The sequence below is a fragment of the Populus alba genome, chromosome 7, assembly GCF_005239225.2.
Source record: "Populus alba chromosome 7, ASM523922v2, whole genome shotgun sequence".
In the NCBI taxonomy this organism is placed as follows: domain Eukaryota; kingdom Viridiplantae; phylum Streptophyta; class Magnoliopsida; order Malpighiales; family Salicaceae; genus Populus; species Populus alba.
In genome coordinates this window covers 13,909,112-14,189,423 of record NC_133290.1, presented here as the reverse complement: position 1 = coordinate 14,189,423, position 280,312 = coordinate 13,909,112, and the positions used below count along the sequence as shown (strand labels likewise).

General features: G+C 33.1%; 33 protein-coding genes, 1 long non-coding RNA gene and 1 pseudogene across 63 annotated transcripts in view; 21 read left to right on the top strand and 14 right to left on the bottom strand.

Moving 5' to 3' along the window:
• LOC118040078 (histone-lysine N-methyltransferase ATXR3-like) overlaps positions 1–5,206 on the bottom strand; it is a 12,842-nt gene extending 7,636 nt beyond the window's left edge. Inside the window, 7 exon segments of the mRNA XM_073410295.1 lie at positions 502–1,683; positions 1,862–1,918; positions 2,054–2,081; positions 2,083–2,267; positions 2,270–2,651; positions 2,653–4,830; positions 4,989–5,206. Of these exon segments, the coding sequence (XP_073266396.1) occupies positions 502–1,683; positions 1,862–1,918; positions 2,054–2,081; positions 2,083–2,267; positions 2,270–2,651; positions 2,653–4,713 (3,895 nt within the window). The 5' untranslated portion in view covers positions 4,714–4,830; positions 4,989–5,206.
• Positions 5,207–7,526: 2,320 nt separating this feature from the next.
• LOC118040089 (uncharacterized) lies at positions 7,527–12,586 on the top strand. The gene is made up of 6 exons (XM_035046952.2): positions 7,527–7,870; positions 8,030–8,960; positions 9,059–9,258; positions 11,133–11,169; positions 11,465–11,532; positions 11,844–12,586. The coding sequence occupies exons 1-6, from the start codon at positions 7,776–7,778 to the stop codon at positions 12,328–12,330; spliced, it is 1,818 nt and encodes a 605-aa protein (XP_034902843.1). The 5' UTR covers positions 7,527–7,775; the 3' UTR covers positions 12,331–12,586.
• Positions 12,587–24,381: 11,795 nt separating this feature from the next.
• Positions 24,382–25,731, top strand: LOC118040298 (scarecrow-like protein 32). Its single transcript, XM_035047190.2, has one exon. It carries the CDS (start codon positions 24,382–24,384, stop codon positions 25,729–25,731), a length of 1,350 nt encoding a protein of 449 aa, XP_034903081.1.
• A 7,101-nt stretch (positions 25,732–32,832) lies between these two features.
• On the top strand, positions 32,833–36,465 carry LOC118040299 (BTB/POZ domain-containing protein At3g22104). Its single transcript, XM_035047191.2, has 3 exons — positions 32,833–33,519; positions 34,545–35,654; positions 35,829–36,465. The coding sequence occupies exons 1-3, from the start codon at positions 33,457–33,459 to the stop codon at positions 36,282–36,284; spliced, it is 1,629 nt and encodes a 542-aa protein (XP_034903082.1). The 5' UTR covers positions 32,833–33,456; the 3' UTR covers positions 36,285–36,465.
• A 7,389-nt stretch (positions 36,466–43,854) lies between these two features.
• LOC118040300 (probable terpene synthase 12) lies at positions 43,855–46,571 on the top strand. The gene is given in 8 exon segments (XM_035047193.2): positions 43,855–44,245; positions 44,328–44,595; positions 44,686–45,002; positions 45,004–45,065; positions 45,160–45,378; positions 45,479–45,617; positions 45,720–45,968; positions 46,068–46,571. Coding segments are annotated over 8 exon segments (1,935 nt in total). The 5' UTR covers positions 43,855–44,017; the 3' UTR covers positions 46,521–46,571.
• Positions 46,572–57,522: 10,951 nt separating this feature from the next.
• On the top strand, positions 57,523–60,142 carry LOC118040301 (probable terpene synthase 12). The gene is made up of 7 exons (XM_035047194.2): positions 57,523–57,867; positions 57,950–58,217; positions 58,308–58,686; positions 58,780–58,998; positions 59,099–59,237; positions 59,340–59,588; positions 59,688–60,142. The coding sequence occupies exons 1-7, from the start codon at positions 57,640–57,642 to the stop codon at positions 59,985–59,987; spliced, it is 1,782 nt and encodes a 593-aa protein (XP_034903085.1). The 5' UTR covers positions 57,523–57,639; the 3' UTR covers positions 59,988–60,142.
• Positions 60,143–64,025: 3,883 nt separating this feature from the next.
• Positions 64,026–67,036, bottom strand: LOC118040372 (isoprene synthase, chloroplastic-like; annotated as a pseudogene).
• A 3,701-nt stretch (positions 67,037–70,737) lies between these two features.
• Positions 70,738–80,490, top strand: LOC118040302 (dynamin-related protein 3A). 2 transcript variants are annotated; one of them, XM_035047196.2, is made up of 20 exons: positions 70,739–71,275; positions 72,345–72,627; positions 72,707–72,735; positions 72,831–72,932; positions 73,509–73,577; positions 73,673–73,732; positions 73,881–73,994; positions 74,324–74,372; positions 74,490–74,599; positions 75,719–75,811; positions 75,963–76,055; positions 76,132–76,269; positions 76,712–76,825; positions 77,446–77,541; positions 77,652–77,694; positions 77,764–77,924; positions 78,093–78,239; positions 78,890–78,942; positions 79,065–79,164; positions 79,663–80,490. In XM_035047196.2, exons 1-20 carry the CDS (start codon positions 70,913–70,915, stop codon positions 79,927–79,929), a joined length of 2,484 nt encoding a protein of 827 aa, XP_034903087.1. In that variant the 5' UTR covers positions 70,739–70,912; the 3' UTR covers positions 79,930–80,490. The 2 variants fall into 2 exon arrangements, with proteins under 2 accessions (XP_034903088.1, XP_034903087.1); XM_035047197.2 differs by lacking the exon at positions 77,446–77,541 and having other exon boundaries at positions 70,738–71,275.
• A 792-nt stretch (positions 80,491–81,282) lies between these two features.
• LOC118040303 (uncharacterized) lies at positions 81,283–82,494 on the bottom strand. The gene is made up of 3 exons (XR_004686050.2): positions 82,124–82,494; positions 81,840–81,983; positions 81,283–81,733 (listed from the first exon to the last, which is right to left on the bottom strand). It is a non-coding gene; the product is annotated as an uncharacterized lncRNA (long non-coding RNA).
• Positions 82,495–82,516: 22 nt separating this feature from the next.
• On the top strand, positions 82,517–84,796 carry LOC118040374 (probable glycosyltransferase At5g03795). Its single transcript, XM_035047302.2, has 3 exons — positions 82,517–82,594; positions 83,950–84,237; positions 84,386–84,796. Exons 1-3 carry the CDS (start codon positions 82,517–82,519, stop codon positions 84,794–84,796), a joined length of 777 nt encoding a protein of 258 aa, XP_034903193.2.
• A 2,555-nt stretch (positions 84,797–87,351) lies between these two features.
• Positions 87,352–88,032, bottom strand: LOC118040304 (uncharacterized). Its single transcript, XM_035047198.2, has one exon. It carries the CDS (start codon positions 88,030–88,032, stop codon positions 87,352–87,354), a length of 681 nt encoding a protein of 226 aa, XP_034903089.1.
• Positions 88,033–90,082: 2,050 nt separating this feature from the next.
• Positions 90,083–93,394, top strand: LOC118040375 (probable glycosyltransferase At3g07620). The gene is made up of 10 exons (XM_035047303.1): positions 90,083–90,155; positions 90,253–90,397; positions 90,622–90,711; positions 90,786–90,889; positions 91,027–91,109; positions 91,706–92,005; positions 92,332–92,618; positions 92,703–92,938; positions 93,031–93,188; positions 93,287–93,394. The coding sequence occupies exons 1-10, from the start codon at positions 90,083–90,085 to the stop codon at positions 93,392–93,394; spliced, it is 1,584 nt and encodes a 527-aa protein (XP_034903194.1).
• A 592-nt stretch (positions 93,395–93,986) lies between these two features.
• On the top strand, positions 93,987–96,470 carry LOC118040305 (uncharacterized). Its single transcript, XM_035047200.2, has 2 exons — positions 93,987–94,264; positions 95,062–96,470. The coding sequence occupies exons 1-2, from the start codon at positions 94,048–94,050 to the stop codon at positions 95,982–95,984; spliced, it is 1,140 nt and encodes a 379-aa protein (XP_034903091.1). The 5' UTR covers positions 93,987–94,047; the 3' UTR covers positions 95,985–96,470.
• A 2,172-nt stretch (positions 96,471–98,642) lies between these two features.
• On the top strand, positions 98,643–100,847 carry LOC118040306 (probable glycosyltransferase At3g07620). Its single transcript, XM_035047201.2, has 6 exons — positions 98,643–98,845; positions 99,065–99,346; positions 99,484–99,767; positions 99,905–100,137; positions 100,241–100,398; positions 100,550–100,847. Exons 1-6 carry the CDS (start codon positions 98,753–98,755, stop codon positions 100,652–100,654), a joined length of 1,155 nt encoding a protein of 384 aa, XP_034903092.1. The 5' UTR covers positions 98,643–98,752; the 3' UTR covers positions 100,655–100,847.
• A 6,636-nt stretch (positions 100,848–107,483) lies between these two features.
• On the top strand, positions 107,484–110,147 carry LOC118040307 (alcohol dehydrogenase-like). The gene is made up of 9 exons (XM_035047202.2): positions 107,484–107,716; positions 107,843–107,979; positions 108,083–108,129; positions 108,244–108,569; positions 108,658–108,740; positions 108,842–108,917; positions 109,095–109,156; positions 109,242–109,499; positions 109,823–110,147. The coding sequence occupies exons 1-9, from the start codon at positions 107,680–107,682 to the stop codon at positions 109,937–109,939; spliced, it is 1,143 nt and encodes a 380-aa protein (XP_034903093.1). The 5' UTR covers positions 107,484–107,679; the 3' UTR covers positions 109,940–110,147.
• A 2,276-nt stretch (positions 110,148–112,423) lies between these two features.
• LOC118040309 (probable glycosyltransferase At5g20260) lies at positions 112,424–115,147 on the top strand. The gene is made up of 5 exons (XM_035047203.2): positions 112,424–112,721; positions 112,889–113,148; positions 113,239–113,798; positions 114,051–114,208; positions 114,311–115,147. Exons 1-3 carry the CDS (start codon positions 112,449–112,451, stop codon positions 113,297–113,299), a joined length of 594 nt encoding a protein of 197 aa, XP_034903094.1. The 5' UTR covers positions 112,424–112,448; the 3' UTR covers positions 113,300–113,798; positions 114,051–114,208; positions 114,311–115,147.
• Positions 113,666–114,412, top strand: LOC118040311 (probable glycosyltransferase At3g42180). The gene is made up of 3 exons (XM_035047208.2): positions 113,666–113,798; positions 114,051–114,208; positions 114,311–114,412. The coding sequence occupies exons 1-3, from the start codon at positions 113,666–113,668 to the stop codon at positions 114,410–114,412; spliced, it is 393 nt and encodes a 130-aa protein (XP_034903099.1).
• A 438-nt stretch (positions 115,148–115,585) lies between the features above and the next one.
• Positions 115,586–121,371, bottom strand: LOC118040310 (GATA transcription factor 28). Of its 5 annotated transcripts, none has more exons than XM_073410551.1 (11): positions 120,951–121,371; positions 119,406–119,492; positions 119,181–119,314; positions 118,868–118,969; positions 118,626–118,740; positions 118,069–118,128; positions 117,800–117,865; positions 117,523–117,588; positions 116,953–117,033; positions 116,062–116,201; positions 115,586–115,957 (listed from the first exon to the last, which is right to left on the bottom strand). In XM_073410551.1, exons 1-11 carry the CDS (start codon positions 121,263–121,265, stop codon positions 115,897–115,899), a joined length of 1,227 nt encoding a protein of 408 aa, XP_073266652.1. In that variant the 5' UTR covers positions 121,266–121,371; the 3' UTR covers positions 115,586–115,896. The 5 variants fall into 5 exon arrangements, with proteins under 5 accessions (XP_073266652.1, XP_073266651.1, XP_034903096.1 ...); XM_073410550.1 differs by having other exon boundaries at positions 115,586–115,944; positions 120,951–121,370; XM_035047205.2 differs by having other exon boundaries at positions 116,062–116,139; positions 120,951–121,369.
• A 3,041-nt stretch (positions 121,372–124,412) lies between these two features.
• LOC118040312 (GATA transcription factor 24) lies at positions 124,413–127,502 on the bottom strand. Of its 3 annotated transcripts, none has more exons than XM_035047210.2 (7): positions 126,919–127,502; positions 126,303–126,398; positions 126,089–126,228; positions 125,765–125,887; positions 125,565–125,670; positions 124,815–124,977; positions 124,413–124,730 (listed from the first exon to the last, which is right to left on the bottom strand). In XM_035047210.2, exons 1-6 carry the CDS (start codon positions 127,240–127,242, stop codon positions 124,825–124,827), a joined length of 942 nt encoding a protein of 313 aa, XP_034903101.1. In that variant the 5' UTR covers positions 127,243–127,502; the 3' UTR covers positions 124,413–124,730; positions 124,815–124,824. The 3 variants fall into 3 exon arrangements, with proteins under 3 accessions (XP_034903101.1, XP_034903100.1, XP_034903102.1); XM_035047209.2 differs by having other exon boundaries at positions 124,906–124,977; positions 126,919–127,499; XM_035047211.2 differs by lacking the exons at positions 124,413–124,730; positions 124,815–124,977 and adding an exon at positions 124,984–125,389.
• A 3,736-nt stretch (positions 127,503–131,238) lies between these two features.
• On the top strand, positions 131,239–133,167 carry LOC118040314 (costars family protein). The gene is made up of 2 exons (XM_035047215.2): positions 131,239–131,420; positions 132,843–133,167. Exons 1-2 carry the CDS (start codon positions 131,340–131,342, stop codon positions 133,050–133,052), a joined length of 291 nt encoding a protein of 96 aa, XP_034903106.1. The 5' UTR covers positions 131,239–131,339; the 3' UTR covers positions 133,053–133,167.
• Positions 132,197–141,479, bottom strand: LOC118040313 (KH domain-containing protein HEN4). 3 transcript variants are annotated; one of them, XM_035047212.2, is made up of 7 exons: positions 140,693–141,478; positions 140,038–140,511; positions 139,659–139,937; positions 138,795–139,385; positions 138,618–138,700; positions 138,017–138,128; positions 132,197–136,722 (listed from the first exon to the last, which is right to left on the bottom strand). In XM_035047212.2, the coding sequence occupies exons 1-7, from the start codon at positions 141,314–141,316 to the stop codon at positions 136,585–136,587; spliced, it is 2,301 nt and encodes a 766-aa protein (XP_034903103.1). In that variant the 5' UTR covers positions 141,317–141,478; the 3' UTR covers positions 132,197–136,584. The 3 variants fall into 3 exon arrangements, with proteins under 3 accessions (XP_034903103.1, XP_034903104.1, XP_034903105.1); XM_035047213.2 differs by having other exon boundaries at positions 132,197–133,029; positions 140,693–141,477; XM_035047214.2 differs by lacking the exons at positions 132,197–136,722; positions 138,017–138,128 and adding an exon at positions 138,135–138,526 and having other exon boundaries at positions 140,693–141,479.
• Positions 141,480–144,425: 2,946 nt separating this feature from the next.
• On the top strand, positions 144,426–149,055 carry LOC118040317 (kinetochore protein NUF2 homolog). Its single transcript, XM_035047216.2, has 10 exons — positions 144,426–144,819; positions 144,901–145,210; positions 145,306–145,485; positions 146,032–146,121; positions 147,009–147,116; positions 147,604–147,657; positions 147,969–148,083; positions 148,175–148,332; positions 148,417–148,512; positions 148,664–149,055. The coding sequence occupies exons 1-10, from the start codon at positions 144,656–144,658 to the stop codon at positions 148,715–148,717; spliced, it is 1,329 nt and encodes a 442-aa protein (XP_034903107.1). The 5' UTR covers positions 144,426–144,655; the 3' UTR covers positions 148,718–149,055.
• Positions 149,056–151,508: 2,453 nt separating this feature from the next.
• LOC118040318 (nicotinamidase 1) lies at positions 151,509–153,627 on the top strand. Of its 2 annotated transcripts, none has more exons than XM_035047217.2 (5): positions 151,509–151,715; positions 152,409–152,592; positions 152,745–152,878; positions 153,025–153,210; positions 153,338–153,627. In XM_035047217.2, exons 1-5 carry the CDS (start codon positions 151,575–151,577, stop codon positions 153,428–153,430), a joined length of 738 nt encoding a protein of 245 aa, XP_034903108.1. In that variant the 5' UTR covers positions 151,509–151,574; the 3' UTR covers positions 153,431–153,627. The 2 variants fall into 2 exon arrangements, with proteins under 2 accessions (XP_034903108.1, XP_034903109.1); XM_035047218.2 differs by lacking the exon at positions 151,509–151,715 and adding an exon at positions 151,796–152,301.
• Positions 153,628–156,185: 2,558 nt separating this feature from the next.
• Positions 156,186–158,842, bottom strand: LOC118040319 (beta-ureidopropionase). The gene is made up of 6 exons (XM_035047219.2): positions 158,491–158,842; positions 157,944–158,051; positions 157,416–157,604; positions 157,093–157,320; positions 156,788–157,012; positions 156,186–156,648 (listed from the first exon to the last, which is right to left on the bottom strand). The coding sequence occupies exons 1-6, from the start codon at positions 158,626–158,628 to the stop codon at positions 156,283–156,285; spliced, it is 1,254 nt and encodes a 417-aa protein (XP_034903110.1). The 5' UTR covers positions 158,629–158,842; the 3' UTR covers positions 156,186–156,282.
• Positions 158,843–159,484: 642 nt separating this feature from the next.
• LOC118040320 (uncharacterized) lies at positions 159,485–161,607 on the top strand. The gene is made up of 6 exons (XM_035047221.2): positions 159,485–159,771; positions 159,847–159,942; positions 160,161–160,201; positions 160,296–160,413; positions 160,516–160,596; positions 161,260–161,607. Exons 1-6 carry the CDS (start codon positions 159,577–159,579, stop codon positions 161,314–161,316), a joined length of 588 nt encoding a protein of 195 aa, XP_034903112.1. The 5' UTR covers positions 159,485–159,576; the 3' UTR covers positions 161,317–161,607.
• A 2,104-nt stretch (positions 161,608–163,711) lies between these two features.
• Positions 163,712–168,614, top strand: LOC118040322 (cytochrome P450 81E8-like). Its single transcript, XM_073410294.1, has 3 exons — positions 163,712–164,193; positions 166,781–167,756; positions 167,852–168,614. Exons 2-3 carry the CDS (start codon positions 166,827–166,829, stop codon positions 167,981–167,983), a joined length of 1,062 nt encoding a protein of 353 aa, XP_073266395.1. The 5' UTR covers positions 163,712–164,193; positions 166,781–166,826; the 3' UTR covers positions 167,984–168,614.
• On the top strand, positions 168,065–168,460 carry LOC140954303 ((+)-piperitol/(+)-sesamin synthase CYP81Q2-like). Its single transcript, XM_073410349.1, has one exon. It carries the CDS (start codon positions 168,065–168,067, stop codon positions 168,458–168,460), a length of 396 nt encoding a protein of 131 aa, XP_073266450.1.
• A 3,560-nt stretch (positions 168,615–172,174) lies between the features above and the next one.
• LOC118040323 (probable ubiquitin-like-specific protease 2B) lies at positions 172,175–182,828 on the bottom strand. Of its 6 annotated transcripts, none has more exons than XM_035047223.2 (17): positions 182,418–182,828; positions 181,517–181,603; positions 181,262–181,443; positions 180,891–180,975; positions 180,734–180,774; positions 179,836–180,033; positions 179,680–179,755; positions 178,867–178,975; positions 178,437–178,511; positions 177,640–177,771; positions 175,992–176,192; positions 175,850–175,905; positions 175,673–175,763; positions 175,252–175,342; positions 174,285–174,404; positions 173,222–173,587; positions 172,175–173,141 (listed from the first exon to the last, which is right to left on the bottom strand). In XM_035047223.2, the coding sequence occupies exons 1-17, from the start codon at positions 182,590–182,592 to the stop codon at positions 172,593–172,595; spliced, it is 2,634 nt and encodes an 877-aa protein (XP_034903114.1). In that variant the 5' UTR covers positions 182,593–182,828; the 3' UTR covers positions 172,175–172,592. The 6 variants fall into 6 exon arrangements, with proteins under 6 accessions (XP_034903114.1, XP_034903113.1, XP_034903116.1 ...); XM_035047222.2 differs by having other exon boundaries at positions 175,673–175,766; positions 182,418–182,827; XM_035047225.2 differs by having other exon boundaries at positions 175,673–175,766; positions 179,680–179,716; positions 182,418–182,827.
• Positions 182,829–183,421: 593 nt separating this feature from the next.
• On the bottom strand, positions 183,422–187,358 carry LOC118040324 (guanosine nucleotide diphosphate dissociation inhibitor At5g09550). The gene is made up of 13 exons (XM_035047226.2): positions 186,677–187,358; positions 186,395–186,457; positions 186,198–186,281; positions 185,983–186,090; positions 185,722–185,894; positions 185,383–185,494; positions 185,220–185,300; positions 185,081–185,143; positions 184,865–184,966; positions 184,638–184,762; positions 184,086–184,296; positions 183,849–183,923; positions 183,422–183,628 (listed from the first exon to the last, which is right to left on the bottom strand). Exons 1-13 carry the CDS (start codon positions 186,761–186,763, stop codon positions 183,578–183,580), a joined length of 1,335 nt encoding a protein of 444 aa, XP_034903117.1. The 5' UTR covers positions 186,764–187,358; the 3' UTR covers positions 183,422–183,577.
• Positions 187,359–187,509: 151 nt separating this feature from the next.
• LOC118040326 (MADS-box protein AGL24) lies at positions 187,510–198,089 on the bottom strand. Of its 3 annotated transcripts, none has more exons than XM_073410438.1 (10): positions 197,920–198,089; positions 196,820–197,031; positions 191,139–191,217; positions 188,936–188,997; positions 188,749–188,848; positions 188,614–188,655; positions 188,396–188,437; positions 188,174–188,313; positions 188,008–188,058; positions 187,510–187,896 (listed from the first exon to the last, which is right to left on the bottom strand). In XM_073410438.1, the coding sequence occupies exons 2-10, from the start codon at positions 196,999–197,001 to the stop codon at positions 187,878–187,880; spliced, it is 717 nt and encodes a 238-aa protein (XP_073266539.1). In that variant the 5' UTR covers positions 197,002–197,031; positions 197,920–198,089; the 3' UTR covers positions 187,510–187,877. The 3 variants fall into 3 exon arrangements, with proteins under 3 accessions (XP_073266539.1, XP_034903118.1, XP_034903119.1); XM_035047227.2 differs by lacking the exon at positions 197,920–198,089 and adding an exon at positions 197,382–197,838; XM_035047228.2 differs by lacking the exons at positions 188,008–188,058; positions 197,920–198,089 and adding an exon at positions 197,382–197,840.
• A 6,380-nt stretch (positions 198,090–204,469) lies between these two features.
• Positions 204,470–215,883, bottom strand: LOC118040327 (MADS-box protein JOINTLESS). 2 transcript variants are annotated; one of them, XM_035047229.2, is made up of 9 exons: positions 215,588–215,881; positions 214,457–214,668; positions 209,457–209,535; positions 205,587–205,648; positions 205,399–205,498; positions 205,245–205,286; positions 204,995–205,036; positions 204,773–204,912; positions 204,470–204,673 (listed from the first exon to the last, which is right to left on the bottom strand). In XM_035047229.2, the coding sequence occupies exons 2-9, from the start codon at positions 214,636–214,638 to the stop codon at positions 204,655–204,657; spliced, it is 666 nt and encodes a 221-aa protein (XP_034903120.1). In that variant the 5' UTR covers positions 214,639–214,668; positions 215,588–215,881; the 3' UTR covers positions 204,470–204,654. The 2 variants fall into 2 exon arrangements, with proteins under 2 accessions (XP_034903120.1, XP_034903122.1); XM_035047231.2 differs by lacking the exon at positions 204,995–205,036 and having other exon boundaries at positions 215,588–215,883.
• A 28,698-nt stretch (positions 215,884–244,581) lies between these two features.
• Positions 244,582–252,336, bottom strand: LOC118040328 (MADS-box protein JOINTLESS). Of its 4 annotated transcripts, XM_035047235.2 has the most exons (9): positions 252,091–252,319; positions 251,652–251,869; positions 246,854–246,923; positions 245,903–245,964; positions 245,714–245,813; positions 245,577–245,618; positions 245,317–245,358; positions 245,095–245,237; positions 244,582–244,799 (listed from the first exon to the last, which is right to left on the bottom strand). In XM_035047235.2, the coding sequence occupies exons 2-9, from the start codon at positions 251,831–251,833 to the stop codon at positions 244,781–244,783; spliced, it is 660 nt and encodes a 219-aa protein (XP_034903126.1). In that variant the 5' UTR covers positions 251,834–251,869; positions 252,091–252,319; the 3' UTR covers positions 244,582–244,780. The 4 variants fall into 4 exon arrangements, with proteins under 4 accessions (XP_034903126.1, XP_034903124.1, XP_034903123.1 ...); XM_035047233.2 differs by lacking the exon at positions 244,582–244,799 and having other exon boundaries at positions 244,913–245,237; positions 251,652–251,863; positions 252,091–252,336; XM_035047232.2 differs by lacking the exon at positions 244,582–244,799 and having other exon boundaries at positions 244,913–245,237; positions 252,091–252,332.
• Positions 252,337–255,363: 3,027 nt separating this feature from the next.
• Positions 255,364–260,397, bottom strand: LOC118040329 (uncharacterized). 9 transcript variants are annotated; one of them, XM_073410628.1, is made up of 7 exons: positions 258,449–260,397; positions 258,127–258,198; positions 257,877–257,942; positions 257,713–257,787; positions 256,623–256,758; positions 255,875–255,948; positions 255,364–255,660 (listed from the first exon to the last, which is right to left on the bottom strand). In XM_073410628.1, exon 1 carries the CDS (start codon positions 260,278–260,280, stop codon positions 258,472–258,474), a length of 1,809 nt encoding a protein of 602 aa, XP_073266729.1. In that variant the 5' UTR covers positions 260,281–260,397; the 3' UTR covers positions 255,364–255,660; positions 255,875–255,948; positions 256,623–256,758; positions 257,713–257,787; positions 257,877–257,942; positions 258,127–258,198; positions 258,449–258,471. The 9 variants fall into 9 exon arrangements, with proteins under 9 accessions (XP_073266729.1, XP_034903132.1, XP_034903130.1 ...); XM_035047241.2 differs by having other exon boundaries at positions 256,623–256,751; XM_035047239.2 differs by having other exon boundaries at positions 256,623–257,787.
• A 9,086-nt stretch (positions 260,398–269,483) lies between these two features.
• Positions 269,484–273,193, top strand: LOC118040330 (beta carbonic anhydrase 5, chloroplastic). Its single transcript, XM_035047244.2, has 9 exons — positions 269,484–269,811; positions 269,909–269,979; positions 270,702–270,860; positions 270,946–270,994; positions 271,137–271,250; positions 271,409–271,462; positions 271,787–271,869; positions 271,996–272,101; positions 272,728–273,193. The coding sequence occupies exons 1-9, from the start codon at positions 269,692–269,694 to the stop codon at positions 272,926–272,928; spliced, it is 957 nt and encodes a 318-aa protein (XP_034903135.1). The 5' UTR covers positions 269,484–269,691; the 3' UTR covers positions 272,929–273,193.
• A 3,613-nt stretch (positions 273,194–276,806) lies between these two features.
• Positions 276,807–277,671, top strand: LOC118040331 (uncharacterized). The gene has a single exon (XM_035047245.2). It carries the CDS (start codon positions 276,822–276,824, stop codon positions 277,443–277,445), a length of 624 nt encoding a protein of 207 aa, XP_034903136.1. The 5' UTR covers positions 276,807–276,821; the 3' UTR covers positions 277,446–277,671.
• Positions 277,672–280,312: the final 2,641 nt, after the last annotated feature.

Below are 280,312 nucleotides of genomic sequence, written 5' to 3'. Positions count from 1 at the left end.
AAACCTAAAGCATATGTAAAGAAAAAACAAGGTAATGGAGGAAAAGTGAGTGCTAGTTTCACACCTATAACGACAAACAATCAAATACAAGTATTTCAGTGGGAAAATAGGGATGTTGATCAACCACAAGAAAACACGGCAAAGAAAATTATGGCCCAAACCAAAAGTTTCAGACAGTACCATCTGCGGAGAACCTTAAGGAGAACACATAAATAAATACCATCTAAACATTTCCAGCAACGCAGCAAAGATCAATCATTTGTGACAAAACAAAGGCATGGGACATGGAAACTTGAGCCAATGTTATGGAAGTTATGATGCAGACAAAAGATGAGAAATGTGAAGGAAGCAGGAGGAGAACTGTTAATGCTTCATCTCTCAGCAGGGCACGTGTGCATGCAAAGTGAGAGCAGCAAGAAGATCATCTAATACTTGATCATGCAATTAATATTACTCAGTTGTAGATACAAAAGGAAACCTGGATGATCAACTCATCCATACCTGATTTGAGGTACATATGTTTATCGAGCTCTTTCTGAGGCTGTTTTGCAACAATCCATGGATCCAAGGCCTCATTTATGGCTACAGCAAACTCCCGGTTCTTGTACGATTTCATTACCAATTCATGTAGCTTCCCCCGGGTAAAACCGATGAACTGTGGATGAAGGCTGTGAAATGAACTAGAATCTTTGTTACTCTCAATATTAGCAACAGTCTGGGACTTCAAAAGCGTTCCTGAAGAACCAACAGACAGCTCAACATTTGACTGTTGAGTTCTGACAGCGGCTTCAGAAGTCTCTGTGGCTGATGCAACCGGAACCCACACTCTATCAAATTTCCTGAAAATGCTGCTATACTTTTGGATGGTACCTTTATCCGCCAAGTTCTGAAGCTCTGAAAATGATAATGGACCTCGTTCATGGCCAGAACCGTCTAAGTAATACCAGTCACCCAAATTCAATTGTAAGTCATCTGCTGTACAAAGACGGTCTTTGGGAGTGTTAAGTGATGCAGTTGACTTCCAACATCCATGTGAGTCTTGATCATTGACAACTCTGGATTGTGAATCGCACTCCACTGATGAACTCTTCACATCATTAGTTGCAGAATGAGTTCGAGCAGATCTTGAATGATATCTGTCCTTCCCTCGAACTTTAGTGCGGGTCTCAGAAACATGGTCCTGAACCACACATGCATTTATCCTGACCACTGGTAGCACGGTTCCTTTCACTCCCCTCGTTATTGGAGGTTTATTGAGGGTTGATCTACTGACACCACCAGTATCATTTCTATCATCTGAGCTAGAGAAAGCCCAAGGAGGGAGGTCAAGCTTCCTGCTTTGAGAAGGATTATACAAATCATCTTTTATGTGCCACCGTGGGTCCTCACACCCAGACTTTGGCATGTGGCACACTGGGAATCCATCATTGAGAACAAGTTTCCTTCGAGTACATCTGTCCTGGACAGACTCCTCATTCCTCTTCCAGTCCCCACCCTTGCAAGACCATCGGCCAGAAAACCAGTCAGTGGAATCAACAGATGAGGCAAAGCCATCATCCTTGTCAGCAAGAGTAGCTGGCCATGCTTCCACAGCTACGTTTGTTTTCACATCAGAATGTCTTTGTAATTCATCACTGTTTTCATCCTGTTGTTCAGAAGCGGTAGCTCGCTGCCAGGTAAAACCTGTTCATTCAAGAAGACACTGGTCAGTATTTCTGGATGATCTGTCATGGCAACTGACTTGTTTTGTGAATATTGGGGAGAGACTGTCTGAAGATGTGCGACACTTGAGGTGGAGATGACCCAAGAAAACGAGAAAATAAATTAATTACAGGATTGATATTGGCATTCATTTATATACCTTCTGCTTTTATACATCCCTCCCATTGCACATGTTCAAATGTCATTTGCAGAGCTTCTGCAGGATGATAAAGAAGAAGAAAGAATGTAAGAAATATCCAAACAGACAAAAAATAAACATTAGCATTAAATAACCAGAAAATTATTTAATGCTATAAAATGAAAAGTAAAAGAAAGAAAATTTTAAAAATACCTCCAACAGTCTCTAGCTCACTGCCAGGAAACAACAGAAAAACCCTCCAGTAGAGCTCCAACTCTTTCGTCAATCTGTAGATCTTCTAAAGACTCAGAAGCAATTTCACTGTGATCAGGGCAGGGTGGTGGTTTCAGAAAATTCCCCGACACTCCCTCGCCAATCTGAGCACCAGATTGCCCGATATCTCCAGTATCTGCCAAAAGATTACCAGAGCCTCTGGAGGGCTTACTAGTTGAGTTATAGCATCTGGCACAACAGATGGGAAATTCACTGGCACAAATGGTGAAAGTGCATTTTCGATTGTCAACCACCTATCACTATGCAAGTGCTTGATAAGTGATCAGACATTAAGACTTCCTTCATCAACAAGCGCCTTAAGCTCGCATAACTTTGAAGGGCCACATTCCACACCAAAATGATCTAGGTAAAACCATTTACCAGTTGATGTATCAGCCACAGCAGGGACATGTGGTGGCGTATCACATATATCCATATCTTCCTCCATAGATTGCAGTTCTTCAGGAGGAGGTCCATCAACTTGAGGAGGTTCTTTAATATTTATCCTTGGGCTCTCGGACTTCTCTTCTATGCGAGTTTTCACTGCTGGCATTCTTTTCATCCAAACCATCAAGATTAAGCACGCTACTTTTATCTTGAGATTCCTTAGCTGGGGGTTCTGTGTCCCTTGCATCAGGATCCTTTTGGCTGATCTTATCCTCCTGCTGTTTATTACCATACTGAGAGTTCCGCTTCTCAGTGGCTCCCCCCTTTCGACTTGCTTCTCTATAATTATTGGGCTTAGCCCGATCATGTGGGGATCGCTCCAAGCAATTTGGTGTTCGATCGCTGCGGTCATGGTGCCGGGCTCGATCCTGTGGGGACCTTTCCACATAAGAAGGACTCCTTTTTCTATGCTCGTAATGGCGGCTTCGGTCATAAGGTGATTTCTCAAGTCCATATGGGGATCTCTCTCGTCCGTATGGGGATTTCTCACGTCCATAGGGGGATCTATCATGTCCATATGGGGATCTGTCTCGCCAACATGGTGACCTCTCACGTCCATATGGTGACCTCTCACGTCCATATGGTGATCTTTCTCGCCCATATGGAGATCTCTCCAGTCCATATGGTGTCCTTTCTCGGCCATAGGGAGATTTCTCATGACGGATTGGACTTCGGTCCCTGTGATCATTGTATCGGGGCCTCTCATGTGGGGACCAGTCGGAATGAACATGCCTGTCATAAACAACCTTAGAGGGCAAAGTGGACTCGTGATGCCTGGATGAGTACTTGTCTGATAAAGATACTCTGGAGGAAGAAGAGTTTTTATAGAACCTCTCCACAGAGTGACGTGAATAGTGCTCTGAGTAAGCATAGCGGGAACCATCCTCAGAAAGTCTCCTGCTTTTAGAACTAGAGTAATCCCCATAATGTTTGCGCTCGGTGCTATCAGAATCGGTACAATGACGTTTCAATCTGTTACCAGAAGAATACTCCCTTCCAGGGTTCTTACCATTGCTGTACTCACTCTTATACGAACCTTCTTCATCAACAATCTTTGAGCTGATCCTCGTACTCCTTTCCTGGCCACTCTCCCACCTCATAGAACTTTTACTGTGCAGACTACCCCCACTTCTAGTCAACTCTTTCCTTCGGTTAAAATCCTCACAAGAATACTTCCCGGAAGGTGGCGTCCGCTCCCTACTCATGTCATACCTGCCACGAGACCTAATGTAGCCATACTCATCTTTACCATTCCACCTGTCCGGAATGAACTCACCTTTCTCGATTTCATCTCGAACAACTTCCCCTCTCTGCCATTTATTACCCGAAACAATCTCCCCTTTCTCTATATCCCCTTTCTTCCATTTCTCACTACCAATCTCTCCTCTCTCAATCTCACTTCTCCTTGGCTTCTCTGGTATAGGAACAAATTCGCCATTCTCAATTTCCCCTTTAGGCGGCCACTTCAATGTCCCTAATTCCCCCTCTTCAACTTCCTCTTTAATATTATTACTCCCACTCTGCAACTTAGCATCCCCAGAACCCAAACCATCACCATTTTCAACTGTCTTGCCACCACTACTAATCTTCAAACCTGATTCTTTCTTCTCCTCTGCCACTTCCTTCTTCCATCCTGATTCTTTCTTCTCAGCTGTCACTTTCTTGCTCTTTTCTTCCTTCTTCAATCCTGATTCTTTCTTCTCCAACACCACTACTTCCTTACTACCACTCCCACAAGCACTCTTAACTTCTCTCACCAATCCCACTCCTTTCTTCTCCCCCACCACTACTTTCCTCACCACCTTTTTCACCTTAACTATCCTCTTCACCTTCTTCACCTTCCCGGTCACCCCATTGTTGCTTCTATTACTTTTCCCGTTATCCTTCTTGTCACCACTACTGACATTATTATTATTATTATTATTATTATTATTACTACCACCACCACCACTGCTGTTACTGTTGTTGTTTACATTTTCCACTTTCGTTGTTGTTGTTGATGGAACTGCTGCTGTTACTGTTGTTGTTGCTGATGGAACTGCTGCTGTTACTGTTGTCGTTGTATTCTTTTCTTGAACAGGAAATCTTTCTTCCATGATGATATTATTACTACTGCGCTGCAAAGGCATACATGCGACACCTCCATCACCCATGGAATTCAAAACCTGAAATCTTCAAAGCCCGAAAACCCTAATTCTCCCCTTTCCCAGGGCTATCGATGCTCATACTTCAGCCAATTTTGTTCGTCTCCTTCGCTTCAATTCCAAACCCTAATTTCCACAAATCCACGAACACAAAACCATTAGTTCATCAATGTAGGGTTAAATTAAATCAAATGAACAAAAAGTAACTAGAATCAGTACCCTCTACAAAAACCTAGTGTTTGTAAATAACGGGGAGATAACGGAGAGAATAAGGAGAGACTTACCGGGAGAAAATTCAGGAACGGAAAAGGACAGATCGAAGATTGTCGTTGATTTTGCAGATCGAAAATGGAGGAGAAAAGAGAGAAATTAATAAGAAGAAGAAGAAGAAGTCCTTGAAGAGAAATAAAATCTTTTTTCGTTCTCTCTGGCTCGCTGGCTGGTGTTTTTGGTCTGAAAAACGAAGCTTTCGTGTGTTTTTTTTTTTTTTTTTTATGATTATCAGGCTGGGTATTGAGGAGATGACTTGAATTTGAAATGACAAATATGTCCTTGCGGATCCTGTATTTATACGAACGAAACATGACCCGTCGTAGTGCCGATGTCTTTGACTCGGCTTTTTGAGTCCTTGACTTGCTCTAACTCGGTACCATCTAGGGTTTCCTGGCATTTGCAACTCACTCCTCGCCTTCTTTTTCTCCTTTTGGCTTTCCCTTTCATTGCTTGGATCGCCGGAAGGCAAGTATCATATCGGCATAATAAAAGTTGTAGCTTTTGTAAATAGGTTTTAGGTTAATTGATTAATTTTTCTCGATTTGATTTAAATAAATTAAATTCAACAAATCTTAATTAATGTGTAATTATATATAAAAAATAAGTAAAAAGAATGGTATTTATATGAAAGAAAAAAAGAAACATTGTTTCATTTGTAAGTCTATGCGAAATGTTACTAATTTGTCTTCTGTACAAGGTGTAAAAAAAATCAAACATAAAATTAGTTTGATTAACTATAAGTCAACTCGTGATCTAATCAAGATTTAATTTGATTTATAAAAAAATTAAAATAATAATAAGGTTTTGATTTAAAAAAATTAATTAATCTAGGTAATTTGAATTTTATATCTATGTTTAATAATTATATATATATATATATAAGAAAAGAGAATGTAAAATAAAATAAAAGAAATAAAATGAGGGCTTTTTTTGTCAATTTGACAGAGCAGGGAGAGTTTGGTAAAATACAGGTTTTGGCGCTCAACGTGTAAGAGAAATCTTTCAAGAGAGGTGGAAGGGAGGGATTTCCATTTTGCAAGTTGTTGTGATTAAAATACAATAACTTTACCCAAAGTTTTGGAATTTGACAGAGGGTTCAGGGCTTAAAGTGGATTCGGCTGGGCTCTCATGTACTCCTAGCCCATGACAAAACCTTATACTGATCTTGGAAGGTACAAGATCTTTTTGTCCAATGGGGTTATGTAGAAATCAAAATAATCCCGTCATAGTTATTTTTGCTTTAAAATAATAATTAAATGCTATCTAAATTATTCTATTATTTATAATATGGTTGGACGTGTTTGCAAAAATAAATTGAATTTTTTTTATTTAATTTTTTATTTTTAAAATTATTTTGATGTATTAATATTAAAAAATAAAATTTAAAAAAATAAAAAATATATATTATTTTAATATATTTTTAAATAAAAATTATTTTAAAAAATAAATTTTATTTATTTATTTATTTTCTCACACGAATAAGGCCTGTGTTTCATGTTTGGATGGAGGAGGAATATGTGCTTCCTGAGTTTCTTTAGCGTTGAAGTATATTTTATTTAAAAATATATTAAAATAATTTTTTTTATTTTTTATAAATTATTTTTGATATTTATACATTAAAATAATTTAAAAAAGTTAACCAAAAAAAAAACTTTAAAAAAATCGCTTTTCCGAACTCTAACTCTGAACTGTGGCCCAAAGGAAGAAAAGCCGAGGAGAATTGCCAAAGAATGATGATGATCCATGTGAGTTGTGGACTTCGAGATAGGAAAAGGATGGCTGACCTTTTTTCTCTGGTTGTATTTACTTGCTCGTATTCTTCGTAATTTTATGGGCTAATCCTTTTCCATGGTTGTAAAAATATGAAATGAGTTTTTTCTTTTCAGCATACTTGTTTTTAAAAAAAATATATATTAAAATAATATTTTTTTTATTTTTTTAATATCAAATTTAATATTAATATATTTAAATAATAAAAAAAACATTAAAAAAATAATTTTAAACAAAAATGACTGAATTGCATGGCACATCTAGGAACATAATAAATATTTTTTAAAAAAAATATTTTTTACTTGTAAATATATTAAAATAATATTTTTTATTTAAAAAATTATTTTTAATATTAACACATTAAAACAATCTAAAAATATATAAAAAATTAAATATAATTTTTAAAAATAACATCTAGGTGGTTTGAGAAATTTTAAAAGTAATTTTTAATTAAAAATATATTAAAATAATTTTATAAAAAAACATGTTTATTAGCGGAGGCCTGGATTTGATGGTTGATTAGAAAAATTTAGGATTTAAAGCTTGATTTGATAAAACATGGCGGACCCAGTGGATATTGTAGGGACATGATTAACCCATCGGTTAAAAAAAAATAGCTAATAGTGGACGCAACTTTACGTGCATGTGTGAGAGAGTACGGTTACAATTTTCAAATTAGTGTTTACATGTATATATATATATATATATATAAAATAATAATTTATAGTCGAGTTTTAAATAGGCTATTAACGTCTAAAGTTGAATAAATTACTTTCAAAATCTTGTTAATGATGGCGAGAGATTAATTCACTTACCAAGCGTGCAAAAAACTCAAAAGGGATAATAGTAGATCTCCCACAGCCAGCCACCGATCTCATCGCACCGCTAAAACTTTTGTCCTCTCACCTTTTACGACGCCGTTCCTTCCCCTCCCCGTTCCTCTTTCTGTAAAAAATAATCACTTGGATCGACAGAGGAATTAATTAAAGCTTTGATTGATTGATCGATCGATCGATCGAGTGTGAGAGATGTCGAAGAAGAAAACGGCGTCGACCATGTCGTTGAAGGACTTTCATGGCGGCTCTATTCCTTCTGATCTCCCTCTACCTTCAGCTCCCGGCGTGTAATCTCTCGCTCTCTTCATTTCTTTTTTTCTTTTCTTTTTTTACTTGCTTGTCTGTGATTTTGATCTAAATTATTTGTACTTCACTTAATTAATTTTCAAATTTTAGATCGTAAATTCTTAAGCTTATTAGATTTGTTTGTTTGTTTGGTTCGTCAGTATGATGAAGCCTGGTTCGGACCGAAATGCGTCGGCAAATTGGGGAAATAATTTGATGCGGCCGAAGTCGTCAGGGGCTGCTCGTGGTTTTGATGAGAAAGCTTCGTTTTTATCTCACCCGGCGCCTATAGGTAGAAACTTTGATGAGGATGAGCGTAAGCCGTTGGATGGTTCATCTGCTCCTCGTCGTACTATTAGTGATGAAAATGTTCGTGCTTCGGCTTTGGTTCCTCAAGAGTTGAAGCCGGAGTATGTTTCTAGTTCGTCTGTTAGGGTGCCGGATAGACCAGTGACAAGTCCGGTACCACAGTCTATGAGTTTGGGAGCGAGTTTGTCTCCGTTGAGACCGGGAGGGGTTTCGGTTGTAGTTAGTTCGCAGAATTCGGGTGGTTGGGGGAGTAATTCAGCGATAACAAGTGGTGGTAATGTTCAGGGTGTGAATAATAATCCTCCGAATGCCTGGGGGATGAGGAGGGATGTGATGGGTGTTAATGCCTCGAGGGGTTCATCTGTGTCGCCGGCATCGAATCCGGTGTCAAAGTTTGCTCAAGCAAGTGCGCTTGAAAAGGTATCTTCAGGATTGTGGCAGTCAAAGAGTCCTGGTGAACTTTTACCACATTTGATTTATTCACAGGAGAGTAATGCAAGTCATAGTGTGGATGGGGGTAGGGAGAGGGGTGATTATGATAATTCAAGGGGAGGTCAAGCTGAAAGTGACAGGGTCACAGGAGATAGGAATCAGGGTGGGGGGAGGACATTGCCGAATCATAGGAGGGATCAACCTCAAATGCACTTGGAAGAGTTTCATAGTGGAGGTATTGTCAGCTCGCAAACTCGACCAGCAATGCCCCCAGAAGTATCAGAACGACCTAAGCTGAATGTTATTGCAAGAACTAAAGCATTAGAGAGACCAGAAAATGACTACAGACAGGTATAGCATTGTTTTTCAGGAGATATTTTAATGCTTTCTTCAAGTTGATTGTTTGTTGATTATGATGGTCTCTCTATTTTTTGTATTTGTTAATATAGGGGTACCAGCAACCTGTAGTATCTGGGAAGATTGAAATTGCCCATGAATTGTATGGAAATGGAAATCCTTCAAAGCCAGGGTTGGCGGATACCAAGAGTGGTAGTCAGCCAGCTGAGAGACCACTTGAACGTCCCAAATTGAATTTGAAGCCTCGCTCACAACCTGTTGAACAATCTGATGGAAGCCTTGAAAGAGAAAGGTTTGTGGGATTTGTTTTTTCTTTTTAATCAGATGTAGATGCATGTTTCTTATTTCTTGATATATTTTACCTTGGAATTTTCTTATTCTTTTGTCGAGTACAAAGTCGTTACTGAAAATAGCATGATGCTTGGTTTGAAGGAAAATGTATTTTCTCAAAACAAACGAATATCCATGCAAGTTTCTGACTTTTTCTAAGTAACTGCACCTAGCTGAGGATTAGCGCCTGGGTGTTGGTCCTTTGCTTAGTTCAAGATGAGAACTTGGAATGAATTTAGACTGAAATGAGTTTTTTGAGCATATAGTACTAATTAATACATGTATTTTTCTTTATTTTTTCCTGGTCTGTTCCCGTGACAAATTATTTTCATGCTCCAGTCTCCACAGTACACATGCATCCCTTGTTGTGTCAAATAGCTAGTCTAATAAGTAAATGTCTTGGAAGTTTGTTGACAATGATTTGTTCAACTTGTTTTGCTTATCTTTTTCTTTTCATGGCTGATATATATTCTTCTCGTTGCTCAGAAGTTGATGTCCAAATTGATCACCTATACGAGTTTTAGCAGCTGGTCTACCTTTGTGAATACATTTGTTTTAAAGATGTGGCCTAATTTTGGTTGATGCCTGATTAATTCCTCCTTTTTGTATGTGAAATTAAGTTATCCTTGTAGAATTAACAGGTGAGATACCTGCTATTGATCTGTAGTCAAACGTCAAAAAGATAAATGTGGCTCTAAAACTTCATTCACTTTTAGTAGTTGCTAGACTTAACAATTTTCTATTTTTTTTATACTTTGTTAAAACATGAGTGGATTGTCTGAATTTTTATCCTCCCTAACTCTAATAGCCTATGCTATGGTCTTAGCCGCTCTTTATCCAGCTTGCCTGAATGGAGTGCCATCCTTAACTGTGGTCAACTTTGCTTGTTATTGTTGTGTCTGCTTTCAGTCTGTTGATTCTGTTCAATGATCAACTGTTATTGCTAACCTAGTTATAAGTTCCTGAGGAAGCGGTGGCAGAGCTAGGATTTTTTCCAAGAATGGGCAAGGCAAAGAAGGGGATAAAGGTTGTTTGATTAATGTAGAGAGAGGGTCTGTCGGTATTGAACCAAAGAGGTATTTGGTACTTTTTGGAGCACGGTGGCCCTGGTCCTCACTGCCATAGGGAGGAAGTGGTGCATGGCTGTGATTGGCATTGTGCTTAATATGGACTGTTTTTACCCCTATCCTGACAGAAACAGTAATTTATGTTTATGTTTTACCACTCCAAATATGTCACGCCTCCCCTAGTGTGGTGGGATAATACATGCAGCATGCTTTATTTTCTGAGAGACAAAGAGATCTATTATGTAGCTTCATTTTATTTTATTTTTACTTCGGGAAAAGTTATTTTCATACTAAAGTGAGGGGATTGGAAGATTGGTTGGAATTGGCAGGTTGGTGGATCGTTTGTTAGTTGACTACAATCTCCCAAAAGCTGCAGGCAGCTCGCAAGTGTTTTTCCTCTTGACGCCCATGGATCTATATAGCTGCCTCAGTTGTATTGAAAAGATAACTAAACCATGCTTTCTGCAAACAGAGGCCTGTTGCCTTGTATTTCTGTGACTGTGCTAGCTGTTCTGGTCTGAGATGCCAGCCTTACGTTTGATCAGTAATTTGACTTTCATCATCAAATCAGCCTTTTGTGTTAGCTGTACGTACTGTTTTAGGGTTTGTACACTGCTAAGTACACTTCAGCGTCTTGTTTCAGGCACTTTCTGCCATGTTTCTTTCGCATATTGCAATATACACCAACTCTGCCCTTTTGCTGGGTAGGTGATGGGTAGTTATCTGCCAAGTATCATTATACATCTGATGTCTTCTTTGACTGATGCAGGAGTTCATTGTTTGGCGGTGCTCGTCCACGGGAATTGGTACGTGTTCTGTTATTTATCATGTGATTATTCCATGGTTATGAATATTTGTTTTTCATGAATTTTTTTATGCATTTATACCATTCTTTTTCAATTTTTATGTTTTTCATATCCACACTGATGCTCCCCCTCTCCCATTATTTTCATTTATCTTTTTAACATGAGCTTTTAGATTTTTATTCATCTTCATTATCAGCTTGGTTCTCTAAATTGGCCCCATGTATTTTACCCTTTTAGATGGTGTTGTTCAGTAATTTGTATTAAGTTCACGAATAACCTTGCATATTTCTCTCAGGTTCTCAAGGAACGAGGTGTAGATGACATAGCAATTAATAACCTTGACATTAATCATTCGCCCAACAGGTAGTCATTCTCTCCACAATTTCAGAGACATTGCAATTTTGCTTGGTCAAACCTGCTTTTCTTTTATATTGGATGCATTTCTACTTCCAATTATTGATTATCTGGTGTCATTAATTGAGTTTCATGAACTGATTTCATGTCTAGTTCTCCCCGTTATGTCTTTCATTCCATGTAATTGCACCATTCCTTGTGCATTTTAATCGATTATCTCTTACTCGTGATGTCTATTAATATCTGCATATGTAGGCGTGACTGAAAATAGATCTAAAGATAAGTAATTGCAAAAGATAATTGAATTCTTGTGCATGAAGGGTGAATTCTCCCAAGAATGAACTCACATCAGAACATGTGGCTCCAACCGCTCATCAGAGTCAGAAAAATGACAACCGTGGGGCTACCAGCAGAAGAAACGGGAGGGATTCTGAGAGGAAAGATCAACAGATGGACCATGAGAAAACTGATTTGGAAAGGAAGAACTGGAGGAATGATAAATGGAAAAGCAGCAAGGATGCCAAGGACCAGCGACCTGAACCTGAAACCTGGCGCAAACCTAATGAAGAACCAAAAACTTCATCTGACGCCGCAGGAAACCGCCCTGGTAAAGTATCATCTGCCTTGGAGCTAGCTCAGGCTTTCTCAAAGTCAGCCTCTGATCCAAAGAGTCAGAATATACCTTCTTCTCAAAGAGGCGCGCCTGCAGGTAATGATCAGCCCTTTTCACGACTGACAGACACCCGTGAGCATCACCCAGCACCAACCACAGAGCCAACCACACGACATTGGATAAATGGTTACTGAATGACAGATTTGATTTTGGTTTTTGGGTTGGTTCTAAACAATTGAGGCGCACTGATCAGTCGCCTGGTCGTGGTTTCTTGGCATCAGGCATCGTTTTCATTTGAAGGGCATTCAAGTGAGAGTTTAACAGACTATATACCAGGAGCACAACGCCCCTGTAATATTATCAATTGTTGAGTGACAATATTAATGCTGCCTATATAGCATATGATTAAATTGCAACCAATTTTTAGTTTTCTCTTTAATTTATTTTTAATTCACTGCTTCCTTTTCCCTTTTCTCCCTTGTGTAACCAAACATCCAAGACCTTCAAACATTTTCTGGATATCAAGAGGGAAAAATGGGTGAATCTGATCCTGAGATTGCTTAACCACATACTGGGTTTGAATTGTGCACTTTTTTTTCAACGAAAACTCACTCGAAAAAAGGCTCGGGTTACAGGTGAAAAGGAAAAATACGTAGTCTGGGTCAAGCTCAAAGCCTGAGTTTTTCATGTTATTTATCGGATCAGGCCGGTTTAATGCTATGCTGCGCTAGAGTTTGGTTTTTTTTTTTAAATAAATTAAAAAAAAAAAAAAAAAAAGGAAACTTCCAGCGTGCAAGAACATCTAACCATGTTGCCTCTTCAATAATATACAACTATCCATGGATGATGCAACTTTTCCCACGATAACTACAACACGAAACTAATAAAAAACTTGATCAAAACATAAACGGTGTCGGAGAGAACCCGGAAAATGACATCTGCGTAGTAAGATTTTGAGCCTCTGGTTTTTTCATCACTTTGGTAGCCAGTGCTTTCTTCTCAGTAGTCTCAGCTGGTTTTCTCCGTCTAAATACGATCCTCCTGTCTTCCGATATAGCCGAAAGGGCCGGACGCCATGACCCACGTCCTCTTGATTTGCTTCTCCTTCCACTTCCCGGCGCTAGCAGTGTAACATCACCATTAATCACGGTGGTAGCTGCTGCTGCCTCCTCCACCACATCCACATCCTCATCCTCCACCTCAGGAGCTGCTGCTATTGCCGTGGTTGAGAAGGAACATGAACCGAAGCGTGCTAAGAACTTCATGGTTTCTATCGTATGTTGGTTTCTTGCAAGAGATGAGCTTGGAGATGTCTATAATGGTGCTCCCAACTGCTACAATTTATAGGCAGGTTGTGTGGGAGAGCAGTGCTTGTCCTATCCTTGCATTTTATAGGAGTAATAAATTTCATCATCAGTACTGTTACTTTCATCAACCAACGCTTTACGCATTCTCTTCTTTTCTTCTCTTTTTTTTATTAGAACCCATGTTAATTAACAATTAATATTTTTTTTAACGTTGATTCAGTTTATATGTACCTTAATAAATTTCTGAAACTCTAAAATTAATAATTAAATAAATATCTAATAACTCTAAAATTTATAATAGATTTTTGAAAAACAAACCTATAATTATTATATTTGTTAGCATGTGTGTATATATACCTATTATCGGATCAATTTATTCTATGTGAATTTGCATTTTAAAAAATATATTTAAAAAATTTAAATTGTTTATGTAGCAATTTTTTTGTTTTTGAGATTTTTTTTATGTTTATCACTTTTTTAATATTGTAAATATCCGGTAATTACAATTTGAGTATCATAAAAAAAAAATTGTTTATTATAAGCTTATATATATAATATTTACGTACATCTAAATCCAAAAGACATGAACCCAATTTTTCTAGCCATAAAAAGATTTTGATAGCATAAAAATAATATTGGTTTTATTATTGAGATGTAAAGGAAGCTGCTTACATGTGAAAATTATTTCTTCAATGCTCGGGGAAAATGATTTAACGAGTAATCAAACTAATCATAAAAATTAATTAATTAATGGTAAACAGTGTGACCACTAGATTACAAAATCTTATTTTATTTATTGTAAAATATATATCAGAAACCCTTAATTATCTGCTCTTTAATCATTTAATTAAATTAAATTATTGTACTATTACGCTAATGTTCATAATTGATGGTTTGGAATATTTAAGGTTTAAACTGTTTTTTTTTTAATTTGATTTTTTAAAAAAATTAATTATTTTTTAGTATTTTTTTATTATTTTAATGTGATGATGTTAAAAATATTTTTAAAAAATATAATATTATTTTAATATATTTCCAAAAAAAAAATATTTCAAAATAACTTTAAACAACTTTATTTTCCTAGCAAGAAGTGAAAATCCAATGAGAGTGTCCTCACTAAGGAAAAGGCTCACTATTAGTTGAAAGAAAAGCAAATAAAATAATAAATTTTATTTATTTTTACATTTTAAAAGTATTTTTTTAAAAATAATTTTTTTTTATTTTAAATTAATATCTATTAATGTTTTCATATTATTTTGATAAACTGATGTTAAAAATAATTTTTTAAAAATAAAAAATATATATTTTAATCTATTTAAAAAATATAAAACACTTTAAAAACCAACTTTAACGGTTAAAACCGTCAAACAAAAAGTAAGAGGTGCTTCTAAGCGGAAGGACGTTAAACATGAACTGCCAATGCTGGAACCGCACCCCATAGCGGCACCGCTTGCCATTCCTAGGGTTCCCTGCAAACTTCTTATATCCACCGGGGCAACAACCTCTTCCTTGAAGACCGTGTATTGCTTGTCTTTCTTCTCCGAGTTACTTCTTGGATTCGCCGCAGAATATAAGAGGCATGCATCGTCTAATAATAAGATGGCAAGAGGGAATCCCACCGTGAGGGAGCTAGCTAGCTGCTTCTTTCAAACCGGGTCCCCCTACTATTGAGAAGAGGCAGTCGGATCTATCTCCTTAGGCAGCTCGGAAAGTTAGATAAACATTAAGCAATCCAGAAAGAGTAGAATGCAAGTGACAAATCATACCATGTGATTCATGACTTGAATAGAATCTTTTTCTTTTTCTTTTTCTTTTTCTTTTCTTTTTTTGGAGGAAAGATCATGATGATACATGACAAAATATCACTTCCATGCTGGCTATAGTTTAAAAATGTTGATAGAGACCATATTGATGTATGGTGGTACGTATGTCCCTGATATATAAATGGCGTATTGAAGAGGGAAATACATGGCCTGCCGGAGATGAAAGGGTAAGAGGTGTACATGCCTTCTTCTTGTGGTGGTTTTGTCACTTGGCTTTTCATCATGTTGAGGAGCCTTCATATGCCCTGAATTCGGTGGAATCAATTGTGTCCTGTGATCAGCCTTAGTTTGGGTAATCAATGAATTTGATTCCCAAATTATTATTATGGATGGAGGATTTGAAGTTTATGAAAGATAGGTAAGAACATACTTATTTATTGGCACTACAATCTATTTATATATACTTTTATTTAATTTTGACATGAAAAAGCTAACATGAGAATACTCTTGCTATAATTCTTTTATCTTAATTAATATCCCTGTAAAAAAAATATAAACCTAATAGTTCTTTTTTTTACCTTAAAACCATACTTTCGTTTAAAAAAAAAAAATAAACGGAGAGGAATGTTGGTGTTTCAAAACTTTATAGGTCTAAAAAAATATTTTACAGTAAATAAATCAAAATACAAACATAAAAAATTGATCAAAACCCACTTGACTTAATGCCTCTTCCTTATATATATATAAACAAGAAAATCTTGTATTTTATGAAAGGTTTTTTAATTTATAAAATATTCAAACTAAGAGCTTTTTGAGATCCATTTTTCATTATTCCATAATTTATTTTAAACAAGTCAATGTTTTATGTTAAACTATTTTTGTTAAAAAAAATTCTAACGAAATCTTAACTTTAAAAAGACTTAAGATCTATTTTCTTGATTTGGGATTGACTGGCGATTTACTTGTTTTTTAGACTATAATCATTATTTTAATTATTATGTGGAAGAGATGGCCGAGTGGTTCACATTGGAATTGCTATGTAGGCTTTTATTTATAAAGGGTTCAAATCCTTCTCTTTCCACACCGAGAACGTAAGATCTTTTAGATTCAATTGAAATTCCTGGATGAGATCTAAAACCATTATGGTTAGGATCAATGGAAACCGAATGAAAGAAAGACAGCTGCTTGAGTCGAATCTTTGAGCTCAAATATACCTATTATATATCCATGTTCTTTAAAAATAAAATTTTGACAGATGTTTTTGCATTTTCCTGCCGTCCATAAATTAGTATTTCACGGGTCCATTTATCACTACGGGACATGAATTCAGTCCAAACATTGAGGAAGAATGTGCAAGGATTGTTGCAGAGGCAAATATCTGTGCATTTAAGTTGCCAGAACTGTAATGATGGAACATCTATTTACTTGTCAATTTTGCGCTTCAATCAAAATATGGAATTTGTGGCTTCAATATCTTGTCCACAGAATTCTTTCCGACAATCAAAGCCAGTGGGAAAACTTGCTCTCCAAGCTAGGCAAGCAAAATACCAGTGGCGTTGGCCCATGAAGAATCCAGAGAATGCGTTTTCACAAACTGGAAGATGACAGCAAGTCCATCTCGAAATGTGTGGCGAAACAATGGACGATGAAAACTCTCTGTTGTCTGGTTGCTTTCACTTCATTTATATTTGCTGGGCTTGAGAGGCATCAGACTTGCACATTCAGACAATTTAGTGAAGCCATAGATTAGTAGAATGTTCAACAGATTTGGTTATTTTCATAGTCATCACACCTGTTTCAAGATTTGATTTGACCTAAAACTTTTATGGTGACTTGATAAGGTAAACTCACGGACTAACTTGAATATATTAAAAATTTAATGTCAATTTGAATTTATTTTTAAATAAAACGATATTAGTAGCACATTCAACAGATTTGTTTATTTTCATAGTCATCACACCTGTTTCAAGATTTGATTTGACCTAAAACTTGTATGGTGAATTGGTAGGGTAAACTCAAGGGCTAACTTAAATATGTTAAAAAACTGATATCAATTTAAATTTATTTGTAAATAAAACGATATTAGTAGAACATTCAACAGATTTTGTTATTTTTATAGTCATCACACCTGTTTCAAGATTTGATTTGATCTAGAACTTGTATAGTGAATTGGTAGGGTAAACTCATGGGCTAACTTGAAAATGTTAAAAAACTGATGTCGATTTGAATTTATTTGTAAATAAAATGATGTTGTTCGTATAAAAAAATCATGTATATTAAACAAAAATTAAAATCAGATCTCATTATAGTTTAGTTAGGTCAATTAATTAGTCGTGGATAAATAAGCTATCCGATTTAATTTATAAATTGATTCATCTATTTAAAGATTTACGAGTTGATTATGTTAGGATATTGACTTATGATCTAATTGTTTCTTTGATGAAAACTGACCTAGACGAAGTGATAAACATAAAAATTGTTTTCCATTGAGTTAGCTTTCCATTGCTGTCATAAATACATTGAACCTGAAGAAGTTCATCAAATTTTCTCGATAAGAGAATTCTCTATTACCATACACAATACTCCCTCCATTTCAAATAGCATTCGCAAACTGGTGCGAAAAATGATTAATTCAAGGAGAAGAGTTTATAAAATCAAAGATGATTAACACAAAAATGGATTTAAGATCCGAATTAAATAAATCCAATCGTGTAATTTGTAATTAATTAGTGCCACCATTATAAAAATTATTGTACTGGTTCCACCAAAACAAAGGAATATGTGGATTGGATTAGGGTTACATGGGATATTTATCCCTCTATGCTATTCCTTTTACCATTTCTTTGGTACAGGTTGGTACTATACAAATAATTTCTACATCAATAAATATCGCATGATTTAAATTTTTATGCAGCATTTGACAGAACTATATATATAAATAATACCTCAAAAGCATGCATGCATAAGGTGTAGTCATGTCACTAAAGACATGTAAATTAATTTGGAAGTTGTCAGAGCATAATTAAGAGTAACAAGTCGTCAATGGCTAAAAGTTAATATCTCTAATAAAAAAAATCAATTTTAACAAATTATAATAATTAAAATTAATTTAGTATAGTTTAACGGGTTAGGTTCTAAATTTTTTTTTAGAAATCATCATTTTAAATCTTACAAATCTCAAAATCACTGCAGACTCAAATGATTATTAACTTTAAAACCCGTGAAATTAGTTAAAATACATTCAAAATTAGTCCAGACATTTACATTAATAAAAAAAAATCATGAAGATATATCATTATAAATCCCAATACGAGAAGTACGACATTTGATCGAGAAAGGTTCAAATACTGAAAATAGCGTGTGTGATATATACACACACTTTCTGTTTAGGTTTCCAATTATATGTAATGACAAAGCATATATATATATATATATATATGGAATGATAAATTTTTGGAAGTAATTAAAGTTTGGGTGGAAATCACTATGTTCTTGCCAGTTTTATATTTTCGATTCAAAGTCAGCTTATGACAATATTCCAAAAAGGTACTCTTCTATCAAGTGGAATAGGTGCTTTCATTGTCCGATTGATTTTATTTATTTATTTATTTTAGGCAAATCATTCAAATAATGCACTGGTTATTCATGCATAATTCCTTTGAACACATTCTGAAAAAAAAAAAAAAAAAAAAACCTCCTTTGACCACACCTTTGATAAAGAACAAAATAGAGTTCAAGGTTTTTGGTTTTGTTCTTTCCGAGTTCCCATATGTTTGGAAATAACGAGGACATGCTCGATCGTTTATTAATTGCAATGATCTGTTAAGCATTAATTGAAGAGCTGTCTAGTTTAAAACCTTTAGTGACAGTTAGTTTGTTTTTGGGTGTAAAAATGTTTTTCAAATAATTTTATTTTTTTTTATTTTAAATTATATATATATATATATATAGATTATTTGAATGTGTTAATATTAAAAATAAATTTTAAAAAATAAAAATAATAATTTAATGTATTTTTAAACTAAAAATATTTTGAAAAGCAATTGCTATTACAATATCAAACGGGCTCTTAGAACTCATTTATTTTTTTATTTTAAAAGTATTTTTCAAAAAAATTAAATTTTTTTTGTTTTAAATTAATTTTTTTGGTGTTTTCAGATATTTTTTGTGTATTGACATTAAAAATTAAAAATAATAATAAAAAAAAATTATATATTTTTAAATAGAAAATACTTTAAAAAATAACTTTTGTTATAACATAACTATTTAACAAGTAAATGAAATTTTAAAGAAAGAGGAATGCCATTACCTTTTGTTTGAGCCTCTAGTGTTACATATCTAACGACTTGAGTTTAGCTCCTCAATAAATCGAGGAATAACTATGATAAATTTCTTTAAATTTTTTTTCTATAAACATAAGCATAACAACGGTGAATACAAAATAATATATTAAAATAGAAATAAACAGTATTCAAATCACCGTAATTATTTAAAATAAATCGAGAATATTCAAAATTTAGATCCTCGATCTACATAAGATAATAAGATACAAGTCACAAAGTTACATGTTATTATTTTCTTTAACTAGCCATGGTGATTACATTGTTTTAATAGCCTGCAAATGTCTAAGATAGCGTTTGGGATCAAAATTCAAGTTTTTTTAATGCTAAAAATTATTTTTTTTATGTTTTGAATAGTTTTAATTTACTGATTAAAAAATATTTTTTTAAAATTAAAAAAATATTATTTTGATGCATTTCAACATAAAAAATATTTTAAAAAGTAATTATAATTATATTCTCAAACAGACACTTACATGCGGCTAAGAAACTAGGGGCTCAACCGGTCTATACTCATACGATTTTATGCTAGTGAGTTTATGTTTCAACTAGCACTTATGTGAGGCCTCATTTCTTCAAGAGAATTTAGACTTGAGTCTCTCTTATAATAAAAAAAAGTTACGTGACTATGAAATTGAGATGATTTAAAATTTTAAATAAACTCTTGAGTTTGGGAGTCTGTTTGGTATTATAGTAGCGATATTTCTTATTTAAAAATAAATTAAAATAATAATTTTTTATTTTTTAAAATTTATTTTAATAATAACGCATCAAAACAATTTAAAAATATAAAAAAATTAAATAAAAAAATAATAAATAATTTAATTTTTTAAAAAAAATATTTTTAAAATATAAAAATAAACGTGCTATGAGTGTAATGTTTTTTTCAATCCTAATATATTTTAAAAAAGTTTTTCTAAGAAAAAAAAAAACAAGAAATTACGATACTCCAGGAGTTTAGCTCCTACTCATCAAACTTTATGGCGTAGCTATTGAAATGGAGCTCCATCATTTTATATTGTTTTGATCGATTTTGATGCTTAAAAAAAAAAAAAACCTGTACATGCACTGTGAATCATGGAGACAAGACTAAATTTTATCAAAGGAAAAATCGGAGACATGACTCTAGAACAAACAAAGCAAAAGCTCCCCTTTGCCAGTGATGGAAAGCACCATCGAAATCAAAGGATTCTTATTGGATTTTCGTGTACAAGTGACAAAGACGTATCCTCATGTGTGGCAAAGCACTACAGCTTTGCTGAAACAGATAATTCATTCGAAATGCTAACGAGACAAGTGATGTAATTTCAAATCAGAATCATAGCATCTTTCTATAGTTTTTCCTTGCCTGTGCTCTTCTTCTTTTCAAGTCTAATCATGCTTTTTTAAATTTCTTTCTGTTTTATATTTTTAATGATTTAAACATGCTGGTATAAAAACTAATTCTTGTCCGTATGAGCCTGGCCAACAAAGCTGTGCTAAAGACAGCTTATGATTTGACAAAGCTGAGAAATTATGGCGGTTCTTGGATGTCTCAGAATATGATCAAATGATTTGATTATTCTGTTTGATGGATTCAACTTCTGGCCTCCTCCTCCTCCATCATCACGTCTTACGTGAGCTTTCTCTCTGCGCATCGTCGTGGGAAGCTCGAAGTTTTTTCTTGTAATCGAGTGCGTCTTTCGAATAAAGCAAGAAGTAATTTCTTGCGTAGCTTTGTGCAAATCAAACATGGCAACAAGCTGTACTTCGCTTTGCTGTATGATCATTTCTAGCTTTCATGGCAAACCTGATCGCTCATAACCTGTGCTGTATATTTACACAATAAGAGGAGAAAGAGGTTGTTTGGAATATGATAATGATTGATTTTTAAAATATTTTTTATTTATAAATATATTAAAATAATATTTTTTATTTTTTAAAATTTTATTTTTTATATCAAGAAATGAAAACAATATTAATTTATCTCTGTTTAGAGAGATGGACGGCCTTCACGTTAATATCTATGTTGAGAACCTTAGGCACGTAACCGCTCCTTATTTTTAAAATTATTCTATTCTAGAAATATATTTATTTTATATTTTTATCTATTTTAGTATTATTATTATTATGAGAAGGCGCTGCTAAAACTTACATATAATTAATGATATCTTTCATTTTAATTTAAAATTTTAGAACAATGAATTATAGATATATTTTTATATACTTATTTAATTTCTTTAATAATTGAAATTGGATAATTTCATCCAACAAACACAACAACTATTCTTGTGATTAGTTTTACTGGATCATTAGGCCTGGAAGCAATGAAAAACTGGATTCCAATTTATTTAGTTTAAGATAAGAGAGCTGATATTATGTATAAAAAATTCATTAAACTCAAAAGTTTAAATAGTTATAAAAAAGCCCATATATAGAAAAAACCTGCTCTCTTGAAAGTTTTTTTAAAGAAAGTTATGTGAGAGAGTAAAAATTAATTGAATTTTATATTCTTTTGACACCTACTTTTAAAAATAAAATACGAGAGGGCTCCAAATTGATTAACCTATCAATTTCTTAAAAAGAAAAAAAAAACATGATTCATTTTTTTTTAGTGATAATTAAATCATTGATTTGCATTATGTTACGAGTCTGATCAAATATATTTGAATATAAAAAATTATGTATATGTTAAATTTTTTCAAGTAGAAAAAAATAAATGTACAAGATTGATTTAACATAATATGATCGATTTAAATAGTCTAAAAACAACTCGAATGACTTATAAAAATATAATTTGATTAGAAAAGTTAAAGACAACATTTTTTTTTTAAAAAAAAAAATATTGAGCTATAAACATATTAAATTAACTCGATCAATCTAAGCTAACCTGCAAAATCCAAGTTAACTTATCAAACTCACAACCTATATCATAAAACCAAGATAACCTTATATAAAGTAAATTAAAATAAATTATAAAGCCTACTTTACAATCAATTCAATATTAAATGATGAAATTGAAAAAAAATTAATAAAAAAATATAAAAAACAACTCTAATCATGTTAGGTTAATCTGCTAAACCCTAAACTCAGGTAATGAGATAAGAATAATCTTATAAAAAATAAATTAAAATAAATTATAAAGTCTAATTTTCAATCAACCTAATGTTAAATTATAAAACTAAATTCTCAATCAACCAATTATTGAAGGGTAAAATTACAAAAAAAATATATATATATATATTCTAAAAAAAGACATACAATAAAACGACTCGAGTCTATCAAAATTAACCCACAAAACATGTAACTCGGGTCATGAGATTATGATAACCTCATAGAAAACAGACTAAAACAAATCATGAAATCTAATTTCAAATCAAGTCAACCGAGTTAATCAGCTTAACTTGCAATATTTATTATGAAACTGAGATAATCACGTAAAAAAAACAAACTATAATTAATAATAAATTTCAATCTTCAATAAATTAAATATTGATGGATGACTTTAAAAAAAAGTAAAAAAAAAAAAAAAGTCCATGGTAAATTTTAATGCATCCTCTTTTAGTTTTTGTTAAAATTTCTCTTTTTCTAACACCATATGTATCGTTCCACACGCATCTCCTGTACTAATCCCTAGTGATGTGGGACAATTTTTGGCACAACCTGAATCTCATATCTGAAAAGTTCTTGGGAAAGTTTTATGGCGATGGGCATGGAGTCACGTTTTATAACCCTAAATTCATTATTGTGGGAAGAGGTCTAGTTTGTCTTTAGTAGTGGCATTACACGGTACAAGAAACAAAGTTCATCTCATATGCATCATTGTATACGTGAAAGAATGGAAATGAAAGGTAGCCATCAATCACTAAACTCATTGGCAGAAAAGAAAAGAAAAAACATTAATTAAACCTATTAATTAATCATCGGATTTTGTCTTAATTGGCATTCCATTGCCTTAAATTCGACAAAAGAGTGGCCGGCTAAGACAACTTTCTTAAACTATGCTCTGCCTATGTAGTAAGAAATCACAACAATCACTAGATTGGAGAAAATGAGTGAGGAGGATAATTGGCAATAGGCCAAAATAGCTTATATAAGCTACAATATCAATTCAAATCAGACCGTAATTATATATCCTTCTTTAATGGGAGTTTAACAAACGTTAAGAAACCCACATGAGGCATAATATGATTAATTTATCTCTTCTTTGTTTGCTAGTTTAGCTTGATCTCAGCTACATGCAGATATCCTTTATGATGAATGGAACAAGGGTTTAGACCAGTACACTGCATAAATTGCTGGTAAAAATTATGCATGTGTGCTTATGCCCTCATGGATTCCTTTCATTTTCAGCCATGTCTTTGATTTCAGTAAGGAAAAGATAGTAAAAACTAAAAGAAAGTGAAAGTGAAAGTGCAGTGTGTTTGTCTGCATTCTACTTAACCCTGGCAATACATGGAGCCGAAAAATCACACATAAATGAACCTTGAGTCATTAAAATGAATATATATATATGGTTCAAGTAGCAGATAAACTAGCTCTCAACTCCCCTCTCTCTCTGTCCCTCTGCAAATCGCAACTTGTTTAGAGCACTAACGTTAGCTATAGATGGATTTGCTAAACATAGACCTCATTTTTCTTGAAGAACTTTGGATCCACAAATAGATAAAACCCTAGCTCTTCAATCCCAACTACCAATATTCACCAGACAAGTGTAAAAATGGACAAATCCAAAGGGCTTTCCTCTCTATCATCCTCTTAGTTTTCTTTTGAAGCTACCACACCTTCCATGCACGTTAATTAAAATCAACAAAAACCCTAACACTTCTTCTTTATTAGATCTCCTTTTGTTAGCCATGGAAACTGAACTGAGAGGAAACAGTAATACCTCCATTTCTCTTCAAAACCCTAGTCTCTTCAACAACCCTCAAAGCTCTCTCTCCGGTGCACTTAAAGGGTGTCTTGGTAGCCTTGATGGAGCCTGTATAGAGAAGCTTCTACTTCATTGTGCTAGTGCCTTAGAACACAATGATGGGACTTTGGCTCAACAAGTGATGTGGGTGCTCAACAATGTTGCTTCTTTGGTTGGTGACCCTAACCAAAGGCTCACTTCTTGGTTTCTTAGGGCACTTATCTCCAGGGCATCCAAGGTTTGTCCTACCGCGATGAATTTTGATGGTAGCAGCACAATTCGGAGGAGGAACATGTCTGTCACCGAGCTTGCCGTGTACGTTGATCTTATCCCTTGGCACAGGTTTGGATTTTGTGCATCGAACAGTGCTATTTTGAAGGCAATTGAAGGTTACTCTAAAGTTCATATCTTAGATTTTAGCATCACTCATTGTATGCAGTGGCCTACTCTTATAGATGCTTTAGCTATAAGGCCTGAAGGTCCTCCTTCACTTAGGATTACAGTTCCCTCTTGTAGACCACCAGTCCCTCCTTTTCTTAATGTATCGTGTGAAGAAGTTGGTCTCCGTTTGAGCAATTTCGCCAAATATAGGGATGTTCCTTTTGAATTCAACGTGTTTGATCATGACCCATCTTCTTTTGCTTCAAGTGAAACTATGTCCCAAGAATCTTCTCATGACTTTCATATTGAGTCATTGTTGAATCACTTGACTCCTACAATGCTAGACCTTAGAGACGATGAGGCCTTGGTGATAAATTGCCAAAACTGGTTAAGATACTTGTCTGATGAGGAAAAGGGAAATAGTGTTCAAGATTCTTCCTTAAGAGACGCTTTCCTTTGTACAGTAAAAGGTTTCAATCCTTGTATTGTAGTTGTTGTCGATGAAGATTCTGATTTAAGTGCACCAAGCCTCTCCTCTAGGATTACCACTTGCTTCAATTTTCTATGGATACCATTCGATGCTTTGGAAACTTTCTTACTTAAAGATAGCAGCCAAAGGATTGAATATGAGTCTGATATTGGTCATAAAATCGAAAATATTATCAGTTTTGAAGGGGCTCAAAGGATAGAGAGGTCAGAATCTGGGATTAAATTAGCACAAAGGATGAAAAATGCAGGGTTTTCAAGCGTTCCATTCTGTGAAGACACAATTGGTGAAGTTAGATCCTTGCTAGAAGAGCATGCTAGTGGGTGGGGCATGAAAAGAGAAGAAGATCATATGCTGGTGCTCACATGGAAGGGCCACAACTCAGTTTTTTCCACAGCTTGGGTTCCAAATGGTTTACAGGATTAAATGGTTCTGGACTACTTGACGATAAAATGTCAAGAAAATGGCTACATAATCTGGGGCAAGATGGCGACGGGGTTGGTTAATTTAATTTTCTTCCTCGAAGAAGGTCCAGATGAAGATCATGCAATGACAAAAGAGAATTGCTTTTCCTATTTGTCATGAGGCTACCTATGGGCCCAAGACAAGTAGGGCATCGGCAGTATTTTGAGAATGACCTCATGTTTACCTATGTATTTTCTCTCTGGGCAAGAGCACATGGAAAGGCGAAGAGAGAAATGTACATTTTGTCTTTGTATCAGACAAAATCCTCTGTCACTTTGTTTTCCCATCCTTCTGTTTAAAGAGGTTTGAAAATAACTTGCTAGCATACCTAGCCCTTTCTTAATCAACATTGCTGTTATTTGTCCTTCATATATTTTTTTCTTTTTAATTCCATATCTTAATTTTTTTTTCCTTTCAATTGAGTTCTTTTGGCTTTTCTTTAATTAATTTTATCCTTCAACTTTTCAAAATTTTGGCTTTTCAAAATTTTAATTAATTTTGAATTGGTATTCATAACTTATTTTGATTTGTTTTCTATAAAGTTATTGTAGTTTCAAACAAACATCTTAATATTTAGTTGGTTCTTAATTTGCTAGCATCTACTTTTGTTATCATATCATTAAGTGGAATATAATTTTAAAAAATAAAATTATTAAACCCAATAGAGTCTATAATTCAGGTTACAAGTTTGGTGAGTTAATTTCAAAACTTGATTCAATCTAATATGTCATTGATTTAATATATATATATATATATATATATATATATATATATATATATATTTTAAAGTCAAACAATTCTTTTTACCTATCATTCAAATTATTTTTGAACTTGTCAAGTCGATTGAGTCACATCGAAACAATTCTTACACCATTTAATTTGAAATTCATACTAGATAAAGAGTCGAGTCGAGAATTTTTAAAATTAACTTTTTAAATTGAATTTAATAACATTACTACAAAATTTTCTAGGGCTTGAAAAAAATATTTAGATTAAAAAACTTTGATCCAACCCGCAACATATCTCCTGTATGTTAATACTGTCTAATTCTGGTTAAATATCTCCTGTATGAACATTTTCAATTTTGATATGGAGAAGGTGGGAAGCCTTAATGTCTATATACTCTTAGTTTTCTAAGCTAAGTACTCTATCTACTCACAATCATGGTTGAAAGATAGTATCTATTATGGGAATATAAAACTCAAACAATAATGTTCTACTTAATTTCAATTTAATGTTGCTCGTTAATGAGCTTCAACTCAAAGCATCATAATATTCAAGTTCGCAAATCATTCCATTGCACACTAGTTAGTTTTTCTAATTCCTACTACACTTATCTCACCAAGTGGATTTTAATTTTCGAAGAATGAAAAGCATTTTTCAACTTGATATATATTTCCTTGCATGCTACAACTTAGAACCCCAATAGTTACAGTCAATTTAGGGTTACAAGTCAAGGTTCTTGAAAGAATTCTAATGAAGCCAAAGGGAATGCATGGCTCAAATATCGGGAAACAAAGAGGAACACTTCACCTACGTTTGAGTGACCAGTCTCCTCCAAGCTCCAGATGTACAGCTAATTGGATGTGGCAAGGCAAGATGAGGAATCTGATGCCTGAGTCTCACCTCTTGTCACTTCATCAAATGGCATAAAGCACAGAAGAAACGAGATAAAATCTTGGGCTCTTTAAGGAAAAACAAAGAGGGTAAACGATATTTTGGTCCCTGTAAATTCATGAATGTTCTATTTCCCTCAACATAGTTTAAACCTCTCAATGCTATCTCTAGCTAGAGTTTTTAAAATGTTTCAATTTTGCCTTTTACTATAAATAACCAACAAAAAGTTGACCTTTTTCATATTTTTGTTTTATTTACTTTTTTTCTCCTTTCTTTTCCTCTTAAACCCCCCTACGTACATATTATAATTTCCCATAAAAACCACTAAATAACTTAAAAAAAAAAACTCAAGAATCAAATTAAAATAGTTAAATATTTAATAAACATAAGTAAAATTGGAATATTTTGAAAATTAGACGGGGAACATTGAGAAATGGCATGGCATCAAGATATAATTATGAACTTAAACGCTAGATTACCAGATTAATTCAAGATTATTAATAACAATTACCAGATATAATTATTAATAACCCGAGGTAAAAAAAAATTCATACACCATATCAAATCAAGTTCCACTCAAGAGTCAAACATCAAAAACAAACAAATTCAAACCATAAGAACTATAATCTGCTACCAGGAAAACGATCGACAAGTAAAATTTATCTTCTTGAAAAGATCCAAAATCAAGTTTTTTTATCCAAACTGTAACTCCAATATTTGTATCTCCTGTTTCAGTTTAGACTCCACTTGCTGCTCTCCATAAAGAACAAGCTCTTTCAAACTTTTTGAAAAAAAAAAGTGTCATTGCACTTATGGGCTACTGTTGAATCTGGATATATAAAGGCTATCCGTACTGTTAATTTGGGTAGGCTAAAGAGATGGGCTTACGTTATTGAGTGCAGAACTTTCTCTCCCTACATGTGACAAACTATAGGAAGTTGTACTAGATAAATGGGTTGCAGCGTGCAGGCTATCTATTTATTTTTTTATATATATATAGAAAAGATATCAAGATTATGTAAATATTTTTTAAAAAAATAAATAAATATAAAATTTTGATCATTGACCGAATAAATTTAGTAAACTCGGTTCATTTAATAATATAACTAGAAAATAAGATATTCACAATAAATAAAATGAATAAATTAAAAAACAACAACGATTCAATTATGAAAAAGATGAATGTTTCTTAATGTTATGAAAATATATTTTTATAATATTCTTAAAATATCTCAATGATTTTATTTGTTAAAAAATTAAAAATTAAATGAGAATAAAATAATTGCATAAAAATAATAAAAAAATATATGAATATCAACTCTCAATAAATAAAATGACGAATGAAAAAATTAAAAAGAAAACAATTTAAAAAAAATGACCCGAGTCTGTTTAAGCCATTACATAGTTGAATCCTTAAAAAATATATCCTCTGAAAGAATCGAACATGATAATTTTTCATCATCCAACTTGAGCTAAAATCAAACCTAATCTATAATTTTATAGGACGAGAATAAATTTGTGGAAAGAAAACTGAATAAAATTCAATTCTCAAATCAACCTCATATTGAAAAGGGGGAGGAGTAAGATAAACCTTTTAAATTCATGATTGAGACATGATATTGGGATAACATTATAGAAATAAAAAGGTAAAAAAACAAAGAATACTAATTTCCAACGACCTTAATGATGATTGATGAAATAAAGAAAAATTAAAAATGATCAAAGTCAAATAAGTCCAACCTTCTGAATTTGTAACACGGATCATGAGGTTGAATCACCTCACAAAAGGCGAACCCAAAAAAGTAACAATGTAAAATCCCACTAACCAAAATAATTAAGGATAAACTTGAAAAATCAAATTAAACAAAAATGATACAAAAGAAAAAAAAATACAGATTTGAAAAGAACTAGAACCAAACTTGACACAAAAAAAAAAAACCAAATCATAAAGGATGAAATTGAAAAACATATTCAATTAAAAAAAAAAAATAACAATCAAAAGAATGATGATAAAATTTGATGTATAAATCAAATGTTAAGGGATAAAATTGAAAAAATAATAATTCAATAAATGATTCAAGATCAAATACATGTAATTAAAAGAACGATGACCAAATTAACCTCATAAATGATTCAACAACAAATAAATTACAATTAAAAAATAAGAACCTAATTTAACTCAACAAACAAATAACCAGATCTTTTTTTTTTTCAATGGCCATAATGTTTTCTAGAAGGGGAGAGAGGAAAGGGGGAGGGAAGAAAAAACATGTGGTCCAAGCTCAATCATCGGTCTTTTGACAGCACGCACCTCACCTTTGTAATATATAGGAACAGTGAGGTGCATTAGATGTTATTTTTTATAATGATATTCAAAGTTGTTTTAGCACCGCACGTACCAATCATTTTTTAATTTAAATAATATTTTATATATATTAAAAGACTCAATTATCTTTGATCTTACATGAGGATAATAAAAAAAAAAAAAAAAAAAAAAACTAAAATGCCCTTACATCCAAAACTAAGAAAGATTATTTTTATGAGCATTTAAGTGATTGTACGTACATAAAAAAAAATGAAAACCCGAAAAGCCCCATGTCCCAAAAAAAAAGTTTTTTAAAGTATAATTTAGTAGTTAATTATATATACTGTGCATTAGATATAAAAAATACCAACTAAACCTTTTCTTTCCTGTAATAATTAAGGAGTCTTGTGAAAATAACTTTCTTCCCTCTAAATTGAAATTAAAAGAGGTCGCTTTCTAGGATAAAATAGTAATTTTATAATGAGCTATTTGAGGTTTTTGTACAAGTATTCTCTCCTTTCTTTCTTTATCGTGAACACCACATGATTTACGTACCATTTTGTGACATCAAATATAGATGCATTTAGAAGTTGATGGAATGTTTTGTTAGGTCAATTTCAGTGATCACCTCCCAGCAGCTCCCACTTGTATATATCCTGTACATATCCCTTTGTCGCACTCTGACAATTATGCCCAGAAACTGCAAAGCATTAATTGAGCAGAGGAAAGAAGACTTGAAGGTCAATGGATCTACCGTTTCTATCTTATAATTGGACAAGATTGGTGGAAGAACTTTGACGATGTTCAACAGTGTCGGATCAATTTACAGCCCAGTTTGGCACTCTCTTCCCCACATTAACTAGAACAGCTACAGAAAGGAAAAAATATATATTAATGTATTTAGTATTTTGATGCATGATGTTTTTAATTAGAAAATATATTAAAATATATATTTTTTAATTTTTAATATTAGCACATCAAAATCATTAAAAAAATATATTAATTTAATATTTTTGAAGTAAAATATATTTAAAAGCAGAAATTATCGGACTCCCAACACTTAGTAAAAATAAAAAAAATTGCTTTAAATCAAAAGAAATGAAGAAAGTATTGAGATTATCAAACTTAAACTTATTTAAAAATAGAAGTTATCATATTTCTAAATGAAATAATAAAATTATAAAATTATTTAAAAATAAAAGTTATCGTTTTTACTAAAAATAAAAAAAGATTGCTTTAAAAAAAAAAAAAAAGAAGAGGGTATTAAGATTATGAAACTTATTGTAAGGTTAATCCACGGTCCATTCCAAAATACATATACTTTGAGCAGATATATATATATATATATATATATATATATATATATATATATAATGCTCAAGTTTGAAATTTGAAACAATGGGATGAATCCAAGACAAAAGAGAAAGGCTCCTTCCTTTTTGTTGCCACTTCCTCTGCTAAAATCTTGCAAATAATTGGCTTTGTCTTTCCAAAGGGTAACACAAGGATCCCACAAATATGATTTAATGTATATAATTAACCTGCAAATCTAGAGATAACCTTCCTTGGAAAGATCCCACAAAATAAATATTTTCTGAATTAAATCTATAAATTAAATAATTAAAAAATACGATGTCATTGTTTTATTTCTATAAATAATGATATCGGTATTATTGAAAGAAAAAGGATTACTGCTATCGCTGAAATAATTTTTTTATATAAAAAAAGAGAAAAAGTTAAAGGGGCAATGCGTAATTTACACTATTGCAGATGAACGACGTCGGTTTGACTCTTCTTTAGGATTCCAAAGGGAGATGATTGGCTAATGATTCCAGCAGGATCAATTTTGTTTGACGTTTCATCGTGAGTTCCAAAAGGTAATCAAGTTTTGTCTCGTCAAAATCAAAAGAAAATGCCCTAAATATTCCAACGAAATACCAGACATGCCACTGGTCTTTGAAAGTTGACTGGGCTAACGTGTCATCTTGTCACAATTATTGGGATCCCAAAAAGTTGATCAGACACGCAAATAAAAGCTTTGCATGGGGGTACAAGTGTCATCTTGTCATAATGAGTCACGTTACTCCCGTTTCTTTTATCCTCAAAGAAGGTTGAAAGTTAACGGCACGAAAGAGTTGTGCGGTGCTTGCTTCTTGGTGCCGTACGAGGATGTCTTACCTTTTTGTGCTGCCTAAAACATGCAATAAAATCCCACCGTTCCAATAAAATCCATCATCTTTGGAGATTTCTGATACATTATGTTTTTTTAAAATATTTTTTTTATTCATGTATTAAAATAATAGCTTTATTTCCAAGACTTCTTTCCATTTAAATTGATTTTGTAAGGTGTAATTAGTGGTATTTTATTAGTTATTTTTTAAATATATATATTTTTTAAAAATAAATATAGGTAAAAAAAAAGAAGAAATTTTAGATAAACAGCATCAATGGGAAAATAAACAGGTAAAATCCATCAACGACAGAGCAAACAGAGGGGCTTTTTGTAGCACTAGTTCTTGGGGACCAGTAGAAGAAGACTCGAGTCCACCCTCACACCCTTCCAAGAGAAGGGTCCAAACATGGAGGATTCAGTCGTTATCCGGCACACCTCAGGTGCCCACATAACACATGGAACCTCAATTCTCAAATGAAGTTTAAGAAAATAGGAGTTCTTATAGCATTGGTGTCCTTTGTCTTTTATCCCGTCGCAAAAAATATTCTCCAGTTATTATGTCTATCAAGAAAGTATTTGATTTTGTGAATAATCTGATCTTAAAATATGCTTTTCACACAATTTTTTTTATATAAAAATCTAGGTGTTTTTCTATAATTTTAATATATTATGTTAAAAATTAAAAAAATTATTATTTTAATATATTTTTAATTAATTTTTAAAAAAATATTTAACACCACATTACTAAATACCGCCTAGACACGTATTTCTATATCATTTTTTTTACCGCATTCAAAGAAATTTAATAATTTCATTTTAATAATCCTAACCCAAAACATAAACATTTTAGACGCCTGTGGTTAATTTTATATATATAAAGTAATCTACTTGTTGTGATCTAGCACTTTTTTCTTACTAAAACATAAAATATAGAGACTTGTGAGATACAGTAAGATAGAATAAGAAAGAAGCAAAGCTAGCAAAAAAGCTTCAATCCTAAGCTTAGGGTCATCTCCTTCTCAAGAATATCACCAATTTCATGAATATAATAAATATCTTTTTTATTGAGGTTGTTTACCGAATGCTAATTTTTTATTTAGTATACAAATATTTTTTACAGGAATGTCAGGTTGGGGTTAGTGACTAGTGGTCTCACACACACCACCAACTGTTTTGTTCTCCCCCCCCCCCCCCCCTCTCTCTCTCTCTAGCATTATAATATTGGCCAGTATATATCTCTTTGGTGTCTTTACACAGCTTGTTCGCTTCTTGCACTTGCACTTCAATGTTTTAGTTGTTGTCTCTCTGAAGATATTTGCTTGCCTATGTAAGTGCAACCTTGTGACCAGCCACACCCAGTTTTGTGAAACCAAAGTCAGGAATTTACCTCTTTTTGTTTGTCTTCTTTCCCATCTCAAGTATATGGCTTAATATTCTCTTCTTCACGATCATTTTGTCTTCTCACATCTCTTTTTCTCTTGGGTTGTGAGTCTTTTCTCTTATAATACAAGTTCCAAGAACAAAAACTAAAAAGAAATAGAAAAGAAAGAGTCTTTGTTTGAGGTGGGTTTTTAGTTTGCTTAATTGGGTCATGGCAGTTTGCTGTGATCTTGAAGTAGATGTCAATGGTGAAGAGACTTTCATGGTGGATAAGGTAAAAAAAGGGAAAAAAAATCTCTTTGTTCTTGTTTTCATTTCCTATAACTTTGCCTCTTTAGTGCTTTAAAGTTATGATTTTTAGTCTACTTTAGCTAATTTCTTCTCTCTAATTTTCCTTCTTACTTAATTTGCTCAATGCTGTTCACTTCACATAATTGCTGACCTTGGTTCAGTTTGCTTTGTTTTGCTTTAATGTATATTCAATAGTTCTGGTGTTTTTTTTTTTTTTTTAATCTAAGGGCTGTTAAATGTGGAATTTGAGTACTTTCATGGTTTTTGCATTAATTCTCTTGTGGTGATTTTTATATTCATCTGTTCTGCTATATTACCTCTATGATTTCTATGGTTGTACTGCCAACTACATTAAATTTACACCTACATTGCAGTGTTGTGGGTTATGATTTTTGATGCTAGCTTCTTCTTCTTCGTCGTCTCTTCTATCTTGGGCACTGGCTAAACACCAAATTGTAGGGCTTTATCTTCTGAGCTGGTCCTGTCATTTATTGCTGTTGTTATGCTGGTTTAATGTTTCATACCTTTATTTGTTTTTATTCACTCCTTTTGAGAAGGACTTATTAGTTGCTTTCATGGAATTTAATACACTGTTTATTACCCTTGCTTCTTGGGTTGTTTGGCAGACATCTTATCTTTTGATTTTCCCATGCACAATTTATTGTCTATAAAGACCACACACCTTTCTTTTGCAGATTTTAGCTGTCAATGCCTTTTTTTTTTTTTTGGGTGCTTTGCTAGATTCAATGAGTTCATTCTTTTGTGGAGGGTTTTCAAGGCACTGAAATGTTCTGTTAATTGAGGCTCGTCTTTATGCACATTTCCTCTGTCACTTATAGTTAGTTATCTAGCTAGATTGAATGCTTGCTTCTTCTCTTAACTTCATTAAATAAATCACTTTTATCAGTGGTATAAACAAAATTTTAGCTTTAATCTCTTCTATGTTTTAGTTCTTCATTAGATTTCACATTTGCATTCTCACAATTATTTTTTTTTGGATATTTGCAGAAGGTCATTGCTTCATATTGTGGCAGATTAAGAAAATTATTTGGTAAATCAACAGGTAGTGCAAGAAATTTGAAAGTGATATTCAATGACTTTCCTGGTGGGGCTGGAAATTTTGAGCTCCTGTCAAGATTCTGCTACAATAATGGTAGGATTGACATAACTCCTTCAAATATTTCCTTCCTACATTCTGCTGCACAGTTCATGGAGATGAACAATTCTGTATCTGGAACTCATAACTTATTGGAAGAGACTGAGAAATCACTTAAAGGGATGAATTACTGGGCATGGTCTGAGCTATTAATCACTATAAAGCAGTGCCAAGATTTACTTCCGTTTCCAAATTCTTCTGGTATTCTTGAAAAATGTGTGGATTCTCTTATTGGAAGGATGGCTACTTTTAGTGAGCCTAGTCCATGTCCATCCACTTCTTCTCCAGATAGCTCTGGAGTCCGGTTTTCATGTGACACTAGAAGCACTGAGAGTTTGAAGAATAGCTTCTCTCGAGCAACCTGGTGGTTTGAGGATCTTTTGGTTTTGAGCACTAATATGGTTGGAATGGTGATCAAATCCATGGTCTTGCGGAAGTTTGATCATGTTATCATTAGTAGGTTTCTCTTTTATTACCAGAAATCAAAGTGCTATACTGGCACGTCTGATGAGAAGTGTAATGTAGTAGAAACTGTCATACATATACTTTATATTCTTGATTGGAACTCTGTTTCATTCAAGAGTTTATTTGGAATTCTTCGAGTTGCTTTGAATTTGAACATAAGCAAATGTAGCAGGACCAAGTTGGAGAGTATGATAGGTTCTCAGATGGATCAAGCAACTCTAGATAATCTGCTTATTCCTTCTCCATATGGGACGAATTACTTGTATAACGTGAATCTTGTTCTAAGGTTCTTGAAAGCTTTTCTGCACGGAGGAATCAGTCAAACGTCTCCAGCACAATTGAGAAAAGTTGCTAGTTTGATGGACTTGTATATAGCAGAAGTAGCCCCAGATCCTTGTCTAAAGCCTTCAAAGTTCTTGGCCCTAACCATGGCTCTGCCAGATTCTGCCAGAGATTCATATGACAGAATCTACCGTGCCACAGACATGTATCTACAGGTAGTCCTTTGATCTTTTCTCATGTTTCATGTCATTTGATTTGGAATTTCTATAGCTTATTGAATCCTGTATTGGTATTTTTATTGGGAAACAAGTGGTGAATTTTACATCTTTTGCTATGCTATTATTAAATGTCAATTTCACATATGATTTTGCAATATGAATTTCATGTAGGTGCATACTGGATTATCAGAAGAAGAAAAGATGAAGATATGCTGTGCATTGAATTATGAGAAGCTCTCAGCTGAAGCTTGCATCCACCTTTCTCAGAACAAAAGGTTTCCATCAAAAAGTACAGTCCAAGCTCTCATGTCTCAGCAAGTCAAGCTCAAAAGCCTACTCAAAGCCACCGACAAAATGAAATGCTATATTGATTCACCTTCTGGTGTTAGTGAGACTGGAAGGAAGGGAAAGAAAAATGAAGCCAGTGAACAAATTGTGCTCTATGCTGGTAAACTCGATCCTCCAACTAACAATGAGAAGCTTAGAGCCCGTTTGCAAGGAATGCAATGGAGGGTGACGGAATTGGAGAAAATTTGCTTGAAAATGCAAACACAGATGACAAAAATCATGAAGTCAAGAGTATCAAGCCATAGCACTCCCAGATCCTTACCCAAGCTTTGTTCATGATAGGATTTTCTGCTCAATATTAAAATATTCAATATCTCTTTCATTTGTACAGCAAGAAGGTTCTTTTTATGTGTGTGTGGTATTTGTAGCATTTTTCTTTCTTTTATCGACATCTTGGCTGTACAGTTCTACAGAAAAAAGTCAGAAGACTTCTGTTTAATGCTTCTGACACTGCAAACCAGTGAAGATGTTTCATGCAAACTGTTTATTCATGTTAATTAAAAAAACATCTATTTAAAATAAAACTTTATCCGATTAGATATTAAGTCAACGTGTTACTCATCGACCTACTGGTAGCTCCGAGTTTCATAAATCATAGCCACTCTTTTGTAACTTGAGAAAATAAAAAGCAAGCCAAAGAGTTAGAAACAGGACCTTCCCTAACCTACCGTCTCTAGAGTTTTTATACCTCTGGCTCCACGTTGTGACACCACAGGATTTAATGTATGTTAATGCCATTAATTAACCCTGAGAATATTTTTCTATTTAGAAATTTCCTACGCACAGATGTTTTCCCTACAAGTTAAGAAAGCACCGATTTTTGCAACAAATGGTGGTGTCGACTGTTTTGTCTTCTGGCAGGACCCTTCAACTAAACATGCTAAATGCTACCACAAGGAAAGCCACTAAACATTAACAGCATAAGAACTGTGGGCCTGTGAAAGATATATTCCCACCAGCTACAAATATTTTCTGTTCATAGAAGGTGAATATATGATGACTTGTAAGAATTCTGGTGATCTTCTTTGTCGTATAACGCCATAAAGCACAGTTGCCTCATGCAGTAAAATATATCTCCGGTGAATATGATGCACAATGATGAACCTGTGAAGAGGTTTAAACCCTAAAAAGCTTCGAAATGAATGCAGAGTTTGTCAAGGACTGATCTTCTTAGTGCCAGTGTCAAGATCATTGATTGTGCCAGAGGTTGTTTCCATAATTTGTTGCATTAGGGCATGGTTGTTAAAAATGCGTTTTAACTCGTAAAATCGTACGATTTTACGAGTTAAAACCAGCAAAACGTGTAGAAACGGAAGCAAAACTCGAAAACCATTAAAATCGCATAAAACCGAGTCAAACTCGCATAAAAACGGTCTGACTCGGAAAAAACGTAAAAAACGGACCGTTTGAACGATTTAGCAAAAATTTTCACTTTCTCGGTTTGACAAAAACACAGAGTAAAAAAATCACACTCTCCCAGGCTCTCCCAGACTCCCTTTCTCCCCTTTTCCCTTTCCCCAGCAAATTAAAAAATCACTCCCCCGATCCGGAGCGTCTCGCCAAGGATGAAGGTAAGAATTGATTCCCAATCCCAAGCTTTGTTTTTTCTGTGTAATGGTGCTGATTAGAGACAAATTATCTAGGAATTATGTGTTGCATTATCTAGGATTATCTAGGCTTCTGGGTATTTTTTCGGAAGGGAAGTTGTGCTGCATTATCTAGGATTCTGAAGCAAGCTTTGTTTGCTGCTGGAGTGCTTGATTTTTCGTATGGTTTATGCATTCGATTCGATTAGATGAATAAATTTGACAATGGAATCTTGACAGAAGCTTGAGAGTGAGGGCCACTGGTTCAAGAATCCAATGCTTTCACTCTATTTCCTTTTCACTTTGTTCTGTTCATGAGGATGACAGTGTTCTTCTTTTCACTTTGGTTCAATAATGAGATAGCAAAGTTAAGTGGCAGAAGATCCTACAAGATGTTGTAGTGACGGACTGTGCCATTGAATTCCATTTTCTTTCTTTTGTTTTTTTGCAGAGAAATCTTTTAAAAGCTAATGTCAATCGTGACGAAGACTAGTGCATTATTTTTGCATCTCCTTCAAGCAAGTAATCAATCATGGGGTGGTTCTCTGTTTCCTGAACCATTCATCCGTTTCTTTCTTTGCTAGGTGAGTACTTTTACACATTAATTTTCTTTATTTCTTCGTAACTGTCTCTATATTACTACACATAGTATCTTAATTATGTCATCAAAATGCTTATACCTTGCCTTGTTGCTTTTGAAGCTGGATTTCCATACAGAGCTAAAGGCCATCTCCTTTTCTTCCTCCCGCTATTTCATTGAGCAATCAGTACCAGTGGTAATCAAATTCCTATTCTCATTCTCTCTGCGCCTCTTTTACTTGCAATGACTCACTCTCATGTTCTGTATCCTTGTTTCTCTGATTTTGGCACATAATTAGCTGCTTATTACTTCTTTATTGTTGTGTTTTAATCTCTGATTTTCCTCGAACTTCTCAGTTTGTTTGGTTTGATTGTAGATTTCTAAACAGTTAGATTTTTGTAATGGAAGATTAATAACGACTGTGGATTTTAATTGTTTTTCTACTAAGTCTTGTTCTAAGTACATATGATATCTTGGCATTTAATTGTGCTCCATAATTTCTATGCAAATTATGTATTTTAATTGTTTTTCTACTAAGTTTGTATTGTATTTGAATTATGTATTTTAAGATGTTTGGATGTTTATTTTACGATTTTACGATTTTAGTTAAAATATTTTACTTGCGATTTTACGATTTTTAGTTAAAAAAATTTACTTCCGATTTTACGATTTTACGATTCGAGTTTACGAGTCGAGTTTATATTGTATGTTCCGTGTCGTGTCAAAAAAGCGTTTTTGACAACCTTGTTAGGGCTAGTCTACAGGCTGGCTGGGTTATGTATCTCTCAACTGGCGGTGATATTTGTAAAGGTCCATAGCTCCATCGTTTTACTTGGAGAAGTACAGCCATTTCTGTGGTCCAATCTCGTAAGAACCTGCATGATCGATCAATACTGGTAGTTAAGCTGAGGTTCTTCTGATCCACGACAATTTGGCAGGATATGACTTACCACAGCATGCCTGGTGAGCTAAATTATGATCAATTTGGCAGGATATGCTGCTGTTGTTTTCTTAATTTAATTCCCAACATTATTCGTTTGCTGCAATTTTTATCTTTGTTATTTTTTCTAAATGTACTAAATCAATGTGAGAAATGCGTTTTTAAATTATTAAAAAAAACTTATTTTTTATTAATGTTCTGATTTAAAAATATCTTTTATTTAAATAAAATAATCATTTAATTGGTAAAATCAATACACACACCTGGGATCAAATTAAGGATCCTTATGGGAAAAAATTACAAAAATTTACCTTACGGTACAGATTTAATTATAAAAAAATATAATAGTGCTGGGAAAAATACAGTGCACATGTACAATAAATTTACATTTTTTCTTTCTCAAAACAAATCAAATAGTTAGTTATTGGCGGCCCTATGCCATTCGAGTAGGACATGTAGGGTATCAAACACCACCTTTCACATGGTGTTTGAATTGTCTTGACATCCTCTTTGTGATGAGGTGACGCGTGTGAGTAAAGACTATCTGGGTTGACGCCAATGACATTTTCTTTCATTCCTTTTATTTTTTTTTTCCTTGTTTGATTTTCATGTTTTCCTATCTAAAATCTTATTAGCCCTTCAATTTTTTATTTCTTCAAAATTGGTCTCTATTTTTTTTAATTATTGTTTGTTTTATTTGGAATGATTTATAAAATTAAAATTTCTTTTAAATTTTATCCTCCAATTTTTTCATCTTTAAATTTAGTTCTTATTCTTTTGATTGCTATTTGTTTTGTTTCAGCTAATTTTTAAAATTGATTTTTTTCTTTTACAATACCATCCTTCTTAAGTTTTTTTCCTGTCAAATTTAATTCTTATTCTTTTGATCGTTTTTTTTTTCTTGGAAAATTTTTTTAAATCTATTTATTCCATCTCATCATTTAACATTAAATTAGTTAAGACGAGCTTTTTGATGGAGATCGGATCTAGAATTTCATGAGTTGTAATTTTCAGACACTGACCCAGGTTCAGGATGTTTGTTTGAGTTTGCTTAATTTCTTTTTTCTTTTTGTTAAACTCATTTTTTTCTTAGCTTCAAACTTTAACATTTATTCAATTGGAGATTGAGTTTTATTATTTTTTTATATAATTTTCACTGATTTTGAAAATGTCTCCGGTTATCTTAATTCTTTTTATTTGTTGTTATGTGTTGAATTTACTTTGATAATTTTTTAAAAATTAATCTTTTTTTTATTTCATCATTCAATATTGGATTGGTTGGGAATTGTTTTTTTCAGTGGAGTTTTTCAATATTGTGCTTCATGATTTTTTTCAATTTCCTTTTTATTATTTATAGTTATCCCATCACTTAGATCATATGTTTGACGAGTTAACCTAAGTTGACTCAGTTATATATATATATATATATATAATTGTTTTCTTAAAAAAAGATTTAATATTTGCTGCATTTGCATTCTGTGTTTCAACTTTCCCAGTTATGTCTATAATTATGTCAATATTATTTTTTTTTATCTATTGACACAAATAATTCTAAATTTATTTAATTAGATGTGTGCACATATTTTTCATTTAGACTTAAGTTTTTTTATATAAAAAAACATATCAAAAAATATTATATATTTATTTTTTATTAAAAAAAATATTCAATCCACGACGAAATGCATCTCTTAAATATTAGTTTCACCTAGAACATGTGGAAACACAGCCTCATATATACGCGCATGTACGTGAGGTAACAAATGAGAAACAACTATACAAAAGAATATTTCTATTAATATAAAAGTTTGATTATCTCTTAGAAAAAATATGAGTAATTATAGCGTTATGTTTGACTAAACTGACATGGCAATGGTCAGATCTGACATGGTAATAGTAAAACATTTAGGTTATTTAATATTTTTTATTAAATTGATATTTTTTTAATTTTTTAATTGTATTTGACTTGATTAATCTATGTGATCAGTCAATTTAATCTATTTAGTTAAATCAATTTTAATAATTATAATTGTGAGTCAACCATGAGTTTGACTAATTTATGTAGCCGGTTTATCAACTATGATAACACGAAGACTGCTTAAAAAACGGCCCTTGTAAGTATGTAATACGGTCCACTTTTGTAATGGGCTCACGAGTAGGAAAGCTTAGTAACAAAGTCCCGTGTCTAACCAACTGCCTGCTTTGGCAGTTGGCACAAAAATGTTATTTATTTAAGAGGCAAAACACAAAAATAAATTAAAATAAATTGGTATTTTTAGTGTGTGTTTTACATTGTATTTTAAAAATATTTTTAAAAGAAATTGAAATTTTTTTGCTTTAAATTAATATATTTTTTAATATTTTCATGTTATTTTGATGTGCTGATGTCAAAAATAATTTTAATAAAATAAAAAAAATATTATTTTAATATATTTTAAAATAAAAAATATTTTAAAAAATAATTAATACCATAATTTAAAAAATATCCTTAGAAGATGCTACCGGACTGCTCATGTTTTCGAGTGGTCTTATATAGAAAGCTACAGGTCCGTGTGAAGCTTTCTGGAGAAGAAAATTTCGAATGGAATTGTGTACATTGAGGACATGAGGAGCAATCAAATGTAACGAAACTTCTATTACGACAAAAAAAAAAAAATCCAAAGCCCATCATTAAAAAAACTCTAAAACGTGTGGGGAAATCACTGTAGCAGCTGCATTTTTTTTTTATTTTTTTTGATATTTTTTTTCCTGTAGCAGTTTTTTAACTGTATTTTTTTTTTTTTTTGCTTTTTTTTCTTTTTTTTTTGGTTACATGTTTTTTTTCTTTTTTTTTTTACCCAAAATTGACTTATTTGTCTTTGTTTTTTTCTTTTTTTTAATTTTTTTTTCAAAATTATCTTTACTAATTTTTTTTTAAATATTAAGCTGGTTAAAAATTTAACTATATAGTTTTTTTTCTTTAAAAACATTGTGGATTGCTATAATATTCTCATACATTAGTTTTTTTTCTTTTTATGATTTTTTTTTTCAACATGATCCTTGTAGATTTTTTTTTATATTAAGTTGGTTGAGAATTTAGCTTTGTTGTTTTTTTTTTAAATAATATGGATTGCTACAGTATTTCCCCTATATAGATTTTGTTTTGCTGCAATGTTTCCTTATATATTTTTTTAAAAAATTATATTTATTGAATTTATTTTTTCAATATTGAGCTGAATGATAATCTAGCTTTAGCTTTCCCCACATGTTTTTTTTATTTTTTTTTATTTGTTTTTCTTTTTTTTCAAATTGTCAATTTTTGCATTTTTTTTTTCAGAATTTGTTTTGTTGATTTTATTTTTTTACTATTGAACTGGTTGAAATTGTAGTTTTTTTGTTTATTTCTTTAAAACACTATAGCTTTCCCAACATGTTTTTTTTTCGCTTTTTTTTACATGTTTTTTTTTTCATTTATTTTACCCAAAATTGATTTAAAAAAATAAGTCTCTGTCGTTTTTTTTATATTGATCTGGTTGAAAACTTAGCTTTATAGCTTTTTTTTTAAAAAAAAAAAAACACTATGGATTACTACAATATTAGCTTTGTTTTTTTCTTTTTCATTTTTTTTTATGATTTTTTTTATTTGGTTTGTTAATGTTAAAAATTTTTTATTTAGTTATCAGATTTTCATGATACGGATCTCGGGTTTGATGGGTTGACTTGATTTGACGAGTTATTTTTTTCATTTAATTTAGTTTGTTAAAGTTAATTTTTCTTTCTATTTAATTATCAAACTTTTATACTTTCATGATACATATCCTGGGCTTGACAATTCAAGGTTTTACGACATAACCTGACTTAAAAGGTTAACCCAATTAATTTATTTATTTTTCTTCATTAGTTTTTTCCTTCCAGTTAATTTTTTTCCTTTGTTTTTTTTTAATTAGTCTATTTAATTATCACACTTTTATGACACGACCTTATAGCCAGACCCACATCCAATATTCTTGAGTCCAGTGTTTGCAATCAGGCTCACTTAAACTTGGGTCATGCAAGTTTTAATTTTATTATTAATATTATAAATATTACTTCTAGGTCAGACGTTGCAGCCAAACACAAAATTCTTTGTGTATGGCTTTGCAAAAAAACCCAAGATTTTTTAAATTTTTGTTTTTTTTAATATTTTTATACAAAAAAAAATGACCCGCAGCATCGCGCGGGTACCAAGGCTAGTGAATTTTTGTAATTTATGGACTCTTTGTTCAGGACCAAGGAATCTTTCCATGAAAACCACAACCAAAACAAAAACAAAAACAAAAAAAACAAGTAACTTTCGAAAACCATTTTATTTGACTTTTTGTTTGAAAATAAGGTTTATGTGGCTCTCTTCTTCTTTCCTGTGCTTCTTCTTGCTTGTGATTTTTCTAGAATATTCCACGTTTGTGTGATTGTGTTAATTTTAAATAATATAAACTATTTAATTATTAAATTAAAAACAATATCAGTCATATAAATATTTTAATATTTTGTTTGGACACTAAAACCGAACTTTAATATTTTAATTAATCAAGCCATAGTAAATTCGATGTCATTTCTTCTCTTAAAATATAAATATAAAACATGTTTTTTTTTTTTAAAAAAAAGGAAAATAATCCAAAGCCCATCATGAACTTTTATAATTTGTGGACTCTTTGTTCAGGACCAAGGAATCTTTCCATGAAAACCAAAACCAAAACAAAAACAAAAAAACATCGTGACTTTCGAAAACCATTTTATTTGACTTCGAATAAAAATCGACATTTAATTTTTGGGTTTTTCATATATATAGACCTTAATTCACTTGAACAAGTATTCATCGGAGCAAGGTTGCCTGAGGCATCTTCGGGACCAAGTTAGTAAGCACAGCAGTCTGATTTCTAGCCTCTCTGCAATGGCACTTTGTCTCTCTACCAACTTACCTAGCGTGAACTCCATGAATTGGAAAGATATACCGAGGCATCCTCTGCCAAGAGCAGCTCATAGAACTTGCATTAACTTGCAGTTCACTTGTTCAGTAAGCTTGAAAGAACCCCACGAAGTAAGTAAAAGACGATTGGCCAATTACCAGCCAACAAGTTGGAGCTCCGATTTCTTGCAGTCTTTAAAGAATGATAACGCAGTAAGCACATGCTATATTATTTTTAGCTTTTTGTTTCTCATATATATATAAATATGAAGCATGGTGTGAATCCATATTGTAGGACAAGATATACAAAGACAAGGCGAGGGAGCTAGAAGAGGACGTGAGGTGCATGATTAACAGTGGAGACATGGAGATGATAACCATGCTTGAAATGATTGATGACATTCAACGGTTAGGCTTGGGGCGTCGGTTTGAAAAAGACATAAAGAGAAAACTTGATAGAATTTCTTCTTCAGAACGAAGTTACTTTGAAGCAGAGAAATCTCTCCGTGCGACTGCTCTTTGCTTCAGGCTACTGAGACAACATGGTTATGAGATCTCTCAAGGCACGTACAGGGGCCATATGTTTTTTTTCACATGTTCACAAGGACCATGCGCCGTGATTTGATTAACCATGTTGTTTATGTGATCTGCAGATGTTTTTGATGGCTTTATAGATGATCAAGGCAATTTCATGGCCTCCCTCCACAACGATATCGAAGGAATGCTTAGTTTGTATGAAGCTTCACATCTTGCCTGTGAAGGAGAGGAAATTTTAGACAAGGCGAATAAACAGACAAGCATATACTTAAGAAACCATCTAGGAAACTCAGACAGCTCTATAATAACTACTGAAAGAGTCAGTCATGCTCTGGAGGCACCATTGCATCACAAGATGATCATGTTAGAAGCTCGATGGCATATTGAATCATACGGTAAGAGGGAAGATGCGAATCCCACGCTCCTCCAAACTTTCCAAGTTGGATTTCAACATGGTTCAATCAGTCTTGCAAAGAGATCTCCAAGCCATGTCAAGGTACGTATGGTTAGCTTACCAATAAGGAAATCAAGCTAGGCTTCGGTGTCGGTAATTTTTATAATTGACCTCCCTGGTGTCGATATTGATCAAGGTGGTGGCATGGCCTGGGCTTGAAGAACAAGCTGAGATTTAGCAGAGACAGACTAATGGAGTGCTTTTTTTGGACTGTTGGAATGGCCTTTGAACCTGAATTTAGCTCGTGTCGCAAAGGACTGACAAAAGTGACGTCATTCATAACCACCATTGATGATGTCTATGATGTTTATGGCGCTTTGGATGAATTGGAAGTTTTCACAGAGGCTGTTGAAAGGTTTGTATCGGCAGTATAATAAATCAATGATCATAAATTGTTTTTATTTTTTCCTGATCCCTAAAGATATTGTTGAGAAATCCCAAATGTTTTTCATCAGGTGGGATGTCAGTGCTGTGAGAAATCTTCCAGACTATATGAAGCTATGCTTCCTAGCCCTTTTCAACACAGTTAATGAAATGGCATATGACCACCTTAAAGAACAGGGAGAAGATGTCATTCCTTGTCTAACCAAAGCAGTATGTTCATCTAATTTAATGGCTTCTGTCCTGATAGTGATAACCTATATATATATACTTTATCCACCGAAGTTACAATTTCACAAGTTGTATTAAATACAGTGGGCTGATTTATGCAAAGCATTCTTGCAAGAAGCAAAATGGAGCTACAACAATATCACACCATCATTTGAGGAATATCTTGAAAATGCATGGCGATCGGTATCAGGAACTGTCATCCTCATCCATGCCTATTTTCTTTTGGGAGAAAACATCTCCAAGCAAGCTCTTGATCACCTAGTAAACTACGATGAATTACTCAGATGGCCATCCATTATTTTTCGACTCTGCAATGATTTAGCCACTTCATCAGTACGTAATATATATGAATACAAGATTCTACTGCCAAGATTTGCTCAAGACATTTATAGATTGCAGTAATTAACATTCTTGCTGTGGTTAATTTTTCAGGCAGAGATAGCCAGAGGGGAAACAGCTAATTCAATCTCTTGCTACATGTACGAAACCGGTGCTTCTGAGGCTGAGGCACGCAAACACATAGAGAAACTGATTCAGAAGGCATGGAGGAACATGAACAAATGTCAAATTGATAACGACGAAACTCCTTTTGCTAGAAGCTTTGCAGGAACAGCAATTAATCTCGCTAGGATTGCCCAGTGCACATACCAACATGGAGATGGTCATGGAGCTCCAGATAGCAGATCCAAGAATAGAATCTCGTCCCTGATAATTGAACCCATTTCATTTTCATTAATATATATATATATATATATATATATATATATATATATATATATATATATAATGCACCTTGTATACAGGGATATAAGTATATTCCTCGAATTTTATCTTGATTTTGAGTTTGAAAGGTGCTTATTAATGTATGTCAGGAGGTTAGAGTAATGCCTCATTTTTATTTTTATTTTTATTTTTAATTTCAGTCTATGTTGTCTCTCTTTTGTCTCGCTAATTACTAACTATATTAAGATTGACTATATATTTAGTTGACTTTAGATAGAATTAATAAATATTTTACTTCCTAAGATTTAAATAAGTTTTTTTAATTACTAACTATGTTAACATTGATTATTTAGTTGACGTTAAATATGTAAATTAATCTCATATTTTTTTTTCCTTTTATTTTTATTTCTTTAATGAAAATCTCGTAATTGTTTCAACGTGGTGCTTATATCATGCTATAAATCCATTTTATCTGCAAGTATCTACCCGACTTTTCTCGTTCGATTTATTAATATAGGACACTTGTTAGTCACCTAGATACCTGGTACTAGCTATTTACAGAATCTAACACATACAAACATAGGATTTTGTTATATATATTATTTTAATATATTTTTAATTAAAAAGTAATCATAACCGTACTTTATAATAATAAAATATATATATATATATATATAACAGATAGCCAAGCACGTGCGTAGAACAATGATCATGACCTGTAGAATGTGTAAATGTACAAGAACCACGAGATCTAAGATTTTTTGGCACAGGCTGGGCCCTTCCTATGTTCATAATAGCCATGGGGAACCAAACTCTTAAACAATATTTTTATTCCATTTTAAAACAATATTTTGAAAAATAATTTTTATCATATTCCTAAAAAAGACTCTTAAACATCTTTAATGATGGTTTAACCAATAACACTATTCAAAAAGAAGTGGTCTCCATTTGTTTAGAGAAAAAATTGGGAGCTATATATCTTGATTAATTATATTTTTGTATGCAATATTCATACCGAGTAAACACTATTTAGAGACTGCAGAAAGTTGAAACTCCATGGGGTTTGCTGATTATTAGCTCACTTCCTTTCATTTCATGAATGCTTGGAGAACAACACATCCACGAACCTACGCCAGTGTTGGGAAATGCATTTGGTGCACACAAACCATTTGAATTTAACAATCAGCAAAAAAAAAGTTTTAAAATATTATCCAACATGTAAAATTTATAATTTAAATTATAAAATTAAATAATTTCATAAAAAATAAATTAAAAATACAAATTTCAATCCTTAACTGATCTAATATGATAAAATTAAAAAAATAATAAAAAAACAACATAAATCAATCCGCCAAACTTATAATCCGGATCATCAGACTGAAATAATTTTAAAAAAAAAAATAAAAAAATAACCTTATCTATTTATTTAAAATTATTTATAAAATTCAATTTATTTTTTAATTTTATTATTCTTTAATTTTTTTTCATTTATTATATTTGGTCCCATTTTTTTCATGAGGGTTGCCGACATTTAGTTATCAGTCAATCCCATCAAGCATCAAATAGTGATGGCAAGAAAGAAAATGCTGCTTTTCTCTCCTTGTTTTCATTATTTTATCATTTTTTTTGTCGTTATTGTTGTTTGTTGTTGTTTTTGAAAATATAAATATAATTATTTTTTAAAATGTTTTTAATTTAAAAATATATTAAAATAATATATTTTTTTATTTTTTAAAAATTATTTTATATTAAAAAAAAATTAAATTTCTTTTAAAAAAATTAAAATATAAAAACAAATATGACGAAATCTTCAACCGGCATTCCTACGTGTGTGTTTGTTTTAGAGGTTGAGGTTGAGTTTGGGTGTAGGACCCACTAAAAAAGCTATAAAAAACAAGAAAAAATAGCTTTTGTGGTTGAGTTTTGTGCATAATTGGATTGTACCCAACCACAACCTCAACCACAAAAGCTAAAACAAACACACAAAGCATGGTATAATACGTGGCTCTTTGTTACCTTTCTTGTGGCTTTTGTCTTCTTTCATTTCATACATCTCTCGTTTTTTCCCTTTTTTTACAAACATATTAAGGTATTTGTTGGGATGAAATATGTTTGTAAAAATATATTCTTGTGGGTTTTGTCTTCTTTCTTTGCCCATTTTTTATATCATCACTTTGACTGCCAAATATTTGCCGCACCCTTGTCTTTCTAAAGATCACGGATAGGTAAAATCTTGTATACACAAGAAACTACTTCAAAAAACTAGCAAATCACTACAATTTTTTAAACATCATTTAATACCAGCTCGTAGCCGTCCTCTTCATGTATATTTCAAAACTAAAGAAGGTTAATTTCTAAAATGTCAATTGTACCTTTAATCATAGTTTTAAGACCCGGCCCGGTGGTCGACCCGGTCCAAGGCCCGGGTTCCGGGTTTTGACCGGGTCACCGGGTCTCGGCCGGGTCGCCGGGTCGGCAGGGTCAAAAAAAAATTTTAATTTTTTTTTAAAAAAATCAAAACGACGTCGTTTTAGCAAAAAAAAAAACAAAAAAAAAATAAAAGTCAACGGGTTTGGGGCTAGATGTTGACCGGGTCTTGCCGGGTCAACCGGGTCCCGGGTCGACCCACCGGGTCGACCGGGTCTGGCCGGTCCAATTCCCAAACGGGTTTTGGCCTTCACCCGGACCGGTCTCATGCCCGGGTCGGCCGGGTCCCGGGTCGACCCGCCGGGCCGGGCTGGGTTTTAAAACTATGCCTTTAATTAATGGGAAAACACATGAGATCTTTGTTTTCTAAAATGTCATTTACTTTTAAAATTAAAAATTTGTAAATTTTTTATCATGAAATATTAATATAATTAATATAAGTTATGAGTAAATATTAAATTGATCTATAAAAAATTAGTTCTTGTGATACTCATAATTTTCTATCCTCATAAAAAAAAATACAAGATTCACTTGTATTTTATTTAATTGAAAGCTTGATAGTTATAAATGAGTCTTAACAAAGTAATATTGTTTTAAGTTTTAACTATCATACTCAGGCTTTGTTCAGCTTGGCTTGGGCTCTAGCTCAAGCATGGGTCACGGGACATGGGGTTTTGGGCTTGTTTTTTATTAATTTATTTTGAACTTGTATTTAAGTTTTTTATAAAATAATTATTTGGCCCATTCAAAAATATTTTTTTTGAACCCATTTATATATATTCATGACATGAATAAAAAGTCTAAATAGTCTTATTCTTTCTTAACATTTTTTTTTCTTTAAGGGAAAAATGTCTCTTTTTAAGGATAAACATTATCAGGTTTTAATTTTTTATGGAAAATAATTAAGTAAAATGACATAAATTGATTCTTCATCAATTTTAGTTTCAAAAATCAATATAAATAAGGGTGGGAAGGAAGATGTTCTGTATTTTTTTTTGGGAAAATATCTCTAGCCTTCTCTCCACTACTTTTGCTTCCTTTTTTTAAATCCTAGAGTTTAGGCTTAAGTTCTCGTAGAGAGATTTTGAGTTTTTTATTTTGGGTTTATGTTTAGTAATACATCTAAAGAAGGAGAAGAAGTTAATTGTATAAGTATCATGAGTAATGAAATTTTAAGTACATAGAATTTATTATTAACAACAACAAATAAATATCTATTTATAGTTCTTAGATCCTCAACAAGTATATATCTTACATTTGTACTGGTTTTATTTTTATTTTTAATTTTGATATTGTACATGATAGTGTGTATGCTAGGATTTTTTTATATTTAATATATAAGCACTTTTTTTATATCCTAATTGGTATCATAATCTGAGCGACGACCAACCTTCTTTTTTAATGCTATTTTTATTTTAGATTTATTATATTTGAACGTATAAATATTTTAGTTTCATACTAATTTATTTTAAAATTATAAAATAAATTTATTTTTATTATTTTTCTAATTTTGTTCAATATATTTTTTTAAAAAATATATAATTTTAAAATAATATTGACTAATTACCGAGAGAACTAGACCTTGCGTATATTCTACATTGTTGTTAAAAGCTGATTCAATAACACTGGGGCTTGCCGAGCGAAGTTAAAAGCTGATTCAATAAATGGTTTTGTAAACAAAGAGTCGCCAAGTCTTTCTTTGTTCAGCTTCTTCCTGTTTTCATCAATCAAATTCCTTACATGCATGTTCAAGAGCAAGTTCCTCCGAAAGACCAGTTCTGTGCATGTAGCATGATACAGAATTTGCAGTTTCTCCTCTCTGAATATCCGCCTGTGTGCACAAACAAGAATGTTGATGCGAGAAACCATAATTTATGTGCATTTTTCCTGATATCTCTCACTAGAGGTGATGCACCCATCTCAGAGAATATAAAGGAGAGAACTAAGGCAAGTGAAAAACATACTGATAATCAATGAAACCAAACCCTGATGTATTTCTAAGTTTTCAAGCTATATATCTCATTGATAGTGTTATAGAGATCGGTAAGGAAGCAAAGCTCCGTATAATCCGAAAGATCATTGATTGCCTTGACATCCCATCTGAGATAGTAACCAATTAACAAGAGCAAAAACTCTATGATTCAGCAACTTAACGACAGGATCAAACATAATGGTGCCTCAATACTCCACGCAGCTGTTAGTCTGTCTGTGCTACGATGCAACGGAAGTTGCAATGCGTGCTTCGCTTGTTTTACCAGATTTCTGCTGTTGAGGTCATCTTGTTAATGCCTTGGCCTCCTCCAAAAGATTTTCTCCTTCCAAGGCAAGAAATGGAGCTTCATATAAACTTAGAATGTCCTTGATGTCCTCTTTCAGGCATTCCATGAAACTTTAGTTTTGATCCTTGAATTTTTATTTTATTTTTTTAATTTTGATCAATTACTGGTTACTGCCTGCTGAAATTATAATTTAAACTATTTTAAAGTAAAGTTGTGCATAAAAAATATTTGAAGTAAAATAAAAAATAAAGTTTAGCGTCCATGCTCAATATTAATTAGGAAAAGAAAACAAAATATAATGGAGTGGATGATATTTGTTATAATTATTTTTCATGTTTTGAAAAGGCTGTATTATAAACTTATTATAATTGTTAGATAAATGAACAACTATATTACTAATATTTAGAATTCAATAAGTAAATTTGCTGTTGTAATGGATTATATCTTATTAGATTAGAAATTAAAGTATTATTAGAATCCAACACCAACAACTAGGCTTCTACTGTGTTGTGAAACTGTATTGCTCCATCGTGTCTCTGTATCTTGATTCCAGTTGTTCGATGGAATGAATATGTGCATGCAGCTTGATCATTTTCTATTGACGGTAAGTAATCATAATTCTAGCTGATCGGCGGTAGCACTTTCTGTGCTTACTATTGCTGCACATTCGACCTGCAGAGTCATTGGGGGTGCCATGGAGGATTCTTGTTGAAGGATTTCTGTACAATTTCTGAGTCGTCAAGGAGAAGGAACCTGGCAAGCACAATATTTAAAAAACAAGAAGCTCTTAAGCCCATGCTAACAGGTTTTCTTCCATCGAAAAACCATCTCGACTTGAAAATTAAACAGCGATGATTTTATGATAATCTCGGTCTTGAAACAATCTAAGCAGTTTGGATTTTCAAAATGAAGATCCGAATGTAAGTGAACCAGTTGCCTACACTAAGCCCAGTTTTGGTGAACTTAAAGCCCGAGTACAGCTTCTAGGATCCCACAGTCAAAAACAACTCTGTAGTGTCTATAGCTTATGGAAATTGATGGAGCTCTTTCTCACATCATAGCCTGGTCACCCTTGCTTTAATCCTAATCAATCTAGCTTTTGGCTGCGCAGGGAGACCATTGTCATAAAAATTAGAGAATGGACACATAGTAATCTAGTTTTTTCTGAGGCCAAATCGCTGCAAAGACGAAAGATGTAGGAAGGCCAGCTGATGATATCATGATATATACTTTTGTAAGTTCTCAATCTCCTCCTTTTTTCTTTTTCTTTTTTATGTTCTTACTTACTGCAGAAGAGGCAAAAACAAGATTATTTTCCTATATTGTGCTAAGCTAATTCTGGAATAAGAGTTACAATAGGAATACATATCTTTGACAGCATATATTTCCTAATACAGTACGTAAACATGAGATTTTGTTGATTCTTTCTTAACAGAATGGCAATCTAATTGACCTGAGTACTGCTCTTTATTTATTGTTTCCTAGACCTTGGTAAGAACAAGAAATTTTGGTCTTGGAGTGACCCTGATGTCTCGCGAAGATCTCTTCGGTAGACTGATTAAACGATGTTGTAGTCTAGTATAGCAAGTTCTAGCAGTACTTGATTTGCATCTTCCTTGTTACTGTATGATTCGATACTCCACACAGCTTCTAGTCTTCGCGTCCTGAATGGAAGCTCCAATGCATGATTCACCTGTTTGCCGAGGTCTTATCCATTTTTTTTCTTCACTATTTGGTTCATAATGGGCAGACCTTCTGGTTTCTGTTTCTGTTGAACTGACATGCCCAGTAATGGAAACACCAACATAAATTCTTTCTTTCCTTGTTTTCTCGAAGCTTGTCCCTCAAATCGGCAATACAAGAAATGTACTCTTGTAGGATCTATAATTCCAGATCCTGCTAATCAGATACATGGATTGGATAGAGTTTCTTCTGTTCATTACATGGCATCATGCTCACCACGGATTGTGGTAATGGGTGAAGTTTTATTCTGTTGTCAGAATCGTTGGAAATCAACAATATTTGGCCTGGAATGTTCAGTTGAAGCTATACTTTTCATTAGAGGCTTGCAAAGTGCCAAATCCCAGAGGTCTACCTTTCGGATTTTCACCACTTACTGATGCTTGTGGAATCCGGAATATTTATACATTCAACACCAGAAAATCATTCCAAAGAAGATATTATCGGTCCATAAGCTTCAAAGAGTTTTTTTTTTCTTTTTTTTTTTCATTAATGTGGATGTCCAGACTGACTTGTGTGCACATCGACTAATCCTACGGATTCTAAAGTTAACGACCATGTAAGCTTCCAGTGGCTATCATATTAGCAACCACATAACTCAAACCTGAGACCAGAAGAAGAGCAAACCTTTTAATCTCAAACTCTTATCATTAGGTCACTTACTAGATGGTTTTTTAAGAATCTTTTTAATATTATACTGAGTTGCTTTTAAAAATATATTTTATTTAGAAATATATTTAAATAATATTTTTTATTTTAAAATTTATTTTTGATATTAATCTATTTAAATAATCTAAAAATATCCAAAAAATCATTTCTTTTAACAAATACTTTTACATGTAAAAACAAATTATGACTAAAATAATGTTTGTTTTTGCGATTAAATTATATGTTTTTAAAAAATTAATTTTAATTTATTTTTTTAGTATTTTACTAATTTTTATATTAAAAATAATTTTTTAAAATATATATATATATATATATATATATATATATTATTTTAATATAATTTAAAAAATATTTTAAAAATTAATGCGGAAATAACAAACAATACCTAAATAAAAAAAACTAGTGTTTGCCTTGATGGCGAGGGCTCCAAATAGGATCATCGATTTGCTGGCTTAAATGAGTGATTTGACACTCTTGAAGCTTTCTCGAAATAATAATTATTTTTCTATTTGATTGATTTATTTTTAATTTTATTTATTTGAGTAAATAATTTTTTTATTCTACATGAGTCTCTGCTGTTACGTGCTGATATGACCAAAAAATCGGTCAAAATAGAGAAATTGCATATTTGATATCCAACATTTTTTTAATTTGAATGCTACAGTTTTAATTTTATTTATTTAAGTTATTTTTTTCTTTAATTTTTTCTATTTAAGTATCTATTCTAGTAAAAGGAAAAAAATTGATTAAACGAGAAAAATGAGTAATTATTCAAAATGATTTTTTTTTTTCATCAAAATGATGAGAACACTCACCCCTACTAATGATCATGCTTGCTTGATTGGGAAGAACTCCAACAACGAGGAAAATATCCAAATTATATATATATTTGAGTTGAGCATATAAAAATAGTTAACCTATTTTTATTTATTTTATTTTTTAAATAAATGAATGAATGGCTGCTCATAAATTAACTTTTATTAGATAAGTGGTTGAGTTATGCGGCAAGTTAGACCAAGATTTTTTTTTAATATTAAAAAAATATTCAGGTGTTGTTGGTAATTTTTTAAAAAATATAACTTACATCATAAACTCAATTAAATTCAATAAAGTTGTTTTATTTAATTATTTAATAAAAAAACACAACAATTAAAAGTGATCATTTTCAGTTTAGTTTTTATTAAAAAAAACTAAACCAAGTTTTTTCTAAAACAAAACAAAACCAAAACCAGTTTAAATTGACCGGTTTCGATTTAGTTTTTAGAACAAAAACTGGTTCAATCCGGTTTGGCTTGGTTTTTTTCAGGTTTGCTCAAATTTTTTAGTTTTTTCTGTTTTATACTTATAAAATCAAAATCAAACCGACTAATGCTTTTAAAATTATAATCAGTTTTTTTAAAAAAAATTACTTTTTTTATTTTTTTTGATTTAATTGATTTTTTAATTTTTTTTTACTTACCCCTGACAACAGCGAGGTAGCCCTACAAACCTTGATATTATTTAATAATAAAAATATCGCGATCGGTTGCCAACCAAAGGCAAAACTTTCTATTCAGAATTCTTGTCCCCACAAATTCCCTATGCCCGACAAACCTTCAAAGAGCATGCTCGACGTAGCCCCGATTGCTCCATCAATCGTTGTGCGATACCGTCATGTGGGGTTGACTCGATGATTAAAGATTTATGATCATAGCAATAATTGTCGTGATCCTTTTTTAAAAAAACAATATATATATATATAATGTTTGGTCAAAAGAGCTGTTAAAGCGGAAATACTTGGAAAGTTTAAACAGAAATAATTGGGAAGTATGTGAACGCGGTGCAAAATCATATTTTATATATAAAAAAATTAAATTTATTTTTATTAATAATTAATATTTGTTAATAATAAAATTCACAAAGATAATTTTAAAAAAATTATATAAAAAAAAACCATGTAAAGAGACACTGTAGCAATCCATAATATTTTGTAAGGAAAGCTACAGTGTTTTCCCCACATAATTAAGATTTATTACAAAGTTAAATTCTAACCAACTCAATATTAAAAAAAATAAAATCGATAAAGATAATTTTGTAAAAAAATATTACAAAAAATGAAAACATAAAAGAAACTGAAAAAAACTATATGAGAAAAAACTGTATCAATCCATAGTGTTTTGTGAGGAAAAACTTGTATTTACTTGTAATTGCAATTCTTAACCAACTTAATATTTAAAAATAAAATTGATAAAGATAATTTTAGAAAAAAAAAAAACATAACAAAACAAAAAAAAAACCATGTGGGAAAAACACTATAGCAATCCATAGTAATTTGAGAGAAAAGTTACAGTGCTTTCGTCACATATTGTAACTGTAATTTTTAACCAGCTCAATATTAAAAAATAAAATAAGAAAGATAATTTCAGAGAAAATCATAAAAAAAACCACGCGGAGAAACACTGTAGCAATGAATAACGTTTTAAAAAAAAATTACAAAACTAAAATATTAAAAAAATAACAAATATAATTTTGAAAAAATAAAAAAATAAAATAAAAAACTATATCAGAAAATACTGTAGAAACCACAATATTTAAAAAAAATTTAAATTTTCAACCAACATAATATTTAAAAAAGTAAATTGTACTGTGAATTACTATAATCCACAGTGCTTTTGGAGTATTGTATAGTATAATTTAACATGACATGCAAGTTGCAACTGGATTCATGGCCCATAAATTTAGAGGACGCCACCTACCGATGCTGTGGGCCAGATTATCCAACTTTTTGTTTGAAAATGCGGTTTATGTGGCTCTCTTCTTCTTTCCTGTGCTTCTTCTTGCTTGTGATTTTTCTAGAATTCCACGTTTGTGTGATTGTGTTAATTTTAAATAATATAAATTATTTAATTATTAAATTAAAAACAATAGCAGTCATATAAATATTTTAATATTTTTGTTTGGACACTAAAACCGAAAGATGTAAAATGTTGGAAGGTCATGAAAAATAAGTATGTAAAATGAAAATTTTTTAAAATATAAAAGCAAAATAAAAAATTAATCAACCCGTGACCTAGCCTACCCGAAACTGGAACCTGGTCGAGTAACTGAGCCAGGTCTTAAAACTATAATTTTAGGAGATTAATCGCTATATTGGAGGAAATTCAGCTGGCAAAAGCTACCCCGTTCAAAAGGAAAGGTTTATCAGCTGGCAATCTCTTCCACATGGTTGGGTATAAAGACCGTTAAAAACCGTTTAGTACGTGAATATTAATTGTTTTTTAAAATATTTTTATTAAGAAATATATTTTTTTATTATTTTTAATATTAGTATATTAAAAAATATAAAAACACTAAAAAAATTAATTTTAATAAAAAAATTAATTAATTCTTAATTTTTTTCAAAGTGATCGTGAAGCATTAAAAAGAAAAAAAACGTGCTCTTGTTTCCTATTTAACACGACATGCAAGGTGCAGCTTGATTCATGGCCCATAAATTTGAGAGGACGCCACCTACCGATGCTGTGGCCCAGGTTATTCAACGTTTTGTTTGAAAATACGGTTTACGTGACTCTCTTCTTCTTTCCTTGTGCTTCTTCTTGCTTGTGAATTTCTAGAATTCCACGTTTGTGTGATTGTGTTAATTTTGTTATTTTTAAATAATATAAACTATTTAATTATTAAATTAAAAATAATATCAGTCATATAAATATTTTTAATATTTTTGTTTGGACACTAAAACCGAAAGATGTAAAATGTTGGAAGGTCATAAAAAATAAGTATGTAAAATGAATTTTTTAAAAAAATATAAAAGCAAAATAAAAAATTAATCAAGCTATAGTAAATTCGATGTCATTTCTTCTCTTAAAATATAAATATAAAACATGTTTTTTTTTTAAAAAAAGGAAAATAATCCAAAGCCCATAATGAACTTTTATAATTTGTGGACTCTTTGTTCAGGACCAGGAATCTTTCCATGAAAACCAAAACAAAACAAAAAACAAAAAAACATCGTAACTTTCGAACTCCATTTTATTTGACTTCGAATAAAAATCGACATTTAATTTTTGGGTTTTTCATATATATAGACCTTAATTCACTTGAACAAGTATTCATCGGAGCAAGGTTGCCTGAGGCATCTTCGGGACCAAGTTAGTAAGCACAGCAGTCTGATTTCTAGCCTCTCTGCAATGGCACTTTGTCTCTCTACCAACTTACCTAGCGTGAACTCCATGAATTGGAAAGATATACCGAGGCATCCTCTGCCAAGAGCAGCTCATAGAACTTGCATTAACTTGCAGTTCACTTGTTCAGTAAGCTTGAAAGAACCCCACGAAGTAAGTAAAAGACGATTGGCCAATTACCAGCCAACAAGTTGGAGCTCCGATTTCTTGCAGTCTTTAAAGAATGATAACGCAGTAAGCACATGCTATATTATTTTTAGCTTTTTGTTTCTCATATATATATAAATATGAAGCATGGTGTGAATCCATATTGTAGGACAAGATATACAAAGACAAGGCGAGGGAGCTAGAAGAGGACGTGAGGTGCATGATTAACAGTGGAGACATGGAGATGATAACCATGCTTGAAATGATTGATGACATTCAACGGTTAGGCTTGGGGCGTCGGTTTGAAAAAGACATAAAGAGAAAACTTGATAGAATTTCTTCTTCAGAACGAAGTTACTTTGAAGCAGAGAAATCTCTCCGTGCGACTGCTCTTTGCTTCAGGCTACTGAGACAACATGGTTATGAGATCTCTCAAGGCACGTACAGGGGCCATATGTTTTTTTTCACATGTTCACAAGGACCATGCGCCGTGATTTGATTAACCATGTTGTTTATGTGATCTGCAGATGTTTTTGATGGCTTTATAGATGATCAAGGCAATTTCATGGCCTCCCTCCACAACGATATCGAAGGAATGCTTAGTTTGTATGAAGCTTCACATCTTGCCTGTGAAGGAGAGGAAATTTTAGACAAGGCGAATAAACAGACAAGCATATACTTAAGAAACCATCTAGGAAACTCAGACAGCTCTATAATAACTACTGAAAGAGTCAGTCATGCTCTGGAGGCACCATTGCATCACAAGATGATCATGTTAGAAGCTCGATGGCATATTGAATCATACGGTAAGAGGGAAGATGCGAATCCCACGCTCCTCCAACTTTCCAAGTTGGATTTCAACATGGTTCAATCAGTCTTGCAAAGAGATCTCCAAGCCATGTCAAGGTACGTATGGTTAGCTTACCAATAAGGAAATCAAGCTAGGCTTCGGTGTCGGTAATTTTATAATTGACCTCCCTGGTGTCGATATTGATCAAGGTGGTGGCATGGCCTGGGCTTGAAGAACAAGCTGAGATTTAGCAGAGACAGACTAATGGAGTGCTTTTTTTGGACTGTTGGAATGGCCTTTGAACCTGAATTTAGCTCGTGTCGCAAAGGACTGACAAAAGTGACGTCATTCATAACCACCATTGATGATGTCTATGATGTTTATGGCGCTTTGGATGAATTGGAAGTTTTCACAGAGGCTGTTGAAAGGTTTGTATCGGCAGTATAATAAATCAATGATCATAAATTGTTTTTATTTTTTCCTGATCCCTAAAGATATTGTTGAGAAATCCCAAATGTTTTTCATCAGGTGGGATGTCAGTGCTGTGAGAAATCTTCCAGACTATATGAAGCTATGCTTCCTAGCCCTTTTCAACACAGTTAATGAAATGGCATATGACCACCTTAAAGAACAGGGAGAAGATGTCATTCCTTGTCTAACCAAAGCAGTATGTTCATCTAATTTAATGGCTTCTGTCCTGATAGTGATAACCTATATATATATACTTTATCCACCGAAGTTACAATTTCACAAGTTGTATTAAATACAGTGGGCTGATTTATGCAAAGCATTCTTGCAAGAAGCAAAATGGAGCTACAACAATATCACACCATCATTTGAGGAATATCTTGAAAATGCATGGCGATCGGTATCAGGAACTGTCATCCTCATCCATGCCTATTTTCTTTTGGGAGAAAACATCTCCAAGCAAGCTCTTGATCACCTAGTAAACTACGATGAATTACTCAGATGGCCATCCATTATTTTTCGACTCTGCAATGATTTAGCCACTTCATCAGTACGTAATATATATGAATACAAGATTCTACTGCCAAGATTTGCTCAAGAAATTTATAGATTGCAGTAATTAACATTCTTGCTGTGGTTAATTTTTCAGGCAGAGATAGCCAGAGGGGAAACAGCTAATTCAATCTCTTGCTACATGTACGAAACCGGTGCTTCTGAGGCTGAGGCACGCAAACACATAGAGAAACTGATTCAGAAGGCATGGAGGAACATGAACAAATGTCAAATTGATAACGAAACTCCTTTTGCTAGAAGCTTTGCAGGAACAGCAATTAATCTCGCTAGGATTGCCCAGTGCACATACCAACATGGAGATGGTCATGGAGCTCCAGATAGCAGATCCAAGAATAGAATCTCGTCCCTGATAATTGAACCCATTTCATTTCATTAATATATATATATATAATGCACCTTGTATACAGGGATATAAGTATATTCCTCGAATTTTATCTTGATTTTGAGTTTGAAAGGTGCTTATTAATGTATGTCAGGAGGTTAGAGTAATGCCTCATTTTTATTTTTATTTTTATTTTTAATTTCAGTCTATGTTGTTTCTCTTTTGTCTCGCTAATTACTAACTATATTAAGATTGACTATATATTTAGTTGACTTTAGATAGAATTAATAAATATTTTACTTCCTAAGATTTAAATAAGTTTTTTTAATTACTAACTATGTTAACATTGATTATTTAGTTGACGTTAAATATGTAAATTAATCTCATATTTTTTTTTCCTTTTATTTTTATTTCTTTAATGAAAATCTCGTAATTGTTTCAACGTGGTGCTTATATCATGCTATAAATCCATTTTATCTGAAAGTATCTACCCGACTTTTCTCCTTCGATTTATTAATATAGGACACTTGGATACCTGGTACTAGCTATTTACAGAATCTAACACATACAAACATAGGATTTTGTTATTGAGACACACACACACACACACACACACACACACACACATATATATATATATATATATATATATATATATATATATATTATTTTAATATATTTTTAATTAAAAAGTAATCATATCGTACTTTATAATAAAAAAATATATATATATATATATATATATAACAGATAGTCAAGCACGTGCGTAGAGCAATGATCATGACCTGTAGAATGTGTAAATGTACAAGAACCACGAGACTATTTCGGTACAGGCTGGGCTTGCGGGTCCTTCCTATGTTCATAAGAGCCATGGGGACCAAACTCCCTGCCCGACGAATTGTACCTTTGTGGTTTGTGGTTTGTTTTTATTTTGTCTTTGATAGCTATGCTTGTTAAGATATTTGTGGGCTTATGGGTCCTTACTCTTGTTCTCAGCATTGCAGGTTTTTGAATATTTGTTCTAATTTTTAATTATTATTAAATTATTTTCATGTATTTATATAAAATTAAATTTTTATATTTTGAAAAATAATTTTTATCATATTCCTAAAAAGAGACTCTTAAACATCTTTGATGATGGTTTAACCAATAACACTATTCAAAAAGAAGTGGTCTCCATTTGTTTAGAGAAAAAATTGGGAGCTATATATCTTGATTAATTATATTTTGTATGCAATATTCATACCGAGTAAACACTATTTAGAGACTGCAGAAAGTTGAAACTCCATGGGGTTTGCTGATTATTAGCTGACTTCCTTTCATTTCATGAATGCTTGGAGAACAACACATCCACGAACCTCCGCCAGTGTTGGGAAATGCATTTGGTGCACACAAACCATTTGAATTTAACAATCAGCGAAAAAAAAGTTTTAAAATATTATCCAACATGTAAAATTTATAATTTAAATTATAAAATTAAATAATTTCATAAAAAATAAATTAAAAATACAAATTTCAATCCTTAACTGATCTAATATGATAAAATTAAAAAAATAATAAAAAAACAATATAAATCAATCCGTCAAACTTATAATCCGGATCATCAGACTGAAATAATTTTAAAGAAAAAAATAAAAAAATAACCTTATCTATTTATTTAAAATTATTTATAAAATTCAATTTATTTTTTAATTTTATTATTCTTTAATTTTTTTCATTTATTATATTTGGTCCCATTTTTTTTCATGAGGGTTGCCGACATTTAGTTATCAGTCAATCCCATCAAGCATCAAATAGTGATGGCAAGAAAGAAAATGCTGCTTTTTCTCCTTGTTTTCATTATTTTATCATTTTTTTTGTCGTTATTGTTGTTTGTTGTTGTTTTTGAAAATATAAATATAATTATTTTTTAAAATGTTTTTAATTTAAAAATATATTAAAATAATATATATTTTTTATTTTTTTAAAAATTATTTTAGATTAAAAAAATATTAATTTTTTTTAAAAAAAATTAAAATATAAAAACAAATATGATGAAATCTTCAACCGGCATTCCGTAGTGTGTGTTTGTTTTAGAGGTTGAGGTTGAGTTTGGGTGTGGAACCTGCTAAAAAAGCTATAAAAAACAAAAAAAAATAGCTTTTGTGGTTGAGTTTTGTGCATAATTGGATTGTACCCAACCACAACCTCAACCACAAAAGCTAAAACAAACACACAAAGCATGGTATAATACGTGGCTCTTTGTTACCTTTCTTGTGGGTTTTGTCTTCTTTCATTTCATACATCTCTCGTTTTTTCCCTTTTTTCACAAACATATTAAGGTATTTGTTGGGATGAAATATGTTTGTAAAAATATATTCTTGTGGGTTTTGTCTTCTTTCTTTGCCCATTTTTTATATCATCACTTTGACTGCCAAATATTTGCCGCACCCTTGTCTTTCTAAAGATCACGGATAGGTAAAATCTTGTATACACAAGAAACCACTTCAAAAAACTAGCACATCACTACAATTTTTTAAACATCAGTTAATACCAGCTCGTAGCCGTCCTCTTCATGTATATTTCAAAATTAAAGAAGGTTAATTTCTAAAATGTCAATTGTACCTTTAATTAATGGGAAAACACATGAGATCTTTGTTTTCTAAAATGTCATTCACTTTTAAAATTAAAAATTTGTTGAAAATTATTCTTCTACCTAAATTTTTTAACATGAAATATTAATATGATTAATATAAGTTAGGAATAAATATTAAATTGATCTATAAAAAATTGATTCACATGTTTTTTTTATGATACTCATAATTCTCTATCCACATAAAAAAAAATACAAAAAAACAAGACTTCTCTTGTATTTTATTTAGTTGAAAGCTGAATAGTTATAAATGAGTCTTAACAAAGTAGTAGTGCTTTAAGTTTTAACTATCATACTCAGGCTTTATTCAGCTTGGCTTGGGCTCTAGCTCAAGCATGGGTCACGGGACATGGGGTTTTGGGCTTGTTTTTTACTAATTTATTTTGGACTTGTTTTTAAGTTTTTTTATAAAATAATTATTTGGCTCATAAAAAATATATTTTTTTTAATCCATTTATATATATATTCATGACATGACATGAATAAAAAGTCTAAATAGTCTTATTCTTTCTTAACATTTATTTTTCTTTAAGGGAAAAATGTCTCATTTTTAAGGCTAAATATTATCAGGTTTTAATTTTTTATGGCAAATAATTAAGTAAAATGACATAAATTGATTCTTCATCAATTTTAGTTTAAAAAATCAATATAAATAAGGGTGGGAAGGAAGATGTTTGGTATTATTTTTTTTTGGCAAAATATCTCTAGCCTTCTCTCCACTATTTTCCGCCTTCTTTTGCTTCTTCGTCCTTTTTTTTTTTTTTTTAAATCTTAAAGTTTAAGCTTAAGTTCTTGTAGAGAGATTTTGAGTTTTTTTTTTTTTTTATGTTTAGTAATACATCTAAACAAGGAGAAGAGTTGAATTATACAAGTATCATGAAGTAATAAAATTTTAAGGATATAGAATTTATTATTAACAACAACAAACAAATATCTATTTCTAGTTCTTAGATCCTCAACAAGTATATATCTTACATTTATACTGGTTTTATTTTTATTTTTAATTTTGATATTGTACATGATAGTGTGTATGCTAGGATTTTTTATGTTTAATATATAATTACATTTTTTTTATATTTTAATTGGTATCATAATCTCAGCGACGACCAACCTTCTCTTTAATGTTATTTCTATTTTAGATTTATTATATTTGAATGTACAAATGTTTAAATTTGTAATAAATTTTAGTTTCATACAAATTTATTTTAAAATTATAAAATAAATTTATTTTTATTATTTTCTAATTTTGTTCAATATATTTTTAAAAAAATATATAATTTTAAAATAATACTGACTAATTACCAGAGAGCACCAATAGAATTACAAATAGTAACTAGACGAAATAAAGTACTTTATATATCGTTTATATTACCCATGATAGTTTTTCCAACAAACTATATTTTATATGTGAGTCCGTGAATCCAGAAATTTATCGGTAAACTATTAAATCTGATTATACACTATGCCCATCTCTCTGAACACTGGGCTTGCCGAGCGAAGTTAAAAGCTGATTCAATAAATGGTTTTGCTAGCAAAGAGTCGTCAAGTCTTTCTTTGTTCAGCTTCTTCCTGTTTTCATCAATCAAATTCCTTACATGCATGTTCAAGAGCAAGTTCCTCCGAAAGACCAGTTCTGTGCATGTAGCATGATACAGAATTTGCAGTTTCTCCTCTCTGAATATCCGCCTGTGTGCACAAACAAGAATGTTGATGCGAGAAACCATAATTTCTGTGCATTTTTCCTGATGTCTCTCACTAGAGGTGATGCACCCATCTCAGAGAATATAAAGGAGAGAACTAAGGCAAGTGAAAAACATTCCAAACCCTGATGTATTTCTAAGTTTTCAATGGTGTTTTTTAAGCACCAGTAGAAGAGGCCTTGATGCATTTTCTAAGCCGATTTTCATTTTGCTTCTCTTAGCTGAATATTACAACAGATCTCATTGAATAGTGTTATAGAGATAATCGGTTAAGGAAGCAAAGCTCCGTATAATCCGGAAGATCATTGATTGCCTTGACATCCCATCTGAGATAGTAACCAATTAACAAGAGCAAAAACTCTATGATTCAGCAACTTAACGACAGGATCAAACATAATGGTGCCTCAATACTCCACGGCTCCACGCAGCTGTTAGTCTGTCTGTGCTACGATGCAACGGAAGCTGCAATGCGTGCTTCGCTTGTTTTACCAGATTTCTGCTGTTGAGGTCATCTTGTTAATGCCTTGGCCTCCTCCAAAAGATTTTCTCCTTCCAAGGCAAGAAATGGAGCTTCATATAAACTTAGAATGTCCTTGATGTCCTCTTTCAGGCATTACATGAAACTTTAGTTTTGATCCTTGAATTTTTATTTTATTTTTTTAATTTTTGTCAATTACTGGTTACTGCCTGCTGAAATTATAATTTAAACTATTTTAAAGTAAAGTTGTGCATAAAAAATATTTGAAGTAAAATAAAAAATAAAGTTTAGAGTCCATGCTCAATATTAATTAGGAAAAGAAACAAAATATAATGGAGTGGATGATATTTGTTATAATTATTTTTCATGTTTTGAAAAGGCTGTATTATAAACTTATTATAATTGTTATATAAATGAACAACTATATTACTAATATTTAGAATTCAATAAGTAAATTTGCTGTTGTAATGGATTATATCTTATTAGATTAGAAATTGAAGTATTATTAGAATCCAACACCAACAACTAGGCTTCTACTGTGTTGTGAAACTGTATTACTCCATCGTGTCTCTGTATCTTGATTCCAGTTGTTCGATGGAGTGAACATGTGCATGCAGCTTGATCATTTTCTATTGACGGTAAGTAATCATAATTCCAGCTGATCGGCGGTAGCACTTTCTGTGCGCTGCACTTTCGACCTGCAGAGTCATTGGGGGTGCCATGGAGGATTCTTGTTGAAGGATTTCTGTACAATTTCTGAGTCGTCAAGGAGAATGAACCTGGCAAGCACAATATTTAAAAAACAAGAAGCTCTTAAGCCCATGCTAACAGGTTTTCTTCCGGCGAAAAACCATCTCGACTTGAAAATTAAACAGCGATGATTTTATGATAATCTCAGTACTCTTGAAACAATCTAACCAGTTTGGATTTTCAAAATGAAGATCCGAATGTAAGTGAACCAGTTGCCTACACTAAGCCCAGTTTTGGTGAGCTTAAAGCCTGAGTACAGCTTCTAGGATCCCACAGTCAAAACCAACTCTGTAGCGTCTATAGCTTATGGAAATTGATGGAGCTCTTTCTCACATCACAGCCTGGTCACCCTTACTTTAATCCTAATCAATCTAGCTTTTGGCTGCGTAGGGAGACCATTGTCATAAAAATTAGAGAATGGACACATAGTAATCTAGTTTTTGCTGAGGCCAAATCGCTGCAAAGTCGAAAGATGTAGGAAGGCCAGCTGATGATACCATGATGTATACTTTTGTAAGTTCTCAATCTCCTCTTCTTCTTTTTTTTCTTTATTTATTTATTTATTTATTTTTATGTTCTTACTTACTGCAAAAGAGGAAAAAACTAGTTGAAGAGGCCCTGAAGACGATTTCCAAGCATTTCCAAAGTAGTCATCGAATGTTGGTGTGGTCTTATTGCACGACCATTTTGCTTCTTGAAGGAATGCATCTCATTGAGATTTTCATACCGCTTTTGTTAAGTAGGGCAGAATGTTTTCCTCCTTTTCCTTGAGATTTTCATAAGCTATCTCATTGATAGTGTTACATAGAGCTAGGAAGCACAGCTTCTTATAATCTGGAAGATCATTGATTGAATGAACATCCCTTCTGAGACAGCAAGAAATAAGGAGAAAAATGAAACGATTGGCATCATGACAACAAAATAAACCAAATTGGTGAAGATGGTAATTCTTTTCTTAGTACAAACCTCTCAACAGCATCTGTAGATAGCTCCAGCTCATCCAGAGTTCCATAAACATCATAGATATCATCGATGATGGTTACAAAGGAGAACATTTTTGCTACTGATTTACTGCAATCACTGCATTGAGGTTCGAACGCAACACCAACAGCCCAGTCAAAGCTTTCAATTAACCTATCTCTAGCAAAAAGCAACTTTGTTGCAAGACCAACACGTCTCCACCACCAGAGTGGCACAGCAGGCGAGGAAAATTATTTCCATGAATGGCAATCTAATTGACCTGAGTACTGCTCTTTATTTATTGTTTCCTAGACCTTGGTAAGAACAAGAAATTTTGGTCTTGGAGTGACCTTGATGTCTCGCGAAGATCTCTTTCCAGTATAGCAAGTTCTAGCAGTACTTGATTTGCATCTTCCTTGTTACTGTATGATTCGATGCTCCATACAGCTTCTAGTCTTCGCGTCCTGAATGGAAGCTCCGATGCATGATTCACCTGTTTGCCGAGGTCTTATCCAATTATTTTCTTCACTATTTGGTTCATAATGGGCAGACCTTCTGGTTTCTGTTTCTGTTGAACTGACATGCCCAGTAATGGAAACACCAACATAAATTCTTTCTTTCCTTGTTTTCTCGAAGCTTGTTCCTCAAATCGGCAATACAAGAAATGTACATTGTAGGATCTACAATTCCAGATCCTGCTAATCAGATACATGGATTGGATAGATTTTCTTCTGTTCATTACATGGCATCATGCTCACCACGGATTGTGGTAATGGGTGAAGTTTTATTCTGTTGTCAGAATCGTTGGAAATCAACAATATTTGGCCTGGAATGTTCAGTTGAAGCTATACTTTTCATTAGAGGCTTGCAAAGTGCCAAATCCCAGAGGTCTTCCTTTCGGATTTTCTACCACTTACTGATGCTTGCGGAATCCGGAATATATATACATTTAACACCAGAAAATCTTTCAAAAGAAGATATTATCGGTCCTAAGAGCATCTCCAACAAAGAAGCTAAATGGAAAGTCAAAAATAAAAAATTAATATTTTAACTTTTTTTTGTTTATTTTACACACTTCAAGGAGAAAGCCAAACAAAATGCTAAAATGTCTTTTCTCTTCCACAAATATTATTTCTACATATCTTTTCAAAGAGCCAAAACCAACAAAATGGGGCCACTAAAAAAGTAAATCAATTAAATATAGCCATGTGGAAAAAAAAATAACATCAAACTTATTAAAAAATAATAAAACACTTGTTTCTTCCACTTAATATAAATGGCTCTTTAAATGGTTTTTTTCCATTGGAATAGACATGGTAAAAAAAGCTATATTTATACTATTCAAAATGCTATTTTATCAATTTAGCTTTTCAAAATAGCATTTTGCATTGGAGATGCTAAGCTTTTAAGAGCCTTTTTAATATTATATTGGACTGCTTTTAAAAATATATTTTATTTAGAAATATATTAAAATAATTATTTTATATTTTAAAATTTATTTTTCATATTAATCTATTTAATATTCAGTTGTTAATAATTTTTTTTTAAAAAAATATAACTTAGATGATATACTCAATTGAATTCAATTGATTTGTTTTATTTTATTATTTAATAGAAAAACACAACAGCAGCGAGGACCTTGATATTATTTAATAATAAAAATATCGTGATCGGTTACCAACCAAAGGCAAACTTTCTATTCAGAATTCTTGTCCCCACAAATTCCCTTTGCCCGACAAACCTTCAAAGAGTATGCTCGACGTAGCCCCGATTGCTCCATCAATCGTTGTGTGATACCGTCATGCGGGGTTGACTCGATGATTAAAGATTTATGATTATAGCAATAACTGTAGTGATCATTTTTTTTTTTAAATAATGTTTGGTCAAAAGAGCTGTTAAAGCAGAAATACTTGGAAAGTCACGTATTGTTTGCAATCATAGTACAATAAATTTTTTTATATTTTGAATAATTTTAATAATTTTTTAAAAATAAAAATTAATTTAATATATTTCAACACAAAAAACACTTTAAAAAACAACCACAACTTAAAGAAGCTTTAAAATGAGCTGTTCTTGAACAGTTTTATTGTGATAAAAAAATATTTTTAAAAAAAATTAAAATTTTTTTTAAATTAATATATTTTTAATATTTTCATATTATTTTGATATTTTAATATAAAAAATAATTTTTTAAAAATAAAAAAATATTATTTAATATATTTTAAAATAAAAAATAATTTAAAAAAATAACCACAACTGTATTTTTTTATATTGTTATGTAAAAAATATTTTTTAATTATAAGAACAGTTTCTCTAGCTGTACACTGAGCCGTGGAAGAAAAAAAAGTTTGTTTAACCATCTAGGTGGTGGCCCAGTGGTAAGAGCTTGGGACCAAGAGATTTGTTCCCTTTGTGGTCTCAGGTTCGAGCCCTAGGTTGTTCATATGATGGCCACTAGAGACTTACACGGTCGTTAACTTCAGGGCTCGTGAGATTAGTCGAAGTGCGCGCAAGCTGGCCCGGACATCCACGTTAAACTAAAAAAAAAAGTTTGTTTATCCTGTTAAAAACTATTTTTTAAAATCTTGGTTATGGAAAAAAGTATAATCCTTTATCATTCTCCAACGTATTGATCCCTTTGATTTCCCAATTTGTAGAGAGAGCCCGCGTGAACCAAGGATGATAAATTAGTAGTTTGGGTTCGTGATATCATTTTCAAACAATTTTTTTATTTGTCAATATTTGTTTTGTCATAATTACTCAAAGTGTGTTTAGTAACATGATTTTACATTTTTAATTAAAAATATATTAAAATAATAATTATTTTTTTTATAAACAAGTTCTTTGTTTTAAAAAAAATACACCATACTACATTCATCTTAATGAATAAGTCGGAAGGTCACAAAAAAAAGTTTTCTTCCTCATTTAACTTTTAACAAAAGTTTATTCCCAATGCCACATTATATTATGTTAATGCAATATTTTCTATGCACAAATTTTTAATCTAAATTACTTATTGAAAACTTAATCATATAAATAGTTATGTTTGTTTTTACGTTCAAAAAATATTTTTTAAAAAAATTAATTTATTTTTTATTTTTTTACTTTAAATTAATATATTTTGATGGTTTTAGATTAATTTAATACGCTGATATTAAAAATAATTTTTTAAAAATAAAAAAATATTATTTTAATATATTTTTAAATGAAATATATTTTAAAAAATAACTATAAACACAATCACACTTTTAAATAAACTATTTCATGATCAACGTGATAAAAAAAGCTAGTCCATGATGCTTGACTGTTATTATGCTTCATAAAATACTTTTTTTTAATTACAAATTTGGAATAAATTTGAACACAAGTTTTTTAACTTTTGGTCACAATAAACTGGTCATTTACAAAATTACAGTTGCTTTGATCACCTATGCTTGTAAAACCAAAAACCTTTTTATTTTTTCTAGCTCATCATAGCATATATTTTTAAATAATTTCAAATATTTTTGTTAAATTTAATTAGTCAAGCTAATTCAAGAAGTTCGAGATTTCAATTAAATTTTTAGTTAATGGAATAAGAAATTAATCTAACCAAAACTTGATTGTTTTAATTATCTTTTTATTAATTTAATTGGCTTGTTAAAATTCAGTTCGAGAAATATTATAAGAAAATAAAAAATATTTTTTTTAATAAAAAAATTAATTTAAATTAACGTATTGATTAGCAAATCAATAAGCCAAACCATTTTGTTGTCCATCTCCACTAAATATAATTTTAAAATCAAACTCCACTATATGTATTTGTGATTGATATTATAGTATAAAATATATTTTATTTAAAAATATATTAATTTTTTTATTTATTTTTTTATATTAATATATCAAAATCAAAATAATTTTATGGTGTTTAAAGATTCTATTAGTTATTTCTAAGGTCACTTTAAATAAATAAAGAGATATAACTAAGAGAAATAAATTTTAAATAAATTTTTTTTTATTAATTTCGCAGAGTGATTTTTTTTTTAAAAATAAAATCTAAAAATAAATAATAAAATATAATTAATTATTCTTCCATCACTATAAAATTCTCCTCAAAACATTAAAAAAAACTTAAAAATTAATTTAAAAAACATATTATTCCGCAAATACAGAGACTATCTAGTTAAATAAATACCCAATCTATTTAAAATTTTAAACTTCCTTACAAAACATCACAGAGGAGCGCAGGTTAACTCCCATTGACACCCACCGTTCATTTTAGCCTTATTCAAACACAAAAAAAAAAAAAACTCAAACACCACACCACGCTCCACCTCCCAACCAAAATAATCACACACAACACTTCCACCACCATCACTTTCTCTCTCTAAAAAATAACTTTCTGTCTCTAGAAATCTCCAAAACCCTAGGGCTAGGGTTTCAATCACATTCCATCTCTTTTTCTCTGGATCCAGAACCTATGGCGGAGGAACCAGCATCACCGTCGCTATCATCGGCGGCGCCGCTAGGATCATCGGTGATACCGATAGTGAACAAGTTACAAGATATATTTGCTCAGTTAGGTAGTCAATCGACGATTGAGTTACCGCAAGTGGCAGTTGTAGGCAGTCAAAGCAGTGGTAAATCGAGTGTTTTAGAAGCACTTGTTGGGAGAGATTTCTTGCCACGTGGAAACGAAATTTGTACTCGGCGACCGCTGGTTTTGCAGTTATTGCAGACTAAAAGGAAAGGTGACGGTAGTGGTGAAGATGAGTGGGGAGAGTTTCTGCATTTGCCTGGGAAACGGTTTTATGATTTTTCCGAGATCCGGAGCGAAATTCAGGTGCGGAGTTGGTGGATTATGACTTTTTGTAGTAGATTTTGTGTGTTTGTGAATTCAGTTTTCGAGTTTTATTTTGTGGTGTTTCTGTAATTGTGTGATTGTTGAAGATAGTTTATAGAAAATAAGGCCCTACAACTCCCAAGCAATCAAAATTACTGTTCATTTCGCTAGCGAAATTTTATCATGGAAATTCGTTTGCTGTCAGGTTAGGTTATTATAACCGTTTAAGAGTTTAATAGTAATTCCTGAGATGTTTGTGTGTTTGGAACCATTGATGATTGGCGAGAGTTTCTAGAAATTAAAGAATGGTTTTGTTGAATGAGTGCGTGTATGTATATATCATGGAGTGCGTGTTGTTTTTATTAGTAAAAGTTGAACAAAAACATGGAGAAATTAAGGTCTGGATTGCATGAAAGAGTATTTGTGTTTTGTTCCTGTATTGTAAATGTCTTAAGAGATCAATTTTGATTTTCTTCTTATTATTATTTCTTTGTGTGTGGGCTTGCAGGTCTTCTGTTATGTAATAGTTGAACTGAGGTGTAAAAATTGGGAGAATTTCAAGGTTTAGTTAAATTCAGAGTTTCTTTTAGCAATTCAATTGCTAATAGTTGAAGGAAAAGTGTAAAGGAAAAAAATTGACGAAGTTTTTAGTTAGTGTTTAGGAATGTATGAATGGGGAGGTAATTTGAATTAATTAATAGTTATACTGTGATTTGTTTTGGTTTGTTAGTGTAATTTTGCTTGAGTGATTTTATCGAGTGTACTAAATGATGTATTTAGTTGATTTTGGTAGTTGAATGGTTAAGTGATTTTGTTATTGGGAACCATTGAAAACCTTTTTTTTTTTAATTTAACTGCTCTTTTAGCTTTGTATTGAATAGGGTAATATTCATGTTTAATCAAGTGTTTGTTACATGCGTGGCTCTAATAGATTTTCTCAACTTAGAAATATTTTACTGTACATCAGGTTTTGGTTCATTGATTGTTATTGTTGATATCCACTTAATAAATTTCACTTTCAATGATCAGTCAGTCAGCTCATTATTCAATAATATTGATTTGATTGCAGGCTGAGACTGCTAAGGAAGCAGGAGGCAACAAAGGTGTCTCTGACAAGCAAATTCGTTTGAAGATTTTTTCACCAAATGTTCTTGATATTACACTTGTTGATCTACCTGGTATAACAAAGGTTCCTGTGGGTGATCAACCCTCCGATATTGAAGCACGAATTAGAACTATGATCATGTCATATATTAAAAAACCAAGCTGTCTGATTCTAGCTGTTACAGCAGCAAATTCAGATTTAGCAAACTCAGATGCTCTTCAGATTGCAGGAAATGCAGATCCTGATGGTAAGTGTGCCTTTGATATCCTGTCTGAGTGACTTTGTCATGCTTATTTTGTTTAACTTATGCTCATCTTTTTTGACAGGTTATAGAACCATCGGAATAATCACAAAGGTGAGCTTGCAAACATCATGTTTCTTGTGTGTTTTAACATCTACAGCATCTTGGTTGCACCTTAGAAGGATTTTCATGTTTTTTCTTTGACTCAGTTGGACATTATGGACAGAGGCACTGATGCTCGTAATCTTTTGCTTGGAAAAGTGATTCCCCTTAGACTTGGTTATGTCGGTGTTGTGAATCGTAGTCAAGAGGTAATCATGTAACTACGTAGGAATAGTGCATGCTAGTGGTTTAATGGTGCATCCTTCTGCATCTTATTTTTCTGGGCCCTGCCTTGTTTCCTCCTTCTATGTTATTGCTTTGCTGATACTTGGTGAAGTGGTTGATAAATTATTTTGGCAGTTGTTTTTGTTTTTTAATATGCTTTACTTGTTTTGCTCATTGCACCTGTTTTTCCCATAAGGAATCGTGTTGGTATTGTTTTATTTTCTGACACTTTACTGGTTGAATGTAGAAACTAATATCCAGTACTGGTAATCATTAAAAATAAGAATTTTCTATATGCTTCGTTTTCCTTTTCAGTATTTTAAAATCTTTTCTTGTTCTTGATCGTTTGATTTTCAATATTCTTATGGCATGGGGATACATTTTGAAGACATATCAACCTATCTGACAAGCCTTTTCAACTTATATGAAATTTTCCTGGCTGTCCATATTAGGACCATAATATATTGCACATGATGTGACTTCCTGTTGAAATACAAACCATGACATTCTAGACCACTCATGGACTAATCTTTCGAATGGCTGTCCTGATGCTGATGCAGGATATCATACTCAATCGGAGCATCAAGGATGCACTTGCTGCGGAGGAGAAGTTCTTCCGTAGTCGTCCAGTATGACTGCCCTATCTCCTTATTGTTATACCTAATTTGTTGCAAAATCAATTACAGTAATATATTGCTTTATTTACTCACATGCTGTTCTATAGGTATATAATGGTCTAGCTGATCGCTGTGGCGTTCCTCAGCTGGCGAAGAAGCTGAATCAGGTAGAATTTTTGCAGCATTATTTACTTTCAGAATACCTTAGGGCACATCATTTCAAAGTAGATTCCTTGTGTTCTGCATTTGTTGCTAGGACATCCATAGGATTTTTTCTCCTCTGAATGAACCTTATTGTGTTACTTTTCCCTCCAGATTCTAGTGCAGCATATAAAATCAATACTTCCAGGGCTGAAATCACGCATAAGTTCTGCTTTGGTTTCTGTAGCAAAAGAACATGCAAGCTATGGAGAAATTACGGAATCAAAGGCATGTATTGTTTACTTAATTTTTTTTTTTCTGAGTGTCCCTGCAACTTGATTGAGATTATTTTCAAATAATTTTATGAATTTTATGATTTCTGGTATCTGATTATTTTACTTGTCTGAGCTGATGCTTTGCCTTGATAAGTGTCCCAATTTTTTTTTGTAGTGTTATTGGTTGTTAACGCTTGACATTCATAATTTTATTACACTTGAGTTCTTATTTTGTGACTGTTCCTTGTGTTTTCAGAAGATTCTAGTAGTCCACTCTTGCCAAAGTATGTTTTTATATTATTGTTTTAGTTAACTTGTTATACTACTTTTTGTAAATAATAGGCTGGACAAGGAACTCTTATTCTGAACATTCTTTCAAAATATTCTGAAGGTAATTCTTCTTATTCTTTTCACTCACATTTTGAATTATGTCTTCTTCATAGATATTCTATCGTTTCTTATTCATGCTTAAGATCATTAATGTGTGCCGATTTCTTGTTGGAAACAGCATTTTCTTCAATGATAGAGGGCAGAAATGAAGAAATGTCAACATCTGAGCTTGCCGGAGGAGCACGAATTCACTATATTTTTCAATCAATCTTTGTGAAGAGTTTAGAGGTGTGTATATTAATATTTTCTTGTGAACAGTGGTCATTTAATAGGATTGATGTAACAAATTTCTATCAGTTCCATGTGCATGCTTGACATTTTCTCCTTCATGAGAGTAATGTTCCATCTGGTTCATTTGAATAGAGTGAAGCCTGATTACCTATTGTAAATCTAGGAAAACAAGCCCTTTTTTTGGGGATAATATTTTTTTTTTGGGGAGGGGATTTGGATGTGGGCACTCCAAGTTGTAGAGCCTTACGTTTGAATCTTTAACCTCAGGACCAATGTTTCATTGGTTTGTTAAATTGGCTTTAACTTTCTTGGTTCTTCTCTCAGAAATTAAATGGAACTATTCATTTGTGGTGCAGACCTGAGAATCACTTTATACATGGAATGGAGTTTCTAGGTTGTCATGAAACCATGGAGAGATAGAGACGGTTGTTTACAAGTGTTTTTGTGCATCTATTTTTATAGTTAAGAATTTTTACTCTGTGGTGCCATAGAAACTATAATGTAACTAGACTATGGAAAATTGTACAAAAGCCCACATGGCTATGCTTGCATGTGCTCTGCTATCCTGCCATTATGGCATTTTACACTTATCTGCCAAGAGATCTGCTCTGTTCTTTCACCCATTAAAGTTAATGAATTCATTTAAATAATAGTAAAAAAATTGTTACTCTCATGTTTAGGGTTCCTTTGTATATTTTGACAATGTCTTTTATCTTATCTTTTTTATTCATGGAGTTCCAAAATAAGTAGTTTCTATGGTTTTAATTTACAATTTCCAAAAATTTAGCTACTCTCATACTTAAATGATTTACTTAGGTATGGTCATACCATTCTGCTATTTTTGTGCTTTTAAATAACTAATATTTTTAGATCTTTGAATGACAGTCACCAGTTACAAGTTTAAAAAGCCTTTGCTTCTTTCATTTTAAACAATGAGAGGTAAAAATGATATTTCTAGTACAATAAGCTTGTTTTGTTCAATAAAATCCAGTTGCTTGGGTGACTTAGCTACCATCCTGTGGGCAGCGTGACAAGTACTTTTGGGCAAAAAATGACTGTAATTTGCTGCTTATTACTGAATTGACTGAATCTGATGTTACATGATTTGCTATTCAGGAGGTCGATCCTTGTGAGGACTTGACTGATGGTGACATTCAAACTATCATTCAGAATGCCACTGGTCCTAGAACTCCACTGTTTGTACCAGAGGTTGGTTTATTATTTCTTTTTCTCAAATAAAAAGTGTTACTTTTCTTTTTAACAAGTGGAATCTTTTTTTTGTGTGTTTTAACTTTTGCATCTTATAAAGGCTTCTATTTCTAAACAAGCAGTGTAATGATTTTGGTTTTCATTTATATAGGTGCCATTTGAAGTTCTAATCAGGAAGCAAATAGCTCGTTTATTAGATCCAAGCCTTCAGTGTGCCAGGTTTATATACAATGAATTAATAAAGGTAGGGATGTTGTGATTGAGGCTTTTTTATAACTAGCATTTGCACTGTTGAATCTTCAAATGAAATTTCTCTCCAGATTAGCCATCACTGTCTAGTGAATGAACTTCAGCGGTTTCCTGTTCTAAGAAAGCGCATGGATGAAGTTATTGGAAACTTTTTGCGAGATGGTCTTGAACCATCAGAGACAATGATTGGACATATTATTGAAATGGAGGTATGTTCATACCAATATTTTTCAAAATCTTATTGGTAAAGTTTTCTGGTTAATAATGCTTTATATCTCCATTCTCCTTTCAATCCTTGTGCATTCATTTTGTTGACTTGTTTTCTGTTGTATTTGTTTTGACCAAACTTTCTGTTGGCATTGAGAGTTGTAGACTATTCTACGTTTGAGGATTTTCTTTTCCTACCTTTCCTGCCAACTTTGTAATTTTTAGACCTTGAACCTGCAACTCTTTGGTCACTTCCCAAATGATGGCCCTTACTGTCCTATGTGGTTGAGTTTTTACTGGATAGCGAAAAGATAGTTACGCATATGCCTGGAAGTTCCAACCTGTTTGCTTTCTCTGTTCTTTGGTTTATTTACCATGTCAGTACAAGCAATTGTGTTGTTGAGCCCATCTCCGATATTGCATAACATTTACTTCCCTTTGCAGATGGACTACATAAATACTTCCCACCCAAATTTTGTTGGTGGGAGTAAGGCTGTGGAGATTGCGCAGCAGCAGATCAAGTCGTCAAAGGGTTCTCTTGCTATGCCCAGGCAAAAGGTATGCGCCTGCTATGCAAATGATCCTCAGCACTGTTGTATCCACTATTTGATTTCTTACTTGTTAGCAGTGTTGTCAAGAGGCACTGAGACGCTCGTCTAGGCACTCTAGGCAAGGTGAGGTGAGGCCCCATCGCCTTTATTAGGCTCAGGCGTTGGGTTTCAATGAAGCGCCGCCTAGGCGAGCGCCATGTGTGTGGGTGGAAGGTGTTAAGGCTAGAGTCTGCCTGAAGTTCTTTTTTTTGTTGGATTTTTTTCAACTGATTTATGTTTTGACCTATTTGTCTTTTTTTTTTTAATTGATATTTAATTTTGCTTTTTAATCTATTTGGCTACTTACTATTTTAAATTAACTTTTTTTTTTAAAGGGTGAAAAATATAACTTTATATGACTGTTATGGTATTTTATATTTTCTTTTAATTTTCTAATGATCTAATCTTAATTGAGAAGATATATATATTACATTTTTTTTTTAATTTATAGCATATTGCCTTGGTTCATTCGGGCAAGCGCCTAGCACCTTGGGCTTTTACAAGCTTGGTGCCTTTGACAGCACTGCTTGTTAGATCCCATATTCTTTTCTTTTGGTCCCTATTCTTTTCATTTTTATTGTCAATTAGGATGGCATAGAGCCTGAAAAGGCACCTGCTTCTGAAAGGAGTATGAAGACTCGTGGTATTCTGGCCAGACAAGTAAATGGGATCATGCCTGATCAGGCATGGCAGTTTTTTCTTTCTAGTTTATTCTTAATTCTTTAATTTTTTTGTAGTGCATACTGTTATGGAGCTTGTTTAATTAGAAAAACTGGTCTTTGTATGACTTACAGGGAGTACGTCCGGGGGCAGAAGTTGAAAAGGTCCCACCTTCTGGTAATTTTCTACTCAGAAACTCCATTGGATATACAAATCTTATTTTAGATGCTTAAATTGTTTTATCAGGCAATACAAATGTTTCAAGTTGGGGCATCTCATCAATTTTTGGTGGAGGTGATCATTCTCGAATGTATGCTAAAGAAAATTCAACAAGCAAGTCATACAATGAACCTGCACAGAGCATAGAACCCTTGGAACAAAGCTTGTCTCTGATTCATTTAAGAGAGGTATGTTGTCTCTAATACCAGTCCTGATCAGCTTATGAGCATAATCTGATTTCCTTGTTTTTTTTTTAATTCTCAATTCATTTTATTCTAACAAATTTCCCTTTTTGTTTTTAATTTTTTATTCTCAATGCATTTTATCCTAACAAGAATATTTTTATGGTTTTTTAGCCCCCAACTGTCTTGAGGCCTTCAGAAAACCATTCAGAGCATGAGTCTATAGAAATTGTAGTCACAAAATTGCTGTTGAGATCATACTACGACATTGTTCGGAAAAATATTGAGGACTCCATACCAAAAGCAATTATGCACTTTCTGGTAATTCTTAATCAATGTCGGTTTACCTTTTACTTTGTTGTGGCCTTTGTATAATTACTATTACACTTACATGTGGCTGTTATGTGATCTCATCTTATTTTGGGCCTTTCTATTGGTTTTTCAGTATTTTGTTTCTTGTTTTTATTCATATCTGCTCTCGTTTTGGGTATGTTATCTACCATCTTTGTGGTCATCTTGTTCCTCTGTAATTTTTGCTGTTAATAACATGAACTTCTGTTCTCCAAAATAAAACAAAAAATTTATACTTGCAAGATTTTTTGTAACTCTTCTCTCTTAAAAAGTTCAACTAAAGAAACAAGAGTATGGCAGCATGGCCTACAGGACCCGTATCAATCTATTGGGTATGGCAGCATGGCCTATAGGACCCGTATCAATCTTATCCAAACATTGTCTGCAACTGGATAATGTTTATATTTTCAAAATGTTCCAAAACTCTCTTGTTTCCACCACCACCATCATTAGAAAAACTACCATGATGGAATGGCAGTTTGGACAAGTTTTCTAATGTTTAAAGTATTGTACTGCTAAAATTCAAAATGAAAAAACATTTTGGGTCATCTCGGCTAGGATAGTTGGATGTAATTTGTCATATTCGATAAGTTTTGATGTCACTTGGATTCATTATGTAGGTAAACCATACAAAGCGTGAACTGCACAATGTCTTCATTAGAAAACTTTACAGGTACGATAATATTTTACATTGATTTTAGTCATTGGTCCTGATTTCATCCTTCCAGTTATCACTCGTGTAATGTAAGCTAGTCATATGTGTTAAACCTGGATTTTTGTGTCTTCCTGAAACAGGGAGAATTTGTTTGAGGAGATGTTGCAGGAACCTGATGAGATAGCAATGAAGAGAAAGCAGACACGAGAACAACTTAGAGTTCTCCAACAGGCATTTAGGGTAGGCTTTTCACGACTCTAATCAGCAAAGACCATATACCTTCACACTGTCCTCATGTTCTATTATGGTTCTCTAGAAGTATTAATTTTCCTTAAGCTCTTTGGTGTTGGGACTGGAGCTAATTTTCTTTGAACTGCACATGTATATGGCGATTGGTATCTGCATATTTATGCAAGCATTTAACAGGCTTACTGTCAGAACTCGGATGAGTAGGTAAAGAACATAAGTGTTTCGTCAAATGGGGTGACCTTTAAGATTTTAATCTTTCTTGCTTAGCTCGTTGTTTATCTTGTCCATGGTGACCCTAATTACCCTCTCCTCTTGGAGAACTTATTTGCTTCCCAAAAGCTAGCATGCATCAGTAGGCTTTTGTCACCAGATGTGGATATGAAATTCCATTGCTCTGTTGCCATGAGGTTCTTTAGCTGCTTCTGCATTGCAAATGTAGATGTGCTGAGAAATTTCTGGCATCTAATTCGCTGTATTCTTTCTTTTCAGACATTGGATGAATTGCCTTTGGAAGCTGAAACTGTTGAAAGAGGATACAGTTTGAGTTCTGATTCCACAGGATTGCCAAAGATCCATGGGCTGCCAACATCAACAATGTATAGCAGTGGTTCCAGTGATTCCTACACAGCTTCTCCTAAGAACCCGAAGTCCCGGAAGTCATCCCACTCAGGGGAGCTACAGCCACATCCATATGCTGATTCTAATGGAAGTGGACATGCTTACATGCCAGGTCTCTATCCAACAGTAGACTATTAAGCCATTTGATCGAGCATATTGGTCACTTTCTAAAAGTGTCCAGGCATATTATGTTTCTTTGAATTTCTAAGTCACCTTACGCATGCAACTTCCATATTATTGAAATCCCAAGTTTCAAAGATGGCTTAGAAAGACATAAGCAAACCGGAAGCTGTGTTGCTCCCCTCCATATCTCTGTTTCTCTGATATAGTATAGGTTTATAATTGCATTTTTTTACGAGGCTCCATGAAGAATAACAGGGGGGGGGGGTGCTTCTATCAGCAGCAGCCCCTAATATATATTTTTTTGATCTATGTGCTATTATGAAAATTGATGTCCAATTTCCAGTTAGGATTGCCGGTCGGTATCATTTTGATCAAATAAAACTTTGAAGGAGCACTGAGAGTGTCCTGTGGTGCTTGCTAGTCGGCAGCATTATTGAGCTTTCAAACACTTGTAATTTAGGTTCGCATTTCTTTGATTTTCCAGGTGTTGAATGTCTTTATACAGAGTATGGTATCCATGTTTGTGCTGGGATTTGCTATGATAGAGTGGAATTCTCTAGGGATTTGATGTTGATAGCTGCTTCCTTGTTGCCTCATTTTCCTCGTGTGTTTTCACAGATTTGGAAAGATAATTGTGTTAATAGTGAAATTTTTTGAATTTGCAACATTTAGTTTGCGAGTCTGTCTGTCTTCGTTTTGAACTCTTTCAAATCCCACCGTCTTTGGTTGTTGAACCAAAAAACCCTCGATCCTTATATTTGGGATTTCAAGTCAAAAGAAGGTGAAGAATCTAATTGACAAGGATTAGATAGTTAAATAAAACCCTTTCCAACTGATTTTGAGGCATGGTCGTTAAAGTTCTCCACAATTTCATATGCAAGTCTTATGGCAGATATCTTCTTAAAGTTATGGCTGATGAATGTCAAAGATGGTGGCTGAAAAATGGGCTTCAAATATGCTGGAAATTATGTCTGAATTTCTGCGATTATTGGCAGAAATATTGCCCATTTTCAAAAATAGCAAGCAGCAAGCAGCAAGAAGTGCAGGAAAATGTAAAAGAAGAAGCTGCCATTGTGAGCGGGGGAGTTGAGTTGAGGGGTTCCTCCCCCTCCGCTGTTGTAGATTTATCTTTCTCTCTATTTAATGACACCGACTGCTCCGTGGACGTAGGCAAATTATAAAACCTAGGCAAATGTTGTGTTCCTCCCCTGGGTGAAGATGGAACCGATCCCAACAAAGTTTCCTGTCAGCATTGGCTGACTGATGGAAATGGATTCCATTAGGATGTTTGGAGCGTGGACAAAACTCTTCAAAATTAATATCATTAATGTTGATGATGGTGATGTTCTGATACTAAGTTGTCGGTGTCAGCATTCAATGTCCTGATAGGAGAGGCTTGTTGGAAATTGAGTGAGAGTCGTACAATATGTTGCTGGCTGATATATGTTTCAATTTTCATTATCTACAACTTGTTCTGTGTGCTAGAAAAATGAAAACATTTATGCAATCTTTCCCCACCATTGCATATGTAAGTCTTATGGCAGATATCTCCTTAAGAGTAAGGAAATTCTAGGAACAAATACATCAAACATTGCTATGTGCTTTTAGCTTCAGAAAGCAGTAACCGGAAGAAATCTATGGCTGTTCAGGTTGGTGCAGACTGCAGAGATGTGGAACCATGTATATGTACAGCTCAAAAACATCCCAGTAATTCAGTACTTAATGATGTGTCGACGCTTCGATAGCTCATACATAACCATGTGAAACTCGTCATATATGACCCGACCCGAGTAGAATGCCACTTGAAGTGCTCACCAGCCTGCAAATTAAGAAAATTAAATAGAATGCCACTCTAACCATGGAGAAAATGAAGTTTTTGGGAGCACAATGACAAAATCCAAAAAAGGATAAAAGCTTTTATCCACCTGAGAAACATTTTGACGCATTTTCTTGAACTTTTCTTCTGGAATGCGTTCAAGAATTTGTTCTAGATAGAGAACATCATCCTCTTTCAGAATTCCAGAGAAATTAATCATTGCAAGGCAAGTCATGGTAGTCAGACAAGATAACTGCAGAAAGACATATCAACTGCTTAGAAAGCATCCTCTTTCTTTGATTTACTATCTATGCTTCACAAGTTGAAGAATAACGAATAAGCTCAACAGAGCAAGGAAAAAAAAAAAAAAATCCTTATGAGAAGCATTCTTACCAGGTACACATCCAAAAGCCATCGACTCTGCTAAGAAAAAACCATCCACTTGGGTCTCCCCACGAGGACAGATGCAAAACTTACTATCATAGAATTCCTTTTCATAAGCATCTAGTACAGTTGCCTTTTCTGCCCTTTTTTAGATTACGTAAATGTCAAGTCTTGGAGCATCTTTCAAAAAAAATCGAAGATTCTTTCGTACTTCTGAGTTGGGGCAGCCAGCCCAGAAACCAAGTTTACTCCTGCAATATTTTCCGCAGAAACTTAGCCAAAGCAGCAGTAATTCTTCTTACGTATAATAACTTTAATCAATTCAAACTACATAATGAATGCTTAAGAATTTGAATACTAAAATAAGTAAATATCAAGAAACAAAAAGCCTGCCCAAAAGACATGGGAAACTTGGCAACTGTAATGCCAGATTTTACTGCTGTCCAGATGAGCCAAGAGGCATCCAGAAAAGTTGACTTGGTATTTTTTCTCCACCTGGGAGGTTGTATCATCTTTGGGGATCGCAAGACAGTGCGAGACTCCACATTTGGAGGAAGAGAGAGCTCCATTATCTGTGGGAGGGCAACATCCTTCTGTGGAATATAGCTGGAATCATAACTTGGTGAAAAAAAGTCGAATTGCATTCTTCATCAGTCAAGTCTTCTGAGGATCATCAGTCAAGAACCGACTGTCTATCAGATTCATGAAGTAGTGCTCACTTGCGTATTCTTTTGAGTGATGGATATCACCAATGGAACCTTCGGTCGAATAGTTCTCCAAAGACGAACCATCCTTCAAAAAATACCATAAGAAATTAAGAGTACAAAGAAAATGTAAGAAAGCAAACAAAGCATGCAAGAAAGAAGATGGAATTATACAGTGCAAATTAAGAAATTAAGAGAGCCTGAGGAGGAGACCGACTCTGCCATGCGGCTCGAATGAAGAGCAGCTCAACGAATAAGAAAAAAAGATCTATTAAAGATGGAAAACGAATTCGGCACATCTTCTTGGAATTCTTCTTTAATTTCTTGAGGGAATGTTTGGAGATGATGTGGTCGTTTCTTGAAGAGGAAAGGAGAGAATGTATTCTCTAATGTTTTGGAGGCTGCAGAGAGGGAACAATGCTTTAAGGCTTTTGAGTAGTTATTTCTGGTGAATTTTAACTAGCTACGGGCAGTTATACCTCTCTGTTCCTCTATAAAAGCAAGAAGCCACTCTCACCCTCTTACTTTCTCTCTTCATTTTTCCCGAGAAAAACAAAAGGAAAAGAAAAGAATCTATACAAGAAATCAACCATGCAGAGCTCAAACCCCCCTCAAATTCCAGCAAACGAATTTCTGACACTCAGACGAACACTTTCCTACCTTTCTGCTGTAGTTCTTTCAATCTGCCTCCCTCAATCCCCATTTCATCTTCAGGTACTCACTTTCTCTCACTTTCTTGCATTTTCCTTTCTTCCCTCACTTTATTGCATTTTCCTTCACTTTCTTTTCATGCAATTTTCATGGGATTTGAAGGTCAACTTCAGTCACTATTAGAGTGATACAACTTCCTTTCACGTTCTTGCATTCTCTTTCTCTGATCACTTACGGGTTTTGGAGGTCAACTTTAGTTCTTTTAAGGATTGCCATTAGAGTGATACAATTTTCGTTCACTTTCTTGCATTTTCTCTCTGATCATTTATGGGTTTTGAAGGTCAACTTCAGTTCTGTAAGGATTACTATTGAAGTGATACAACTTTCGTTCACTTTCTTTCTTTGATCGTTTATGGGTTTTGGAGATCAATTTTGGTTCTTTAAATATTATACCTTTTCTTGCATTGGTTTTTGATATAGGTGCTGGCGCAGCCATGGCGCGATTATCCTCGATATTCTGATGCTGCCGAGCTCCCTCACATTCCGAAGGCTTTCAGGATGGACTATATGAAAATGGAGAGGAGCTTCAAGGTCTTTGTGTACCCACATAAGACCACTGCCTGTGATAAAACAAGGAAGATTGATGGCAGGTATGGGAGTGAAGGATTCTTCTATCAGAATCTCAATCAGAGTAGGTTCTTGACCAGAGATCCTGATAAAGTTAACCTTTTCCTCATTCCCACTTCTTGTCATTCTCTTCCTGCTGAGGTATACCTTTCATGCATGTTGATATGGTTCTTGGAAGTTTGATTGCAACTGATCAAGGAATTTTGAGTGTCTTATAGTGATATCTATACGATCTCAAGGACAGATTATATCATTAATGAAGGATCTGATGTTCATATTGTTTGTACAGGGAAGATCGGTGGATGAAAGGGCTATTGCTGTCCAGCATTTTGTCAACAGCCTTATTTCTGAGTATCCTTGTTGGAACAGAACTTTAGGTGCTGATCACTTCTTCATAACCTGTGCAGACATTCAAGTGACTGCTAGTGAACGAATTTGGAATCTTATGAAGAACTCAATTAGAGTTATGTGCTCTCCAAGTTATAATGTGGAATATGTTCCTCATAAGGATGTTTCTCTCCCACAAAGTGTGCAGCCATTTAATGTTTCTGTCTCACAAATCATGCCGCCAATTTACGCTTTTATTGCACCAACAACACAGCCATTAACTCTTCCTGCAGCTAAATATAACATGAAGAGCAGGTACCGATACCTTTTATGTCCCTGGACGATACTAGAGCAGGAATATAGTAAAAATTGAGGACTACTTATCGATTTAGCATAACATTTAAAGGGCATGAATATGTTGCAGGGCTATTCTAGGTTTCTGGAGAGGTCTTAAAGAAAATTATATAAGAAAGAGTTTGGTCAATGCCTGGGAGAATGACTCCGAACTTGACATAAAAGAAATCCAAACAGAAGCTAATACTACAGAAATACGTCGGCTGTACCATGAGAGGTTCTACAGCTCAAAGTTTTGCATCTGTCCTGGAGGCCCTCAGATCGATGGTGCTATAGCAGTTGCAATTCATTATGGATGCGTTCCAGGTGATAGATCAATTCTTCTCTCATATCTCCTCTTGTATTGTATAATTAAGCCTTTTTTTATAATTTGTTTCCTAAGCAGTCTGTGAACCTTTCTGCAGTTATCATGTCTGATTACTTTGATTTACCATTCAACGACATTCTTGATTGGAAGAAATTCTCTGTAATCCTCAAGGAGAGTGATGTGGATGGACTGAAGCGAATCCTTTTAAACATACCAGATCAAGACTATAAAGTCCTGCAGACCAATACAGTCATGGTACTTCACTTGTGAAATTCACTCTGCAAAATGCCTCTCCTGAGGATTAGTTTCCTTCATATTGTTTTCCTTGAATGAATTAAACATTCTTTGATTCTGAACTGTCTCATTTCCTTAATTGCCTCTACTACTGAATCAGGTCCAGGATCACTTTCAGTGGAATCTACCTCCTGTCAGACTTGATGCATTTCATATGGTTATGTATGAACTTTGGCTCCGCCGTTATGTTACCAAGTATTAGTGAGTTGGTGAAGCTTGATCCAGCAGAATCACAGTTGAAAACCTGTCTGGAAGTACCAACCATAAAGATGAATCTTTGTTTGTTTGATCCATTCCATTTTTGATGAACATATTTCAATTTTCAAATAGATGTCAGATGAACCCTTGCTATTCATTTTCTATCTAATGAATTGATGCATTTCCCTCATAATAACACTTCAGCTTTTGTTTTCATATTTGATGTTCGTATCAACAGATGCCCATGAGGTGTGGTCTTTGCGCTTCAAAGCATGTATTTAAGCCGAGAAAAAAGCACAAAACAAGGGAAAGAAGTTAATAGGAAAATCAAAGCTCAGCCAATAAGTAATTCATAGGGCTGCAATTTTATGGAATATATAAAAGATAATGAATGGAATGTCTGAAGCCTAAAGTAACCTATTAGCAATCTGGCGATGAACTTCACTGCTTGGTGAACAGAATTATACTATGCCTTTTCAAGACACTTCAACTCGCTTTTCTCTTAAGACTCAGTCCTTCATAAATCTCCAGAAGATCCAATTAAGTTCCCATCGATTTCCACATAAAATAGACAAAAGATAATCACGTCAAGTTAAAATAGGTAAAGATCACGAACCTTCAAGTAAGATCTCTAATCATCCTTCTTACTGTCGTTTTATAAAGAAGAGGGTGACAATAATAAGAGAAATGTGCAGTTGGTAAATGGCAACTTGAAATTCTGAAAACTTTATGGCAGAGGAACCCCAATATTGTATTACATTCACCAGGTAAGGAAAATAAATTCAAAAGGTTTGAAATAATTGCTCAATGTTTCTCTATGTATGATAGGGCTGCAATGTTATGAAATATCCAAAAGCCAATGAAATGGAACGTCTGAAGCCTAAAGTGACCTGTTAGCAATCTGAGGATGAAACTTCGGCTGCCTGGCGATCTGAATTATACACTTCAACTCGCTTTTCTCTTAAGACTCATCAGTCCTCCATAGATTATTAGAAGATCCAGGTTCTAATAATCTACTTCCATGCCAGGTAAAGTAAAATCAAGAGTGGTTGGCACGGTGATTGTATACCGCATAATGTAACTGGTGATCGGCTGTGATGTGGTATGATTTTATTACATGGGCATGAAGGCGAAGCTGAAATTGAGATAAGATTATTAATTTTTTAATTCTGTCAATCTGATTTATATTTTTAATTAGTGAAATTAAAAAAATTAATTATGCTTAATATCAAACAATTCCCTTTTAAAAAAAATTCATTCTAAAACAACTCTTTAATGATTAATTTAATATCAACCAATTCCCTTTTAAAAAAAACTTCTAGAAATAAATATTTTTCTGGTAGTAAGGAAAAATCGAAGTTTACCAGGTCGGAGTGGTGTTTTTTCTCGTCCTTTGTTTTGATAATGTACATGTGGTCATTGGTTTCCTAATGGAACGGGGATTGTTTGGTTTTTTCTTCCAACAGCAAACAAAAAACAATCAATCAAAGTATATATTTTGGGATTTTTCTTTCTTTTGACAGCTGCCCTGTGCCTGGATTCATCCATTCATTTATGAGTTCCTGGCTTCTCGTTAGCTATTCTCAGGTAAAGCTGCAATGAGCATGTTTTAGCCAACTTTGCGATTTTTAATTATAGCTATACTTAACAAAAGAAAAAAAAGTGATGAAATCAAAGCTTAATAACTGGTAAAATTGTTTCAACCAGATGCGGTATACATACAATCCAATCCTTGGAGTATTTTAAAGCTGGCTAAAACCTAAACAGGACAAAGTTCACAAGTAGTCACAGGGCATATGATAGCGGCAAAGAGGACACATGTGACTAATTTGCAACCACTTAACAATGCAATCGGAGTGATAGACATGCGAGCACGGCATCCGGATTGCTTCACTCCCTGCGTCAATCTCTTCCATACAAACAGTGCAGTCTCTCGCTGACGTCGAGGCGTCCAAAACCACCCTTTCCAATGCATCAATAGAGGACTTGGTGGCCGGGATTGGCTTTGCCTCAACCTCCATTGACTCCCTCTCAGCTCTAGCAATATCATCTTCTTCATTACGAGGTCTGGTTTCTTGATAGACTGTCTTCCTTATTGCGACAAGCATGGATACGACGTTGCAAGTTTCAATGCCAGGCGCCTTGGTTGCAACTTCGAATATTATCTGTGATATCTTGATATCAGGGATGCCCATGTCGGTCAAGATCTCTTTGAAATCATTAGTGTAATGAACCGGTGAATCTCCTACCGGCATGTGAATAGTTTGGCGGCTTATGGCCTCGGGCCTTCTATACACTCCATGAAGAGAGGAGATCTCTCGCTTGTAGAGAAAGAAGTTCACAGGGAATGTTGTTGGTACCTCTTGTAGTGGTTGGTCAATATTGAAGTGTTGTGAGTTTCTAATTGTTTTGGCTTTTAATCTGACAGTAAAGTCGTAATCGATGGGAGTCTCCATGATTGAGTTGAGAGAGGAAGAAGGGCAGTGGGGTTTGTGACAAAACGAAGAAGCTAATGAGGACAGCGAATCTAGCAGCTAGGGTTTGTGGAAATATACGAGTCTTTGTTTGTTGATTTATAGGCATATGTTTTCCTGGTTAGAAAAGGATTCCTGATTCCTTAAGTAATTCTCAACGGTCTGACGAGGTTAATTAATTCCTGATGATCATTATCTATAGATAAGGCAGCATTTAATTCCAACGCAATCTTTTAACGTCCACTGCATGGGGCTATTTGAATATTAAAACATATTGGAAAAATTATGTCAAACTATGAGAATTGTCGTAACTTAATTTTTGATATTTTTATTTTAATTATTTTATTTATTAAAAAAATAATAAAAAACAAATAAAAATAAAATAAATGAAGAATGAATTAAAATTTGAGTTAAGGGCAACATGATTGGAAATTAAAGATTTAATTAAATTCTTGACTAGTTTAATTAATCAAATTAAGAGTTTTATTGGAGAATTGATAAGTTTAGAGACTTAATTGAGCTTGAAATTAATTTAATTAATCCAATCAAGGGTTTAATTAAAAAATTGATAAGTTTTGAAACTTGATTAAGCTTTAAATTGATTTAATTAATGTAAAATATAAGGACTACATTGAAAATGGTGCGCAAATTTAGGGGGCCAATTATAGTTTAAACTAGGGTCTTAATTACAAAACTTTTAAAACTTCAAGGGCCGAAACGCAAATAATCATTAAACATCAAAACGGCGCCGTCTGTGGATGTGCTGTTCATCTTCTTCAACAGATGCCCATCGCCACCATTACACCTGCAATCAATGGTTGGAAGAAATGGTTTGTCCTCTTGCTATAAAAGCTCGAGAATGAAAGGTCACATGGGAACCGAAAAAAGTAGATATGATGAAGGCTAGATCGAACTACATCAATTTTGAATGATACTGTATCTGTCAATTTTCAAGATCCCATGTTCGGTATATCTTGTTTCAACATAACTATAAATCTAAGCAAAACGCTCAATGCACACCCAATTATGAAATAATAAAGAAATGTGAAGGATGCTGTTCAGCTTGGAAACTGTTCTTTAAGTCCTTCTCAACATAGAAACTGCTCATTACCATACTCTTTGCATGCACATTGTCATTTTCTCAACATGCAGGAGATGAGTAACAGCAAGACATATCTGATTCCAGAAAGCTTTTAGTTATCTATACTTGTTTTTTGAGAATTGAGAAAAATTAATAGATTTAATGTGTTGATAGTGATTTTGTAACTTAGGTGTGATAGATTTATTTTAACGAGTACCAATTATTGTTTTGTCAATTTTATGGTTAAGTTGAAATTTTGGGTTTTTAGGATTTCTTGGGCTATATGAGGATTTTGTGTATGATAATTTAAGATAATTCAGAGAGTAAATGTATTTTTTTTTATTATTATTGTTAAATAAATTGGCGCGAAGATACAGTTAGTGATACTAGACCACTAAAATGGCATTATGGTATTTGAAGTAGTGCTATGTTCTTTTAACTTGAGAAACCAGCAATCTAGGGAAAATGTTGCTTATCTTTGCTGTTCAGGATGATGCAGAGATATCAAACTAAACGTACAAGCTGGAACATCTTCAGCAGTTCACTACTTTCGTTGTCCTAAGCCACTGATGTTGTTATGTGCAGGGGAAATCCGAGGATGAAAGGGCTACTGCTGTCGAGGATTTTGTCAAGATTTTGCTAATCTTGTGAAGAATTCAATTAGACTAGTGTGTTCTCCAACTTATAATCATGAATATGTTCCTCATAAGGATGTATCCCTCCCACAAAATGTGCAGCCATTTGATGTTTCTTCTGCTGGAAATAAGACTTCGAAAAGGTAATTTAACATGTTTGTCATATTCCTCATATCAGGAATATCAATTACCACAACACTAGCTGAATGGCATGTATATGTTGCAGAACTAAACTAAACTAGCTTTCTGGAAAGGTCTTACTGATTCTTTTGTTAGAGAGAGGCTGGTCCACGCTTGGGGGGTTTTTGGTACAGAAATGGACATCAAAGTAGCTGGAGGCCCTCAGCTCGATGGAGATACAGCAGTTGCAATTTATGGATGTGTTCCAGGTGATATACAAGTTCTTCTTTCATCTCTTCTCTGGTATGGCATCTTAGAGTGTTTTGTTTCCGTTGTTTCCTAAGAAGTTCGTATAACTTTGTGCAGTTATCTTGTCTGAACACTATGATTTACCATTCAAAGACGTTCTTGACTGGCATAAGCTCGCTGTAATACTCGAGGAGAATGTTATCTTTGATCCATGGGGTACGAACAGCAAGAATATGAAGCACTGTATACCAACACAATCAAGGTACGCCCACATGTTTTTCCCTCACAATCCCTCTACTTCATACCGTGTTAAAACTTGATAGGATGGAATTCCCTACTCCTGAATCAGGTCCAGAAGCACTTCCAGTGGAATCTACCTCCAGTCAGACTTGATGCATTTCATATGGTCATGTATGAGCTTTGGCAGCGCCACCATGTTACCAAGTAATACTGAGTTACAGAAACTTTTGTGCCATAAAGATGCAGCTTTGCCTTTGATCCATTCAAGTTTTCAATGTTAATAAACTCTGTATCTCCGAGGCGATATGCCTACCGCAATAACTTCTTTCCAAACAGGTGCCAAATGAACTTTTCCCAGGCTCTTGTTTTTCTAATCATTTTTACAAATTCTATTTTCTGAAACCTGGAAGGTTCGGTGCTGTGGATAAATCTCCCAACGTGGTCATTTTACTTGACATTTCTCTCGATAACCTTCTTCTTATGCGTTATATGAAATACCAGAATGATTTGAGAGGTGATCAAAGCAGAATGTGCTTGAACCAGCAAACTTGTTGTCCCTCATTAGGCTTAAGCCCTTGGTTTTTCTTTCTCAGAAAAGCCCCAATGGCAATACCCATGAAAATTACAGAATAATTTGAGTTCATGTTTCAGATTTTGCTTGGTGGGATTCGATTAGGATTTCAGTTTTTTCTGTTAAGTGGACCAGTTTTAATGTCATCCATTGCTTTGATAAGGTATATTCATGAAGATTTTACTCTTAAATCTTATACCTAAGATGAGATACGATGGCAAGCAGTGTAACAACAAAAACTTCAACAATCTCTTATAGAACACGGTTGTTATCCAAGATCAGCCTGTACTATGGAGAAGGGAAAGAACCATTTATACTATCCATCTTGTGATGGTCTCTAACTACGAGGACTATCTTTCAACTAACTAATCCAACTGCCACTGTTTTCCCTCCCTTCCAATTGACTAACTGTTTAACCCAATCCTCTTCTCTATCTCCCCCTCCATTTCTCTAGATAAAAGCACAATAAATAGACCATAAGCCTTGAAACTATTACAACTCGAGCCTAATAAAATATTTGGCAAGTTTCATTCTTCAAATTTTCCCAAGAAAAACTATCATGAAGAATCTTCAACGAGGACTTTCCTGTTTTTTGATTGTTCTTTCAATCTGCTTCTCAATATATCACCCTCAATTCCCAAATTCTTTTCAGGTGCTCACTTTCTCGTATTTTCTCTTCGTGTGCTTCCCCTCATTTTCTTGCATTTTCTACAGTATTCATTTGTATTTTCTTTAAAGATTAGGCCTTTTCATATACAGGTGCTGGCGCGGTCATTGAAAGAAAATGCTACGGATCCAGAAATCTTTTCTGAACTCTTCCATACTCCTGACTCTTTCAAAAAGGATTATAAGGAAATGGAGAAGAACTTCAAGATCTTTGTTTATCCCCATAACACAGACAAGCATTCTACCGCCTGTAATAAGCCAACGGTGCTTGGCTGTTTTAGGAGTGAAGGATACTTCTATCACAATCTCAATCACAGTCGGTTCTTGACCAAAGATCCTGAAAAGGCTCACCTTTTCTTCATTCCCATTTATTGTCATTCGATGTCTCCTGAGGTATAACAATATCATTAAAAAAGAGATTTTAGCAGATGTGGTTCTTGAATTCTGATTACAAGAAGTTATCTTGAATGGACAAATTTTGGTGATGATGGTTTTCCTTGTGCTGTAGTATTTTTCTTTATTACTAATTAAATTGCGTTTTAGGGAGGCTTTTGAACTTTCGATGATGAATCTAGTTGAAAAAAGAAGATTAATTACATTTTCTTTCGCAGTATCAGATTGCTTTCTTAATTCATTTTCTTAAGCATCGCTGTCCGTTCATTGGCATGCTTCTCTGATTCGTTGCACAATGCCTCTGATATTCATATTTCTATGTCCAGGAAAAATCCAAGAAAGAAAGGGCTATTGCTGTCCAGGATTTTGTCAAGTTCCTTATTTCCAAGTACCCTTATTGGAACCGAACTGTAGGTGCCGATCACTTCTATGTAAGCTGCTCAGAAGTTGATGTGGCTGCTACTGCACGGATTGCTGACCGTTTGAAGAACTCAATTGGACTCATGTGTTCTCCTAGTTATAATAGTAAATATGTTCCTCATAAGGATGTTTCCCTCCCACAAAGTGTGCAGCCATATGCTTATACTGAAGCCAGAAATATAGAAAAAAACAGGCAACTTTTATTTCTTAACCCGATGAATTCTGTCATACCAGGAACATTACTACCATAAAGCTAAACAGCATGCATATGTTTCAGGACCATGCTGGGTTTCTGGAGTGGTGTTGAAGATTCTTATATAAGAGAGCAGCTGTACCTCACCTGGGAGTATGACTCAGAACTTTACATCGAAGCCAGAGATTGGCCTACTAGTATTGAACAAGGACATTGGCAAGCCCGTGAGGATTTCTACAATTCCAAGTTTTGCATCTGTCCTGGAGGCCCTCAGCTTGATGGTTTTATAGCATTCGCAATTCACTATGGATGCATTCCAGGTGATAGATCAGTTCTTCTTTCATCTCTTCTCAGCAGTCATGTGGATTTTCTGAATTTGCAGCTTGATGGTTTTATGTGGATCTCTCTGCAGTTATCTTATCTGACTACTATGATTTACCATTCAACGACATTCTTGATTGGAGGAAATTTTCTGTAATACTAAAGGAGAATGATGTCTATTCGCTAAAGAAAATCCTTCAGGACATACCAAAGCAAACATATGAATCTCTGCAGAATCACACATTCATGGTATATCTACTTCACTTGTCTGTAAAATTCACTCTGGAAAATTCTTCTGAGAATTGTATTGAACTTTGCTTGTAAATTTCTTGAATTCACTGAATCAGGTCCAGAAGCACTTTCAGTGGAACTTATCTCCAGTAAAATATGATGCATTTCATATGGTCATGTATGACCTGTGGCTGCGCCACCATGTTACCAAGTACCGGTGCTAGCCATAAAGATGAGCAATTGCTCTTGATATGCTTGAGAAATGTGTTGTACCCTTTCAAATAGCTATTAGATGAGATTTTATTGCAAAAAATGAGGTTGTTTACTGATCCTATCTTCTGAAATGCCAACCTTGCTGGATGAGAGCAGCCTCGGTGCTGTGAATTTTCATCTGTTTTTTCACAGCAGCAAAACTTGTAAAATATTTTCCGTAAGGATTGTGCAATTAATGGAAGGATCCAATTGAGAAATTCAGGAAACCTTGAGGATCTAACTATTTCAATTATATAGGTTTGGGACTAAGTTAAGGTTTTTCCATTTTAGAGACTAAGTTTATCAAGAAATTCTATAAAACTCAAACTGTAACTATCAATATTTATAATATTAGAAAATAAATATATAGATAAAATAAAGAGAAATTCTTTTTATAGGACGTTATATCATTTTATTAATTTTCATTTTAAAATAAAATAAAATCATCTATTTGTTTTGAATTTGGACTCATCATTTATTTATTCTTATTAAGAGAGAGAAAACAAATGGTTTTTTATTTTATTTTTTTGAGAGAAAAAAAAAAAAGAAAACCTGAAAAAAGAAAGAAAAGCAAAGGAAGAGAAGAGAAGAGAAGAGCACAGCTGGGCCAACCCCTGAAAAGAAAATGAAATGGGCTGGGCCCTCATTAAACAGCGACTCCCTCTCATCACTGAAACCATCAAAACCCTACAAGAACACAGACACCAGAGAAAAACGAATTCGAAGAGAAGGAAAGAAAGAAATGCAATCTCTATCTCCCCTTCGAAGCGCGCTTGGTTCTATTTCTGCTTCATTTCCTCGTGGAACTTTCAACTCCATCTCCAGACACGCCACCCCTCCAGGCAAGTTCAAGCTCTCTCTCTCTCTCACCCTATTAGTTTGTTGGTTTACTTGATTTGAACAGATCATTTGCATAATTGTGTTTTAATGAAGTATACTTGGACCGGGTACTTAATGTTTTGTATGAAATGATTGGTAAGGTTTCTGATTTAGTTGGTCTTTCCTTGAGCTTTTCTCATTTGGGTTTCCTTTATTTGTTATATTTGATCTTAAATTTAGATTTAATTTGATCTCTTAAGCCCAAGTTTGTTGCTTTGATCTTAAATTTAGAGTTTTTGAGTGCCTCGGTTGTGGATGAGCAAACGGGCTGTCCTTAGTTTGTCAAATTGGCGATCACCTAATGACCTTGATTTGCAAAAATTATTTCATTTCATTATGCATTTTCATGTACTGAAATTGTATGTGTGTTTTTTTCCTCTCAAAACTTAGAATTAATTGATACCAAAATAGTTGTTTGGATACTGAAGATAAATGGTCTAGTGAAAGAACCCAAGAAGGTTTACAGTTGGTGTGAAGCAACTGCCAATCCAATAATCGTTGGTGGCTGAACAACATTATTAACCTTGGATCTATGCCATAGATTCTGTGTTTGAAGTAATTGTTTGTGGAACCTATGTAACTATGGGTCGATTGAAAAAACAGGGTTGGTGACTATAAAATGGTCTCTGGGAGGCAACAGCTGGACAAAAATGTTATGAACAACCCTTACATAGTTAGAAAGATGCATATTTAGAATTCCACTGCTCAACGTGTTTTTAATGATGTTATTAAGCAATTGAAAGGTTGTTCAATCATGCAGGCTGTTTAGAGAGACTTGGAGGTAGTTTTTGGTCTATTCATAATGTTGCCAGAGGAGAAAATGCGAGACACGCATCATGTTATTCTGGAAATTTTGGGATGAGTTATGGTTTGTTGACTTCCAAGGAAGATGTTACCATTCCATATGCTTTGAGTTTTCAAAGTTTCATCCACTCCACGAGTCACAAAGACTTTGAAACAGGGAGAGATTCCAACCCCAAAGACTTTCCTGCAGTTCGGGAAGACTTTGAGATGGAGAGAAGTTCCATGCTGAATTCTAACCTTGAGATGGAGAGAAATCCCAGGTCTATGAACTTCTCTGCAGGTCGAAGAGACTTTGAGATGGGGAGAAGTTCCATGCAGAATTCCAACCTTGAGATGGGGAGAAATCCCAGGTCTATGAACTTCTCTGCAGGTCAGAGAGACTTTGAAATGGAGAGAGGTCCCCGGCCAGACTTCTATGCAGGTGGGAGAAATTCCAGGCCAATGGACTTTGTGAGAGGAGTAATAGGGCAAGAGGGTTCCCGATTTCCTCAGTACCATGTTGAGCTGAATGATGATTTTGTGTTCATGAAGCTAAAACGTAACAATACCTTTGTTGCGGTGACAGATTCTAAGGGAAATAAAAAGAAAAATGCTTCGATGACAGCAGGATGGTTGCAAAAACTGCAAGGGGGAGCAAAACTCTCTCGGTATGCTGCTGAAGCAACTGCAGAACATGTTGGGCAAGCTGCAAGACAGCTGGGGTTGAAATCATTTGTGATGAGGGTGAATGGTTTTACATACTTCAAGAAGAAAAGGCTAGCCATCACGAGCTTTGCAGAAGGTTATGGTAAGGGTGGTCTAAGTCCTATCAAACATATAGAAGATAATACTCGGCGTCCGCATAATGGATGCCGACTCCCAAGGAAGCGCCGAATTTAGATAACAGCATGCTAGTTATGTTCAACTGACCCCAGGATAGAACTTTTTGTTCGGCGGTCAGTAAGAAGCTCACTGCAATCAATCATGATAGTGGATACTGGTACCTATTCTGTTTGAGATAGCTTGTTCCAGGACGCACGCCGTTGGCAACCAACAACGCTTGTTTTAGGCTGCAAATTCCATCGTTTAAGTCTCCATCTTCCTGGATCTGTGTTGTTGTTTTTTAAACTATTTTTGGTAGTTTTTATTTTATTGAATAATCGAGATTTTATCATTTTGACTTTCCAGATCGGGGAAATCCTGGGATTAATGCACATTCCCTGGGCGACGCTCTTCCCTACCAGATACCTTTTCCAAGCCCGTGACCCACACCAAGAAACTAAATTGGTAGTGGTCAATCTATAGCACAAGCAAGAAATTAGTTATGCCTAATCTATCAATGTATGGTGTGGTTTCAAGAATCAAATATCTTTTTCTATTTATCAACACGAGAGTTTATATCTTTTGGTTCAGTGCCTTTAAAATCTTGCAACACTGTAACAATGTGTATAAAATATAGAGTTAAATTCTTGACATGTTATTTCAAATATTAAATAGATTTTTTTTTTTTTTAAATCCAATCTAAATTCAAACTTAATTAAGAAAATGTTACTATATAGATGATACAGCGTATAGCAAAAAGGAAAAACTAGTATTTTATAAGCTTTTCATGATGATTTTCAATTTGGATGAAATAAAATTAAAATTATACAATAAGATTATCACAAATATAAAATTAAAATGACTAAATTATGGTTTTGATTTCTATGAAAAATAGTTGTAATCTTCTTGTTTTATTTTTTTTATTAAAAAAATGCATCTTTATTCTTAACAAATAAACACATTTTTTTTTTTATTTTCAATTTGAAAATAAAATCTAGAGAAGAAAAATACTTTTCTTTTAGTGAACATAGCCTTGTGTTGTTAGATGAAACTCTCCAAGCTTGCAAGTACCTCACCAGGATGACCACTAAAAGTGATGGTCTGGTCAGACTCAATAGAACATGTAAATAATGTACGCGGTAGCTTAGAATTGGTTATACAAGACAATAACTCCATGTGTAAAATCCCCCCAACAACCTTCCAGGGGTCTGCGCATTTATAGTACAATAATTTCAAGTCAAGCCCTATTGATGGGTTTAGTAACTTATATGCTAAGCTAATGACACATTTCATCACCACTATATCCACCAATAAAAGCTCCACAAAACTATTTGGTGTTACTCAACAAGAGAGTGAGTCTACACCCTAGGGGTAAAGGAATATATGCCTTTTGAAAAAAAATTTATGCCTTACTAGATAGAAGTTTGCTGAAGGTGAAACAAGTTATGGAAAATCACATACAGGTGGAAGAGACTAATTTGCTACGACATGCCCCATTTCCTTGTTACATGGACAACCAAAGACCTTCCAAGTGAAATCATTCTCCTAGTAGAAATGAAAGCTCAAGGAAGAACCCTAAATGATCAACCCATAGCCATTCGGTGTATCATAAGGATAACTCATTTGAAGTTATCAAGGTAGTCAAAGCAAACATCTTAGCGCCACCTCCAAGACATGTTACTCTTAAGAACCTCTCATGTACCTATTACTCAGATCTTTTTAGGATTCATAATCCTCCATAAAAATGTAAGTTTATTTTTTAAATAAAAATAATGTATCTCTGACATATATTCCCTAACGTTATATTTATAGTGTGGGCTTCCAGCCATTCTCCTTAAAGGGAATTGACTTAGTCTCTCAAAACAAATATCCTTACAATCATCAAAGGTTGATCTCAGATCCCCCTACTCTCTAGTGCAATATCAGACTAGCACATTCTCCAGGTGATGTCAAAGAGTCTCTCACCAATTCTTTAGGGGTTGATCTCAGATCCTCCACTCTCTAATGAAATATCAAACTAGCACATTCTTCATGTGATATCAAAGAGTCTCTCGCCAATTCATCAGGGGTTGATCTCAGATCCTCATTCTCCAATGTAGTCTCTGATTAACACCACTCTCTAGTGAGAGACTCTCATGTGTCATGCCATCATAAAGAGGTTACATATTTCTTACACACCATTGATCATTCTTTAGTGAGAGCTTTCAAGCCCCCACATCATCACATAGAAGGTTACATACCTTCCAAGGCTACAAAACTCTTATTTTTCGGTGAAATCTTTTTTAATTGAGGGCTTTCATGCTTTATTCCATTCTAGGGAGATCACATACCTATCACACTTAGTCCTTGAGAATATTTTCTAAGTATAGGTTTATCTTTTATAGATTTCCATCAACTACTTAAAAAAATTTCTAAGAATAAGGTTTTTCTTCATAAATTTCCCTTAACCTCTTAGAAAAATAAATTACATTGTTTATGTTTTCACATCTCTAAATTTGTTTTTTAAAATTTAGAGAATTTATTTTTATTTTATGTATATATCACTTAAATAATTCAGCCAAGTGACTTGTTAATTTTAGGTTATATTGTTATATTTAATAGTCGAGATTTACTATTTCTTTCTTCAACGTTTTGTGATTCTTTCAATCCCTTTTTTTCTTAACTAAATGAGAATTTATAAATGATTTTATGGATCAGTAAAATAAGTAAAGCTACTCCAGAGTTTCCCTACTTATTAACTAACTAGAGGCCAGAGGGAGTATTTTATTTTCAACTAACTGACACAACCGCCCCCTCTCTCTCAAAGCAAAAGCCACTTTCTCTCTTCCATTCTCCCTGAAACAGCCATGAAGAATCTCAAACGAGGAGGGCTTGCCTGTTTATTTGTTGTTGTTTCCATATGCTTCTCCATCTATCCACCTGGATTCCCACCTTTTCAGGTGCACTCACTTTCTTTCATTATAGTTTCTTTTCATGCAATTTTCCATTTATGAACCAATATTCCCACCTTCTTGAATGCGAGTACTGTTCCTTTTTCATGCGTCAACTTCAGTTCTTTAATTAAGGATTACTGGCACTGTTTCTTGTTTCTTTCACTGCTCATTTTCTTTCACTTTTGACTTTTGAGCCCTTTTTCATGCATATTGTTTTTGATGTAGGGATCATTTCAAGCTTATGCTCAAGAAGCTGGATTTTTTGGCGAAGTCTTTCACGTTCCTGAGGCTTTTGATCCTGATTATGAGGAAATGGAGAGGAAATTCAAGATCTTCGTGTATCCACATAATACTAGTTCCTGTAGCAATCCAAGGACGCTTGATGGCGAGTATGGGAATGAAGGATTGTTCTATCTGAATCTCAATCTGAGTCGCTTCTTGACCAAAGATCCTGAGAAGGCTCACCTCTTCCTCATTCCTATTTCTTGCCATTCACTGCCTGCAGGGGTATAATCTTTACTGATATTGATGTGTTAGTTGAATTCTACACGGGTCCTTGCAATTGCTGTGCATGAAAAGTTTTAAAGAATTTAGAAAGTCACTGTTCTAATGCATTGATACTACGTTGATGATGTTATTTTCAGAGATCAGAGGATGAAAGGGCTATTTCTGTTGAGGATTTTGTCAAGAACCTCATTTCCAAGTACCCTTATTGGAACAGAACTTTAGGTGCCGATCACTTCTTCGTAACTTGCGCAGACATTAATGTGACTGCTACTGCACGAATTGCTAATCTTATGAAGAACTCAATTAAAGTCATGTGTACTCCAAGTTATAATGATGAATATGTTCCTCATAAGGATGTTTCCCTCCCACAACGCGTGCCGCCACTTGCTCTTCCTCCTGCTGCAAATAACATAACGAACAGGTAATTACTTAGAATACTCTGCTGAAATTTTTTTATTTTTTGCCTAATGAATTCTATCTTATAAGGGATGTGTGTGTGTGTGTGTGTGTGTGTAACTTTAGAATTTCATATCATTTACAATGTCTTATATGTTGCAGGATTACTCTAGCTTTCTGGAGAGGTCTCAATAATTCTGATATAAGACAGAAGCTGCTTGAGGCTTGGGAGAATGATTTAGAACTTTTCATACAGAGAGGAAGGGACCCTAGTATAGAAGACGGAGATTTGGTGTACCATGAGGCTTTCAATAACTCTAAGTATTGCATTTGTCCTGGAGGCCCAGAGCTCGATCGTACTATAGCATTAGCAATTCATTATGGATGTGTTCCAGGTGAAAGACAGTTCTTCTTTCATACCTTCTCTTGACTAAATTCTCTAGTGTTGTATCTTTATAGCTTTTTTTTGTTTTCTAAGAAGACTGTAACTTTGTGCAGTTATCATGTCTGACTACTATGATTTACCATTCAAAGACATTCTTGACTGGAGGAAATTCTCCATAATACTCGAGGAAAGTCAAGTCTATTACCTAAGGGAACAACTTGAGGAGATGTTAGAGCATGAATATCGAGCCATGAAGACCAACACCGTCATGGTAAATTTTTTATTTTTTTTCTTCAATTGTCTGTGAAATTTTCTCTTGAAAATGCTTCTGATGATTAGCTTCCTTTATATTGCTCTCTTTGAATGTAGTAAACCTTCATTGTCTGCTGCCTGATTGCTTTAGTTCCCTGCACCTGAATCAGGTCCGGAAGCACTTTCAGTGGAATCTAGTTCCAGCCAAATATGACGCGTTTCATATGACCATGTATGACTTGTGGCTGCGCAACCATTTTACCAAGTATTACTGACTGAGTTGCTGCAACTTAATTCGTGCCACAAAGATGAACCTTTGCCTTTTCAATTCTCAGAAAAGTGTTGTGTATAACTCAAATTTCTTCTATAGTTCTAAGGTTCTATGTATGCCTGCCACAGTCACTACTTTTATCGCGAAACCTTGTATTCCTGCCTTGCAAGATTCTTGTTTTCTTTGCAAAGTATTAAATATGTTTACTGCCTAATAATTGCTCTTTCATTGAAGTTAAGAAACCACTGCAATAGTAATATCCTGTTTGCAAGCCTTCATCACCACTTCGTTGAAAATCATTACATGTGACTCAATTAGTGAAATAGTATTTTTCTCTAAAAAAATATGTTTTTTTTACCATCATACAAAGAATATATTTTGTTGTAAATAAATAGGATAATGAAGAAGAATTGTCCATATATAAAATTATAATTCTTGATATGGGCTTTCTTCACATAAAAAGAAAATCTTTTGTTACAATAAAAGCAAAAATAATGTAGATTAATTATTTAAGAATCGAAGTCGATTTGCTTTATAAAGAGAGATATCAATAAACTTCGTATGACATGGTTTCACGGGATTTAGTTAATTGTCTTGATCGTGAGATATTATTGAGAAAGAGGAATTCGTGTTATCAAAAGATTTCCTACAATTATTTTTAGTATAGAATGAATGAATCATCCATTTTGGTATATTATTAAACAAAAATGGTAATATTGTTCCTCCATTGATAAATTTTTTTTATTTTTGAGAAGTATCATGATCATCAAATAAAAAGGGTTTCTATTTTTTTCAAATGAATGATTTGAAGACCTATTGGTTCTAATAGCTGATTGCAAAGATAATCATCAGGACCTTTTAACTTATAGGTATGAATCTTGAACCTATAAATAGAAATATTCCTGAAACTCATAAACAAAAAAGAAGTGAGTTAGACAAAAAAAGAAGAAACTTGGATAAAAAAAGAAGCAACTTGGACAACAAAAAGGAAGTGACTTAGACAAATTTTTTTTGTCGATAACCTTGGACCAATCAATCGAATATTGATTAATACGTGATCGATTGAACACTACTTGAAAAAAAAAAAACGGCTCTTCTGCTCATAAATAAAATGTTCCTGGAAATTATTTCTCCCATTAGACCATTTGTATCTATATGAACTAGGATCCCAATGCATCGATCTCTCGGTTCAAGAAACAAAAATAAGACAATCAAACCATTTCTTCTGACTTTGTTTTAAATTCAATAAATGTTGGTTAATCTTATATTTCATTAGAGTTCTATCATTCAGAGTATCATTTCTCATTTGATCCTTTTGAATTCCATATTCAAAGTTGCAATTGGATATATTCATTTAAAAAAATCAATTCAATACATTTTTTATGTACCTATAGGTGTTATATTGAATTTGAATCAGGTTTTGGATCAATCCATATTGATTGACTACCTCCATTATGTTGTTGCTAGCAAATACCACTCTTTTTTGTTTGTCTATTATAAACAAGATTCTTGTTTTCTTGCAAAGTAATAAATATTTTTACTATCTTGGACTTGGTTGACTGTCAAGTCCAAGCCTTTTGGATCTAGCATGTTTACCAGACCCATGCTATCTTGGGTTTGACTAATTATCAAGTCTAAGTTCTTTGAGTCTAATATATTTATAACACCCATTTTATTTGGTTTAGATTTTTTAACTTACATTGTCTATGAGGAGTATTAAAGCTAATAAAAAGAAGTTGTCATCCCAAGTTGAGATTAACCCAAGAGAAAACACAAGTGATATGACTTTTAGAAATGAAAAAGAGGTGTTGACCTAACTATCAGCTTCAATTTCATATTCTAGTATAACCAAGGTGCAGAACACAACATCAAATTCAACATGGATCGAGACCACCCTGTCAGATTTAACAGCAACCATGGTGTCGACTACCATGCCAGATTCAACATCAAGTTCAATAGCAACAGAGAATAGCAATAAAGGAGTAAAACATACAAACCTCGAAACGATAGATGCATTAGCTGATAAGGTAAGTAATAAAATCATCTTTCTTATTACTAAGAATCTTGTTACACTTTCATTTCCTAGCAGATTAGCGAAAGCAAGGAAGAAAGAGACAGAGCATAATATTTTTGAAATCTTTTAGAAGGTTGAAGTTAATATTTCATTGTTGGATGCAATCAACCAGCCAAAAGAATTTGAACACTGTTGAGAAAATAAGAGTTGGAAAGAATGTGTCCACAATCATACAAAGAAAATTGCCTCAGAAATGCAAAAACCCAAGTATGTTCATTATACCATGTGTAATTGGAGATTATAAGGTAGAAAAAGTTATGCTTGATTTAAGAGTATCAATCAATGTTATTTCACTTTTAACTTACAAGGTTTTGAATTTAAGACTTTTAAAGGAAACAAGGGTTATAATTCAAGCAGATAGATCTAATTCATACCCTGAAGGTGTTGATGAGAATATTTTAATTAGTGTAAATGAACTAATTTTACCTATGAATTTTTACATTATAGACATGGATAATGAATTTGCTTTAAATTCAACTCATGTATTGTTAGGCATACCATTCATGAAAACAATAAGCACTAAGATCAATGTGTATAAGGGAGTTTTAGCTTTTGAGCTTGTTGGAGAAATATTAACATTTAATATTTTTTTTATGCTATGAATCTGTTTTTCATGTTGATGTAATTAACCCCATTGTGCAAGATGATTTTGAGCATGTTTGACAGATCCATATTATCTTGAACATGGTTAATTATAATGTTGATGTAAACAACTGTTTTGCAATATGTTGATAATTCAGCTCTACAAAAATAGATCAGTTGAAGGATTATATAGATATAATACGTGTTGATAAAAATAAAAAATTACCATTTGCAATTCATTACGATATAAGATAAAAGAAAGAGAAATAATTTGATAATTTGTGTTTCTTATATAAAATTTATTATAAAGGGACTTAAGCTGGTATTTAAAATTTTAATACACTTGAAGTGAAGGCAAATAGACTAATGCAGAAGTTTTTCCTTATTTATTCCTATTTTATTTAGTTTAAGAATTATTCTGTTTGGGGATTTATTTCACTTAGTTTTTTTTCTTATTCAATTTAGGCCTAAGACTATTATTTTAGCAAAGAATTTAATAAATAAAAATTAAATATTTTGGATATCTTTCTATAATTAATTTAAGAGTTTTAACCTATAAACAATTGATTTTATTATACCTTGTTTCGTCTCAATCACATATTTCTTTTCTTTCACTACTTTTTAAAATGATATATAAAGTTTGAATTTTTTTTTTTGGGGTTTACTTTTTAGTTATAAGATTAAAAATGATTATTTTTTTTAATATTCCATGTTAGATAAATAGATAAATCAAACTTAAAAATGAAAATTCAAGTACATGAATATATAAAAAAGTTTAACAAAAAAAATATTTTAATGTAATTTAAAGGTATCTTGAAGCTCCACATGCATGTCTAGTTTATCATATATATATATATATATATATATATATATATATATATAGAATTTAGAAACAATATTTTTATATTTAAAAAAAATTATAGTAATTAAAAAAAACTGAACAATTCAATTTTGTGCTGTGAACAAATTACTGCTTGTGACGTGGCAAAAGTTGCCGGAAGAAATAACAAACACTAACTGAAATATTAGTTAGTTATAACGTTTTCTCCCTCCCTCCCTCCCTCTCTAACCGCCAAAACAACACAACAGATATTAATTTAATTCCCTCGTATTAGTCCCTCAACTACCTACCTTTAATCAATCTGATCCTTCTGTCAAAACACTTATCATATCATATTCACTATTCATCATTCAACACCATCTCTAATTATTTTAGCACAAGGAACAGGTTGAGGAAAAGAGATAGATAGGGACCTAATTGGTAAAATCAATAATTTCAGGACTTAATCAAGAAATTATAAGTCGTTAGCTGACTATATAATCTGAGGCTTACCCTTTTGACCTCTCATCCTCTTCTCTTTCAACTAAACAACAAAGAATCTCCTCTCCTTTCCTCTAGCTAGCTCTAAAGAAAATAAAGGAAAATTCAAGAAATGAACAACGGAAACGGTTTCAACCACCACCTCCCAGGGTACGGCCCGAGCTCAGACGATTCCGAAGAAGAACGTATAAATAACTTTGTCGTTGAAGAGCTGCCCTCCGATTATCCCTCGGACGATCTCCAAGATGAAGTTCATTTCATTGTGAACCAATCCTCGGATGATTCTGAAGACAGCAGCGTTAACAACCAATCCTCAAAAGATCCCCAAGGAGGAGGCCGTGGCGTCCACCAACACGATGCACATGACCACCAAGAAGAAGCCATTGTTGTCCAAAAAACTAATGATGGTCCCCAAGGAGGAGGCAGGGACGTCCACCAACATGCTGCACATGATCACCAAGAAGAAGCCATTGTTTTCCACCAAACTGCTGATCCCCAAGAAGGAGGCAGCAATGACGTCGACATACACGCTGCATATGATCCCCGTGATGAAGCCATTCATGTCCATCAAACTGATGATCCCCAAGGAGGCATTGAAATCGACCAACACGCTGCACAAGATCCCCAAGAAGAAGCCATTGATGTCCTACAAACCGCTAATCATAACCCTGGAAACATGAATTTTCTAGGAGCGGTCCTTCTTGCTGTCTTAATCCTTTATGTTAAGATTTGCGCTTTCTGCTGTGGTAATATCGTAGGAATTGCACTTTTAGCTGTCGTATTCTTTTCACTGGTATTCTTTGTGATCATCTTTTTCTTTAACAAGTGGTAACCACTTGCTCTTTGACTTTCTTGCCATTTCTTGTTCCTGTTTTGATCATTTTCTTGCTATCTTTTCTGGTATCTTCCCCTCTTTTTTACCTCCTTTTTTAATAATCTTTTTACTGTTTCTCGAGTTTAAAAGAACCGAAACGAAGCGTCTAGATGAAAAGCTTCCATTCAAGTTGGTGACATCTATCAAAGAGAAGCATCTTTCCTGCGGAATTATGCAGCAATGGAGAGGGATTTTAAGGTGTTTGTGTACCTGGTGCAAACGCATCAACATGTTATCACTCAACTGATCACAAGCTCAAGAGCAAATATGCAAGTGAACATTACTTCTTCATGTTTGAGTACTGATGATCCTCATAAGGCTCATCTATTCTTTATTCCCATTTCTTGTCAAAAAAGGTCTGAGATTAGTACAGTTTTAGGTTCTAATGTTACCCTGCGAATCACTCAGCTTACCTGGTGCAAATACCTTGCGGTGGTAAAAGACATGACCATCATAGTAAAAGCAATAAACATTATTTTTAAATATGTTTTTTACCTGTAAATATATTAAAATAGTTTTTTTTTATTTTTAAAATATTTTTTACATATAAAAAAATAATTTAAAACAGAAGGATTATTTTCAAAATCTTTAAAAACATTGCTTTTAACGCAATTACAGCAGCCTCAAAGTGATCAATACAATATCATTTACTTTCAATCTAAACAATGTAACTTACCAAGAAAAACTCATAATTCTCTCAAGAGATTTGAAACCACAACATGGTAGATATCCTAATTTACAGCAAGGTCCGGGATGGTGACTCAGATCAATTTAATTTTTTAATTTTATAAAATAATAAAAATAATATATTTTTTAAAAAAAATATTTTGAGCATTCTATGGTTTGATTATATTTTTACTTTACAACCAAGTTTTTGAATGTTATACTTTGCATTTTTGGTCAAAACGGATTTTGTAAATCAACCAAAAAAAATTCATTATATCAAATATAATAAAGTCTTGTAAATAAATAAATATTTTTTATTAACTTTTTTTTCTGACACAAATTCCTGAGGATGTAAAGTGTTACTTGCCTTTAAAATTGTGATTTAACTTAAGATTTTTACCGGGTTACACAATTAATTCTATTTTTATTTTTACTTTACCTAATCTAAACTTTCAAATCACAATAGGATAGAGTTTTAAAACCATAATTATAAAATAACAAGACACTTTTTTACTTTTTAATTGTAGATGCCTCCAATTACTCGTAATTTACAACCATTTTTTTGAGGAAAAAAATGAGAATAAAACGTTTGCAAAATAAACAAAAAGAATTTCTCAGATCATTTTAAATGAGATATTCTTTGAATTTTCCAGAGACATTGGAAAAATGGCTATGTTTCTCTCTCTATAAAAGAAATTCTTTTGGCAGCCTAAACACTTCATTTAAAATTAATAAAGGTAAGTGTCAGTCCGGCTGTATTACAAGAATCTAAAAGGTCAACAACCACTTGGAAAGACACAAACAGCAAAACCACAACTGGAAATACAAAACTAGAAACGCTAATTGCAAAACAATCCTTCAATTATGATAGATATTTCAATTAAATGTAAGACTATATACTCTTTTACAATTCTACCATCAAACAATCAATCACTTGAAAATAGTTTCCATACCATGTAATTTTTCTTTTGGGTGTCAAGAACTACTTGGTATTGTAATATTAATTAAAAAAAAAAACACTACACTAGAGAATTTTTGTATAACATAAATAAAATAAATCTTATAGTTTGAGAATTTGTGAACTCAGACAAATGTTTGTCAAAACTACAAATCTCTCTAGTCTTATTTTTCTTAGAATGTTTTTTGTAAAGAAACCCAGTGACATTTGAACGATAAATTTGCAAAATTGTTTTTGCAGATTGCATTAAAAGGTATAGAATAGTTTGAGGACTGGTTTGTAGTTTGCCAAAACCAGACACAACCAGAAAGCCAGAGTAGAAACAGGGGGAGCCGTTGTTGCAAACAAGAGAGCGAATACAGTGGACAAACGAAACAGCAGTGATCATAAATGGTTTTCTTTTAAAAAATATTCAAATTTATGGTCAACATAATGCTTCTGCAACTATAAATACCTACACTGACAACCCTGTCTTGTCACAACTCAAGAAACAGAGCAAAGTAATCAAAGAAGCCTTAGAGAAGGGTCTAAAGTTCGTTTAAGACAGAAAAAAAATGTCAACCACTGCTGGTCAAGTCATATGTTGCAAAGGTAACCAAGAAAGTTCATGATTCCTTGTGGGGTCTGTGATTTGTTCTTTGTGCTGCTGTCATTTTGTGTCTTTGGATTTCTCATTTAAGTTTGGCAATGACTGGATGCATTTTGCTTAATCTGTAGCTGCTGTGGCATGGGAAGCTGGGAAGCCACTGGTAATAGAAGAAGTGGAGGTGGCTCCTCCTCAAGCTATGGAGGTTCGTTTGAAGATCCTCTTTACCTCCCTCTGCCACACTGATGTTTACTTCTGGGAAGCCAAGGTGACGGCATTTTCAATTGTGATTATTATGTCTGCTCATTGGTCTTTTTACAAGTTATACTAGTAGAGATTTATGCTTACAAAAATGGGCTGTCAAATTGCAGGGTCAAACCCCATTGTTTCCTCGAATATTTGGTCATGAAGCAGGAGGGTATGAATTTGAACCGTTAGTCCATTATTGGTCATGATTAGATGGAGGTTTTGGCTGTTGTAATGGTGATGAATTGAGGTGACTAATTTGATTTTTTGTCCTCCTGGCTTTTAGGATTGTTGAGAGTGTCGGGGAGGGTGTGACAGACCTCAAACCCGGTGACCATGTGCTTCCTGTCTTCACCGGAGAGTGTAAGGAATGCCGACATTGCAAATCAGAAGAGAGTAATATGTGTGATCTTCTTAGGATTAACACTGACAGGGGTGTGATGCTGAATGATGGCAAGTCAAGGTTTTCGATCAGAGGGCAGCCCATTTACCATTTTGTTGGCACCTCAACCTTTAGTGAGTACACTGTGGTTCATGTTGGCTGTGTTGCCAAGATCAATCCTGCTGCTCCTCTTGACAAAGTTTGTGTTCTCAGCTGTGGAATCTCTACAGGTTGGGAGAACTACGCGATTTGATAAAAATCATTGAATGGGCGATTTGTTGCTTTCTTGTAATGGTGATTTCTTTTTTTGACTTGTAGGTCTTGGTGCCACCTTGAATGTTGCAAAACCAAAGAAAGGCTCTTCGATAGCCATTTTCGGACTAGGAGCAGTAGGTCTTGCGGTGAGTTTTTTTATTCTGGTAGGTGCATGATAATTTTCTTCTGCTCAAGCTGCTAGTAGTGCTAATGCAGAACTTGTTTTTGTTGCTTTTTCCTAATCTAGGCTGCTGAAGGGGCTCGGATTGCTGGTGCTTCAAGAATCATTGGTGTCGATTTGAATTCCAATAGATTCGATGAAGGTGAGAGAAGCTGTAATGTTGTTCATTGTGGCTGCTGCGCATTTCTCTTAAATTATTGATTGATGCTTTGCTCTGTCTAATAGCAAATATCACAAAACTGATACATTGAAGTAGCCTTAATGTTGATTCTTGGTGATAGTAATTGCTCCCTGATGTTCATTTGTGTTTTTTCAACAGCCAAGAAGTTTGGTGTCACTGAGTTTGTGAACCCAAAAGATCATGACAAGCCTGTTCAAGAGGTAAGTGACACAGTGAGTCGTGTTTTGAGCAACCAGCATCGGCGAATCCTTTACGTCTGTCCTAATTTTGATTTACTGTGTTCAGGTGATAGCTGAAATGACCAATGGAGGAGTTGATCGAAGTGTCGAGTGTACTGGAAGCATCAATGCCATGATTTCTGCATTTGAATGCGTCCATGATGGATGGGGTGTTGCTGTACTTGTTGGTGTGCCGAACAAAGATGATTCTTTCAAAACCCATCCAATGAATGTCCTGAATGAGAAGACTCTCAAGGGTACCTTCTTCGGCAACTACAAACCGCGCTCCGACCTTCCTTCTGTTGTCGAGAAGTTCATGAACAAGGTAAATCTGAGTTCCCATTAATCTTATCCAGCATGCAGTATGAACATACATTTCCATCCTTACACCTGTAGTAGACTAGAATTGTGGCCCTGTTGGTATTTCTTAGAGTGAACTTAAAGATAAAAGCGGTCAAGACATCAACTTAAATTATCATCTTTACATTGTGAAAATGAAAATCCTTAACCTTCTTTGGTAGTGCAATGCTAATACAATTGCATTGAATTCTGAAACTTCTGTCACGGGAAAGAAATCAGTAGTTATTCCTTCTTTTTATTTTAATGCAATCTCCTGCACTGTTAACTAATCTAGTTGTAATGTGACAGGAGCTGGAGCTAGAGAAATTCATCACCCATGAAGTCCCTTTCTCAGAAATAAACAAGGCTTTCGAGTACATGCTTAGTGGAGCTGGCCTGAGGTGTATTATCCGTATGGGTGCATAAAAGAAGACTGGTCTGGTTTGCCTGGGTGTGACAGGAAGCAATAAAATTCATGTTTGAGATTGTTGATTAAAGAAAGTTTCTGTGTTTGAGTGTCAAGATTTTTTGATAAAACAGTGTGTAATTTCTTTCATTGTAGATCAAAAAAATATATATAATATCCCATTTCTGGCATGTATATATAAATCAAAATTTCACTTGTACTTTTTCAGTGCTTTTTGTGTCTCTTTCAGTTTGTCTTTCACGGTGCTATGGATACGAAAACATTGAAAAAAAAATCTTGAAGCCAGGCCAGATTGGCATTTTCACTTCTGGTTCTAGAGATTACTCTGTTCCAATGAACCTAAAGGGAAATTAGGCATGGCCAAATGTGGTCTAGTCAGAAACAGAATGCTATTCGGAATCCATTACCGAGCGGCAGAAGGTACAGTAAGGTTTGTCAGGAATGAACTCCAAATTTCATATTGGTGCACAGAGTTCAGAATTCACTCCATCAGTTAGTTACTGATACGAACATCGTTGAACTTTCTCAGAAATCAACAAGGCTTTCGAGTACATGCTTAGTGGAGCTGGCCCGAGGTGTATTATCCGTATGGGTGCATAAAAGAAGACTGGTTTGGTTTGCCTGCGTGTGACAGGAAACAATAAAATTCTTGTTTGAGATTGTTGATTGAAGAAAATTAGAGTGTTTGAGCATCAGAAGGTAATTTCTTTCATTGTAGATAGGAAAAATTATATATATATTATCCCATTTCTGGCATCTATATATAAATCAAAGAATCACATGTTCTTTTTCACTCAGTTTGTGTTTTTAATGGTGCTATGGATAGAAAACTTTGAAAAAGATCGTGAAGCCTGGCCAGAATGGCAACTTCACTTGTGGTTCTTGATATAACTATGATCCAACGAATCTAAAGGGAAACTAGGTTTGGGAAAATCTGGTATGATCAGAAACAGAATGCTGTCTGGAACCCGTTCCCGAGCGGCAGAAGATACAGCAAGGTTTGTCCGGAATGAACTCCTAATCTCGTCTTGGTGCACGGAGGTCAGAATTCACTCCGTCAGTTGCCGATTAAAACATCGTTAAGAATGTACCTGTTGCCGGCAAGATTCAAGACTGCTTGTAACGGTGAAGGACAAGAGTACTAGCCATAGCAAAATTGAAAATGAAATGTTGAAATTACAACAAAATTAAATGTAAAAAGGACCAGATTAAGCTTCAAATTGTAGTTCTCAATCTACTTTGTCGGTCTCGCATGGTAATGTATTTTGATCGATTCTAATGTATTTTCATCGATTCTATTGTTGAGACTTTAAGGCTTGAAAATAGGTGAAAACCATGTTCTTCAAGGTACTATTACTTCCGTCTCTCGTGATTTCCATTTATTTTGCAGCTCCCAAATCTTTCATTTTAAATTTTTCTAACAACAGGTCATTTACGCTAATTTTTGTTCTTCCTCCTTTTTTTTTTTTTTTTTTGTGTTAGATGGTCTAAATGTTTTGTTATCAATATTCATTTCATTTTATTTTTTTGCAGCTCACAAATTAAAATTTTTTTATTTTTTAAAAATTATTTTTTATATTAACATATCAAAATGATCTACAAACACCAAAAATATATTAATTTAAAACAAAAAACATAAAAAAAAATTAATTTTTTTTAAAACACTTTTAAAATACAAAAATAATTAATGCCCTTTTTTCACTACTCAAGATCTACGGAATCAATTTATGCAATTCTTACAACATCAACAAGTTATCTTGTTTTTCTTTATTAGTAACTTTCCACTGAGTTTCAATGCAGGAGGAGGAGGAATATATTTCACTAAGTTTTAAATATTTATAAACAAATATATTTCACTAAGTTTTAAATATTTATTAATGAAATTTTGTAGCAGGAGGAGGAGTACCGGAAATAACAGAATTAGTTACTTAAAGCATTCGTTCCCTCCCTTCAACCGCCACAATTAGTTATTTCTTTCTTTAGACCACCTCTGAGTCTCATCCTCTTCTCTCCAAGAAAATGATGAGACCATACGCCAACCCCCGCCCCATCAACACATGGACGGCTAGAAGAAATATTAAGAAAATTATTCCCGTTACTTTGGGCATAGTCTTTATCGTGAGGATCATCCTGCTCCAGCGATCTCCCCTGGTATTCTCTTTCTTTCCACTCTTCCTTGTGCTCTTTAGTTACAACTACTTTATTTTTTTCTGCTCGTTTTTGGTTTTTTGAAGGCCAAGTTCTTTAGTTTCTTGGATTCTCGTTACTGTTTCATTGCCCTTGATGTTGTTGTCCTGATATGTTAATGCTCATTTTGTAGTTTAGGGAGAAAGATTCTCTTCCTGATGAAGTCTTTCGCAGTCGTAAGGTATCATTCCCTTTCTTCCGATTTCAGGTTCTTCTAGGATCACTTGCTTTTTCTTTTTCCTCATCACTTTGTTGTACTTTTTGGGTCTTAAAGGGCGTTTCAGTGAGTTTAATTCCTCAGTTTTTTCTTCCTCTCCTCTTATGGTGTTTAAGGGCAATTCGATTGGTAGCATTTATCACAGAGAAGACTTCTTCTTGCCAAATTATGCGACAATGGAGAACGATTTCAAGGTCTTTGTGTACCCAGGGAGAGACCCTACAACGTGTTATGATCCAAGAGACAAGCTCAAGAGAAAATATGCAAGTGAACATTACTTCTTGAAGAATCTGATACCCAGTTCGTTCTTCACAGATGATCCCACTGTGGCTCATCTCTTCCTGATTCCCTTGTCTTGTAGGAAAACGGGAGGCAGGGTACGTACTTGAAATACAAGTAATTATTTAAATTTAATCTTTGTAATTGAAAGTAAGCAATATGTCTAGTAATGCAATTAGGTACAAATGATGGATGAATTGATTTCTTATAATTCGGCAATGGTGGTGCATTTAACTTCAACATATATAATTTTTCAATGCAGGAGGAGAAGGATATCGAGAATTATGTCAAGAGCTTGATTTCCTCATACCCTCACTGGAATAGGACTTTAGGTGCTGATCATTTCTATTTCAGTTGCCATGACATTGACAACGGGACTATGGAAGAAGTTCCATTGCTCATGAAGAACGTAATTCGACTTGTTTGTTCACCAAGTTATGACTCCAAGTATATTCCGCAGAAGGATATGTCCCTCCCGCAGACATTAGAGATCTCTCTTCATGATGGAGACGACGTGTGGAGCAGGTAATCTTCTATGGTTTAACACCTTGTATATCCTTGAAGTACTGTGATTTTCCATGAACGTAACTTTAGAAACCTGCTGCAACTTGCCAGGTCAACTGTGCAGTCTCGCCCTTTAATGATTTACCCAGAGATTATGCTCCCTCGAAGGTAGTGAAAAAACCAAATTTAACTCTCTATGAATGCTTTTGGCTCATCTGAACACAGTAAAATCTGGCACTAAAGCTTCCCAAGTTCCACATGGCTTTTAGGCAGGCTTTTTGACTTGGTAGTCGCATCCTTAAGCAATGATCGTGTGGACTGGAGTGGTTAACCCTTGTTATACAACTTGAATTTCGATGTATGATTTGATATTTGAATCTTCTCATAGAATCAGTTCTGCTTCAGCTAAGCTTCTGGGGCAAAATATTGCAGGACTAAACTCGGTTTCTGGGCTGGTTCTCTTAACTCAGATGTAAGAAAGAATCTTCTACTTTTTTATAAAGGTGCTCCAGAGTTTAACTTCCATTTCTTCGACAAAATGAAAAAGGATACCATACTAGACGCTTATGAAAATGAACTGTATGGAAGTCAATTTTGCATTTGTCCTCGTGGGAATAATCATGTCGGTGGTGTTTGCTTAACGGAGTCGATGACTTTTGGATGTGTACCTGGTAAGAATGCTTCTCATAAGGCTTTTCTTTTCTCCTTCTGTTGTATTCATTCATTTGGTAACCAGACTGGCATGCTTCATAATTTTTCATCCATAAAAACATTTTGACATTCATTATTTAGTGATTTTTTATGATATCTGGCAAGAACTTCAATTTCTTAGATAAAGGATACATTAAAACACCTTTTTTTTTACTCGTCAATCTGTCTGGCCTCTGGTTTCTCTTCTAAGCAGTTCATGTGTGTTTCTGCAGTTATCTTGTCCGACTACTATGACTTTCCATTCAATGACGTTCTTGACTGGAATAATTTCTCTGTAATTCTCAAAGAGGAACATGTTCCCAATCTAGAGAAAATTCTTAAGGGAATACCAGAAGAAAATTATAAGAAAATGCATCAAAATGTTCTTCAGGTGGATAAGAATTTTGTCCCTTTTCAATCAAACCAGTGTATTCCCGAAAATATCCATTCATCACCTAGATTATTATCCAAATATTTTATTTCTTGTTTGCAGGTTAGGAAGCACTTCCAATGGAATTCTCTTCCTGTCAAGTATGATTTGTTTCGCATGATTATGTATGAGCTATGGCTGCGCCGCCACATCATTAAGTATTGAGCAGCTGGAGGAAGTTTCAACTTGTACCTTACATATGGTTTGATATCACTGCGTCATCCTGAACAGCAAACACTTGAACATTTTCCCCAGATTGTTCGTTTCAGAAGTTAAAAGCACATAGCATTACTTGATTTTCATGTTCTGTAAAAATGCTTGAACTTAATGCAATATATCGGCAGTGAGGCTTTCATCTATGAAGCTATCGTCATATTTTGTTCCTCAAATGGATGCGAGGAGTTGATTTTCCCACGATATGTTGAGCAAAAGCATTCACTTCAAAATCCTACCTGGTTAAACAAAGTGAACCAAAGACATCCATTGTCAAATCCTGCAAAGAGGAACTCTGTACAAAACTGAAGCGGAGCAAAATTGGAAACATGCATAAATCTTCAATCAAAACTTAAACTCGTAATGCTCACATCTTCAGACCTGACACGACACAATTCCTTCACCGGAGGAAATTAGGATTGGTTTTCTCTGATCTGATCCGGTAATCATATCGATTGTTGTGGATAATAAGCAAACGATGAAGATGAAGCAGCTCGACTAAGACAAATAGTGATCTCGTGAATGGACGTCCTGACAACATTCTTGTTCTATCATCTCCAACCTACCACTGAGGATGTCGGTCCAAACATCGTTTTATCCACCATATTGTTAATCTGCCTAGAAATTGTTGCCTATTCCCAAATCTGATCCAGCTAACATATTCGGAAACTCTTGACTTTTATGATAACAAACGACCTCCTTGGGAACAAGTTGTATGAAGGTGCCAACACCGATCCAGTTGGTTTCGCACATCTTGGGAACAAATTTCACCAACCAATTTAGCTGCCTAGGAACTCTCAGCTTGGAGCTATAGGAAACTCAGGAACACTTTACATGACTAATGCAATGCAATCAACTTTATTTGATAGAACAACTTCAATTGATTTTTTGCACCTATCTTTTTATATTCTTGTTGTCTTTATAAACCTGACGAAAAGAGCAGAAAATCCCAACAAGATACGACTCAAAATTGAAAGGACAAACATGAGGGTTATTTTTTTTTTTTTTTTCCTTTATAGTTCCTAAATCTCCAATTGGAGAAATGAGTAGTCCATCTATCTATACTTGAAAATAATCATCATAACACCGTGAACGAACGGCATTAACCTATTTACTTGCACTTCATAACCAGATCAGCTCAATGCTTCATTAAGGTAAGCAGGCCTTACCACAACACATTTCCATTCGATTAGTTACATCCTTACAATAGAACAAAATGAGGGTGAACACGGGAAAAGGAGAACAGTAATCACATTATACAGTGCACAAGTGTCAAGAAAATGCCCAGCAACTTTCAAATACAAGTAAAGTTTGTCTATAAACAAAAACCATCTCTAGACATCTGATGTTAGTATAAACCAGAATTGCATCTTCATCCCTGGAAAGAAACCGGATGCTCTTAGAAAGGATTAACAAGGAAGGCAGATAGCATGGTCTCAGGTTCCAGGCCACTCCGTCCCTGTACTGGAATCCTCAATGTCAACCTGTAAGTTGGTACTGTGAACTTGGAGAAGTAACTAAGATTTACATGCTTATAACCCAGCTGAAGTATAGAGTTAGTCTTCAATATGCTTGATGCCAAGTCACTAAAAAACCACTACCTGATCATCAAAATGCTCCGGGATTTCAAATTCTGAACCTGAAACGTCACCAAGCTCATCCAAAGTGTTCTCAAAGCCCTGGTACATGTCACACATTGCAACAATAAAGAGTGTTCATGCCGCTGAGCTTCTTTGGAATGCTGTGAAACATGTATAAAGCAATGCAAGATTTGATCTGTCACGTCATTCACTTCTAAGCAGCTTCCCCTCTATTATGAATTGAACATGCTTACAAGCATACGTACTTACTGGGTAACTGGTGCTTGTTTAAGCATAAAATAGATCGACTTTATTTATTTACTTTCTAAAATTTTGCGAGTGTAAAACCCTCATCTTAGTAATCTATACTCTATCTTCCTGAAATCAGGGACGGGACCCAAAGGTTGCACTTTCCTCAAGTAACACAATTCAGTAGGTCTAGAAGAATTGGGAATATTAAAGTAATCAGCACAGCATATGACCAGTATATAAATATCTGAACAATTTTCAGAACAGGTATCAGAAAAAGTAGAGCTGCTAGGACACTTGACCAATTGGGGAACTCAATCAAAAACACCACTTAACAAATAAGAACTTTCACAAAATACACTGACAATCATGAATTCAACCTATCCTAATTTTATAGTCCATTTATGATCATTTATCTTTTTGAGTGAAGTCAGACCGAGACAGTAAAATATATTATTTTACCAACTTTACCCTTGCCCTTCAAGGGTGTGGGTTTGTTACGTAACATTAATTGCGTGCATGGTCACAAAGGGAAATCAATGATAAAACTTTTGATGTTTTGATAGAAAACAATTTGGGAAATCCTGTCAGGCAGAAGTACAAAGGATTTTTAGGGGGATAGTCATTGAAATTTTGAGATGCATGTTTCAGCAATCTTATTACCTCATCATGAAGGTTCATTGATGAATTTTCCACATGCATGGGCAAGGGATCAGGAGCAGTCTCATCAGTTTCTAGCAAATCCTGCACATAAGAATTGTGAATATGATAATCAAAACAAAAGGTTTGTGCAATTACTTAATTAACAAAACCAAAGACAAAAATTAAAACCAAAACTCTTGAATTGGTGACATGACTGAAATGCTATGTAATTACTACCAAAAAGCTTCAGTAAAAGGAACATAAAGTTTCCAACGAAAAGCAACCAGCTCATTACCCATTTAAGCATGTGACCTCCTAAGTCCAATTGTCTGATTCAAATAAAATGATTAGAAAAGTATTACAGCTTACTAGGACAAGTTCTTTTGGAAGGAAAAAAAAGGCATGGCAACTCCTAAAGCCAAATGAGAGATGAGCTTTTCACAGGTTCACAGGAGTAGTTTTGTGTTACAGTAACAATGATTTTGACACTAATATGGCATGTAGAATCCAGCATCAATATGCCTGCTTCTCAAATATAACATCATCCAATAGTTGATAAATATTTCTCGTGAATCTACCAAAATGACTTACCTGTTCATTTGGCCTCAGAGAGTTTTCAGAATCTAATGGCACAGGCTTACTCTCTTCTTGGCTCTCCTGATCATTTGAAAAAGGCAGAATCCATCAGAATCATGTACAAAAGATAAAAGTTGACGGTGTTCATGGATCAACAAGTATCTTCTGATTATGGAACTATTCATGTAGGTTATGGCCAAATAAAAAATGGCAGTCTAAGCAATCTAATAATTTATTGCATTTCAGATATGTTGCTTCAGACAGCTGTGTCTCACATATATAACAACCATACCGCTTCATCAGGGTTGGCAAAAGGATTTTCTCGTTCTATGGTTGAATGCTTAAAATCAGGAGTTACCTGCAAAAACAACAGAGTTATCACTCCAAATAGGAATTTCTAGTTGGAAAAGAAATAAATGACTCCACAAAACAACCAATAATGATAATCATATTACTTAATCAACAATCCACTTAGAAAGAAATAAAGCACAAAATTAGTACTGATTCATACTGATAGCAAATGTTGTTCTTAAAGCAAATTCAGTTGGAAAAGATACACACCGGTTCATTTTGATTTGAGGAAATTTGTCGCCCCCCTTTGTTAAGATCTCTCAGAGTTCCCTTCAAGACAAAACGCATGGAAAAATGAAAACTGGACCAGAAGTAGAATCAGCGGTTCAAAAATTATAATGCTTGTAAATGCCAGGATAGCAAGATATGGAATAACTAAAATTTATCTTGATGCTTAGGACATGCAAAGAAAATGGTAAGTTCTAATCCATGACCTTGTTATATCTAAACAAACATAAGTATTCATGAGAAGACATGTTGTGGATACAAAACATAGATATTGACATTTATCATGTAAGATACAAGATCACAAGTTCATAATTATGAGTAACTGAGCACCTGGATAAACAAACGATAAATTGATAGTCTAAAAGAAAACACAGACATATCCAATTTGCACATTATATATAATATAGAGAAATTATGTTTCCACAAAAAAAGAGGCTCGTAAACTGAACCAATGACAATCAAAAACATATAAAACTGCTGAATCAACATTGTTAACTGTATAACCAAATCAACAGATTTTCCAACATTGTGATGCCTACCTTATTTGCCCACATAAGGCCACAAGCATTACAGAGAGTTCTTGGACCAGCTGGTCCCCGGCGCATTGCTGGAGTATCCTTTGCACTAATGCCACAGTGTTGACATCTAAGCAAACTAAAGAAAAATGCAGAAACTAGTTACCGCAATAGACCAGGCACCATGTAATCCTTATGAAAATAAAACACATATTTCAAAGCATGCTTTATGAAATGATATAAGGGAATGATAAGCTTTGACTCACTCAAATTCAGGATTGTGCATGCCATTGCTTGGTTCCCAGTTGCCAGTATCTGTGCCATAACAATTGTTCAATGATGCAAACTGTCCTCTCTTACGATGCATCCTGGAAGAAACATCAGATGCATGGGTTCATATTTGTGTTCCTCGGAACCCATTTACTGTCCTTGTAAGATTGTTGTAATATGACCCAGAAAACAGGGCTCTAATTGTTTATTCAATTCACTTTCAACAAGAGGGTATATTTAGTGAAATCAATTCATGCATAAAAGTCTCCACATGTCCTATGATAGAGCACATCAAAATTTAGAACCTACCTCTGAGCAACCTCTTTCCGGCACGTATACTGAACTTTCTTTTCAAAGCATCTCTCCTTCCGCTTTTCACGGAACCTTACCAGGGAGGCAACTCTTCGTGAAAGTTTCGAGCCTTGTGAGGCATCACCTGCACTCTGGGACATGTAGTTAGAAAGCATTAAAATATAAAGAAAAAGGACAGCAAACAATTCAAACAGAGCAGCCTGCTGGTGACGCAAGAAATACCCTGGCATTCTGTTGAAGCAGAAATTCTGAGCTTGGCACAATAGTGGATGTCTCAGGCTCTCCTAAAAGAAACAACACTGCTTGTACCTGTCACAAGCATTCCAGAAAATCAAGGCAAGAGAAGATTCCCAAAGGGAAAATTAGATACAGCTTAGAAACATTTCTTTATGCAAGGGAACAACAAGCACAAAGTTAAAAAGACCATGAGAACAGATTCATATGGTGGACACTAATAACAAGCAGTTTATACCCCATATACTTAAAAAACAGACTCATTGTATACTTAAAAAACAGACTCAATGTCAACAATTGAGTGCATGTCGTAGAAGTCAGCCACCCTGACATTCTTTGTTTTGATGGCAACAGCATTTAGAGAAACCAACTGAAAAGTATATGAAACTCTAGCAGTTGGGATGTATACAGAAAGAGAAGAAATAAAATCAAAGTAGAACCTTGAAGGCATGTGATGAAGTAAAAGACAAACAGTTAAAGCACAAAATGCATTTCTCAATTTCCAAGCCTCAACAATGAGTGCAGTGTTCAGCATCATTGTATGATTTTCATGATCAATTGCATTATCAAAAAGAAATGAAATCAACAGAAACAGGATCCAGAATCTAGAAAGTACCAACAATCGCAAATAATTTGCAATGTAGCATTCAATCTCATATAACCAATACTACAAGAACACGGTAAGTTCATCATTATACATCCTCCCAAAGCACGTAATCATTCTAACAGCAAAACAATCACCAAACTTCAAAAATTTTCCTATATTACTGACTCAAGAGAGTAACAATCACAACACTCAAAGCTGATATCCCATTTTGAAGTGTGAGAACCACAAACACCCAGTCAATTGATGGTAAAACATAGTATGACTCTCCATGGAACATGCTCCATTAGAGCTTTCAACGGTTTAAAAAAATATGCATAAAAGGGGTCCCCAGAAAAAACTTCAAATGTAACAGCTATATTACACTTTTCTTGCAAGCTTAACACAGCCACATAAAACTGAATTCCCCACTGTTCCATAATTCAAACCAAACTATCAAGTAGCAAACACCAGAAACTCAACTTTTTATTTCCTCCAATCCAATCCACTTCCTCAGCAAATAAACAGATTCACAAATTTTAATTTTTCTGTAAGCCAAATAAAAACATCAAAACTGAGATTCCCACTGATCCATAAACCAATTTTCCAGGACAAAAACCAACACCACCGAGAGAAACTATTCTTCAGTTTTCCCTTCTTCTTTTTTTTCATTTTCTCAGCGAACAAACAAACACACCCAGAACAACCCAAAAAATCAAACCTTCCTTCCCCTGTTTTCCTCAGTTTCTTCCACCAAACAAATTGAAACGTCAGCTAATATACCCCAAAAAATAAATCAAAACCCATTTCAACGTATAAAAAAACCCACACAGAAAACAAGTCAAACATTTAAAAAATCAATCTGAATCAATCGACCAACACAAGCATCCATCCAAAAAAAACATATAGAGGGAGACAGAAAATGAGAGGTTAAGCATCACAAAACTTACTTTAGAAGGAGTAACAGCAGGGAAAACATAGACTTCTCCTTCGAAAGCAACGGTAAGCTCACTTGTTCTTGTTGATTCAAACACGCTATCATTCCCATTACTAATAACAACACCATTGATATTGTTGTTAGCACTGATTTGCCCCGCTTCTTCTTCTACTCCTACTCCATTAATCATCTCCATCCCATCATCAAAACCATATCCATAATCAAAATCACCACCCTCGATCTGCATCACTCTTCGATTATGATAATCCCTACCCTTCCTTACTCTCTTTTGCCTTTGATGATTCACCATCTCCATTTTCTTTACCATCCCCACTAAAATAAAGTCCCCCTCTCCCTCCCTCTCTTTATGAATAGAAATTTGTAGCTATGAAATAGTAAACTAGCTAGTAGCTACTACTAGGAAGCAAAGAAAACTATTTTCGTTATTACAGATCCATTTTTTATTGCTTTTTATTTTTCACTCTTGAGTTTTCTTTGGAACTGTACAAATCAGTCCCTCGATTATTATAGATATTTCATATTAGTTGTTATATTACACTTTATTGTGCGTTTTACCATCAAACCATTGGTTTTTATAATATTATTCTATTAGGGCTTTGAAAAAAAGTTTTTTTTGGCTCTAATTGCAGTTTTATAAATGTTTGGTAACGCACTGTTGATTTTCTTCAAAACAGCTCGTATAGGCATCATTTGTTTATGCAGTGCAACCGTATTTTTTGTAAAATTTAAGATTTTTTTTAATTATTTTTTTTAATGTTTTTTAATAAATTAAATATGTTGATGCCAAAATAAATTTTAAAAAATATATTATTTTAAAGTATTTTTAAGTAAAAAATATTTTTAAACAATCAGAAAAAAAAATTATTTTTATAAAAACACCCTACATCATATTAACAAACACACAACATATAAGAAATATCAAAGAATTGTTTTTAAAGTAGCCATTTTTATTATATACAGCAGGACTTAACTGAATATTATTTTATAATTTGACTTTTATTTTTATAATCCAAAATCTAACCATCATCCTTTTTGTCTTTATGAAAAAATCTCTTTTCATTTATATACCTAAATCTTGTGAATGTATGTGTATTGTTTTATACAATTCAATATAGCATAAAAATTCATCTTTCAATTTTATTTTTTAAAATCATATGTAATTCTAACAAGATTAAATATTTTAAAATTGTATTTATAAGTTGGGTTGCTAGAATTTAATTCTCCACTTCCAAAAAGGAAATGGTGAAATATAACTTTAAAGATGTTGTATAATTTTTAAAATTATTAATACATGCTGAAATATAATTTTAAACCGTTATAATTCATTTTCTTGGAGCTCAAGATTTAATCACGTGTACCAAGAAATTCAATATAATTCATTTATTTATTATTATTATTTATTGAAATTTTCCAGGGGACTTGGTTGTTATATTAGTGGTGTTTGGATAAGACAATTGCTACATTTGTATATTTGGAAACTCATTTGAGATCCGTAACATTGTTTGGGGACTGATTTGTAGTTATCCTTTTTCCGTTGTTTTTCCCTCTTTTGTCAACAGATCAGAGAGATAATATCAGGGCCGCTAACATGAGGGGCCCGGGCAGTAGAAGAATCGCGTGAAGAAGAGGACGCGTGTCACGTAATTTTTCAGGAACAATCTCCACGACGAATCACCGTTCATTTACCCAACGAAGCTTGCTTGATAAAAATAAATAGATATAAATAAAAGAAAATTTCATAAATTTTATTTTTTTATTTTTAACTTAAGTACCATAATTTTTTTTATATTTGGATAGAAATATATAACAATAATTGCATCTTTCTCTTTATTTAAAATAAGTTTCATTAAATAACTAGTAAAACATTACAAGTTACCGCTTGAACAATATGAAATTTTTTATATTTAGACAGGCCTCCATAATAATAATAATTTTAGATTTTTTTAAGTCACCATTCTTTTTATAAATAAGAGTATATTTTTCCTTAAGCTAGTTTAATGTTTAGTCATCTCTAAAAGCTAATCTCTTGGGTTCGTGGGATAAATTAATTATAGACAAAACATGAGTGAATAAATGATAAAAAAAAACCAAGTCTAATAAAGTTGAATTGCCGCGTGAGGTATATTTTTAGACAAAAAATTGACCCATAAAGTATTTTTTTATGATTTGTTGTTTTTTTAAATTTAACAAATTCATGTATAAAATATATTTTTATTTAAATAAATTATATTAAAAACTAATGGACCCATGTCTAAAAGACATTTGAATAATATATTAAAAAACAAATATATTTGACTATATTCATACACCAACATAAAACAAAACACTAGATAATTTAAGTTAAAATGCGGTTCCATGACACGATAAAATACAATGTTCTTTAGTTGGTAACTCATGTCGAGTCAACAAAATCATCAAAAATCGATGCATGCATGCACGCATGCATTAATTTTTTACCCTAAGTTTCAAAATTCTGTCATCAGCCACAGCATTCAATCACATCTCACCTAATGCTCTCCAACTTTTAGTCAGGTGCGACCATATCTCACCACTAATGGTCTATATTTGATGGAATCTCTTGTTCGGTTAAAAAAATAAATGAATTTTTATTTTTTAAAAAAATAAAATAATATAATATATTCTCTTTTATGGTGCTCAAGCTTTAATTAATACCATTATATTAGTCGGACAAAAAATCATTAATTACTGTTTGAGCAACCATAGATAATTTCCATAATCAAAAGCTATTTTAAAATCGTTTTTTTTTTTAAATTTAAGTTCAATTAATACATAAATTGAATTAAAAAGAACCTTGATATGGGACTTATTATTATTATTATTTGATAAAAATGATTAAGCTAGTCGGTTGGATGCATGCAAAGAGCTAAGAACAAGCTCTCGTTGAAGAAGAAAGAAAGAGGGAGCGTAAAACATAAACTTCTCTGTAATCTATAGAGAGACATCGCATCATAAGCAGACAAGGCTCCTTAAAGTCTGGCTTATCAAAAGTAAAACATGCTCCTTAAACTCCGGATTCTATCAATCAGAGTCCCTACGACATAACAATATTGCAGCTAACGTTTGAGTTGCAAACTTCAACTAATAAACAATGTTAGAAGGCTGCTTGCAGTCAAATGCCTGGATTAAAAATGAAAGACAAATTGGCAGCACTGGTCTAGCAGTAAGGAACTCAAAGTCAAATTGCTAGGAACGCGAGAGCCCTGATTTGGATCCTCCTCCAGAACAAAAACTGGATTTGAATTCGTCCCTTCCAATTTCCATACACAGGTTGTTTACTCTGCAAGCTACATCCATCCTGCAAAAATATGTGATGTCCTCTTCTTGTTGGAAGACGAATACAAGGAATATTTCCTGCTTGTTCTCAATGCACATGGTTTGAAATGAACCAAGAATGACATTTCTAAATTGATCTTCGAGCTTCATTTACAAGATCTCAACTCAATTAACGCCTCCATTCCAATTTATTTGGGGTTGCCTACATACTTGCAGGTTACAACTATAGCACGTTAAAAAACAATCTGTACATATGACAAGGGTGCTGAATCATTTGTACAATTGGTCTGAGCGTAGCTGAATGTTATTTCACAAGTTATTGGGCTGTTTGGCATCTGTTTTCTAACAGAAAATGCCAATCGCTTCAAGAGAAACAACTATCTCATGTTTCAGTAGCCAAAGTGGAGTTATCACCATTAGGCGAGACTATGTCTGCAGCCGCAGTTATGGCATCAGAATTGTTAGCTTCACCATTAACCTTCAAAGGAAACATAAAATCCAGCATGAGCGACACGGAATATGTACCGACCAGCAACGATAAAAAAATGGAATAGAAAAATACAAGATTTGCTTCAAAGAATATCTCGCCCCCACACGATAACAAAAAAGGACTTCAATGAATGAGAAAGTGCATATTTTCCAAAGGCATGCACCTGTGCAACTGTCTTCATAGAAGATTGCTGAATACTCAGGATTGGAACCTTTGAAAGGTTTCTTAAAACACCCTGCAAAACCCACACTTCCCAAGTGAGATGACAACAATAACTACTGCCCATTATTTTTTAAAGTCAGTTGCCATGCCTTTACATGAATGGTTTATGAATTCAAGATTGTATGGAGTCCATCAAGGAGGAGTGATTCAAGATTGTATGGCGTCCATCAAGGAGGAGTGATTCAAGATTGTATGGCATCAATTCGTTAATAAGATGTTGAGCATCAATTTACCCAGATCATCAGGCATGAAACCTGATCAGTCAGATACCCGAATCTAACACTTTAACCTAGACTTTAGGGTAAGCTGATAACAGCATGAGAAAGAGACATGGTACCCAGGACGCAGTATTCATTGTAACTTGGCCAAAAAGAGATGTCAAAAAAGGCAAAAGGCAGGCCAGAAACCTGATAAATGACAATAACCTGCACGGATAACCTGACATAAATGCCCATGAACACATTTTATGTAGTTTTATGATAAAATCTAGGCCAAATATATCACATAAATTAAACAAGGATGCAGTAACTGCAATCAACATGGCTCAACCTGCAGTAAGTTCACAAGTTAATGTCAGAGGACACCAAGAAATTTACACACCTTGTTGGCCCACTTAAGTCCACATGCATTACAAAGAGTTCTTGGACCACTTGGACCACGACGCATCATTGGAGTGGACTTTGAGCTAATTCCACAATGATTACATCTGCGCAAAGCATCGGGAAAAAAGTCTATTCTCACAGTATTTTCACCATTTTTATGGAAATGACACAATGTTAAAGAAAAGAATCAAGACTCACAAAGTTTCCAGCATGGTCTCATCTTGTCCGGAACCCTGCATTCCACTGCAGCCAGATGAAGCCGAGCCCCCTTCATCAGAATTAGCCTTGGATGAAGTAAACTGACCCTTCTTACGCTGCATCCTGACAGTGGCTAATATATTAGAAGAAAGATATAATGGCAAACACTTGAGAAACCTCACCAAGCAAGTAAACAAAATTACAGAGAGAGATAGAGCTTCAGGTGGTGTCTGATTCCACATTTAACTTCAAGTGATGATTTCCATTAAAACTAGACGAGTCTCTCCTATAAGGCATGGAATCAGAAAAGCATGCTGATAATACCTGAGAGCAACTTCCTTCCGCACAGTGTAACGAATTTTCTTGTCAAAGCACCGCTCTTTTCTCTTCTCCCTGAACCGGCTTAATGAAGCAGCTCTGTGAGGTTGAATTGACCTTCCAGTTCCAGACAAGTCATAGATGCCCTAGGTAACATGAAGGTAAGGATAAAGCAGCACCGCATCAATAAATATATAAAATGGATTGCAAGAGGACTTACATGATTGGGCGTCCTTTGGTTAATAGGGACAGTCCCCATGGCGGGAATGCCAGAAGGGATTTCATAGCCACCCAAAAGCAACAACACTGCCTGCACCTGTAAAAATCACCACATTTTAACCCTGAATTACATGTCCAGTTTGCTTTCATTGACAAATCAACTTCAAAGTCAACATTTATTAAATTTCATAAATATAAATTGGCAAACACACTACTCCTATTCTGCAGTCACAGAAGCACTAGAGTCAACTACTTGAATGTTCACACTACATTTCAACCCCGAACATTGAAACACATTGATACAGAATATGAAAGCCTTTGTAAACTTAAAACCCTATCATGGCTAAAGCCTGATGTAGAAACCAAAATTTAAAGATACCGATTTGATTTCACATCAATACAAAAAACAAAAAGATCACAAATTTCACAAAACCAAACCTTCTCAAGTAAACTAAGCATTAAACCCATAATACAAGAACCCCCAAAATTCACCTATTCCAACCAAAACCAAATCAGAGGTAACAAAAGTAACCAAAACCCAGATACTAAATCCTACCAAAAAACAAAACCGAAATCTTATCTGGAGAATTAAATTCAAAACAAACACAAGGACTAACCTTGTCAGGAGCGACAGCATCAAAAACATAAACTTCACCCTGAAAAGACAGAGTGAGTTGGTCATTGTTTGCAGTCACTAAACCATAATCAGCCCCACCACCACCATTAGTATTAACATACATATCACTTGCTGCTACAGCCTCCCCAACAACACCACTACAACCACCATCTTCAAATTGAATGCTGTTGGTGTTATCTATTGACTCCTCTCCTCCACCAGCAATATTATTGTTATCCCCATCCTCCTCATCTACTAATTGGGCTTCTATATGATTCATTTGTACTGGCACTGCTGCTGCTGCTTGCCCATTGGAATTAGGCATCCTTTTTGCATTTAATGCTGGTTTAAGAAAAAACGCCAACAAAATAGGGCTTCTAAATAAAATTTTCAAAAAGTAAAAACAACCCAATATAGGGAAACTAGAAATCTATCGAATAATGTAATAAAGTTATGATCTTTAATGGAGAGAAAACCTAGAATTTGGGGGTTAAAATTGGGTTCAGCGTGTTTGGATGAAGAGAAGAAAATGCAAGAGAGACAATATGTGAAAGAGATTAGGGATGGGAAATGGGGCATTGAAATTATGGTAATTACGGTTTTGTGCCACTATGAACTAGTGGCCACTAGGACAAGAGTGAGTGATTTTAGGGGAGAAAAAATCTTTTCACATTTTTTATTTTAAAAAATATTAAAATACTACTTTTAAAATTTTTAAATTTTATTTTTAACATTAAAATATTAAAACCTTCGATCAATATTTTAAAAAAGTATTTTTTAAAAAAAAACCTAATCTAGTTCCTAATATATAAAACTTTTCACAATTAACTCCCATAACAAAATACTTTGTCAATTGGGTCCCTGATGTTTCACACACATCTCAATTGAGTCCTTATATTAATTTTCTTTAGTCTTTCCATATACTTCGATACTTTATGAATTAAAATTACGCTGTTTTGGTAAAGAAAATTGAGTGAAAGATAACATAAATTTAGAAAATGATCTAAATGAAAATTTATGAAACTCTAGGACCTGATCGATGAAATGTTTTTCTTCTGGACTTGATTGAGAATAAGTGATATATTAGGTACACTCCTGTGGTTTCCCTTACAATATAACGAAGAGACATGGAGGTTTGGTGGACTTTAATGACACGCGTCAAGAAATGATTGGGTATTGCGTGCTTGCCAAAAAAAAAGGTATATCTTTGTATCTCTTATTTATTTCCTCTCTAATATTTTTCCTTCTTATCTATTTTCTCTCTAATTACTGAAATCCTATAACCCTAATTAAATTGTGTGATAGAGAGAGACAAATCCCTCTAGTTACATTCCACCCATTCAATGTTTAGTCAATGACAGGTCAGCTAATTTGAAAGTTAACCTCACTAAGATATGGGCCACGGAAGACTATTGATATGAGTTAATAAAGTAAATTTTAAAAAATTAATATGTAATGTTTAAAAAAATATTAAAATTTCAATGGCAAGCTTACCAGGATAACAAGTTATTATTTATTTTTGTATTTTAAAAAAAATTTAAATTTTTTTTATCTCAAATTAATTTTTTTTTTTTTGTGTTTTCATATAATTTTAATATACTGATATAAAAATAATTTTTATAAAATAAAAAAATATTATTTTGATGTATTTCCGAGTAAAATATACTTTGAAAAGTAATCACAAGATTGGTTGCGTCTCGATCAAGATTGAGTTTAATAACAATGAGTTTTTAAGATATTTAAAAATGTGATTGTGATTGTTTATTTAAAATATTTTTTATTTAAAAAAATTTTAAAATAATATTTTTTAATATTTTAAAAAATTATTGTTTAATATCAGTACATTATAATAATTTAAAAAAATTTTAAAAAAAATTAAATTAAAAAAATAATTTTTCATAAAATATTATTTGAAACGTAGTATTGCAAGCCAAAATAAATGGTTAAATTGTCGTGGAGGTTAAAGATTGGAAGAATAGAAATTGGGACTGCTCTTTCTATCATCTGAGATTGATGTCTGTGTTGATATTCTGGATAAGAAGGATTCTTCCTCTTCGTATGTGGAACGCGCCACTACTTGAGTTTTTTTTTTTTTTTTTTTTTTATTTACGTAGGTGTCCGGACCAGCTTGCGTGCACCACGACTAATCCCACGGCTCACTGAACATCCTGCAAACCCAGTGAACATGTAAGGCACCGCGGGGGTGACAGGCGTGCACAACGAGGTTTGAACCTAGGATGCAGAGGAAAGGAACAAGTCCCTTCAACCGCTGGGTCAAGACCTCAAGTACTTCTTTTTTACTTTCACGGGTTGTTTGGTATTGAGTTTTACCTTGTTTTTTTTTTGTTAAAATTTGAATTTTTTATTTTAAATTAATTTTTTATATTATTTTAATGTGTCTATATTAAAAATAAATTTTTTATAAAATATTATTTTAATATATTTTTAAATAAAAAATATTTTAAAAAATAATTTTTATCACATGTATAAACATCTGTCTAGCCATTTCAGGAAGCCAGTTTTTATGCTCAGGGATTAAAAACTAAATAAAAAGAGATATTTCTCCTAATTTATTGAATTTTGGGCTTGTTGGATATTCGTTATGGATAAAGTCCAAAAAATTCAAGTTAAATATAATATACTTTCGATACAAAAAATATATAAATGAATCTGTTTTTTGAATTATTTTGAAGTAAATTACATACTTTTAAAATATAAAATATAAAATATATCTACTTTCATCCTACTGTCTCCTTTTTTATCGCCTCGCGTAATCAAACTTCATCTAAAAAATAGTTATTATTTATTTTAATAGGAAGAAATATGATAATTATTGCCTATTTAAAACATTTTATTAAAAGTATAATTTACCTATAACTTTTTTATATATCTAAAAGAATGGTTATAAAAAAAAATAGTTGAACATCTTTTAGGATCAAGAGATGTAACTATTGTCCATATTATTTCTATTTCAATTCGGGTTTTTTTTTAAAATAACCAAATTAATTTTTTAAAAAAAATTAAAATCAGTCCAAACCGATCGGTTTCGGTTCGGTTTAATTTTTAGGACAAAACCCGGTTCAAACCAGTTTGACTTAGTTTTCTTAGTTTAGCTCGTTTTTTTTCGGTTTGGTTTCAGTTCGTTTTTTTTTGTTTCAGGCTTATAAAACCGAAACGGTTGGTTTTTTTAAAATTTTAATTGATTTTTCCAATTATTGTTTTTTATTTTTTTTCAATTTAATCAGTTTTTCAATTTTTTTTCTTCCCTAGCCTATCATCACCATGCTAGATATTTAAATTGCAATTAAAATAAAATGAGAAAAAAATAATAATAAGAAAAAATGGACTATAAAAACAAAAATAAGGAAAATCAAAGGGTTTATGGAAGGATGGATTTTTTTTTTTAACTAAGAAGTTTAATTATATAACATGCCATTAATAGTGATATCTTCAACATTAGGAAAAAATTAGAAGCACTTGTAAACAGTGAAATGCAATTAGTTTGTAATTAATTTTATTTGAAAAGTGTGTTAATGGGGGTTAAGGTTGAGGAAAACCCTATCATCCTTGTGATGCATAATATTTTATATTTATTTTTGTATATTTTGATTGCTTGATTCCCCCCCGTAAAATGATAGTTTAGGTTTATTTTGAAACAAAGTAATAAATTATATTTTCTTTAAAATAATTTAAAACTATGTGTGTCTGAAATGATTGAGGAACATGCAATGAGTATATGTAATAATCACTAGCACACTTCTTGGTTTTTTTTTTTTTTTTTTTTAAGATGAGATCATATTTTTATCTTAAAAAATGATATCATCCTTCCAGCGCTTTTATTTTGCCAATTTTCACACAATTAAAGTATAATTAGATAATTAAATCATTTTTTTTTATATAAAAACAATATAATTTTGTTCCCTTTTTAAATAAAATCTTTGATATTAATTTGTTAGATTTAATTAAATCAACAATGTCACTAATTTAATATGCAATATTAATTCAATTTTATAATTAGCTAGTGTTTTCATTTAAAAATATATTAAAATAATAATTTTTTATTTTTTGAAAATTATTTTTAATATCAGCTCATTAAAATAATTTAAAAATATAAAAAGGATGTTAATTTAATATAAATAAAAATATAATTTTTTTAAATACTTTTAAAACATAAAAACAAATAAAATTTTAATTTAGTTAATAATTTTTTTAATTCAGGATTTTTTTTTTTTTTTTTTAAGGATACCTGTAATAATACAGCTGGATTGGTCTTTTCATCGAACCCAAAAATGCTATTTTATGGGGAAGTGTAAAATAAACGCATAAAACACTTTCCTCCAAATTCCGAAACTTGGATAAGAAACTGCCAGGAGAGAAGATATCTCAAAGGAAAAAAGAAGAGAAGAGAGAAAGAGAGAAACCATGAATGTTGAAGAAGAGGTTGAAAGACTCAAAGAAGAAATCCAAAGGCTTGGCAAGGTCCAGCCTGATGGCTCCTACAAGGTAAATTTACGTGTACAGTTTCATTATATTTTTTTTTTTTCTGGAATTTAAGCATATGATTTCTTTGAAAATGCTATGATCCGGATCTCCATGCACTGGATCTGTCATCCATTTTCTTGTTGAGTTTGTTCGTAAAACTTAGATCTAGCTGCTGCTGCTTCTTGTTCTTCCTTCCACGTTGGCTCTTCTGTTCCATTATCATATATGCACAAGTTGCAGGATGTAAAGGTCAACGGTTTGGTGGTTAAGTTTATGCCCTTTGAAGATTATTTTTGAAGGAGCCCACAATACAGAGTTTTCTGGTCCTTGAACAACGGTTACAGGCAGCAAACACATCGAACAGTTTGCAGTTTCTGCAAATTTCTTTAGATCTAGTGTCTCTCACCTCTCCACCACTTCAAGACTATGATTAACTTTAGCATTTCTGATCAACAACAGCTTTCTTAAAAATCTTGGGTCTATTTTTAGCTACTCGAGTCCTTTGAGGGATCCCTTGTCATGCCAGAAGCAGGTTTTCTCCTTAAATGACATGATGTTTTTATCTCGTTGATTGTCACTGGGGTTGATATTCTAGCGACTCTTTGGCTATTCAAATTTTATTGCCTTTTTAGTTTTGAAGATCTAGGATGTTTCGAATCTGATTTTCAAACATTCTGAACTAGTCGAGCACCTGGAAAATGATCTGTTGCTGATGCATTTCAAGTTTATTGTAGCAGTAGCATGCTCAATATTCAAAAGCATAGCTAATGGAGTTAGAGGGTGACAGGAAAAGGAGAAGATTAAATAAAATTGTCATATACTCAATATTACAAGTGATACATATCGGAGTTCAACTAATCTATGATTTCTGCTTGTTTCATAATTACAACTCAGGTATTTGCAAAAGAGAAACTGCCCTAGAGGTGGTCCCCTGCATCCTTGCTCTCTTGCTTTATATGCCTGCTCGTTTTCAACATTACAAAATGCTTCACAAAAACCAAATCAGTTGTCTAAAAAAAATACAGCATACCTCAGGTGGATAACTGCTGCATTATGATTCCTTACCTGTGTCAATTCTTGAAGATGTTCTCCAGGTCACAAAAGTTTGATCATGCTCGAGGAAAAACATGATGCATTGCATACAACTTACTAGTTAGGTATTCACCATCCATTAATCCATACAAGACAAGGTTCAAATTGTTAGTATTAGATATCTTCACTCTGTAATGGACATCGCTATCTTTTTTCTTGATATACTCAAGGAACTAAATCATCTGATTGCATGCACCAGTCCGTGTGAACAGGCATGCTCATGAATCTCAAGAAACCAGACCTAGGAAGTTGGAAGTTGGAAGTTGTATCACCTATTCCTATAACAAGATCTTAACATGCTGTTTTGTTATCATTTTTCCCTACCAAAAACTTTGTTTTTCTGCTTTGTAGGTTACCTTTGGTGTGTTGTTCAATGACGATAGGTGTGCAAACATATTTGAGGCATTGGTAGGTACACTAAGAGCCGCAAAGAAGCGAAAATTTCTTACATATGATGGTGAGTTGTTGCTACAAGGAGTCCATGACAATGTGGAAATCATTCTCAAGGCAGCACCCCTCCCAGCATCAGAAGCTGCAACTGATTCAGTTGTGAAGAATTAAAAGAGTGTGGAGTTTGTATCCAGCAGATCCTTTTGTTGTGACATATATCTTGTTGTATGAATAATACTGTTGTTCTAATTAAGAAATACATTAAATGGACCTCTGTTTGCCTTCATTTACAATATATTTTTGCATGGAAAAGAGGTGGAAAAGAAAGTACAGAAAAAATAGTGTATAGTACTTCTCATTTGTTTGCCTTGGTAGAGGTATCTCTCGTCTTTCCAAGGTCATGAATCTCTTACTTCCATGCATAAAGGAAATTTGAGTTCCAAGCAAGGTGTAAAAGGCTAGATGAATAAATAGTGATGGAGGTGGGATAATGGAAGTGCTAATCTCATTTGTTTAGACATCCATCTATTTATGCGTTTTCTATATATATATATAAAGAGCAAGAAGAGTAAAGGACACGTCCATTTCTTTCATTTTTGCATTTTCAGTCCGTCTATTTATGCGTTTTATTATTTGCCTAATATTCAGACTTCCATCTACTCTTCCTCTAGCCAAACAACAGAAGGGATGAATTGCTTTCTGCTTTACACTTTTAGAGCAGAGAGATAATACTTGATATAATTCTATGTTCATCCTTCTAATTTTCATCATCTTCATTTTTTCTCCTAGTCAAAGATGGTGTCAACTTGGTCGAAATCTGACCCAAGGATAGCACCTTATTGTAACTATTTCTAGGTTTATTTTGTTATTTATCTATTTGAGTGATGAAAAGTCAACAAAACCTACAAAAATGGACACCAAGGATGCGCGACTCATCTTTCTCCAAAGAAAGAAATGGTCACTCACTCATCCATGGAGACAAGAGACAACCAAGGTCAGTCCTTACTCAATGGAAAAATATCGAACCATGTTGCCAAAAGTGTAATCAAACCAATGATCTTCGAAGAGTTGATATATTCTTTTTCCTCAAAAGGGCCTATTAATTAATAGCATACACCTGAAATATCTGCTATTTTTTTGTTTTTCTATGTACAAAAATCATGACCTCCACGAGGTGCATTGACTGTAAGCTTTTGAGTGTGGCCAGTTCAGATCATAAGAAGCTAAATGCGCGGGGTGCCCTCTTTTTTGTTGTTCATATTTAATCTACACATTTTTTTTTTTTTTGTATACTGAGTTAGGTTCACATGAATTTGAACATTTAGTTCTTTCGCTGTAATGAATTCATTCTTTATATTTCTTCTCATACCATTGGTGCGGTAGCAACAAGCCGTTGACTTATTTAATCATTCCTATGATCTTTGAGCATAAATAAGCTAAGGTACTCGAAACACAATAAAGAGGGTCAACAATTACCATCACGAACTTTCTTAACATAGGTTTTTTACCATTGTACATGTTTTCATTTCTTCTGTTTTTTGGGTAAAATATATTTACCAGCTCCATGAACATATATATATATATGAGTGGCCTAAGTATATCCTTTGGATCTCCCTACAGAAAGTTTCTAGTCTGCCACTGTGTCCATGGTTAAGGTGGTTCCATGTATTGAGATGAAGCTTCTATTACAACAAATAAATTGACAACCGAACCAGTTCAGGGCTGAATATTTGATGATTCTGGATTGCACAAGGAAATGAAATTGATATTACTGCAGGGTAATGTTCTACAATGCAGATACATATTTCAATCTGTTTGGACATAAGATTTGCAGATTCTCAAGGACACAATAATGTGCTGTTAAGATATAAAAGGGTGTGTTCTATGATGCATATACAGATTCCATCATTCATTTGTGTCCTCGTGCATGGAAGTTTCATATTTGGATTCAGGTGCAATCAATTTGAATCGAAGAGCTCGTTACCCAAAGCAATATGAATAAAAAACATGTTACATTTGACTGACTTAAGAAGCTTTCTTTTTTTTTTTTAGACTTCGGTTTGCATTCATTGACACTACATTTGGGCGGGGAAAGAAAGATGGATGAATAGGAAAAAGAAATCCATCCAGGTCAGAAGAATTGGGAGAGGAAAAGGCATCCATTTCCCTTTCTCTTACAACCTTACATTTCCTTGTCCTCTTTACTTCCAATCACTGCACAGTTTAGTTCCTATTTTCTTACCAACCAGAAAACTAAAAGAAAAGATTGCTTTCCATTATTTTTTTCCCTCTGGTTTCTAATATCTTGTCATTTCCATCCTCTCCCTTATCCATCCTCCCAACCACACATAGTATTAGATTCAACCCAAATCTCATCCAAGGAGCGCCTTGTCAAGAGTATTCTTGTACAAACTACATATTTTCAGAAACAAAAGGAAACTACCATGTTCATTTGACTATGCGTCACATGAACCCCCAAAAAATAAGATGAACAAGCTATAAATTTTATAAATCTTCCTCATCAACCAAAATCCCAAGTATCTAAAAGTGTACCGTTTCAACCCTGCAATCCTTCAAAGAATCGACAGTATCTTCTAAACCCATCTATCCTTTTCATAGGTGCAAAAACTACAAACTTATAGGCATTTAACTCTATCACTTAAAACTGTCCTAATCCGATTGGGTTTCCACAATTCCTTTAAACCAAGCAACCAATAATCCTTCAAGTGTAGTCAACCCAAAAATCCCTCAAAAAGTTGAGAGTTTTAGTTCTCAACTCATCTATCCTTTTTTATACGTGCAAAAGACATGTCTTTAGGCATTTGATTCTTATCATTTAAAGCTGTCAAAACCAGGAACCAACACTCCTAGGCTCCATGCACCATGTAAGAGTAAATAAATGATTAACAGGTTCAACAATTTCTTTAAACACAAACAAAAAAGAAAAAAAACATTGGGTCTAATAAACATTTTCTTCTTTTGAAGACTCTATATGAACTATTAAGTCCTCCCCTGATTTGAAACAAAGTTTTCAAACTGGATCGTTAATGCTACCTGTCCTAAACTGGAAATTTGCCAGTTCCTGATGGCACAACATAATGGTGTAACACTAAAACTATAAGTGCAGTATGATGTTCTAAAATGCAGATGTATTTTTGGAATTTGTTCTTTTGTGTCCTCATGTAACGGAGTTTAACCTTCCTGGTCAAGTATTAATCAGTTTGAATCAGTTTATGGGGAATGTTCTGTTACCCAATGAAACCAGCAACAAGATTATAACAGAAGGTGTGTTCTTTATCATGTTGTACAGATGTTATTGAAGGGACATGTTCCACAATGCTGAGACAAGTTAGTATTTGTTTGTTTGTGACTCATGTCAGTGTAGGTTTTGCCTTCCAATTCCCATTCAAGTATAAAAATGTTTGAATTAAATGTTCCAAGGTCCAATGATGAAATGCAAAGGACATGATAAGTTGGACAGATACCAGGATACGACATAACTAATTGGTTATGAAAACAAGATTTACAGAAAACAGTTAAGTTCACTGACAACAAATCATATTGCTGAATTGCCTATTCCAAAATGAGGGTTTGTCATAAAAGAAGGCAAGGATTAGCGTACACAGTTTGGTGAAAGAAAAGGAAACTAAAAGAAGCAACTGTGACTTCTTTGTGAAAGTAGTTCCAACCAAACATATTTTTATCAATATTGTCCAGTGAGGATGAATGCGTGAAGGAGGCTCTGAGCTGCTTGGGTTTCATCAGGGGTCCCAGATATAACAATAACCCTGTCACTTGTTCCTAGACGAGGTTCATGCACTATTACCTTGGCACCTGAGAACTGATTAACGAACACCAGAGGATAAGCTGAAGTAGATCTAAGATAAGATGTATAATGTATGTAAAAGTTTTTTAAGGTGTGAAACACTTTTTGGACATACCATTCTCAATTATTACTGAAATAATGAATAAGGTGTAAACTAAATTAAAAATAATGCAATCCTAATAATCAAGGAGACTCATTTCTAATGCCCAACTTCTATACCTGATGGGTAATTAGTTATAGAATATTTTCCTTAAAGCTTTCATATTTCTTCAACTTGAACACATTTGAAAGATAGAAAATTCAAAGGTATGGTTTTATTTATGCTTTTTATAATGAGAATCAAGTTAAAATTATTAAAGCCTTTCACTACTATTTTTCTTCTATAGGTGCAAGTCTTGTGTAGAGGAATTTAAGGTGCATAATGGTTAAGTTGGTTGTCTTCCAGGAATTTCAATCAGCTTATTTATAGGTTTGAGCATTTGAAATTAGTTTGGCATCATGGCAATTGTATGATATTTGAGGTCAGTTTCTGAGTACATTGGTTATAAAGGTGGTGGGCATCAAACTGATTGTATTGTGCCTTCTCTCTTGTTTAACATTTCAGTTTTGTGTAACAAGAAAGTTGGTCCTTTTTTACTTCAGCAGCTGGTACTATACAAGTTGTTGTCTTTTTACATCTAATAACGAGGTTGAATTTTACTTGTACATTATAGATGTAACCTTATGTGTCAAAACTTATAGGAAGTTTCAAACTGGTTGGCCTCAAGTTGTTAGGCTAATCCTATTCTTCATGTACGTCCATTTACTAATTTACAAAGATTGTGTTGATAATTCATATCACACCCACAAGAATAGAGGCACCATTAATATATCAGCACAGAAAAGAGTAACTTGCGATAAAGTAGGAAAAAAATTAACTTGCAAAATTTAAAGGGGATAAATAAAGAATTAAATTTCTTATCAAGCTAAGGAAAAATATATTCCGTATCTCATTAACCAGAATAGTCTGGACAAGGAGCAGGCACATTGATGCTTGAGAATTAACCTTAAGTGCTATTCTTTTGATGGTTTTAAACTCGGTTCACTGTGTCAAAATTATTTTCCCCTCCTTCAAAATAATGAACCAAAATAATAATACTAGTGATGCTTGAAGAAGCAACTTCTAAAAAGCCTTTAGGATTATCAGTGTAACAATGAAAACTCCATTCAATGAGTAATAAATCATATTGATTTACTTGTTTAACTATCTTGGACAACACAATGACAGCAGAAGCAAAACTAACAGAGAAATACAGGCAAAAGTGCCTACCTGTCTCAAACGAGCTAGATTGCTACCATTCTCCCCATATACAGAGCCAAAAGCATGCTCAGGAACTACGATCTCTACAGTTGTATTTGTAACAAAAACAGACTTACCTCCACTGCATGCCAGAGGAAAGAGTCAAAAGCTCATAAAGTGCAAGTGATCAGCAGTTTTAGATGACTGGTCAGGGAGAATGCTTAATCATATTTCAAATAATAGTAATGACTTATTTATTTCCTATAAAATTTGGGTAAAATGCCTTAGGTCTTGTTTTTCAGTGTTGCTTTCTTCTATTCCTGTTTACTGAAGGTGCACTAAATCTAATTACTGATTAAAATAACAATTGCCATGATGATGAAACTCAAGTCAAGTACGCTCCATCCCGAACTAGTCACAGTCAGCCACGTGAACCCTTTCTTTCCATTCACTTATCTAATTGGTTAAAGCTTCTAAGAATTGTGATATTGAACCCCTGGTGACACTATTGTGGTCGAACTCTTCCTCTTCTCACTCCTTCTGAAAATCAACAGTTTTTATTCTACATGCTATTTAATACAAGAGTAATGGTCTTATAGTTTTCACAGACCAAGTACACATGTTAACTAACCTGACAAAATCTAAGCCAGATTTAAAAGAAGGCAATTCTCCACTGAGATCTGATATGCCCCGTGGATTTACTCCAGGTATTGTCTGCAATCAGTCCCACCAAAACAAAGTGAACAAACATTATAACCCAGCAGGGGAAAAGACAAATATTAACATCCAACAGGGAGGAAGATAGTACCTGTGATCCCCATAACCTTGGTGAAGGAGAATGATCTAAATTACGTGAAAATCCAAGATGATCCATGCTCTGTGTTATAACAGTTTGGCGATTTAGATTATGAGAAATACCCACCACTGGCTGCAAAAAAGAGGCAGAATCCCTCCCTAGCTCCCTCGATGGACCCCTCCCAGGTCCCCTCAAAGGATCCCTCACTGGTTCCCTCACAGTTTCCCTCAACGAATCCCTAAATTCATCCCTCAGAGGGTCTCTCAATGGATCCCTCATAATATCCCTCTGTGGGTCTCTCAATGGATCCCTCATAATATCCCTCTGTGGGTCTCTCAATGGATCCCTCATAATATCCCTCTGTGGGTCTCTCCATGGATCCCTCATAATATCCCTCAGTGGCTCCCACGATGGATCCCTCAGTAAATCCCTCTTGGCATCCCTCACTGGGTCCATCAATCTCACATAGGGGCTGGTCTCAGCTAATACAGAAGAACTGCTCCTTGCTCCAGGAGTGCCCAGAATGCTAGAGAAAAGATTATCTCTGAGTCTTCCAGTAATGTGGTATATTGAATCTTTCACATTCAAAAAATCTCCCAAAATCTGTTAAAAAAACAACAAAACAGGCAATGAAAAATTGTGCTGTGTTAGACCAGGTCGGTAAAAGGGATTTGTGGTTGACCAGAATAAAGCATTGAACACTTTTTTTACTTTGAAAATCCAGAATTATTAAGAGTTATTAAGACCTCAAACCATAACTCTTGCATTTAATTTGAGATTCATTTTTAATTGCACCTCAAAAAAGTAAAAAGGGTGATCTTTGTTATCCATGCACTGTACCAACTAAAAAATGAATCCATTAAGACTTCATTATACCTCTACCACGTGATCAGTCTCTGGCACACACTTAGGGTTACCCTGGTCATGCCCTATTATTCGTATGCTGGTACTGGTTGCCTTCCGCATTTCTGAAATAATTGTGCCTCCTTTTCCCAACAAACAGCCAACTTGGTTTGGGGAAACCACGAGCCTCACACTAACAGGGGACCCCTCGCTTGAGCCTGGATCTAGACCCTTTTCAATGACGGACTCCACAACCCTCGAGAAAACAAGCACAACAGTCTTCTGTGCAGCTGAGTACCGAGACTCTGGGTTCTGCAGGAGAAGACATCGGTGCAATTAGTCATTAGCACTACTTCCCACATGATAACCACTGCTTGAATAGGAATATGAAAAAGGATACATAATGCCAAACCTCAGATGCAGTAACAGTGATTAGTCGCTCATCACACCCAGCCACCTTAGGTCCAATGCTTATAGTAGCACCTGTCTCATTCTGAAGAGCCGTGACTATGTTGCCACCTTTTCCAATAACACCCCCAACCCTATCATTATTACACAGAATTCTAAAAACCACTTGCTGTTGTGGTGTACTTGTGTCCAGAGTGCTGACCCTCTCGGGCTCCAACGAAAAAAGATGACTCCCTGAAGCATAATCAATGGAGCTATTCGTTACAGTGGGTGGCGCTACGGAATGTTGTGCTATGGTGGGTCGCACTGCAGAATGCTGTGGACGAACTTCTACACCCACTTCAGGAAAAGAGACTCTGGAAAGTGCCTCAACAGGTTTGCTGCTGATCACCCTTGTTTTATCAACCGGTTGACAATCTTGAAGGCGGTGAGAAACCGCAACAAGTCCTTTCTTTACAGCTGAAACGTCCCCTTCAATCTGCAAAAATTAACCATTTCCACAAGAGCAATAAATATTCATTTAACTGATAATGAATCTGTTCCCAGATCACAATAATGGAATTCAAAGCTCAATAATTAGTCTAGAAAAAAAAACTAATAAAACAAAAAAAAAGGATCAAAACTCTGAAATCAAAAACCCTATTATAAATTTCATTTACCTCAATCATCTCTTCATTAGAAGAAGCACAAGCAGGCAATTTATCAATCAAAACCTTAACTTTACACCCACAATCTTTCCTAATCTTCTCCACTGTTTTTCCTCCTTTCCCGATAACCGCCCCAACCGAACTTATCTCCGCCAACAACCTGCAAGAAACCAACCCCCCCGCCACCGAATCACTCTCCGCCGCCACCTCTAATATCCTCTCAAAAACCCTAACCAACGCCTCCTGCCCCTGGGAAACCTCAATTGCACTCTCAATTCCACTAAATACCACCGACGATTGCGTAACTGAACCAACTATCGTTATCACCCGATCCGGTGATTCGAGTGGAGCATCTTCTATCCGGATCTTAGCTCCGGTTTGTTGTTGCAAGCCTTTTATTATGTTGCCGCCCTTTCCTATAATGCCACCAATTCTTGACTCGTGACAGAGTAGACGGAACAAGACGTTCCCCGACGGGACTGGTGACGGAGCAGCTGAAGTAGAGGGATGGGGTTTGGAGCGTTTGTTTGCGGAGTATCCGTTTGTGGAATTCGGGTTCGGGTCGGGCAAGATGGTGGAGTAATATACGGGGCGTTTTGCTGGAGGAGATAGAAAAGGACTGAAACTGCTTGCCATTGTAAATTTTCTAGAGAGAGAAAGTGCTGTGTGTTTGTTTTTTCTCTGTCTAGGTCAACTTGTCTTCTCTCAGGGTAGAAGAAGGTGGGGTTTAGAGCTAGACAGGCAGAGAGAGGGACAGGGTAAAAAGCTTGCAGCTTCTAAGGCTCCGAAGTCCTTATCAATGTCATGTAAGGTAGTACTCTTAGCTTTAATTTGGTTCTATACTTTATATTTATTCAATTTATACCCTTATTTTTAATTGATTTTCCAACAATTGAAGTTTTTCTGTCCACCTGTTGTAATTCTTAACTTTTGAATCAAATGCTAGGACTTTAGGGATCGGGTACGATTCCCTGTGATCGATTTCTTCTAGGTAAAATGAAGTTCATATATATATATATATATATATATATGTATGTATATATGTATGTATGTATATATATATGTATGTATGTATATATGTATGTATGTATATATATATATGTATATATGTATGTATGTATATATATATATGTATGTATGTATGTATGTATGTATGTATGTAGACAGGACAGGGTCAATGGTGTGTTGCCCGTGAGAGATGCGGTGCCGTGCAGAAACGTGGATGATGACGCGGAGGCGTGACGACTGTAGGCTTACTTAGGAAGTATCTTGTTTCTTGTTTTTAAATAATTTTTTTTATTTATAAATATATTAAAATAATTTTTTTATTTTTTAAAATTTATTTTACATATTAGTAAGTTAAAACGATTAGAAAATATTAAAAAATAATTTGAAACAGATAAAAAAATTTAAAAGTTTTCAAAAACATTTTAAGACACGAGAGCGAAAAAACATTTTTAGTATATATATATATATATATATATATATATATATATATATATATTATTTATTTACGTGGGTGTCCGGGCCAGCTTGCGCTCACCACAACTAATCTCATGGCTCACTGAATATCATGCAAACCCAGTGAGCATGTAAGGTACCGCGGGGGTGACAGACATGCACGTTGAGGTTTGAACTCAGGATGCAGAGGAAATGAACAGTTCCCTTCAACCGCTAGGCCAATACCTCAAGTGTAACGTTTTTAGTATATTTTTGCATTTCAACCTTTATGTGTGCATGTTTCAAGTATATTTGATTAGAAAATATATTAAATTGATATTTTTATATATTTTTTAATATATATATATATATGTTGAAATGTTATATATATATTAAAAAATTATTTTAATTTATTTTTAAATAAAAAATACTTTTAAAAAATATCATAACATCATAATACAAAACATACTTATCATTTACTAAATAGTAGTAAGTAGCATGAAAGGATATCACTTTTTAGGATTTAGGAGTGTAATTTTATTATCCTTGAGAAAATGATTTTCATGATATAGAGTTTTGAAAAAAAATACAAAAGGAAGAAAATTGTAGTGAATTTGATTATTATTATTATTATTATTTTGTAGAATTAATAGTAATTTTACCTTTTACGATAAAAATGTTTCTAGCATTTTAATGTTTTTGGAAAACTCAAATTTTATCTACGAGTTATATTTGGTTATAAACTTATAAACTTTGCCTTTTATTATTTTTAAACGGTAATATAAACAATATTTTTATTTTTAATTAGAAAATAATTGTTAATAAGAGTGTTTTATATTCTAAATAATTATAAGATTAGGATAATATATACACACACACAAACATAAAAGATTCTTAGAACCAAAAATATGTTCTAAACTTTTATATATTAGTCTACTTGGTAATGAATTTACTATTTACTATGCAAAAAAATAATTTATAATTTTTTTAAAAAAAAAATACACTAATTATATCATAAATGGTCTATTTAAAATCTATTAAAAAAAGATTTAGTTTAACATTGATAAACTTAAAATTAATTAGCTCATAAAACTTTTCTAAAGACTTAAATATTAAAAAACATGGACTCAAACAACTTGATTGGTTTCGATTGCTTACGGGCTCAGGCTTAACGTCCAGTGGACTCCACCCCGGCACCCAAGTCCAAATACTAAGTGTAGACCTCACACCCTATAAGCTTAGGTAACACGTCTAGGTAAGCGCCTTTTGTGCTTGGGTAGTAATGTAGCATACCAAAGCTCACACCTAGCATCTTATAGGTTCCAACGCTATGCTTGAGCTAACGTTCAGGGTTTCACTTAGTATAAAAGTAGGCCTTGACCATGTGTTTAAGCCTAGGAACATATCTAGTTATCTTTGAGCTCAATGCATGTCCCAGCTAATGCTAGGCCGAACTATGTGGCCTATGCCCAAGTATTTCTCCATTTTATTAATATTGTGTATGAGATATTTATCCCTTGATAATATTAATATGAGAGACATTTATACTTCATTGATACATGTGTAGGAGATGTCTATACTTCATCAATACATATGTAAATGGATATTTATCTATCATGAAATGTTATCAGGGCAAAATTGCATTCCAACATCTTTTCTCCATTAAAAAAATAAGACTTACATACTTATAAATATCTTATGAATCCTCGAAGTTTAAGGTTTATAATCTCTATTCTCAGTAAAAATATATTCTTAAATTTAAAGCATTTATCATATCAAAACTATCAACAAAAAACTTTTTTTTTAATAATAAATGTTTTTTTTTTATTTATGGTGGTTATTTACTTAAAGATCACTGATTTTATCATTCAATGATCCTAAAATTCCACTTAAAGAAATTGTTTTGTAGGTTACAAGCTTTTTATAACAAACTACAATTATCATAAACGATGTGGAAAATATTATCTTACCAGAATATGTGACTAACTTATAGTCTAAGCGCTAAAAACCCAATTTCTAAACGGTTTGAATTTTAGAACATCATTGAATATGTAAAAAAATTGAAAATGCTTACCAACTTAATATAAATCCTGTGAGTCCTTTTATTCAAAGGAATAGAAAATAACACAATTTTTTATATATAAAAAAACATGAAATAAATAAAAATGTTTGTAATATAAATGAGTTTAGACAATAAATATAGAAATCAAATATGTAATCTCTGAATAAAAAAGTACGAATTAATTAGTGAGACTGATTTATAATTAACTCAACACACTACACAAAGAAAAAAACAGAAGAGCAAACCTCAAAAAGTTAAAATGGAGAAGTGAGAACAAACGAAAGCTCCGATTTAGAAATCAAAATTGTTCATGAGCAAAAGCGATACAAAAAAGATAATTGGGGGACTATTTTGTATCTATGCTAAAAAAATCCAAATTCAAAACCCCAAACACACTCCCACCAAAACCACCACCCCACTCAGCAGCAGGAGCAGCGGAGCTGCAGCAGAAGAAGGAAAAAAAACCCTAAAAAATGTCGAAATTCGAGTACCCTATGCTCTCCCGTACGGACATGATTTCAATCCTTGCAGAGTCACAAATCGCCGCCACAATCGAAACTGACCTGAAAAACCCAACGCCAGATTTCGTCGCCGATATCTACACCCGTCTCTTAGTCTACCTCGATCTTCTTCACGAGTAAGTCTCATCATCTCCTCTCCTTTTATTTTAAATAACAATGATAAATTAATTTTTGCAAGGATTGTTGAATTTTTGCAGGGAAGATGAAGGGCAAGTTGAGTTTGCAGCTTTAGAGCAGCTTGAGAACCCGCATTACCATGTCGGGTCGGCCCGGATTATGAATCTTTATATTAAGGTGAAAGAGGTTATAACAATGCTTCAATGTCCTGCTGATTTTACTCTCAGAGATCTTTTGAAGCCTCAAGGAGACCGCACTCAGTTTTTTCTAAGTGCCATTCTCAATTTCTGTCTTCATAAAGACTCGAAAATGAATGAATTGAGGCCGATTGGTGAGGAACTTACGCTTCTTGACGAGCAGCGAAGAGGCTTGGAGGATAAGATTTCCCAGGTTGGGTAGTTATGATATTTTTATAGGAGGAGGTTGTAATTATTATTAAATTTTTTTTTAAAGAGAATGTTTATGTTTTTTTTGGGGTCGTGTAGTTGAATGCGGAGATCGCGGAGTATAATGATGCGAGGGAGAGAGAATTACCGCTTGCTCACGAGGTTGATGGCAAAGTTAAAGAATTGCGACAAAAGATTGCCGACCTCAACAACCACCAGATGTCCCTGAGAGCTTCGTATAGGAAGTTGAAGGAGAGGAGTTCGGAAATGGATGGGGAGGTAAGGATGTTGAAAGTTGGTTATGTGTTGTTTGTTGATTTTGGTGAATAGATTTTTGTGAATTTAGAAGCTTCTATGCTCTGTGATTGATTGATGGATTGATTTGAGGTTATAATTTAAATATAAAAGTTAACTGTGTCTGGCGGCTAGACATAACCTTTGAAGATTTGAGTTATCTGCGCTTTGTGTGGAACGTTTTAATCTTCTTTTCGATGCACTTTCCCTTACGTTAATACTATCTTGTGCTTCGCCATGATATTATCATGTTATATCACATTGAATGATAACAAAAACATCTTTTTATGTTAATCATGTGGGTTGACACTTTGAACATGTGTACTTACCTTACATATAGTGCATCTTTTGATTTATTATTCGGATTTCGAAGGCCGAGAGGAAAATGATATCATAATACCAGTAAATCTTTTGAACATGTGTGTATATATAGGATTACCTTACAGATAGGTATTTATTCCGAGTGCTTAGTTACAGGGAGTCATCATAGGGGCTGTTGTTGATAGTTAAGCTTTTGTTTTGTTTTTTCAGATTTCAAGGGCCGAGTTTGACCTGGTACAAAGTGTTCAAGAGAATGCGAATTTACGTTCAAAAATTGTTCAATCACCGGATAAATTACAGGTGTATTTTCTTCTTCATATTAAAGTCCACTTATTCAAACACTGGCACTTGAAATGTCCAAAATTTATAATGCATGCTCTAGTGAAGTTTATTTAACTATAGGAGCCACAGTCAACTGTGGAGGGATGGCCTTACTCTACATTATAATGGTGTAAATTAGTAAGGCATGATATGATTCACTGGTTATACAAAATGGCAATCCTTGCCTCGGAGGAATTTGGAGTGGCTTTAGATCATGATTTTGGAATTGATAAAAATAGTTTCCTAAGTCACCAAATATGTGGGAGTAGGTCTATTTCCCTCCAGATAAGTGTGAGTTAAACTGATTTCCCAGGGAAAACTTCTCAAAGGATTAAACTACTGCATGGAGGGGTCTGATTGCAGAAAACCTTGTTGCCATTGTAAAGCATGGTAGACCACGTCACTTCCAGCTCAATGTATTTGCAATCTCTTTGACGAGCTAACTCCAAACCCATAAAAAACACCTGGCAGTTCTGCCCTTATAGCATCTCATTGACCCACATTGGCCACAAACCCAGCCACCCATGCACCATTATAATCATGCAGTAAGCCACCTGCTCCTGCCCTCACCTGGCTAACTTTGCTTGCTCTGTTAGTATTTAGTTTAACCCGTCCTACTTTTATGAGAGTTCCAACCAATAAGCTCCTCCTTTATTTGATTAGATACATGGCCCAGCACGGTGGTTATTTACGCCTCCTCAATCTCATGAACAAATGAGAAAATGTCTTTTCGAAGATTCTTAGTTCCTTTTTTTTTATGCAGCACCCTACACTTTGTCAATGTTGTTTTCATTATTTGCATGCTTTTATTTTCCTTTTGGATCCCTTTTTGACTTGCAAATAACAATCCTTGCATGGGCTAAAAGAGGGCTTTGGAGGAGAAGAAATCAGTTCGAGAAGAGGCAAGGAATGCTGAAAGATTAGCAATGCAGTCCTTTGAGGCTAAGACTGCTGTCCTTGAGGTTTATACAAAGGTAACTAATATGTTACCTTCAGGGGTTGCTAAACTTGGCTAGCCTATTGGAGTTTGCTTATTACATATTTATGAAAATGCAATCTAATTTCATTGCATTATTTTTTATAAATATTTGTTTTCCGAGAAGTTTCTGACTTTCTAATTGTTGATATTGTGAGATTGCTCGAGGTAGACTCTAAAATTTGATATTTCATTTGGATAAATGATTTTGAATGGAATGAGATTTGAGCTCTATAGGCTTTGTTCAACTTCCAAATTATTTATTTCTTTTTCAAATGCTACACGGGATGCGGTTCTTGAAACTATTAGGTTTCAACCATTTATTCCTTTTGGATTTAGCATTACATTTGCTGTTGTCAAATCTATTTTACTTCAATGTTGTTTCCTGTGTCTAGCCTGTTGGATAATCAGCTAAACAATTTTTTACTGGATTCTTATAATCAGCTACACAAAGTTTTACTGATATCTTTAAGTTCTACTCTCAGGCTCTTAGGAAAATGTCAAAGCACTTCGATCAGATGCAGGCAATCCATGAACAAGTGAGCACACGACTACTTTTTTGTCCTCTGCGATTCAGTATTCTGGTCTAACAGCTTCATTTAGAATACTCTATGACCACCAAGAGGAAAATGATATCTTATTATAATATCAATAAACACCTAATCACGCAGATTGCTTTTTATTTTCTTTTAGCGCCCCATATAGGCTTTTGAGTGCTATCTGTTTATAGTATTAATTTATGGTGCAACGCAACAGGCTCTGCATATTCCAAAAGCATACTATCTGTTTAGTTAGGCAATGACTGAATGTAATTCCCGAATCCTCAGGATGTAATTTCCAATTTTGATAGGTAAATTCTGCCAAATCCATCGAAAAAGACTATAAGGCTTTAAAAGCTAAGCTCAGTGACGATGGACTGATGGATAAGTCACTTGATGCCAAACTGGTTGAACTACAAATGAAAGGTAAATTCTTATGAAACTTGAGTTAATTTGGTGTCTTTATATTTGAATGAATGCTTTGGAGCTGATAGATAGCATATTCTGCCTTTCCCAGCACAACAGTTGAATGAGTTAAAAAAGCTGTTAGAGAAAGAAAGAGCTATGAAGTGTGAGGAAGCTACTAAAGAATATAATACTATTAAGTCGGAGGTGGAATCCAAGAGGCATGATCTAGAAGCAAGACAGAGGAGGGTTGAAGCTGTATTGTCAGAGGTACATTTATACATAATGCTAAACCAACACATATTGATCTGAAGTAGTTCGATATTACCTAAGTTTCTTTTGTTCCATTAATAGGTGGATGCCATAACTTCAAAGACTAACATGGTAAATGAATCTGGTGCCGCTAAAGTTCAAAAGCTAGTTAGCAAACGTGAAGAGATTGCTGAACAGGTGAACTGCCTTTGATTCCATTGATGAATTTCTGTGTGCTTGCTTGTTATCGAATTAATATGAACAATTTTCTCAAATTGACTAGGAACTGATTTCTTTTTGTGATTGCTAAACTGAATTTGTGTCTATGCTTTTGCTCGGTTGGATGCAGTTTAAAAAATACAAGAACTCCATAGAGCCTTTGCTGCAGTGTGCTAACAGTTGAAGTTGAAATGGCTGTGCTCATAAGAGCAGCTTGCTTGTACTAAATGAAGTCTGAGGTTTGCTATTCTCTATTAAGGTCAATTCGTGTAAAGAGTGTTTTAGTGTTGCTTTTGTCAGTGTTGTTGCCAGTGATTTATGCCATGCTCAGTCTAGATTTCGAGCTACTTCTCTTGTAGAATCCGCTTCTGTGAGTGAGAGCAAGATTTCTTGCTTGAGTTTCAAGTTTGTTTTTTAGCTGAATCTGGTTCTAGGGCTGGCGACGGTGTATTGGTGTTTGTAGTATCATAGTAGATGCCTGTTTTTGCCCAAAGTTTCTGCTTTGCGTTTATGGGCTGCCAAGATTTTTGGTGATGTTTTCTTTTGGGTTCATAGCAACCTACTTGCAAAGCTTTCTGTAAAAGTCCTATTTTCCTTATTCATCTAATGATCTCATTAACTAAAAATAAAATAAAATAAAATAAAATCTGACTTTCAAAGGAACACTATGGGCTGGCCTGATAGACACGAGTGCTTTGTGATTCCAAGCAAACATGAAGCAATTAGGGTTAGTTCTTTATCCATGGAATAAAATTTAAGCAGCAGTGTCGTGATGGTGAAGAAGCAGGAGGGTATTTGTCTTGAGGACCAAATGTCGATTTTCCAAGATTAAGTTTCTGGATGGACCAAATCTATTCATGGATTTGAACTTAACCAAAAATATAAACTCATTTACTATTTGAGTAAGACAACACGAGTGATCTTTTTTGGTTGTCAAGAGCAGGCAATTTCATGTTTGCATCCCTATAAAAATTCCCTTTAGCATGAATCAAGATAAGATTTAAAATATTCATGGAATTAGTTTTTAGGCGTGTGCTGCCTTCAGTTTTGGTAAATATTATTATATTAATTACTCTATTCATCAATTATATTTTTTTAAAAAATCTACAACTTCAAATATTTAAAAAATGAATTGTTCAAAATCTTTTATTTCTAATAGCTAAATAATATTATAGAAATGAAGAAAGTCTATTTTGTTTTTCAGATTTAGAGGGATTGTTGAGTAATATGTTCATGTTTTTTGTTTTCGTTTTGCATTGCATTGAATATACTATAAAATCAAAACCCATAATCTAAAAACTATGTAAATAAAGAAATTTCTTTTCTATGGTGGATTGAGGGAAAAAAGGGGATTATATGGTGTTTTGATGTACATCTAAAATCAAAGGTTATTCTATAATTGTGTTGGCATAAAAATAAAAATAAAATAGTGCTATAAAAAGAGAAATTATATATAAAAAAGCCTATCAAATATGTTATATGGAAAACACAAGATTAAATATTACAAAAAAAAAATAATACAGAAAAAATAGCATAGTTAAAAAAATGAAAAGAATATCATATAAATAATTTAAAGATATTATAATCTATTTAAAAGCATTATAATTAATCAAATGGAATTTATGTTTTTATTTATACATAGTTATACGTTACAAATAAATAGATCAAAGAAAATTATTAAGAGTGTGTTTGTTTCTATGTTTAAAAAATATTTTATTTTAAATTATTTTTATATGATTTTAGATCATCAAAATTTATTAATATTAAAAATAAAATTTTAAAAAATTAAAATTTATTTTAATATATATATGTAAACCGTTTTCAACAATCCAAAACTGGACCTAAAAGGTTAGGACCACTATTATACAGTAATGCACTCTTGCGTTTAGGTTTGTAAATTGTTGGCAGGGGTGAGGGGTTATAGGCAGAATTATTAATATCCTAAAAGTGTTTTGAAATTATTTATTTATTTATTTTAAATTAATATATTTTTTGATATTTTTAAATTGTTTAGATGTGATAATATCAAAACTAAATTTTAAAAAATAAAATAAATATTATTTTAATGCATTTTTAAATAAAAAACACTTTAAAAAAGTAATAGCTACTATAATACTAAATCAGCTTTAAATATATCCCAAATCTATTAATAAACATGGTAAATTTACTAGTGAAAATATAACTCAAGCTAAATTTTAAATTAAACTATATAAAAATTATTTTTTTTATTGATTAATCCTTAACTTTGTTAAATTCCAGTCAAAACTGCGTTTGATATTTTTTTTTAAACATTGTTAGTCTTTTTTATTTTTTTAAAATAATATTATTTTATATTAATTTAGATTAACCCACATAAATATTGAACCGTAGCTTGGTTGGATTAGGGTCCAATAATTTTGCTGTGGGAGTGCTTGATATGATATGATAAGATAAGATAAGATAAGATAGCTGATAATAATATATTGGGAAATGGGAAATTCAGTTGGAAGGACATGCATGTTTTTGTTTATCTAAATCAAATACCTTTTTGACTTGTCCCTTAATGATAACCGGCAACCTATGTACACTTGCACACTAGATTTCATGTTCCTGCAATGCCGTTAACTTGTGATATGTTTATATGAATTTATAAAAAAATTTATAAAATTAAAATTTTAATCAGTTTAATATAAAAATATAAAATCGATAAAAAATATATTTTTCAAAAAAATCATAAAAAAATCATATAAAAAAATATTATAGCAATTTATATATTTTTTTTAAAAAATTACATAATTAAATTCTGAAAAAAATAATAATAATAAAAAAAAATCAATTTTGGGAAAAAATATATGTAAAACAAAAAAAATATTAAAAAAACAAACATGCGGGATACTTTTCCCCTGTGTTATAGAGTATTGACTAATTAATTAATTAGTTAATATATGACGTCCAGATTCTGCTGTCCAAAAAGTCTACATATGTCATAACTTTGAAGTTCAAAGAAAGATTCATTCATTTCACTTTTGTTCTTGCTTTTGTGGCAGTGAAACAAGAAAAAAATGGTGTCCCAAACTGTTGATCTTTTGAAAAATGAACTGCCTCTCGAGCAGGAGTCTGTGGGTTTGCCCGAAGATGTTGTGAATGGTCTTGTTCTTGTGGATATCATCAATGGTTTTTGCTCTGTTGGTGCTGGAAATCTGGTAACTGAATCTCTCCATTCTTGACTATTACATGTTCTCATGGCTCTATAATTAGGTGCCTTGTTTCATTTTTTCTTGCTGTGTGTGCTTAAACTAGACTATGTATACATTAAAACCTTTCTTGCTGTAAACCTACCAAGGGAAGCCAATATACTATGCCCTTATCCTATTTTTTCCCACTGAATAAATACCAATTTATAGCATTAATGACAGTTGGAAGTTGAAACTATACAATCAAATCAAGAAAGATGAAATTCATGTTATGGAATTTTGTTGGTTAGAATGCATGGATCCATCCTTTTTATCAGACCTTTTGTGTAATACGAGGGTTATGCCTGTGATTGTCCATAATATGGTCTGCACTCCATATATTTGTTCTTGAACACCAAAGAAGATAAAATCCCTTGAATGTGGAATTCAGTTTCTGTGCTGGTAGTTGATAAAAACTTGCTGTCTCAAAGCATAGATGTTTTGAAAAATGAGCTTCCATTCGAGCAAGAGTCTGGTTTTGCCAGGGGATGATGTAGCTGGTCTTGCTCTTGTGGATGTCATCAATGGCTTTTGCAGTACTGATGCTGGAAATCTGGTAGTTTAAACATTTTTAATCCTAACTACTCCACATGACTGTATATAACCAATAGCTATTTACTTTTTTAGCTCTTTCATGCTCAGTGTTACATATCTGGTTTACAGGCTCCGAGAGAACCCAACAGGCAGATTACAGGAATGATCAATGAATCAGCAAGGCTGGCCAGGTTGTTCTGTGACAAGAAACTGCCTGTTCTGGCATTCCTTGATTCTCATCAACCTAACAAGCCCGAGGAACCATACCCCCCTCATTGTATTGCTGGCACGGATGAATCCAAGCTGGTTCCTGGTATTTAGTTTCTCTTAATACGTTTTCTTTCCAATAATCAAGAATTAATTTCTACGAGCATCTGCTTTCCTCTAGATCCTTGGAAAAGAGGGCAATTGACAAGGTGATATAGTTCTGAAGTTATGTATGCTGCTTTGTTCCATAAAATGCAGCACTGCAATGGATAGAGAATGAGCCAAATGTTACAATCCGACGCAAAGATTGCTTTGATGGATTCTTGGGCTCAATCGAGGATGATGGCTCCAATGTTTTCGTAGATTGGGTGAAGAACAATCATATAAAAGCTGTAAGTCCACTACAAGTCATGATATAGTTCACAAGTTCACTATAAAGGGAACCTGTGGCCATCATTCTTGCATGTTTTTAATCACAATGACGCAAACAAAAGCTTAAAAAAGATCGTATGCAACTTATGTGATCTGTTGAATGCAGATATTGGTGGTGGGCATATGCACAGACATCTGTGTGCTGGATTTTGTCTGTTCAACAATATCTGCCAGAAACCGTGGATTTCTAGCCCCTCTGGAGGATGTAATAGTGTATTCCCGTGGCTGTGCTACCTTCGATGTTCCTCTTCATGTTGCAAGAAACACCAAAGGTGCCCTATCTCATCCCCAGGTAACGAGCATCTAGTTTCACCATCAAAGAGACTTGAACACTCCATTAATATAGAAGAAACCACCCACCAGTCCTCACTCTCAAATCTTTACTTTTTTATTTTATTTTTTATGGTTTATCTTTGCAGGAGCTGATGCATCATATGGGCCTTTACATGGCAAAGGAAAGGGGAGCCATAATAGCAAATGAGGTGTCACTGGTTACACCAAAGAAACCATGAATCCCATCACCTCACCTCTAGTTAGCAACAATGGAGGTGGTGTTCGGAGCCTGTACATTCTCATGTGATTAGCTATTAGCAGACCATGCCTGTATTTCTTCTGCACAATATAATAATGCATGTACCTAAAGACTTTTTCTGCTCCGGAACAGACGCGTAAGCTCTTTAATAATAAATGGTGAAAATACTTTTTAAAAGTGTTTTTTTTTTGCTTGAAAATTTATTAAATTATTTTTTAAAACTTTTAATACCAGCCAATTAAAATAAAAAAAACATTAATTTAATGTAAAAACAGAAACATGCCTTTAATCATAAAAAAAAGTCCCAAACGCAATAATTTTCCTACCCTTCAGAATTCCATGCAAATTCAAGTTGCTACTCAACAGAGCTCTCCCTGATTTTCCAGGGGTTTCAGAATTCTTTACCATTACCCTTGTAAGCAGCTAGGGCGAGTATATATTTTTATAAACTAACCTTAATTTAAAATAATTTTTTTCAAATCATAACCACAATAGCTATCACAATATTAAAAAAAAAAAAATGGAACACAGCTTGAGAAAAAACACATATCAGATGCAGCAACAAGCACCAGTATTATCTCGTAAGAAAGCTGCCTCCAGGCGATGCTCTTGTTCTAATGCTCTCTGAATCAGGCCCCCCAAGAAAACAAGAAGACTGGTTAACAGAAGAAATTTCAGCATTTTACTCCTTACGAAAACCAGAGTTACAAGTTGAATTACTCACATTCAGCAGCGACATCACTCTGCCAACAGTATCATTTGTTGCTACAGCTGCAATTGCCACTTTAAGCCTAACAGCACCTTCATAATCCTCTCTGTTTACAGCATTGCCTAATTGCAACTGCAAGGCAGGAGAGAATTTTTCAGCATTTAAAAGAAAAATCTTAATCTATATAAAGTTGCGTTCCCTCCATCACAGTTTGCTTGCTAATCACACAAAACAGCAAGAACTACCGTCAGTTTATGTTTTTCGCTTGCCAAATCTTTTTATTTCCCATTTGGATCATAGAAATTTTGAAAAAGAATTGAAAAGGTCAAGTGTAAAGTTCTGATCTTTTCAAAAATCCAATGTTTCAACCTTTCTAATTTGAAGTATCAGTACCTTCTAATGCATTCCAGGAAAATCAGAGGGCACCTACATTTCCAGCAAGCACAGATTCCCCTAAATCCAACACACTGCACTTCCCAGTCTCAAAGATCCCTTCTTTTCACAATTCCCAACCACAATTCACACCAATAAAAACATCAGCACATGCACATATGCAATACAACAAGTCAATCAGATATCACTTTCATATAACCAAGTTGAACACAAAGTTTCTATTTTCCCAATTCAAAAAATAAACTACATAGCCTGAAAAAAGAGAGTAATGCTTTACTTCCTAATCCCAAATTTCCCATCTTCACACAGTTCTTAACCATAATTCTCAACCAAAAACACCAAAACATGCATGCACACTCACACAAGGTGATGGGATTAATTATAATTTTCACTTGAAGATAAATTAAAATGATTTTTAATTTTTTTTTTTATATAATATTTTATTAAAAAATACTAAAAAAAATTAAATTGTCTTTTTTTCAAGTGATATATACTTTTAAAACTTATTTAAAAATATGAGTTACTATACTCCCAAACACTCATTTGAAAACTAAAGAAACTATTTGTAACTTTAGATTTATTTTCTTTAATTTTCTTCTTTATGCATAAAAACAAAGCATCACTAAATATAAAGTTAAATAAAAATTTATTAAACCTGATTTGATGTATAGATTAACTTGAAAAATCAAAGACATAAAACATAATTTAGATTAAGTTTTTAATTAAATCTAATAAAATATTGACATAACTAAATCTATTAAGTCTGATCGAGTTTTTAATTTTTTAATTATTAGTTACCTTGGTTATATTCAATTGATTTGATAATATTGGATCAATCTTTTGTAAGAAAAAAATAAAATAAAATGCTGTTATTTTCATAAAATTAATTGAATTGACTCAACTATCCAAACCCTTGTCAGATCCGACAGTCTTGAGAGGTAGAACACAGGCATTAAACTAAGAAAAGGTCGATTGGTACAAAACCAAGTTCTTTGAAAGGAGAGCTCAACGAATCAGTTCTTATTTATATAATAACGTAGATCAATACAAGGCACATGATATTTGACTATTGTTTAAACTTGATCATGATTCTTCAATCACGAGAGAGAAAGCATCCTTTCAGTCATTTGAAAGCATAGTTTTAGTATCAGGCTTGGTGGCCGGTCTGTTTAAGATTTGGATTCCAGATCTTGATTAGTTACTAGATTTGTCGAGTTAATTTTTTTAAATTAAAATAATATTATTTTAGTAAATAAAAAATATAATATTATTTTAGTAAATAAAAAACAAAAAAATATTAATATATTTAAATTAGATCTTGAACTGGGTCAACCCACCAGATCAACTAGGATTTTTTTTTTTTTTTTTCTTAAACCTGGACCAATCTACATAGCCAACCTGCAGAGCCAGACCAGACCGAGTTTCAAAACTACTTTTGAAAACACCAGTCAACAATTAAACGATTTTTTTTCATAATCCCAACTCATTTGATTGTCTATTCACAGCCATTTATGAGCAATCTCAGCCATTCATGCTGGTTATTCTTCTCATCATCAGTCCCATAAGGGTCTGTTCAACTTCTTTTATTGTCATTCAATCCTCAGTTCATCAACAGATAAAAGGTGTATGAATATTTACAAACATGAATTCTTTATTTCAGATGATGATTCAAGATACAATCCAGCGACAGCTTGTATTTTTCACAGATTGCAAGTTTCAACTCCTGAGAGTTACAGAGACTTCTTATGTAACAGGGGATCGGAGATGACTTGGGGCTCGAAGTCTGGCTTCAAGTAACAGGCAAGCAAGTCAGCGTATAACTCATACCGAGCAGTCATCCGAAATCCCCACTTGTCTTTCAGCTGCCTACAGAGGTTTAGATCCATGTCTGAGATCAATAATCCATCCTTGTAACGTGAGAGGGAGGGTGTGCAGGAAGCATCTGGAGCTGAAAAATGACTAGACCCGTAGAAATGCCCAAAATCTGCATGTTGTGGCTTCCCATCGCCAGAAGTAAATGGATTAGGGAATGTCTCAGTTCCAACGCGATTGATTGACCCAACAAAGTAGCTGTTTGCTATGGCAGCATTACGAGCCTGCAAAACCATCAGTCGTATGTCAGTGACCAGTGATAAGCAACATGTTGACTTTTGGAAGTTCAATTTGTCCAACAAGAACAAAAACTCGAACTATTGCACACATTCTAAGCATGAAACACAGCAAACTGGTATTAACCTCAATAGGCCACATTGGTTCGCTGAGTTCACCAACAGTTGCAGAAGGATTGAAAACAATCTCTGCACCATTCAGGCCAAATGCTAACCAATTCAATGGATGGTGCCTCCCATAACATATATTGACAGCAATCTTTCCATAAGCCGTCTCAAACACAGGATGCCCGGTATTTCCTTCCATGTAATACGTGCTTTCATTGAAATCACCGACTCTAGGTATATGGTTCTGTAAAATGCAAAATCATAATGTTTTGAAAAGGAACAGCAGGAACAACATAACACAGAAACAAATAGCATGAGAATTACCTTCCGATGCTTGCCAATTATGTTTCCATGATTTCCAATTATAATAGCAGTGTTCCAGAGAGTCTCTCCATGATTAACATCTCTCTCAAGAATTGGATTTATAATGACCATGTTGTATTTCCGTGCATGTTCCTGAAGAAACTGTGTTGATTCCCCATCAACAGGCTCTGCAAATTCACACCACCTCTTCTCCCGGGTACAAAATGCAAATGGCATCATCCATGCTTCCTGGGTTATAATTATAAGAGCAATAACATCATATTTTTCAGAATGCAACGGACAATAATCATCAAAATCAGTTTAAACCTCATGTCTCAGCTTACCTGTAAGCATAATATGTTGACTCCTGAAGCACCTGCAGAATCAATGATTGGCTTCAATTTCTGAAAGATAGCTCTTTTTTGGTCCAATAAGGGGGCAGTTGTTGGAAGAGCTACAGAGTTCTGAATGAGACCCACCCTGACTACTCGAGGTTCTCGCACCAACTCCTTGTCAGCATCAAAGGAAAAGGCCTGAAAATTTTAATGATTTAAGTTTCAGAAAAATCAATAACCTAGTATCAAAGATTTAAAGGTTCCGTCTTAGAATGGGAAGAAAACTTAAGTGACAGTTCAAGCATTGAACTGATCATCTGTCCCATCCAAACAAGTGAGGCCTATAATTAGTGTTAGCTCCAAATTACCAGCACGACCATTTCTAGCACGTTGTTTAGGACCAAGAACTAAATTATCTGTTCTAACCATCTACGTAATGCCCAAAGACAAATTATTTATATATATTGAACAGGGAACTTAATTCTTCAAAAAGATTCAGCATTAAATGCTACAACAAAAGGTGGGACAAGCACCTACCTGGAGGTCAAAATCATGTTTCGAAGAGAGGGCTTTTGCAGATTCCGGGAGAGCAATAAGCTCTAGAGGTTTTCCGCAATTCAGTCCAATAAGCAAGCGACTGACTTCCTGAAACATATGTACCAAACATCATAAGATTTCCAGTCAACCTTAATGATTCACAAGTTTCTTACAATTAGTCAGTAAATCAACATGGAATTCAAATGTAATCAAACCCTATAAAATCACAACATTAAAAATCACACAAGTGACAGAACTCATCCCATCTCCAGCAAAAGAGGTAAATCCCCTACTATAGCCATAAAGTTTTCTTTGCAGCTACAGACTCAGTTAAACAGAAAAATAAACAGTCCTACAAAACAACTAAATAAAATCAGTGAAAGATGAGAGATTTATTTGTCTCACCCATCAAAATTTTCTAATCCACCAAAGATATAACCACCCCAGATAGGCTAATCAGTAAACTAACCCATCAAAATTTGCTCAAACTTCAATAAGAAAACACACACACACACACAAAAAAAAAAACAGAGAAAGGAAAAGTTACCTTGTATAGATGAGGCTTGAGATTGACACTTAGAAGGTGGTGAAGGGACTCATACCCACAAATTGAACCATCTTTTGTACTTGAGCTCTCTTCCAAATTGCCATTTTTTGCTGCAATATCTTCTTCAATTTTGTCCATCTTGATGATGTTTTTCTTTGTGATTATGTGGCTGTGGAAATAGAGTTCTTACGGAACATGCAATTAGGCATGTATTTATGACTCAGACAGAGGAAATTGTGGATTGCTTTTAAATATTAAAGCCTTTGTTAGCTAAGGTTTGATTGGATTTTTGGAAGACTTGCATGTGGAAGGATTTGTCTGTTTCAAGAAATGATTTGGGCTGGTGAAGAAAAGATGATTTGGTATTGGGAGTAGTGGTGAGCAAACCTCAAATAATCCCACAACTATAAATTAACTCCCAATATAGTATCTAGACTATCAATTTATTCAATTAGGTCCCCATACTATAAAAAAATAAAATAAAAAAGATCTTCTCCTCCTTTTGATAATAAATTACATTTTTTTTTCAAAAATATGTCATTTATACATGTAATTTAAATAAATAAAAAAATGTTTGGACAAGAGAATTTTGTAAAGTGTTGGTTATGTGTAAAATATTTTTCTCTTATTTTTTTTTTTATATTTTCGTTTAAAATTAGAGAAATAAATTAAAGTAAAAAGTTTTACATTCAACTTAAGATTTAAGAATAAGAAGGCATAAAGTATTCTAAGATGGTGGTTGTATAAAAAATACTTTTTTTGATATTTGTTTAAAATCTTCGTTTTCTTGGTTTTTTCCCCTCTAAATCCGGCCCAACATGCCATATGCTCTTCTGTGGATTTTAGCTTCGGCCCAATGTTAATCGGGCCACACAAAGCCCATACAATCCACCGTGAAAATTCCGCGGACACGTGTCAGTTACATCCTTATTGAACCGACACGTGTCGGTCTGCCGCCACATTCCCTTCCTTCCTTGGACAACGGCCGAAAGATAAGAAGAGAATCCCGCTCGAGAACTCGAAGAAACAAAAAAAAAAAAAGCTTATTTTTCTCCATCCACCTAGACACGTTTAGATTCAGCTTCAATGGAGAGAAACGAAGAGACAGTTCCTTTGCCTCCGTCTCCTCGAGAATCGTTAAGCTCATTACGAGCTCGATCTGGACCGGACCTCTTTTTAGTCATTTGTAGGTGTTTCAGCGTTGTGACTGCACTCACCGCCATTCTTTGTATTGCCGTCAACCTTCTCTCCGCCATTCAATCCTTCAAAAACGGGTCTGATGTAAGACTATCTTTATATGTATAGGGGAGCGAGTGTGTGAGGTGTTGATTGCTGACTGGTTGTTGTTTTGTGAAGGTTTTTGATGGAATATTCAGGTGTTATGCGGTGATTATTGCGGTTATCGTGGTGGTTGCCGAGACTGAGTGGGGATTTATCATCAAGTACTGGAAGGTCCCGTAATTTTTTTTTTAGTTTTAATTTTATATTTCGCTCGTGTGTTTAATCTGTGAAAATTGGAGTTTGGTGATGAATATTTTGACCTTTTCACTTGTTTTAATTTATTGAATCGAATCGAATTAATTTATGATTAATTAATTAATTTACTCCATAAATTACCATGCTGGAATTTGTGAAAATGTTAATTGTTTTATTTAATTAATATTCTGCAGGTACTGGAGTATTGGGTTGGCAGGGGCATGCTGCAAATCTTGTAAGTCATTTGTTTCAACGAGGGCGGAAAAATGTGCGCTACACAGGTTTGCGTAGAGTCGTACGGTTTAAGATGGTGGTTTTTCTTTTTGCAGTGTTGCGGTAATGACGAGAGCTTTCCCTGACTATTCTTCAAAGCAGAAGCAGCTTGTTATTCTAGAAAATGTAGCAAGTTATTTGCTCCTTGCTTGTGGTGTAGTTTATGTTGTTTTGGTAAGACGATAGACGGATTGGGGGGGGCTTTGGTTTAAATTGAGTTTGGTTGATTACAGTAACTTACTTCGAAATCCAATGGTGTGTTGCTCTTGAATGTAGGGAATTCTGTGCATTGGGTGTCTCAAACGGGCTCAACAGAAGAAAAAAACTACGAGGGTGCAGGCTATCAAGGATCTGGAGGTGAGCTGTGTATTGCTGTAGCTCTTGAAATGATGATTGGTATTGAGTGTTTATATGAGGTTCCTGTTTTTCATTTTACTCCAAGCCTGTATGTGTATGTTACTCCTCCAAGTTAAGCATTTAAGTTTTATCCGTGCCATCGCTTTTTGGAGGTCAAGGCATGATATGAGATTTTAGCGACAAACAGGACCATGAGTTCTAAGATCCCTACAGGCATCTTTGTTTGTTTACAATGCGTGCAAGAAGAGAAATATATCATAGCTCATGAAATGGTAAGCCAATGTGAGGAAATGGATTGAAATTTCGTGGCGTTTCTAAAAATTGAAGTGCTACAAGCAGTGAGCGCTTGTCACAATAATGCTGTAGAAAGGGTTTTGATATGCCCCAATCAAATCTGTAAGCAAACAGACTTCCATGATCAGTTATGTAAGTCGTCAGGATGTATTAAAATCAGACAAGGGTGAAAATGCAAGGCCTTAAGATTCTCAATCCGATATATATGTGCTTGCACACGGTTTGTTTTTTCTGAGAGTATGCAGTTGGTTTTATTAGGCAAATGATGTTCTTTTGCCAGTCATTTATTGATATCTGTCTATTGTTTTTACAAATATTGATTGTTACTCAGATTTTCCTCTATTAACAAGCTTGGATTAACGATCACAGGAATTAGAGCAGCGGAGGGAGGAACTTGAGCAATCACTTGTGGCAGGAAGGTCTTGAAGCATTTTGTTTCGGTGTTGTAGTTCAGATTACCAAACACTAGGCGAATCTGACGTTTGTATGCTATAGTTGTCTCCAAATCTGATCCTGTTGTTGTTTTTAGAACTGGACAATTCCACATGAGCTTATTTGTAAATTTTATAAAGTATGAGTGCAAAGCCATGTGTGGTTCTTTTCTTTTTTATTTTGTTGTTGTCTGGCGATAGTGACTTCCACTTTGATTTCCGTGTTGTTACTCGGAATGGCTTTTAATAGTACCAGTTGCAGCCTGCGAGCTTCTATGTTTGAGAATTTTTGTTATTCTTCATTTTGTTCTTTGGCAGATGCACTCTTGTAATGTTATCCTTTAAGCATGAGGCCACTTATCCAAAAAGTTCTAACATAATTGTATCCTTAAACTAGAATTTGCAGAGGCTTCTCTTAAACTATTCTCCACGAAACTTCATCAAAGGAACAATGTATCTCATGATTTTTCTACAGAATTTATCAATGTCAACTTCTTTGCTCTGTTTACAAAACTAATCTCCTCTTTAGAAGCCGGAAATTGGTAATTGATGGACTGCTACTTGATGCTGGAGATCCGACGATGTTGAGCAGTGACTGCTAGCCATGGACAGCAACAATGCCTTCTCTACATCTCTAGTGACATGCTGTTTGATCAAAGCAATTGCATATTCCACTAGCTCTGCATCACACGGCAACGAGAGATGTCCATTGCTAGGCAATCCAAACTCCTCTTCTGCCAGTTCAAGTAGCTCTCTCACAATTGCATTGTTAAGATAGTCTACAGGAAGCAAAAACCGTGTCTTATCTGCAGAGTACACAACAAAATGGCCCTTCTCAGCTGTAGATGATGTGCTACAGCTGCTTGTTTCTGTTTGTGGCAGTGTGATTCTTTTTCGCCTTATAACAGCTATCTTCTCGCCAATTTGATAAGCTTCCTGGCACTGATCATCTTGTTGCTCCGAAAGATCTTACTGGTAAAGGAAGAAAGCTTTAGAAATTAGAATGATGAATGCTTGTATTGTGATGAGTAGAAGGCAAAGGAAGGGAGTGTTATATATTACAAATTAGGAAACAGTCCCTTTCCATTGGGAAGCAGAACCATGTGAGGGAGGGGGGGGGGGTTATAAGAGGTGGTTTTTGTGGTGGGCTTGTCGGTTAGTGTGGCAATCAACCAGCGGGGTGGCGAATAGCGGTGGCTAAGTATTTATCCTTCTGTCCAGTAGTTTAACAGCAAAATATAATCAAAGAGTGCTGACTCATGACCGTAGAGACTATGTGAACCACAGAAAGGAAGATAGGTCGGTAAGCAGACCTGAATTTGAATCTGGTTCCGGTGGCTGGGCATGTTTACTTGCGTCCGGCAATCAACCCCACAAGGTGGAGCATAGCAGTGGTTTTAAGTCTGCATTCTGTCCTGTAGTTTAACAGCAGATATAAACAAAGAATGATGACTCATGACTGTAGGTCACGACAAACTCTGTAAACCACAAAAATGAATATCAATCGATAAGCAGACATGAATATGGCTCTTTTTTTTTCTTTTTTTTTTAATTTTATTGATACTTTTCCGTTGGACATTGTTATTTATTTCATTTGCTTTTTTCATGGAGCTGTTGGGTTTTATAATTATTTTAATATATTTATTTTTAAAAAAAATATGTTGAAAAATAATTTTATCATAGTCCCAAAATATCCTTTAAATTAATGTTTTTTTTTTTTATTGTTTTTTGATAATTTTAATATGTTGATATATAAAAAAAAATAAAAAAAATTATTTTGATGTATTTTTAAATAAAAAAATTATTTTAAAATGCACTCAACACCACAATCTCAAACACCCCTAAACATTTTAAACTGCAAATAATGTTTTTTTTTAAAACTATTAATATACCAATTAAAAAAAAAATTATGATAATGAAGTGTTGATTTTGGATCTAATTTTTTGTAACAAAATCCAAAATAAGCAAGTTTCTTATTTTTGCTTCCAAAAATCTTAATTGCTAGGCTTGTAATGTTATATAATTTTGTTTAATATTTAAGATTGCATCACATACTAGTTTGGAAGCTAAGTATTTAAATCTACACATGAATTTTTTTTAATTACCACTAGACCTTCTTAATTAGTCTATTTATCATTTTCGGTTACTAATTACAAGAAGTTTAATATTTTTTATAATTAATTAATTTTCATAATGAATTCTCGAGTTAAAATTATGAAATTCTCGAGTTCCTTCAAACTTCAATATTAAATTGTAAATTTTTTTAGTTGAGACAAATATAAAAAAAACAATATATTTATATGATCTTTATTATTGCCACGTGTTAGTGTTAGTATGGTCGGTGGAAGTGATATTTAACATGGTTCACAAATCTCTGCATCCACAAAGCAGTCATTCTTATTGGGGTACATTTTACATTACAAATGGAGGAGGAGGATTGCGTCCCTCTACTCTCGTAGATGCGTGCTCTCGGCAGCTACACTTCTCTTCACTCTCAGCTGCATTCTCTCGGCAGCTACACTTCTCTTTACTCACAGCTGCACTCTCTTGGAAGCTACACTCACAGTTGTTGTCCAAGGCATCCTATTTGCCGCCGCCGCCGCCGCCTTTGGCAGCTCTCACCCTTCTCTTTTCCGTCCTCACATTCTCTTTGTTCTGCTGCTATCTTGTGCTGCTGTTTTGCCTCATTCGTCACTTTCTAGCCAGTGATATCCTTGTTTGGGTTCCAGCTAAAGATCCAGGACACAAGTTCATCACTCATCTGTCAATGCCTATCATGGATCAGTAGGTGCCGTGGCTTCATCATGTAATAAATATTTTGTGTTATGTCCTCCACTCCACTGCTTCAATGATGTTTCCTAATGTAATTAAGGTATGGCTTTAACATGTAAAATGCTGTATTATGTCCTCCACAGTACTCCACTGCTTGAATGATGCATATACTATTTGCGTATTTCAAGTTCAATGAATTTCGAGCGTTTCAATTGAGCTTCTTTAACTTATAACCATGAAAACATTTTTTTAATGAGTATTTAATATATTGGGTGTGAAAGATCCACTAGCTTTAGCTCTTGTGTACAGTTTATTAAGCATTTTTCATGGTAAAAACATTTCTCACTCAAATTATAAATTTTATAAATTTCACTTAGGTGTTATCTGATTTTTTATATGTATTTCACTACTTTATAATAATATGCTTAGTATGTATATGTATATATTAAAATGAATCGACTTACAAACTACTATATATATATATATATATATATATATATATATATATAATAACTGAATTGGTTGAACTCATCTCTTATTTTTAAAATTATTTCAAGTTTTTAATTTTTGTTAGTAAATGGACTTTATTGAGTTTTGCTATTTCTTCAATTTTTGATTGGTATACATTACTTGTTTTGCTAGACTTTCTTTTTGGTTTTGATTTAATGTCTTAAATGCTCTGTTATTATACTGTTTTAATTAAGTTTAGATTTTGACAATACAATGAGTATTATGAATTATTGTTTTTGTTTTAATTAATAATGAAAAGTTTTGAATTATTATTTGATTTCATTAGTTTTGAATAATATAATATTTTAAAAGATTCTGAAATGTTGTGTATTTTTAAATAACTTATTTTTTTGATATGCTTGTTCCGAAGCTTAGAATAGGTGGAGTGTCTTTACAACACCGCTCCTGAGTTGCTGGTCATAGACTCGAGATTCGGGCTGTGACATGCATCTTTCTCTTTAAGTAGTCTGTCCTCTTTAAGATGTTTACAATTTCTTATAGAGACCTAAAAATTAACCTAAACAAGTTAGAAAACCTAAAGATAAAAGAAAAGCAATAAAAAAATCCTAAATAAAATAGAAAAAAAAATCTTATAAATCTTAATATTTGTTTTTCTAAACTAAAAGGGAAGAAAAATAAAAACACCATAAAGTAACTAAATAGAAAAAATTAACTAAAAAAATAATTTTCCCCTAAAAATCCTTTGTATCAGTCTCCTTGGATTAGAGAGAAATCATTTTTGAGTTCAAATTGTTCTTACTCCAATTTTGTTGTTGTCCGAGAAAAAAATTTCAATCCTTTACATAGTTTTTTACCATTAAAAACATTATATTTCTCAACAACACGTTCAACCTTGAAACCAATCTTAGAATTAAAAGGAGATTCAGAAATCTACTTCATAATTTTTATTTGAAGTACAAGAATATCAATTTTAATTCTGTCAATTTCAAAATACTCTAATTTCAACAGACACAAACAGAACACAAACAAGAAGATAGGTAGCTAGAAATACATAAATGATGTCGAATAAAGTTGTTATATAGAACCTTAATTAATATTTTTATTACTCAATATTTCTCTATAATTAATATGCATCTCTAAAAGATTTACAACTCATGTAAACTTGAAAACTAATATATATAAGCTAGAAAACTTTAAAATAAAAGAAAAGAAAAAAAAATCCTAAATAAATTAGAAAAAATAAAATTAACACTCTATAACTGATTTTCTAAACTAAATAGAAAGGATAAATAAAAACACTATAAAGTAAGTTATTTTCCTAAACTAAATAGACAAAAAACTAAATCTTTTCTTTATGAAGATCCTCAACATCATGAGTTAAGTGAAAAATGGATTTAGTTGTTAATTATTATTAACCTCTCCGAGGTTAACAATCCTTAATTACTAATTTTTAACTTTTTTTTTCTTTAAAGAATTAAACTCGTCTTTCAAATTCAAGATGAATGATTCTGATTTATACAATATTTATGATATAATGAGAATTTTTGATTATACGATGGTTTGAAAGGATTGGCATAAAGGGAATGGAAGTCCAAAAATTATTAATTTTTATTTGTGTTATAAGTTTGGCAGATTGGAAACTTAATTAAAAACACCTTTTGAATAAACAAGGAATTTGATAAGAAAAATAAAATAAAAAAAGTCAATAGATCAATAAACAATGATTTTTTTCTTAAGAAAATATAAATTAGCGATCACATTATTCGAGCAGAGATTTAAACAAATGCAAATTAAGAGCTCATCTTCTTATACGTTTGAAGGCGTCAAAGTAACAAAATGATTAATTAAGCAAAACGTTTTTGCAAACAATTTATTTGTTTATTGTTTTACTTAATCACCTGCTGGTCTTTATAGACTGCTTCTTCACCATTTATGTTTGGAGTGTTGTTATAATTATTTTTAAAAATATTTAAAAAAAATTATTTAAATTTTTATTTAAATTTAAATTTTTTTATATTATTAGATTTTTTAATATGTTAATATTAAAAATAAATGTTTAAAAATTGAATAAAATATATTTTAATATATTTTTAAATAAAAAATATTTTAAAAAATCTCATAAAAATAATAAAAAAGAATCTGGCTGCTTCTAAATTCTTCAGTCAAGTTTGGCTTGTGATACAGCTGACGTTGATTGCTATAAATTAATTCCCTAGCTTACCCCTCTGAAGAAGAGAGGGTATTGGGCGCTCTTATAAATACATGGACGCAAGATTAGTGCAGAGACAGATTATCACAGCCAAGGAGATGGAAGACACCATGGTGTTCTTAATTCTCGCCATTTCCTTCGTTGTTATTGCTCTCAGTTTCTTGTTGCAAACAAGAAAGCAGCAATACAAGAATCTACCTCCAGGCCCGTTTGCTCTTCCGATCATTGGCCATCTCCATCTCATGAAACAACCTATCTACCAAACCATCCACAACCTCTCACAAAGATTTGGCCCGATCATGTCGCTTCGATTCGGTTCCCGCTTCGTGATCATTGTAAACTCACCCGAAGCTGTTGAAGAATGCTTTACTAAGAATGATGTGATTTTGGCCAATCGTCCCCCCTTTTGCCACGGAAAGTACTTGAACTACAACTTCACCACCATGGGAGCCGCCAACTATGGTGATCATTGGCGCAGCCTTCGCCGCATAGGCAATAATGAGATCTTCTCACCGAAACGTCTCAATGGGTTTCAAGAACTTCGTAAGAAGGAGGTCAAGAATCTCATGAAGAGGGTTTCTCGTGTATCTGGTGAAAATTCCGGGAAGGTGGAGCTAAGGTCCATGATTTTGGACCTGACGTTTAACATAGTAATGACGATGCTTGCCGGAAAGCGGTATTATGGTGAAGACGTGAGTGAGCTCGAGGAGGCGCTGCAATTTAGGGACATGATGAATCAGTATGGTGAGTTTGCTAAGGAGACACATCTAGGGGACTTGTTTCCCATTCTGAGCAATATTGATTATAACGGGTTTGTTAAGAGAATGAAAACCCTTAGCAAGAACATGGATCTGTTCTTGCAAAGACTGATTGATGAGCATCGCGCTGACCGGGATCGGAACACCATGGTTAGCCACTTGCTGACTTTGCAAGAAGCACAACCCCAGTCCTATACGGATTCAATAATCAAAGGCCTAATTATGGTTAGTTTCAGTTCTGACCTTAACGTTTTTCACCAAAATCATAAATTCCTATCCTTTTCATTTTTAAATTTCTAATCATGAACTGTTCTTCACAGATAATGGCAGTCGCCGGAACCAGGACTTCAGCCGCGTCTTTGGAATGGGCAATTTGCAATCTGCTCAACAATCGACATGTACTGAAGAAGGCGAAGGAAGAATTAGACGCCCAACTTGGAAAAGACCACTAGATTGAAGAACCAGACATCTCAAAACTACACTACCTTCAAGGTATCATTTCCGAGAACTTGAGACTGTATCCGGTGGCCGCCATGCTAGTACCACATGTGGCCTCCGAGCATTGTACCATTGGAGGATACGATGTGCCACCTGGTACAATGGTGTTTGCAAATGCATGGTCTATTCAGAGAGACCCTAAGGTTTGGGATGACCCATTAAGTTTCAAGCCCGAGAGGTTCCTGAACGGAAAGACCGAAGCATACAAGCTAATGCCGTTTGGATTAGGAAGAAGATCTTGCCCCGGGGAGGGCCTCGCTTACAGGTTGATGACCTTGACTTTGGGCTCATTGATTCAGTGCTTCGAATGGGATACGGTTGACGGTAAGGAAATTAACGTGGAGGAGAAGGTTGCAACCCTCATGTCCAGAGTTCAGCCATTGGAGGTTGTGATGAAAGCTCGACCAGACCTAGACGACATTCTCGCCTGAGCTACCAAGGAAGTGAAAGGAATCAAAGCGTTCAGTTCTCCGTTCTTTTCGTTTTTGTAATTACGTTTATCAAATAAAGACTGTACTACGAGGAATTAAGTTAATGTATTACGTTAAGCTTTGCTCCCAACTTTCAATTCGGAGTTTAGAGTTATTGAGAGTGTACTTTTTGTTTGAAATATAATAATTTTTTCATCTTTAATATTAAATCATTAAAATTATAAAAAAATTAATTTAATGTTTTTTAAGTTAAATATATTTTTAAAAAAACATTTTAAAATAAAAGCCACCAAACTTTCAAACAGTCTAAAAGTTCTAACAAATAAAGTATGAGGTAATGATACACACACTTGAAGTGCAAATTTCTATTTGAGTATAACCCAGAAAGAAACACAATTTAATTAGTTTAAAAATATGAATCAGCTTCTATATATTTGTACGAGAAGAGAAGTTAAAAAATCAAAATATTTAAGGTTTTTATGTAGTTGAAAATTAGTCAAAATCTCATTTATGAGGACAATAACATCCATTATTCGGTATTTGAATGGAACTTTAGTTTCCCACATCCCTTTAATTATATTATTTTTATTAAAAGATAATTATTTTCAATTCGATACAGTTTTTACTTATAAAAAACAATCAAATAAAAATTTTATAAAATAAAAAAAAAATCAAAACCGGTTCAAACCAACTAGTTTCGGTTTGATTCGATTTTTTATATTAAAAACCAAAATCCAACCAACCAGTTTCAGTTCGGTTTGATTCGATTATTTTATATTAAAAAAAAAAAAAACTATATTGTTTTTTGGACTTTTCTAATGGGTTTGGTTTTGGTTTAGTTTGGTTTTTTCCGGTTTAGTTTGGTTTTTCAGTTCCAGGCTTACGAAACCAAAACCAAACCAGACAATATTTTTTAAAAATATTATAATTGATTTAATCAGTTTTTTTCATGGTTAAGTTTCTTCAGTTTTTTTTTTCTCACTTCAATCAATTTTTTTTTTTTTGATAACCCCTAATTCTTGTAGGACAATATTGTATTAAAATTGGCAATTTTTTAAACCCCATCTCATAAATTTGCCCTTTAAAATTAATAAGCTATTTTATACATCATTTTTAATTTATAACAAACAAAAAAAGAAAAGAAACTGAGCCGAGTGGTCTCTGATTTACAGCTTTCTTTGTGATCTCTGGTCATAATTAGGCAAAAATAGACTAACACTGCCATGACAATATCCTTGAGTTATTTTTTTTTTCAGGCGTTGTTCTTCACTTGCCGGTCTTGACCCGCCAGATTTATTGAGTAATTAAGAACAATTCCACTTTCTGAATGTTGACGACCGCTGGCACCAAGCGTACGCTTTAGGGCGAAAGAAATTCATGGGATCATGATTGGGGTTTTTAAATATTTTATTTTATTTTATTTTTAAATTGTTTTGATATATTAATAATAAAAATAAAATTTTAATATATTTTTAAAAAACAACACGGAGGAGCACCCCGACATCCCTGCGTCATCGCGATATTCTTCAGGTGGCGGTCAACTTTGGCCACTGCAATGGCAAACCGATATTTTTTTTTGTCTTCAGTTGCCGTACAACAATCCATCGTTCAAGAAATTTTATTTTTTGTGAACTTCATTAAAAGGTGGACAGCGTGTGAAGTTAAAACTTGAGCACGCACACAATTTTTTTATAAGAAGAGTTAATAATTATAGTATAATCTAAGATAGATGAATATCTTCCATTAAATAATATTTTTTTAGTCTCAACTTGGCATCAATATAGTAAATTAATAATTTGCTGAAATTATAAGATAATACTTAAAAAATATAAATAATAGGTTGCTATTGATATATACATAATGCTCTCTTTATAAATCAAAATTATAAATATATATCATATCTCAAGTGGGAGCTAGGTCTTTATAATATAAAATATGATTCTAAAGTTTCTTGTTTAATATATTTTTGTATGAGATAGACTTTGGTACATAATTATTATTTTTAATTTCATCTTCTATATCATTTTCCATGATTTTCTCAATAATTTTCTTCCCGACAACTTTAAAGTTGATTTCCATACACCTTTGAAATGAGAAACCATTGTGTTTAGTTTTATCATTTGGGATACTTTATGTTATTTTTATTGATGTTTTTATTTGACTTACTGTTCATGAAGTATATTAATTAAGTATACAATAAATATAATTGCACTTTGTTAATTGATTTATGACTTCTATTTAATAAGACTAATTACATTCGATCATGAACATGTTTTGATTAAACATACAAATAGAATAATAATAATAACTCATAATTCAGTGATTAGACAATATATATTCATATAATCACAATACATGATATATGTATTAAGTTCAATGTTTTGGGAAAAAAAAATAAAGAATACCTTGATAAAGTTAATTTTTTAATGTATAAATTAATAAATTACTAATTTATTAATTAAATAATGTCCCCTTTAATTAATAAATTTTCATGGTTCCAAAGGTATAGGCTGAATTGTTAAATCCATTTGATTAATTAACAAAACAAATAAGATATACAATGAATTAAAATTTTAAAAAAAATTCTTGATAAAAAATACTTATATAATAATTTCATGGTTTAGATTAAAATATATATAATGAAAAATCATATTAGCTGATTTGAGTGCTTTATAAAACATATTTCACACTCTGAATTTAAAGTATATTTAAAAATGAAATATATTCTTAAAATCAAAATTAAACTTTCAAATATAGAATTATATTGTTAGTTTAATATTTTATTTAAGAAAAAACTCATTTTCACTCCCTTTATTTTAATAAATTTTTAAGATTTAGAAATTCAAAGCTCTTGTATTAATATGAGTTCTTTGATTTTCTAAAATTATTTTCTTTTTTACGTGAGATAATTGAGTGAAAGAAATAATAAAGTGAGCATTGAGAAAATCATGAGAGGAGAGAAAATTGGGGTATAAAAAATTGAGAAAAGAAAACGAGAGCAAAAAATAAGTAAAATAAAAAATAAATATGAGTTAGATATTCAAAACTTGCTTTCAAGCATTCTATTTTTTTATGATCTTTGTTGACCTAATCAAGAAGTTCATTTTGGAGTAGACCTTTCATGTGACTTTTCAATTTGGGCTAAAATTCTGCGTAAGATAATGACTGGTTTCTTGCAGTTGAATAATTCACGGAGTAGAATAGTTCTCACATGTAGAAATATGAATTGGGGAATGCAACGTGTCAATTGTAAAATCAACTATTTTTTTTTTTATGGTATAGTATTTTTAGGCCAGCTTTTGTGTTAGCCGCCACCAAATCACATCCTCCCAAAAACAGTTTGATGTATTACAAAAAACTTAATATATTCTCTAATGGTTGAATTTAAAACCAACCCTTTTAAATTAATTCTATATAAAAATACACAATTTCGGTCAAAGTTTTCTATGATCTTTTCTCATGATTTTACCAACTGAATTATGCACAAACAGTCATGACATTTTTGATAAACTAATCAAGGGTCAAATTTTGAAAACATGTAAATAAATTGACTTGTTTGTCCATAATAGTGACTTGTTAATTATACATACATACATACATACATATATACATATATATATATGTACGTATAAAATTTAAAACCACATTAAAAACCACAAAGTTATTACAACTTTTCAACTACTATAATTTATATGCTAATGAAAAACTGCTTAAGAATATAATAGGAGTGATGATCCTAAATTTTATATTAGATGGAAAACCCAACCAGAGACTTCAAACTCACGTCAAAATCGACATGGCAACGTAACCCAATTTAATTACTTAATTCCAAACATGGCATTTCATCATTACTTGAAGGGGCTTTTTCAGCTTGGCAAAAGCACCCTCTTTCTTTCTACACCCCTGTTTGTTCTTCTGTACCGCCAAATTATTTGGTATCATGGCTGATGCGCAGCAGAAAAGCACCCTCTAACTCTCTGTTTCTGTAATATTTACAAGCTCAAAGGCCCATCAAAGTACTGGCTATTTTTACTTGCAAGCCCTTACAAAATATATACTGTTCTTACACTGCTTTTCATAGTGAAATCGACGCGAATCTTTTAGAATACTTCCTCCAAGTTGTCATGAGCCATCAGAAGATGTAAGCTTTGTCCTTTCTAGGCTGTTCATCTGATGCCAAATCTACATTGCAGACAGGTTTTCGGACTTTTCGCAGAATGCTTTCGGTAGCCTTAATGGCATCAATTGATGCAACAAGGTCATTGCAATGAAGGGAGGATGGTGAATCATCTGCCACTTGATCGTTGTGCATGCTGTTTCCCTCTTCAGAGTCCTCAACAACACAATCAGCAAATTCCTCAGACTCGATTGATTTTGAAGAGAGTTCATGGCAATTAGTTTGTGTTTGATGATCAGATCCCTCAATCTGGGAAAGAAAATGATCTTCATCAACCCCTACCCCTATCTCTGATGATTTAAGGGATCCACTGATAGATGCTTCAGAACTGGAATCATCATAAGGTTCCTCAATCTGCATATATTTCTTATTGCTTGATGATGAACCGAGAGATCCAAGATTTTTATGAGAAAATGTGGTTGAGGGAAATTCAGTTGCCAAGCCAGTAGGTTGCAAATAATCTTCTGCGTCTGATGATGAATCAGAGATTCGCTCACCAATTTCCTGTTTTTAAGCAACGATTAAGAATTCATTAACTTCCATTGGAAACAATTGATCATAGCCAGTAAAGATAAAACAATTACCTCTACTGGTGATATGCAACTGCTCCCATGAATTGTTCCTGTCTGCCAGCAATCTTCATTGGACAAGGACCTTGCACGAGTTCCTGGTTCTAACAAATTCCTGGAATTCAATCCTAGTTCTCCAGGTTGTTGTTGATGTGCAACTCTCATTGGAGATTTCGTTGTGACTGAGATATTAATCCCTGTATCAGTACCAGTACCAGATACTGAACTAGATATCTCCTCAAGAAACTCAACTCCAGCTTCTTCTTCATATGGATCAGAAAATTGGGTAGATGACCAATCTTCGAGAATTTTACAGATCAACTTCTGGATGCATGCCCTTTTCAGAGAGGCCTCCACAGGTAGAAACCAATTTCTATTAAGCTGGTCAAAGATAACAAATTTGTAACTCACTAAAAACATCGTGAGATAAACATTTTCAGAACGAAAAAAACATTGCCAAAAATTGATTACTCAATTCCAGTGTAGTATTTACTGTCCAGTACAGCAGGATTTGAGTTGTCCCAACCTCATTTAGAAAATTGGAGGGAAAGAGAAGAGTCCCAGTAAAAGCAAGAGAAGATATAATTTACCAATTTTATTTATAAAAAAATTCTAACAGTTCTTGCAGTTTATAAAGTTATAAAGACTTCCATGAATTGATTATGAGACCAAAGTAGCTAAAGTTTAATCACAACTGCAATTGTGAAATACAAGCTAAAAACAGAGCAGCTTAGTAAGAAACACAAAATAGCATGGAGAAAACAAATAACGCTTTTAATTGAAAAAACAAACATATACAAGAAACACCAAAATCATCAGTTATCATAGAGAGTTTGCTTTCAGAGACACTAGAAATGTAAAGCAAGGATGCCAGCAGGCATGGGCTCATAGATTTTTCAACTTCGAAATGCTTAGCACTGATATCACTCAGTTATATTACAATAAATATTTATTCATTCCAAACAGCTCTTACCACAGAGGTGAAGTTAGGAAAGTACAGTAATCACCACAATAAGTTACAAGCTGTGCAGATGGATCCACTGAATGCAAAACCAAAAAGAACAAATTTTTAACTTACGAAGTTTGACAACTCTGTTATCTTGAAAGGACTGAAATTAATAGGAGCTTCTTCAAGAAAACGTTCAACATAATGGAGCACAAACAGGCCACAGTCATATGAATTTTCCTGCTGCGGAAGCTGAATCAAAGTGGTAAAATAAATTGCAGTTAATAGTACTTTTAAACTGTATAAAGGACAACTTGATAATTTTCTGAAAATGGTAATCCATGAACAAATGTAGGGGAAGTTTATCATGCAGCAATTCTTTGTTTCTAGCTGAGTCAATAAAATATCAAGATTTTAAATTAAGAAACGAGCTTAAATGTCATCAATATATTATATTAGGAACCTTTTTTTTTTTAAACTAATTAAGTTTTCGATGGATTGACAAGATTTGGACATAATAATCCCTTAATGCATTAACGCCATCCTCTCCTTTACCACCTAAGTAGATAGCCAAGGGGTCAATTACACCATTTTCATCCCGCAAGACATTTGCCAATGGAGTTCTGTTTCCATAAAACATTAAAACTGAGGCACTGGGAAAATGGCAGGAATTGCTATATAGAGAGCATTGTGGGTTAAATCATTAATTTGCCTGACATGCAATACGACCCACATGTGTCTTGACATTCAATGCCCCTACATTGAACGATAAGTTGTCCCATTACTTCTATAGAAAAACAAACATGCAAGCCTAGTTTGATACTGCAATTCATATTTAGCTTTTAAGTTTTAAAAGGAGACAGATGGACTTCACTGGTGGAGGTGAGGTCCAGAATGAGTGTAAGACTTATTTTTATAGCTATTCATGAGAACATGAGAACCCTGATTGAATTTTTGGATAAGCTTCAGTCTAGTACTGTTTTCTTTTAACAGTTTCTTCCATTAGGATACTTCAGTGAACCGCAATATAACATTTAAGGCAACTATTGAGAAATTAAAAGGCAAAAAAAGAAAATCATTTTTGAAAGTGAGACAGTACCTCAAGTGGGACAAACCGTAAATGTAAGAACTTCAACAACATATCATCCACCGTCCCATTATGCCTTTCTCTCCACTCTTCATACAGATAACTGTCATCTCATGACATGCAAGCAAAGAGCTCATTTCATATGAAGGCATTCAAAGCACGGCAGTAGCAGACAAATATAATTAAAGGGAAAAAATAGCACCAAGAAAAAGTAAATGGAATTACAGATGCAATGCTGTTTTCCCATGCAAACAACTACAACTACTATGTTACCACTTTGTTGTTATCAGGTAATTAAATACAAAAATATTGAAGTCTTTTTATTAGAGTTTTAGTGTCAACTATAAGGCATCTGTACCATTAGTGTGAGTCTTGGATTTTCAAAAGTTATATAATGGCTAGCTAGGAATAACCATAGCAATAAAGAGGTTACCTCTGAATAAGATTCTTGAGGCCCCTATGACTTCCTCTGATAGAATCCATGTGTAGGATGCATGGTACCTTAACTGAATTTCTGCCTTCATCTTCTATGAGATTACCACAAAAACAAATCAAGCAAAGACAAACCTCAAAACACAATAAAAACATACTTCATCGCATAGGCCCTTGCCTCTGGAATGAACCACTTCTCCAGGATGACAAATGACAATCAAACTCCAGTGAAGACTGCCACCGAGAAAGTTTATTATATTTCACATTAATACATAACAGAACGTCCACTGGTGAATAGGAAAAATGAACACAAACCTAACCTGTAATTTATAGGAATGAAAATGTAATCTTTCTCGAAAAGATTCATCTTTCTTGTCCATTTATGAACACGTTGAAAAGCTAGCCTGCCTCCACAAGCATTAGATGGGCCCTTGTCTAGGTCAGCAAGCTTCCGAAAGAAAAAGCTATTGAAAAAATGGAACCTATGCTTGTCCCCAGGCTTAAGTTTACTCTTTAAATATCTGTCAAATGGACCAAATCTTTTAATTCTCTGTTATTTCAGAGTGTAGAGAGTAAATAAAGCCCCATAAGATTAAAATATTCATTTGTTAAAAAGTAATTGAAAACACATATACCAAAAATAACATCACAGCAGTGAATCATGCTTCAACAAGAAATAGGATGCGTACAAGAAAATGTACAAGCTGTTCACAGCAAAGCAATTGAAGTAGAAACCTTACAAACATAAAAATCTCATAACCAAAAGCAGCGATATCCAATTTATTTCATTTAACGCTCCTCGGTGGCGAGCCTTAAAACTAATTACTGGTGTGATAAGCCGGACAAGGATAAAAAAAAACACTTTAATTTAATGCATGTAATTATTGATATTAGGTAAGGGTGTAACAGTGTCCTAATGTAAATCTTAATTAAGAATGGATAAACAAGTAGAGTCAGGCCACCTGCCAACCTGGACCAAGCAACATTTACAAGCATTAATTACCCCCTCCATCTTCACTTCTTTAACTAACCACCAGCCATAGCGAATTATTTACAAGAAACCAAATATAAAAGTAAACATCTGACTGCATCACTCACGGGCAAGGCCTTCTGTCAGCCTAAGCACTAGATCATGCAGCCTATCCATCAACTTAAGCAAAAAGAAAAAAGTGTAGGGCTTTGGGAAAAAACAAATCTACTTCTTGGGTAAGATTTCCATAATTTCTTCCAGTCAAACACAGAATTACTAGAAATGAAACAGCTTTATCCCACTGTCTCCAAATAGTTTAGGAAAAGTATGATTTAACAAATATACTCACAAATCCAACAATTTAGATTAAATGTTACCGCTTTGGAACATTCATGTCTGATATCTGATCACTTAGCCAGTTGTATCTCAATCAATCTCTTTTCCACTATCAACTAATTATTTCAAATTTCATTAAGTCCGACAATCCCAGACCTTAAGTTCTGAACTCAAATGTGCTAAAAAAATAACAAAACCAACAAAGGTTATAAGGCTATGGAGTAATTAAAAGGAACTTTCATCCCTTTATGTTACTATTCTAATTCATGAACTAGTATATCAGGCTACAACAATGAAACTGAAAGACTTTATAACAAATCTTATGCAAGAATATCAGACCTTAACTTTTGATCCCAAATGTGCTTCTTTCTCAGGAGAGAGGAAAAAAAAACCCTATGTTGATCACTATAGAGGCTATATCAAGAAATCAATTGTGAAATTAAATAAAATAAAAATAAGAAAAAGAACTCTAATCCCTTTATGATATGATTCTGCTACACGAACTTGTATATCAGACTTCAACAGTGAAACTTATGTGACTTTATAACACATCCTATGCAAGAATTTCTTCAAACATACAACATAAAAACCAAATTCTGGAGCTTGAAACAAATCAAACGGGGTAACATCAATAAACCCATTAGTAAGTTGACCAATCTTACAGGATATAAAAGTCAATGATGGTATCATTGATGAATGTCTCTGGGTGTAGAAGCTCCACGTCTCTCTTACTAATAGAAACAGCATCAGGATCACCTTTAGGATAGATAACCTCTTCAAATGTCTCATGAAGACTGAAATAAAAGAACTTAATTTGAAAAAATTATCACAGAAAAACAAGTGAAATTCAGTTTGAGAAAAGAAAGAGATAGTCAACAAGTTTAAGAGTGCAAATACAAATTCACGTATAAAGCTTACTTTATACAGGAATTATAAATTAATCAAGCAAATATACAATGCGAGACCACACATTCTTGCAGTTTTAGTATAGTTAACCATATAATCAGCAAAAACCGCATAGAAAAGAGATGGCTCACAGTTTCAAAGAAAAAACATTTTGCAGAAGGTTGGTAGGCCTTAAAAGGTAAAAATACTTGATGAACTGCAACTGCATAAGATGCAAGGACTTTTACCATTGAAAAAGTTAGAATCAGAGACTTCATGCTGTCAAAATAAAAGGTTATTCCAAATTTACTTAATCCACATCAAGATATGAGAGAGTTCCTGTCTAGAAAAGTGATTTACCAAATAAATTATATGCGCCTCCAAAACCCAAAAGTGAACAACAGCAACAAATATAATTATTACAACTGGGAAAAGTACGTATATAACAAGAGAGAGAGCAACAACCATCAAGGCTAACTACTAAAATAATTAATGAGAAAAATAAGCTGGGCTCGCACATCATACCCCATTTGGTGTTCGATTAGCAAATATTTACATTTATCCATTGACTTACACAGGAAAATAAGGCTTTGAGATGACCATCTCATTGTGCCCAAAAAAGGCATTTCCATCATTTTTCCAATCAGAGCTGTAGCATAAAAAAAAAGGAAAAAAAAAAAAGGATTAACATAAAGAACCTCTCATCAAGCAAACTCACTATTAAAGCTAACTGAAACAGGCTATTAGAAATACCTAGTGTTAGGAATAATAGTTCCCAACGCAAAATAGAGTGAAGCCAAAAGACACAAAGAACTTGAAATTAAAACTGAAAAAGAAATGCAAGCTAGCATGTGGTAGGGTATAAAAATTGATATCGCCAATTCATTAAAAAAGCTGAGCAACTAGCTGAATAATCTCTAAAAAGTTAAGCAAGAATCCCATCTGGGATAATCATGTACACACATATAGATGGGTGGGTATTAGCAACCAGATCAAGAACTCACTCAGAAGTAACATTCCAGCTATCCCTGTATCTGAAATGCAATGATTTGATTGCTTCTTCTCCTTCATTCCAAAGAGGATCACAAACTGAAAACTTCAACTTGTCAACACCTGCTTGCATTTTTTTATGAAAAACATAACATATTAGAGCTTCATTGACATAAATTTTGAACAGTATCTATTTTTCCCATGTAGTGTGCCAATCCATTAAGAGTATGGAACAGATCGAACACAAACATAAGAAAAATATAATCTCATCAACACATTTTGATTCATATTGGCCAAAAATTAGACCTCTGTCTATTTATAGAGAATGCTGGCATTGCTCTAAATAGGAGCAGCATGCAACAAATATAAAACTTACAGAAAAAAGGCAATGTCACAAAATCAACACAGCAACAAGCAAGCCTCAATCCCAAACTTGTTGGGGTTATGTCTCCAAATATTATACAAACCAATCTAATTTATTACTGTTTGTTCGTGTGGCCAGCTGACTGGTAACAAGGATATAGTTTAACATACTTCTATTGCAACCAAAATGATGGCACAATGCATCACATGGAATTAAGGAAAAAACTACAAGGAATTATCTCTAAGAATGTACAGATAATTTTTTTTTTTATGCAACGAGCAAGCTGAATGAACTTCTAGAAAAATTGTGTCAAAGCAGGAAACAATAAGGCATCATCAAGGAGATACCTCATGGTAAATAGTAATTTGTGAACAGGTTGCATATAATGCTGCTTGCATCCTAGAATCTGATCTACATAATATAAAAGGTAGCTTGAACAAAATCCTCCTGGAATTGTACAAACCTGAAGTATAATTTGTATTTCCAGCTCCTTGAGAAACCTTTGATTTAAAACAGATATAAACCATAGCAGTCGTAACCTACATCCAGTGATGTAAGAAATTTAACTTGATCAAATCAGCAAGCATACGAAGAAGAAAGTATGGGTGGTATAACTCACCATTCCACACCATTCTGACTCAATACTAATAATATCACCAAGAGTCCACTCAGCATTAAATATTCCCTTGACCCCATTTGCAGTTGAACCCTCCATTCTGATGCTGCTTCCTGAGAAAGTTAAGCAATACTCTGCACCATATACATCGCCACACAGGATATAGTCAGGGAAAACAGCAACTGTATTATTTGTGTAATCCTGCAATACAAATGCATTGATTCATGAGTTCTATCATAGTATGTCTTAAATAAAAGAGGAGGGGTGGGGAGAGAAGCGAGCTGCAGAAAAAATGGATGGTCATCTGGTATTAAATTAAGACAAAAGATGTAAGACTACTGATAAGAGAAGGAATCTCTTTTAGAAAGTGTGTTTTTTCTTATACAGAAAAAAAAAGGACTATATTAAAAAAGAACATGTGTGAATTTTAAAAAGTGGTTTTTGCTCACCACTCTCAGAATTAGCCATTTAAAATCTAGCAAATAGATGCAGATTCAGAGGATTTCCAATCTCAAATAGGTTAAGAAGTAATGCATTCCAACAGGTCAAAATAGAATAAACTAGGGTTCATTTGAAAACTGAAGTTTCTTCACACAACTGAAGACAAAGAACCATTTAATTCCTAAGAACCATTTTGTCAGAGCAGAGTAAGCTGGAAAAAAATCTAATGCAATGACAAGATTTTAGGTTATAATGAAGACAATGTAAAGTTGCATATCTAGATCTATATTATATTCCTTAATACATACAATTTTTGCAGTTCACCTTCATGCATATTTACTTAAAAAATGTGGAAAATTATCATCTGTCCCTCTATCATTCATAAATGTAATCTTCAGGCAGCTCCCAATATCAATAGTTCAATTATACTTTTTTGGAAAAAAGAACACAGGATACTTACAATTTTATGTCCAACAGAACCACAATTTAGCACTTGGTTTCCTGATGGAAATGAAAGAATGCACATATTTTAAATAATTTCATCAGATCATCCATGACAAGGAGAAGATAATACAGAATCAACTTAATAAAAGATGAAGGGGGCAGAAGATTAGAACCTGCATTCTCCACATGAGTAGAGACAGAAGTGGATGAGCTCATTTCAATCCCATCATTATCCAAAATCCTACCAACTGACTCATTCTGCAACAATTTTGGTCAAATAACTAAGGGGACAAAATTTACATATCCAGCTTTCTCATAAAACAATTTAAAGGAGAGGTTTCTAAGAGAAAAAAGACTGTGCCAGCATGCTATTCGAATTCTTTTTGCCATCGGTAGAATTTTACCCAAAGAATAATAACCATGGTGTGTAACAAACTCAATTTAGAATATAGACTTCCATTCCATAAAAAGCAGGAGAAGTATAGCACTGTTCAATTTAGAATACAGGCTTCCATTCCATGCAAAGCAGGACCACAGTGCGTACCTCATAATTTGAGAAACTGAATAACCTATCCAGCCGAGAAATCTCCTTGACAGAACAATCTTCTTGTGGCATGCAGGCAGGAGCTGAAACAGAATATTGGCATTGACCCTCCACATCAGTAGGATCGATGTCTACTACTTCGTTACTGTTTCCCTTGCATAAGGAATTGGTCTCTCCTGCAACTATTAAGCAAATGAGGGCAAGTAACATTGAATATAGAGAAATTAAAGAACCCTGTGCAGAAAATTCCCTTACCTCCACAGTCAACATCGATTGGTTCATGATCTATATCAATAAGTTCATTGCTACTTTCTTTTTTTACTGCCCCAGTACATCCTCCAACTAGATTAAAAAAAAAATATAGAAAACAAAGTTGGACACAAATCTATCATATAATAAAGCATTTATACTAGAGTAAAGCAATGATAGTAGGCAAGAAAAAATAGAAACAGATGGCCAGCCTCACCATGTGTATCATCATCGCCAAAACACAATTCAAAAGTTTACATATTGCAATAATTTTATTGGATGTAGTTGACCCTTTTCATCTACCCAGAAAAGAAGCTGAATCCAAATTGCATTCAGCCACTTAATTTACAACTTTTTTTTTTCACTCTCAACACCCATGTGATTCAACTCCCTCATAAGGATTCAAATCCCATCATCTATTTCAGCTTCCCATATCCTTTACATCAATTGACAGGATTTAACACTCCATAAATTTACATACATACATACATATATATTTATATATATATATATATATGGTAGCATTTCAAGAATTAAACATACTTCACTCTTGTATAATCATTTCCATTTTTTTCTAAATTTCATGGCCTTCAAAAATAGCCAAAATTCAAACCAATCCAAAATTTGAAGTTTCAAAACACGAAAAAAAATATAAAATGAAAATTAAAATAAACTCTGAAAAACTAAAATAAAACGCGCATTGAGCATGGAGCCTACTTTTCAATTTCCCCGTATAACTTTTTTTCTCATGCGATTCATGACCAAAACTCAAAATCACTCACAAATCAGGGTTCAAACTTTTTTTTAGATTATCACGCAAAACTCAAAAACACACCAAATTTCGACTAAAAAAAGAGGGGCACAAATTTAGAAAAAAAATAGAGAGAGAAAAGAAAGATAAACTTACAGCACTGAAGAGACTTATACTTAATGCGAGGAGAAGTGTCGTCGTCCTTGTTGTTGCCGTTTCGTCTTCTCTTTTGGATCCGAAACTTGCCGACGAACCTCGCAGACTCCTTCTCGACTTTTTCTTCTTCTTCGTCGAACTCGAACACACTAAATTTCTGACTCGAACGAGCCATGACTTACTCGTAGGGAGCTTTTTCTTCCATTTCTTTTTTTAGGGATACTTGTAGAGAAAGCTTTTGATTTTGTGAGTTGACAGTGAGGACGTGAGTAGCAGGTGAGCAAAAGACAAATTTTTGGAAACAGAAAAGGAGAATTTAGAGTCAGAGAGACAGGAAAAGGCTGTCAATTTTTAATGATATGATCAATATGTTTATTGTTAATGGGTTTGCGTCTTGTTAATGGGTTTGGGTTTTTTATTTTTTTATTCGATATTAAATCTTATTATGACTTTTTGTTTAATTTTTTTTTATTAGTTAAAATCCTTTAACATTTAACTTTTTCTAAATTAATTTTTTTTATTTTAATTTTATCTTTTTAACGTTTATTATTTAAGTGATTGAAATATGAAATCTTAACCTAATAAACTTTTAAATTAGTTTTTTCTAAGTTAAATACATGTATAGATCTTCGACACCAAATCTAACCTTATTTAATTCTTTGATTACTAAATTGTTTGTTATTTTGGGTTAGTAATATTGTTTAAAATGATATTATTATTGTTTTTTAAGTTGATTCAATCTAATTTTATTTATGTTTACCACATAAATTTGACCAAATTAATATTCATAAAAACTAGGTATATCATTTACATATCTAGGTGGGTTTGATTTAACACTTTTATATGCACATTCAAAGGCATAAGCCTGCACAAGCTTGTGAATGCAAATCTCCCCAGCAAGTTACAGATCATGTGCTCAATTGCATGGAAAACCATACCAAATGTTGTGTGTGTATAAAGTTTCAAAGCAAACAGATAAAAAGTGAATAAGATTGTTTATCCAGTTAAAAGTAAAAGCATAATTTTGCAAAATAGCATATTAATAAAATTAAAACAAAATACAGAACATTGTTTTATTTTGTCTTCAACAGGAAGAGATATTGAATGATTTGAAATCTAATAAATGTTGTGTCACCAAATTCTTTGAGTAATGTAGAACTTTATTCAGCAGCAGCGCTTGCAGCACTCAAATCCACAGAAAGATCAAGAGTCTGCATCACCAAATAAAAAAGAAAAAATTACAAGTTAATTATATGATTATTTCAAAAAGATTTTAAAGCCAACAATTTAGAGAAGGATCCAACAAAGGTCTTGTTGCCTTTTTTTTTTTTAGCTTTGAAAACTTATGTTCTTGAAAATCTAAAGAGAAAATTTCTCTTTATAAATCATTTACAAAGCAAAGGGTCACCTCAGGAATTCTAAGACACTTACCTTTCCAGTTATCTCACCATATATTGCAATCACATCTTGTACCGTGGTCTCAAAATGTGTTGTTGCATCATAGCTCTGCAAGGAATATTAAGATTTTGATTACTAATACTGGATTTTCTCTAAAAAAAAGTAAAGTAATTAAAGCTATATTAAGCTTCTTTAAAAAAACAAAAGAAAATTCGTTTTATTTTCAGATAATGGGGAAAAAAATGGTGTGAGTGGCATGCAAATACTTACAGTTGAAATGAAGCAATTATCATCTTCCATAGTATTTGTGGGCACATATCTGTCATAAGTTTCATAGAAAATCTCATCTACTGGACCCAACAAGTCAATTCCTGGCTTTAGTTCTAGCTCAGGGTTGTCTGTCTCAGCTTCAGCTGAAACAAAAGCAATGTATTTTCCTTGTGGAGCAACATTATGAGCATAAGAACAACAGAAGAGGTACCTGGAGAAGTAATGCAAAAAGTTAACAAAATATCTTAAATGAGGATTAGCTGCTATGCATGTTGCGTTATATTTCAGTGACTAGAAGGTCATGGGCTGCATATATCAGTAGTTAGATTGAGGTTTATGTGTTGTCTTATTTTCATCTAAGCAAAACCTTAATCCCATTATCTTAGGATAAATTATTGTTAGCCGATCACTACAACGAATCACTTCTTCAAACAAAAAATGAGATATCAATGGAAGTTGCATAAAAATTGTGTTTATATGAGAGCTTAGTGGGCTTGAACTACACAAAAACTTGTAAAAATAAATTTCGAGCAAGAAATTGCAGCTGCATACATGTCTGATTTGCGTCCAAGTTGCTTCTGTGGCAGAATAACTTGCGCAGAGTGAGAATCACTAGTGAGAGGAATAGGATGGCTCATTATACATATAGCACGAGCAACTTTCCCGACATTCTTAACCTGTTGCATTAAAGCAATGATAAATAAAAGCAATAGGTTGTCCATGTCACCATACAAAGTAGTGAAGATCTAAATATTGTTTAAAACTTTGACATGGATTACCTTGTTTGGCAAATATGATGGGTCACAAACAACTTTCTTGCATTTAGCAGTTTCTCCTTCTGAGGTGACACTAATGGCTTTACCACTCTCGTCAAACTCTACCTGTCAATGCTTAAGATAATTCATGATGATCAAGCAAGAGACTAATCAACAATCTCAGATTCATATCTTAAAGACGATCTAGACCATAGATACAAGTTATTATCGCAATTTTACCTTACATTCTGGCTTGTTAAGCATGTAAGTTCCACCATATACTGCACTTAAGCGTGCAAATGACTGACAAAATACCACAATTTGTTATGAAAACTTATTCACTTTCAAAACCTATATGATAACTGTAGATTGAACAAACCTGAGGCAATTCTGCTAGTCCATAAAGTGGATAGATATAGGGTGATCCTCCTTGGAAACGTGCCAAAGAATCTGCATAAAGCTTTACCAAAAGAAAACAATAGAAAACTTAAAAATTATTTTTTTTCAATAACCATCAAATATTCAAAGAACTTTAAATGCACCTTCATTCTCTTCACAAAATCCAAAGCTGGTTGATCTAAGTAACTATCATCAAGATGAAGAGCCAAGGCATGGCCAATAAAGTCAATTGTATCATCTTCAAGCCCATATTTTCTACATGAAATATTATTAAGAAGAATTAATCTAGTATATAAAATTGACTAACAAAATATACATCAAGGTATCGAGTTGTTTTCCTCCCCCCTTTCCATTAACATCATTCGTTATCCATAAAATCTTTTATATATTCATTCAAATTATTCCACCAAATATGGATGATGCCATCTTAACTAAATTGAAATATTTATCAATGAAAAGAGAAATGTTGATGAGACACATACGAGATAACCTCTCTTGCTGTAACTTTGGTCAAGTCCAGACCCTCATGAGATTTGGGATCATTTTCCTCATAGTCTTGGACAAAAATGAAGAACTTTCGAGCACGACGTTTCTCAAACAATCCCATCAATGGTGATTTTAGTGCTTCCACATCAGTTGCTGGGACTTTGTAGATCTGAAAATCATCATTACTTCTCATATATTTTGTTTTTTTTTTATCTAAATTGTAGAGAAAAAATCGTGATCATGCAAATGTATTGTACCTTCCCTTTGTTGTACACAAAACTACCATCAACAGCCTTAAAATGAAGATACTTAGTAACATCTGTGTGTATCAAAACACGGACCAAACCACCATTGGCGATGATAAACTAGCAAAACAAATAAATAAAGAAATTAGAAAGACAATATAAACACATCATGATATTGCATTTTATTTGTTAACAACAAATAGCTCATAGAATGCCATACAAAATACCTTAGGTATCATATCAACATTGTACTCCTTGCTTACACCCAAGCTCTCTGGAGGTGTATCACTTCCCCTAAAACGCTTCCATAGCTGTAATCATGAAAAGGGTTAGGGGAAAAAATCATTTAAACATATAAAAGAGTATATAAAAATGATCAACAATTAAATCTAAAGTTTTTACAACATGGACATAAGAGAATAACCTGATTAAGATTAAGAGATGTAGATTCTCCACCATAATAATCATTGCGATCCATATGCAATACCTGTTTCAAATGAAGATTTAGATGGATTTATCCAAGAAAAAAAATTTTGAATAATCAATTAAATTATATATATAAGGTTAAATTAACAACGTGCTTTTTTTTTAATAGACAACATTAACAATTTAAAAATTCAAAGTAATTTCAACACCAATCTAACTATCAATACATTCCCATCAAATCTAAATTATAAACATGAAAACATAATTAAGAAAACTTTACTTTGAGTCCATCAACAGAAAAAAGACCGCTGAGAATGCATTCCTTGAGACCGGTTCCTAGAACAATTACATCGTAGTCTTCATCCATGGTCACAAAATTCAAAATAAGAGAAACAAACCCTTTTAAGATTTGATGGATATAAGGAGAAAGAGAGATTGGTTTTCTTGACAAATTAAAGAGAAATATTGGAGAGAGCTGACGTAGGGGAGTCTATATATGTTTGTTGATTGAGAGCAAGTCTTTAGCGGGAACCAACGAGAATAACGCACAAAGCAGAGGTGATTATCGCTAAGCAAATAGCATGCCCACGTTTACAGCACCGCGTGGAATTGCACGAGGTGGATTGTGAGCGCTTGAGTTTCGCCGCTTTGATTTGAGATTTGCAGAGACTAGTTTCTAGCTAGAGGGTTGATTAGTGACCGTTGGATCTGGCTTGCTTTCTTGATTCTGGGCTTTTTTTTTTCTTTTTTTTTTCAAGAGCTTACAAGGGGGTAATCACCTAAACTCCTTTGTGGAAAAATATTTTATTTGAGAAACCCACCAAAATTATGCATATATAAATTCTGAATTCTCAAGCTTTTTTCCTTATTAGGAGTAATAACTTAAACTCCAATTTGTGGAAAAGTTTCTAATTGAAAAAATCATTGTTATGTGAGCCTTAAGCATCTGAATTTCTTTTATATGAAAATTTTATTTTGGGGGTGTTACAATGAGAAATAATAGTTAACGGGTTTCTTTGGATAAATGTCTTTTTACTGCCAACAACTTGCTGCATGTTTTATCTTTTTTCATTGAAAAATCAGCCACATATATATACATATAAAGGGCACAAATGCAAAGAATTTCACAGCTCATAATCAGCTTAAAACTGAGAAAATGATAAGAACCAAGGTTTGGTAGACATGGCAGCTTCATCCAAATCTGCTAGAAAACCATAAAATGGAAGATACAACTCCTCCTTCCACTAGCTACAACTCATTTTCTCCTAATTTAAGCAAACAAGAGAAGCCTTGATTCATCCACAAACACACAACACTACAATTTTCTATAATCAACAGGCAGACATGAAAAGGGCTCACAGGAATTTTATTAACTACAAGCCAAGATGAAATTTTATTTGAAAGCAATAGCAACACACCATTTATTAAGTTAAATGGATGACTGCTAAGGCATTAAACACTTGCTACTCCATCTCTCAGATTCAATCAGGAAAAGGTAGCCTGCAAGAATTTTGGAGTTGCGTTATATAAAAATTAACACTATCAGAAATCAAAACCATTATGATAGGTGGAAGAACTTTATTTGCATGGAAATGAGTGTAACAAGCCAACCCTAGCGTGAGAAAGGCACAAGGGCTGTCACAGTCCTGGCGAGGATCACCCCTATCAGAAATCAAAACCATTATGCGTTATATAAAAATTAACACTATCAGAAATCAAAACCATTATGATAGTTGGAAGAACTTTATTTGCATGGAAATGAGTGTAACAAGCCAACCCTAGTGTGAGAAAGGCACAAGAGCTGTCACAGTCCTGGCGAGGATCAACCGAGCCCATACTGCTGATATTGGTCCCCAAAGAATCTGAGGACAGGCCTGGTTCGAGCAAATGCCCTTGTCCTGCTAACAAACTCATCACCTGCCATATAAAAAATGAAGTCAAAATTGAGATCGGGTAACAAGAAGGGACTGCAAATCCGTGAGAGATCTCGTAGTCTCACTTGTTGCTTCAATCGCTGGTTCTCTTCTACTAGTTGCTCCCCCTAAAAATTAACCAAAAATAATATGAAATTGAACAGAGAGTGACCATTGTAATCATTTGTTTACGTTATCAGTTCATGCACATCATATATATGGCTGTGCTTAATGTTTTTGATTCAGGATAAAGTTTTGAAGCTACGAATCTTTGCCAAAAAATGTTCGGAGTAGGGAATGTGACCTTGATCTTGAGAGCATCGATCTCGTTTATAATTTTACCCCCCTGAATCAAATAGAAGTTTAAACATATGTGTTAGGTATTGTACAAAGTTTTCAGCCTATCTACTGAATTAAGGCAAGAAAAGACTGCACAAACCTTTTCTTCCACCAGGCGATGCAAACTTCCTTCGATTATTTTTTCTAATTTCTGTAGTTCTTCCAAGTCCAATCCTTGTAGGTCTTCTCCCCTCATGTGTCTGTCATCAATGGATCATTTTATGTCTCAGCATTGCAAATAGGAATGTTCATCCATGGTATCAACCATTATTAATCGTGTAATTTACCTCAGTTCACGGTTTTTCTTTGCTATTTCTTTGATCAGCATGGCATGCACACCACCATCAAGCTAAAAGGACAAAAGAATATTGCCTTTTGTTAATGCATAAACAATTATCTTATATAATTTAATAAAGTTAGATTCTTGAAACAAAATCATTATCTTCTCCATCTTCAACTTAATTTAAAGTTTTTGAAACAAATTATTTTCAGAAAAATAGGTTTTTAGACATGGTTTTTGGACACATTTGAGATCTAGTTAAAAGTAAAATCCATCCAGTTTTCGAACTTTGTTGAAAACTTTTCTTCAACAAGAGAACTATAATATGAAATACTAAAATGTCTAAAACTAATTACAGGTAAATGAGAAATTGATTTCAAATAACCCTTGGTGGAGTTGACAAAATACTGAAATCGAACTATAAGACTTTGTCCCGCATTGAGAAAATAAAAATTACTCTTCTCTTCTAAGGCCTATATATAGGTGTATACAACCTTTATCCCATATTGAAATGGAAGAAACTCTTCTTCTCTTTGAAGGCCTCTTGCTTGTTTATGAAAAATCAACAAAAAAAAAGTATTCATTCTAAATTATCTTCCTCTACTTTCATCTTTTGTGGTTATTTTAGTTTTCATATTTTTATATAGAGATAAAGAGAGTCACTTTTCTTAAGTTTGCTTAGGTTTAATGTTAAAATCACAGCAACACTAAGTAATATGATTGTAGAATCCTAGAAGAAGATTTGCATCTTATATATGCACCAATTGATAGGAAAAATTATAAGACAAATGGTACAACTCTCGCAACAACCACCGCTTTCTGTTGTATCGTGTAATTAGAGGTTCAATAAGTATGTGACATTTAATTTATTAATGATTGAAGTCTTTAATATCTTTTGTTGGCATGCTAATTTAAATTATATATATAGCTCTTTATGCATGTCTATCTTATTCTTTGAAGTTTGTGACTTGTTATTTGATCTTAAATTTAGATTTAATTATTAATCAGCTTTAGTACCTAAATAAATTTAGTTTTATTTATCTTTGTAAAAATGGATTAAACTTTCTTTGATTATTAAATCCAAGAATCTTAAGACATTTTAAAATTTAATTATTTTATAAAGTAATTTTTTTTTGAGTAATTATTATTACTACTACTACTATATAAAACAAAATAACCCAATATATGACAGATGTTGTTGCATATGTTGGTAATTTTAATCAAATTACCAAAGTTTTTGAAATGTTACTTTCTCACATAAAAAAAGGTAAGAGAAGGAAAAAAAAAGGTTAAAGCAAGACTAGTCAAATGGCCCGAGTAGCTTCTAGTTTTTCAAAATATTACTTTAGTAATATTAAATGTTGTTTTAACAAGCAAAATTCTACCATCATATTTTATGGTGCATGGTTAGAAATCTGAGAACACTGTTTCAGTAAAGAGGATTCCATCATCACCTTGTGTGCATGGTGTAAAACTTGAGAAGTTCAAAGGTGTGAGTTTTAAAATATTGCAACAAAAGATGCTCTTCATTCTCACCATCTTGAAGTTATAAAAGCTATTGATTGAAGACGCATCAAAGCTTTGAGTGATGAATATGATCCTACTATTAAGATAATTATGGATGCACAACAATTTCATGTGTCATCTTGAATAGCTTGGACAATATACTATACAATGCGTATAGTTTAATCAATAGTGCAAAGATACTACGAGAAGCTTTTGATTGAAAATACAAGGCTTAAGATGCCAACATGAAAAAGTTTTGAGTCAACAATATACTAGTTGATGTCTTCACTCTTGGTGGAGTAGTTATGTCTTAGAATTTCTCTAAGCAAATGTTCATCACAAGATCTATGATAAAATCAGAGTTTATTGCTTTTGATAAAACTTGAAAATAAGTTAAGTGGCTCTGGATAAAACAAAAAAAATTATAATTTTCTTCAACAATAACAATAGACATTTAAGTGAAAGAAAAGACATGGAAAAATGATTTTATATATAGAAAATAATTAAAAGAACAAGAAAAACAAGTTATAACAAAACCTAGCCATGCAATTGGTATTTGACTTATCAATCCAACATTAATCAGCAAGAAAAAAAAAACAATTATTGTTTATCCTTTATTCATTTCTTCCATTTATATGAACATCAATCTTTATATCGGTATAAAATCAAAAACTCGATAAGCTCCAATAAAAAAAACTAATTACCTGCTTCTCAAGAGATGGTTGATCGAGCGTGTCGATGTTCTTTGGATGCAGATTGCGCCTTTCAATCACTTGCCCCATGCTTTAAGAACAAAAGGAAGGCCAAGTCATGTCCTGAATTATTGGTGATGAAGAACAGGTAAAAACTAGCTAACAGTAACATTGGTAGAAAATTTAATTGCCAGCCACTAAGATTATTCCAAGAATTATTTCAAAAAAACACCCTCTCTTGTCTAAGTAGAAAGAATTTCTCTTTTCAATGATAAATAGATCATTATCAATAGGAAAGTAACCATCTCCTATAAATAAAATCCCAGATGATGCACAAACCAATGGCGCTAAGCACCCTGGCTTGAAGGAGCCATAATGGTTAGGGCAAGGTGATCATACATATTTAATTTGTTATTCATTATTATTTATTTATTTTGTAAGCATAGAATGAAAAAAAGGCTCACCAAGATCCCATAAAACAACCAGCTTGGTGAGAAAAGAGGAAAAATTTGCTGCTTCTATATATTCCAGCAGAAAACTACAAATCTTGGGAAGAAGGTCTGCCTAGAAACTTGACAAATCCAAAAGGGCAAACAAAGTCCAAACAAAAAATGAAGAACACAGACATATATTGTGTCAAGTCCAACAAAGATTGCATGTAAGCCACGGTAAAACCAGAAATGCAGCAGCAGGAAATGAAGAAGGATACAGAGAGCAAGATTAGCTAGTCTAGGTTAGAAAAAGCAAAGCTGGATAGATAATTGAAAACAGACAAAACGATAACAAATATCAGTAGCAAAATAGCCTGCAAATAAGTTTATCTCTTTTTATATTATATTTTGCTATAAGATTCTAAGAATATATTTTAAATTTTTTAGTTATCCCTTTTAACTTAGAAAAGAACTTCACCGCAGGTTTTATTATGTAACCCTTTTTCATTTTGTTTTAGATTTTTTCTTAAATATTTCTAGGAATTATATTATTGTTAATTGGTATAATTCTTAGAAATGGTTTAGAGCACCTTGTTATGGTAATGATAATTCAGATTTTTACTTTTAAAATACAAGATGTATAAATATGAAGAATGATTTTCTACTTTTATGATCATAATTTCATTCTAATATAATCAATAGTTATATATGAAGAAAAATAGCTTGCAGTTATAAACTATTTTACAAGCGAGAGAAATGAGGATTTTTAAAAAAAATTATTTTGAAAGGTTTTTAAGAATACTAAAAGAAAAAATCAATTAAATGATACTTTTTTAAATAAGTTAAAAGAGTAATATAGATAGCACAATTAAATATAAACTTTCTTAAAATATAAACTATAGAAGTACTTATACATCTTCACAAATTATCACATTTCTAATTGATAATTTATCTTTCTAAACAAAACTTATATAAACTTTTTCTTTGGTTGTTTCATTATTATGTTTTTCAATCAGTAATTACCTACCGAATGGTAGATGGATTCAAGACTTTATGATTAAAAGTTCATTTCTTTTAAAAAGAATAAAAAAAATAGGTTATAATATTTGTCACTTGTTATTTACTAGATTTTTTTTATTCAAATGAAAAGGATACTTGTGAGTTTTTTTTATATATATATAATATCGTCGATTTTATTAAAAATATGGCTATTTAGACAATAGCAATAAAAATAAGACGAGGAAACTTGCATTGAGATATGAAAAAGAAAACAAACAAAACAAATCAAAACATTTGTAAATCCTATGCTGGTTTGTCCAAAATTTAATATCATCTGTACTGATTAGAAAATTAGATCTTAAATATACAATCAGGTGATTATAGGACTTCAGCCAGTAAAGTAATTATAAGTAAAAAAATACTTTCAATACGTTCACATTTAAGGAAGGCAATTTAATCACTCTTTTATTTATCCAAATGAAGAAGAGTATGAAACTTTTATTTTCATGAAAGTAGAAGAGAAGACAGATAAAAATAGCCGACTAGTCATTATAGTACGTGCAATTTTTTCTCAAAATTTTCTTGATCAACTTTGTCTAATATATGCAAAACATTTTATTTTTTTATGACATGTATACTTTACTCAATGAAAACTAATTATAAAAATAATAATATGGAGCTTCAATAAAAGTCCACCTTCAACCTTCATTGCAAGCTATCCAACATTCTCTGGGAAAGTAAATTGTTTTCTTTTATATATATATATATATATATATATATAATGGACACAATTCTAGACATGATTTACATATGGATGACCACTCCCAATAGTAAAACCACGAAAAAAAGCTCACCAACTCGAGATTCTTAGTCAATCGCACACTTACATATGAATTGAGAAATACAAGAGGTAAGATTCGAACTAGGAATGTCTTCTCTCCCTAATTGATTGATTATTGACCACTTGACTATTGCTAGCTAAGCTACTAGTTTCACTAGTAGTTTCATTTCTCTTAATGTAATTTATTTCTATTCATGCATGAAAAGAAAGAAATTTTATATCATCTTGCAAAAGAATGATCTTTCCATATGTCAATGGACTAACAAAGTAATTATGTATGTTGTGTTTTTTTCTTTCTATCATAGTAGGAGCTCGAATCTCTTGATTTCTTTTTTTTTTTCTCAGTTCATGAAATTGTGTTTATCCTCCTTCCTAATTAATGTTGGCCAATTTAAGGAGTGTGTTTCTACATATCTTGCGATCCTTGCCCCCCCCCCACCTTTTTTGGTTAGGTTTTAGTACTTGTAATTAAAATTCCTTAGGTGTTCTTAAGGTGTTTTATTTTCTCTTCTATTATTGTTTCTTCCCTACCTGCTACCTTTATGGATCTTGCTTTGTGTTGTTTTCTACAAGTTGGTTAATTTCCTGCCGTCTTGGCATGAAGCCTTGGCTTAAAAAGGGGAAAAAAAAAACATGCTTTAAATGTTTTACACCACTTGTTTCCTTTAGGTAGGTAGAAAATGTTTTTCTTTTCCATTGTTTAGGTTAAATTTTGTGAAACATGCATGAGAGTAGTCTTTAACTCTAAAGACCTTACCACTGAAATGTTTTCTTTTTTATAGAAAACACTAAAATGTTTATTAAATAAGCTCTAGTTCATTTTTTTTTTTTGGTGTTGCTCGGCACTATATATATCGTAGGCATTATGCAAGAAGTTAGAGAATTTTTAAAAATGATTTACAAACAAATGTTTTATATTAAAATCTCATAGAAACTAATATATGTTAAATGGTGAGTGATAAAATATATGGTCCACGAAAGATAGATAAATTATTGATCCTTTATAAGAAAAAAATATCTATCAATATATATATGAGAATTTTATATAAAAAGTTTGTTTGTGCATTACTCTTTCTAAAGTATATATCGCAACTTTTTAATTTAATTAGGAGCAGCACTTCACTCATTAATAACGTTAATTATGAAATAGTGAGCAGGATTAGAAGCATTGGCAAGTGTCACCTCAACGAAATTCTTTCCTCTCCTCGAAAGATCCTTCAAATTAAAGCATTGGACACAGCTATTTTCTATATTTTTTCAATAGCAACAAAGTCAAAAGGGAAAGAAAAGGAAGTGCTTTAATTTTAACTCCAAAACAAAAGGGAAATTGGTGTTAAAACTATTGAATTAAACAATATTATAGGAAAAAAAAACGAGAAATGGCACCAATGGTTGAACTTGTAATTGAAACCAATGGTCTACTGGTTCCAATTGAAGCTGAAAAGGAACAAGGACCTCAGCTTACCCCATGTTCGGACATGTACAAAGTAATATATGTATAATATATATGATTTCAAATGAAATGTAGTTGGAGAAATGTCAAACTTGAAATTGCCAAGTGACTAATTTTCGATGACTTGAAAGTTTAGCGAGAAAGTGACACTTATCTAGCCTAATTAAGATCCATCATACAGTTTTTCCTGTAATCAGAGCATAATCTCATTACCTGTGAAATCGCAATCAGTGGTTAAGAGTGAGTAGGATTAAAGTTAGGTTCCCGCAGCCCAATGAGGAGGTGAAAGGAAAAGGAGATGAAAAGGCAGTGTTTGTGGCTGATGTTAAGAACCTCACCTCTCCCCTATCATATTGAAGTTATAAAAGCAAGCAAGTCAAGAGAAAAAAGAAGAAGAAGAAGCGACGGCTCCTCAATATCCAATACCAGTTTGATTATTATCTACTAATAATCAAATTCTCATTTTGCCGTATTATCAATCTGTGCTTTAACAATGGTATCATTCATATGGATTTGTCTTTTGTTGATGGAATTAACAATGAAGGAAGTGAAACAGACATAATTATAAAGATAAATGAGGAAAAGGTATCAACAAATGTAAGAAAATTTGGAAGCCTCGTACAGAGACAGAAAGTTTGGAGGTGTGCTTGACAAGGTTAAATCTTATGCTTGCAGCACTGGAGGCTGGTCGTATATATAGAAAGAAAAAAACTAGAGGAAGAGTACTGGATATTGATGCTAAGAGAAATTGAAAAGGCTCGCGTATGATGTAAACCTGCTCCAACAAACCCATTTACCATATCTGTCATTAAACATTTACAATCATGTAGTAGAAAGAAATTGATCCTCGATATTGATAAATATTTCACACTAATAGATAGATATATATATATATATATATATATATAATATGGGACATTATTGTTTTTGTAGTTCATCATATATTAGACATTGAAGTTATGTGTTGAGTCATCCAATAACAATTTTAGAGGTAATAAGTACCTATTAGTGTTTTGCAAATCCACCCCCATGATAAGATTTTGATCATCTTCCCTACAAATCTTTCATGTAATGGAGTTTGTATATGTTACCCTAGCACAAGATATCTTTTATCTCCAAAGTTTTTTCTTTTTTAAAAAAAACACACGAGTTCTGGTTTCTATAACTATTGATATACTGAAAGATTAATTACAATTAATGAGTACAAATCAGGCTATTATATCAATAGAGTACTCAACAAAGACAGTGAAGAGACTTTTTTTTTCCACATAAAAACTATATATATGCTGCAAGTCACTTCAGACTGCAGCACTATTTGCTCATACATCATTATACGATATGAGTAGTTGTAATCAATCTCTTTATCAAAGAATACATATAGGTGGTACTATATTAGCTTAGGGGTGTTGAAGTTTCAGGATTTTCCCTTTAATTTTCTGGAAAAAGAAGGCCTGATCTGATTCAGTCGTCTATGCCCTATATTTTATGAGCACGTCCTTAGAGTAAGTTGTGGTTTCTGGGTGCCTAGAGGATAGCAAGAGCAACTTAATGACACGAGGGAAGTCGTTTTTTTGTTAAGAAGGAAACATAGTAACTATACATATATATAAAACAATTAAGACATTAAACCATAAATTAATCAAGTTTCATACAAAGGTGGCATTAAGAGGAGCCATAAGTGGACGTGTCAATAATCCTTGAAAAGGATTTGAACTTGCAATAAGTGGCTGCTACTGACATCAAAACATTCATATCATCAGTGCCAATCTCTCCTTTTCCCTCGAGAAATATTATTTCGCTCACAGATATCAAAAGATTCTATTGTACATCCATTTCAGCCATTCTCTTCTTTTTTCAATTTTGTTGGGTTCAGAAGAAACCGTAGTTAATGAATCCTAGGTTGATCAATGAGATCACAGATGACATAATAAAGAAGGAAAAATAATAAGAAAATGAAAAGGAGAAGAACCTTGAGTTTGAGTACTCAAAAAGCTTTCCAGTTGCAGAAAACACCATGAGAGCAATCTCAGCATCACATAGAGTTGAGAGCTCGTAAGCTTTCTTGAAAAGCCCTCTTCTCCTCTTTGAGAAAGTAACTTGCCTTGCAGCTGTGTTGTCTATCTTCTTGATCTGGATTTTCTTTCGAGTCATCTCCACCAGGTAAAAACACTTCAACTCACCCTTCATGCAAAATCAACCAAGATAAGTCATCACATATATAATGATCAAAATAGAATCCCTAAGAGAGGGAGAGAGACCGAGCACAAAAACCACAGACCCTTTGTTACATGTTCTTTAATAGAGGACAATATCAATGTTCACGGACAGAAAAATCAATACCCTTTACATAAAATGAGAAAAAAGCATGCATCCTGCATACTTAAGAAGTATATTTACAGGGAAATAAAATGTTTTCTGACTAGCATATACGCACACATGTCTTACATATTTTCAAAGACTTGAACAGAAAAAGCAGGAGAAGAAAGAGTGATGAATTTGACGAAATAAGGAAATCTGGATCACTTCCTTACCCAAAGAAGTCCTTTCATAAGGAAGAATATCAATTGAAGATCTGGAGTTACATATTGCAAGAAATCAAGGAGGGATCTTTGGTCACAGAAAATCAACCCACAGGAAAGAGAAAGAGAGAGAGATTAAGGTGTAATTATAACACAGAGAGGAAAATTAATTGAAGAAAGCAAGTGTCTACTGACTGCTTCAAATCATGAAAAAATTATCTTGCTTCAATAAAAGTGGAAACAAATTATAAAAAAAAAAAATGAAGAAAAAATCAGGTACAACAGTGAGAGAATATTTCTGTAAATAGAAATGTATAGAATCCCCCTCTGTGATAAAGTTAGGGAAAGAAAATTAGATAAAAAAATAATAATAGAGCCGCAAAGAGCAAACTTTTGCCAAATCAAGCCAAGAATCTTGAACTGAGTACAAAAGACGACGACGACGACAACAATAATAAACAGCACATAATCTAAAGCAACCCTAGCTTAAAATTTAAAACATAAAAAGGTTATTTTATAAGAATCAAGGTGGTGAAGTAGAGCAACCTACCAATAATTCAAGCTGTCATTGAGCTTCGCAAGAAGGGTGTGTGGACTTGCAAGGATTGGTCAGAAGTTCTTTGTTTCAGTTCTTCTTAACTATTTCTATCCTGTCTTTTTCCGGAACTGTACACCACAGAAAATCAATGTCAACTCCCGACAACAATGGTGTCTACAGCAAGATTAGAGATTTTTCCACGATGTTGAATGTTGTAGTAATTATTTTTTTAATATATTTTTTTATTTAAAAATATATTAAAATATTTTTTTATTTTTTAAAAATTATTTTTAATAGTAATATATTAAAACGATTTAAAAATATAAAAAATATTTTAAAACAAATAAAAAATTTATTTTTTAAAATAAAAAATAAATAAATATTTAATTATTAAAAAAGATAATAGAAATTGATCGAGTTTGTTGTGCAACTAATATTTTATAATTTTTTGAATTAAAATTAATATTTTTTTTTTTTATTATTGTAATGAATTGATATAAAAATTATTTTTATATAACAAAACATTAATTATATATTTTTTAATTAAAAAATATTTTAAAAAATAACAATTATAGCACTTTTTTATATTCTATTAACCTAGTTTGCAGGAAAATGAAACATTCATTCTATAGCCAAAGCAAGAAGTCACCGTGTGCAATTTTCTCCAATTTATTAATTTTTTCTTCTCTTAAAAAATAATCTTCGGAGATATTGCCTATAACATAAAAGGCGTGATTTTTATTGTTTATCCTTTATCGTAAATTATAATAATGAGATTTTAAAAAAATTAATTTAATTTTTAAATTTTTTATTTATATAATTAAGCCCTTTAAAACCCAAATTAAACCCAATTGCATATTTTTATAGGAGTAAGGGTTGAATTAAAAAATAAAGCACTAAAGTGAAAAAACATGAATAACATAGGTGATGACTTTAAAATTTATTTTAAAATTTCATTTTTATCCCTTATTTTTTTTAGCTATTAAGTGACCGATCTCTATAATTTTAAAAACATATATTTCGATATCAAATTTTATTTTTTTTTCTTTTTAGTCATTTTTTTTTGTGGAGAAAAGAAAAAAATAGCTAGATTCTAGCTTAAAAAGAAAATGATATTATTGGGGAAGATTTATGCTACAAAACAGTCTATTTTTTATGTCAAAATATTTCATATAATGAGGAGGATTAAGATCATGCTTCTTTTTTTTTTTTTTACCTTAAAAACACTTATAAAAACATGTCCAAGCTCGAAAAGTTTTTTAGTTTTGAGATGATTTCGGTTTTTTTTGGTGATTTTTTTGCTTTTTTTTAAGGCCATTGATTGGTTTAACAAGATTTATAGGGTGTTTTCTAGTTGTTTTTTTGGTCAAAATAGGTTAAAAAGGAATTTTTAGGTGAAAAACCTCATTTTTTTGGTCATATTAGCGGCCGGATTTTGAGTTTAATAAATGACATGTTATTTTTGTTTTTACAAAGAATGGGCAACCCCATTCACTTTAGAAAGAAAGAAAAACAAAGCCTATGCATGGGGCCTTTCTTCGTGGGTCTGGCTTATGAGGCCCATGGCGCATGTCCTTATTTTTTTATTTTTTATTTTTTTAAAAAATTACTATTTTTTTATATGTATTTTTCAAAATATTTTTTGCATTTGAGTTTTAATTAATACACACCTGTGATTTGTTTTTGGTTTATTTAGCTTTTAAAATAATAATAATTTTTTAATTATATACAATGTGTCAAATATTTAATTTTTTACAAGGTTAGTGTAATTTATCTATAATTTGTTTTATATTTTATATAGATTAAACTTATTTTTAAAAATTAAATATTTGACAAAAATTTTAATAAGTGCAGCCTTGAACAATAAAATTTTTAATATGCTTGCTGGAAAAAGAAAGATTCTTTTTATAGCCAAGCAAGAAGTCACAGTCTGCAATTTTCTCAAAATGGTTATTATTATTGGAAAAAGAATGTAGGGAAATATATTTAGTAGTTGTTGTATTTATTTTTTTATTTTTTATTTATTTTCATTTGAGTAAGGTAATAAGGTTGTTGTCGAGCTATAAAAGGTCAGATTCAATTTAAGGGGGGACCTTTTTCTTATTTTTTTATTGTTTTAACGTCAAAGTTTATTTTATACGGTGAGATTTGCTTTCCGTACAGATAGCCATGCTGCCGTCTAGTGGTTGTACCCTCGTACCAATGCTGTCTCTCCAGCTTATCTCTACAGACAGGTTAGTACAAGGTAATGGAGACCAGAGCTAAAAGTAGTGGAACACGTCATCTTCTCTTTTTAAAAAATATACTGTTAAAAAAAAAAACAAAATACTCCACAGCTACAAATATAGATAAAGAGAAGACATTAAAACTGGTGGGCTCTCATGGTAATAAAGTAAACCCCACGCATTCACAAGCCCATTGAACATTGTTTGTGAGGTAGTAATGATTAATTTTTAAAATATTTTTTATTTAAAAATATATTAATATATATTTTTTTTATTTTTTTATTTTTAATATCAGCATATTAAAATAATTTAAATACACCAAAAATATTAATTTTTTTTTTTTTTAAAAATATTTTTAAAACTAAAAAAATAAACAGGTTATAAGAATATTCAACACCATATAAATATTCTTGATTCATTTTGTTTTTTTTTTTTAAAAAATTATTTATTTATTTAGAGTAATTTAATTTTTTAAAAAGGTTTATTAGTCATTTTAGAATTGAAGTAATTAGAGACAACTTGGTTTTTCAATTTCTTTGCACCATATAATTATTTAATTTATTTTTAAAGTAAAAACTTATTTAACTTGAATTAATTTTTTTTATATATTTTATTTTTTTATAGCACAGTAAAATGATCGTGCTACACTTGAAAAATATTGATGGCACATGCCTGAAATGCACCAGCAAGCAAGTTTTTCCTATTGTGTTTAAGTGGCACATGTGGCATCTTACTACAATATAAAAAAAAAAAAAAACATCATTTCTTGGTGTCTTTTGATTCATCACGATGGGAACTACCTCCCTGAATGGCACGTGTGGTGTGATTTCCACTTATTTGGTATTGATTAGCTTTTTTTTTATTTTTGTTATTTTTATTTATTTTTTCTCTCCTTTTCAATTTCTATGCCTGACCTTTCAAAATTTCACTATAGCTCTTTCATTTATTTTCTTTTTGGATTTGATCTATATTCTTTCAATTGATGTTGTTTTATTTTAATTATTTTATAGATTTAAATTATATTTTTAATTTAAGCATCCTTTATTTTATTTTAATTTTTTATGATTTGATCATCATTTTTATTTATTTATTTCAATTGATATATTTTTTATTGGAATTATTTTATTTAATTATAATTTGTTTTTAATTTCATCCTCTTTTAATTTTTCAATCTGTCAGTTCTGATCTTCAATTTTTTTATTATTGTTTATTTTATTTGAGATCATTTTTAATGTAACTTATATGCAAAACGTGTTTCTAATATTAAATAAAAGACAATTTATTTTTTTTATATATGTTTTTGCATTAAAATGATTAGGGTTTAACGTGATAAGTCTTTTTTGGTAAGAGTGAAGCTTACTAGATTCTAGTACAAAGAGAAAAAGTTGTTAGTGACGATTTTAGTTACCAAAACAATTGATTTTTTTTTTATCAAATGATTCCATATAATAAAAGTTCAAATTATGTGTTTTGTTTTTAACCTTGAAAGTGCCAAATAAATAAAAACAGATCCAAACTTGTGAAGATTTTTGCTTTTGAATTGATTTTAGGTTTCAAGGTGGTTTTAAATTTGTGTTTTTTTGAGTTTATGGATTGATTTAACAAGATTCCAAGAGTTTTTTCTTCGTGTTTTTGGGTTAAAAATAAGTTTTTTAATAAAATAATAAAAACCTTATTTTTCCAGTTACCATAACAACTAAATTTTAAAAAATTTAGAAAATTCTAAACGAATGCGTCATTAATTGAGACAAACAACATGTCTAAATATATATAGTTTTTTTATCAAAATTTTCTTGATTAACTTTGTTTAACATATGTGAAATATCTTTTTTTTTGTCCTGTAAACTTAATGAATAATATGAAGCTTCTTTATATACATGATTGAAAATTATCTTTGATTATTAGTAGACATTATATGAAAATAACTTTTTGTAGAGAATTTCTGAAAAGGATACAAACAAATATTTCGTAGTAAAATTTCATATAAACAAATAACTTTTTAAAATATCCCACCTTTTCAATTTAATCAGGAGGGGCCAGCACTTCGATCATTTATAACATTTTGATATACCGAGTAGGAATTTGTAGAATTGACAAGTGTCCCAATAATTGATTTCAATGACTCTTGCTATCATATTTTTTATTTTAAAATATATTAAAATAATATATATTTTTTATTTTTTAAAATATATTTTTAACATTAAAACAATTTAAAACTATAAAACAAAATTAATTTTTTAAAAAATATTCAATAAAAAAAAACTTCTCAAACACAAAATTAAATAAGCAATCCAAGCTTAACACCTATTTTCTGATACTTCACCAGTAGTATAACAAAGGCAAAAGGCGACTAAGCATGCAGCTACGTACGATGTACATATTAGTTTCCCATTGAAGCTGAAAAGAAACAAGAACCTCAGCGTAACCTATGTTTTGACATGCAAGATGATATATTGTAGTAAGTAATAAAAGGATTTGATTTCAAATAAAACATTGTTGAAGAAATGTCAAACTTAAGATTTGAAGCTGAGAGATTAATTCTCAATTAATGACAATTATCCAGCCTTTTTAAGATTCTTCCTGCAATTTTTCCAAAAATTAGAACATAATCTTACCTGTTAAATCGCAATTAATGGCTAGGAGTTAGTAGGATTAAAGTTAGTTTCCTGCAACCCAAGAACCCAGTATTAACGATAGGAAAAGGAGAAGACGAGGCAGTTGAAGGCTGATGTGTTAAGAACCTCACTTCTCCCCTATCAAGTAATGAATCCAATACTGAAAAAGCCAGCAAGCCAAGAGGAAGAGGAGGAGGAGGAAGAAGAAGTGCAAGCATGCGACCGCTCCACAATCCAATACCAGTTCGATTAATACCTACTAATAATCAAATTATATATATATATATATATATACATATATCTACTAATAATCAAATTTCATTTTGTCATATTGTCAATCTGTGCTTTAAAAATGGTATCATTCATAGGGAAAATGAATAAATGCAATTGAACAAGAAGGGATTGGTTTTTTATTGAAGAAAATTCTCATTCCCATTCCTCATAACCAGAGGGCTGGGGAGGTATAGGATCACATCAAGACCCAAAATTAAAATCCAAATTAACATGGAAGGAAGTGAAGCATTTAGTTTTGAAACTAAAATGACATTAGCTTTAGGGGTGTTGAAGATTCAGAACTTTCTCTTGAATTTTCTGAAAAATGAAGGCCTTACCTTATTCAGTCGTCCATGCCCTGTATTTTATGGGCACATCCTTGTAGTAAGTTGTGGTTTCTGGGTGCACAGAGGATAGCAAAAACAACTTCCATAATATCAGTGGCTTTGGTCTCTAATGGCAGAATAAATACAGGTCGTTTTGTTTTAGAAGGAAACATAGTAACTATATGTATATATAAAACTATGAAGGCATTATACCATAAATTAAGAGGATCCCATAAGTGGATGTGTCAACAGACCTGGAAAAAGGATCTGAACCTTCCAATAACTGGCAGCAACTGACATCAAAACCTTCATGTCATCAGTGCCAATTTCTCCCTAAGCTCCTCTCTCCTTTTCCCTCGAAAAATATTACTTTGCTCACACATATCAAAAGATTCTATTGTACATCCATTTTATTCATTCTCTTCTTTATCAATTTTGTTGGTTCAAAGGAAACCATAGACAATGAATGCTAGGATGATCAACGGGATTACAGATGACATAATAAAGTAGGAAATAATAAGAAAATGAAAGAGAGAAGAACCTTGAGTTTGAGAACTCAAAAAGCTTGCCATTGCAGAAAACACCATGAGAGCAATCTCAGCATCACATAGGTCTGAGAGCTCATAAGCTTTCTTGAAAACCTCCTCTCCTCTTTGAGGGAGTAACTTGCCTTGCAGCTGTGTTGTATATCTTCTTGATCTGGATTTTCTCTCGAGTTATCTTCACCAAGTAAAAAAACTTCAACTCACCGTTCATGCAAATCATCCAAGATAATTCATCACCTACTGCTCAAAATAGAATCCCTAAGAGTGAGAGAGACCGAGTACAAACACCATACGCCTGTGTTATATGCTCATTATTAGAGGACAATACCGGTGTTTACAGACAAAAAAATCAGTACCCTTTTCAAAAAATATGAGAAAAAGCATGCATCATACTACATCAACAAGTATATTTACAAGGAAATCAATTTTTTTTTTTACTGACATATATGCACACATGTATTACATATTTTCAAAGACATGAACAGAAAAAGGAGGAGAAGAAAGAGTGATGAATTTGACAAAATAAAAAATCAGGATCACTTACCCAAAGAAGTCCTTCCATTAGGAAAAAAATCAACTGAATCAACAAGCAGACATGAATATTATTAACTACAAGCAGACATGAAAAGTGCTCATATGAATTTTATTAACTACAAGCCAAGATGTAATATATTTTATTTGCAAGGAGTGTTAATACACTATTAATTAAACTGATGACTTCTAAGCCATTACATATTGCTGGATAACCCTCCATCTTTCGGATTCAATCAGGAAAAGGTAACCTGCAAGAATTTTGAAGTTGCGTAATATCAATTAACATTATCAGGAATCAAAACAATTAAAATAAATTATTTGCATGAAAATGAGTGTAACAAGCCAACCCTAGTGTAAGAAAAGCAAAACAGCTATCGTTGTCCTGGCGAGGATCAGCTGAGCTCATACTGCTGATATTGGTCACTAAAGAATCTGAGGACTGGCCTGGTTCGAGCAAATGCCCTTGTGCTGCTGATAAATTCATCACCTGTCCAATAAAAAATGAAGTCAAAATTGAGAGTTTGTAACAAGAAGGGACTGAAAATTCGTGAGAGATCTCGTAGTCTCACTTGTTGCTTCAATCGCTGGTTCTCTTCTGCTAATTGCTCCCCCTAAAAATTAACCAAAGATAATATGAAATTGAATAGAGTTACCATTGTGATCATTTGATCAAGTATGGTAATAATATTAGTTCATGCACATCATATATATGGCTGTGTTTAATTTTATTGATTCAGGATTAAGTTTTGAAGCTTAATTTATAACTTTCACGATTTTTTACACAAATAGCCTGAAAATGTTCATAGTAAGGAATGTGACCTTGGCCTTGAGAGCATCGATCTCCTTCATGCTTTTTTCCTCCTAAAACAAATAGAAGTTAAAGCATATTTGTTAGGTATTGTACAAAGTTTTCAGCATATACATGCAGGAACAACCTATCTACCGAATTATGACAAGAAAAGACTGCGCATACCTTTTCCTCGACCAATCGACGCAAGCTTCCTTCAATTAATTTTTCTAATTTTTTCAGTTCTTCCGAGCTCAATACTTGTAGGTCTTCTCCCCTCATGTGCCTGTCATCAATGGATCATTATATGCCTCAGCAATGAAAATAGGAATGTTCATCTATGGTATCAACCATTATTAATCTTGTAACTTTACCTCAGTTCACGGTTTTTCTCTGCTATTTCTTTGATCAGCATGGCATGCACACCACCATCAAGCTAAAAGGACAAAAGAATATTGCTTTGTTAATGCATAGACATACTATCTTATATAATTTAATAAAGTTCAACTTCTTGAAACAAAATCATTATCTTCTATGCCTTCAACTTAATTGAAAGATTTTGAAACAAATTATTGTTGGAAAAAATTATTTTTAGACAAAGTTTCTGGACATATTTAAGATCTGATTAGAAGTGAAATTCATCCATTTTTTGGTTAAAATCTTTTGAAATATTTTCTTCAACATGAGCACTATATAAAATATTAAAATGTTTAAAACTAATTATAAGTGAATAAAAATTTGATATCAAATAACAGCTGGTGGAGTTGGTAAAATACCAAAATCCAACCATAAAACTATCTCACGTTTAAAAAATAGAAACTACTCTTTGTGTATATGGTCTTTATCCAACATAGGAAAAATAGAAATTCTTCTCTTCCAATGCCTATATATATATATATATATATATATATATATATATATATATAGAGAGAGAGAGAGAGAGAGAGAGAGAGAGAGAGAGGTTTTTGCTTGTTTATAAAAAAAGAAGAAGGTATTCCTTCTAAATTATCTTCCTATATTTTCATATTTTGTGGTTATTCCATTTTTCATATGCAAAGAGAGTGTGTTGGTTTAGTGTTGAAGTAGCATCAAAACTAAGTAATATAATTGTTAAATTCTAGGAGACAATTTGCATTTAACGGATACTTTAAAGTATGGGGGCATCTTGCAAAATTAGCGATACCTGATGCCTAAAAGATCTAGATAGGATCTAAGGTTGTGAATTGTATATGTATTTGATATCAATATGAATATAATGTTAAGTATTAAGGATAATGATTTCTTATAAACAAGTTTTAAGGATATTTATCCCAATACAATAATAGAATCAATGAATGCTATATTCTTTGAAGATGTGTTTCAATTTAAGAAAGCTTATGAAATTCATTCACTTAAGAGGATAAATAAACTAGCTCAAACATTTATCATTAATTAAGATAATAATAAAGTTGATCCAAAAAAGAGTAAGAGACTGTAAACCATCAAAATAATTGGCCTTGATTTTTTAACATAATTGTTAGAAAATAAAGTTAAAAGCTACTCCAAGGCAAAGTATTATCCTGAAGCTTCCTATTAAAAAGAGGCATTAACTAATGAAATTGAATACATTATGCATAATCATTTATAAGAACTAATGGTTCTTCCACTTGGAAGTAAGACATTCATTCATAAGTGAATCTTTGAAAGAAAAATAAAAACTAATGGAACTATTAACAAATATAAAATAATGTTTGTTAAAAGTTTCAAATAACAATAATGTGTAAACTATTTTGACCCATTCACCTATATTAAGAATAACTTTTATATGAATATTAATAGCTATCATAGTTATTAATAAGCTTAAAATACATCGAATAGATAAAAATACATCTATACAACTTTCTTAGATGATGATTTTGACTAAGAGGTGTACATGAAACAACCTAAGGGTTTTTGTTTATTGAAAGGCAATAAAAAGAAAAGTTTATAAACATGTCAAGTCATTATATGATTTCAAATAAACACGTAAATAATAACTTGAAAATTTGACAAGGTAATATTGTCAAATGACTTTAAACTAAAATGAAGTTGATAAATATATTAATATGAAAAACCCATATAAAAATTATGTTATTGCATTTATTTATATGGATGACATGTTAATTTTAAACAACAATGATTATATAATCTAGTCTATTATAAAAATATTAACCAATAAGTTTGATATAAAAGACTTTGAGTGTTGCATATTCATTTTAGAAATAAAAAAATTCTAATTCCTTTGATGGATTGTTATTTACCATATTTTTTATATTCATCTGAGGAATAGTAAATGCACAAGTTTAAATTTATCCCTCATTGAAAAAATAGAAATCCTTCTTCTCTTCTAAGGCCTATGTGTGTGTGTGTTTTTTTTCTATATTAGATAAAGAAAAACTCTTTTTGTCTTTCAATGCCTATACATAGAGGATTTTGTTAGTTTATAAAAAAAATAAAAAAAATATATTCTTTTTGAATTATCTCTCTATTTGTGTTTTATGTTGTTATTCTAGTTTTTGTGTAAAGAAAAAATGAATCAGTTTTTTTAAGTTCATTTAGGCTTAGTGTTTAAGTAAATCAGTAGTTATATGATTGTTGAATCATGAGAGGCAATTTGCATCTATGCTTACACCAATAGGCGGGTAAAATTTGTCTCAACAACAAAATATACAATTCTTGCAACAATCATCTTATTTTATTGTATTGTATAATATGCACTTCAACAAGTGTGATTTAATTTGTTAATAATCTAAGTATTTAATATCTTTGGTTGGCATCTTCAATTAGTTTTTTATATATTGCTCCCATACACATGCTTATTTTATTCCTTATAGTTTGTGATTTATTATTTGATTTAAAATTAAAATTTAAATATTAATTAATTAGTTTTATTAAGTAAATTTAGGGCTATTATATAACTCTACTTGATTATTAAATCTAATAATTATCTGGTGTAAAGTTGCAAACCATCATCCTTTTTTATGAATTCTTGCTATAAAATCAATGCCGTATCCTATTTCAAAGTATATCTTAACAGCAACATGTGGTGAATCCAAAACATGGTTAGCAAAAAGACTAAGGACTAAGAACATGGAGGGGGAAGATGGTGTCAATGGCAGGTCGTCTATGCCTCCTAAAGAGTGCTAAATTCCTCACCATTAATATACTCTATTCTCTCACATCAATTTCAAGGTTTTTTGCAATATCAATGCAACAAGCACGCCAAATCTCAAGCTTTGAGACTTGGGTGGATAGTGCTTGGATTTGGAGTCTTATCTAAAGGATGGAGTTATGGGTATTTGAACAATAAAAGTAAAAAAACTTGACGAATATTATTCAATCACAAACACTATCTTAAGCAAAGTTAGATAAGAAGATTTGGGAAGCGAGCAAAGACACGGGATTTATATTGTAAATCCGAGGTGACGGTAACTGGAAAGCTAATATACGGGCTGGCATGGCTCCTCCAAAAACAAAAACTCTGTGCTGATTAGCTATGAAAACCGACTTTGTACAAAAAAAATAAAAAAACCCGAGGAAATCTCATCAATATGGATGCAGCAAGATGTCTTTTCTGCAGCAAATTTATTGAATCAACGTTACACCTTCTCTGCCACTATCATTGCTCTTGGTGTTTTTGGTCTAGAGTAATTCAATGGTGAGGAGTTTTAACTAGCTTGAACTCACAACACAGAAGGTAGCCTCACATATACAGGGTATGATTTGACTAGAGGATTGGATTGTGGATCGACGCTGCTAAGAAATAAATAAATGTTACTATATATGGTATGGTTTTTAGCCCCCATATCTGCAATTTTGTTTAGCTTCATGCCTTGTACTTTATCTTAGTTAGTCACTCTCTCTGTGGCTGCCTTTCTTTTATTAATAACACTATAGCTGCAAATAGAGTTATGAAAGTTAAGATTACTTATTTTTGATATCCAGCAAAACAAATTATACTTCTCTTCGCAATATAAATCGACACATTTAATCGAGGAAAAGAAAGATTTCGTGGAAAATAATGGGAAGAAAAAGAAAAACTAATTACAAGAAAATCTAGCCATGCACTCGTTATTTGACTTACCAATCCAGCATTAATCAACAGAAAAAAGAAATTATCGTTCACCCTTTATTCATTTCTTCATCTTATATGAACATCAATATTGATATATATGGGTACAAATTCAAAATTAATCTTGATAAGCGACAACAAGAAAACTAATTACCTGCTGCCCAAGAGATAGTTGATGAAGGGTGTTGATGTTCTTTGGATGCAGACTGCGCCTTTCAATCACTTCCCCCATGCTTCAAAAAATAGGTAGGCCAAGTCATTTCACGAATTTTTGGTGATGAAGAATAGGGTAAAAAACTAGTTAACAGTGCCGTTGGTAGAGAATTTAACTGCTAGCTACTAAGATTGTTCCAAGTATTCTTTAAGAAATGAACCCTCTCTTGTCTAATTAGAGAGAAGTTCTCTTTTCAATGATAAATAGATTATTATCAATAGGAAGGTAACTATCTCATGTAAAAGAAATCTTAATATTAAGTAAACCCTAATATTAGATACAACACCAATAATAAATCCTATATTAAAGAAGCTTATAGTGGTAAATCATTTTAACAATACCAAACCCTAATATCATATGCCAGGTCAGGTCATTTGAGAACTCTCATTTTCCATCCTAAAGATCTCGTACTGTGAGTACCAAAAGCTTAAATCTCACATTGTCTTAATGTTTAACTAATCTATACCTCTGTAACATAAGAAATATATACTCCAAGACCAATAGAAAGTAACATCAAGACAAGGAAAGAGAAGGCCTAGTTCCGAGACTACCTGTTGAAAAACTTATCACACATCTGGAATATATATAGCTGGTGATTTTGCTGAGATCTCACACTACAAAAACCCTAAACAATCTAGAATAATATAAAACTGAGAAGATCTAATAAAAAGGAATCTGGGCACAGAAGCGAGCAAGACCCAAGAACTCATGTATTTCAACCTAAAACCAAGTATGTAACGGTAAGCCACAAGTTATCAAGAAGATAATCCTATTTTGCTACAACAGTTTCACTGCAACAATGACAATTGCAATCATTATCTATAGAAGTTTTATTTAGATCGATGCTCACAAAAGTAAACTCTTTTATGACGGGAAAGGAGATTCATCATAAATTATATTCTTACATCCCTTGTTGACATGGTGAGAGTTGGGGCGAAAAGGAGGTTTGCAGAGACAACAGCGCAACAAAGTGCAAAGAAGTCCTTCAACTTTTATGGATATTTTATGAAAGTTCATCATGTTTATGCAAAAGTGTTCCAAATTATAATCTAACCTTGAATAATAAATATCCATCCTTATAATTAAGTATGAAAATTTTTTCATTAACTATACTTGCTGGCCTCACCAAAAAAACAAAAAGTTCAAAAAAAAAAAGTCAAAATCGTATGTCTTATATTTTTCTGAAGATAAATTATTTATTATTACATTTTCCATATCTTTATATTTAACTTGAAACTTAGTTCTATAAAATCTATTTTTATACTACATGTGAAATTGCTTTTGCATTCTTCCAAAACCCATCCCGTGCGTACAAGAAAACATGTGATCAATTTGCTAAACCAAGGATGGAAATATATGCATGGATGCATGCATGTGAAGGGGGCAATTTCCCCCTTATATAGTTTTCAAATATTCATAGTAGCCCTTAGGAATTCAATTTTGATCCTGCTCTTTCTAAACAATTTGTCCCACTACTTTTAGAAACTTGTCCAATCAGTACATATAACATGATATCCACGTACCACATAATAATTTTAATAGTTGTCTATGGAATTATTGTTTACATGGGCTATTTAACCAAAAAGAGGTTTTTTCTTCTAAAATAAAAGTCAAACTTGAAATTAGCTATGAAACCCTAATAGGTGTTTATTTTAAATTCTAAACTCATTACAAGCGTTATATAAGCACAAGTTACTTGGGTTGAGATGCCTCTATCAAAAATCAAGTTAAAATACTCGAAGCATCAAAAATTTTAATTTTCATACTAAATGTGAATTACAGTTTTACTATTTTTTTCTTTGTTCACTGAAAACAAGAATGGAAATGCAATCCCTATTTTGAAAAAAACTACATATTAAAGGAATGTTTACTCAAATTAATGACTGTTGGGATAGGCAAGACAACTTCATTTTTGAAAAATAAATTACCAATAAATTTTATAATATTTTTGTTAAACCAATTAGTTCAATGTTTTTGATTTTTTTTTTCCAAATAAGTTCATGTCCTATTTTATTTTCCTATAAAATTATAAAAAAACATTTAAAAATATTTTAGTTATCTTTTTTTTTTATCCTAGAGAACTTCACAGCAAGTTTTATTATGTAGCTCTTTTCATTTTTTAGATTTTTTTTCTTGAATATTTTATAGAATTTGTTTTGAAAAATAAAAGATTTATTGTTAATTACTAGAATTCTTAGAAAATATGTAATGAATATTTGTCTTATCATTGGTGTAAACTGAATTTTTTTAGCAATAATGTAAAGCAACTGAATTTTTTTTTCTAAATTCTTATTGTATATAGCATGTGTTTATCATAAAATATCCAATATTAATCAACTTCATAGCAAATGTAAATTTATGAGAACGTTTTCTTCTAGGCTAATAAAAAAGTGTTCTTAAATTGCATGGCTTTTCTTCAGCAAGGATCATAGGGTGTTTTCTTTCCTCTTCTGTTCTTGTTTCTTCTCTACCCGCTACCTTTAAGGTTTTTTCTTTGTGTTGTTTTCTGCAAGATGGTCTTCTGCCGTCTTGGCTTATAAAGAGAAAATATGCTTTAAATGTTTTACACCACTTGCTTCCTTTAGGTAGAAATGTTTCTTCTTTTTCATTGTTTCTGGTGAAAATTTGTGAAATATGCATGGGAAATCTTTAACTATAAAGACCTTACCACTAAAATGTTCTTATAGGAAGCATTAAAATGTTTATTAAATCAGCTCTTCGATCAATTTTTTTTAAAAAAAATGATTACAAACAAATTTTTATATTAAAATTTCATAGAAATTAATATGTTAATTGATAAGTGATAAAATTCATGCAGGTCCATGAGTGATAGATAATTTATTGATCCTTTATATATATAAAAAAAATAACTATCACATATTTATATGAAAGTTTTATATAAAAAGTTTGTTTATAGCATTACTCTTTCTAAAATATCCCAAATTTTCAATTTAATTAGGAGCAAAACTATTCACTCATTACTAACATTACGAAATACTGAGTAGGGTTAGAAGCACTGACAAGTGTCATCGTATCCTCTCCTATATGCCCGTACGCCTCCTAAGAAGATCCTTCAAATTGAATCATTGAATACAACTATTTTCTGATTTTTTTTCAGTAGCAACAAAGTCAAAAGGGAAAGAAAAGGAAGTGATTTAATCTTAACCCCAAAACGAAAAAGAAATTGGTGTTAAAACTATTGAATTAAACATTGTAGGAAAAGAAAATTATTATTATTATTATTATTATTTGGCGCGAGAAGTAATATGAGAAAGTAAAAACAACATTAATAAACTTTCATGGAAGACATTTAAAAGACATGACCTTGCAGCACCAAGCTACCTAGAAAAGGTGGGAAAGTTCAAGAACCAGGGATGCCTGGCAAAGTACATGAAAGTAATAGAAGACAACTGGCAGTATTCTACGGACATAGACTATCACTTTGATCCCATATAACAAGAAAAGAACCAAGACTTGGCAAAGTTTAGAGAGAATATGACACTTATCTAGCCTAATTAAGATTCATCATACAATTTTTCCTAAAATTAGAGCATAATCTCATTACCTGTGAAATAGCAATCAGTGGTTAAGAGTAGATTATTGAACGAAGTATTTGTAAATGCAATTGAACAACGAAGGATTTGTTTTTTATTGAAGAAAATTATCATTCCCATCCCTCATAACCAGAGGGCTGGGGGAGGTATCGGATCACATCAAGATCCTAACTTAAAATCCAAATTAACATGGATGGTAGTGAAGCATTTATTTAATCTTGAAACTAAAATGACATAATTATAAAGATAAACGAGGAAAATATATAATGATCGGGGCAGGAGCATATCAATATATGTAAGAAAATTTGGAGGCTTCGTATACAGACAGAAAGTTTGGAGATGTGCTTGACAAGGTTAAATCTTATGTTGGCAACACAGGAGGTTGGCTCGAATATATAGCAGATTAAAAACTAGGGGAAGACTGGCTATTGATGGTAAAACAAATTGAAAAAACTTTGTTTATGATGTAAACCTTCCTCTTCTTCAAAAAAAAAAAAAAAACACTAGTTCTGGTTTCTATGACTCTATTCATGTACTGAAAAATTAATTACAATTGATGAGTACAAATCAGGCAATTATATCAATATACTACAAAACAAAGACAATGAAGAGACCTTTTTTTTTCACACATAAAAACTATATTATGCTACAAGTCACTTCAGACTACAGCACTATTTGCTCATACATCAATATACGATATGAGTAGTTGCAATCAATCTATTTATCAAAGGATACATATAGGTAGTACTATATTAGCTTAGGGGTATTGAAGTTTCAGAATTTTCCCTTGAATTTTCTGAAAAATGAAGGCCTTACCTTATTCAGTCGTCTATGCCCTATATTTTATGGCACATCCTTATAGTAAGTTGTGGTTTTTGGGTGTACAGAGGATAGCAAAAACAACTTCTATAATATCAGTGGTTTTGGTCTCTAATGGCAGCATAATAAGTACAGGTCGTTTTTTTTAGAAGGAAACATAGTAACTATACATGCATACATGTGTGTGTGTAAAACAATATAAACTAACCAAGTTTCATACATAGGTAGCATTAAGAGGATCTCACAAATGGATGTGTCAATAGTCCTTGAATTTTTTTTTAATTTGCAATAAGTGGCAGCAACTGACATGGTCAAAACCTTTATATCATCAGTACCAATTTCTCCCTAAGCTCCTCTCTCCTTTTCCTTTTCTCTCAAGAAATATTATTTCGTTCACAGATACCAAAAGATTCTATTGTACATCCATTTCAGCCATTCTCTTCTTTTTTCAATTTTGTTGGGTTCAGAAGAAACCGTAGTTAATGAATCCTAGGTTGATCAATGAGATCATAGGTGACATATATAATAAAGTAGGGAAAATAATAAGTAAATGAAAAGGAGAAGAACCTTGTGTTTGAGTACTCAAAAAGCTTGCCAGTTGCAGAAAACACAATGAGAGCAATCTCAGCATCACATAGAGTTGAGAGCTCATAAGCTTTCTTGAAAAGCCCTCTTCTCCTCTTTGAGAAAGTAACTTGCCTTGCAGCTATGTTGTCTATCTTCTTGATCTGGATTTTCTTTCGAGTCATCTTCCCCAGGTAAAAACACTTCAACTCACCCTTCATGCAAAATCAACCAAGATAAGTCATCACATATATAATGATCAAAATAGAATCCCTAAGAGAGGGAGAGAGACCGAGCACAAAAACCACAGACCCTTTGTTACATGTTCTTTAATAGAGGACAATATCAATGTTTACAGACAGAAAAATCAATAACCTTTACATAAAATGAGAAAAAAAGCATGCATCATGCATGCTTAACAAGTATATTTACAGGGAAATAAAATGTTTTCTGACGGCATATAAGCACACATGTATTACATATTTTCAAAGACTTGAACAGAAAAAGGAGGAGAAGAAAGAGTGATGAATTTGACAAAGTAAGGAAATCTGGATCACTTCCACAAGGAAGAATATCAATCGAAGATCTGGAGTTACGTCAATGTACAATAGTGGATCTTGATTGCAAGAAATCAAGGAGGGATCTTTGGTCACAGAAAATCAACCCACAAAAGAGAGGGAGGGAGAGATAAAGGTACAATTATAAGACACACAGGAAAATTAATTGAAGAAAGCAAGTGTCTACTGACTACTTCAAACAACTGTGCTAAGAGAGTTTGCTTATTATGGAAAATCATGAACAGATTATCTTGCTTCAATAAAAGCGGAAACAAATTTTAATAAAAAGAAAATGAAGAAAGACCAGTGAGAGAATATTTCTGTAAATAGAAATGCATAGAATCCCCCTCTGTGGTAAAGTTAGGGAAAGAAGATTAGATTAAAAAAAAATTAAGAGCCGCAAAGAGCAAACTTTTTTCCAAATCAAGCCAAGAATCTTGAACTGAGTATAAAAGACAGCAACAACAACAATAAAAATAATAAACAACACATAATCTAAAACAACCCTAGCTAAAAATTTAAAGCATAAAAGGTAATCTTAAGAGAATCAAGGTGGTGAAGAAGGAGAGTAACCTACCAATAATTCAAGCTATCATTGAGCTATGCAAGAAGGATGTGAGCTTGCAAGGATTGGTTAAAAGTGTTTTGTTTCAGTTCTTCTTAACTATTTCTATCCTGTCTTTTTTCTGGTGCCGCGACACTTCACAGAAATCAACGTCAAGTCCCTGCACCGATGGCATTTAGAGAGGGATAAGAGAGGAAAAATTTTAACAGGGAGATCTTGACCTAGCTTGCAGGAAAAAGATAGATTCTTTTTATAGCCAAGCAAGAAGTCACAGTCTGCAATTTTCTCAAAATGGTTATTATTATTGGAAAAAGAATGTAGGGAAATATATTTAGTAGTTGTTGTATTTATTTTTTTATTTTTTATTTATTTTCATTTGAGTAAGGTAATAAGGTTGTTGTCGAGCTATAAAAGGTCAGATTCAATTTAAGGGGGGACCTTTTTCTTATTTTTTTATTGTTTTAACGTCAAAGTTTATTTTATACGGTGAGATTTGCTTTCCGTACAGATAGCCATGCTGCTGTCTAGTGGTTGGCCGTTGTACCCTCGTACCAATGCTGTCTCTCCAGCTTATCTCTACAGACAGGTTAGTACAAGGTAATTGAGACCAGAGCTACAAGTAGTGGAACACGTCATCTTCTCTTTTTTAAAAATATACTGTTAAAAACAAAAAACAAAATACTCCACAGCTACAAATGCAATAAAGAGAGGACTTTAAAATTGGTGGGCTCTCATGCTAATTAAGTAAACCCAGCACATTACTTTACTTTACTGGGTTGGTTTTAAGATTTTCTAAATTTTACAATAAGTAAAAATATAAAAATAATAATAATGGTAAAAATAATGATAATACATAGTGATGATGATTTTCGGTTCGGATTAATTTTTTATTAAAAAAAAATAACCAAACTGAATTAAAAAAACCAAAACAGTTCAAATCGACCGGTTTCGATTTGATTTTTTATGATAAAAACCGGTTCGAACAGGTTTGACTTTGTTTTTTTAGTTTGGTTCGGTTTTTTTTTTGTTTGGATTCGGTTCGATTTTTTCGGTTTCATTAAAATAAAATCGAAACTGAACCGGTTAGTTTTTTTTTTAATTTTAATCCGTTTTTTCTTCATGATTTGGTTTTTTTAAAAAAAAAATTTTCTTAATTTAATCCATTTTTTTATTTTACACTCATCTCTTTTTTTTTTGTAACCCGGGGTGTCCGGGTCAGCATACGCGCATCATAACTAATCCTCGGACTCACTGAACATCCTGCAAGCCCAGTGAGCAGGTAAAACATCACGGGGATGACATGCGTGCACAAGCAAAACTTGAACTCTAGTGCAGAAAAAAAAACACAAGGCTCTTCCACCGCTGGGTTAGAAGCTCAAGTGCATTTTACACTCATCTCTAATAATACATTATGGTGATTAGGTAACAGTGACTATGATCATAAAGTGATATGATAAAAGTTATTATGGTTATGGCACAATGATACAAATAATATGAAATGAATGACGTGATGGATGGAGATCTGATAGAATGTTGCAATATGTAGTGGTGATGGATGGAGACCTGATAGAATGTTGCAATATGTGGTGGTGATGGATGGAGATCTGATAGAATGTTGCAATATGTGGTGGAGTGATGGTTGGATGATTAAAATAGTTAAATAATATTATAAGTTAAATTTATAAAATACTTTGTGAATTAAAATATTTTTTAATAAATTAATTATAAAAATATTTTATATTAACCAAATTTTCTATTATGTCAAACAAATATAGAGAACGTTGTCAAAAACATCTTACCTAAATGTATTTCAAGAATACCTTATGAAAGCATAAAAAAAAAATCTATGAGGTTAAAAAAAAAAACGTTGAAATTAATCTGTTGGCATATGTGGTAATTAATTAAGTAAACACACCCCCACATTATCTCCCTTTCAAATTTAAAAGGAATCGATGAGAAACAAATTTCTCTTGAATATATATCAATTGAGCATGAATTTGAAATAATCAAAATTTATTTCTTTAGTTAGCAATTCAGTATGGTAATTAAAGGAGATGTTATAAGAATCAAATTATATATATATATTGAAATAAAATTTGATTGAAAATAAAATTAGTTTTGATTCATAAAATTACTTATCCGAAAATATATACCAATCAAATATTTTTCTTACTGTTATGCCCAACTGCCTCTGATTTCAAAATTCTGACAGATAAAAAAAACAGTAAATGAAGAGCAAAAATCTCCATTAATTTGTTCCATTATTTTTGGAGCTGTCCGAACAATAAAAGCCCATATGTGTTAACTTTTCTCGTAACTTGGAAGGAGGTAGGCTCCTCCCCAACGGTATGATCATAAATTATTTTTAATTACGAGAAACAAGGAGATAATATATAGAAAAACGAGTAAATTTTTCATATTTAATATACAAACACTCAATATTATGATCGTCAGGCTAAATTACGTTTTCGGTCTATCATTTTTCCCATCGTTGTGTCACACCCCCGCAAAAAAAAAAATTTATAAAGGCATGACATCGGTTGGCGATTTTCGTTGTGTTCTGATGATTTGGTTCTTTGGAGTCGCCACCTAGTATTTGGTCACTAGGAACCCTAACTGGTCTTTCAGAGATTCTAAGGCAAGGGACTGGTTGCGTAAAGGGAAGGTACTAGCACCCCTAATACGTCCTACCTAAGGTAAGCTGCTTGGTGTTTGGTTTGCTTTATAGTCTATGGTGTTGGTGTTTTCTAATCCCGTCAACTCATAAAATCGCAAGGATAAGAGAATAAAGAATGAAGAAAATTTTCACGATTCTTTAAAAAAAAAAAAAAAAAAAAACTACTTTTCACGACTCGTAAACCGTGGAGAAAAAAATTAAAATTAAAATTTTGAAATGTTCTCGATCGCAACCAAAACTTCTTTCAAACATGTGCGTTGATTTATTACTCCCGATAATATTTTAAATGTTCGTCCTTTTAAGGATTTCTTCATCCAAACATTAGCGGTGAACAATAACCACAACTTCTCCTCCCAAAATAAGATTTTTATAGTTTTTGGAATATTGGCCAATACCCTTTGGAGTTTTACAAACAGGTTGTAAAATCCACAAATGCAAGAAAATGATTTTTGTGTTTAAGAAATCTATGCGAAAACACATTTTCAAAACTTCCAATATTTTTTTTTATATAAAAAAAAACATTCAAAACATGTTAGAGTATTGGCCGTATGCAACACGCAAGAAAACACATTTTTTTTTTTGTAAACATTTTTTTTTTGTGAAAACGGGTATTTTAAACACTGAATTGGTATTCTTATGGTATAAAAATACAAACCAATATTAATCCACCCTAATAAAAATATGCAGGAAAAATCAACACTATTTTTAAGGCCTTTTGAAATTTTTTTTTGAAAGCAAAAACATTTTTTATTTTGAAAATCTTTGATGTTTTGACGAAAACCGGGTATTTTAATACCGGATTTGTATCTTTACAATACAAACTGATATTGATCAAAATACAGTAATAAAATTACACAAAAATCACAAATTTTTTTGAAGATATTTTTTCAAACGGGCCAGACTCGGCCTAAAAGGAAATTGGGCCAAAAAATCAACCCAAAATAAATTAGGGCCCAATTTCTACAGGGCTGGACTCAGCCCAGCCCACACATGGTGTGGGCTGATGTTACAACCCGAAATGAACATGGACTGGTTACTGTGCACCTGCACAGTAACCATTTAATTAATTAGGTGGTTACTGTGCACCTGCACAGTAACCTGTTAATTAATTAGACCTGCATAGTAACCGAAGAATTAATTAGCTGGTTACTGTGCCCCTGCACAGTAACCAGCTAATTAATTTCTTACTTGCAGAACGTGCACAGTGCACGTTCTGCATGCAAGAAGACGAATACGGGATAAAGGGGAAGAGTTACCTGCGACGATGAGCTTGGGTAGAGGAGCTGACAGTGGTGCTGGTGGTGGTTTTGCTGGCGGTTGCTGACCGGAGGATGGCTGGGATGGTGGCTGGCCTTTCTTCCTTTTTCTCTGTGTTTTTGTTCTACTCTGTTCTCCTCTGCTTCTCCTTTCTTCTTCTGCTTCTCACACTGCTCTTCCCTCTCACGGTGATTCTGCTATTTTTTGGCAGCGTTGATGGTGGTGGCGGTGGTGGAGAGGAAGCCGGTGATGCCTCAAGTGGTTATGACGGTGACAGTGGCTGGGAAGCCTAAGGACAACGGTTGTTTCCTTCTTCTTCTTCCCCGTGCAGAGGAGCAGGTGCTGCCTTTTCTTCAATGGTGCTCTCCTCGTTTGAAACTTCACTCTCCTTTTAGTTTAAAAAATATAACTCTCTCCCCTCTGTTCGGTCTCTCCTCTCTCTCCTCCCTTCGGGTTCTTTGTTTTTTCTTTGGGTTCTTTTTTTTCTTTTTTTTTTTTAAAGAATCATGAAAATTTTCTTCATTCTTTTATTCTCTTATCCTTGCGATTTACGAGTTGACGGGATTAGAAAACACCAACACCATAGACTATAAAGCAAACCAAACACCAAGCAGCTTACCTTAGGTAGGACGTATTAGGGGTGCTAGTACCTTCCCTTTACGCAACCAGTCCCTTGCCTTAGAATCTCTGAAAGACCAGTTAGGGTTCCTAGTGACCAAATACTAGGTGGCGACTCCAAAGAACCAAATCATCAGAAACACAACGAAAAATCGCCAACCGATGTCGTGCCTTTATAAATTTTTTTTTTTGTGGGGGTGTGACAGAATGGCGACTCCACTGGGATGTTAGGACTAAGCTTGATTTGTTTGTTTGTTTATGTTATATGTTATTGGTTTTTGTTTTCTTATGATGTTTTGTTTAAAAGCTTTAGCATATACCTTTACATTCTATCATACATGCCATAGTCATGCATCACTTTATTATTATTATTATGTTTTGGAGGGCACACACATGTAACTCTAAGTTTAAGTGGGACTAGCAGCTTGCCTTATGACTTGAGTCAAGGCTTAAGTTTGTGTAAACCCCCAACTCTTTGCTGAGTGTTTAGACTGATAGTGATTGGTACACGTGCCATCCCACTATCTGCTGGACCTCCATATCGCCTTTACGAGGGTGATCACTGGAACAGCAAGAGACCCTCTTTTAGAGACTTAGTAGTAAAACCTACCCTATGTCTCACGTAAAAGAACTAGAACCTATCCTTAGGGTGTATGTTCCGATATAAATCTTTTGCATCGAAAACAAGACTAACCCCCCATGCATTTTTGAATTGCAGGATTTATGAACGAAATGACCATCACCAAATCTTCCATAGAGTATGGAAAGAATTCTGAACTGTCACAATTGATTGAAGGAGACTGCCTTAGAAGCGATGCTAAGAAGATGTCGCCAATCAAGAACCTGAATTGCATATTGAATGAGGTGAACAAGTTAACGACTCATTTTCAGAATGTGGATAAAGATGCATTTTTTAGGAAATACGGACGTTTGATGGAAATCGCAAAGGTAGAAGTGTTAAGCCCAGCGGTGCGAGCCTTAGTTCATTTTTTGGGATCCAGAATACCGATGTTTCTCCTTTGGAAGCATAGATTTGTGCCCCACGATTGAGGAATATGGATTGTTGACCGAGTTTCCGAATGACCTGTATCGGATTTATTCTCCTTTGAGATCCGACAAGATCATCCCTGAGCTGTCAAAACTGCTCAGAATCTCCAACTTGGAAAAGTTTCTGGAAAAGAATGGCACCGGTTTGAAATGGAGGATGCTAGAGTTGGAAAAGGAGTCAGAAGTAGAAAAAAGAGAGATTGATTGCCTTAGGTATATTTGGCCTTGTGTTGTTCCCAAGTCAGAATGGTTTAGTAAGCTTGGAGGCCGCCGCTGCTTATGTGTGAGTATGAGAACACACAGATCAATCCAGTGGTTGCTATCTTAGCCGAAAACATTTTTGACACTTAACCATTGTAGAAAAGCTGGAAAAGGAGCAATGAGATGCTGCACGCAACTGTTGTATATTTGGATGGTGAGCCATATCGAAACAAAGAAACCTGTCTTCAATAATTTTGGTGGTTCACTCAAAAACCCCTAAAGTTAGTGGAAGAAGAAGAATGGGGAGATCTAGACAACCAGGGTTGGGTTGATAAAATTGGAAGGATTACCTAATAGCGATTTTAAATGGAGAGCACCATGGGTAACAACAACGAAGGTCCTAATGAGTTGTGGACAAAGGCATTGGGTACCATTGGTGGGGATTACGGGTTATGTGAGTTATGCTCCGACTTTAGTGGTAAGACAATTTGGGGCATACAGTTTGTTCCCAAACTATGGGAATTACTCAATTCTTTGGTCTGTTCAAAGATCCCATGGCAAAAGAAGTTTTGGAGATCATCAAACAAGATTGGAAGCATCTAGTGTTGGTGGAAATAGAAGGTTTGAGAGATCCAAGTGTGAGCGAAGGATATGTAAAATGGAGAGCCTCAGCTGCTTCAGCCATGCCTTGCGCTATAGAGGAGCCTATTAAGGGAAAAGAGGTTAATATTGAAGATGATTTAGCTGCTTCAGCCATGCCTCGTGTAGAAGTCAAATCTCCTCAAACCATAGAGGAACCCCTCAAAAGAAAGAGGGATAACGGTGAATTGAGAAGGCAAGTGGACAAACTAAGAATTAGAGTTGAGCAAGAGCAGAAAGGACAAGGCGACGTTGGAAGGAATGATGCTAGAAGAGGATAAAAGAGAACATTTCTAGATGAGCAAATACAGTCTAGAGATGCGAAAATAACCAAGCTTGAGTTAAAGTTGGTTGAGGAGAAGATTGCTAGGGAAAGGAGTGAGAATGAGCTTAAAAGGGTTGAGTTTGATTGGATGCAAAGTTGTTCTGAACTTTGAAGCAATGGAGATGGACTTTAGCGATTGCCAAGAAAGTGCCCAAAAATATTACCAAGAAAAATTTGTGCAAATGCAATTCGAAACTAATGGATAGGATTAGGAGGTATAAGGATTTGAATAAGAAAATATATAGAGTTGGAAAGCAAAAGGGGAGGATTCGAGGATGTTAAAGCGGAGTTTAGCAGCCAAGAGGAGTGAGATAAAAGTTGCAAGGATAAAGCTCGACAAAGAACGCGAAAAGTCGAAAGTATTTGGATGAGAAGCTAGTAGCAACGGAAAAGCACAAGGATCGAATCGACGCCAACAACATTGCTTTGAACAGAACAAACATGTTGCTCATAGAAAAAATGACCAAAACCGATGAGCAAATGGACGAAGCTGCTGCACATGCTCGAATTATTAGAATCAATGCACGGAATGTGGGAGGAGACATCATTCGCTATCGCCGAAGCCTAGCCGAAACCGATGCCTTTTTAGGGAAGATTGAGAACCGCGGCTTTGCTTTCTTACCTTTGGCTAAGGAGTTTATGGAGGAAAGAGATTAGCATGTTGTATTTTTTTAAATGTATTTTTATCCAAGCATTAATGAAAAGGGCGTTGACCCATCTTCTTATGCAAAAATCTGTCTCTTTGGTGAACATGATTCTAGCAAACGACTCGAAAGGCAGAACTTCTATCAAAGCAATGTGACAAGAGAATGCTTATAATGGGATGGTTATTTTTCGTTCACAAACAAAACATGCATGCATCCATCACAATCATACATTTTCTCATACATCTATGCATGCATCTCCAGATCGTGAAACATAGGTCCCACATCCAGAGTCCACCAAACCCGGTCCAGATCAAGAATGGAAAACGAAGAAAGAGCTCAGTTAGAGTCACACTACCAGACCGAGTTTGGAATCCGTGAAAAAATGAAGTTTCCCGGTTGACCAATCTGCTTGAGCAACTTTTAAAAGCCAAGAATGGGGAGGGAACATCTACCCAACCACCTATAGGAGCACCGGCGGCCCCTGTCCGGGTATCTCAGAATATGGGGCAGAGTCAGCAACGGTGGCAGCACTTTACACCTGTTATTCCCATTCAGCCCCCTCAAGCTCATATCACTGTAGATTTAACAGCCGAGGGGCCTTCCGATAATAGGTCCATGGGTTTTGTGAATGATGACAAGATTATCAGCATTAGAAGAAAGGTTAAGAGCAGTCGAGGGAAATGATTGGTTTGACCCCCTGCGAACGTCGGAAATATGCTTGGTACCTAACCTCACGGTACCAAAAGATTTTAGGATACCAGAGTTTATAAGTATACTGGGTTGGAATGCCCAAACACTCACCTTCGATCTTATTGCAACAAGATGGCTGAAGTAATTCATGACGATAAGTTAATGATCTACTTTTTCCAAGACAGTCTATCGAGATCTGCGCTAAGTTGGTACATGAGGCTGGATAATGTCAAGATTAAGAAATGGAAGGACTTAGTGGAGGCTTTCCTAAAGCAATACAAGTTCAATTTGGAAATTGCTCCAGATTGAACGAGCCTCATGTCGATGGAAAAGAGAAGCCAAGAGTCAGTGAGGGCTTATGCACAAAGATGGAGGACAGGCCACGCACGTGCAACCCCCTTTGATAGAAACGGAGATGGTGACTTTGTTCGCCAATACATTCAAGGCACCTTACTATGAGCATTTAATGGGTAGCTCATCTCAACATTTCTATGATGTTGTACGTGTGGCGGAAAGAATCGAAGCAAGGAATTAAAGCAGGGCGCATAGCGGAGCCTTTAGAGAAGAAAATGGTTTTATGGGAAGGAAAAGAGAAGGGGACGTTAACAATTTGGAAGGCGGGTATAAAGGCAAAAAAGTAAATTTCCACAGCCCACAAGCACCTACTCTCAATCCCCACGCATAAACTTTAACCAATCTTTTTCACCTAACCGAACAAATAACCAACCAAACTACCAAAATCATTACCAAAGACCCCACTCAGGATACACCTCAGAAACAATTGCCACCATTACCCATGCCTTTGAAGGACATGTATGCCAAACTTTTGAGCATTGGACAATATAGCTCCTATCCCTACACTACCACTACAACCACCATTCCCAATTTGGTACAAGCCCGATTTGACTTGTGAGTACCATGGGGGTAATCCCGGGCATGGGATTGAAACCTGCTATGCATTCAAGAAGAGGTTATCGGAACTTATTAAGTTAGGATGGGTATCTTTTGAAGACAAGCCCAATGTCAATTCAAACCCATTGCCTAAACATGTTCCAAACAGTGGCGGAATAGGCATGATCGAAGTGGGAAATCAATGCAAGGTGTTGAAGGTGCCGATGAAAAGGTTGTACGACATGTTAGTACAATCAGGATTTCTAGCGGTGAAGGTGGTAAGCCAATTGGAGAGAGGTGACTACTGTGAGTTCCATGGAAGAGAGGGACATCACATTGAGGATTGCACCGAGTTTTGTGAAAAGATTGCTAAAATGTTGAGGATGGGACAATTGAGGATTGAACCAATGGAGAGCAGGTGTGAAGTAAGTATGATGGAAGGTCAAGATAAGATGGCAGGAGTTTGCAGGGTTCAACAGACTGCTAATGGGCCCCCAAGGCTGATCTTGGTTAAACCATCCTGCACAAAAGAGAATCACAAGGCCATGCCGTACAATTATGGGTATGCCTCCAACGTTCGAGCTCCTTTTCCTTTGTTCCAGACGGAGATAGGTGGTTTGACCAGAAGTGGTCGTTGCTTTACGCCTGAAGAATAGAGGAAGGAAAAGGGTAAAGAAGTGGTAGATCTGGACAAAGCACCAGAAGTTAATAAGCCAGTAACGGAAGAGGAGTCGAATGAATTTTTGAAGTTGATCAAGCATAGCGAATATTGCATAGTGGATCAACTAAAAAAGACTCCAGCTCGGATCTCCCTTATGTCCTTGATACTCAGCTCTGAGCCGTATCGAAATGCCTTGCAAAAGGTATTGAATGAGGCGTATGTACCCCAAGACATTGAACATAAAACTATGGAGCATTTAGTAGGGAGGATCCATGCAACTAATTACCTCTACTTCACATCTGATGAGCTTGATGCTGAAGGTACCGGACACAACAAGCCTTTATACATCACGGTTAGGTGCAAAGACTGCCTCGTAGGGAAGGTGCTCATCGATAATGGCTCGGCCTTGAACGTATTGCCAAAGCACATTCTGGAGGAAATTGCCGATTGATGAATCTCATATGAAGCCAAGTACTATGATGGCCAGAGCATATGATGGCTCACCTAGGCCAATACTTGGGACTTTAGAAGTGGAGCTATAATGTGGACCGCAAATGTTCTTAGTGACACTTCAGGTTATGGATATTCACCCTTCCTATAGTATGTTGTTGGAAGACCTTGGATCCACGCAGCGGGCAGTAGCTTCATCATTACACCAATGTTTGAAGTACATCATGAATGGGATGTTAGTAACCCGTCAGGGCTGAGGAGGCAATAGCCATGACAAAGAATGTGGCTGTGCCTTTCATCGAAGCGGAGGATTGCAAGGATAACAATATCCATGCTTTTGAGATCGTGAACGCTGACTGGGGTACCAGAGAACACCGTGTTTAAGAAGACCAAGGATCTCAGAAGCGGCAAGGATGGCAAGTCTATGTTTTCTTGAACCGTGGGGTCCCACTTCGATATAACCTCGCTTGCAGAATACCAGAAGGGGCTAATCCGACAAGGAAGAGAGAAAGGCTGATCAAAAGATTTGGGCTAGGATATCAACCTAACCAAGAGGATTATCGTTGGGCTGCTGATCGGAGAAGGACAAGAAGGATGGCTAGAATTAAAGGAAAGAGATCTTGAAGAAGAACAGCTGAAATCCCTCCCCTTAGCGTATCATTCCCAAGAGCTGCATACATAGTGCAACATTGATAAGGGAGCTGAAAGCCTGGGTCTAGAGCTGGCAAATATGAGCATAAACACCTTGGAGGGGAAGGAGAAGGAAAAGGTGATGCCGAAAGAAATAGCAGGAAAAGAAGATGAAGTGCTGCCACAACTGACTATCCATACACTAGAAGAAGTCTCCGCCAAGACCTGTGTGCGCAAGCTGGCTCCAGGCGAAAAGTTCAGAATTGGGGTGACACAAGAAGCTCCAGTGGTTTTCAAAATGTAAACCAACTTTTGTTTGCCTTAGAATGTTTTTGTCATTTGCTTATGCTTGCTTTATTTTCTCTAGTTGACAATCGAGGCTCATGATGTCAGCTAGATTCTATGTTTGTCATGGAGCCCACCTTTTCCCTTTGAATAAATGTGAGATCATGCACTTTTTCAAAAATTGATTATTTATATATGCATTTACACCAAGCACTTCCCGCTTTCAGGAATCCTGAAAGCGGATCTCCTACAACATCACATACATCTAGCATCAAGAATAAATGGCCAAACTTGAACGAGCATGTAATATCTATGGAAGAAGAAGAGTGGGATGAAAGCAATATCAGTGAATTCACCAGGCTAGTAGAACAACAGGAACAGACTTGGAAGCCTGCCACCGAGGAACTCGAAACTATCAATGTGGGCAATGGTCAGCTCAGGAAAGAGTTGAAAATAGGTACCTTAATTACTTCTGAACAAAGGATAAAACTGATCACCCTATTACAAGAATATTCGGATGTCTTTGCTTGGTCATATGAAGATATGCCCGGTTTGGATACAAGTATTGTAGAACACAAGATACCGTTGGAAGAAGGGTATAAGCCAGTCAAGCAGAAACTGAGAGAGGGCCCACCCGGACGTCTGGATCAAGGTCAAGGCAGAACTCGAAAAGCAATGGGATGCTGGCTTTCTAGAAGTAGTTAGATATCCGCAATGGGTATCTAACATTGTTGTGGTGCCTAAAGAAGGAAGGGAAGATTAGAGTTTGTGTAGATTTTCGGAATTTGAATAGAGCTAGTCCTAAGGATGATTTTCCTCTCTACCACACATAGATGTTTTAGTGGATAACGCTGCCCGAAGTTCCACTTATTCCTTTATGGACGGTTTTTCAGGATACAATCAAATAAAAATGGCTCCCGAGGATAAGGCGAAAACAACTTTTGTCACACCTTGGGGACCTACTGCTACAAGGTCATGCCATTTGGGTTAAAGAATGCGGGTGCAACATATCAAAGAGCAATGGTGACTCTATTCCACGACATGATGCACAAAGAAATTGAGGTATATGTAGATGATATGATTGCCAAGTCTAAAAAGGAACAAGATCATGTGGAAGTTTTAAGGAAGTTATTTGAGAGGTTGAGGAAGTATGAACTAAGGCTTAATCCTGCAAAATGTTCATTCGGAGTTAAGTCGGGCAAGCTGTTGGGATTTGTGGTAAGCGATAGAGGTATAGAGGTGGATCCAGACAAAGTAAAGGCCATTCAAGCTATGTCATCCCCTAAGACGGAGAAAGAAGTAAGAGGATTCTTAGGAAGGTTGAATTACATTGCTCGATTTATAGCTCAGCTAACAACAACATGCGAGCCTATATTCCGACTACTAAGGAAAAAGAACCCTGGAACCTGGAATGAGGAGTGTGAGGAGGCGTTCAATAAAATCAAGCATTATTTACAAAATCCACCTCTACTGGTGCCTCCTGTATCAGGGAAACCTCTAGTATTATATCTAACCGTAACTGAAGTAGCCATGGGATGTGTATTGGGTCAGCATGATGAAACCGGAAGGAAGGAAAGAGCTATTTATTACTTGAGTAAGAAATTCACTGAATGTGAGTCCAGATACACGGAGATAGAAAAGCTGTGTTGTGCATTGGTGTGGGCGGCAAAGAGGTTACGACATTACATGTTATACTATACCACTTGGTTGATTTCAAAATTGGATCCCCTGAGGTATATTTGTAATAAGCCTTTTCTCTCAAGTCGAATTGCAAGGTGGCAGGTTTTGTTAGCAGAATATGACATAGTGTACATGACAAGGAAAGCCGTAAAAGGGAGTGCCATTGCAGACCATTTGGCCGATAATGCTGTTGAAGATTACGAGCCTTTGGATTTTGATTTCCCTGATGAAGATATATCGTCAATAGAAAAGGAAGAAGAGAAGACAGAGTGGTGGACCATGTTTTTTGACGGGGCAGTAAATGTATATGGTAACGGGGCAGGGGCGGTAATAATCTCTCCTGATAAGAAACAATACCCAGTTTCGGTCAAACTACATTTTGAGTGCACCAACAATACAGCTGAGTACGAAGCTTGTATACTCGGTTTAGAAGCGGCATTGGAGTTAAAGATAAAGAAGATAGATGTATATGGGGATTCAATGTTGATCATCTGCCAAGTCAAAGGGGAATGGCAAACCAAAGAGGAAAAGTTGAGGCCGTACCAGGAATACCTATCTATGCTAGCAAAGGAATTTGAAGAAATTAGATTCACCCATCTAGGAAGGGAGGGGAACCATTTTGCGGATGCTTTGGCCACACTAGCTGCTATGACTACCATTGACCTCAAGTGCAAGGTACAACCAGTACACATTAATATTAGAAATGATCCAGCGTACTGTTGTTTAGTCGAAGGAGAGGTGGACGGACAACCTTGGTATTACGATATCAAGAATCTTGTGCGGAATCAGGAATATCGGTGGAGCTTCTAAAACGGATAAGAAAACCTTGAGAAGGTTGGCTATAGACTTCTATTTAGATGGAGAGATTTTATATAAAAGATCATTTGATGGTACCCTGTTAAGGTGTTTGGATGAGGCAGATGCTAGAAAGGCATTAAGAGAGGTCCATGAGGGGATTTGCTCAACCCATGCTAGCGGCACATGATGGCAAGGAAAATCCAAAGGGCTGGTTATTTTTGGATGACACTAGAAAAAGATTGTATCGACTATGTCAGAAAATGTCACAAATGTCAAATTTACAGTGATAAGGTCAATATGCCACCAGCTCCTCTGTTTAACTTAACATCTCCATGGCCTTTCGCGATGTGGGGAATTGATGTGATTGGACCTGTAAACCCAAAAGCGAGCAATGGTCATAGATTTATCCTCGTGGCTATTGACTACTTCACAAAATGGGTAGAAGCCGGGTCATTTGCTCATGTGACACAAAAAGTGGTGAAGAAATTTATTGAGAGAGATTTGATATGTCGGTATGGTCCCCCAGAACAGATTATAACTGATAATGCCCAGAATTTCAACGGCAAGATGATAATAGAGCTCTGCACTAAATGGAAAATCAAGCATTCCAATTCTTTGCCATATAGACCAAAGATGAATGGGGCGGTAGAAGCTGCTAACAAGAATGTCAAAAAGATTGTTCAGAAGATGGTAGTCACCTATAAGGATTGGCATGAGATGTTACCATTTGCCCTTCATGCATATCGCACCGCAGTTCGAACCTCAACAGGGACTACCCCATATTCTTTGGTGTACGGTATGGAAGCAGTGATGCCTTTGGAAGTGGAAATCCCATCGTTAAGAGTGTTAATAGATTCTGAGATAGAAGAGGCCGAGTGGGCTAGAGTGAGATACGAGCAATTGAACTTGATCAGTGAGAAGAGGATGGCCGCAATATGTCATCACCAACTTTATCAGAAACGAATGGCTAAGGCGTATGATAAGAATGTTAGACCGCGTATGTTTCAAGAAGGGGATCTAGTATTGAAGAAAATATTGTCATTACCAGGAGATGATCGAAGCAAATGGGCACCAAATTATGAGGGTCCTTATGTAGTAACAAAGGCATTCTCAGGAGGAGCGTTGAAGTTAGCTAGAATGGATGGAGAAGATCTAGCTCGGCCTGTGAATTCTGACTCTGTAAAAAGATATTACGCTTGATGTAGTTCCCTAAATTAATAAAGCAAAGTTTGGCCATTGATTTCTTTCCTTTTTGTGCATTGATCTCACAACAATCTTTTTGCATTAATCCCAACAGTGCATCTCCTCACTCATTTAAAAAGTTTAGCATCGACTGAACGAATTTCTTCTCTATATAAAAGCTCAAACTAGGATCACACCTCTACACTGGGGGCAATACAAGATGTTTTATACGGAAGCCTATAGATTTGAAAACCAAGCTAAAGCATTTGACAAAAGCAATGACATAAAAGCAAGAACAAGTCTTACATTTTGAGAAAAGGGCTACTTGAGGAAAGTCAAATACTTTTTCTCCAAGAATATGATAAGAAAAAGGCAACACGAGAGATGAATCCGGCATACGACTTCAAAAGCACGCTCATGTTACGAGGAAGTCTCATGAACTAGAAAAGAGGATGGGGGCCTATGTTTCAAAACCAGGTACGAATGCATGCATTGCATCTAATCATAAAGTCATTGCACGTATGTTTTTTTATCGTTACAGGAGGAGATCTTAGTGCATTCCAACGAGATTGTGGACGAAGAAAGAATCATTGAGTTGAGTCTAGAACAGAAAGAAGAGAAGATAATATATTTCAGACCCTGCCAGCAGGAAGAACGACATCGATAGCAATTGGTAAAAGGGAATCGTCAGATGAGATTCCAAGTTGTTTGGTTAAAAGAGATCGCAAGAAGGGATCTCGTTTTTTTTCGATGAAGATCGCCAGAAGGGACCATATTTCAGCTTTGAATAAAAGGGAATCGCCAGATGGGATTCCATGTTGTTTGAGATCGCCAGAAGGGATCTCGTGTTTCACTATTTGGAGGTCGCCAGATGGGATCTCGTATTTCATGTTGGTTAAAAGGAATCGCCAGATGGGATTCCAGGTTGCTTGAGATCGCCAGAAGGGATCTCGTGTTTCACTATTGTGGAGGTCGCCAGATGGGACCTCACACTTTGTTGGTTAAAAGGAGTCGCCAGATGGGATTCCAGGTTGTTTGAGATCGCCAGAAGGGATCTCATTTTTCACTATTGTGGAGGTCGCCAGATGGGACCTCACACTTCACGTTGGTTAAAAGGAATCGCCAGATGAGATTCCAGGTTGTTTGAGATCGCCAGAAGGGATCTCGTGTTTCGCTATTGTGGAGGTCGCCAGATGGGAACTCACACTTAATGTTGGTTAAAAGGAATCGCCAGATGGGATTCCAGGTTGTTTGAAATCGCCAGAAGGGATTTCGCGTTTCACTATTTTGGGAGGTCGCCGGATGGGACCTCATACTTCATGTTTGTTAATAGGAATCCCAGATGGGATTATAAGTTTGATTAAAGGAGATCGCCAGAAGGGATCTCGCATTTCGATATTTTTCAAAAAAAGGGGTCGCCAGAAGGGACCCCATATTTCATTTTCGTTGAAGGGAATTGCCAGATGGGATTCCGAGGGCCGAAGAGGATTGTTGTAAAGAAAGAGTTTCAGATCGATCAAGCTTCGACTAGATCAGTTTTCGGGAGTTTAGTTGGGACTATCTTTATAAAACTTACTGCGCAAAGCCTTCGCTCCGTAAGCTCTATAAAGAGGGGGCATCTGTTGTAACCCATTTTTGGGTCCCCGCAAAAAAATAAAATAAATAGCCAAAGAAGGCTAGAAAAATGACAAGAGGCAGAAGCGCTCGGAAAATGGTCAGAAAATTGGTCAATGAGTATAAAGATACAAAGATTGGATTCTTGACAATATATTCTTGAAGGATGAGAACCCTATTGAGAAGGAAATTTTGAATTTTTAGGAGAGAAGCCCAAATTTGGATGTTTATGGGTTTAATTGATTTTTATTGGATTTATAGGGATTTGATTGCAAGAAAAATTGATTTTTAAGTCAATTTGGGCTTTAAATTGAAGAAATTTAAAGTTCTGGGGCCAAATTATAATTTTTAGGATTTTATTAAGTCAAATCAGGGGCTTAATTGCATAAATATTGAAGTTTAATGGCCAATTAGGGACTTAATTAAGAAAATCCGAAACCAGGGACCAAATTGGAAGAGGCGCGTAAATGGAGGGGCTGCAATTATTCGGTTCAGGGGCCTAATTGAAGAAATTGAAAGTTTATTAATCAATTGAGGACTCAATTGCATAAATCAGAGGCCAAGGACCAAAGTGAAAAATGCGGCCAACAAGAGGGGCGGAGACCGAATTTGAAGGACTGATTTTGAAGTTTGGCCATTTAAAATGAAACGGCGTGTTTTATCCAAAACGACGCCGTTTCATATATAAAAAAAAAAAAAAAAAAAAAAAAGAAGACTAGAACGGTGTCGTTTTTGAACGACACTGTTCATCTTCTTCTTTCCCCCCGGTTTACCAGCAACAGAAGATGAAAAAATTTGAAAACCTTCCCGCCTCTCTCTCCTCGCCCCCACCACCACCACCGAAAGCATCAATGGCCGACCAGCCGTTGCGTGATTGAAGGCGCACTAACAAAAGGCACGCCGGTCCCTTTTTTCCTTATAAATAGAGAGGAACCGAAGAGAAAGAGAGGAAAGAAAAAAAGAACCCAAAGAAAAAACAAAGAACCCGAAGGGAGGAGAGAGAGGAGAGACCGAACAGAGGGGAGGGGGTTATATTTTTTAAACTAAAAGGAGAGTGAAGTTTCAAACGAGGAGAGCACCATTGAAGAAAAGGCAGCACCTGCTCCTCTGCACGGGGAAGAAGAAGAAGGAAACAACCGTTGTCCTTAGGTTTCCCAGCCACTGTCACCGTCATAACCACTTGAGGCATCACCGGCTTCCTCTCCACCACCGCCACCCACCATCAACCTGCCAAAAAAATAGCAGAATCACCGTGAGAGGGAAGAGCAGTGTGAGAAGCAGAAGAAGAAAGGAGAAGCAGAGGAGAACAGAGTAGAACAAAACACAGAGAAAAAGGAAGAAAGGCCAGCCACCATCCCAGCCATCCTCCGGTCAGCAACCGCCAGCAAAACCACCACCAGCACCACTGTTCAGCTCCTCTACCCAAGCTCATCGTCGCAGGTAACTCTTCCCCTTTATCCCGTATTCGTCTTCTTGCATGCAGAACGTGCACTGTGCACGTTCTGCAAGTAAGAAATTAATTAGCTGGTTACTGTGCAGGGGCACAGTAACCAGCTAATTTAATTCTTCGGTTACTATGCAGGTCTAATTAATTAGTGCAGGTGCACAGTAACCACCTAATTAATTAACTGGTTACTGTGGAGGTGCACAGTAACCAGTCCATGTTCATTTCGGTTGTAACATCAGCCCACACCATGTGTGGGCTGGGCTGAGTCCAGCCCTGTAGAAATTGGGCCCTAATTTATTTTGGGTTGATTTTTGGCCCAATTTCCTTTTAGGCCGAGTCTGGCCCGTTTGAAAAAAATATCTTCAAAAAAAATTTGTGATTTTTGTGTAATTTTATTACTGTATTTTGATCAATATCAGTTTGTATTGTAAAGATACAAATCCGGTATTAAAATACCCGGTTTTCGTCAAAACATCAAAGATTTTCAAAAAATAAAAAATGTTTTTGCTTTCAAAAAAAAAATTTCAAAAAGGCCTTAAAAATAGTGTTGATTTTTCCTGCATATTTTTTATTAGGGTGGATTAATATTGGTTTGTATTTTTATACCATAAGAATACCAATTCAGTGTTTAAAATACCCGTTTTCACAAAAAAAAAATGTTTACAAAAAAAAAAAAAATTGTTTTCTTGCGTGTTGCATACGGCCAATACTCTAACATGTTTTGAATGTTCCTTTTTATATATATAAAAAAAAATATTGGAAGTTTTGAAAATGTGTTTTCGCATAGATTTCTTAAACACAAAAAATCATTTTCTTGCATTTGTGGATTTTACAACCTGTTTGTAAAACTCCAAAGGGTATTGGCCAATATTTCCAAAAACTATAAAAATCTTATTTTGGGAGGAGAAGTTGTGGTTATTGTTCACCGCTAATGTTTGGATGAAGAAATCCTTAAAAGGACGAACATCCAAAATATTATCGGGAGTAATAAATCAACGCACATGTTTGAAAGAAGTTTTTGGTTGCGATCGAGAACATTTCAAAATTTTAATTTTAATTTTTTTCTCCACGGTTTACGAGTCGTGAAAAGTAGTTTTTTTTTTTAAAGAATCGTGAAAATATTTCTTCATTCTTTTATTCTCTTATCCTTGCGATTTACGAGTTGACGGATTTAGAAAACACCAACATCATAGACTATAAAGCAAACCAAACACCAAGCAGCTTACCTTAGGTAGGGCGTATTAGGGGTGCTAGTACCTTCCCTTTACGCAACCAGTCCCTTGCCTTAGAATCTCTGAAAGACCAGTTAGGGTTCCTAGTGACCAAATACTAGGTGGCGACTCCAAAGAACCAAATCATCAGAACACAACGAAAATCGCCAACCGATGTCGTGCCTTTATAAAAAAATTTTTTTTTGCGGGGGTGTGACACGTTGTTTAATATTCAGTTTCAAGGGTTCCCAGAAGCTACTGTGTATGGAACCACATCTGGATTTCCATATGGTTTTCACGGCAATCATACACACCGCTTCCCACCTGCAACTGCTCGAGGGCAGCAGGCCGGTATATTTCGATTAATCTTATAATTTTTTAAGTTAATAATTATATAAACTTTCAATAATTTTAAGAGAATTCGAACTTGTGATTATTAGAAAGCAAACCCATGACATAACCAGTTAATTTACTAGGTTAAATTTTTTTTTTTTTTTTAGTTTAACGTGGGTGTCCGGGCCAGCTTGCACGCACCTCGACTAATCCCACGGGCCCTGAAGTTAACGACCATGTAAGCCTCCAGTGGTCAACATATGAGCAACCTAGGGCTCGAACTTGAGATCACAAAAGGGACAAACCTCTTGGTCCCAAACTCTTACTACTAGGCCACCACCTAGATAGTTAAATTTTTTTTTTTTTTTTTTAATTGGATTCTTGGTGGTCCTCGCTCTCCTTTGGTGGTAAATCAATGAATTGCTTTGAACAGCTACGACTGATATTGACACTTGGAATTGTTTCTGTTGTATCTGTTTATACATCATCTGCGATTGTTTTACTTAGATAATTCTGTGATAATTAAAATCCTTTCGAGGGATTTTATGTTTTCCACAACGACTTTCAATCATGGAACATAATTAATTAATCTCAAGGAGGTAATTTCTTGTTCTATCTGGTCCTAATTATACACTGGTATTTGAATAGCGTACCTTGCGTTGCAGTTGATTGAATTAGCTGCTTCTGCCAGCTCTTTTACAGGTAAATTATACATGATTCTCACCCAATTATAAAGATTATATCGACTTCTTCCAACAACAAAAAAAAAAAGGAATTAAGACGAATAAAATTATGGCTAGCTCTTCATGTGAAGCAATGGAGTTCCAGATGAAGTGTCAGGAAAGTTCAGACTTTTAGAATGATCTATGTTCCTCTTCTGTGTTAATTTCCAGAGATTTAATTAATGACCCGAAAAAGGTGAGATGATTTCGTATTGTATTAGCTTATAACTGGTCTTGTTATTATGCTACTATTTCTATTTTATTAGTCAATAACTAGCGTTTTTCTAAAAAAAAAAAAATTTATCTCAAGAAAATTGGTAATCGTCCATAAATCTGTTTTACTTAATTTTTTATATGAAATTTATCACGATACATGAGGCCAGGTTACTTTTATAATAAAAATAGGGAACAACATGTTTTTAATATGAAAATGATCTTTTTTTCTTTAAAAAAAAAAAAAAAAAACTACTGGGGCACAATTATGTCAGACAACCAGTTTTTTCTTATAATTTCTTTTTTATCAAAAGTAAGAGTTTCTTCGGTTAAAACTCATTTCTTTGTTTTTTTTGTTTTATATATATATATATTTATTTATTTATTTTTATTCAATATTTAATAGAAATATAAAAAAAAACATTGTTCATATTATTCATAAAGTATTAGTTTACCATTAAGATAAAAAGCTTTTAATAGTATTTGAAAAATATGTTACCATGATATCATATGATTTTTAAAAATTTTATTATAATTTCTTTATTTAAAAATATTTAGAAATTTTAAAAAACAATTAAGTAAGGGGCAACAAGAGTCAAACCTAGGCTCGTCTAGGTTTTACAACACCAGATCTTCTCACTTGACCTTTTGAAAAGATAAAAAAACGCTTAGGCTAATATGTCTGATTTTAATTTTAAAAAATTGAATAGACGACATGTCATTCATTATATATATATATATATATAAAATTGATCATTTTCGGTGATCAAAAACCGGGTTTTAGTTTTCAAAACATCCAAAATCCAAATTTTAATTTATTTTCACTTAAAAATATCTTAAAAACATTTACAATTTTATTTTCAACCATCAATATATGACTAATATCTAAAGTTCACAAAATTTTATATTTATTGTTATTTATTTGAGTTAGATAATAACTAATTAAATTTCCTTAAAAATACAGAGAAAACAACTTACTTTGTTTTTATTCTTAATTTAATGAATATATATAGTTAAAATGTAATATATATTTGAAAAGAATTAGTATAAATGCTTGCGATGATAATATTTTTTTTTAAAAAAAATCTTTTACCCTCTTAATAGAACTCCTAGCTTCATTGTTGTTATTTTTTAGAATAATATAAATTATATCTTGAAGTCGTACTTAACAAATTAAAATTTTAGTTTGGGATGATTTTTTGACATGATATTAGAATTTTTCACAATCAAATAGTTACGAGTTTGATTCTCACCACTCTTGTCCTCTCTTTTAATTAAAATCTAACTAATAGCACGAAGTAATGTCAGCTTATGTTAGAAAATAATATAAATTATGTCTTAAGACCTCACCTAACAGTTTGGGGGGAATCAGATCCCTTGATGATCAATCCCTTGATTACCAAGCAGTCACGAGTTCAAGTATCATCATTTCCATTTATTTGATAAAAATTAAGCACAAGGTAGTGTAGGTCTATGTAAGTTTCAAGTTTAAAAAAACTTTTACTTGAAGGGATGTGTTAGAGAATAATATAAATTATGTCTTGGGACCTCACCTAACAGTTTAAACTATTGGATTAAGATTATTCTTTGACAATCTATAAAAGTTTTAAGTCTAAATGATTTTAACTTAAAAAAATATATTAGATTATAAAATGAATCATATCTTGACGTCCCATTCTTAAATTTTAACATTGTAATGGTTTTTTTTTTTTTTTTTTACAGCTGCAAAGAATCTAACATTTCCCAGGGCATTACATTCCCTTGAAAGCAAGGAATGTGATTCCTTTTAAAATGATGAGAATCACAATCCAAGCACAAGAAAATGTGTTTTAAGTTTAAATTATCCTATCATTAATATTTATTGAAACGGTATAATCCTTAATTCTTACTAATAATAACATTAATAATATTTATTGTGCTTGATGGTTATAATTTTATCAAGTCAAATTCTTATGTTTTTTTTATAAATTTTATTTTATTTTTTTTTATATACCAAAATATAAATTTTTAGTTGCATCAATTTCAATATATTTTAATTAGCTTTCAATGCTAGTAGCATGTATTTTTATTGTACAATGTGTAAACAAAAGACGAATATTACTAATATTTTTTGAATTTAGATTTTGTGAGTTTTTAAGGCTGAAATAGTAAATTTTAATTATTTTTTTCATAAGTTTTTAAAGATGAACCAAACATAAGAAAGACACATTACAATAAATTTTCATTTTAACCGAACACAAATATCACATTCTCATCAATCAATGCAAGAAAAATCTGAAAAGCTGAAGATAAGGAATGCAATTCCCTTCTAGGACGATGAAAACTACAATCTAAAGGCCAGGGAATATGTTTTGGACTTAAATATGATTATCATTATTATTATTTATTGGACTAATATGTATCTTTAATTTTTACTAATAATAACACAATTATTTAGACATTTTTAATAAATATTTATTTTACTCTATAATTATAATTCTATCTAGTTAATTTTAAATTTTTAGTTGAATCCATTTCAATATATTAGTTTTCGACAGTATTGATATCTAATTTTATGTGGATAATATTTAAATAAAAGTCAAATATTAATACTTTCAAATGTAGATATTATATGTTTTAATGTTAAACTAGTAAATTTGTTTAAATTCTCCATGATTTCCTAAAAAATCCAATTTTTTGACCAAATAAACAAGAATGTTAATGTCATAATGTTTTTGTTCCTTTTCTACATCAATCTAGTCAGGCCGGGGGTTGGTTGGTAACAATTAGTGGGGTAGGTAAAGATTTCAATTAGTTGGTTAGGTAAAGAGATTGTCAGGTTTATCTAGCATCAAAGCACAAATAAGGACCTAATTGCAATCATTAAAAAAGTTCAGGGATGATTGTGAAACAATACACCAGTTTGTTCTCGAGGCATAAAGATCGAACCAGAAACCACGTTCCACTCGGCTGCAGAAGCATCGGTGCCTGCAAAACGATGTTACATGTGTACATTGAATCAACAAAAAGCATGGAAAAACATGGAATTTTCTTCTAGCTTTATGTTTTTTTTTGAAAGATGTGTATATTATATAAGCGTCAAAGTCTGACGGGAATAGAACAAAAGCTACGCAATATCTTAATATGGCATAAAGTCATATTAAGGATAAAGCGCAACTTAAGATAAACCAAAGCAAAGAAAACCATACAAAATCCATCCAAATGAGCTGAAACTAAACATTCCTCAACAAAACAAAACAGAAAATACTCAAAGACATAATGGGAGAAGAAACAATAGCTATAAAGTGTTTTGAAATCCATGTAGATAGTATATGTTTTGAAATATGGTAAATCTTCCGTTTTAAAGTGTTTTATTTTTAAAATATTCTCAAATAATATAATTTATAAGAGAGAGAAAGAGCGAGGACCATTAAATTCCAGATTAAAAAAAAAAATTGTTGTTAATGATGATTCCGACCATAAAGATAGTTGAAATCAATGTGAATAGGCTCTATTTCATGAGGGAAGTTTTACCTAAGTATTTTTTTTCTTTCTCCTTACCTGAGAAGGCAGATGTGACCGCATGAATATTTTTTGGTTTGGGTTAATTTAAGTTTTTTTGATATTTTTGGGTTTTTATGACCTTGGATAGCTTTATATAGATTATTATGATGTTTTTTAAGTATTTTAGATTAAAAATAGATTTTAAAAGAAAAAAAACTAAGGCCCTGTTTTTTCGGGGATCTATGGTCATTTGACTTTGTAGAAAGCAAAAGACATATCATCTTTTATCTTTAAAAAAAAACAAAAAAAGGTCTTACAAGTAATAAATTAAAAAAAATAAAAAATAAAGACAGTCAGGCTAGGTAGAAGGCCTAAGCGCTTGAGATACTTATTTTTTAAATCTCAGGCACATTGGGCCACTAGGCTCACGTGCCTAGGCTTCTTTTAGTCTTTTTTTTTTTTATTATTTTTTTATATTTGGGTTAAAAAAATCATTGAATCCAATTGAGTTCATGAGTTAAGTCACAGATTTAACGGGTTCGTCTGCAACATCCGAGCTATTATTATTTTTTATTTAATTCTTTTTTTTAAGATATAATATTAGTCTTTGTTATTGATGATTTATTTTTTTAAAATTTGATTCAAACCTAAAAGAATACAATTTCATCATTTGTTATCAATGATCTATATTTTTTATCTCGGTCCCACATGCCTATCACCTTTTTTTTTTTACTTTACAAAAAATGTTTCATATAAAAAAAATTATCATGTACTTTATTGTTGTAATATTAAATGAAAAATAATCTTTGGAATAAAAAATTATTGAATCTAATAATGTGCATTACTTGCTCGCGAGTTTTGCTAGGTTGATTGAGTTCACTTAGTTTTTTTAATTAAATATTGTTTTTTATTAATTTTATCTTTCAATAATAAATTAATTCAGCATGGAGCATTTCAATTTTTTTTCAAGATTATCCCAATGAATTTCACAAATGAGCCTAGGTTAACCTAGGTAGTTCAAGTGTTTTTTCCATTACAATATTAGAGACAAATATCATTCAAATTATGGTTAAATTTTGTTTCTTGTTTTAGGAGACACTTCATAAATACCTAGACATTTTCTTATGCATTTAAAATTCTTTTTGCTATGATCCGTCGCGTAGCGTTGGCCAATGAGCTAGTAAAACTAAGAAATGTGGCATTTTTATTTTTCACCAAGACAATATATATATATATATATATATATATATATATATATATATATATATATATATATATATATATATATATATTGTAATATTGTTCCATCATGTTTTCTCTCTCTCTTTTTTTCATTCTAGTCTCTTAATTTTTTTTTTCGTTTACCATTGCATTTATTTAGAATTAGACTTGATGGTTTTTTTTGAATGCTTGTGTTGGGGGATTTTCCGATGTCGAAAAAAAACTTTGTGGCTCAGTTGGTAATGATTTGATAAAATTATATGAAATTTTATTTATTTAAAACAATTAAAGCATAGGAAACCAAATCTAGACAAATACATAATCGCTTTTTATTTTCCTAACATCAAGGATTGAATTGAATGGGCATGGAAAAATATCCAGCCCTTTTTTTTATCACTTGATTTTTTTTCAGTTTAATAATTTATATTGAGTTTATTTATGATTAGATTTAATAACTTTTTTTGTTGTCTAGATATAGAAATAGAGATAGAAAATATTATATCAAGCAGTTGACGCACAATTTTACAAAATAAAAATTAATTTTACTTATCTAAAATAATTAAGGATTAAGGGATCTTGAAATGTTTCAAAAAACCTTAGCCTTCAAATTTGAAGCTGAAACAAAAGCAGGGAAGAAATTGAATGAGCCATATGCGTCCTTCTCCAACCTCAAAAAATGGTGTTCCACCATGTCTCTTGAATCATCTCAACAAGGGCTACAGGTTGAGGTGGCGCGTGGTGGATTATAGACAGTGTGTCATCAACTTCCCATTCTTTTTTTCTTGCTTAACATCGTGTTTCATGTCATGCTTTCTCAGTTTTTTCTTATGTTGATTTTTTATTTATTTATTTCTATTTGTATTTTTTAGGCCTTTTTAATTGAATTATTTTTACAATATCATCATTAGACATTAGGTTGATTAAAAATTGAGTTTTATTTTTTTATTTGCTATGTATAGGGTAATTTTGATTTTATAACTCTAATTATAAATTTGGAAGGTCAACTCATGTTGACTTTGATCGTTTCATTTAGGCAGTCTATCATTAGTATCATGTTTACCTTTCCTCTCTTTTTTATATTTATTCACCTTGGGTTTCATGCCATTATTCATCAAATTTTTTTTATATTAATTTTGGTCCTTATTTTTATTATTATTATTTATTTTTATGGGTTATTTTTTATTTAATTACTTTTCAATCTCATCTTTTGGTATTAAATTAATGGAGAATTAAACTTCTTATTTTTTTTCCAAATTGTTCTCTGTAAGGTAATTTTGGTCTCATGACTTAGACAACGAGTTTGGAAGGTTGACTTGGATTATTTCTTTTTAGAGTTCTTTTTAAATTTTTTTCTCAATTCCATTCTAAAACATTTGGTTGGTTAGGAATTGGATTTTGTAATTTTTTTTCAATTTTTTTTTCTAATGGATTATCTTGGTTTCATAACCTTGGTTGTAGATTTTACAGGTTAACCCGGGTTGTCTCAAGTTTTTTTTTTTAATTTATCATTCTTTTAAATTGATTTTTTTCAACCTTAGCCTTCAACATTCTGTTGGTTTAAGAACTGGCTCTGTAATCTTTTTTAGTTTTCTTTTTATAGGTTTATCCTATTTTCATAACCCGAGTCGCAGGTCTGGCAAGTTTACTCGGATTGACTCGAGTTGTTTTCTTTTACTTTATTTTAAAATTGAATATTTTTTTTTTAATTTTTGTTCTTTAACATTAAGTTGAATGGGAATTGAGTTTCATAACTTATTTTGATTTGTTTTCTATAAAGTTATCATGATCTCATCATTCAGGTTATGAATTTTACAGGTTAACTATGATTAGCTCAAATCGATTTAATATATTATCATCTCAATATTTTTTAAAAACATATAATTCAATATGCATTAGGTTTCGCAAGAAGCAACCTTCTAAATAAGGCAAAAAACCAAGTTCCACTCGACTACAAAACCGTCGAGCCTGCAAAAAGATGTTGCACGCATCTGTAGAGTCAACAAAAAGCATGGAAGAACAAGGAATTTTCTTCTAGCTTTATTATTCGGCATTAGATTAATTAGATATTGGACTTTATTTTTTTATTTGCTATGCATGGGGTAATCTTCATTTTATAACTTGGGTTATAGATTTAGAAGGTTAATTCATGTTGACTTGGATCATTTCTTTTAGGTAGTCTATCATCAGCATCATGTTTTCCTTTCCTCTCTTTTTTATCTCTCTTCACCTTGGGTTTCATGCCATTCTTCATCAATTTTCTCTAATGTCAATTTTGGCCCTTATTCTTTTGATTGTTATTTATTTTTTATTTAGGTAATTTTTTATTTAATTACTTTTCAATCTCATCTTTCGGTATTAAATCAATTGAGAATTAAAATTCTTATTTATTTTCAAATTATTCTCTGTATGGGGTAGTTCTGGTCTCATGACTTAGATAACGAGTTTAAAAGGTTGACTTGGATCATTTTTTTTAGAGTTTTTTTTAAATCGTTTTCTCAATTTCATCCTAAAACATTTGGTTAGTTGGAATTGGATTTTGTAAAAAAAATTTCAATTTTTTTTTAATTGGTTATCTCGGTTTCATGACCCTGATCGTAGATTTTATAGGTTAACCTAGGTTACCTTAATTTTATTTTTTTAATTTATCACTCTTTTAGATTGATTTTTTTCAACCTTGCCCTTCAACATTCTGTTGGTTTAGGAACTAACTCTGTAATCTTTTTTAGTTTGCTTTGTTATAGGTTTATCCTGTTTTCATAACTCGAGTCGCAAGTCTGGCAAGTTTACTCAGATTTACTCGAGTTGTCCTTCTTTTACTTTATTTTTAAATTGAATATTTTTTCTCATTTTTTTCATTTGAAATTAAATTGATTGAAAATTTGAGTTTTATAGTTTATTTTGATTTGTTTTCTGAAAGGTTATCATGATCTCATTACTCAAGTTATAAATTTTATAGGTTAGGCATGGTTAACTCAAATCAATCTAATATATTATCGTCTCGATATTTTTTAAAAATATATCATCAAACATATCACCAAATCAATATCTAAAAAGATATAATTTAATATGCATTAGGTTTCGAAAGAAGCAACCTTCTAAATAAGGCAAGAAACCATGTTCCACTCGGCTACAAAACCGTCGAGCCTGCAAAACGATGTTACATGCATCTGTAAAGTCAACAAAAAGCATGGAAAACAAGGAATTTTCTTCTAGCTTTATGTTATGCTCCATGGGAACCCTAGTCTATTCATACTTTTGCAAGAAGCAACGTTCCACTCATTAAAAAACCAACGGTGCCTGCAAAACGCTGATGCATCTATTTGATTGAATCAACAAAAAGCATGAAAACCAAAGAATTTTTTCTAGCTTTCTGTGATGCTCCAAGCATATTCATACTTTTGCTTGGTCCACGCAAGTAACTGTAGATAAACCAGCTAGCATCACTTGAAAACTTGATTTTAAAATTATTCCATAGGGACGTATGCTCAAAAAGTTGATTCTATCAAAATGCATTTAATTAATCTTTCTAAACAAGTTATTTCGATACATTAAATCCATTTTTTACTTGAAATGGAAAGGCATGTAAATTATTATAAGAAAAACTTCTGGTTATGGTGGGCATGGCTAAGGGTCTGGAAATGGAAAGGAACCGGATCCTTTTGAATCTTTCTTACCAATTGGACACTTTGTGCTTGGGTCGTTGTTTGTTAAAGCATGATTTGGGCTACTTTGTTTCTTATAAATTGGCTTTCTTTGGATTTTGATTGTTTTTATATGGGCTTTTTGTAGTCTAAACCCATTTGAATATGCTAGATTGTCTCCTTCTTTTATTATTATTATTATTATTTTCATGAGAGCTAGTTTCTTCTTCTAAAATGGTTTATGCTGTTGATAATTTAAAATTACGAGGTCTGTGTTATCGAGGTCGAACTTTTCTTTTTCTTTATCATTAAAATTTAATTTTTTATATTTTAAATTAATTTTTTCAAAATGTTTAGGCTATTTTAATATATATTTTTTAAAAAATATTTTATCCAAACATTATTTTAATAAAATTGCGCTCATCATTAATTAAAAAAAAAACTAAATAACAAGATTAATGTGTAAATTAATTCAAGGATTCTTTAAGGTCTATTTAGAAAAGAAGAAAACCACAATTCATGAAGGGGATATTCTCTGTTCAGTATTGGTACATATGTTAAAATCAAATGTTCTTTTTTATTATTATTTATTTAGATCAAAGCTAAAAACACTTTTGCTGGATGAGCCGCCATCTTTCCCATTCAATCACGAAAAGGCAACCTGCAAGAATTTTGGAGTTGCATTATATAAAAATTAACACTACCAGGAACCAGAACGATAAAGATTAACTGAAAAGAATAACCTGGAAAACAGCAAGTAAATAAACTACAATGTCATTATCAGTTTGACGTTGTTTGGATTTATGTAGTCATAATGTGTTTGAATGAGGCGTGAAACCGCAAGAAAACATGAGATTAAAAATATGATTTATTGCTTGGTGCCATGTATGATGTTTGTAAGAACTAGCAAGTGAAAACAGAAAATATTTGCAAGAAAATGAGTGTAACAAGCCAACCCTAGTGTAAGAAAAGCGCAGGGGCTGTCACAGTCCTGACAAGGATCAGCTGAGCTCATGCTCCTGGCAGTGGTCACCAGAGAATCTGATGACTTGTCTGGTTGGAGCAAATGCCTTCGGCCTGCTGATAGATTCATCGCCTGCTAAACAAAAACTTAACTCAAAATTGAGAGTGTGTGACAAGAAGGGACTGAAAATTCGTAAGAGATCTCGTAGTCTCACTTGCTGCTTCAATCGCCAGTTCTCTTCTACTAATTGCTCCCCCTACAAATTAACCAGAAATAATATGAAATTGAATAGACAGTGACCATGGTAATCATTTGATAATCCAAGAAAGTATGGTAATTATATCAGTTTATGCTCATCATATATATGGCCGTGTTTGATTTTATTGATTCATGATCAAGTTTTGAATCTTAATTTATAATTTTTATGAATTTTTGCATGAATATCCTGAAAGTTTTTGAAGTAAAGAATGTGACCTCGTTCTCGAGAGTATTGATCTCGTTTATAATTTTACCCCCCTGAAGCAAATAGAAGTTGAAACATGTGTTAGGTATTGTACAGAGCTTTCAGCATACCTATCTACTGAATCAAGACAAGAAAAGACTACACAAACCTTTTCTTCCACGACGCGACGCAAGCTTGTTTTGATTAATTTTTCTAATTTATGTAGCTCTTCCAAGTTCAATCCTTGTAGGTCTTCTCCCCTCAACTGGCTGTCATCAATGGATCATTATATGTCTCAGCATTGCAAGTAGGAATGTTCATCTACTGTGGCAAACAAGTATTAGTCATGTAAGTTTACCTCAGCTCACGGGTTTTCTCGGCTATTTCTTTGTTCAGCGTGGCATGCACATCATCATCAGGCTAAAAGGATAAAAGAATGTTGCCTTTATTTATTGCATAAACATGCTATCTTATGGAATTTAATAATGTTAGATTATTGAAATGAGATCTCCTCCTTCTTCAACTTGGTTCAAAGTTTCTGAATCAGATAATCTAGCGTAAAGTTGCAAGCCATCATCCAATTTACGAGTTCAAACTATAAAATCAATATTACATCCTATTTCAAAGCCCTGAGTTATCATTCAGAGGCTGAGGCTTATAAGTCATACAGGAGATGATTTGGATAGAGAACTTGAGCATGAATCACACTTATTATCTCTAATTGTTATAAAAACACTATAGCATGCAAATAGACTTATGATCTAAGTCAACATATGTTAGAGACGCAGCAAAACTAATTATGCTTCTCTTCAACTATAAAAATAGACATATTTGAGTGAAAGAAAAGCTAGTGTCAAATAATCAATTCAACCAAAATGATTAAGTTGTTAGGTAAGGTCTCAAGATATAATTTATATTATTTCCTAACACGTCCCCTCAAGAAAAAACCCTTTAAGCTTGAAATTTGAATAGATCCACACTACCTTGTGTTTAACTTTTAAAAAATAAATAGAAAATATGAAATTCAAACTTGTGACTGCTTAGCCATCAAGACTATGGTATACCATGTCAAAGAATCAATTCAACCCAAAAACTTATATTATTCTCTAATGGCTAGGAAAATAATTTAATGGAAAATAATGAGAAAACAAAGAAAAACTAGTTATAATAAAATCCAGTCATGCACTTACTATTCAATCCACCTTTGGTCAGCAAGCAAAAACGAAAAGAATTGTTGTTTACCCTTTATTCATTTCTTCCTCTGATGAAGAGCAATCTTCATGTGGGTGCAAATTCAAAAACTAATTACCTGCAGCTCAAGAGATGGTTGACCGATGTTCTTTCGATGTAGATTGCGCCTTTCAATCACTTGCTCCATGCTTAAAGAACAAAAGGCAGGCCAAGTCATTTCTTGAATTGTTGATTATGAAGATTAGGCAAAAATTAATTGCTCGCTACTTGGACTGTTCCAAGTATTATTTTAGAAATACCCTCTCTTTTCTAATTATAAGTATGTTCTTTTTACAATAATAAATAGAAATTGAAAGGTGACTATCTCTTGTAAATAAAATCTCAGATGATGCACAAGCCAAGGGAAACAACCTGGCTTGAAGGAGTCATAATGGTTAAGGCAGGGTGATCATCAATATTTTTCCTTTTTTATTATTATTTATTTATTTTGTAAGCATAGTGACAAAAAGGCTCACCAAGAGAAAAGGGTGGAAAAAATTGTTGCTCCTATACATTACAACAGCAAACTACCAACCCTAGAAAGAAGGGCTAGCCAAAAAGTTGGAAAATCCAAAAGGGAAAACAAATTCCAAATAGAAAATGAAGAAGACTAGACATAGTGTCAACAGCAACAAAGATTGCATGAAAGACACGATTTAACTAGAATTGCGACAGCAGAAAATTGAGGATGCAGAGAGAAAGGTTATCCAGTCAAGTTAGATAAAGCAAAGCAAGAGAGATAACTTAACAAAGACCAAACAGCAGCATCTACACAAACGTAAGAATGATCGTTCCAGGAGCCAAACGACAGCAAAAGAATCTGAGATTGGAGACACAACAACAGCAAATATCAGAAAAACACCCTACAGATGAAGCTAGAAACGGAGGCTGGCCAAGATACACAAAAAAAACCCACAAATAGCAGAAACCAAGAAGTGAGAATTCCATATGAAGTCAAGGGGGGAGAGGGGAATCCATGTTCATGATAAGACCAGCAAAAAGAAAAACACCTTCACTTTACCAGATAATTACCAGGGAGAGGAAACTGAGACTGACTAATAAAAAACAAGCAGAAATTGTATCTACCAAAACCAGCCGCACCAACTCTACAAGTCAACTATTAACTCCACCAGACCACAGACTAATTACACAACAGGCAGAAAGCATGGCTGGACAAAAAAGTACAAGATCATCTACAAGATGCCTCCTAGCTAGTTATGATCCATGCGTCATTGATGAATCTTCTAAAGGCAAACCTAAACAACTAGCATCAGAAAATCTTGAATGGTAATGTGAAATTTATCTCAAGTGTCAATTATTGAGTAAACCCTAATATTGGATGCAACATCAATAACAGATCCTACAAGAAGCTTACAGTGGTAACTTGATCTATCAATAACAAACCCTAACCCATCCTTGCAAGCAAGTATGAAATGTTCATTAACTATACTTGTTGACCTCACCAAAAAGAAAAGAAAAGAGTAGCTTAAAATAACAAGAAAAATGTATGTCTCATACTTTTTTAAGATAAATTATTTATTAGTACATTTTCCATATCTTTATATTTAACTTGAAAGTTAAAACTTTAATTTTCATACTAAATGTGTACTATTTTACTTTTTTTTTTTTTCAGAATGGAAATGCATTCCCTGTTTTGAAGAAAAACTACATATTAAGGGAAAATGTTTATTGAAATTGATTGATTGTTGGGATAAACACCGTCAAGTTTATTTTTGAAAGATAAATTAATGGCCAAAAAGTTCTATAATATTTTTGTTAGACCATTTAGTTCAGTTTTCAGATCTCTCTTTTTAAGGTAAGTTTATGTCTTATTATATTTTCATATAAAATTCTAAAAATAGATTAAAAAAAGTTTATATGTCCTTTTTCATCTTAGAAAACACTTCCCAACAAGTTTTATAAAGTAATTTGTTTTTCAAATGGTAATTTTTTAAATAAATATAAATTTTCTTGAAAGATAAACTATAAAAATAAACTTATAGATCTTAAGAGTTTACCACATAACTAGAACTAACTGGTAATTTGTCTTTTAAAAAAACTTAAATATACTTTTATCTTAGTTGTTTCATTATTATTTTATTCACTTAGTTGTTACCAAATGCTAGATGGACTCAACATTTTATGATTGAAACTCCATTTCTTAAAAAACAATAAAAAACGCATCCAAGCATCAACCAACTTGTCATCTTTGGACAACACATGTAGTTGATTCCGACAACTAAAAACATCATTCTAGGGTGTCATTAGATTCATCTCGGTGTCTTCTCCATATTAAGGTTGCGTGTGTAGAAAATGAAACTCTGTATGGCTTCGGCAAACATTTCTTTTGTTTCTTTTTTTTGGTCCTTTCTCTCCCTTGATTCATGCACCCTACCCTGCAGTTTTCAAATCAGCCCCTTAGCTTCTCTATGTTTTCGTTTTTTTTCCTGATCTTTTGGTTAATATTTGTTTTATTTCAAGTAACTTGTAAAAATCAAAATTTGCTTCAATTTTTTCCTTGTTTGATTTTTTTTACTTCTCTTTGTTTTTTATTTAGTCCTTTATATTTTTGTTAATATTTCTTTTATTTGAAATAACTTATGAAAATTGAAGTTTGTTTCTATATCATCCTCATTTGATTTTTAAAATTTTTCTTATTTAATCCTCAATCTTTTAATTGTTATTTATGTCGTCTATTATAGTAAAACTTTTTTGGAGATTTCACTCTCGATCATTTTTTTTTCCTATTAGATTTTATCCTTATTCTTTTAATTTTTTTTTTCTTTGCTAAATTTTTTAATTTGTTTTTTTTACACTCAATTTATTTTTCAACGCTGAGTTGATTTAAATTTAAACTTCTTGGTCAACCCTATTTTGAAATTTCACGGATTCCAATTTGGAAAATTAAGTTTGCTTAGGGATGTTCGCTAGGGGTTGCTTTTTCTTTTTATTATTTTTTTATGCTAATGCTTTTTTAGATTTTATCCTTTGATTTTTATTTTATTGGAAATTAAGCTCATTGACTTTATATATGTTTTTTACATCCTTTGTTTTTTTTTTGGTTAGGTTATTTGGGGTCTTTTTATGTTTTGTTTTTTTAAAATATTTTTTCTTTAATTAAATAAAATCAATTGATTGAATATAAACAATTTGTTTTGTTTTGTTTGCTTTTACATGACATTGTTTTAGCAAATCATGCAACTTCTTTCATTATTGTATTGATTATGGGTGATGTCCACAGTCTAATGACCAACAATCTTTTTTATTTTTTTTCACCTCACAAGTATCATATTGAAAGTTTATTTTTTTATTTATTATTGACAGGTATTTTTTTACTGTTCGTGTCATACCGGATATTGGGTTCTTCTTGCTTTTATTCAAAACGCAATCGTAGCACGGGTTCCAGAACTCTAGTTCATCATTGTAGGCAGATGTAATCAATGCTCTTTGTCAAAGAATACATATAGGTGGTACTATATTAGCTTAGGGGCATTGAAGTTTCAGAATTTGACCTTGAATTTCTGCAAAATGAAGGCCTTACCTAATCGAGTAGTCTATGCCCTATATTTTATGAGCACGTTCTTATAGTAAGTTGTGGTTTCTAGGTGCATAGAAAATGGCAAAAACAACTTACTGATATCGGTGGCTTTGGTCTCTACTGGCAGAATAATTACATAGTGTGTGTGTGGCTATATATATATATATATAGAAACAATTAAGACATTAAACCATAAATTTTTAAAGTTTCATATAGCAATTGAGCTAAAGAATCAACTAGGAAGAGAAGATATTACTAGATTGAATGTCATCCCTTGTATTTCTCCACCCATGTTCATGTGTAGCAGTGAGAGGAACCATAAGTGGATGTGTTAATGGTAAAAGTACTTGACAAAGGGTTTCGAGCCCGTTTGGCTCTGCGGCTGCGGCTGCGTTTCATGAAAAACGCAGCGCGCAGCCGTTTGGTTAAAGAAAAAAGCACTTTACTGTTCACTAGGCCCCACTTGAATTTTGCGTTTTAACGCAGGAAACGGAAAGTAGGAATTTTATGCTTTTTTTACTGTACATGTTAATTGCACTGTTCAATTAACAGTGCAATTAACATGAACAGTATATAGTGTATACTGTTCATGTGAACAGTGCAGGAGAACTGCACTGTTCACTCAAAACAGTGCAATTCTCTTGCACTGTTCACTTGCCTGCGTTTTTTTTTTTTTTTTTTTTTTAGTGTGTTATTTTTTTAACATTTAAAAAAAAAAAATTAGTTTAGAATAAAATTTATACCTGATAATATTTTATCTAATTTTATTACATGCTAAAAATATAGTTTTTGTTTGATGTATTTCGTATGTAATGAAATTATAAATGGTTTTATGAAATAATAAAAAATATTTTATATAAAGTATGATTTATTTCGTGATAAAATAACAATAGTTAAATCTACAATATTTAAATTAAAAATCATAAGTACTAATATATATTTTTAAAATTATTTTATAACCTCAATTTTAAAATTATTTTTAACCAAACACATTAAACTACTTTTTCTTCAACTTCAATTTCAACCACAGTTTTAACCAAACACCTATTTTTTTCAAACCAAACTCAACAAAAAGTACTTTTTATAAAACAACTTTTTTTAAACCACAACCACAATAACTACCGCAATGCCAAACACACTCTTCATCTCATCAATACCAATTTCTCCCTAAAGCGAGTTTCATCTCAAAACCCTCTCCTCTTCCCTTGAAAAAATATCATTTTGCTCACAGATATCGAGAGGTTCTACTGTACATGTATTTCAACCATTCTCTTCTTTTTTTCCAATTGAGATGAGAAAATGAAGATGAAAATAATAAGATAATGAAAAAGAGAAGAACCTTGAGTTTGAGTACTCAAAAAGCTTGCCAGATGCAGAAAACACCATGAGAGCAATCTCAGCATCACATAGAGTTGAGAGCTCATAAGCTTTCTTGAAAAGCCCTCTTCTCCTCTTTGAGAAAGTAACTTGTCTTGCGATTGTGTCGTCTATCTTCTTGATCTGGATTTTCCTTCGAGTCATCTTCCCCAAGTAAAAGAAACAAAAATCCAACTAACCCTTCATGCAAAATCAACCGAGATAATTCATCACATACTGATCAAAATAGAATCCCTAAGAGGATGAGAGAGACAGGGTACAAAAACCATAGACCTCGTGTTATATGCTCACTAATAGAGGACAATACCGGTGTTTACAGACAGAAAATTCAAAACCCCTTACCAGAGAAGGAGAAGAAAGAGCGATGATACAAAATAAAGAAACCTGGATCACTTCCTTACCAGAGAAGTCCTTTCAGAAGGAAAAATATCAACTGAAGATCTGGAGTTACATTAATGTACAGCAGTGGATCTTAATTGCAAGAAATCAAGAAGGGATCTTTGGTTACAGAAAAATCAAACCACAAAAAGAGGGAGGGAGGGAGGGAGATAAAGGTACAATGACAATTACAGAAAAATTAATTGAAGAAAGCAAGTGTCCATTGACCACTCAAAAGAATTCGCCTATATATGGAAAATTAAGAAAAACTTATCTTGCTCCAATAAAAGTGGAAAGAAATTTGAAAAAGAAGAAAATGTCATTGAGACGTGGGAAAAAAAAAAAAAAAAAAAGTACACTTGGAAAATATCTCTTCTAACGTGTTTGATTGAGACGTGGTAGGATTATTTTTAAAAATATTTTTTAGTTTTAAAAAAATTATTTATAATATTAATATATTAAAAAAATTTAAATAAAATTTTAAAAGAAAATTCGCAAAAAGAAGAGCAAACTTTTCCCAAATCCAGCAAAGAATCTTGAAGTGAGTGAAAAAGTTAATAATAATAATAAATAAATAAAAAACACATAATCTAAATCATTTGTTTCCGTCCCTCTTTAACTATTTCTTTTGGTGCAGTGACGCTTCACAGAAAATCAACGTCAAGTCCCTCCACCAATGGTATTTAGAGAGAGAAAAAAGACGTTAACGGAGATATCTTGACCTAGTTTGCAGGAAAAAGACAGATCCTTTTATAGCCCAGCAAGAAGTCACGGTGTGCAATTTTCTCCGCAATTGTTTAATTATTATTATTTTAAAGTTTTAAGGAGAATGCTTGGAAATCTAAAAAATAAATTAAAAAGAAAAGAAATGGAAAAGCTAATGTTATTATTTATTTGCTTGTGAATTTGCTTAGTGTTATTATTTATTTGTTCCTTTGAAGTTTTTTTCCATTTATTTGTTCAACATCAATTAAGTTTTTCCATAAACTTATTTTTTTTTTCAAATTAATCCTATCATATTTAATTAATTTTAAATTAAACTTAATAATTTATTTTAATTAAATTTGTAGTGATTTCTCACAATGTAGAAAACCAATTATAATATTAAGTTGATGGTTAATTTGGTCAAATCAAATTAAATTTTCATAATTATACTAGATCAAAATTGATGTTGAAGTCAAATTTCATCCTCTTTTTATTTTTTTCTACTAAAGTTGACGCTAGTTTTTATATTTTTTCTTATCTCTAATCTTAAAAGATTTTTATATTTTGATTCTTAAATTTATAATTTTTACATTTCAACTCTTGAGTTAGAGAGACGAAAGAATAAGTATTATTGTATTTTTCATAAATTTATTGTTTTTTTTTAATCCTTTACCTCTTTAGTAGAAATCCTAGAGCTTCTTCGCTATCAGGAATCTAACATTTCCCAAGGCATTGCATTCTCTTGAAAGCAAGGAATGTGATTCCTTCTAAAATGATGGGAATCACAATCCAAAGGCAAGAAAATATTTGTTCTGTTCAAGTATATTTTTAATTTTATATTTTAATATAGATGCTAGTATTTTGATTATGACCACAAGTTTACGGGTTTTTTTAAATATTTTCAATTATTTTGTAAAATTTTAGATAACATTAAAACATATAGATCAAACTTACAATCTTCTAAGGTTTTATTTATTTTTGTGTTTCAAAAGCGTTTTTGAAAAAAATAAATTTTTTTTTTATTTTAAATTAATATTTTATTATTATTTTAGATCATTTTAACGCGCTGATATTAAAAATAATTTTTTAAAAATAAAAAAAAATATTATTTTAATAATTTTTAAATAAAAAATACTTTAAAAAATAACTTTATCTATACTTTTCATATTCTAAATAAGGTAAGAAACCAAGTTCCACTCGGCTGCAAGACCGTCGGGCCTGCAAAACGATGTTACATGCATCTGTAGAGTCAACAAAAAGGATGGAAAAACAAGGAATTTTCTTCTAGCTTTATGTTATGCTCCATTGGAACCCTAGTCTGTTCATACTTTTGCTTGGTCAACACATGTAGCCATGGATAAACCAGCCAGCATCACATGAAAGATTGATTTTTAAATTATTCCATACAGACGTATGCTCAAAAAGTAGATTCTATCAAAAAAAGGCATTTAATAGTTTTTAAATAAGTTATTCATTAAATATTTTTCACTTAAAATGAAAAGGTACGTAAATTATTATACTCTCCGATAAAAAATGTGCTTATATCACATCACCTTTTTGTTTGAAAAAGACCCAATCCAATCGTAATCATACCTATATCAAGATAAAAACTTACTTTTAAAAAATATTATTATTATAATAATGTTTGGGATGTTGATATATTATGTTAATTAAATATTCATATTTTTTCATATGTTTCATGAATTAATCTAGGCTAATAAACAGATGACAAGTAAGTAGTTTATTGTGATAAATAACTTGTCATCCTTTCCAAGATCAATTAAGTTGATTGATTTTGAAATTTAAACTTGAAAACATCTTTAAAGATCAAAATAAACCCATTTATATCATCAAATAATTTAAAAAATAGATTGAAAAACTAAAAATTAATATGAATTGAAATAATCTTCTAAATTCATATCTATCATTTCAAGCAAAATAAAAACTAAAAATCATAAAAATAGAATTTTTTTTGTCGAATAAAAACCTCAAACACCGATATCAATATTTTTTATAGCCATAATTAGTGTTAAATGATCACTTTCTTTCTCCTTGTCATTTTAAAGTGAGCTTTTTTATTATCTCCCTAATTCAAGGATTAAGAAAATGAAGAAAAACAATTTAACCAAAATAAAAATTGTTACGAATGTGAGGTTAACCACAAATTTTCCCGTGTTTTATATTTTAGTACTCTATTTTTGTATGGTGTATTTTTACCATAATTTAAAGCTTAATGTATTATAGTTAGGCTATACAAGGTATTGATTGAAAAGAAAAGACAAAGGTTAAAATATGAAGAAATAAAAAGGCAACTGACAAAGTTGCTAGATTCATTGTTCATATTTTATTCCTTATTTTTAAATCTTGTATTTTTACCATAATTTCAATTCTAATATCCTCAAACAAGGCTATAGAAGGGATGATTGAAAAGAAGAAAAAGTTAAAGCATGAAAAAAGAAGAAGAAGAAGAAGAAGTCACCTGAAATAAGTGATAGGTTCACTTTTCATATTTAGTCCATTGTCTCTAAATGTTGTATTTTTACTATAATTTCAAGTCTGATTTTCTCTAATTAGGCTATAAAAGAGCTTGATTGAAAATAAAATAAAATTTCTTTTTATTCAGGGAACTGACTAGCGACCACACGAGAGAAAATCTTTAAAGAATCGAAGGTGGTTGTGGTGGAGCATCATCGTGGTCCAAACTCGTTTGTCTGAACTACTCGATGAATAATACAAATTAATACCATTGTCTAAGCTGAAAACCCTTCTTCTTATACCTGAAATAGCCTCATCGGTCACTCTGTCGTGCAAATTATCACCGGATCTCCTCGTAGCGAAAAGCATTTCCACCATGCTGGAATCGCACCACCATCCAAGGGGCCTGTGTCCTGAAAAAAATAAAATCCCATAGCCCGAAATTTAAAATTTTCTCCCAAGAGCGAAGGTATTATTATATTGTTTGACAGTGATTTATAGCAGTGGCCAGTGACCACTCAAAGGAGGAGTTTTGAGGAATTGAAGTTGGCTGTCGACCATCAAGGTGGTCCAAAATCATTTAAAGCATTGCTAATTATGCATGTCAAAAACCTGCACAAATAGTACCTTCGACACTTCAATCCAAGGCATGAAACCCTGCTCTTCACAAATCGCAGTCCTGGCATGAAAAAACGAGTTCCCTACGCCCACAGAACATGACAAACTTGATTTAGCAAGAAAAGATATCAAGTCACATTGATATTTGGTTAAAATTAATTTGAAACACAAATTTTCCCATCCACTGCACTATCTTTGAAGAGCATGTAAAATGATTAAGAGAAAGATGGCGATGCTGGTAACATGCATGTAGACAGACATTTTACTTCCATGCACTAGAATTGCTGCTGCTGCGGGCACTAAGCAAGAGCATGGAGAGATGCAGACACAAGAAGAATCATTCTAAGCCCTGCAGATCGAAGAGTCATGGAACCCATCATTGCACTTTAGATCATCCTTTGTACGTAGGAGTGTGTGAGTGACAAAAACACAATGGATCAGTCAATAAAATTTGCAACCGGTCATGGAAGCTGTTGTTACCGATGACAGGATATGGTCTCCATGCAATGATGTAAATGAACATATATGAAATTCAGTGAGTAGCAGAGCATAAACAGGCTGCTTGTTGAGTAGCACCAAAAAAATGGGAAGTATAAAACTGAATGAGGCTACGAATAACAAGATGGATTAATGGCTCAGAAACTACATTTCAAAGAAATTAACTGTCATAAATAGACAATAATGATTATTCGGGCATTAAAATTTGCATTGGGAGCAGTGTAACCTCATGTCTAAGAGTGAGAGCAACAGATGGTACCTGAGTAGCTCAAATGAGTCCGACGTCACTGCTCACAAATAAAGGTTGCATGACTACATCACATTTAGGTAACTCATTTCCATCTCACAAAATATTCCTCGAGTAGATCAGGTTGAGGAGCTGGTCAACCTACATGCTTTTCAGAATGAAGATTAAGATCCTGGGCAGGACTTTAATGCAATATTAATCATGGAACCATAGAAATGGATGCAGCAAAGCTAGAACAAGAGGCAACACTTCACCGAGCCCACAAGAGCATAGCTGTCAACAACTAGGCATATCCAAGAGAAAGTAAGGGATAAGCCCAGCTCAAAGGTAATGCAAGGTTTGTGGCCTGGAATGAAGCTAATAGGGCTGCAGACTGCATCTGTTATTGCAGGACCAGGACTAAAAATTGATGCATAACTCAAAAGTGTATTGTAAGCGCTTCAATCAGTTTAGCAACTTCAACAACACACTTTTCAACAACATGAAATCATTTATTCCATTTTATAATGAAATTTTCTAGTTCTGAAATGCCTAATAAACTCCCTGGTTCTTGAAACATGCTTCTCTGATATACCTTGAAAGTGTCATAAGTAGTATCCCTAAAGGAACCATTTTAACCATGGTGTCCACATACGCTTCTCCAATACGTTTCGATATTGATTTTTTATTTTATCTTACACGCAAATACTGAGCATATGTATGACACAGTAAGTTGCAGCTGTGACAACCTCTCTCTTAAATTTCATGGAAACCTGAACAGCATATCAGTGTTGTCAAGAGGCACTCCAGGTGAGGCCCCAGCACCTTTATTAGCCTCAGGCGTGTGAGTGGGTGCAGTGCATTAAGGCTAGCGCCTGCTTGAAGTTCTTTTTCTGTTGGATTTTTTTTTTTTTTTAACTGATTTATATTCTGACCTATTTTGCTTTTTAATCTATTTCACTACTTCCTACTTTAAATTATTTTATTTTGTTTTAAGGGTGGAAAACATAACTTTACATGGCTGTGTTATGGTATTTTATATTTTCTATCTTGAATCGGGAAGATATATATTTTAAATTTATATAATATAATATTACTTTTTATTTAATTTATAGCATATCACCTTGGTTCATTCGGGAGAGAGCTTCGGGCATTTTACAGGCTTGGTGCCTTGTAGCGCCTTTCGCCATTGACAACACTGCAGCATATCTTATCATTTAAGTTACTGCCTTTCGTTTATAATCTAGAACTATAACAAAGGGAGGGAAAGAGGACATTAAAGACTACCATATCTCCTCTGGTCATTTCCTTATTTTCATCACTCAACTATAGAGAGGAGTACCGATTGAAAATCTAGAAAAAGCAAACTATCAATCAGAGATGAAATAACATATGCATCAAGCAAACTTATTCAGAAAACTTAATGGAAGCAAAGAAATAAAAGTGCAGCAAAACAGCTACAAAAAATATTTCACGCACATATGAAAAAAATTTCGTCGACAGATAAAAGACTATGCAAGGTTCAGTGATGACAGACCTCAGTCATTCATTGAACTGAATATTTTAGCACTGCTACTTGCGACCACCAAACCCTCACCAACATCAAAGTCTAGACAGAAGAAATAAACCATTCCAGATAGTTAAGAAGTAACTAGAATCAACTGTAATAAGATTAGATTTCAACAAGAAGGCAATTCTGCAAACATCATGCAGAAAAAACAACAATGCCTGCAAAACAAATATTAGATTTCAACTACAAAGTAGTTGTGCAAACAAAATGCCAATAACTCTACATGATCATGCTACAACATTGCAATAAACAGCTACAACAAGGTAAAAACAAGAACGAAGGGCCTTACATCACTAAGTAGCCTTCACCATATCATCCATCCCCTACAACCGAAAGTATGGGCAAGGTACTCAAAAACTCATCAAGACCCTCAAAAAACCCAATCCCTTCAATATTATCCTCCTCCTCATTCCCAGGCCCAATCCTTTGACTTGGTCCAGGCGCAGCCTCATCCACCTCATTACTAAACATCACATTCAAATCCAACTTCCCCAGATCTTTTGCAGCCTTCTTCTTCCCGCTACTCCCTTCCCCTTTTCCCACGACCTCCTCTGGCACGCTACCCCTGCCATCACTATGAATATTTCCTGTCCCTGCCCCCGCCTCCTTCAGTCTTTCAATAGGCAATTTCTTCACTTTTTTATCGAGATTTCCTTTCCCCTTGGCATTTTTTGCCTTCTTTCTCATATCTCTACCCCACTCATCACCAGAATCAGACTCCTCTTCACTTGGGTCAGAGATATCTATATACACATCATCTTTATATATCACTTTTTGCTTCGATTTATTATACATTTTACGACCACTATCAACAGCATCACCAGCTTGGAATGGAGTGGCAAACATTGCCGAAAATGGCGACCAATCACTACCAAACCCATTAGCTCCTTTCTCATTATTACCAGAAAATCCCAATGGAAAAAATCCCCAGCAGCAAAAACATGCATCTTTACCAGTCACTGGCGGTGCTGGTACCATGACAGCATGAAATGCCCTCCTACAACTTTGGCACCTCAGAATACACTCCTCGTAATCTTTTGGATACTCATACAGTATATAACAATAAGGACACGCAGTCCAGAAACTCGGTGTCTCTGGCTCACTCGCACTCGTCTTCCTAACTGACTGAGTTACATGCGTTGTCTCAATGACAGTAGCAGCGGTGGTGGGAGCTTTGGGCTTAGTCACTCGCCGGGTCGAACCAGTGACACTCCGCTTTGGAGCTGATCGAGTTAGCCCAATCACAACTTCTGGCCAAGTTGGTTCCTTGGGAGTCTTGGACGGAGTTGACTGCTTAGGTGGCTCGGTAGCGGCCTTCAGCAGGGTAGGCTGCTTAGTTGGCTCAGTAGCGGCCTTCAGCGAGGTATGTTGCTGAGTTGGCTCAGTTGGCTTCCGCTGAGGAGTTGATTGCTTAGTTGGCTCAGTAGCGACCTTCAGCGGGGTAGGCTGATGAGTTGGCTCAGTTGGCTTCTGCTGAGGTTGTCGCCAAGTTGGCTCCGGGTGGTTTCTTTGCTGAGTTTGCGGCCGAGGTGAATCCAGTGGTTTCTGAGTGGGGAACCGAATAGAAGACTCGGGCATCCTCGGCGTTGTGAACAGCGGGACGGGCCGAATCGGCTCTGGAGCATACGGTGCTTGCTGTTGAAATGGTGGAGGTGGCAGTTGCTGAGTCACAAGGAGACCGAGCTGACTCGGTTGCAACTCATGATCATACATTGCCTTCTTAGCAGGATTGGAAAGAACGAGCCAAGCCTCCGACACAAGCTCGAACGCCTGATCAGCAAAGAGCAGCCTATTACTCGTCGGATTGAGCAACAAGGCGAGTTTCCGATACTGATTCGCAATGAGTTCGAGATCCTGAGTAAACCGACCAAGTTGGAGAATCGTATAGTAATCATAGTAGTGGTTGTTCTCGACGTATAACTCTCCGGCAAGAAGAGTGTCGGCAACAGCGATGATTTGGTCGGCAAATTGATAGAGGCTCGGGTCGGATTCTCGGGATCGGATAGCAAAGCTCTTAGCCCCGTGCAAGTCACGTGCGGCTAAGAGTTTTTCTGATATAGATAACCACCGTTCTGCTTCTATTCTGTAACCGTTTCCTCCTCCGCTGCTGCTCCCGTCCATTTCTTTTTATTTCTCTCTCTAAAAATATTTTATCTCTCTACAAATTTATTGGTCTGTTGTTTTAGAGGGCGAGAAGGAGAAAAAGTAGGATTTTTTGAGTGGACGAAAAAGAACTGGAAGTTTTTAAGGAACTACGTAAATTGTCTGCCTTAAGGGATTTAAGGAGGCGTTGTTTTGGTCATTTCGTATATGTCCACGTGTTTGTGGTGTCGAAGGGGAATGGGAATGGTTGACTGTTGAGGGGTGTTTTTGGTCATATAAGGAGGGAAAATTGGTGCTTCTGTTTGTTAACGGGGATTTCAAAGAGGGTTACATTCGTCATTAAAAATGTTGAGACAGCTAGTCAACTACGGTCAGAGTTTTTTTTTAAGAAACCAACCTCAGCCCTATTCTCACATAGTTATTAAATCCAGATCAACCAATAAACTAACCCGAGACTCGATCAACTCGGTAACTAAATTAGTTTAAATTTACTAAAAACTGACTGGTGCAATGATCTTCCCAGATCCGACGGGTTGACTCATGAGCCGGGCGAGACTTGTTTTTTTTTTAAATGTAGTTTTTTTTCTATATCCCTTTTTTTTATATTTTTTAGTTGGTTATTAACAATTTTTAAAACTTATTATACAGATATTAGAAAGGTGTTTTATTTTTTTAATATGAAATTTAAAACCCTTTAATATATATATACACACACACACACACACTTTATGTTTCCAAGAAAAAAAGTTATATTTTCAATGTGGAATTTGAAGTTTTTTCGTATACATAATCTACGTTCACAAAAAAAAATTATGTTTTTTCAATGTGGAATAAAAAATATTTTGATTTAAATATTTTAATTTAAAAGAATAACATAATATCTTTTTAGTGTATGGAATTTGAAATCCTTTAGTATATATATTGTTATGGTCCTAAGAAAAAATTACTTTTTCAATATGAGATTTGAAATCATTTTGTATATATACTCTATGTTTATAAGAAAAAAATTATATTTTTTGAATATGGGATAAAAAAAATATTTTGGTTTAATATTTCAACTAAAAGAACAACATAATATCTTTTCAATTTTAGATTTGAAGTCATTTAGTAAATATATTATGTGTTCACAAAAAAAAGTTATGTTTTTTTAATATAAAATTTGAAATCCATTAATATATATACTCTCATGTTCCTAAGAAAAAAGTTATTTTTCAAATTGAGATTTGAAGCCATTTCATATATATACTCTATATTTACAAGAAAAAAGTTGTGTTTTTTCAATGTAAGGTAAAAAACCTTTTGTTTTAATACTTCAACTTAAAAGGATAGCATAATATTTTTTCAATGTAAAATTTGAAAGTCCTTTAGTATATATATTTTCTATTTACAAGAAAAAAGTTATGTTTTTCTTAATGTGAAAAAAAAAATTTTATGTAAATATTTTAATTTAAAAATATAACATAGCATATTTTTAATGTAGAAAAATATTTTGGTTATTTTTAGAGGAAATGAGGGTAGTGTTTGCCTCGTGATGTTTTTGTTTTTAATACATGGGTAGATTAATATTAAGGATTAATTTTTTTTTTATCTCACCTATTCTGGTTGAGTTGTAAAGCCCGGATTGGTGTAAAATCTTTGAAAGAGAAAAGAAGGTCAAGGGATGTGAAAGTGAGAGTGTCGAAGGGTATAATGGTCATTAAAATTGAGAAATTATGTGGTCAATTTAAAACTAGTGATAAATGTTAAGGACTGGAAAGACTATTCGGTCATATATGGGTGGGAGAAAAGAGGACTGGTTTTTTTTTTTTTTTTTTTCTTAACTTGTTAATTTTGTTTGGAGTGATGTTATTAAACCTGGTTTACGTTTGGTTTGAATTTTAAAAAAATCTGGTGGGAGTTAGTGTTAACCTTATGAAAACTTGTTTTGACTTTTTAATTAAAATTTAAAAATAATATTATTTTTATGATTTTTTTAAAAATAACCAATATTGTTTTAATTAATCTAAATCAACCCATATTAAAACATAGATTACTAAAGTCAATCTATAATCCAAAACTTAAATTGAGTTATATATTATACCGGGTTTTATAACTTTAATTCAGAGTAAGTGTAGAAAAATAGACATAAGCTTCTTCAGGTAAAAAAATTGTTGTTTGGAATTGCGTTCCAACAATATTTTATGAAAATTTAAAATTTTGTTTGTTTATAATTATATTTTTATATTGTTTTGATGTTTTAATATTAAAAATTATTTTTAAAAAATAAAAAGTTATTTTAATATATTTATAAAAAAATAATAATAATAAGCTGTTGTTCTGCTTTGCAATGTCGTTGATTGCATTAAGATTTAGGGTGTTTGGGAGTGTGGTAGCGGTTGCTTTTCAAATAGCTTTTCGTGCCGAAAAGCATGTTAATAATGTTTTTTTTCATTTTTTAAAAATTATTTTTGATATCAGCACATCAAAACGATCCAAAAGGTACAAATCATACTCAATTTTAGCAACAAAAAAAAATTTTTTTTTTTTTCAAAAAACAAGTTTGACCGCAATGCCAAACGGACACTTAGGCATTGATAGTCCATGTACCAGAGAGAAACTGTGCAGCCTAGACAGATAATGGGCCTTTCAAAAGGCTTAACATCTAGCTTACCCCAATAGCCTATAGGCTTGATTAGATCTAGCGCCTCCTCTCCGTTGCGCGCATATCAAAAATTAATTTTAACTTTTATATATATATATATATATATGGACGCGCGCGCGTGTATTTACATATGGGTTTTATTAAGGGTTTTTTTTTTTTCTTTGACGAACTAAGAAAAAATTTTAAATGTGAAATAAACACTTGACTCATGTATTTAATGAAAAAAGTTAATAATCATTTGCCCAAAATTAAATAGTTTTTATTATTTTTTAATTTTATTATTTAGTATTATATTATTGACCTTGAAGTTTGTGATTTTTTTCACTTTTATTTATGTTGGGTTATCTCGAATATGGGTTAATCAAGTTAACTTATATTTTATTTTTTTTTATTTTTTCATATTTAAATTCAGTATTTTTTTGTCAAGTTCTTTTAAAATTTTTTATTTTTGTTTATCATAATCTCATGTCGTGAGTAATGAATTAGTCGAGATAACCCAGGTTGACACATGTTTTTTTATATCTTAGCTTTCTTTTTATAAAATTGTTTTTTTTTTTAATTTTATTACTTGACATTAAGTTATTGCCCTTGACCTTTGTCATTTTTAGATTTTATTTATGTTAAGTTATCTTGAGAGTAAGTAAGTAAAGTTAACTCAAATTAACTCGTTTTTTATATATATATATATTTTTATTAAACTTTGGTATTTTTTTTACTAAGTTTTTCGTTTGAAAATATATTTTTTTTTCAATCTTATACAGTGAGTTATGGGTAGCCTAGATTGACTTGAGTTTTTTTCTTTGATGTTATATTTTTTAAAATTACCTTTTTCTTATTCTTTAGCATTAGGTTATTAGATATTGAGCTTTGCAATTTTTATTTTTTATTTTTTATAAAGTTATTTTAATATTATATCTCAAGTCTTGTATTGGTAAGTTAACCTAAATTTACTTGAACGGTTATCATTGAAGTTTTTTTTTTTAATATTAAAAAAAAATTTATGCGGTTTTGATAATATGAACCGTCTATCCAGTAAAGAACTAAAAAAAAATAAAGCTCATTGTTTAGGTGAACAAGGCACTGCGAGGTTTCCAGAGTGTTCTTGTTATGCATTTTAATTATTTCTGTAATAGTGATTGTAATACTAAGATTAAGGTAAGGTTACATAAGCGGGAGAGATGATTGGTTTTGGGTAACCTCATATTTGTCCCCTACTTATAACCCATTTCTCAGTTAATTCCCTAATCTTAGTTATTCTTAATAAATTAGTCCCAACATATTAAAAAATTCCCAATTGAATTTGCTTTGACACATGTCCTTAGCTTCTTTCTATTTTTCATTTGGATCCCTAACCAATAAACGATGTTAGGTATATTTGTTGATAGCAAGATTAAATTGAGGATTTCTAGATACTTTGAAAATGTAAAACGTACAAGTTAAGGATCCAATCGAGAAAAAAATTATAGGTTAGGGACTAATTTGAAGTTATTTGTTGGTTTTTGTCATTCTGTATATATGGTATTTTGCTCACGAATGGATAAGTAATCTTAGCTTATAAAGGTCCATCGTTTAGTGTTTTTTTTTTTTTTTTTGAGAAATTAGGGATGAAAAGTGATACAATCAATTTAAGAAAAAACGATCTTGATGATTGATGATTTTGGCAGGTACGAGAATAAGCTGAGACAATCTCCTTCTTGTTTTGCAAGCCATTTGTGGTATTACTAGACTATTTGCATATGCTATATTATCCAGTTATTGCTAATACTTTTCTGGTAGAAAAATTAAATTATATAAAAGTTATTTTAATATGAGTCAATTGACTTAATAAATTTAATGATAACTCTAACTATAGGTAAAAATATAATTTAACTCAAAAAATTTAAGATGTCATTTTTTAAAAAATATTGAGATAAAAATGTATTGGATTGACTTGGATCAACCAGTGTTAACTTATTAAATCCACGATATAAGTTATGAGACTATGATAATCCCATATAAATAAAATCAAAATAAATTATAAAACTCAATTCCCAATAAATTCCATATTAAAAGATGAATTGAAAAAAAAAAAGATAAAAAAAATAACTCAAGTAAACTCAAGTTTACTCGTCAAACCCATAACTCGGGTCATGAGATTAAGATAACTCAATAAAAAGTAAATCAGAACAAATTATAAAGTTTAATTTTCAATCAATCTAATATTGAGGATAAAATTAAAAAGATCTCAATTGAAAAGGATACAAAAAATAAGCTGATATAACCTGAGCTAATATGTTAAACACAAATCAAAATAAATTATAAAATCTAATTATTAATAAAATTAATTTGTTAAATTCATGATAAGAGTCATAAGATTGAGATACAAACTATAAAAGTCACGAAACTCAATTTTTAATAAATTAAATATTAAAAGAAAAAAAATAAAGCTTTTGTCTTAAAAAATATTATTATAAAAAATAGTATTTTATAAGGTTGCGGTCAATAAAACAAGATTTGTATGAGAGTAGTATTCCTAATTATGAGAATTGTGTCTCGTGAGATTTTAATTTGTCATACAGACGATCTTTTTCCAAACCATTAGAATTAGTGATGAGATATATACATGATTAATATCATATAAAAAATAATCCTGAGGTAGAAAGGAGAATTAGCTCACCTTTTAGGCTCTGTCTCTGGTCTCTCCTTAAAAGTCTAATTGCTCTCAATTTGTTTTTATATTTTGTAATTTTATTAAGAAATAAAATAAAATAATTCATAAAATAAAATAGGTGATAGAATTTGAAATAAAAAGGAAACAGTATTCATTTTCGAATTCCCATTGTTTTGATTTATTCTTCTTTATTTATTTATTTTTTTCAATTTATTGCACCTTTGCTACGTGTCAGTTGATCCCGACCACATTAATATTTTCAAATCTCAAGTGAAAGAGGGAACTCAAATTGAAAAAAAAAAAAAAAAATCAAAGTGGATAAACTATTTTCAAATCGAAGGAAATGATTTGACACATAGATATAAAAATATAGTGGATATTAACCTTATTATACAAGAATATACTAAAATATTTTCTCGTGCTTTAACGCATAAGTGAATAATGCTAAAGGGATTAGGAGGATTAAGGATGGAAAAGAGAGATTGTTGGATCATATCGTGGTTATTATAGAAAATATTAAAACTTGTGGGTAAAGATTTACATTGTGAAGCTTTTTGTATTTTACTATGGACTTCTTGTTTTTTTTTTTTTTATCCTCAGATATTTTTTTAGATGATTATATTATTTTAGGGTTAAAAAGAATTATTTAAATTTTTTGATGAAAGATAAGGTTGAAAAAATAAGGATTAAATTAAAAAAAATAATGAAAATAGAAGGCCCTTTCAAAATCCTATCAAAAAGTACACCTTGGGTGCTATACTTTTTAAATTGTAAACTTTTGGTCCTTAAGTTTTTTCACAACCTCATTTTGATGCAAAACTTTATTTTTTCTATTTTTTAGTCAATCAAGTCAATAGCCCGTGTACAAGAATGGATATCTACAACCACATCAATTTCTCGAACTTTCAATTTAGTTTTTGGTTAAATTATAAGATTTTTTTTTAATATACATAGCCTTGGACAATATCTTTTTCTTTAATTTTATTAAATTTTTTTCATGCATGTGTTTGTTTATATTATCATTTGATTAAATAAATAATTCATTCTAAAAACCAAAGTTATTAGACACAATTTGATATATTACCCATGTTGCAATATCAAATATCTTAATCTATATTTGTTTTTTATTTTAAAAATTCAATTTTTAGTTATCATTAATGATTTTCTTTTTACATTTTATGGCTCAAATAATCTTTGATTAAATAAAGAATTTACTCAAAGAAACATAATTATTAAACACAATTGGATACATAACCTATGTTGCAAGATCAAATATTTTGATTTATATTTATTTCTTTATTTTTCAAGTTTAGTTTTTATTTATCATTACTGTTTTTTTTTTTTCATTTATCGGCACTAATAAATTTTTATTTATTTAATTTAATGTATGCATAAAGTTTTTAATTTTTAATTGATAATTTTTTATGAAAAAAAATGTTGAAAAACTTATATATTTATTATTTTACTAAAAAATAAAATTATTTAACCTGAGCACTAAGTCAAATAACTAGTTAATTCAAGGGATGATGCGGTAAAATTAAATTAAGATATCTCGTGTTAAGTAATGGAAGGACTGTTCTGTTACGTGGGTGGAGAAAAAAGGACTGGCTTTCCCAAGTGAGGTTTTTAGATTTGTTAATTGTGTACGTGTCCAAGAAAAGGCAGGGGCCGGCATACTAGCCTTGAGGTTGTTTGTGAGGTTTAGCTATACTTTTTTATTTTTCTAATTTTTTTTTAAAGCTTTAAATTATTTTTTTGAGTGTTTTTTTAATTATTTTTATATATTAGTATTAAAAATAAAAAATTATTTTAATACAATCTAAGTGAAAAATACTTTTAAAAAAATCTCTATCAAAATAAAAAAAATACTCTAATTATACATAGTACAATCACAATATAAATTATAATTGTTAAATTTGGTCTAACTTGGCCAATTGACGTAAAAAACTTGAGAGTCAAAGCCTAAATGACATAGTTAACAATAAAAAAATTGTTACAAGTCAAAACTCTTAAGAATATTATAATAATGATGAGACACTCAAGTGACTAGAATATATAATTTTTTATTCATCATAGTTTTAATTACCAAAAAGCAATCACAACCTTATATATGTTAAAAAATAAAACATTCTATCAGTATTAAATAGAAAAATAAAAATTAAAAAAAATTATTTCTTTTCAAATAGAAAACTAAACAAACCTAATAATATTGAATAATAAAAAATAAAACAATAGTTTCTAAACTTAAAAGAAGAGAAAAAAATAACTAATAAAAATTTATTTTCCTAAAAAAGTCTTGCATTGGGCCTTTTGGGTTAAAAAGAACTTATCCTTGAATTTTAATTTTATTTAAAAATTATCCTCCTCCCAAATAAATGATACATTAAGTTTGTAGCACATGACTTCTTCAATTGAAAGTAGAATAATCCTTTTTGTGTGTGGTCTAATATGGGTCCATAACACCTTAATAAGTGCCCAAACACTTTTATAAAGCTTGTTCTGTAATAAAAAATTCAATAACAACACGCAATAATTAACTATTAAGAATTATTGTGTTATAATACCAACTAATGTAGCTTTAATATCAAGTAACATCACCAAAAATAAGTTAAAACTTTCAAAATAAAAAAAAAGATTATAATTATAGAAAGACATTCAAAATATTTGATTTTTATCAATTCAAGTCCCACTTGTTAAAAACCATTACAACTTTTTATATAAAAAACTAAAAATCTCTATTAATATTGAATAGAAAATTTTTAAAAATAATTTCTTCAAATAAAAAAAATTAGAGGAGTCTAATAATATTGAATAGAAAAAAAAAGAATAAAATTCTTAAACTAAAAGGAGAAATAAAAATAACTAGAAAAAATATTTAGTTTTTTTTAAAGAGTTCTTGCATCACTGACCTAGGTCAAGTAAAAAAAAAAAAACCATTATCATTTTAATAAAAATAACTAACTTAAATTAATTTTATAATTTATAAACTAACTCGATAACTCGAATTAATCCGGTAATAGAAACTATCAAGAACTCCTTTTTTTTATGTATATATATTAACAACTTTCAAAAGTAAAGTAAAAGTTAATGCCTTTTCCTTTTACAATTATTCATTTTTAAGATATCCTTTTAATGAGAATCAATATCTCCCTAAGTAAATATGGATAGAAATATATCTCAACATTAATCCATTTTTCCTTTCAAATTGCTTGCATTTACATTGAGTATCTTAAAAATAAAATTTTAGTACCTTGATATGTGTGGGTGTGATATTATAACCTGCTATAATTGCTTTCCTTTTTTTTTTTTTTTCCTTCCTACCGTAGCTTCCTTTCCTATTTTTTTTTTTTATTACCTCTGAGGCTGTTTGTAACCAATTTTATTAGTGTAATAGTGCAATTTTAATTTAATTAATAAATAATTTAAATTAATATATTTTAAAAAATAGAATTTATTTAATTTTTTTTATAACATCTCATTATCTTTATTTTATTCTTTGCAAGATCGTTTAAAAAATAGATAAGTAGATGATTATTTTTTAAAAAATATTAGTATTAATATTGATTTCCCCTCTTTAATATAATAAATAGAAAGATATTGCTTTTTCTTTTTTTAATACAGTAAATAAAGGGGTTGGTTTCTAATTATATATATATATATATTAAAATTTAATTTCATTTAAATTTCATGATATTCAATATGGTTTCAAAATTTTATTAATTTAATTTAGTGAGTTACATATGAATATGTTATTAGAATGTATTTGAGATTGTGGTGGTGTAAAATATTTTTTAAAATAATTTTTTATTTAAAAATATATTAAAATAATTTTTTTATTTTTATATTAATACATCAAAATAATTATATATATAAAAAACCCTGCTAGTTGTCGGAATCAAGTACCAGCCAGTACTTGCCTAGTTGGAAACTCCATGCAACACAAACACGGTTGGATCTTTACTTAGGTTTCTCCGTCTTTCTTGGAGACAAAAACAAGTGTTTCTTTCTTGTTCTTTCACCAACACATCAAGCCCACCTCCCCTCTAATTCATTAATTCTCACCTATGTCTACTTGTCTTAAATCATCCTCATTTCTCTCCATCCAAAAGCACAAACTTTACCTTTCTTTGTCTCTCCAATGGCTGTCCCATCATCATCTTTCTCTCTTTCAATGAACACTTTGTCCAATTCCTCTTCAATCCCTGCTTCTAACCCTTCATTGGATCCCTCTAAAGCTTCAGTCCTGAGAACCCAAAATGTAAAATTTTCCCTCTTCTCTCTGTGTATATATTTAGAGATGTTTTATATAGTTTTTTTTTTGTTGGTTTCGTGTTTATTTGCTTTTCTTATCGCAGGTCCTTGGTTCCAAGGGTAATTCAGAAGGAATTGAGCAAACCCAGTTGAGATTGTGTGGGGCTAATTTGAAGTAAGTTGGTGTTACTTTCTTTGGTTTTGTAAAAAGGTGCGCCTTTTGAATTTATTTTATTTCCTTATTGTTGTTTAATTTCTGTTGCTAAATCAAGAATTAGCTCAAGTTTTAATTTCATTGTTGCTAGTTCCTATTTTAATTTATTCAGCTGAATTGATTTGTAATCAATCTTTATGTGATCACAATTTGAACTTAGAATATCTGGGATCAAACACTAGCCATAGCAGACTTTATAGGGATCTTCAAAATGGCCAGTTAAAGTTGCAGGTGGATGCATGTGGTTGTTTTTATAAAAAGTATTATTCTTCCAGTACTTAGAAAAAAAATATAAAACTCAATATAGTATAGTGCAACGTAATTAGCCATTTAATTTTTTTTTTTGAGTTACAAACAGAAATTGGCATGTCATTTTTTGTTTACTCTGTTATCCCTTAGTTAAACACCGAGGATTTTTTTTCCCCGTAAATGATTTATCTAGTGATGTTGAGGATGTTACTGCCTGGTGATTTTCTGATGATTTGTTTTAGTCTTTTTAATCATCTATTTTATTTATAGGAGAGTGTATAGTTTATGAAATGACTCCTACCAGCAACCTTTGGAATTGAGCCTAAGAGACAAAGATAAGCATGTCTTTGTTTCGATACAAGTTATCTGCCATGTACTTAATTAGGTGGTGGCATATTTGCTTATTCTTCTACAATGGTTTGCAATGTTTTCAGGACAAATTCAGATTTGAAATTACAGGCTTCCAGGGAGCCTGCTGGAGTGACTAAGGAACTTAAAAGTGACAAGTCGGAGCGCATGGCGGGAGTTGAACATGTTGATTTATTCAATGAGATGAAACAACGGTTTTTGAGCTTTAAGAAGCATAAATACATGTAAGCAGTGAAGACTTTGGCCTGACATGGTTTAGTTTTACTGAAACTTATAATGCCCCCTCTAATTGAGATAATTTTTGAGCAGGAAAGACTTGGAACACTATGAAAAGCTTGCCAAGGGACAAGCACCGAAGGTAACAATGGTCTTTCTAGTTTTTGAAGTATACTGTACATATTATGGATGCATCTTAGCATCTTGTTTGGCTTTTACTGCAATTTTGCTGCTGAACAATCGGAAAAATAGTAGCACACATAATCTAACAAATTCAAGTGCAGTTTATGGTGATTGCTTGTGCAGACTCAAGGGTTTGCCCTTCATCCATCCTAGGGTTCCAGCCTGGTGAAGCATTTGTTGTTCGAAATGTAGCAAACATGGTGCCACCACATGAGGTATATGATGCGTTGTGTGAGCATGTCCTAACTTCATGTCTGGGTTTTATCTGAAGCATCGATGCCAATATGCCATGGAGTGAACACTTAAATGATAGCCTAAAATATTTTTACCAGCATCTGTCCTTTTTGTTTGATCATCGTCTCTGTTTATGCAGAATGGACCGTCTGAAACAAATGCGGCCTTAGAGTTTGCTGTAAATTCTCTTAAAGTGAGTTATACATGCCTACAACTCTAGGATTCTTTCTTTTCTTCCTTTCCTTTGAATTTGTGGGTTTATAAAATGTGTATATACATATTGTCAAAACTGGATTGTAAGCAGGGGACACCAGACTGTAAACTAATGAAGATCTCTTATGACTCATGATGACAAGCTTTTTCATCATGACCAGTAGATTTTGGGAAGTGTTATATCTAAGAATCAATGTGCTCTACACGGGCTCTAGATATGAAACAATATGGAAACTAATGCTTCTGGGCTCTCCTGGATTGATCTTTTTTTTTTTTGACAAATCATAAATGAATCCTTTCGCAGGTTGAAAACATTTTAGTAATTGGTCACAGTTGTTGTGGAGGCATCCGTGCCCTAATGAGCATGCATGATGATGTGGAACCAAGGTCCAGTGAAGATAATATCTGTTTTTGCAATCATCAAATATCATCCTTGTGAAAGGTGTGACTTTATGTTTATCCTCTATTTTAACTCTCTCTCTCTCTCTCTCTCTCTTTTTTCCCTATTTTCAGTAGCCTCATTGGAAGTTGGGTTTCTGTGGGGATGGATGCAAGAGTAAAAACAAAAGCTGCCGCTCATCTTCTGAACTTTGATCAGCAGTGCAAACATTGTGAGAAGGTAATTATGTTTTATGAAATTTAAAAGTCCATGTTTCTTGCTTTCATCCAGCATGCATGTCTGCATATTCCTAGTTATTTTTTTGTTTCTCCTTCAAGCATTGAGAACAAACCCCTGTTCCTAGGATTCTTTTTTATTTATTTATTAATTTTTGAGCATTTTTGTTTCATTCTGAGCATGAACTTCATAGATCTGACGTCCTATTCTTGCTTGCTCTAACCAGTTCTCTCTTTCACTTGTCTTTTTTCTGTTAATTTGTTTTTGCTCGTATCTTTTATAAAATAGCTGACGTTGGCGAACTTGATGTTTTTGAAATTCATGGCTATCATCTGAGAAATGGAGCGAAAAGTATAGTAACCGCATGTTTGTTGCTGGATTGGGTTTAGATTGGTTGTTTTTTACCGTCCTGCTTTGAAAAGGCAACCATTTTTTCTCCAATCCCATTTCTTTTCCTGTTTAATATTGAAAGTTTTGGGCCTCAATGCCCCAAAAAATTTCGTCTTAATAAATAATGAATTCAGGACTGCTGCCAGTGGGTAGAGAAGAACATAGTTTGATGAGAGGTGGTCTAAATAATCGAACCATAATTATGCCGAGTGATTTCTTCCTGATGTTGTTTCCTACAGGAATCAGTCAATTGTTCATTGGTAAACCTCCTCAGTTACCCTTGGGTAGAAGAAAAAGTGAGGAATGGAGAACTCGATATTCATGGTGGCTATTACGACTTCGTTGACTGTTCATTTGAGAAATGGACACTGTACAAGGAAAACAATATGAAGGACAAAAGTGGGAAAGTTGCAGTAAAAGACCGAGCACTTTGGTTCTGAAACTGTGCTGCTGATTTATCTTTATAATTAATTTGTTGTTGCTGTTGTTGTCATCGTTGTCGTAAAGTCTTCTTGTCTTTTGTGCTTTGTTTATACATGCATGTGTGAAGACATTCAGAAAAATAACGTTATTCCCTCGAACTCCTGGGATTAACTACCAAGTAATATAAGTGCTGTTGTAATTATAGTCACATTTGATGTCATAATCTGTAATATGTTGAATGGCACTACATTTCATAGTTGATAAAGCAGTATTGTTTATTAATTTGGCATAAGAGCTTTCAAGTTTCAGATCCTGATGGATGGTATTTGTGTTTTCTGCATGGCTGATGGCATTGATAAGTAAGAGATAGTTAAGTTTATTAAAGAATAATATAAATCATATCTTGATATTTTTCCTAACAATTTAAGTCATTGGGTTGGAATAATTTAGTTGATTAATTTAACTTTTCATTCATATGTAGATGTAAACTTACTGTCAAAGTTACTCGTTTCTCGAAAGCAATATGCAGAGTAGATATTCGAGTCCAAATCATGAAGAAGTGAAATAAAATTAAATACAAAAGACTAGCCACCATGTTCTTATGGTTTCTTTTCGCGCCAACATCTAATGCATGATATGGTTACAATGAACACATAAATTTGGCAAAATCCCAAATAACCCATCCTAAAAACGGCCCTAGATTTCAATTCCCATGAATGATGGATGAATTTGGTTTGATGAGCCCTGTTAAATAAAGTGACTTCATTTTAATAAAAATAATTAACCTGAGTTGGTCGGGTGATTTACGAGTTGACCCGGCAACCCGAACTCTTATTTGAATCAATCTCTAGCTGATTCTGGAGTAAAATGGAAGTGCCAGTTAATCAATCTAGATGCACCAGCCTTTTTCTTCTCTGTTTTTTTTTTTTTCCTTTCCTCTAAAGGGTATCTTTGAAAGCTGATTATGTTTTTGAAGTGTAAGTAATTAGCATAACTGGTGAGCAGTTGAACTACCAAAATCCAAATGTCCTGCCAACTCGCCCTCCAAAACCTCCCTATTCTCCACCTCCCACATCTATAAGAACCCAACGGTTTTCTCACGGAAAAGCACTGCAAAAAGAACACTTCACAGCACTTGTGATTTGCTAAAGCCTAAAACTCCCCCTTCCCTTGAAGCCATTGCCATCGCCACAACCATGGCCAATCATATCTCCCCACTTTTCATTTCACCACTTATAGTGATCATGAGCATGTCATTGCTAACCAGCCAGACAATTCTGGTGGAGGCACGCCAACTCTTGGAGGTAACATTGCCTGAACTTCCGAAGCCTGAATTTCCCGAGCTTCCCAAGCCGGAGTTGCCGGAGGTGCCCGATTTCCCAATACCTGAACTGCCAAAATTTGAAATACCAAAACTGCCTGAATTGCCACCTTTTCCCCACTTTCCTGATCTGACTACGCCCACACTGCCAACTATTCCCAAGGACATCAACCCCTCCCACTCAACTCCTACTCCTTGAATGATGATGATCATTCCATAGAATGTTTCATGTTATGGCAGACTTCATCTAGTTTGCTGGGTGTTTTATCGTTTGGTGTGGTGATTATACCGTACTCTACTATTTCTTTATGCCATTTTACTATTTATTACAGAATAATTGTATAAGGGTCATTGCTACCATGTATTTTCTACTATAACTTCCGTTACAAGTAATATATCGATACTCGTTTCGTTCTTTATTTTAAGCTGCTTAATTTGGCACAAACCATCAGGCCTTAATCTGAAGGCAAATTGAACGTACTAATTAATCTCAACATAGATGACTTTTCCTTAATCAAATCGAAGATAATTCGAGCCTTAATTAAATAATTAAGCTGATATCTAATTATAATTCGAGCGAAAGCTCTGTAGAAGTGTTGATGAATAGAAGCACTCTTCCTATAACGAGTTCTTAGGTTTTAATTTGGAAGAAAAGAGAAAAATGTCACCAAATGTGTGATTTGAGATTTTGAATAATGGAAAGAAAAAAATCAAAGCAATTCCTAGAATCGTGATGTGAGATTTCTAACTCACAAAATGTGCAAGAGATTTCTAACTCACATTCTGAGCATGAACTTCATAGATCTGACGTCCTATTCTTGCTTGCTCTAACCAGTTCTCTCTTTCATTTGTCTTTTTTCTGTTAATTTGTTTTTGCTCGTATCTTTCATAAAATAGCTGACGTTGGCGAACTTGATGTTTTTGAAATTCATGGCTATCATCTGAGAAATGGAGCGAAAAGTATAGCAGTAACCGCATGTTTGTTGCTGGATTGGGTTTAGATTGGTCCTTTTTTACCGTCCTGCTTTATCGTTGTGCTATACAGTGAACTTGTGTAGTGGACAGCCCTACTTTGAAAAGGCAACCATTTTTTCTCCAATCCCATTTCTTTTCCTGTTTAATATTGAAAGTTTTGGGCCTCAATGCCACAACAAATTTCTTCTTAATAAATAATGAATTCAGGACTGCTGCTAACCAGTGGGTAGAGAAGAATATAGTTTGATGAGAGGTGGTCTAAATAATCGAACCATAATTATGCGAAGTGATTTCTTCCTGATGTTGTTTCCTACAGGAATCAGTCAATTGTTCATTGGTAAACCTCCTCTCAGTTACCCTTGGGTAGAAGAAAAAGTGAGGAATGGAGAGCTCAATATTCATGGTGGCTATTACGACTTCGTTGACTGTTCATTTGAGAAATGGACACTGTACAAGGAAAACAATGTGAAGGACAGAAGTGGGAAAGTTGCAGTAAAAGACCGAGCATTTTGGTTCTGAAACTGTGCTGCTGATTTATCTTTATAATTTGTTGTTGCTGTTGTTGTCATCGTTGTCGTCAAGTCTTCTTGTATTTTGTGCCTTGTTTATACATGCATGTGAAGACAGTCAGAAAAATTAATAACGTTATTCCCTCGAACTCCTGGGATTAACTACCAAGTAATATAAGTGCTGTTGTAATAATACTCAAATTTGATGTCATAATCTGTAATATGTTGTATGAAACTGCATTTCATAGTTGATAAAGCAGTATTGTTTATTAATTTGGCCTAAGAGCTTTCAAGTTCCAGATTCTGATGGATGATATTTATGTTTTCTGCACGTCTGATGGCATGGATAATAAGTAAGAGATGGTTAAGCTGATTAGTTTGACTTTTAGTTCATCCCTGTGGATGTAAACTTACTGTCAAAGTTACTCGTTTCTCGAAAGCAATATGCAGATTAGACTTCTGCAGAGGTACATCTCTAGCAGTAGTCTGCCGGGATTCGGATGGACTCCGAGATGAAGTTACATGGAGCTTACCATGTTTCACTAGCCACACATGAGAGTAAATTTTCGAGTCCAAATCATGAACAATTGTGATAATAGAACATGCAGAAGACTAGCCACCATGTTCTTATGGTTACAATGAACACATAAATTTGGCAAAATCCCAAATAACCCATCCTAAAAACGGCCCTTGATTTCAATTCCCATGAATGATTGATGAATTTGGTTTGATGAGCCCCCTAATGCAGATGCATAGTTGTTAAATAAAGTGACTTCATTTTAATAAAAATAATTAACCTGAGTTGACCCAGTGATTTACGAATTGTCCAGTAACCCGAACCTTTTTTTTGAATCAATCTCTAGCTGGTTCTGGGGTAAAATGGAAATGACAGCTAATCAATCTACATGCACCAGCTTTTTCATCTTTTTTTGTTTTTTTTTTATATATATTTCTTCCAAAGGGTGTCTTTGGAACCTGATTATGTTGTTGAAGTGTAAGTAAGCATATAACTGGTGAGAAGTTGAACTGCCAACTTACAAAATGTCCTGCCAACTCGCCCTCCAAAACCTCCCTATTCTCCACCTCCCGCATCTATAAAAACCCAATGGTTTTCTCACGGAAAAGCATACTTCACACCACTTGTGATTCGCTAAAGCCTAAAACTCCCCCTTCCCTTGAAGCCATTGCCATTGCCATCGCCACAACCATGGCCAATCATATCTTCCCACTTTTCATTTCACCACTTATAGTGATCATGAGCATGTCATTGCTAACCAGCCAGACAATTCTGGTGGAGGCACGCCAACTCTTGGAGGTAACATTGCCTGAGCTTCCGAAGCCTGACGTTCCCGAGCTTCCCAAGCCGGAGTTGCCTAAGCTGCCGGAATTCCCAATACCTGAACTGCCAAAATTTGAAACACCAAAACTGCCTGAGCTTCCGAAGCCTGAATTTCCCGAGCTTCCCAAGCCAGAGTTGCCTAAGCTTCCTGAGCTCCCAATACCTGAACTGCCAAAATTTGAAATACCAAAACTGCCTGAGCTTCCGAAGCCTGAATTTCCCGAGCTTCCCAAGCCGGAGTTGCCTAAGCTTCCTGAGCTCCCAATACCTGAACTGCCAAAATTTGAAACACCAAAACTGCCTGAATTTCCACCTTTTCCCCATTTTCCTGATCTGACGAAGCCCACACTGCCAAGTACTATTCCCTCCCACTCAACTACTAGCCCTTGAATGATGATGATCATACCATCTAATGTTTCATGTTATGGAAGTCTTCATCTAGTTTGCTGGGTCTATTATCGTTTGGTGTGGTGATTATACCGTACTCTACTGTTTCTTTATGCCATTTTTACTATTTATTACAGAATACATGTATAAGGGTCATTAATACTACCATGTATTTTCTACTATACCTTCCGTTACAAGTAATATATATGGATACTCGTTTGGTTCTTTATTTTAAGCTGCTTAATTTGGCACAAACCATCAAGTGTGTTTTTGTTGTCACTTCATAAATATTCTTATGTATGTGATACAAGAGAAAAGAAGCACAAGTTAATTTGAGAAAGAACAAAAAAAGAAGATATATGAAAGCAAATTGTCACTATAAAAATCGTAGCCATGAATCTCAATTCTTAACTGCTAATCATTCATGTGAAATGTCTCTAATCTAATTAAATAAATAAGCTGATATCTAATTATAATTCGAGCGAAAGCTCTGTCGAAGAGTTGACGAATAGAAGCACTCTTCCTATAATGATCAGTTCTTAGATTTTAATTTGGAAGAAAGGAGAAAAATGTCCCCAAATGTGTGATTTGAGATTTTGAATATTGGATAGAAAAAATTCAAAGCAATTCCTAGAATCGTGATGTGAGATTTCTAACTCACAAAACTACAAGATCACAAAGGCTTTTTCACATCATCTTCGTCGAATCCAGGGGCCCCAGCTCCCTTGATGGCATGCCTGATTTTCATTTTGGAACAACCCCAGATGGTCTCCCTCTGATTGATGCTGATGTTATCCTAGACAGTTCATTAATTTCGTGAGCTTCTTGCCATTTTCATTAATTTTGGTAACATCACGGTCATGACACAGCAACACACTTGTGGAGCTTGCTAACAGCAAGAAAACCTTTTTGTGAATCAGACCTCATCTTGTCAGGGGTGAATCTATGATTTTTCCGCCCGAGTTTCTTGAAGAGTCTAAAGAGACTAACTCTGATGGGAAGCTGGTGTCCGAGGAACAAATCCTGAAGCACCCATATCGAATTTGTAAGAGAGGGTTCTATGTAATGGTTGAAAAATAAGCGCTTGATGGTTGGGCTCGCTTGCAAGGCTTAAAATAAAAAAAATTTAATCCTATTTCTATTATCGCTTGATGGAGTAAAATAATATTGTAATAAGTAAAATTTAGCAAACATAACCGGATAAATATCCTGTATTACAAGATTAAATATTTTGATTTATACTTGTCTTTCAACTTTTCAAATTTTATTTTTAAGTATCGTTAATGTCTTTTTATTTATTTATTAACACACATGGTTCTCAGTTTATTTGATTGCATGTATACATAAACTTTTTGATTTGCACTAAAATCTTTTAAACTGCAAAAATGCATTGAAAAAACATGCATATAACAATTTTTATTTTTAGGAAAATTAAAATATTTGACCCACGACAGAGCGTAGGTCACATAACCTTTTTTTTTTTTTTTTTACTTTTTCTTTAAATTTATAATTTAATATTTGCTTTTATTAGAGAATTGAATGTCATAATTTATTGTGATTTACTTTTTATATGATTATTTTAATCTCATGATTCATGTCACGAATTTGACAGGTTAATTCAGTTGGCTCAAGTTTTTTTCAATTAGTTTTTATTTTATTTTTTTATTTAATATTAAATTAATTAATAATTATATTTTATAATTTTTTACTTTTTACCAAATTATCCTTATCTCATTATAATTTGATTACACCATTCATAAAATCTAGCTAGCAAGACGTGTCTAGTGATTCATAATGTGGTTGCACCCGGCAAGAAAGTTAATTTGAAAATGCAAAATCAGAGTAACTTGATTGCATATATTTATTAGCATACATAATTCTCAGTTTATTTGATTGCATATATATATAAACTTTTTAATTTACAATAAAATCTTTTAAATTACAGAAATGCATTGAAAAAACATGTATATACAATTTTATTTTTAGGAAATTAAAATATTTGACCCACGACGGAGCACAAATCACATGACTTTTTTTTTTGTATTTTTTTTTTTTTTTAAAATATATATTTTTTTTTATCTAATTTTATCCTTTAATATTTATTTGATTAGAGATTGAATATCATAATTTATTGTGATTTACTTTCTATATGATTATTTTAGTCTCATGACTCATATCATAAAATTTAACAAGTTAACTGACTCAAGTTTTCTTTAATTAGTTTTTATTTTATTTTATTTATTTAATATTAAATTAATTAATAATTATGTTCCATAATTTATTTCATTTACTTTTTAACACATTATTCTTATCTTATTTGATTACACCATTCATAAAATCTAGCTAGCAAGACGTGTCTAGTGCTTCATAATGTGGTTGCACCCAACAAGAAAGTCAATTTAAAAACGCAAAATCAGAGTAACTTGAACGGATAATGCATCATATATACAATGATCAACCAAGATTTGTATAGGTGAGCTACCAAGACTCACCTGTACAAAATCACTCTTGAAACTTCCCTATTCTCGACGTCCCAGAAGTTGAGCTACCAAGACGACTCAAGCTTTCCCACCAAATTAATTATCTCCCTTGAAACTGCCCTCTTCTCCACATCCCACATCTATATATAAAACCCCAATACAAAGTGAAATCAGTACACCAAAGTGATTGGAGAAGCTTGCACACTTTGCAATTAGTATACGACTCTGTTTAATTACTTTTGATCCAAGTCCTCCTGATTTCCATCTCCAAAATCATGGCTTCTCTTCGTTTCTTGACATTTCTTTCACCACTCTTGCTGATCACTTTGTCAATGGTGGACAACACAAGCTGGACAGAAGCGCGCAGGATTTTGGAGACAACATTGCCTG

What these genes read in the sequence shown, in the direction of transcription:
- LOC118040328 (XM_035047233.2), bottom strand. Translation starts at nt 251,833, where the DNA reads ATGACTCGAAGGAAAATCCAGATCAAGAAGATAGACGACACAATCGCA. An exon ending in AACCATCTCTTGAGCTGCAG is followed by an intron (nt 245,965 to 246,853) that starts GTAATTAGTTTT and finishes TTATCCTTTTAG; the next exon opens with CCTGATGATGATGTGCATGC. An exon ending in ACTGGCGATTGAAGCAGCAA is followed by an intron (nt 245,238 to 245,316) that starts GTGAGACTACGA and finishes GTTTTTGTTTAG; the next exon opens with CAGGCGATGAATCTATCAGC.
- LOC118040311 (XM_035047208.2), top strand. Translation starts at nt 113,666, where the DNA reads ATGAAAAAGGATACCATACTAGACGCTTATGAAAATGAACTGTATGGA. An exon ending in GACTTTTGGATGTGTACCTG is followed by an intron (nt 113,799 to 114,050) that starts GTAAGAATGCTT and finishes GTGTTTCTGCAG; the next exon opens with TTATCTTGTCCGACTACTAT. An exon ending in TGCATCAAAATGTTCTTCAG is followed by an intron (nt 114,209 to 114,310) that starts GTGGATAAGAAT and finishes TCTTGTTTGCAG; the next exon opens with GTTAGGAAGCACTTCCAATG.
- LOC118040324 (XM_035047226.2), bottom strand. Translation starts at nt 186,763, where the DNA reads ATGGATGAAGACTACGATGTAATTGTTCTAGGAACCGGTCTCAAGGAA. An exon ending in TTTCTGTTGATGGACTCAAA is followed by an intron (nt 186,458 to 186,676) that starts GTAAAGTTTTCT and finishes CATTTGAAACAG; the next exon opens with GTATTGCATATGGATCGCAA. An exon ending in ATGTTGATATGATACCTAAG is followed by an intron (nt 186,091 to 186,197) that starts GTATTTTGTATG and finishes TTGTTTTGCTAG; the next exon opens with TTTATCATCGCCAATGGTGG.
- LOC118040331 (XM_035047245.2), top strand. Translation starts at nt 276,822, where the DNA reads ATGGTTTTCTCACGGAAAAGCATACTTCACACCACTTGTGATTCGCTA.
- LOC118040089 (XM_035046952.2), top strand. Translation starts at nt 7,776, where the DNA reads ATGTCGAAGAAGAAAACGGCGTCGACCATGTCGTTGAAGGACTTTCAT. An exon ending in CTACCTTCAGCTCCCGGCGT is followed by an intron (nt 7,871 to 8,029) that starts GTAATCTCTCGC and finishes TTGGTTCGTCAG; the next exon opens with TATGATGAAGCCTGGTTCGG. An exon ending in ATTAATCATTCGCCCAACAG is followed by an intron (nt 11,533 to 11,843) that starts GTAGTCATTCTC and finishes TTGTGCATGAAG; the next exon opens with GGTGAATTCTCCCAAGAATG.
- LOC118040317 (XM_035047216.2), top strand. Translation starts at nt 144,656, where the DNA reads ATGTCGAAATTCGAGTACCCTATGCTCTCCCGTACGGACATGATTTCA. An exon ending in GGTTGAACTACAAATGAAAG is followed by an intron (nt 148,084 to 148,174) that starts GTAAATTCTTAT and finishes TGCCTTTCCCAG; the next exon opens with CACAACAGTTGAATGAGTTA. An exon ending in TTGAAGCTGTATTGTCAGAG is followed by an intron (nt 148,333 to 148,416) that starts GTACATTTATAC and finishes TTCCATTAATAG; the next exon opens with GTGGATGCCATAACTTCAAA.
- LOC118040326 (XM_035047227.2), bottom strand. An exon ending in AACCATCTCTTGAGAAGCAG is followed by an intron (nt 188,998 to 191,138) that starts GTAATTAGTTTT and finishes TTGTCCTTTTAG; the next exon opens with CTTGATGGTGGTGTGCATGC. An exon ending in ATCGCCTGGTGGAAGAAAAG is followed by an intron (nt 188,656 to 188,748) that starts GTTTGTGCAGTC and finishes TATTTGATTCAG; the next exon opens with GGGGGTAAAATTATAAACGA.
- LOC118040298 (XM_035047190.2), top strand. Translation starts at nt 24,382, where the DNA reads ATGGAAACTGAACTGAGAGGAAACAGTAATACCTCCATTTCTCTTCAA.
- LOC118040374 (XM_035047302.2), top strand. Translation starts at nt 82,517, where the DNA reads ATGGGAAACTTGGCAACTGTAATGCCAGATTTTACTGCTGTCCAGATG. An exon ending in CATCCAGAAAAGTTGACTTG is followed by an intron (nt 82,595 to 83,949) that starts GTATTTTTTCTC and finishes TTTTTGATATAG; the next exon opens with GTGCTGGCGCAGCCATGGCG. An exon ending in GTCATTCTCTTCCTGCTGAG is followed by an intron (nt 84,238 to 84,385) that starts GTATACCTTTCA and finishes TTGTTTGTACAG; the next exon opens with GGAAGATCGGTGGATGAAAG.
- LOC118040320 (XM_035047221.2), top strand. Translation starts at nt 159,577, where the DNA reads ATGGAGAGAAACGAAGAGACAGTTCCTTTGCCTCCGTCTCCTCGAGAA. An exon ending in AGGGGCATGCTGCAAATCTT is followed by an intron (nt 160,202 to 160,295) that starts GTAAGTCATTTG and finishes TTCTTTTTGCAG; the next exon opens with TGTTGCGGTAATGACGAGAG. An exon ending in AGGCTATCAAGGATCTGGAG is followed by an intron (nt 160,597 to 161,259) that starts GTGAGCTGTGTA and finishes TAACGATCACAG; the next exon opens with GAATTAGAGCAGCGGAGGGA.
- LOC118040322 (XM_073410294.1), top strand. Translation starts at nt 166,827, where the DNA reads ATGGACGCAAGATTAGTGCAGAGACAGATTATCACAGCCAAGGAGATG. An exon ending in TAATCAAAGGCCTAATTATG is followed by an intron (nt 167,757 to 167,851) that starts GTTAGTTTCAGT and finishes TGTTCTTCACAG; the next exon opens with ATAATGGCAGTCGCCGGAAC.
- LOC118040323 (XM_035047222.2), bottom strand. Translation starts at nt 182,592, where the DNA reads ATGGCTCGTTCGAGTCAGAAATTTAGTGTGTTCGAGTTCGACGAAGAA. An exon ending in AAATACAAATTATACTTCAG is followed by an intron (nt 178,976 to 179,679) that starts GTTTGTACAATT and finishes AAATGCAAGCAG; the next exon opens with GTGTTGACAAGTTGAAGTTT. An exon ending in AGAAGTGGTTCATTCCAGAG is followed by an intron (nt 175,767 to 175,849) that starts GCAAGGGCCTAT and finishes GTAATCTCATAG; the next exon opens with AAGATGAAGGCAGAAATTCA.
- LOC118040318 (XM_035047217.2), top strand. Translation starts at nt 151,575, where the DNA reads ATGGTGTCCCAAACTGTTGATCTTTTGAAAAATGAACTGCCTCTCGAG. An exon ending in TGAATCCAAGCTGGTTCCTG is followed by an intron (nt 152,593 to 152,744) that starts GTATTTAGTTTC and finishes CATAAAATGCAG; the next exon opens with CACTGCAATGGATAGAGAAT. An exon ending in AGAACAATCATATAAAAGCT is followed by an intron (nt 152,879 to 153,024) that starts GTAAGTCCACTA and finishes TGTTGAATGCAG; the next exon opens with ATATTGGTGGTGGGCATATG.
- LOC118040330 (XM_035047244.2), top strand. Translation starts at nt 269,692, where the DNA reads ATGGCTGTCCCATCATCATCTTTCTCTCTTTCAATGAACACTTTGTCC. An exon ending in TTGTGTGGGGCTAATTTGAA is followed by an intron (nt 269,980 to 270,701) that starts GTAAGTTGGTGT and finishes CAATGTTTTCAG; the next exon opens with GACAAATTCAGATTTGAAAT. An exon ending in TTGCTGTAAATTCTCTTAAA is followed by an intron (nt 271,463 to 271,786) that starts GTGAGTTATACA and finishes ATCCTTTCGCAG; the next exon opens with GTTGAAAACATTTTAGTAAT.
- LOC140954303 (XM_073410349.1), top strand. Translation starts at nt 168,065, where the DNA reads ATGCTAGTACCACATGTGGCCTCCGAGCATTGTACCATTGGAGGATAC.
- LOC118040305 (XM_035047200.2), top strand. Translation starts at nt 94,048, where the DNA reads ATGAAATGGGCTGGGCCCTCATTAAACAGCGACTCCCTCTCATCACTG. An exon ending in CAGACACGCCACCCCTCCAG is followed by an intron (nt 94,265 to 95,061) that starts GCAAGTTCAAGC and finishes TCAATCATGCAG; the next exon opens with GCTGTTTAGAGAGACTTGGA.
- LOC118040301 (XM_035047194.2), top strand. Translation starts at nt 57,640, where the DNA reads ATGGCACTTTGTCTCTCTACCAACTTACCTAGCGTGAACTCCATGAAT. An exon ending in TTCACAGAGGCTGTTGAAAG is followed by an intron (nt 58,999 to 59,098) that starts GTTTGTATCGGC and finishes GTTTTTCATCAG; the next exon opens with GTGGGATGTCAGTGCTGTGA. An exon ending in ATGATTTAGCCACTTCATCA is followed by an intron (nt 59,589 to 59,687) that starts GTACGTAATATA and finishes TTAATTTTTCAG; the next exon opens with GCAGAGATAGCCAGAGGGGA.
- LOC118040312 (XM_035047209.2), bottom strand. Translation starts at nt 127,242, where the DNA reads ATGCCTAATTCCAATGGGCAAGCAGCAGCAGCAGTGCCAGTACAAATG. An exon ending in GAGACCATGCTGGAAACTTT is followed by an intron (nt 125,671 to 125,764) that starts GTGAGTCTTGAT and finishes TGCTTTGCGCAG; the next exon opens with ATGTAATCATTGTGGAATTA. An exon ending in GACTTAAGTGGGCCAACAAG is followed by an intron (nt 124,978 to 125,564) that starts GTGTGTAAATTT and finishes TGGGTTTTGCAG; the next exon opens with GGTGTTTTAAGAAACCTTTC.
- LOC118040310 (XM_073410550.1), bottom strand. Translation starts at nt 121,265, where the DNA reads ATGGTAAAGAAAATGGAGATGGTGAATCATCAAAGGCAAAAGAGAGTA. An exon ending in CTGCTGTTACTCCTTCTAAA is followed by an intron (nt 119,493 to 120,950) that starts GTAAGTTTTGTG and finishes TGCTTGTGACAG; the next exon opens with GTACAAGCAGTGTTGTTTCT. An exon ending in ATGCACAATCCTGAATTTGA is followed by an intron (nt 118,741 to 118,867) that starts GTGAGTCAAAGC and finishes ATTTTTCTTTAG; the next exon opens with TTTGCTTAGATGTCAACACT.
- LOC118040302 (XM_035047196.2), top strand. Translation starts at nt 70,913, where the DNA reads ATGGCGGAGGAACCAGCATCACCGTCGCTATCATCGGCGGCGCCGCTA. An exon ending in CCATCGGAATAATCACAAAG is followed by an intron (nt 72,736 to 72,830) that starts GTGAGCTTGCAA and finishes TCTTTGACTCAG; the next exon opens with TTGGACATTATGGACAGAGG. An exon ending in TTGTGAATCGTAGTCAAGAG is followed by an intron (nt 72,933 to 73,508) that starts GTAATCATGTAA and finishes ATGCTGATGCAG; the next exon opens with GATATCATACTCAATCGGAG.
- LOC118040375 (XM_035047303.1), top strand. Translation starts at nt 90,083, where the DNA reads ATGGACATCAAAGTAGCTGGAGGCCCTCAGCTCGATGGAGATACAGCA. An exon ending in TGTATACCAACACAATCAAG is followed by an intron (nt 90,398 to 90,621) that starts GTACGCCCACAT and finishes ATAAAGATGCAG; the next exon opens with CTTTGCCTTTGATCCATTCA. An exon ending in TGCAGAATCACACATTCATG is followed by an intron (nt 93,189 to 93,286) that starts GTATATCTACTT and finishes TCACTGAATCAG; the next exon opens with GTCCAGAAGCACTTTCAGTG.
- LOC118040309 (XM_035047203.2), top strand. Translation starts at nt 112,449, where the DNA reads ATGGTGTTTAAGGGCAATTCGATTGGTAGCATTTATCACAGAGAAGAC. An exon ending in GTAGGAAAACGGGAGGCAGG is followed by an intron (nt 112,722 to 112,888) that starts GTACGTACTTGA and finishes TCAATGCAGGAG; the next exon opens with GAGAAGGATATCGAGAATTA. An exon ending in GGAGACGACGTGTGGAGCAG is followed by an intron (nt 113,149 to 113,238) that starts GTAATCTTCTAT and finishes GCAACTTGCCAG; the next exon opens with GTCAACTGTGCAGTCTCGCC.
- LOC118040299 (XM_035047191.2), top strand. Translation starts at nt 33,457, where the DNA reads ATGGCAGTTTGCTGTGATCTTGAAGTAGATGTCAATGGTGAAGAGACT. An exon ending in AGACTTTCATGGTGGATAAG is followed by an intron (nt 33,520 to 34,544) that starts GTAAAAAAAGGG and finishes GGATATTTGCAG; the next exon opens with AAGGTCATTGCTTCATATTG. An exon ending in CCACAGACATGTATCTACAG is followed by an intron (nt 35,655 to 35,828) that starts GTAGTCCTTTGA and finishes AATTTCATGTAG; the next exon opens with GTGCATACTGGATTATCAGA.
- LOC118040319 (XM_035047219.2), bottom strand. Translation starts at nt 158,628, where the DNA reads ATGGACAAAATTGAAGAAGATATTGCAGCAAAAAATGGCAATTTGGAA. An exon ending in TCAACATATTATGCTTACAG is followed by an intron (nt 157,321 to 157,415) that starts GTAAGCTGAGAC and finishes ATTATAACCCAG; the next exon opens with GAAGCATGGATGATGCCATT. An exon ending in AACCAATGTGGCCTATTGAG is followed by an intron (nt 156,649 to 156,787) that starts GTTAATACCAGT and finishes ATGGTTTTGCAG; the next exon opens with GCTCGTAATGCTGCCATAGC.
- LOC118040314 (XM_035047215.2), top strand. Translation starts at nt 131,340, where the DNA reads ATGAATGTTGAAGAAGAGGTTGAAAGACTCAAAGAAGAAATCCAAAGG. An exon ending in AGCCTGATGGCTCCTACAAG is followed by an intron (nt 131,421 to 132,842) that starts GTAAATTTACGT and finishes TCTGCTTTGTAG; the next exon opens with GTTACCTTTGGTGTGTTGTT.
- LOC118040304 (XM_035047198.2), bottom strand. Translation starts at nt 88,032, where the DNA reads ATGGAGACTCCCATCGATTACGACTTTACTGTCAGATTAAAAGCCAAA.
- LOC118040307 (XM_035047202.2), top strand. Translation starts at nt 107,680, where the DNA reads ATGTCAACCACTGCTGGTCAAGTCATATGTTGCAAAG. An exon ending in TTTACTTCTGGGAAGCCAAG is followed by an intron (nt 107,980 to 108,082) that starts GTGACGGCATTT and finishes GTCAAATTGCAG; the next exon opens with GGTCAAACCCCATTGTTTCC. An exon ending in TAGGAGCAGTAGGTCTTGCG is followed by an intron (nt 108,741 to 108,841) that starts GTGAGTTTTTTT and finishes TTCCTAATCTAG; the next exon opens with GCTGCTGAAGGGGCTCGGAT.
- LOC118040329 (XM_035047238.2), bottom strand. Translation starts at nt 260,280, where the DNA reads ATGGACGGGAGCAGCAGCGGAGGAGGAAACGGTTACAGAATAGAAGCA.
- LOC118040313 (XM_035047212.2), bottom strand. Translation starts at nt 141,316, where the DNA reads ATGGCAAGCAGTTTCAGTCCTTTTCTATCTCCTCCAGCAAAACGCCCC. An exon ending in CTAATGAAGAGATGATTGAG is followed by an intron (nt 140,512 to 140,692) that starts GTAAATGAAATT and finishes TAATTTTTGCAG; the next exon opens with ATTGAAGGGGACGTTTCAGC. An exon ending in TCACTGTTACTGCATCTGAG is followed by an intron (nt 139,938 to 140,037) that starts GTTTGGCATTAT and finishes CTTCTCCTGCAG; the next exon opens with AACCCAGAGTCTCGGTACTC.
- LOC118040327 (XM_035047229.2), bottom strand. Translation starts at nt 214,638, where the DNA reads ATGACTCGAAAGAAAATCCAGATCAAGAAGATAGACAACATAGCTGCA. An exon ending in TTTGAGTACTCAAACACAAG is followed by an intron (nt 209,536 to 214,456) that starts GTTCTTCTCCTT and finishes TATTTTTTGAAG; the next exon opens with CATGGGGGAAGTGATTGAAA. An exon ending in GTCGATTGGTCGAGGAAAAG is followed by an intron (nt 205,287 to 205,398) that starts GTATGCGCAGTC and finishes TATTTGTTTTAG; the next exon opens with GAGGAAAAAAGCATGAAGGA.
- LOC118040306 (XM_035047201.2), top strand. Translation starts at nt 98,753, where the DNA reads ATGAAGAATCTCAAACGAGGAGGGCTTGCCTGTTTATTTGTTGTTGTT. An exon ending in CTGGATTCCCACCTTTTCAG is followed by an intron (nt 98,846 to 99,064) that starts GTGCACTCACTT and finishes TTTTTGATGTAG; the next exon opens with GGATCATTTCAAGCTTATGC. An exon ending in TCATTATGGATGTGTTCCAG is followed by an intron (nt 100,138 to 100,240) that starts GTGAAAGACAGT and finishes AACTTTGTGCAG; the next exon opens with TTATCATGTCTGACTACTAT.